Raw genomic sequence first — 220977 nt, forward strand, 5'->3', positions numbered from 1 at the left:
TGTTCCTCCTCCAGACATGGCAAAGGCCAGATCTACCTGATAAATTCCAGTGTCAAAGTCATTGAAACAATGGTAAGAGTTGTCTTAATTAGACAGGAAATCTAGTGTTAAAAGGAATGAGAAATAAAACTCTGTTACATAATTGTATTTCAGAGAAGTGTTTCACAGAAAAAAAAAAATAAGGAAACTAACACATTCCAGACAAATTTTTAATATACTTTTGAAGAGAGTATAAACATTTTCCCTGAAATAATGAATTTCCTGTGGAAATACACAACTCCTGAAAACATTTTGAGTTAAAATTGTTGACCTCCTATAAGTGAATCTTCTCCAGTCAGCGCAGTGAAAAGATCACCCACAGTATCAGCAGCCACCTCCCAGAATAATCACAACTTCTTTCATGTCTTCCCTCTAATAAGCCTCCCCAAAGGCCCTTCTCAAGCCAAGTATTTCAAGTGGTCTTTCTTTTTTCTGTGCCACTGATTGTCACAGAACCCAGAACTTCCAGCTTAGCACATACACCTCCTCAAAATAGCTGTCTGGGGACTAAAAGATAGTGCTGTGGCCATTGAGAGGTGGGCTAAAAATAATTTTCCCTCAAAAAGAAATTAATTTTAAGGCCCTTGCTCTGTGCTGGGCTTAGGCACTTTGCCAAGCAAAACTCAACTTAAGCATGTGTTTTGCCTTAAACAAACACTTAAAATGGATCTGGGGAATAAGAATGGATTTTGATTTAAGCACAGGCTTAAGTGCTTTGCTGAACCAGGGTCCAAAAGCCTCAGTCCCTAACTTGTTGTTTACAGTTAGTCTTGGCATCTGCATTGCAATTTTAAGGACACACAAAGGTTAGTGGAAATACTGAGATGGCTTTGCTCATTTTAGGTGAACCTGGCACACATGAAAGGATTTTAGGAAGCATTTATAGCCCAAACCAGTAGGCTTTGTTGGCGACAAGCATCTTTCCCAGTTATTTGGTACATTCTAAATGCGTGGCTCATCACACTCCAAAAAATACTCCCTGTCCACCATGTGGTAGAAGGGGAATTGGACACAGGAAAGGCAGTCAGAAGATAGCAAGCACTTAATTGCAACAGCCAAGGAGAGGCTTTCATCATGTGGCCATTCTGGATGACATTGGACATGCGACTGATTGACACAGCATTATTTGGGTTTTTCACTTTGATCATAAAATTACCAGGAAAGGCTTAATGGAGTTATAAATATCTTGTTTCCATGAGAGTCCTGGGAAGATAATTATAGCACTGAAGTCTTTACAAAGATAGAGCATTTATGAAATGATATTATCTGAGGCCTCCAATGGATAATGCAGGGAATTCTGCACTCTATTCCCAGCTCCCCTATTGACTCACAGTGCTCTTTGGGTGAATCACTTCATCCCTGTTTTCCTCACTCTGGGGTAATTATGACAATTACCTACTGCTGCAAAGTCTGTATGGCTTAAAAGCTGTTGCTCCCACTCATCAGAGCACTCCTGCCTGGTTATTGATAGCAATGGCTGTCTGGAAGGCTTTGGATGAGTGAGCTATGTCTTCCTGATGTGTGCTACTGGTAAATTACACTACTTGTAGAGTTACAGTCAAAACACTCAGGAGAAATATTTTAAATTCTTAATTTCTTAATATCTCTTAATTCACAGTTTTAAGAGGATGATGAAACAGCTGTAACCCACAGTCTTCAAAAATACTTTGTTTTTAATGCAAAGCTTGGCATTTAAAGACTATGGACATGTTTCTTGTTGAGTGAAAAGACAACTTCCTTTCATAAAACCAACCCCAATGGAGGAGCATTGTCTAGAAGGCTGAGTAGCAGCTGCCTGTGAGTAGGAACTATATCTATACTCTAACATTCCTAGCTGCACTCTTCCTGCTCTAGAGACACCTTACATCATCTTTCCAGCTTTGAAAAAGGCAGGTGAGGAAAGAGTGGTGGCAAATGGGCAAATGATTGTCACATGGAATACTTTGCTTGAAGGCCTTAACATGGATTTTGGTTACAAAAACAAGAACTTCAGTGCTGGAAAGGAGATCCTACATCTCCCATCAATAGCACTGTAACAGCCCTGGCTGTGATTGCAAACAGCTCCAGATAAATTTGAGAGAGATCAGAGTTCTCAAACAGTGGATGGGCCTTTGGAGCTTGCTGTGCCTTTTTGCAGTGGACCGAAATGAAAATGAGCAGCTTCCTTCCTGGAACAAGGTAGAACTGCAGATGAGGAAATGGAATTGTTTTACCAAGCACTGAAATGGCATTTGTATATGAATAGTCCTGACAACAAAATTGCCCATTTTTCCAAAACAGAAACTCTTGCTCTGGAGTATGTGCATTTCTGGGGTGAAGGGAGGAGAAAAAGGCAACCTCATTACTTTCCAGGAATCTGCAAAACACAAATCAGGAGAGTCTGAACATCTAAATTATCTATATGGGCATTCTGCTTCCATAAAGCAAGCAACTTCTAGGTAGTCCACAAAGGCAGAAAACATCTTTTTCTGAGTGCATTTCTCAGATAATGTTATCACAGCTGGGCAGAAAAATCTAAACCTAAGGAGGATCATGTTCTTTACAAAGCATAATTATGGAATGGAAAGACTCAGCATTCCCTTTTTCCTGTGTCCTTGCTCAGAGGCAATTACCAGTGAGTTCTGTGAAGATCTGACTCAAATAAGAGCCAAGAGAGGCTCTGTGGATGTGGTCCCTCAGCACTGCATGTCCAAACTACTCTTGCTGTGGGGTCTTGCACTGGTAAAGCAGGATCCAAGCTGAAGATGGGGCTCTGTCACACCTTCCCCTCAAAGGTTTCAATTGTAGCCAGATGTGGCTCATTTTAATTAAACACACTGGCTTCATAGTGTTGGTCTCTGTAACTGCTGACACAGAGGCACAGGTAGTTTCAAGGCACTGGCCTTTCATCTGACCTTTATTCTGAAGACCATCAATGCTCAGAAAAGCATTTTGTCCTTCTGTTTGCTTGACACCAGAAGAAAATCAAGTGATTTCCAGTATCAGGCCATGGGCCCCTGAACGTGATTCCCAGGTTAAAATGGATAAGCAGCTTGAGATACTCAAAGAGTCCTGCTATTCAAGTAATTCACTAGAGCTGAAGATACTGCCTTTGATGCTCTTTTGCCCAAACCTTAATATTACAATTTACTATTTTAAGCTTGTTTATAGAGCTGGAATAATATGCAGATAAAAAGGGGATAATTACTAGGGTGTTTTCAGGCATTAAAGCTGAGGTTTGGAGTTCCTTTTTCTGAGAAAATAAACCAAGGAATGTTTTACTATCTGAAAACCTGGCAACTGGTCTTTGCTTACCATGAAATAAAATCAAGCACCACTTTGTTAAAAGCCAGTTTCATCACAATGATCTAGTTGTTCTTTAAAATAACAAAGAGGCCTGAATCAGCAGGAGATGGTTTTATTCTGTCCTTTGGGTATAAATCAGTATATCCAGCTAAATTTTTCCAGTGGACTCTGGCCTTGCAGCCTGGTTCAGAGGTTTTGGGCACATGCACAGTTTGTACATTCAGTCATATGGGTCTGTGGGAAATGAGTTCTCTGCCTATCCACAAGCCAGGACAAATCCAGGTGATTTGTTGCAATCACATCTGCCCTGAGCTGCCACACCCTGGGAAGGAACATTTATCCCTCCACACAGAGACTTTTCAACATTGACATCTTTGTACAGGGGTCAAAGGGGGAAGCTGGGCAAAGGAGCTGGAAGCTGGGGCTGTCCTGCCTCCTGGGCTGTCCTGCTGTCCTGCCTGCTGGGCTCTGAGCTCTCACAGCCTGGAAAGGTGCCACGCCACTGGATGTGACAGCCTGGGAAGGTGCCATGCCATTGGATGCCACAGCTTGGGAAGGTGCCATGCCACTGGATGTCACAGCTTGGGGGGGAAGGTGCCATGCCACTGGATGCCACAGCCCAGGAAGGTGCCATGCCACTGGATGTCACAGCCTGGGAAGGTGCCATGCCACTGGATATCTTGGTGGGGTGGCTGAACAGGACATTCATGGCACAACCGGCTGCTCTCCAAGGTGGCCCTGGAACAGTCAAAGGGCACAATCAGACTAGAGGCCCTGTTTCATCTTTCCTTTTTATCTTCCATTTACTGTTTCTATCCTCCCTAAGAACTTCAATAGTGCTCTTTTTCCCTCTTCCCAGCTCAGCTGTAAACTCAGCTTTCATTTTCCTTCAGATTTTTTAAGACATCCAGGCTGCCAAGTGCCTGAAAAGCTTCAAGTTTGAGTGCAACGCTGCAAGGGTAAGCCTGGCAGATCAGTGCCTCAGTAGGAGACAACTCCTGAATGGACTGGCTATCCCTTCTGGAGTTGTGTCACAGTTCTGGGAGAGCAGGAGGAGGGGGCAGAGCCTTCCCTCTGGCTGATGTGCAAGGAGGACACTCCTTAGAGATTGCTCTGCTGCAGTGACTCAATGCTGTGGAAGCTGTGACTGCCCAAAAATATCTGTGTCACCAAGACTGTTTCCATTTTGCCATCCCCAGTGCTCCCCTGGCACAAGGGCTGGCAGGACAGGGGCACTGGCATCATCACTGTCAGTCACTGATGTGATCTCTAGAAAATCAGTGCTAAAATATATAATACAATGATATAAATACAAGCATACACAAAGATAAAGTGTGTAAGCAAACTGTGTCTTAGTAGAAGTGTTGAAAAATTAAGTTTTCACTTCTAGGCACAATTCAGGTTCAAAAATAGAGTCTCAATTGTTACTTACCTGCTTGAGCTGCTTGTTTTCCATTAACTGCATGTGTATGTGGTGTCATGCTGACTAATAACACAGCCTTCTGCTTCCCATGATACTCCAATTATGCCTTCAGTAGTCACTTAAAAGTGCCAGAATAATGAATGAAAATTTCAGAGAAGAAAGAAAAACACAAGAAGCCTGAAGATTATGGATCACATTTAAGGAAACTGAAACATTCAGAACTTTTTAAATGATCTCTCAGTATAAACAAAGCTCCTTAAAATGACATTTTGGAAACCCTTCCTGTGTCAATCTTCGTAATTAAGGATAAAGATTAATAAAAGGGAAATAAATCTCATACAGTGGACTTCTCCATCAAACCTGTCTAGCAGTGCTTCAGAACTAGGGCTCCTAAATTCTACTTCTCAACAATTAATAAACATTAATTACCACAATATTTGCTTTAGAGGAGTAAATTGTGTCTTGCAGTGAATTACACTCTGTGGCCTTCTAATTAGCACATATAAAAATAAAACTTCTAGTAGCTTTTTTGGTTTTTTCTTAGTTGTTTACATTCCGAAGCAAATGAAATAATATATTCATAAGCTCAGGCTGTATTTAGATACCTAAATAAGCATCTTGATTTTTAAGAGCACCTACAACTCTGAGAGTCACACAGTGCTCCTGAAAACCAGGCCATTTATTTAGGTGTCTATATTTAGGTACATGAGTTGGAAGCGTTTGGCTTGAGGTCACATAGCTATGGCTCATTGCATTTTTTTATTTCCATTTGGGTCACAATGGGCAAGTCACTTCTAATAATTCCCATCACATATGTAAGAAATAGCAGGAGAGGTGGTAAGAATTACTTACTAAAAACCACCATGATGTTTAGCACTTCCGGAAAATACATGGAGTTTCATTCATGGAGAGTCAAAATCTAAAAGAGATAGAAATCAGTGCATCAGCAAGGTAAGACAGTGTGTTTAGAGACTAAACTTATGTTGTGGTTAAACTGTGCTCATTTCCTGGATTGAATTTTCTGACATCTTTGTCATTGCCTCTGTAACCTTGTGACCATTTTGACAAGCCAGATGTTTCAGCTTCCTGTAGTTTGACTGGGTAAATCCTAGGAACCAAGTGTTTCTGCTTGTTAACACATGGCAGCAAACCACGGTTTATTCTTGAGGAATTTGGGCTGACATCATCAGTCATGCTCTTGAATTGTGGCTACACCTCCAAGATTGCTTTTGAATGTGCACAGTAGCTTGTACAGGCCTTGACCTTAATGAACCAATTATGCAATAAACAGTCCAGGACTCTGCTGAGAGCACTTGGAAAAGGACATAAGGAGTTTTAAAAGAAATTTTAAAGAAACAAGGAACAAAATGAAAACCTTCTATTTCAGCATCTTCATTCAAATGTGACAATTTGCATCTGGCCATAATATTTCAGATCTGAGAGTTGCACTTGTACTGTAAGGATGTTGTTTATTACAGTACAAAAGGTTTGTTTTTCTTTCTTGAAATGGAAGTTGTTTTAAAAGTCAATGAAACCTGTTTTTCCCCTTGATCTATGATGCATCTAGGCTGAAAAAACATCTCTTGGTTAAAAATATTCCTTCAACAGAAATGGGGACGTGCCATTTTTGTTGTCTTTAAAGCAGAGGGTTAGCTATAAGATAGTAAAGTTCTGTTTTGTGGGACTTTATGTTAGATAGGGAATTTTTGCAATGTGAAATCAAAAAGCCCTTCATTTTTTTCCAACAGCTCTCACTCTCTGAAGTAGATGTTAAATGGAAAGATACTTTGTTCCTGTTCTGGTTGCCTCAAAAGACACAAGCTCCTTGTCTGACCTCTGTCTGCTCCTGAAGATGCTCAGAAACAACAGGGATATGCCACAGAGGAGATTTAGGGAGTAACAGAGCCAAAATGCAGGGGGTGTCCCACTGCAAAGGTGAGAGCTCAGGGGTTCCAGAGCAGTGCCACAGGTTCCTATGGAATCACAGACTGGTTTGGGTTGGAAGGGACCTTAAGGATCATCCCATTCCATCCCCTGCCATGGGCAGGGACACCTTCCACTAGACAACATTGTTCCAAGCCCCATCCAACCCAAACCTGAGCACTTCCAGGGATGGGGCATCCACAGCTTCTCTGGGCAATCTGTGCCAGAACCTCACCACCCTCATAGGGAAGAATTTCTTCCCAATACTTAATTTAACCCTGCCTTCCTTCAGCTTAAGGTTGTTTTCCGTGTTCTACCACTTCATGCCTCTAATAAAAGTCCCTCTCCAGCTCTCTTGTAGCCCCTTTAGCTACTGGAAGCCCTCTCTACAGCTCCACACTTGCCTGACCCCCATGTACCAGATTTGGAGAGAACAGACATCCCAGCTGGAGCACGTGCTTCCCTGCATACCCAAGCCCCCAAAGGAAACAGCTCTGCTCCATGATCAACCTGCTCATGGAGTAATGTGCATGAGGGCACTACAGGCACTTAAATTTTACAGCAGGTAGAGGATAGTCTGCTTTCCAGCAGGAATTTTTCATTTGTGCAATTATTATTCTTGTAATCAGAATGATGTAAAATGTTCTGTAGATAAAAAGCAAGAAGAGACAGTGTTTGCTTTGCACATTTTTGCTTTTCTCTGTAATATGTTGCAGCTAAGGTGCTGTGCAGTTGCTGAGCACACACAGACACTGGAGAGGTGTGGAGGCAATGTTGTCTCACTGCCCTGAGTGACTGGGTGATAAACCAGCAGATGAAGTTCAGCAGTGATAAGTGCAAAGCAATGCACAGGGGAAAAATAGCCCCAACCACACACACACAGACACTGGTTCCAACACTGCAGGAGATCTGGAGGCAGAAGTGGAAAGCCCTCTGGAAATGTCAGTGTGGGGCTAGGAATTGGTCAAAAAGGGAAACTGAATGTTAAAAATCAGCAGTTTCCCCCTTAGATGATGAGGAGACCCCCAGAGTCATAGGACTCTTTAGCCCAGATGCTCAGAGTTATTCAAAGTCCCTTGGCCAGACAGCTCTTATCTATTCCAGACCCAGCAAAATTCAACAGTCATTTTAGAAGAATCAAAGTTTCAAAGTAGTGTTTTCCTTGTAAAATTACATAGGCTAGAGAGGATGGTGATAAAGTCTCCTAGTGAAAACAGAGAAACCCACATAAAATTTAAAAAGGGAGAGCTGAAGGAAAATCCAATTAAAGGCTAGAAAGTAATCACAGAATAGTTTGGAAGGAACCTAAAAGATCATCTTGTTCCAACCCCTGCCACGGGCAGGGACACCTTCCACTAGACCAGGTTGCTCCAGTCTGGCCTTGAACACTTCCAGGGATGGAGAATCTCCAGCTTCCCTGAGTAGCCTGTGCCAAGGCTTCTACAGCTTCACAGGGAAGAATTTCTTCCTAATATCTACTCTAAACCTGCCCTCTTCCTTCATCTTAAGTCAATCCACCTTGTCCTATGATGATGGTGAGACAGTATAAACAATAAACTTACTGCCTCTATAACAAAGAAACACTTGAACAGGGATAAGACTTGAAATTGTTTTTACACAATGAAGAACTATCCTGTCACATAGCACATTGTGGAAAGCAAAACCACAAATGGGTTCAAAAAGAGTTCAAAATCTCCTAGAGAACAGGACCACTGGCAGCTACTAAGTGGAGTAACTTAGATTCAACCATGAATTCCAGAAATCCCTACCTCCCTAGTTGCTGGAATATTGTAAGGTAAATAAGAGAACATAGAGCCTATTTTTACACTGATTTACTAAGCATCCAGTCTTGGCTGCTGGAGACAAAAGACAAAGCTAGATGGATCCAGCTGTGTTTTTTATGTTCTAAAAAAGAAACAGAAACAATCGAGATTATAATGCTGACAGAGTCAACATTAATTTTACTTGCTTTATCCATTCTAATCTCCAGACTCAGCCATTTGCAAGAAATCATAATCCATATCTGGCCAAAGAATTTGGGATTATCCCAGTAAGCAGAAATTTAAAAGATGAAGCATTGACTTCTTGAGCATCTAGAGATTTTCAGGCATTGCTTACTTGTTTCTTCTAAAAAAGGGGAAATTGTCACCAGAACATCTGCAAAGGCTGCAGGACTTAGCCAGGGTTTGTATTTTGATGATCAGAAATCAAGGTAACATTGTCAGGGGGCAAAATCTTTTGGTTACAGTGCTTCAGTTGTGTTGAAACTCTCGGTGTCTGCTTCAGCACACTTGAGAGGCCACTTTTGCTTACAGATTAAATCTGGAGATGGGAAGCAGGTGCAGACTGAAGATAATGAGCAGCTCAGGATTTGGAGGAGACGGGCTCTGGGATATCAGTAACAAACTCCCACTCAGTTCTGTGGGATGAGCTCACAGCACTGCTTGTGGATCCTGCAAGTAGCAGCTGTTTTATCACCTCCTTTGGTATCCTTTCCAGAATTACAGCTTCCTCCAGGTTTTGGCACTCTGCAACTGCTTGGGCTGTGGGAAGATAGCCACAGCCTTTAAGAGGCACAGGGTGCATGGCCTGAACAGCTCTGGGGTGAAGGGTGGGACTCCACAAAGGACCTTCTCTCAATTGCTTTTATCCTATTATTTTTGCAACACCATTTTTCCATGTCTAAATAATATATTGTTGTGTGACCTTTCCTAATAGAAATCTTTAATGCTTATAACAGGGGATATTAAAATCCTACAATTGCTGCCATTCTTACAATTATCTGCTTTGAAGGACATTTCACTGCAATCAGTGGAATTTAGGTTTTTCTCCCTTCATCTTAGCAATAGTGCTTGGATGCATATAAACCCAAAGTGCTGACCTTGGCTTTCCTGATTTTTTCCTGAGCATGAGTTGGTTAACTTGCTTTCAAAACTGCAGAGATTCCTATTTTACCACAAGGAAAACATATGCTAGGGAAGCTTCATCACAATGGAAACATTCTTCCCAATATGAAAATTAATAAAAATTGAGACACAAGATACAGTTAAGAGGATGGAGATAAGAAGACACAAGGAAATTGTATAACATAAAACGCAGGACAGAAAAAGCCCAGTGGATGCTCTTCCTACTCAGAATATTAAAATAACACATCATGCAAAGAGAACACACATAAATGGAGACAAAGGAAAATATCCTACCAGGTTTAATTCCCAAAACAACAACCAACAAGCAGATAATTTGATTTAAAATCTGATTAGTTTATATAGTGACATCTGTGGTTCCATAGCTTGCTTACTGTTCTGCATAATGCCTCAAGCAGTAAGATCATGGTCAGGGATCGATATTTTAGACACAAGGACAAATCAACGAAAAGAATAATTACTATTATAAGTTACCTATTATACATTTAAAAATAAAAGTAGAACTGAAGCAGAAACCCTGAAAGGTATCAAGGCATAAGTCAAGCCTTAGTTAAGGGACCAGGAAGAAAATCCTCTGTTGAAAGTACAGCAATCTCCAGTGCATTGCTCTTTGCTGTCTGCAGAGATGAGGTGGGATACACTATTGATTTCATTCTTCACACTCTTTATTTTCTGCTATTATTGGAAAGTGCTGCTATAAATGGCACACATCTTTTTATATATCTTTTAACTAATGGAGAATTATTCCTTACATAGATTTTTATAGGGTATTTAATAATTATATGGGAGTCTTCTAGTTCTTCATTAAATTCTATAGATTTTCAAAGCCATCTTTACAAAAACCTATTTACGTTTCTGTAGCACCCTATTGATTAAATCCCTTTATATTACATTCCAAAGAGAAGAGACCACAGAAAATCAGTGTTAGGCTCAGATGTGCAGCTGGAAGAGAGAAAATAGCCCTTCTTTTAATAAAACATGCCTTGGGGGCATCTGAGGGCTTTCTCTTCTTTTTAAAATCATGACCAGCATCAGCCTTTTTTTTATTGTAAACGTGACTTTCCTTTAGAGCCCTACAAATGCTTCTTCTGGTCTGGTATCATCTGTAGTGGGGAGATACCCCTGATTCACCTGTTAGCCTGAAGATCTGGCTCTGTCCCAGATGGAGCGCTCTCCAAAGGACAGTTTGGGTGTTGCTCGTCAGAGAGGGAAATGGTCTTGGGAATTGCATCCTCCAGGGTAATTAAGACCCCTGCAACATCACCACAGGAGGGCCTGAGGAGCTGTCATTAAAACTATGGTGAGGTGCCCTGGCACTGTGAGGATGGCCATCCCACCCCACCTCACCCCTGCCTTATCCCATCACCCTTTTCTCACTCCTGTTCTATCCCGTCCCGCTTCTCTCCTACCCCATTTCTCCTCACTTCCACACCATTTCATTCCTTTCCACTCCTTCCCATTCCATCCCACACCACCTCTTCCCTAACCTACCTTATTTCACCCATCCCACCCCTCATCACTCCCATTCCAATCCATCCTGTATGTCCCCACCCCATTCCATCTTACCCCACCTCTCCCCTACCCTAAGCCAAGCCATGCCCAGCCACCCCACCTGACTTCACCCAATCCCACCTCACCCTCAGGGTGGGGGCACGGACACCTTGAGGGAGAGCAGCTTTGCCACGAGAACACAAACACGGCCTGGTTCCTAACGCTCCCTGTGTGCTCGGGTGTCAGGAGCTCCCGCCCTGGCTCACCTGGGTCCCCTCACTGCCCTGTGTCCCTCTCACCTGTCCCCACACACCTGCCACTGGTCCTCGGTCATCCCTTGTCCCCACACATCCCTGCCCGGCTCGCCTGGCCCCACTCATCTGTCCCCGTACATGCCCCGTGCCCTCTCCTCTGTCCTCGGTCCCCTCACGGGCCCCGCCGGTCACCGATTCCCGGAGGGTCGCCGTGGGAGCTGGGGGCGCGGCCGGGAGTGTGGGAGGCGGGACCAGAACGCTCCTCCCGTTCTCATTGGTAGCGCCTCCTGCCTGTTTAGGCGGGGGCGTTGCTGATTGGGCCGCCCCGTCCTCCACCTTGGCGGGCGCGGCGCGGGCGGGCGCGGGGTGCTCTGAGGGAGAGTTGGGCGCGGTGTGAGGCGGACTCCGGGCGGGCAGGGAAAGGAAGGGCGAGCGAGCGAGCGAGCCAGCCGCAGGTAAGGGCACGGCCACCTCCCCAGGGGCTCCTTCCCTGCGTGGCCGCAGCGCTGTCCGGCAGACCTGGGTTATGCAACCGCCCCGCGGTCCTGCCCCGGCGCCGCGCTGCCCTCGGGGCTCCTTCCCCCGGCGGCTCTCGGGGGATGCGCGGCGAGCCCGCGGCCGCCCCTCGGGAGGGATTGGGGCCGGGGCCGGTGTCTCCCCCGGTGGGATGCGGAGGAGATTGTGAGGAGGGATGGGGAAGTGGGAAGGGGGTTTGCGGCCGTGCTGGGAGCTGGTCGGGGTCGATGCAGACCCGGACCGGGCGCTCGGGCTGCTCCGGGCAGGGCTGCGCCGGGAGCCCTCAGAGAGAGAGAGGCTTTTCTTGGGATGCTTTAAACTTGGCCGCTGTAGCCGAGGGGGAATGAAGGGGCTTTGAAGTGAAGGAAGGTTGGTTTAGATTAGATATTAGGAATAAGTTCTTTACTGTGAGGTTAGTGAGGCACTGGCAGAGGTTGCCCGGAAAAAATGTGAGTACCCCATCCCTGGAAGTGTCCAAGGCCAGCTTGCGTGGAGCTTGGAGCAGCCTGGCATAGTGGAAGGTGTTCCTGCGCATGGCAGGGGGTTGGAACGAGAATGGTTTTTAATATCCCTTCCAACCCAAACCATTCTTTGATGCCGTGATCCCAAGCCAGTATCATTTATGTAATAGATAGCTCTCCAAACTTGCTAGTTTGGTTTTTTTTTCCCCCTCACCTCTCCTATATTCTTTTGTACCTGTTTAAAATATTCTGTTCCTTTATTTCTTGAGTTTGGTGTTTAATGAATGTTCCTAAAAACAAATGTATGATAAGTTTATACAGCTGAAAGAAATCATATAAATGAGAATTGTAGTTTAATCAGGGGTTATACTTTACACCAGCTTCTGTCTTTGTCTTTCAAGTTTTGCCCTTGGAAATGGTTTAGTCTTTTAGCAAGTTAGAGTATGTCTAACTAGCTAAAAGACCCGTCCCTGATGAAAAGGAAAACTGCTGTTCTATGAAAATATATGATTGGTGTTGAGAAACTGCTGCATTTATCTTGCAGTGAAGCTAAATTATATGGTTGCCCATCATGCTTGTACAGATGGAAGTCTGAATACTGTGAGAATGTCAAACATTACAGAAAACTGCCAAGACATCTCAGTAAACAAGGACAGAAGAAGATTTTCTGTAGATGATCATCTCTGTTAACTGTCTTTGCTACCTATCTGTCCTGTCCTCCTTAAACTTCCAAGAAGTTGTCAGGTGTGTGATTCAGTTTGTCTGTCCCCTTCCAAGTATTGTAGTTTGTGTTCAGATTCAGTAGCTTGGTTTGTCATTGATTGTGTTGAAAATGTTTGTCATTGCATTGGAGTAATTAATTAAATAATTTATAAATTACTTGATTGTACTAGCAGGAAATCCTTTTAGAGGAGGAAACTTTGAAATGTTGTTCCAAGTCATCATTGTTTTCTAGGAGTTAAGCCCTGTGAATGGCTCCTGCTGCAGGTAGCTCTGGGTGAGATTTGGGGCACAGTTCTGAATTTCAGGTTCCAGGCTGGAGGGCTGCTGAACGAGTGTTCCAGTGACCCCTGTGTGAGGTGACAGCTCTGGCTGAAGGCCGGTGACGCTCTAATGCTGTGTGCCCCTTATGAAACGGGCTTGCTTTAAATAGATTAGCATAGAGGCCAAGTGAAGGTGATCAGGAGGCTTGTTCTGGTTTCTTTGTGTTTGGGGAGGGTTTTTCTGTTTTTTTTTTTCTTGGTTCTTTGAATACCTTAATGTTGCCATGGTTACTGTAGTGCCCAACCGATTGAAGCTCAGCTTCTTGACTTTAAGAACAGCACAGGGAATCTTCACACCTGGCACTGGCTGCTCCAAGGTATCTCCTTCCTTTTGTGCAGTGGCACTGGAATTTTGGCTTGTTTGAGTTCACCAGTGCCTCCTGGATTGTTTTATCCAGTGCTGGAGATGCAGGTGCTTAGCAAGGCAATGCCAGAGTCCCTTTGTGGTCTCAGGATACATCCCTGGCATGGGAGGCACAGCTGAACCTTCAGTGTGATGTGCATGTCTTGGACTGCTTGAGCTGACCAGTCCTGCTTTAGAGGAATAAAACTGAATAGTCCCTTTGGATGTTAAAAGCTTCCAAAAATAGTTCCCAAGTCTCAGCTAAATTTAATGCGGCTAGAATGTCAATGGAAAGGATTAGAACATTTGGGATTTGCACCAGTTAGCATTTAGAAAAAAAAAAATTAAAATCCTCTTCCTCCTATCTGGCACTTTTGTAAGAGGAAAAGTGGAGATTGGCACTATTTTTGTGTGGTGCTAACCAAACTGGGGCTCAAATGTGAGTGGACTTCCCTGTACTGATAATTTTGATTCCTGTAAGGGAATTTGCCCAGGTGGGAGATCAGGGTGAAGGCTGTGGGAGGGGGTCACTGTAGTCCTTGTTGCTTTTGAGGCTGCAAAGGTTCATTAATCCTGTCATGTGAGGTCCAGTTCTGCTCTTTCTAATTAAGTAAAAAGCCTCTATTTAAGTCCATAGGAGCTTTCCACAGTGAAGAATTAGCACCATTAAAAGTAATGCTCATCTCTAGTGTTCATTGTGCAGAGTGGAATGAAATTCCAGTAAGTTACTCTGTGACCTTCCCTGATACATTTGTGCTTTCTGACAGAGCCTTCTGTGTGGGGCCAGTTGGATTCAGCAGGAGATGCAGCCCTAGGCTGACACCACTGAAATTGGTGGCTCTGCTACTGTAAAGTCAGTGAATATTTTAAGTAAAAAAATTATTCTTGCAGTAAGATCTTATTCACTGGGTTTGATTTCCCCCCTCCTGTCTCTCCCCTGCCTTTGAATTACGGTAAAAAATGCTTTTTTGGGGCTTTTTTTTTTTCAGTAGGAGCCAAGATGGAATCCCTACACTTTTCCTGGACCCCTTCTACAAAAGCAACTGCAACTTTTCTTTTTTTGTTTTTTTCCTCCAAATTTTCTTAAATTCCTGCAGATTACGGCTTCCGGGTTTGCACTCAGGACTCAATAATACTTGTAGTTTATAGTGATTATATTTAAAGCTTCTATTTGTAACATTTTGTTTGCTTTATTCTATTTTTAGTCATGTTGTTTGTCATGGCAAGCAGTGTTTAATAAAAAAAGTTAAGTTTCCTAGTGATTTCAAGAGATATGTGCCTGTTTCTTGATGTCCCTCAGGGATTCTTTTTAAAAACTCTGGAGACAGGGAAATGTTCACCAAAGAAATGCCTTATTAGTTTCCATAAAAACAGTGGATACATCTATAAATGCTCAGTGATATAGAAGGCATTGGTCCATTCAGACACTTCATGTCCTCAAATTGTCTTCATTCAATACAATTTCAGCTGAAGGTTTTGGCATTGCAGGGATCTGACTTCATGAGAAGATGTACATCTTTACCCTTTCAGTTTTATACTAAATAAGTGTAATTTTTCAAAGAGAAACTTCAGTGAGCTGCTGCTGTTTTCCAGTGAATATAATTTTCTGCTGGCCTCTGTTAATTTTAATTAGAGGTGTACTGTGTCTAAAAATAGTGAGGTAACAGAATGAACACTGAGCTCCCACTTGGAATCTCTACAGAGATTTTGGTCACAGTGTCTCCAGTGCTGAACACTGACATGACCTGTGCCAGTGGGAAGGTGTTTGCCTTGTGTTTGGAGCCATCCCAAATTAGAAACCTTTGCACACCTGGACGTCAGGAGGAGAAATTTAAAGTAACCCACGTCAGAGTGAAGTGATGTGTTGGGTCTGGGAGGGAAGTGGCTGCTGTGGTTCTCCAAGGGTTAAAAGTGCAGCACTCTTGAGGTTCTCGTTCCACAGGATGTATTAAAGTTAAGGGTCCAAACCTTACATGAAATTCAGAAATAACACAGATAACATTCAGACGGGCTTTAAATAAAGGGAATAAATGGATGTGACAAGTGCTCAGCTTTAGCTGGAGGTTCCTTGAAGTTGTTTGGCTCAGGTTTGAATCTGCCTCAGTGTCTCAGACTTTTCAGGGGAACAATCCTGACAGAGTTAGCTGTCGTGATCCCAGGTAAGATTTTGGATAATTTAGCATAAATACTGGTTCTGGATAGTGCCTATATTAGTGTATGATTTTTTTAATGACATTGCCCCCTTTTTTAAAATTTTGTATGGCAACTTCTGGTATCTTAAGTATTTGTAAAATCTGACTTGGGAGGGGAGAAGCAAATGCATAACTTGATTTGAATTCATTGCATTTAAAAGAAGGTAAGTGACTGTTATGTGAGGGTTTTTTTGGTTGGTTTTTTTTAATATAAAAAGGATCCTAAGGGGATGACATTAACTAATTTTCTCAGAAGTTGTGAAAGGAGCTTTAACATATATGGGAATGTGATCCAGTGATTGTATTATTGTAGCATAATAGATTATTTTTAATTTGGCTTATTTTATATGGAAATATGATGCATGACTTAGAGTTAATTGTTTTAAGGGATTTGAAATGTAAATTCTTTTATTCTAAATTAGTTGAATAATTGGAAAGAGATTTTTTTTTTTGTCAGAGGACTGCCTCAAGTGGCTAAATAATTTCAAAGAAGCCCCAAAACACTACCAACAACATGATAGCTGAGCCTTCAGGTTTGACAGACATAATAAAGGATATGTAGTTATGATTTTTTACATATATATATATATGTAAATGTTTGTATGTGTAACATTATTCATAATAAAATGTAAGATTGGAAAAACGTAAGATTTCCAGCTTACGCCTAGGGATAACTTCTGATTGAAGTCTGCTAACAAATGTTGATTCAGGTATGTTTGTCCCTTCTGATTATCATTCAGCTCAGGCTCATAGACAGTTTATTTCTCTTGGGGAACATGTATGTATTTTCCTAGTGAGGTTTCTGTTTTAACTGTGGTGCTTTCTGTGGTGCAGTGCATGGCAAAGGAGAACCTGTGAAACAACAGTTACCCCATACAGGTGTTCTTAACCATGCCATCATAAATTGGGCAGAGGATTTAAGAATCAGGTGTAAGTTAACTTACTATTGGAGGGAACACTAATCAGGACTCTGGGTGTATCTTAAGAGTAGAAGATGCCTGTGCAGGCACAGACACCTACAAGTCTGGGATAAGAGCTGGCCACAAGCCTGTGAGACAGTGACTTTCTTCAAAAGACTTGGTCAATACCCAAGTCCCACTGGGCAAAAATGTCTCAATAATTGGCTGGAAAAAAAAGAATCAAGTTTTTCCTATCCAAGAGCTCTAGCAGAGCAAGACTACTGCCACATGATGTAAATATTTATTAATTTCTCATCCTGGCTGCTGCAGCATATGTTCATTTTGTTATTGGTTAAAAACCTGAGCTTCATGGTTGTAATTTAAAATCCTGTTCTGTTTTGCTGTTTGTCATAGTGGTTTTGCTGAATTCCTAACTTAAAAGCTTTCCTATGTAGTACTTATAATATGGCTCTCCCAGGAGAGAAAAATAAACAACTGTTTAGTGAGGAAGCCTGTAGACTTCTGACTTCTTTCTTAATTGAGATTCTTTGCTTCTCTGCACAATTAGCCTTGTTATGCCTTGGGGAAAGAGGTATGAAACTTGTTAGCTTTAACATTATAATCCAGATTTCTACAACTTTAGCATGTCCAGTGTAACTCTCAGATGGTCACTGTCTTCCCTGGCTGCACATTGTTTGCCTGTTGAAATGAAATGAAATTCTTCCCACAGCCTGGCACAAGTCTGCTCTGCCATGTAAATTGTGTTTTGTAACACTGGGCTTGAGGTTCATTTCCATAAACCTAATGACACAAGCTAGACATGATGACAGACATGCTTAGAGATGATTGTTTTTGGAGAAGATGATTTATTAAAGCTTTTTGCTAGAGAAAATACTGCATTTTGATGTGGAGTTTCTGGCTGCTATGAGGAATTTGAGGAATTTCCCTGGACGTGTTTACCATGAAATGTGCAGTAACACAAAGCTTAAGTGAGTTGGTTCAAATACCAGAGGCAATGTTGCTGTGAGGGTGAGCTGTCCTACACTAACATGTACTGCTGGACTTGTAGCCATCTCTTCTGCCATTTGTTCAGGCTTCCTCTTTCCAATCAGAATTTAGAATTTAATTTCTAAACTGAAATGAGTTGGAGGTAGTTGTGCTAGTATTGGGCTGAGCTGCTGAAAGCAGAGTGTGTATTTGCTAGCCTGAAAACCCATCCTCAGGTTAACACAGTACTTTTGAGCATGGCTTCAGCTTGTGTACTTGAGAACTTCTGTCATTAGCCCTGAGACTCCAGCAATAACAATTACTGATATTTCCATAACCTTATGTTATGGAATGATGTGCTCTGTCATCATCCAAATCTCATTTCAGAGCAGAGGTTATATGAAAGGCACAGCCATGGCAAATTAGCTTCATAATTTAGCTTTACTGAGATTAAGTGTAATAAACCCATATGGTTTAATTTTGGACAGCAGTTCTATATAGTGTGTTTGAGCTAATATTTACAGCTATTTATAGAGAATAGCAAGTATGCAAGAGAGCAAGGGCAGAGCAGAACAGATGAGCACACTGAATTTATGTAACTCTAAATGCTTGTGCTAGGAGGAAAAGCAGCTAATGATTGCATATTGTTATTGAAAGAAACAAATAAAAGGGAATAGATTATTATCCAGTGAATTTCTAGTTAATTCTCTGGGGCTCTCTAGATGCAGTAAGTTGATGTCTACTAAGGACTGCTAAATACCTGATTAAATACTAATTAACACACTGATCATTAATTGGACCTTGACTTACTCCCCTTGGCTGGCATGAAGCTTTCTCTCATAACAGCAGTAGTGATACCATTTAATGTATGGGCTCTTTATGTGTGCCCATCATTTTGTGTGCCTTAAAATTACCCTTCTCTACTGATGCATTTGGGATAAAGGCTCCAAAATCAGCAGGACATTCCTGAAAGTCATCCTAAGTCCACTCTTCCCTTAACTTTATTTGCTGCCTGGTGTGATTCAGATGCAAAGAAATTGCTAATGGGCTTTGAAAACCAGCCTAAGTTCTGTACTTAAACTGTAGAAAAAATTGGCTGTGTTCTGTGTAGCAGAGATGTGTCTTGGTTGTACTGGTTTTTGATGATGCTGTGTTCATGCTCCTTTCCATAAGGGTCTTTTTTTTTTTTTTTTTTTTTTTCTTGAAGCCTGGTTTAAATTTCAAAGTTATTTTCTAAGTTCTTCTTACCGTGAGCATTACGCTTCCTGAGTTGGCTGCAGACTCAGAAGCACCAGCAGCCTTCCCAGTAACAAACATGGTTCTTTTAAACCCAAATACAGCATAGTGTTTTCTCATAGGGCAAGGGGCCCTTAAGTAATGTCTCTTCTGCTTGTGTTCAGAAGCTTGTACTGGTATGTTTAGGCCTTTTCTGTGCTAATAAATGAAGTTAAAGCCCCTGTTTGAACCTTGGTGAGACTGGTCTCAGTGCCCTGTGTCAGAGGCCAATTGTTGCTTTGAAATACTGTGAAATTTACTTTGTACAAACAGAGCCCCCAGTCTTAAGAATCCCTGGGTTACCTTGTGGATGTGGAACATTTAAATACGTTGTGTAACTGTGTGGTCTTATCTTCTCTGTGCTGCCAGGGATGAGGGGAGAGTCTTACTTCTTTGGAATGCGGGGCCTTGGCCAGTATGGCTGCATCCCAGAGGATGGAGGACGGTTCCTACTCTACTCTATCAATGGAGACAACGGCCTGAAGAGATGTTTTGCAGAGGAAGATTTTCATGAAATAATCGATTTCAATGATCTCCCAAATTCTCTCTTCGCCTGTAATGTTCACCAGTCCGTGTTTGAGGATGAGGACAGTAAGGTACAGTGTCTGTTTCCAGCTTTTCCCTGCAGGAGAAACCTATGCTTTATATCTGTTTATTGCTGTCAGTGAAACAGTTTCATCAGTTTCATGTAAAGAAACTTGATCACAAATATGACTTCTTTCTAAGGTGACAGCAGCATTCTGCTTTGACGTTTATTTCAAGAGCTTAAAAGCCTTTTTGTCAGCTGAGGTCAACAAAAATGTTTTTCTTTTGTTGAGATTTGCAGAATACTGAAATGGAGGTTTGTGTCTTCATGGCAACCTTGGCTGCAGGGATGGTGGGAGTAGCAAAGTCAAACATGTGATTGCTGCTCCTGCTTGCTGATCACAGATCACTGAGATGGGAGGCTGCCTTTCTGTATTTTCTCACAGAATTAGAGAGTCCTTAGGTTGGCAAAGACCTTTAAGATTGAGTCCAACCATTAGCCCTGCACTGCCACACCCACCACTAAACTGTGTCCCCAAGTGCCACATGTACACATCTTTTAAACTCCTCCAGGGCTGGTGACTCAACCCCTTCTCTGGGCAGCCTGTTCCAATGCTTGACAACCCTTTCGGTGGATGATTTTTTCCTAATATCCAAGCTAAACCTCCCCTGGCATGCCTTGAGACCTTTTCCTTATGTCTTACTGATTGCTAATTTGGATAAGAGACCACCACCTGCCTCACTCCAACTTCCTTTCATGTACTTGTAGAGAAGAGAGATAAGGTCTGGTGTGTTTTAAGTTATCTGTAATACTGTGTTCTCACTGTCATTCACTTCAGATTTTCTAGATAAAAACACATGAGAAACTTCATGAAAATATTTTGAACTCTGCAGTTAATCTAAAACAATATTGAGAACAACATGGTCTTAAGATAATAATAATAACAAAAAACCAACTCTTGTAGGAAGCATTCAGTTCCTGTTTCTTAGTCTAGTACTATTTCTGACTGAGACTTCAGGAATATAAAACTGATAGCTTGGGGCTTTGTTGTCTGATGGAATGAGTCTGAGCTAATTGTTATAGGCACATCTCTAGCTACTTGTGTGTCCTGTTCAGAATTTTCAAATCAGAAACAAGCTGGCAGTGGTACAGTGGGTTTTGCCTGAAACTGTCTGAGGTACCCACATAAAACTACAAAATCATTGAGACCAGACCTGGCCAGAATGGACAAAGACTTTTTAGTGGGGGGATTTCCAGATAAAAGAGGAATAAAATAAGATTTCTAAGGATTCAGGCTCCATGTTAAAGGTACTGAAAGTGATGTCTGGTGAGGCTGTAAAAGTGGAATTATTTGGGTTTAGTTTTTTAGGCATTTTTGTCTTCTGTAATAATGTCTTGTGTGTGTTTGAGTAATATAGATTAGTGCTGCAATATGAGCTTTAAAATGGGCAGTTAGATATTACAAATTCTACGCTCTAAATTGAAATTTTGAAAACCAGTTCCCTATTTTATTGAACAGGCCTTTTGCTAATAAGCATCTTGCAATTACATTCTGCCATTTTCCAGAATTTTCTCACCATCTGGTAATGAGCTTGACTAAAGTTGAAGGGGTCTGAAAGTCCAGTTTTAAAGGGAGAAAACAGAAGCCCACCTGGAAGTAGAGAATCTCTCTGTTTACTCTGCAGAGATTCTATCCCCACTTGCTCCTGAGCTTTCCCTTTTGAGAGCTGCATTCTGGTATTTAGCTGATGGCTTAGTTAGAAAATGGAATGGGTGATTATGTAAGTATGTGGGATAGCAATCCCCAAAGACTTGCAGGACTTAAGGATGTGTCTTAAGAATAGCAGCTGGGTTGTGGAGGTGGATGTTCTGTGCCACGTGGGTCTGTGAACGCCCTGTGCCTGCTGAGGGTTGAAGCTTGGTTTGCAGGTAAGTGCTTACTTCTCTAAGTCTCTATTTAACAAGATGGGATTACCTTCATATTTCTCATTAAATCCAAGAACCTGGGGAGTTGATGATGGTTTTTATTATTCCTGTAGAACATGTTCTTGTGTTTCCAGTAGATTAATATCCATAATCCTTTCTATTAATAACTGTTGCTGCAAGATAAGAGCACACATGAATTCAAAATAAAAATATTGTGAAGTTGCTAAGCTAAATTTTAAAATCTCACATGATCACTATTCATAAATGGTGCTAACAGCCATATCTTCAATTATATATTGACCCAAAGGATATGTAGTGGTACACTAAGCTTCTAAAAAGTATGTACTATAGTACTGGTTATATCTAAAATTGTTTAGTTGTGGTGTTCATTCTGCAAAAAGTAAAGCTTTTTGTAATGTAATTTTGACTTTTACTCTTGACCTGCACTTTTAGGAGTAAAGTGAATGTATGATTGGAAGTTACAAGTGAGCTAGTAAAGAAAGCCAGAGAAGCCCCTCATTGTAAATGGCTGGTTTGATTTGGTGTGGAAAGTTCTCAGTGGCTTTAGCATGGAACAATATTAAAGTAAAGAAGTTACCCTGTCAGTTCTAAAGTTGCATTATCTGAGGTGTCCAAGGGGCTGAAATGTCAAGATCAAACTTCTAGCACACTAATATCTAAGCAATGCACTCGCTAAAGACAGGTTTTAATTGGAAGGCATTTAACTCCTTTGTATCAGATACAGGGTAAATTCCAGATTGTGCTGGAATGTGGACTTGCAGCAGCTCCTGGCAGCACGTACACCTGTGCTGGGGATAAGCTGATTTAGTTTGTTCTGAGTCCTGTGTCAGAAATACCCTTTCACCAGTGCTGTGCATCTACAATCCATCTTAGAAAGGATTCAGTCTCTTGTCAAAAGCAATGATGGCACCTGCAGGGAGCCTGAGTTTGGATGTTCATTCTCTCAAGGTGAGGAATTCTGGCAGCTGAAGGCCGTGTCCTTTGCAGGGAAAGACACAGGCTTGGGTTTTCTCTTGGCTGGCACCCTGAGGTCTCACTATGCTGAGCCTGAAGAGTTGTGGACTCTGGGATCTGAAGATGAGTTTACCATTCGGCTTCAAGGAAGCTGCTTGGAACTGACTGCCCTGAAACACTGAAGAAAAGGGGAATATAGATTAATGCTACCTACAACTGACCTTGCTTCAGTAACAGAGCATCTGGTCAAAAAATATTTCCTACCTTCCAGGCTGTGTTCCTGGAAAGAAATGTGTGCTTGGATCAGGAGAATGCCCCAGATAACTGGGTCCATACTATGGGCATTTAAGGATTTGTGCAGGATGTTTTAGCAGCTTCAGAAGGATGGCAGCTTGCTACAGCTGAGGGGAGGTGGCTTTGCTTATCTCCACTCCCATCATGGACAGCCTTTCTCCTATGGAAAATGAAATTGTGCCTTCTTTACAGTGTGCTCGAAATACAGAGCTTTTTAGTTCCTAAAATCCAACAAAGGTGTGGAGAAGATTATCCGACAGGATAATCCGTTGCTAAGCTGAGATCACATTTGGTTGTGCCCCTGTCACTGTCCTGTGTTCTGATCACTTGTTTTGGCATAAAGCTGTTAATGATAGGGGCAGATTAATTTGGTGTTTTGGAGTGTACAGCACTGACTTGGTTGGGTCATGGAAATCTTACTGTAAAGAAGCAAAAAATAAAATTACACCTTTAACCCTGGGTTTTGTCACATTGATGGGACTATTTATGTGTGAGCACGATATGGCAAAATTGAGACTTATTTTTGGCTGGTAGTGTGACTGAATGGGAGGTGCTGCTCCTTTTAGCTTTCCTGATAAAGCAAGTGTGTTGGTGAGCCAAAGGCCATGACTCTGATAACTTCTGAGGGTGAGCATTTGAGTGTTTCAGCAATTAATTGCTACCCATAGCCCTTAAACTCTGCTGGTAACTCTTTTGTTGTGCTTTTGTTATGCATGTATCACCGTTTGTAAAACCAACCTTTCTGTTCTGTGACTCCAACTTCCTTCAGGCTGGGGCTGGTAAACACACTGTCAAAGTGAAGCATCTTTGTCTCTTAGGATGGTTTCTTCAGATGCTGTAGTGCCTCAGGAGACACTTACACGAAGCTAATAATATTCATTATTAGAATATGTTTTCATGAGGGAAGGATGTGTTTCCTCAAGCATTTTAGAAGCTGCATGCTCCTTTTTTTACCATTCTTTTGGCTCAAATTGGAAGGCGCACCAGTTAAACTTGATGGTTTTATTTCAGATAAAGAATGATTCATCAGTTTCTGAGCATTTTAGTTATGGTGAAGCTGCCTAGGCAGTGATAGCCAAAGTCCACCAAGTGCTTTTTCTTGCCAATGTAATCTAAGCCAATAGGAGATATATTGTTATTTCTGCATGAGAAAATACTGATCAAATGTTTCCAGCATGAGGAAGACGTAGACATACTGGAGGGAGGTCACAGGGATGAAGGGATGGGAGCCTGTCTGCTCTGAAGAAAGGCCAAGGGAGCTGTGCCTGTTGAGCTGGAGCAGGCTCAGGTGGATCTGAGCAGTGTGTGTGAACCCCTGAAGGCAGGGTGCAAACAGGGCTCATCCAGACTCTCTTCAGTGGTGCCAGCAGCAGAGGCCACAGGCATCAACTGAAACCCAGGAGATTCCCTCAACATCAGGAAACATTTTTTACTGTGGCAGTGCTACCACAGGGTGCCCAGGGAGGTGGTGCAGTCTCTCTCTCCCCATGGAGATACTCTGTGCTGTCTGGACATGGTCCTGGGTAACTGAGCTCAAGCTGACCCTGCTTGAGCCTGGGGTGTGTTGGAAAGGTTGACCCTCAGAGGTCCTTTCCAACCTCCTCCAATCTGTGATTCTGTGAACACTTCTTGAAGTGTATACTAATTCTTCTGATGCAGAGGGCCAGGGTGGGAATGCAAGACTGGGGAGTGAAGGTGATTAAAAATGCATTTGCTGAATCGTGAGCTTAATGGAGGTGGGGTGGAGTAGGAAGGAGAAAAGTCAAACTAACAAGCCAATGGAAAAGATAATCCTATTTTAATAGAAGGACTTTACTATGAAAACAATTACTATTTTCATGAGGGATTCTTTCACATTACAACTTTATTTACATATATTGGATGATTGCTTGCTCTTACTGGAGAAGCCTCTGTTAAACTTCCTCTGACTTTATTTTTTAATATGTATTATTGAACTTGGATCCTGAAAAATATTTCAGGCTCCCTCAGGTGGGTGCTGAAATATTTGTCCAAGAGTGATGCTTTAAGAGCTCATTGTAGCCTTACTTGTAAAGGCTTTTTTCCCTTTGTACTTGCATTCAGATTTCTCAACCAAGTCCATTTTTGTGCTGCTATTTTTATTTTTAAGGTTCAGTGAAAGATACTGGACTGCTCGCTGGTGTGCTGTGTTGTCTTTAACTTTTATATGTTAATTCTGGAACTGAAACTTTCTGCTTTGACTGAAGCAGGTAATTGAAATGTGTCTGTTCAGTGCTCCTTTTAAACAAAGTGGAGTCAGTGTGTCTGCTGCCATGTGTGAAATGTTTCTTCAGTTCCCTTTTCATACAGGCTGATTCAAGATGATGCTCTGGGAGGCTCTAGGCAGGATGTGTGTCTGCAGGGGAAGGAAAATCTGTTCCTTTTGACTTGAGTTTTAAGCATCTAGATTGTGAAGTCAGAATCTCTTTGTTCATATTACGTCACTGAAGCCTCTAGGTGTTGAGTCATCATTATATTTAGAGGGTGGCACACTTCTTTTTAGTCTAATATTAGTATTCAAGCCTGGATGCAGTGGAAGGTCACCCTAGCAAAGATGAAGTCAGGCTCCAAGGCTGGAAAGGAATGCAGGCTTCACTTTGCCTTCCTGGTACACTTGCTGTTGCTTTGTTTTACTTTCAGTTTTTCTACCTTTTAAGGTTGGTGGTGGTTGATATGATAACATTATCAGAAGCTGCTGCTTGAAACAGACTGTGCCTCATGCTGTGGAGTCTACCTACTTTTCTTTGTCTTGCTTTTTAAATGGGATGAGTGTTATTCCCTGTCATTCTGTGAAAATGGAAGTGTTTCTTTGCTATGCTCTGTCTGTGCATCTAATAAAATGAAAATACAGAGAGCTTGCAAAGAGTGGCTGCAGGAGCAGTGTCCTTCATGAATCACAGCTGCCCCCTGGGAATCCTATTTTGCACTTTTCCCTGGGTGCTTGTTTGCAGACAGCCAAGCACTGCTTTTTTTGTATGCACTTTTGGAAGCACTAAAATAAAGCTTTAGGGGGCTGTTCTTGCATTAAGACATGTGCACTCTGGAGTTCACTTTCTATTGCACTTTTTTTCTGTAACTAATTTAAAATACTTTTCCTATGAACCATCTCTGAGCAATACAGTGTTTTGTCTGAAAACACCTGTGGTCTTCCGTGCTCTGCATCTGATATGCCATCTGACTGCTGGAGTGGTAAGCCCGATTTTTTCAGCCTCATTATGCACATTCTCTCTCAAGAAGCTGTTGATATTTAGCCTTCAAATGGCCTTAAACCAAAGGGAGAGTGGGTTGACATTAGATATTAAGAAGAAATTCTTTACTGTGAGAGTGATGAGGCCCTGGCACAGGTTTCCAAGAGATGTGAATGCCCCACCCCTAGAAGTGTTCAAGGCCAACTTGGTTGGAGTTTGGAGCAGCCTTGTCTAGTGGAAGGTGTCCCTGCCCATGGGACACCATGGCAGGGACTGGAACTAGATCATCTTTTTAGATCCCTTCCAACTCAAACTATTCTGATTCTGCATTTGTCATTCATAAACCTCCCTTTCACCCCATGGTGTAGCTGCTGGACCTTGTTATCCAGCTCTGTGTTGGCACATGGAATGGGATGTGGTGTCACAGCTCCTCCCTGTAGCTGTTGTTCCTGTGCTTTGCTCACAGGTCAGGTGTGAGTTCTGTTGAGGAGCTCCAACAAGAAAAGCCGTAACTTCATGAAGTTGGATGTACTGTAGCATGTGAACTCTCTAAACATGACTGGCAGTAGGATCCACAAAGCATCTCAGTGTCTGGAACTCCTTAGGTCCATAACCATAAGGAGCTGAGGTTTTACTGGAGAAGGGGAAGTAGGGAAGTTCACCTTCACTGACATTTGGGATCTGTTGAGTATTCATTGTGGTTCAGAGGCAGAAAATGAGTTAATTTTGATTGATGTGTTTTGCATATTCAAAATGTCAATGCATATTTATAAGGAGATGATTTAAGGCTGTTATTGTAGCTCTTAACAAGACAACTTGCATTTATGTATGTATATAGGGTCTGATGGTAATTTCCTCTGAGGTGATCTGCAGAATTTCCAAAGGAGCTGTAAGGACTTGTCAGTGTAGTTTAGGCATTCCTTCCATCTTCTCTTGGGTTGTTCTGGAGATTATGCGGTTAGCAAGCAGGAATTACCCAGCTCTGAATATTCCTCAATTGCATCAATATTCTGCTCTGAAAATGTGGTTTGGTGTTTTTGTGGTGCTGCTTGTGTTGTCTTCTTTTTAAACAAAAAAAACTCCTCAACCAATCAAAAAGTTAGTAACAAGTATTTCTGGGTCAGAAAGGCCACTGTGTGTCATGTGGATGCTGTCTAATAATTGTTACAGTACTTGAGGTTATTTTCCCATCCATGCACAGTGTTCTTGGTAGCACAAATGCCCCTGTTTCGATGGGAGAACGTGCCTGGCAAAAAACCAACTGGGTTAAAGGTAGGCCTGTATTCCTTGCAGCTGAAATCTGAAGTAGTGCTTCAAAGCATTTAACTATACTAGTTGTTTGTAAATTACAAAAATAACCTGATTAATGTTCTTTCCAGAACACACAAGACAGCAGTTACTGTCTGCTTTTTAAATTTGGAAACGTACTTTTTTCCTTAAGAGCAACTATGGAAAAATTCTTCCAGTGTTGGCTTTCTGTGGCTGTGTTGTACTCTGCAGTCTAGAGGGAATGTGTTATCTCAAACCAGGATGGGTGGGAAATCTTTCCTGGGAAAGGACCATTCAGGGTATTTCCTTTTTTTTAACAGGAATATAATTTTCTTACCAGTTCTACTAAAATACAGACTTTTGAATAATTAGACATTTTACCAAAGGTGTTAGTAAATCCCTGCCAAGGTTTATGAGGGCCTTCAGTTATGACATGAGTAAACAGGCTCTGGGAGCCACAGGGAATTGCAAAGTCTTGTGTGTAAGTCAGTAAAAAAATCATCCTCTTAATTACTCCTTTCTCCAGCACAGTGGTCACTGTAGGATTAACTGTGGGTAGGTCTGATTTAGATATTCCTAAACACTGTACAAATTTAGGTTAAGATTCCACTTGGCAGTTGTCTGTCTCCTGTAATAGGTTGAACTAAATTCCTGGACTCAAATGCCTTTTGATCTTTGAGGAAGTTGGATCTGGCCTGGAACGCTGAGGCTGATGTGGCTTTCCTCTGATCTCCACCAGGGTTAGCTGGAACGGGGCTTCAGCCAGGAACTTCTGCTGACTGAGTTTTGGTGTTGGTAGTGTTTTCCTTCTGATTATCCTTCTTGAAAATACTGGAGTTTGACTGCATGGGCACAGAATATTGAACCTTTCTTCTCCAGGATGATAGCAGGATATATTTTTTCTGGGATGAGAAGATTTATTGTAACTGTTGATACTTGTTATTCTTGAGCAGTGTTACTCCTGTTTGGATTTTTTTCCCCTTTTTTTTTTTCTTGTCTGGCAATCTAAGTCATGGCATGTTTTTATAAAGCAATAAAAGCCAAGATAAGAAAGCAGGTCACACTTGGAATAAAGCACAGCCATGAACTCTGCAGGAACTTCCTTGGGCCTCATTGAAACTGATGCTGGCACATTGCATATTAAAGGAAGAAGTCAACCCTTCTGGTATCTGCTGACACAAGCAAGAGCTACAGCTCCCAAAGGGAAAAGCTGCCTTTATGTAGTTTATAGAAGAGTCTTTGGTTTGTCCCACTAAGTAGTTCTTATCAGCAAATATCTGCTAATAATCAAACACAGTTTTGCCCTTCTCCCTCCAGCAAACTGTCACTCTGAAGTCAACAAAAATCCTGTTTTTCTAGCTGATAGTAATCAAAAAGTGCAGTAAAGCCATTCTAATGTGGTTAGGGCAACAGCTGTTCTTTATTTTAATAGCATCAGAGGTCCTAATCCAACCACAAGTTCTGATATCAGTTTTCTGGCCCAAGGAAAAGGCTGCTGAGTGAAGGTCAGCCTTCATTAGCAATGCACAAAGACATTGCATTTACAGAAGCAACCTTATAGTTTAATCACATTCAAAACAGTAAATTTACAGCTGTAATTTCCACTTATTTAAGGGAATTTCTCAAATATTTAATACAAAATATGTGTTAACACTGTGCAAGAGTTAAATGCAATTAATAAACTAATGGCTAATGGAGGTGGATAAAAAATACTGCTTGGAGAGGAATATTATCTTAGAAAATGAGGGATATGGGGAGGTGGTGTGAGAAAATACACGGTGGGGAAGGGAGAGATGGCAGCTTTAAGATTGTGGCATTAATTAAGAATATGCAGCAGATTTGAGCGCAAAGGTCAAATCTGATCATAGTTGATCAAGGTGATACAAATTATCAGTTACTTCTGTGCATTTGAAAACATGTTTTCTTCTGTGCCAGATGAATTCCTGATTCTTTTCCAGCTGATGGAAATTTTAGCATTTGCTGCAGTAGTGCAAAAATTTTTCCATGATTTTGTTCTCAGGTCCAATCCCAGGGCAACAAGATCTGCTGATATCATTCCACCAGTGCGGATTTTGCTCGAATTCTCAGTCTCCTGTGTAGTGTGTTTAAAAATTGTCTTAATTTAATGTGATTACTTTTAGGTTGTTTTCTTCTAATTCGATAGCATTTTCTGGACGCTCTACCCTGCTTAAGTTACATAACTTTTGTAGTGGGCTTTGAAACTTAATCCAGAAGCAGAGGCATTGCAGATATGATAGATGTAAAGTGTTTGTCTCAGAGGGATAAGAGAAGCCTTCCATGTGATAGGGACTGATGGGCTGGAAGTTAAGATTATAGTTAAATGGGGAAAAAAAATTACAATATCTCTGGCAAGAGAGTAATGAAAGCAGCTCTTGTATTGCAGCAGGGTGGACTCAAATCTGTGTGTGTTGGCTTTACCTGGCCTTGTGGTGAGTTAAAAAAGCGTAAAGACATTGTAAGACTGCAGCATGCAGCATATAGAAATGTTCCTTTTCATTTTACTGGATCCAGCACTGGAGAGAAATTGGATGGTTTCATCCCTGTGTTTCCAGTGTGTGGCTGCCTTACAAGGGAAGAACAAGCTAGAAACTTCAGAAGATGCTGAGGAAATGAGGTACCAGCACTCAGTGGCGGGGGGGAGGTGTCCCCTGTGTTAAGGCCTCCATATCAGGCTGACATGTACCATGGGCTGACTTACAAAAGCCATGATAAAGTCAAGAAATCCATGTTTCTTTCATTTTTATTCTTCATTACTCTTGGATGCTGATTGCTTTTTCTATTTCTTCTTCTAAGCTTTTGGTGATTTTTTTTTCTTTTTCCTTTTTATTTGGTTTTGTTTTGTTTTTTGTTAAACAGCTGGATTTTGTGGTATCCCTGACTGAAAGCAAAGTCAGTTCATACAGGCTGAAATACCAGCAGTCTTGAAGAGAAGGGAATGGGTATTTCACATGGCTTAGGTTCTTTTGCATTGAGCCACAGGGCCATCTGAATCAGCCTTCTGCCAGTTTGGGGACTGAAGTTATTTTTAAATAGTTTTCTTTCAGTTCCTGGGACAGGGCCATGTACAGACTGAGAGCACTGACATAACCCAGAGGCTGCCTCCTATGTGATATCAAACATTTTTAATGTACGTCAACAAGTTGGCACTGCTTGCTTTCACTTTTTTGTCCTTGCAAAGCTTCTGTGTGAATTCTCCCAGGAATGTTTCCTCAACAAGCAGAGACCCAATTTGGGATCTATAATATTAGATGCTTAAATGAGCAACTTCTGGACCCATTCAGTTCTTACATACTGGTGATCCTGTTCCTCTGAATAAACATGCAGGATAGCTTCAAACTGTTGGACTTGAGGGATTTGGTCACAGACACTTCCAAATTCCTTTAAAGTCTGCTGCTGCCAACAGGAGCTGTGGAAATATATCACTGAATGCTGTTATGTTGTCCTTCCTTCCTGTGTCCTTCTGGAAATCCCTTTATCTTTTGCATCTTTAACTACACATCTTCCTTTCAGGTATTTCTTTACCTGGTGTCCATTCTCCCTGCTGTGTGCTCTGTGATGCAGCTGCTCCTGTGATTTGCTCTTGTTTCCCTCACAGTTAAGAGGTAGAAGAAACACCAGGCCAAATGGTATAGAAGTGTTTCTTAGGAATATAATCTGTCTTCCTGTTTTTATATTCCAATTTCAAATTATTTAAATGAAAAGCCTTATATCGTTTAATAAGTATTTCCCAAAGAAATTGTTTTGTTGTCTTAATCAATCACTCTTACAGTTCTGAATGGAAGTTTTTCTGACTCCCTGCTGTTTTTTGACCTATGTATAGCAGATGCAGTTTGTCCTGTGCACGTATTTAGATTTTGAGAATTTTTTTGCTGGAGCTGTCATGTACTGAAGCACAGTTCTGATTATCTATTCAGAACCCTGCTGCATCCCAGTCTTTCTGTTGATCTAAAATGTATGATGTGATTGATGCCGTGTGGCGACAGCACAAGCAGCTGCTTAAAATAGCTGGTCCAAGCTACGTGTCTGAATTCCATGTGTTTACTTCAGGCCTAAGAATTAAATCCTTATCAGATATTTGTCAGTCTTGAAACAGAAAGAGATGGATGTACACCTTATCAGTGGCTTGAGTGAAGATGAGATTTTTCCATGTCTTCCATTCTCAGCACAACCCTGTACTTTTCCAGCCTGTTCTTTCTCTAACTAACAGGAGGAAGAAGAAAAAAAAAATGTTGCAGAGATCTGCATTTGGTATGAGAATTAGTTTTGTGTAAAAACCAACTACTTTCTAGTGGTATAACTGAAGGGCAGAAGGGGTGATGGAGTTTGAAGGAGAACAATAACAGGCACTGTTATTTTCAGAAAATTCTTCATAAGGTGAAAATCATGTGAATACAGTGACATTTTTAGAATTTTATGTGGTTCATGTACTGCAAATATGCAGTATAGAGTTTCTGGGTAGTCCAGTCTCCTTGAAATATTTAGTACCTGTCTTGCTTTTTCTTCACATTGGCAGTTAATGCCCTCCCTACCTTATTTTGTTATTGAGGACTTTCAGCTACCCTTTATTTACCACATTCTTGTAGCATAAGGCCTACTGTTAACCCCAGAACTAAAAAACATGAGTTGTGTCAGTATTATGATACTGATTTTAAGAGAATTTTAGGTTCTTTTTAATGCTTTCTGGCTTTTGACCTAAGTTGCCTAATTCGATTGCATCAACCTGTGTGTTGATTTTTTTTCTTTTTTATTTTTTGAGGTTGTATCTTAGGTGTGTGTTTGGCAAGGTGAAAGGGAGTATTTGCAACTGGCATTCTTGCACAGAAACTGATGTAAACTGGGGTAAAAACACTGGTACTGTGGTGTTTGAGATTAAAATTATGAAAGTGAAAAGCACCATTCCACTTCTTTCTGATGTCTCCTTGCATCTGAATATCATGCAGCAAGTCACCTTGGTAGTGAAGGTGAATTTGATTTATACACACTTAGACCATTTATAGGGTATAAGGGAAAATCCTGGCTGGTACAGAAAGAAATGCCAGGTTTTTGTGAATAACCCAGTCCATATGTGGAGCTAAGGGCCATCAGGGTGTGTGTGCTCTGGTTCATGGGTGCCATCTGCTGACTCGTCCTTGCACCACACAGCACTTGCTGTTGGAAGAGGGAAAGGTAATATATGCTAAGGAATGTAGTTTTAAATACCCCACCACTGGAATATTAAATATAAAATGCACTTTTTAATCCTTGCTAGTTTTGTGGAGTTAGGACAACAGTGTTCACCCTAAATGTGTTTCAGTTTCATTTCAGCCCTGCAAAATAGTTTTACAGAGGAATTGTTATTACTATCAGATTTCTTTTGCAGTGTTTTTTCCTGTGGTGGACCTAGATCTTAATTGCCTGATTGTATTGTGGCTCAGCACCTGAACTTAGCTTCTAACATTTTATCTTCAACATTTTTGAAGTAATTTCTTATTCTATGCATTTATTCCATCTGTGGAATCCTACATATAGGTAGGAAGTAAGACTGAAACAATTTCTATGTTGTGCTTGCTTGGAAACCTGGTAAAATAGGTTCTGTTGTCCTTTGTGACCATACCGGCAGCACTACCAGGTAAAGTGGTGTAAATAGGTGATTACACCTGATTTAGTAACAAAGCTGAGAGAAGGGGCATACTGGAGGAGAACAGTTTAGCTGGATCCTAGAGTAATTTACAGCCCACTGATTAAATTGGTTTTAAAGGCAACTTCTCTTTTGTCTTGCTTGTCATAGTTTTCTTTAAAGCCTAAAATAGATTTATTGCTTTGAGTCACTCAACTGAATGTTGGTGAGCATCTACTGAGAAGGAATTCAATCCTAATAAATATGGCATATATAATGCTGTTGTCATGGGCTGCTGTAAATCAAATCCTGTTCTGGCAAGGGCTCCATAAGTATAATGTGAGATTCCAGCTAATCCTCAGGCATGGAGCAGCTTTGCTCTCCGTGCTGTGGAGAGGAGACATAACCAAATGATTATTGGTCTATTCAGGGCTTGGGACCCAAATTGTGTACAGGTTTATCTTTCTCTCCTGACAAGGACACCTTTACAATTCCACCTACTGTAGCTGGATGTTGTTGGGATAAATGCAATCACAGTCATTTATGTTGGGAAAGATCTCTGGAATTGTGGAGTCCAACCATTAACCCAGCACTGCCACGGGCACCACTAATCCATGTCCCCAAATGCCACATCCAACTTCCTTTTGAGCACTTCAGAGAGTGATTCCACCAATTCCCTAGGCAGCCTGTTCCAATGCCTGGCAACCCTTCCAGTGAAGAAATGTTTCCTGATATCCAATCCAAACCTTTTCTGGAGCAACTTGAGGCCATTTTCATGCATCCTTTTGCTTCTTACCCGGGAGAAGAGACCACCTGAATACAGCCTCCTGTCAGGCACTTGTACAGAGCAAATGTATTCCAGGAGTGATTTAAGGCACTTAAGCCTGGCTTGAGACCCTCATAATTTTTTTTTCTTTTTGGTAAAGGAGGAGAAGTACTGTTGCATTAAGAAGATTAAAATCTGATCCATGTTTATGCATATTTATTGTCTTATTTGGCAAAACCCTACTGAAATATATAGGATTATTTGAAAGCAAGGTAATGCATAAGATGGATAAAGTTTCATCCTGGTTTAGATGAATGGGATCAGCTGAAATATGTAGTAGTAAATTATTTAAATACATTTACAGTGTTTTTGAGCTAAATGAGAAGATTGAGTACTTGTGCTTTTCATAGCACAGCCTTGCTAAGGAGCCTGTTTTTGGCAAAAATAACTTGATAAAAAGCTCTACTTTTAACTTTGAATCTTCTAATTTAAGAATATATCACTTGTGCCTTCTCCACTTGACTGCTAAGGGGTGGAGAGAAGTCTTTGGTATTCTTATCTTTGTGGGGGAGGTAGAATGTCCTCCAGATATGCAGAGAAATACTTAGCAGAGCTAATTGGTGCCTAATGGGTACAGTCACTGTCTAATATGAAAAGGTAGTTAATGAATGGACTGAAGAGAATGCTTCCTGAAATATTTGAATGCATCAGTAGTTTTAAATGCATAAAACATAAGGAAAAAAAAAATTCAAGTTTTGCGATGAGGACTGATCTCATTGATGTGGTTATTGGTTATCTTAAGTGAGTTAGGACTGTGACGCTTGTTAGTTCAGCACCTAATATAATATCCTAGTCTCTAGAGGAATAAACACAACCAAAATGAATAATGTAACACTAGAGATGCCAAGAACAGGTTTTTTTAGGTAGATATGACTCATGTCCCTCTAATACCTTAAGTAATCTTGGTGATATCATGTCATTTATGCAACTTGGACTTTTCAATTAATCCTAAGCCAGAACATTTAATTATGAACTTCCTGCTCTAAGGTAATAACAAAAAATGCTTCTGCTGTGTGTAGAAAAAAATTAGCATAATATGTTTGCATGAACTGAGTGTGATTATTACTTTTTTCTGTATTTTGAATATGTAAGAGCAGATATTAAACCTACCTACCAGTTGAATTTATTTTGCTGTTTGTTTTTCTGTGTTGCATGTGCATATGCACATAGTCTGTGTACAACCTTCAGGAAAATAATTCTGATATGGAAGCTCACTGTGATCTTCTTGGGCTAGTAGAACAGTCAGGTAATTTTAAGAACAGCAGTAGGAAGTCTGCTTGCCAGATTTCAAACAAATGTGTTTCTGGAGCAGTTTAAGCAACTCAGACTGGGCACAAGAAATTTTTTAGGTAGAGAGACAACTCATCACTGTAAGAGTTACTGTTTTATTTGCAAAACAGTTTTCTCAAACTGCAATTCAACCCTGTATACATCTTATTTCTCTTGGCAATGGTGGAAGATCCTATAGGTCAGCTAGGTAAAGGATGGCTTTATATGCTCAGAAGTCATTGTGATGAATTATATTGTAATTGAAAGTTTGGGTAAATGTAGTGAGGTATTTAAAATGTGCTTAAAGTGATGTTTAAGTGGCAGTCAAGGAGTCGACAGAGATTTGTCAGACAAAAGAGAGACTCTTCTCTAAGCTCTTGGCAGTACAAAGTATATTGTATTATTTGACTTTGAATTTAACTTCTCCCTCTACTTCAGGTTTTTTGAGTCTACAAGTAGCAGATTCCCCTGCTTTTCCTTATGTACCGTATAATTAAAAACCTGTAATGAGGAGGTCTGAAACCAACACACTCAACTTTTTGAGTCTGAGATTGGTAACATGTCCCTGAGTAAAATGGGAAGTGTTTTATTTGGTGCATCTATGTGTCAGGCTAAGATATGCTTTTTCCTCACTGGGAGTGTTTGTTCCCCAGATTACTATTGTTGTCCTGAGCAATTAAGTTCCTGCATTGTGTCTTCTCAGGATGACAGAGACATGGGTTGGAAGGGATCTCTAGAGGCCATCTGGTCCAGCCTCTACCTCCAAGTTTAGGACTGTTGCCAACACTAGTTGAGGTCAACTCTGACTTTTTTTCATCAGCTCTTGAAAACCTCAGTGCAACTCCACAGCCTCTCTGGGGAGATGATGTCTGTATTATCCTTCAAGTGAATTTTTTTCAGCACATTTGCAGTTTGCCTTGTTGCCCAAAGTGCTTAGGAAGATACTGAGCAGCCTGTGCCCTGATACTGACCCTTGTGATATTCACCTGTTATTTTTTGTCAAATGGATGTTGAGCACTTGATAATTAGTGTTCCAGCCTGTCAGTTCAGCAAGTTCTCAACTCATTTTAACAGTCTGCTCATGCAGCCCATTCTTCCTCAGCTCACAAACGAGATCATTGGGTCAGCATTTAGATGTCGGTCTTAGTCAAAGCTCTTTAAAGTGCTTAAGAAACAGGTGATGTTTGCATAATATTTGAATGCTTAGTATTAGTGTGTTATTTCTTCTGTCCGTGGTTTTGGTTTGGGGTTTTTTTTTTGGGTTGGTTTTTTTTGTTGTTGTTGTTGGTTTTTTTTTTTTTTAAATATCTGAGGGATTTACAGAGCTCAGTTTGCCTTCTATGAGCTACTGGACTCTGAAACCTGAGCTGCTGAACGGCCAAAAAGATATCATTTCTTCCTTGGAAGCAGCTGAGCCCTGGGAAAAGCTGGCTTCCAGAGCAGGAAGTAGCAGGGGAGAAGAAAGGTGAAGAGGAAGAGACCTGCAGTGTAACAGTTTTGGTAAGACAGAAGCACAAACTGCAGAGGGACTTCCCAGGGAATCAGAGAACATGTTGAGTTTCCTGCAGTGCAGGAAGCCACTTTATTGCTGGATGGAAAGCCCCCCACAGGGCAGCCCTTCTATCTCTGAGGATGCAGCAGACAGGGGTAAATTTGCTTCCAGCTGTGTTTCCTTTCTATTTTCTCACCGTGAGGCTTCTGTATTTTTACATGTTAAGATTCCAGTCTTCAGTCACAGGTAACTGCCTCGTGTGCTGTGTCAGCAGGAGCAGAGCCAGCAGCTGAAGGAGGTGATTTATTTTAGTTACTGGTGAAGCAACATCTGGGATAGCATGTCCTGTGTTGGGCTTCTGTACACAAATAAAAGGTGTAGAAAAGCTGGAGAGGGGTTCTGAAGGGGAACATACAATGAGGACAGCCTGTGTGTGGGGCTGGGTTTGTTGTTCAACCTAAAGGAGAACAATAAGACTCTGGAGGGACCTAATTGTCCTCTGCCACCAAGTGAGTGTGGAGAAGAGACAGCCAAACTTTTCTTGCATGTGCACCGTGAAAAGGCAGCAAATAAACCCTGTCAGAATTTCCCACCTCAAAACTTAAAAGGAAAAATCAGATTGCGTAAGCACTGAATCAAGCTGCTAAGGGAGGCTGAGGAACCTCCATCCTTGGAAGATTTTCTTGGAAGCTGACTGAACAGGGCCCTGAGCAATGTGATTTGATCTTGAAGCTCTCTGTGCCTTGAGTAGGAGCTTGTACCGGATGACCTCCAGAGGTCTCTGCCAAGGTAGATTATTCTGCTGGCCTATAAGACATGTGTTTACATGGCAGATGGTTGGAGTATCCTGGAAAGTAATGTGGGTTTAGGTACATGTCTGTTTTTTTTTCTTTGACTTTTGAAGGTCATTCAGCAGTCAATCATTTCTTTGTGCTGTGTTTTTCTTAGGGTTTTGTAAAGCATTTAATCTTTCCATGTGAGGACTGACACCTACTGAAGAAAACTGACTTCACTGAGTCTGGTGTCAGCCTTTTTCATGTCTGATTGGCAAATGTAGAGTTTCCTTGTGTATAACCTGCCATAGAGGGAATGTGGGTGGTTGCAGGCGTCTTAAAATCCTACTTTTATTTGGACGTATTCCTGGCCCTTCTGTGCATTGTTGTTACTACAAATCAGAAGTTTTCATACTTAGTGTTCCTTCCTGCATGACTAGGAAGAAGGGGAAATTAGATCAATATTCTGACACCAACCTTATCTTTCTTGCATTGATTATATTTAATTTTTTTCCACATAGTGGCCAAATACCCTGTGCTAAAGTTCTTACTTCCTGACAACCTCTGCTAAAGGAAGGTGTCTCTGGGCTGTGATCTTGCCAGAGTGGGTTTGTTGTATTTGTGTGTGCATGTGGTATTTCAGACTACTTTTTAACCTAATTTGTGTTCTCTGGACTGAGCATGCCTGGAATGTCTCTTCCACTTCAGTTTTGTTCCAAGAAATCCAATTTGCACACTCAGCCTGAGCAGTGGTGTGGAACAAAGTGTGATAGGTGAGGGTTGTCAGGAGGTTTGCTTCAAAAGCACAATCCTGGTCTGAACTAAATGCAAATATAGTTACACCTATAAAATACTGTTGTGTGTGTGAAATGTATGGTAGTTGAGATTTTTCTTACCTGCCTATGGAGACTTGAAATTTATTGCTGGGGCTATATATAGCATGAGCCTAGTGATGTAAACTTTCTCAAACATTTTAAAAGAAAAATACACTTTTGATAACGAGTGACTACTACATTACCATGGGTTGTATTCTGATCTTTACAAGTCTGTGTTGTGAAGCTACTGAACAGCCATCTGTAGTTGTACTAGGGTGTGCTTAGCTGAATTTCAGATATGGAGAGAGACAATAAAGAGCAGAGGGAACAGAGAGGCAAATAATGGAAAAAATGTTAAATGTAGGGTTTGTTTCATTCCTTAAATTATAGTGTGAAATATTAAATATGTGGAAAGTCATGCCTGATGAACCTGATGATAGTCTGTGCTGAAGTGATGACCTCAGTGGATGAGGGCAGAGCAGTAGATACTCTTTATCCTGATTTTAGGTCTCTTGGCACTGCCCCTGTACCATCCCCATGCACAAACTACTGAAGTAGGTACTAGATGAGTACACAGTGATGAGGTGTAGTGGGTCTAGTGCTGGCCACATGCCAGTGCACCCACTAGAATTACTTACTCATTTTCTGCTGCAAGATAAGGATTAGGAGGAGAGCAAAGCAAGCTCAAAACTTTAAAGGGTATAAAGAAAACTTTATTAACATAACTAAAAGAAAAATAATAAGAAATCAGAATAAACCGTCAGAATACTTCTCCTACCCCCAACTCCTCTTCCTTTCCTCTCTGATAACATAGAGACAAAATTTGGTATTTTCAGTCAGTTTACCACTTCTAAAATAATTTTTCTGAAGTTCACTTAGGGAGAGGAGTCTCCCTTGCCATTCCATGGAGTCTTTTCCACAAGAACTAGTTCTCTCATGGTTTTAATTTTCACAAATAGCAGCTGCCCATAAATCTGCAATTGTGAAGTCTCTCCCACGCTTTGGTATCTTCCCACAATTACCACCATGGGTCATCTCAGCTTATTGGGGTGCAGTTTTATGGATGAACTGTTCTAGTATAGAAACAAAAGTTCTCTTATCTCTGGGAACAGAGGTTTTCTTCTTCTATCCCTGGGGCAAGGTTTCTCATCTCTCTCAGTTCAAGCTTCTCATTGGATCACTACTTCAACATCTGCTTGCTTCAATACTGGTGCCTCTGCTCACGGCTGTAGTTAGAACACTACAGCCCCCCAGTGCGTTCCGTGAGTTACAGGGAAAAAGAGTCTGATGTATCAATTCTGTCTTCACCATAGCCTTACAAGGGAATTTCAGCCCAAGGCTAAGGCATCTCCTCATTCTTCTCCCATCTGGGATTTGAGTCTTTCTTCACTGACCTTGGTGTCTCCATGTTGTTTTGTCTATGTGTCTTCACTCTTTCCATTTCTCTTACTCGAGAGAAAGGCAGAAAGTAAGAGAGTTTTTCCTGGGGTTTGTTTGTCTTTAAATGTGATTTCACAAAGGTGTATTCAGCTCTCTTAAGTGGTTTAACAGGGTGTCAAGATTCAAAACTTGCCAGCTAATTGGTTCTGTCAAGTCCGAAGGAAGCTGCCAAGGTCCTTACAGGGAATCACTTCCGTAGCTCGCGAATTTTTTTTCTTAGCTAAAAACTAAACTACGTTAAACCACAGCAGGATGATTGAAAAATGGCTCAGCTGCTGAGATAAAAGGGTTGAGATCAGCATCACAAAGTCCAGCTGGACGTCAGATATTGGTGGTACATCCCTAGGGTTGCTGCTAGGGCCAGTGCTGAGTGTAAGCATCTCCTGTAGAAAAGTGAATAAGCTGAATCCAGACTCTTCTCAGTGGTATTCAGTGAAAAGAAATACACTGGACACAAACTGAAAAAATGGAAAATTAATTTAAACGTTAAGAAAAAATGACAATAAAGCCTTCTTTTTATGGTAAGGTGATCAAGTGTTAGCGCAGTTTGCCTTGACAGACTGTGAACTCAGTCTTTGGAAATATTCAGATCCTGACTGGGCATGACCCTGAGCAACTTGCTCTGGTTTGACCCTGCACAGAGCAGGGTGTTGGACTAAATAATCCCCAGACTTGCCCTTCAGCTGCAGCTATTCCCTGATTCTTACTCATCTTCCTTCCCTAATAAAAAAGTCACAACTTCATGCAACACATTCCTATAAAAGCTCTTTATAAAGCAGAATTTTCTTGGTACATTCAGGAGTGTTGATGTGCTGGTATCAGACTACTCCTGGTTCCTGTTTGCCCTTGCATTGCAGACCATTTAACTTAAAATGATCAATTGCTCATACTGATTTAGCACCCCTTAGAATCATTTTATCACAGACTTTATTACACAAATTTGGGCACTTTCTTGACTGGCACTTGTTGAAGTTTTTACCCAAATTAAAATCAAACTCTGTGGAAGTAAAATAGCTTCTAGCATGTTCTTAGTTTAGGTTATAACAAGCTCCTGTTAGATCTGGGTTTGCAACTGCATTCCCAGTTTAATGGTAGACATAACCCACTGTTGTTTGTCCTTCACTGGCTCTTTTCTCTTTTGGTAGGAATCTTCTTTAAGTTGTCCTGGATCATTGCTTTTTTTCTCCTGACTTGAGTCATCAGTATAAAAGCTGGAGTTGATTCAGATTCCCAATTCTTACCTGGCTGCTTACATCCAGTTGGCCTGGTTTAGCGTTCACTTACGTGTGCTTTGCTGGCAGTGTAAGGACTTGAATGACTTCAACCAAACACTTGTTCCTTTTCTGATGCCTTTTTTGTTCTTTTATGCTGAGTGTGTCGCAAACACCTCTGCTGTGGTTCCAGGTGGCAGGCCCAGACAATCAATCTCAGTTTATCTGTACTCAGCAAACTTCAAGAACTGTTCTGTCCCTGATTCTGTGGCTGCAGGAATGTGTTTGACCAGAGGAGCCTCTGAGCTGAGCTGACCATGCACTTGGGTATCACGACTCCCACGCTTTCTCCCAGGCTATTTCATTATTCAGCATTGCTGTTAAGCATCTTCCCTGTGAATCATTGTGCCCATGATTCTGATGTATTGGAAGATGTAAAATGGTGTGAGATAGGAATTTGCTCAGGATTCTTTTTTCCTCTCTCCAACGCAACAGTTCTTACGTATTCATGCTGCTGTTTTACATTTCCGTTTCAAATTTATCGCCTTCTTTGCTCTGCATTTATTCCCTCCCACACTTAAAAATCCTTCAAATCACTCTTCTCTTTTTCTTTCCCACAGCAGTGCCAATCATCCTGTCCTGTTAACATTCCCACAGACATCTTGGAGCTTGTTCTTCAATCACAGGAGTTATTCACTTCCTATGCCACAGTCATCTTTTCTCTCGCTCTCTCTTTAAATTGTGCTGAGGTGTTGTGAAGTGACATAATCACTTGTCTTTCTTTACCTGGAAGTATTCTGCTCCTGAAACCTGGGAATGCAGTGGCTTTTTCCAAATGCTAATTATGTTATCTTATGTGGGTTGTTGGTCCTGGTCAGCTTTTGGTCCCCGTCTTGATCTTTCATGCTTTGAAGACTTGGAGCCATTGGCAGATTTGTGAGTGCTGACCTGTTCATGAGTTCTCGTGGGTCATGTGTGGGTTGTCATGAATGTGACAGATAAAATTGCTGCTAAAAATACAATTCAATAGGAGATACTCACAACCTTCTTGTGGATTGGTACTTCTGCTGCTGGCACTGAAGGGAGTGTTCTCTTCTGCAGTTTGTTCTGCACCAATCCTGCCTTCTCTGCATTAATAATTTTCTGTTTGAAATTATTTTTTATATGTGATCCCCCATTCATTTATCTGAGATAAACCATACTAGACAAAAATCTATTCAAAATTCTCTTCAAAAAGGGTCCAATTTTAAACTTCTGCTGCTTTATTTTAGCATTCAGGTGTATGGATTGCAATGATGTCTTTCAAACACCTTCCAAACGTCTGTTGAATTTGTGCAGGCTTGTACTTACCTACCACATTTCTGCCTGTATTTAAGAAAGCTGTGTTTATGTTTGTCCAGTCATGGGGTTTTATGAGTTGGTGACACAATCCCAGGTTGAAATTTAAGGTTGTCCTAACCCCCTACTTTTGATTTGAGGTGAAAGTTTCAGATATTTTTTATTAGAATTTGTAAACAATGCACTAAAGCAAGAAAGCACCCAAATAGCAAGATCTCAAAATTATTTAAGAGACAAAGTTAAATGGTTAGAAAACTTTACTCTGCAAAAACAGGATGTAGAGGGAACACAGGAGTCTCTTTTTCTAGTTCAGCCACTTTGAGTGGTTTTCCAGATTGCAGCAGATTCTGTACATTGATAAATGGAGGTCTGAGATAGTGGAAAGAAAGAAGCTTGGGTTTGCTTCTCTGTTATCTGCCATTTTGAAGACTGAAATCTCTGTCTGGGATCTGTTTGTTCTTTTCCTTTGAATTTAAAACTGCATGGACTTCAGGCCACTTTTATTTATGTAAGTTCTGCAGTGTTCTGTTACTTAACAAATCCTTGTTGTAAATACCAGTGACTCTGGCTTCCCATTCACCAAAGGAAGTAATACTTCAACTCCAGACCAAGAAAATTCTGTACAAGTGAATTCTCCATCAATATTACATGTAAAGAATTATGGACAGAAAATTATTGCATATTAAAAAATATTCTATTGGTTGCAGCATGCAGCTGTCCTGTGGATTATACAATCACTGTTTGAGAATAATGACTTTTAAACAATAGAAAAAATACCTCTGTGTTCTTTTTCTGCCTTTTAAAATTTTGCTTTGAAAAAATGTTCCTTTCATCACCTTTTCCTCTAGAAGTACTGCTACAATAGTTTTTAACCTGTAATTCTGCCTACAATTTAGGGGCAGAGGAACTGCTGTTGGTTTTGAGCATTAAGCTTGCATAAATGTTTTACTTCAGAAATTTGTATAGTAGTAAATAATCCAGCAAAAATAATTATTTTGTGTTTATCCTGATAAAAGGAAGAATTTAATTAGCAAATTGAAATACAGCAGTTGTAACTGGAGAATGGCTCAAAGGCATTAGAGGGGAAAAGTCAAAGATGTGGGCCGTTAAAATTTAACTGATTTTTTTCTAGACTTAAATTGATGTTTAAAAAATCCTAGCAGTGCCTTGAAGATTCTCTGTGGCATGATTTTGTATTGGTAACTACTCTGTCTTCCAGAAAAGCTTTTGTAATCTGTACTTTCAAAATGCCCCATCCCTGGAAATAGCCAAGGTCAGATTCGACAGATTGCTCATTGCAGGGGGGTTGGAGAAGATGACCTTTAAAGGTCCCTCCTATGATCCTGTAGTATTTAGTAGCTTTTGAACATTTATTTTACAGCTTTGTAACAAATTCTGCATGGAAGTGGATGTTAATATAGAAACCTGTCTGTCATCCACCTTTCCTTTAGGGAAACAAGACAGCAAGTTGGGGCTGTCTTTAGGGATGCCAGGATATGTGTCTTTGTCAGTGAGCGTGGTTTCAGTCCCTGTGGGTTTGTGTTGCTGCCAGGGTGGGCTCAGTGTAAGCCCCTGGGGCTGCACAGTGCCCCTGCTCTGTGACCACTGCACTGCCTTGGCTCGTAGCCTTGGCAGACTGATGGGAGTCCTCTGGTGCTTAGCGAGGGGCTTTTTATGTGCAAATGTTTTATATTATGTCCATCACTGCAGTGAATGTGATCCTTGAAGGCTTCAGTGGGCTTCTTTTAGTACAGTCTAACATATCAGACTGTCCTGAGACAATCGGCAACTTGTTAAAGGAATTGTTTTATTGGGAAATTGGTTATTTTTAAAATCTGATCATTGTATATGGCCTGGTCCATGTCCCTTCAGAAATTTGGCTACCTTGTTGATGTATGTAAAATACTTTGTAAATGACAATCAGACATTGCCATCACATTTTAAGATTTATAAGGACATTGACAGAACAGAAATCAGTCGCTCTTTCAGTTACTCTGTCCGAAAGATAAGACACTATTCTTTGTTCAAGTTGTAATTCAGTTACCATCCAGGAATGTTTCTTGGTCCATGACTGTTACCAGTGGCCTCCATGTGTCTCAGAAACACAAACATGCTTGAGACACACTGGGATTCCTTCCTAGTCTAAATTCCTGCATCAGCTGCAGGGCTTATCCTTGCCATGAGAAGGGGCTGCTATCACTGGATATCATCCAATGTTAGAACTCTCTTTAGCACTCTTTTAATGCTAATTCAAAGACTTGTGGCCTTCCCATGTTACACACATTTTGGAGCATGAATTTCTTGTTGTTTGACTTGGTGAAACCAGGGCCATGGAATGAAACAAAGCAGTTCCAAGTGATCCTTTGAGAGAGCAGGTGGTAGAGCCAAGGTGCCTCTTGCTGTGTGTTGTAAAATCTGAGCCTAAATTTATCTCTGTGGCCTGAGAAAATTGTAACATAGTTGGTGGGATCTCAAATGAACCGAAATAGGATTTTGCTTGTCCATCTCAAGTTGAAGGATGAAGTTCTGACTGTAAAATCTCACTTTATGACTAAAATGCATAGATACTACTTTAAAAATTCATAATAAATTGCAAATTAATACTTAAATCTTTTTTTGTCTTTTCAAGAATGAGGAAGCTATCAGCTTTCTACAGTAAGCTCTGCTTGCTGCAAGGAAAAAGAAAGTATTGAAACAAATTCATATTTTATGGTAAACATTAGTATGGAACACCTCACATCAAAGTGCACAAGGTGGAGAGAACTGCAGTTTTTTAGTCAGACACTTTTTCCTCCTTAACTGAGATACTCTGCACTGTATAAAAATGAGGCTATTGGATTAACTCTTTCATGGTTGAAATTTTTGAGTGCTTCAGTGCTGGCACTCTCCATCCATAGTTTATTTGTATTGTTCTAATTTAATTGAATTAAGAGAAAATTAAGTGGTCTATAAATTAAGTGGTGATAAGGTTTTAATTGGAGTTGTATCCATAATTCTGTGAATTCATTCATGTGACCAGAATAGAATATTACTATGAAATTGTGTTAACAGAGTGCAAAAATAATTAGCAAATATAAGTTAAATCGCCAGTAAATATTCTCAGGTAATTGAATTAGCTTACTTGTGAAGAAGTACAAACAACTAAATATGCATTGCTTGGTGCTGAGGTGAAGGCAGCTGTGATACGGTTGTGAGCAAAAGTCAGAGCAGAATTAACTAGGGCACAAGTGGTCATGAATAGGAATGCAAAACTGAGTAGGAGGTAAAGCCACTGTGTACTAACAGATAATTTTAACTACCATTTCTGCTGAAGACTTCCCTCATTTGGATGTTTAAATCTGTGTTGGACAATGTGATAGATAGACTGGGCTACAGAGTGCAACTCCCATCAGATTATCAGGTCTGCATCTGTGTATCTGGGCATGCACAAGTCAAAGGTAGTTGCTGTGGGACTGAAGTGTGTTTATATGGGTTTTTGACCTTTGCAATTGGAATGTTTTAATACAGTTAAAAAAAAAAAAGATTGAACAGGTCCATTAGGCTCTAGAAAGTATTGATTGATAAAGCTGGGAGTGGAGGCAACTAAAAGATTTTAAACATGGTCAGCAATACCAGCACAGATGTGGGACTGTTGCATGCTACTGGGTCTCAAAGCCAAGCTTAGAGTATTCCTGGAAAACTTATTTACCTGGAGTAACTGCAGGTGTGGTTTAGGAATCAGTGCTAGGTCCCAAATGTGTGTAGCCACTTAATGTGAAATCTACAGATAATTAACCAGAATATTCCCCCAAGTTCAACAAATTCATAAGCTGGGTTTGTGTAGGTCAGAAGCAACCAGAAGATTATAAGAAGCTATGGAAGAATAAAAAAGTAGAGGATGAGAAAATCTTGTTTCCAGGAAAAGAAGAAACTTCATAGAACTTCACAGCAACAGTTATTTCTGATTTCTTCAGTTTTGATAGGAGCTTCTGATTAAAACTGAATTACTTAAAGTAAAATGAACAAAAAAAACCCCCAAAAACAACCTACAAATAAACCCTATTCTAAGGTAACAGCTGAACTTGCTGTAGGTTATTTGGACCCAATATTTGAGTTCTCCCCCTTCTGCCTTTGGCTTTCCTAAACCTTTTTTCCTTTTCTACTTTCCTGTCAAAAGTAGAATGAGTTGGAATTTTTGTATGGAAATGTTCTGCTAGTGGAAGATGCTTTGGTTTGGGGAATATGATGCATCTGGGTTCATTGTTTGAAGCTCCATGTTTCAGAAGGAAGCTGTCTGTTTAAATATACATCAGTTGCTTTGAAATAAGATCAATTTTCTGTCACTCACTTGTACTTTAATGTATTTGCTATTTAATTATTGTCAATTTAATATTGACAATGCAGTGTCAAGCTCTTTTATATTACAGAGTGGACCAACATTATAGAATAACTAAATGGTTTGGAACTGTTTTAAATACCTTCTGAAACCACACTGATATATATATATATATATGAAATGCCTGTATAGGAACTAGTTCTGCTTCAATTTTTAAATTGTTTTATTTTGTTGATGTCTCTTTAGAGCTGTATCACGCTTCATAAAAATATGGAGATACTGAATAAACTGAGAGTTCAAAACATAGGAACAGAACTGGTTCTGGTCCTCTCCTGGGCTGGGTCAATGGAAGACTGTTTCTTGAGTTCAGGTTAGGAAAATAAATGTGGGTTTTAGGAAGAGGAAAAGGGGGAAACTAAATTTGATCTGTCTTCAAATAAGATACAGGCTCTGAAATGGCCCATCATAGTCTCTTTCTTCTGTTTGTGAAATCAATGAAATCAGTCTCTTAAGGAGAAACTGGGATAAATCTATTTTATAAATATATTACAAGTGCACTAATATCTTAGAATTACTCAGGTTTCTTTATTCTTTTCTTATTTCACTTTAGAGCCATTGGAATCTTCATACCTGACTTTTAGGTCTCATTGTATCTAATCTCCATCTGTCTTTTAACATAAATAAAACAATAATAACAGAGAATTGATCAAAATAGACAATAGTGTCACCTGTAATGAAGACAAGAAGTACTATTTGTATATGGCAAATTTTAAGTATCAACACCTTTTTTTGTCTGCAGTTTAATCTGTGGATTAATAGAAGAGGCTATTTGTTTTAAAGTGTTGCAGTAAAATAAATCCCACCCTATAATATCAGGATAAAATAGCAATTACATAAGAAATCTATTATTCATTGCTTCATTATTTGCTGTCTGACTGCATGCTGTTTGACAGTGGGCTTTTTTCTCTCTCTCCTTTTTTTTTCCCCCTTTGAACTGGCTTGGCACTAAAGGCTGTTTTCTCTCAGCACAGCCATTAAATCTCTCACCTGCGTGTCCTGTGCAGAGCTGCTGTTGAGAGATAAGGTTGGTCTCTCTCACAGCAGTGAGCATTGGTATTCCAGGCTCTTCTTTCAAGGGCATTTTGCTGTGATGAAGTGTCTGAAATGACAAGGAAAACATACAGACATGTTAAATACCCTTGCTAGTCTGAGACAAGTAAAGGTAAATGGAAATGATTTTAAAATACATTTTGAAGCTGTTAACAGAGCTTGTGGATAACTGCAAATCACAGTTTTAGGCAGGAGCATTACAGACCAATTCCAACTGGCATCATCCATTAAATAACAAATAGTAATGGAGAGTCCTTGTCCTGCCCAGGTTGCACTTAAAATCTAAATAAAACACAAAGCTCTGAGCCATTCTGAATGTGTGTTCCTGCATGCTCTTCATCCAAGGTCACAAAGGTAGTTCTTGTGAAGAATTGAATCCATTTCTTTAGTGTCTTATTCCTGTGACAGCCCCTGAGCACCTCCATCTTCCCACTGGGAACGGAGGGAGATACTTGGGATTTCAGTTTCCTGCAGCTGTCAGAGCACTGGCCTGGCATCCTCTGTGTGTGTGAATCTTGTACAGAATCCTTATGGGACCTGGGTAATTCTGTTTTCAAGTCCTGCAAGAATAAACATATGTGAGGACTTCACCTGTTTTATAGTCTTCGGTTGCTACTACTTCTATAAAATTAAAGGCAGCATAAAAATCTGTTTTACATGTGCTCATTAATATTGGATGCATTGACAGAGCAGGTATCACCATTCCTATCTTGCTGTTGGAGAAATCGAGGAACAGTGATAACTTTATTTGTAGGATTCAGTTATAGATTAGCACTTAAATTACAGCATCACTTTATACATATGTACATATGTGCCAGATGCTTATGTTTCTGTTGTAGTGGCTGGAAATCTCATTAGCTTTCAGAGGCTTGGGAGAAATTCAGTCCATCCTAAACTACACAGCAAGTGATTGATCAGCAAAATCCCACTCTAATAGTCCGTGGAGTACATTGAACAGGGAGTGTGTTGAACAGTTGCCCAAATAATAAGTGCTAATTTAAATATCTTAAAGAACCTCTTGGGGCCTCTGGCTGATGGTTCAGAGGAGGGTGATTTCCAGAGGTCCTGGATCATGTCTGTCAAGCCTGTATGTGTGTCTTGGATATCCTTAGGCATCTCCCATTCCATTAGCTATCCATGCTGGAGCCATGAAATTAATTCCCAAATCTGTTGCTTATACTGGCAATGTGTGTACCAGCATGTGGGGATCTATCTTTAGTTCTCTTAATTTGAAACCTATGCAATTTATCAATGATCCTGTGTAGCTAGGCTGCAAATAAATTCAGCTTACACTGCAGGGTTATGATCTTCTTCTGTTGCCAGGGATTCATGTGTGTTATGTATTCTGTAGGTGGTCATGGGTTCACCAGATGAATCAAGGATGTCTTGACTCCTGAACTGCAGCAGTTTATTTTACCAGAGAGAGAGGTTTGCAATTTGGGACCATAACAGTTGTTTTCCTGTGTGGATCTGGCACAGAAAAGGATTTGTAACCATTCTGACTTGACAGAAGACACACGCACAGATTTCCACCCCCTCACACCTCCCTGAATTTACTTGGAAGCGAAGGACTATGAATGGTACAGCCATGTTAAAATAATTGAGCAGCTCTGACTCACAGTTGCAGCTTGTGTGTAGCTAAATGAGACAGCAGAGTGATGCTGCCTGACTGACACAGTTGTTTATGCAGTCACTGAAGTATTCTCCCACCATGTGCAGGCCTTTGAGTTGTTTAGTGTTATCTTTATTAAAGAGGGAGAAATCCTTCATAATGCTGATGATTTGTTTTATTTTCTTGGATGCCCTCAGATTCCGAGACCTAGAAGCATGACTGACAGAAAATTATTGCATACAGAAAAGCAAAATATCACTTAAAATACAGAAAAGCTGCCTTTCATGAAAGCAAAGTCAGCCAAGGCATTTTCTAAAATCAAAAGTCTCTGCATGTAAGAGGAACTTACTGATTTAGGATTATTCTAAATTTAATTGAACTTTTATTGTCTGGTCAAGATTTTGTGTCTTTAAAAATCTTCATAGGAATGATTATTTATTATGAGAAGTGGTGAATTGGAGTCCTTTTTTTGCCACAATTGATGCCAATTTAAGATTTGTAGAAACTTTAGCTTGAGGGTCAGGCTCATTGTGAGAAAATCAGTGTGTTTGTAGCTGTTGGATCGTTCAGTGTTCCTTATTCACTGCAAATGACAGCTAAATATTCTCTTTAAAATATACACTTCCAAGCAGTTTGATGGCTATTCAGTTTGCTGGTGTGTTCCTTTGACTGGGTTTGTCTGGTGCTTCCATTGTTTTGGGGGTAATTGACCTTAGCACAAGCCAATGCTCACTGCGTTAAAAAAAAAAAATTCTTTCTATGGGTGAGCTGAACCCTGCCCAGTCTTCAGTGGTCTATTTTCTTTATGTCCTTGTGAAACACTTCTTTGAAGAAGCTAACTTTGTTCCTGAAGAATTTTTGTGGTTGGCCTTTTTTATCTTCTGCTGTAGATAAAGGAATTCGAAGAACTGTCTTCTTTTTCTGGATTTTTTTTTCAGGACTGTCTCTTACATTTCTAAATGTTTATGTGGTTTTGAAAGTATTTATAATTTATAATCCCATTAAAAATGAGCTTATATTTGTAAAAGTATGCTCCTGCTGACAGGTAGGAGCACATTTTAAATGCTGTTTACGTGTGTAGTAGGCTGAACAAGATCGATAGAGATGCACATCATTAAAAGCACTTCAATCAGCCATAATGTGAATCCATTCCCAGTGTTCCATTCAGCCCTCAATGGGTCATTGATGGAGGCCTCCTTTTTATTTTTCTGGATTTGTACATTGACCTAGTAAGGTTTGCACCTGCAAGCAGAGCTGCTACAGAAATAACCCCTCTAGTACCAGTGACAACAAGCACAACCTTCATCCATAGAGCAGAATAGTCAGGATCTGAATTTAGCTGCTGAGTTTGGTTACCATGTGGCTGATCTTACTGTAAGGTCCAGAGCCAGTGAAGTTGCCCTAAGGCTAAATCAGTAGTAGGTTGCTTGCAAAAGGAGGGTCAAGATTTTGCAGCAATTGTTTTAATGACTTGAGAGTTGAGCTTGAAAATCTTAAATCTGTGGTGCTGCTCATGTGTGTTAAGCTGAGGCACAGCTGGAACTACAGGAAGAAAACAACTCCACACACAGGAGTAAAGACTGTGCTGTTCCAGGAACTGTACAGATCCAGAATGGAAGATTCCTGGCTGGAATGACATGACTTTTATTTTCCTTCTGGTTGAGGAAATGAAAATATAAAAGCTGATGAAAATATGAGACCTGATCATCAAGTGTTAATCATCAGAGTCTAGTGATGCTGTGGGGTTACTGTGGTGCTTGTGAAGGAACAATAACCTGGAATATTGCTCTGAGCTCTAGAACCTGTCTGATGTCTATGCATGTAACTGTGAAAACTTGGTATTTCAATGCTCAGCCTGATTGTACAAATGAGCTTCAGCTGCTCCCAAATTCAGCCCCCTGAGATATTCACAGTAGTGAGTAGTGCCCCTTGAATTACATGCAAAACTCTTGCTATGGACAAACATTAAAACAAACTAAGAAGCTTTTGAATAACTGTTCAAAGCTCTCCACTTTCTGTTCTCAGAATTTATGGTCATGGTCTTAAAGTCCATATAAAATTGGTGAGGGATGGCAGTAGTGTTACATACTGGTACCAGTTTGTGATCTAGAGAACCTACTGAGTGAGTATCAGTACAATGCTGAAGTGCAGGTATATCTATATCCATTTCTGTTTATTAAATAAAATATTTTAAAATATTCATGAAACATGGCTTCATTTTTTCTTGTGAGTTTGGTTAACTGAAATTAGCAAGACCATCTAGAGACAGAGTTAAGAAATTTTTGTAGAGAATTTGAAATACTTTTTTCTTTAAATTTGGATGAAAAGCAAGTCTCCTGAACTTGAGAAATAAGTCAGTATTAACCAATTTTAAAGTGTTCAATAATAAATTTTTCATTAACATTAGGTGAGACTACAAGGAATTGTGGAGTGCCCTGGAAAAAAAACATTCACACAGGAATATGTCTTGATTTCAAATGAGAAGTGAGCAGTAGCAAATAGAATATGACATATATTCAAAGATATTTGCTGGGGTACTCAAAAGCTTTATAGAGTTCTTCTGTTAGGTAATCTTTGTTTTCAAGGAGGCAAAACCAACTAGGTTATCTTTGTAAAGAGCTCACTAAAATACCCTAGTGAGCTAGAGTGATTTTTAAGGGGAAAAATTAGGTTATACTTTGGAATAGGCAAGAAAAAGCAAGAAATGAAAGAAATTGTGATCTCAGTAGGGTTTCCTTATTCAGATGAAGTGGAAAATTGCAGTGATTCTCTTTTGAAAGGCGATGAACAGTGGATGTGCAGGAATAATCATGAAGTGGAACAGGTCAGTTTACACATCAGGTGCCAGTTTTCATAAGAACATTAAGGCTATTCAAATTGATAGGTGACAGTTTTTAAAGAAGAAAGGAAAAAAATAATTCCAGAACTATCCAGTGTAGCTCTATAATGTAAGATAATTTTTCATTCTCTGCTGTGGAACCACACTCAGGCCAGGCATTACCCTCACTCTGGATGCCTTTATGGACCTCAGAGACCATCATCATCTGGTTCTTGATCTTTTCCTTTCCCAAATGCTTGTTTTGTTTTCATCCTGTTGGTCCATCACTGTTAAAACTTTCATAAGACTCAGACACAGACTCATCTTTGCTTTCAATGTTTCCTTCCAGCTCTTTGGTAGCACTTCCGGCTTCTCACTTTTCTGATGCCATGATTTTTCCCTTGCTGTCTGCCTACAACTTTAATCAGGCCTTTATGGCTTTTTTTCTCTTTTAGCACATACATATTATATTCAGATATACAAATAAAAAGTCCACTCACAAAAATCTTAACTTCAGATTCTTTCTAAAAAGTGGTTTCCTGTGGTTTATGAAAAATCTTGACAGTGATTAAGTGACCAGTGCACAAAGGAATTGATAATCATGACAAACAATATTGATTCATTTTCTGCCTTCTGCTGCCCTAGCCATTTCTGTTGGTCTCTATAGTCTGGGTTTGTAAAATATTTAGTGCTGGGATAGGATTTTGTCCTGGCTGCAGATCTTAGTTTGTGATTACTGCTGGGGAGGTTGCTATAAATGCAAGTTGAAAAGTGGGAAAATTATTTAATAGAACTTGAGAAAGAATGCTCTGGTAAGAGATATTGGCTCATCTGTCTCAGCATCTAATGTCACTGCCCTCTCACAGTAAAGAATTTGCTCCTAACACCTAATGTTAGCATAATTAGGCGTTTATCTGTGAGTGGAGGTAAGCAAAGCAGTTTCTTACATTGAGCCATAAGCAGCTCCTGTGTTCATAACCAGTAATTAAATATTTAATTCTCATTATTAATCTGACGTATCCATAAATGCCAATTCTACGCCTACAACAATTAATAGTAATTTATGGATCACAAGAATGAAATGGTAGAGGAAAAATAATGGTGCCAGTCTGGGATAAAGATCACTTTAGAAGTGCCAGACATGTAAATATTTTATTTCTATCATTAAAAAAAAGATAAAACTTGCAAAGAATAAACAGATCACTGACTCAGCCGGTGTAAAGCATCTTCACTTCTGCTTGTTTCTTTGGTTGAACGCAGTTCTTATTTGTGAAGGGTTAACCCTTAGGATGGAGGGTGTAAAGTTTGCCCAGTGTGAAGTCCTAATTTCAAGGAAATTTTCATGTTCTGTTCTTTGAAGGGGTATTGACTTCCAAATCACACACAGACATGCCTCTGATCTTCCTGGGGATGAGTCACAGTGCAACGTGGATGCGAAGCACTGGCATCAAATTTGCAGTGTGTTGATCACTGCTGGTGACAGGACAAGATGTTCTCTAATCCCATGTGTGGGGTTGTAGAGTGTGCTTTATTAAAAAAGAGGACTTAGAGCTATTAAAACCAGAGTGCTGAGATTTTGTTGATTTGAGGGGTTTTTTATTAGTGCTCTGCCGTAGATTTTCAAGTATAGTAAAGTCACAAATGTTACCTTGAGATTAGTGGCTTTAAATGCTGGATTAATTTACACACAGAGTGGAGCTTTCAGTGTCAGGCGATCTTTTATTTTTTTTTTTTTTGCCACCATAAGCACTCAGCTGAAACAACAGCTATGACTCAGTTGACAGTGAACGCTGCTTGAATTGATTTAGTCCGAGTTCAGATTTAGCACATAATCATTTTCAATTTGATCCACTGTGCTGCCTAGAGATAAAAGGGTTGAAAAAATAGATTTAGCTTATGTCAGTCTTTGTGGTGATGTCATTGCCATGAGAGATGGAATAGCGCTGTTACTATGCTGAGCCTGCTCAGTTGGTGGGTGTACGGGGGACAGGCAACCAGCAACTCACTTTAAGTGCACAGAGCTCGTGTTGGAGGCTTGCAGGCATTGCCAGCGCTGAAACTGAATCTTGGACTGTTCAATTGCAGTACTGAAGATTTTTTTTTTAAATTCTTTTGTTGTTTTCTTGCATCGTTTGTGACTCTGAGCTCGCCTAACTCAGTGTACAAAGGCGGGGGATGCCAGCCCGTAGCATGGACTGTGATGTTTCCACTCTGGTTGCCTGTGGGGTTGATGTGGAGGTTTTTGCCAGCCAAGAGGTTAAGGTATGCGCCTGCAATCCTTTTGTTGCTTCTTAGAAAAGCCTTTGGGAGCAATAGGCATTTGTATGTAGCAATTGACAATAAGGGGGCAGATGAGATTCTGCTGCGGTGGTAAAAGAAACACAGTTTAAAAAATCTGTTAATTAGGGGAGAGAAATATGGGAAAGGAAATGTGTCTGCTTTTTACTGTGTTTTGATAAGCTGAAAGAATAGCCTGGTGTTTACTCTTTAATGATGTAAGAAATTGGTTATATAACTGACATCTGTGCATATGCATGTTTCATATTCATAAAAAAATCTTTCATTGTTAATTTTGTCAAGTTATTTTTAGTCCAGTGTCACTTTTTAGATCAGCCTTGCCATAAATGTTATTTATTGATGTTGATAACCTTCAGATATCTTTACTCAGTCGAACAGTAGCTGTTTCTTTCCTTCACATTCAAATCAAATATGCAAACATAAATTTTTTGTGAAGGGCTAAAAGTTTGTAGTAAGTATCTTTGTGCATCTGCAGGGTAACAGAACACAAAAAGTTATGCATCTTGCATATCATATGCATAACTGAAAAGCAATGCTTAAATCTAAGGCTTGATATTCAGGGCTCATAGTCTCTTAATTAGACAACTGCTGTAGAAAAGTCATTGTGTGTAATTGCTTACTGTTGAAATCAATTATATTTTTCATTTATTCTCATATTATTGGAAGAAAATCACTGCAAAATAAGTTTGAAAGAGGAATTCTAAGTATGCTTTTCACAGATCATCTGAAAGAGCTCATAGATGTAATACAGTGATATTCAGCAGTTTATAAAGGACAAAGGTACAGACAAAATTAGTTTCTAATCTGATGGTTCTTAGTATTGAAAGACTGGAACAGGGTAAAAAGGATTTACAAATTGGAGGTCAAATTTTGAACCTCTGCTCTGTTTGGTTCTGAGTCAAACATTGAAGCCTCTGGAAATAAAACTACTTTGATTTGCAAGAGGCTCTGATGATTTTTATTTGCCTGTTAGTCTGTTAATGTCATTTATACTTTATACAGATGCTTTTGTGTTGGCATCAAGAGATTCTTCTTAATTTAAGAATCTTTTTCTTAACAGTTTAATAGTGAATTTAGAGATGAAAAAGTGAGTAATTCAGAGGAATGATTCAGGTGAGGAGTCTTGCCTGTGCTGGGGCATGTTACTTGTATTATTTTGAAGTAGTAAAATGTTTATCTGCTTACTCATTTTTCTTTTTTTTTCTTTCTTTTTTTCTTTTTTTTCACTTGAGAGCATTTTCTTTTAACATGTAGGATTTACACCTGCATTGATATGATCTTGTACATGGGTCTTTTTATGTTTGGTCCATGTTCGATGTAAGACCATGCAAAAAATTAAAGTAGTAGTGAGCTTCTTTTATTCTCATGCTGCTCATATGTCAGTAGCAGTGCAAAAGCAAAATTCTGATTAAGATAAATCAGCAGAAATCATTCGAGTGACTTGGGTAAGATTTAGATTAGCCTGATTTAAGCTGCAGCATCTATAAAGTGTGAGCCAGGAGTACAAGATAAGAGAACAGAAGGGTTACAGAGACATTACAGGAATTGTAACCCTTTTGTGTTACTTGGACTTTCTTTACCTTGTTTGCTTTGGCTGAAATTGTCCTGTTTTGCCTTCCTCCCCCCTTATGTTAGAATTAAAATGTTGATTGCAAAGACTTTGGGTATATTTACAGTGGGGACTGCACTGCAGACTGCACTGCAGCTTAGAAATGCAAAGTCTGCTTTGAAGTTGCATGGCTTAGAGGCTGTGGGCAGCGTGTGCTCCGTGACCCACAGCTCACTGCAGCTCCTTTCCAATGGGTTTGTCCCCGAACTCTGGTCTGGAGGCTGTGGCCAGCTCTGTGCTCATCCCCGGGCTCCCCGTGCAGCAGCCTGCAGTATGGGCATCTTCTTTGTGAAAGTTTCACTGCTGCTGATAATTTAAAGCTGGAGATACCTACTGCTCTTTGCTCACTTCCAGGAGAATTGCAGGGAAAAAACAGTATGGGGGGGAGGGGGGTTGGTTTTTGTTTTTTTTTTTTTAATGCAAAAGGTTTCACTTCAAAGTGAGTTTTTTTGGTGACAGTGTGGTCGCGGCATAGAAAAGTTTATGTTGACTTTGATAGGATGAGGAACAGATTTAAGGTTAAAAAGGAAGGAGGTTGTTGCTGAGAAGAGATGGGTGTGGAAGTTGAAGAGCAAAAGCAAATGCAGAATTCCTGTCTTCTCCACCTACCCTGTGAGTACCCCTCTGCCCAGCCCTTTTGTGTGTCAGCCTGAAGGCACAGGTAGCATTGACAACTGAAGTCCAGGCTATTGTCACTTCTCCAATAGAAGGTTTTATTGCAGGGAATCTTCTCCCTGTGTAATGGGGAATGTTACCTCAGTGGTAGAACAGATACTGAAGATCTTAGAATACATGTGGTGCTTGGTGAGATTTGCAAAAATGAGCCGTTAGTCCTGTAGAATAGTTCTCTGATGTCAGTAAGGGTTGTGTTCAGGATTTAGGATATGCTTACAGCATATCTCACTTTTATTTCAGTTTTGGTTTAGAACTCACATGAGGCTTGGGTGTTACTGAGCCATTGTTCTCCCAGGAGGTTTGGGAGAAGGATGCTGGTGTTACTGAGCCATTGTTCTCCCAGGAGGTTTGGGAGAAGGATGCTGGTGTTACTGAGCCATTGTTCTCCCATAAGGTTTGGGAGAAGGATGCTGGTGTTACTGAGCCATTGTTCTCCCATAAGGTTTAGGAAGAGGATGCTGGCAACACGGAGCCGTTGCTCTGCACTTTGCAGCATGTGTTGGCCACAGCTGCAGGCTAGGGGTGTGAGGAGCTTGCCAGGACTGCAGTAGCAGAGCTTGGAGTGTTGGAGATTTGGAGCAGCAGTTCCCTCAGCAGGTGGCAATGGAGACTCCTGAAAGTTGCCACTTCTCAAGACCATCAGTCCCTCAGAGCTGCAGAATTCTCATACAAAGCCGGCTTTGGGCACAGGACTTGGAGCAGAGGGAGCTCTCCAGCTTATTGCTGCTTTTCCACCTCTGGAGACCTTATTCTGTAGCCATTATTCTCTTAGCATCTGGCAGTCAGGCTTGGAAATACTGTGTTTCCATTTGGCCTCTGACATGGGGGAGCAGTTACTTGGTACTGAAGGCAAAGCTTTTTGGTTGCTGCATTTGGAGCTGCTCATCCTTTTGATGAACAGAGGCTTGTATGGGTACCTTGGCAGTGGCAGCTGGCCCCCAGCACTGACACCGTGGGTTTGGCACCCACAAACCATCCAACAAGCCCTACACTTCTGATCAGCTGCTGCTTTGAGTTGTCTTTTCTAATCCAGAAATTGGGTCAGACTAATCAACATGCTACTGACTGTAGATCAGGAACTAGAAGAGTTGAGAATGCAACCAGAGAAATCACGAAGTGCAGTTCTGCTTTGAAGTTCACCTGCATAATTAAGATTCTTTCGGTGCCTCTAGATGATAATTTCATGTAATGATCTTTGTTATATAAGCAATTAGTTAATGAATATCTTGTTTATTTCTAATAGAGGAATCCCAGACATCACCGAAACAGTGGAAGAGAATTTAAACTTGTATTTCTTACTCTAAGCAATGTGTTTTTATGTGATTAATTCTACATATTCTCTCCTCATTTTTTGTTCACACAGACCATTCCATTCATAAACAAGGTAGGACTGGGGTGACTTGGCATTACTGTAAGAGAGAAGAAACACTAATGATCCAGATGGATCACATCCTGAAGACAGTAATGTAATGTGGATGGGGCCATTATCTTAACACAGGGAAAAAACCCAATGTGTACATGAGCCAGGCAGCAAAGGGCAATAGTAGGAATAGTTTCACTGTCTGGACTGTTGCTTTGGAGAATTAATCCCCATTGGAACAGGATCTCTGTCAATCTGTAAACTCATTACTCAGTTCAGATGCTCCAGTGAGCACCCTGCTAATGGGAATTGTTTGGGATGGATGGGTTGGAGGTTCAGTCACTGTCCTGCAGTTGCCTATCAGAGGTTTAGCAGTCTAAACTTCTGAGGTCTAAAGGGCAAAAGCACACTAGTTGCTTGTGGTTTTGCTCTCCGCTTCAATTCTCCGCTTGTCTAAGTGGCTCATTCACAAAGATGTTCTGAGGTTTAAAGTTTAAGTGCTCTAAGGCCAGAGTCAAGTGAAGAAAACTGGAGAAAGGGGGAGAAGTGTTGCTGCCCCTCTGGATGGTGCCAGCTGTCCAGTGGCAGGAAGCATGACTTGCTGGGAGAGTTTCTGGGTTTCTGCCTTTACATCCTTCTCCTTAGCCATGTGAGCTTGATCCGTGGGAAGAGTCTGTTGCAGTCATAAGATTTCACAGACGGGCTCTTAGGAGGGAACCAAACAACAGCATGACTGCCAAAAATACCCTGATGGCTCGAAAGGCCCGCTCTGTACCTTCTCTTGGTATTTTCCGTAGTTGGTAGTTCTTTCTAATTGCAGATAAGGTTGAGTCTGGGAAATCTGCATGATCCAAGAGTTCTGGAGAAATAGATTTGCCTGTCTTTGATCTCTGCTTACTGTCTGTGTTGATCTGGAGCAAGTAATGGAGCGGAGCTTTCCAAATGCTGTAGTGCTGTTTCCAGGACACTGACCCTGCTCTTGGCTTCAGGGTCAGCAGAGAGGGACTCTGACAGCAAAGCTGGAGCTTGTGCAGCCAGTGCTGCTGCACACTGAGGTGCTCCCAGTTCCAGTCACAGGCTGGGCTTTGTCTCTGTCCTTCTAACACCCTTATGGGAAGGCAGCTGGACTCTTTAGGGAAGTTCCCAAAGAAATGATAGAATGGTAAGACTTCTGAAGGTCATAATATGCTCTTTAGGCTGATCTTCACTTATTTGTACTCGCTTTTCCCCTGCCTCAGCAGAAGGGGGTGCTGCTCTTTCACCAGAGGTTGGTGGCAGCTGCAGGTGTTTACACACCTCTGAGTATGGCAAAGCTTCTGCTTCTTCTTCACCCTTTTAATGCTAACAGGGAGCAGCAAAGCAAGTCAGAGGGCTTTGTATTTTCTCGGATCCTCCTTTCAGTTGGAAGTCACATGAAGTCACTATTTCCCTTTCATAAGGATAGCTAGACAATGAGTAATTTGTCAAATGAAAATAAATAACAACTAGAATGCATTGGTTGAAGGTGCAGAATTATTCCAAAGCAGGTGTAATAAGGTAAGATGGAGCTTGTAATTCTACTGACAAATGGCCCGGCCTGGGTGAGGAGCACTGAAGAGACGGTAATTTTCTTAAGCAGATTTGAAGAATTAATCAGTGCAGCTGTGGATTGATGTACCTGTAATATGGATACATGTGTGATACTGATTTTTCACTAAATAATTACTTAAATTATTAAAATTTTATAATAAAATTCAAGTTCTCAGGAGAACCTAGAGAGATAAAGTATTCAAGTTTTTTCTCTTCTTCTCAAAAAAAAAAACATATCAAGGACACATTATCTTCAGGGCTGCACTGATCCAGTCTCATTTTCCTCTGAAGGTGCTGTATATGTGCACTCTTTTGTCTCAAATTTTACTGATGCTGTTTGCTGCTGCTTAGAATGACTAAGATTTGATACTGAGCAGCATTGCAGGTTCTGAGGCAGAGGTCTGCACCAACCTTTTATGTATCTTTAGTAATTTTTTAGTTATTTATAGTAAATTTTCTTCTCTACTAATGTACATGTTTTGTGTTTGGAGAGGTCTTCCTTTAATATTTTCTAGGGGGTGATTTTACCAGAGGCCTTAAATAATCTACTCAGTTTTGATCATTCAAATGCTAAACAGCCTGTTTGCTTTAGAAGATGCTGCCTAATCACGTGCTAGAGTGCAAACAACCGTGACAGTGTGGTCTTGAGCAGAGAATTCTTCCTTGCCAAAAAGACACTGAGGAAATTGTACCACAGTTTGTCAAACACTTGGCTAACACACAGGCTGCCAAGAACCAGAAACCAGCCAAGCCAAGCCTCCAGTCAGTGGCCACTTCATGGAAGACTGTGTGTTTTCCATGCACATATTTACAGTGGCACCAGCATTGTGTGCATGATCCTGTCCTGAAGATTTCCCCCTCTAATATGATTTTCAATAAGCAACTTCTCCTTCTAAAGGCCGACAGAATTAAAATTTTCCCCAGGGAAGACTTCTTTCCTTTCTTTTCCTTATTGGAAACGTCTCTAAAAAGCAAGTGCAGCTGTGGAGTTTGGCTCCAGCTTGTGTTTTCCATCTAGGTTTCTGGTTGATTTCTGCTTTGTCTATGTCCATTCCTGGAAGCACAGGCTGCCTTCTCACAACATCAGTGTCCTTGTGATGCCTTTAACTGTCCCGGCATGGAATTTTTCTTGGTGCTGAATCAAGGAGAAGCCTTTGGTTATAGCAGTTGTGATGGAGCAAACAGCTCTGCTGTCCTTGCAGGGTGGGAAAACAGCTGGATGGGTCTGCGTAGAGCTGGATGCTGCAGCAGCATCTCCATGGCACCTTCTCTTCTGTACACCTAGAGTTGCTGGAAACCCTCAGTGATGTTATAGGTAAAAAGTTCCAAGTGTTCTCATCTGCACATAGAAAACTAAGGAACCAGGAAGTAAGTTCTCTGATTAGGAAAGTGGATTTGGCATGCAGAGCTGGTGTAATTAATAATTCTTGCTTTTATTAATCATGTTCTGTAGATGTTCAGTCTCAAATGTTGTTGAGCTCTAGGCATTTTCCAGAGACCAAGGGGGCTGTGCTGAGTTAGTAGCTGATTTTGGTTGGTTTTTGGTGGGGGGGTTTGTGGTTTGTTTTTGTTGGGGTGTGGGTGTTTGTTTGTTGTTTTGTTTTTAATTAGCCCAAACTTGTTGCTTTTCAGAATCTGCATTAGATTCTGGCAGACAGAAAGACTGACTTTATCTTACTGGATGGCTTCATATTTATCAGGAGCATGGAAGAGCCTCCAGTTCTGGAGCACCAGGTAGTTCCACCTGTTGGAATAATAGTCCCTGAGCTGAGAAACCCAATGAACCCTTTGAGCTCTGAGCAGCAGCAACAGGCAGCTGTACAGGGGAATTTCTGCAGCTCAATTTGTCACTTGCAGAAGAATATCTGTGCTTCATCTGTTGCAGTGAGGGATATGTTTGCTGTTAAAAGTTGGAGGCATCCAGAGGGCTGAATCATGCAGCAGCACTTCTGCTGCACAGGCAGAGAGAAGCCTCTGCTGAAATCTTGTCCTTTTTTTCATGTAGGTCAGATGTGCTGGTGTGAGGCAGATGAACAAATAATGGTAAAAAACCTGCTAATCCTCTCAATAAAAGAAATTCCATATATGGAGAAGATAAGAAGATGATTGTTTTATTTGCTGTATTAATTTTACTCAAACATTGCCATCCTCAAGTTTCATCATCCTTTGCTGCGTATCTTTGTGCCTGGTGACAAGGTTCATTCAGTTTTGGCTACTTGTCCACATTTCTTAGAGAAAACCTATTACTAAACCACTAAGAATAAGAACTTTTGAATTGTCTGAATTTTCCACCTGTACTGGCAAATTTGTTCCTGGACTCAGTGTCACCACATGAACAGGTGCACATTAACCACAAAGAAAAATTTGGTTGTGGTGGGGGTGTGGTGGAGTATATTTTGTTTTGTTTGGGGGATTATTTTATTTCCTACTACTGATAGAAAAACAAAACCAAAAGCAACCCACCAGCAGAAATGGCCTTTCTCTCTCAGAGAACATTTTTTTAAGAGAAGCAAGTGTCTCTAAGGGACAGATCATAGGTAGAACTGTTCTGAGATGAGGGAGGAGGAAATCAGCTGTTATTCAAAATGTGGCCAAAATGAGGAGGGGGAGCATGGGGATTGAGAGGAGGGAAGGCTCTGATGAAGTTCCTCTGTTGGGAAAGACCAAGAGCGAGGAAAGCTCCTGTGGAGGCTGGGGCAGGTTGTGGCAGGTGGTGGCAGGACTGGTGTCTGTGGGGGTGACAGCAACAGGGGAGCTGGGATGGAAGGAGAGCTCATGAAAACAAGAGTGATAATGGAGGACCAAGGTGAGAACAGGTGAGTTTGACTTCTTGTGCTGTAGTGGAATGATTTAAGGGCAGAAGATGATAAAAGATGCTGGAAAAACCCATTGATAGACTAAAAAAGGAAGGATTTTGTGACAAAGCTTTCTTCAAGCATGTGTTAAGCATCATTGAAACCTTAGTTAAATTCATCTTGACAGTAAAGCTTTCTGCTTTACTGAAAGCATCTTCCACAGGTTTCCATCCCACCTCCAGGTAACAAAATCCCTTTGTGAATGAGTACTCTGGGCTGCTGCCACTCTGCTTTCAGCTCCTTCCTCAAAACTTTTTGATGTTAAATGTCTCACAAGGAATTAAATGATTGAACATAACTAGACTAAACTACATATGCATGCATGGGACAGAAAATAATTTGGAAACCTTACAAAAAAAATTCCTTTTTGTATATTCTATTCCCACTTCCTCTGTCTTTCTGCTTCATCCTCCTGGAATGCAAGAAGGAATTTTGTGTTTTCCCTTGTTTTTGTTCAGTGTGGTAGATCATATTAGAAACAAATAACAGTAATTTTTAAACTGTTGGAAATAACCAACCAGTAGGTGAAACAGTAAGACATATATCAAATTATGAGACTGTTCTGGCTGCAGTTTTTTTAGCAAATGGAGGTAGGCAATTTTATTTAGTTTTCAGGTTTGATTTTAGCAATTGAAGAAATTAATAATGGCAAGTACTGTTGGTGAAAATTATTTTAAAGTTAGCTTCTGAAATAAAGTCTGAAGTCTGAGGAAAATAATTTTTCTGTAAAGTCATTTTCAGTGACCTTATGGAGCTGGTAAATAGTGTCTCCTAAGAAGATTATCTGAGAGACCAAGAACATGAGAATTAGCAGCTAAGGAGGCACTTTTGAATGCATAATGGAGATTATCTATCCTGATGCAAAGGACAGATGGGACATACAATGAGAGACTGTTAGGGCTACATCAGATACTCCTTTTGCTTTAGAGCAGTTTAAGGATTTAAATATAACGTGAAAATCAAGTGTGCAAAATCACAAAATAGGTTTCCATTATCAGAGGTTTTAAATAAGAACAAAGGAAGTCTTGTGATATATAAAAATTAAGAGGAAAACAATGTGTAAATCCAATAATAGCAAGATACATCATGTAGGGAGGGTTATGGTGTAACTGATTTCATTTATGTTATATAATAACACAGATAATTACGTAAATTAATAGAAAAAGCAACCCTAGTAGTGGCCACAGCAGAGAAAAACTGCTAAAAATGCAGGGGTAAAACAGATATTAAAGTGTACAGGAGCTGTTAAAATCTACCTAGGTATGCTTATGGATGCAGCTGAAACAATTTTTTACTATTTGAAATTATCTTTTAAGAATTCATAGGTTACAAAGAGACTGCTGAGAATGAGAGATTAAAAAAATAACATTTGTGTTTAAAAGGGGGAGAGGAGGAACACGGAACAACGAAACAATTACAGATATTTTTATCTGACTCAGATTTTGGAAATAAGTTTGGAAGTACTTTGGCCTGGGGTTGTGTAGACCAAGTCATGTCAAATCATTGTGCTTTCCTTGTTTGACAGGGCAATGGGATAAGTGGGATAAAGGAGATGTGGAGTGTAGATATTTTGACTAAAGCTTTCACACTGTTCAGGTCATTTCCCTAAGTAATCTACACTCCAAATATAATTTCCATAAGGTGGGTGCATAGTTGTTTACAGAATGTCAAAACCAGAACCAGTTCATTCTCAAATGGTGAAGCCATTTAAGTGGATGAGCTCACATGTTCCTTCCTAAAAGCAGGTTGAGAATAATGACAGTAGTCAAAAGGGAAAAGCCTCAAAAAAAGTGTGAATGACACTGTGTTGGTAGGGCAGGGTCAAAATTCTGAACAGCTTGTGCTTAAACAACAGGGTGAAATTTAGTGCAAGAAGAAATAAATTAGTCACAGCTGTATAAAGACATTCTCATGACTAAACAGTTGTGTGATGCAAATCTCTTGAGTTCTAGTGAACAGCAGTGGATAATTAGCAGCAGTATCACACTTCTGTCAGCAAAACAAATGTGGATTCACTGAATGGTTTGGGTTAGAAGGGACCTTCAAATATCATCTGGTTCCACCCCTGCCGTGGGCAGGGACACCTTCTACTATCCCAGGTTTCTCCAAGCCCCATCCAGCCTGGCCTTGAGCACTTCTAGGGAAGAATTTCTACTTTAAGTCCAATCTTAACCTGCCCTCTTTAGTTTAAACCCATTGCTCCTTGTCTGTCACTGCAGGCCCTGGTAAAAGTCTGTCTCTGTCTTTCTTATAAGTCTTTCTCCATCTTTTTAAAGTATCCCCAGGCTGCCATAAACCTCAAGCCTTTTCTTCTCCAGCCCCAGCTCTCTCAGCCTTTCCTCACAGGAGAGGTGCTCCAGCCCAAGTTTGCTGTTGCAGCTGTGCTGTTTGTCTCTGGTGAGACTGGCTAGAATTTTCAGATGCACATTTTCCTGTGTAGAAAGGAGATTTCATGTTGCTACCTTGTTTACAGAGCCTAAGAAGAAAGCCACTGAGGTGTGAAGAGTAGTACCTTTATCTTTAGAAACAGCTGATTCCATGAGAGGAACTGCAGGGTGTGTGACCAGCCAGCTTTCTGCAGGCGGCTGCCAGTCCTTGAACCACAATTTGAGAGTTGTTGAGCTAAAAAAAAAATTCTTATTAATCAAGACAGCTGGGAGCAAAGCCAAATGCTGGGCCATAGCAGAAATGAACATGCTGCTTATGTTAGACAAAAGTAAATTATTAGTGTACTTAAAATTTTAGAGGCTTGGAAGCTGATGTGGTTTTGCCTGATTTTTTTTAAATAAGTGAATAAAGGGGAAAGATGTTTAGCAATCTGCTTCATGCTTTTGTAGCAAATTATTAGACTGACACTGTTGAAAAACTGTAGTGATGTAAACAAGCTGCCTGCAATCCTAACTCCCAAAGTGGTGATATTTTTTGGCAAGGAGTATACATACAGTATTCTACTGGATGGCATACAGTACTATCACAGAACAAGAGTTTACTCAATGCGTACTGTATCCTAGAAAACATTGTAGAATATTTTTTCATGTCATTGTCTCAGTGTAAAATTCCTGCTTATACAGTTTTATAGTTTATGTGTTGTATAGTGAAATAGAAGCAGAGCAAAGGAGTAACAATTCTATAAAGAAAAGGTCTTGGATAAGGGGAATTTACTTTGGGAATAAGTAGTTGGTATAAGTATGGTAAAATGATGATATAATGGAAGTGTACACTTGTATGTAAAATGAGGTGTGGATGATAATGCTGGAGGTTGGTACCTATTTCATTACTCTATTTTAGAATCATAAAATTACCAAATCACAGCCTGGTTTGAGTTGCAACAGACCTTAAAGATTACCCAGTCCCACATTCTGCCGTGTCAGGGACATCTTCCATAGACCTGCTTGCTCCAAGCCCTATCCTGCCTGGTTTTGAATGCTCCAGGGAAAGGGCAGCCACAGCATCTGTGGGCAACCTGTGCCAGGGCCTCACCCCCCTCACAGGGAAGAATTTCTTCCTGATACCCAATCCAAATCTGACCTCTTTCAGTTGAGGCCACTTACTTATATGAAGGTACCCTCATTGGTTTATTCCCCCCTAATGTTTTCCATTAAATTTGAAGTTTATATATAGCAAATCCAGTTATATTGTGTTTCTGGTTTGAGTATCCCTTGGAGAAAGTCTGGACTATGCTGAGCATGAATGTATTCACTTTTAGTTGATAATTTGCCCTTCTTAATTTAATACTAATGTCCCATACTGATTAAATACACAATTTCAATTCAAAAGTGTAGATTCTGTTCTTGGGGCTACAGCTGATGCTGCTTCTGCAGTGCAGTGATTGCAGCTGGATGCAGGCACAGTCCATGCATTAAGCTGAGTGGTATGGGACACCCTCTGAACTCTGAAGATGTAACCTCCACAGGAAACGGGTGGCTTCCCTTTATTTTGAACAACTGCTTCCACCAGATTTGGCATCCCACTTCTTCTCCCGTCATTTAGAATCTATTTGCACCAAAAAATCTCCTTGACCTCAAATCCAGACTCCTTGGGTCTGCACTGTGTCATGGGAGGCTTAGGTGGGATTCCCCAGAGGGGGATTGGGCACTGAGTGGGCTCCTCAGGGAATGGCCACAGCCCCAAGGCTGACAGAGCTCAAGCAGTGTTTGAAAAACACTCTCAGGCACAGGGTGGGGTTGTTGGGGTGTCCTGTGCAGGGCCAGGAGTTGGACTTTGTTCATCCTTGTGGATCCCTTTCAGCTCTGGATGTTCTCTGGTTCTGCACATTTGTCTCCAGTGTTCCAGACTGGCACAAGGGCATTTGCAGGGCAAATGCAACACAAAGCCAGTGTGAAACAGTGCCACAGGGCAAGAAACAATGGGATACTGATTATTTTTGTGTCCTACTTATTTGTAAAAAACTTGTTCATAAAAAGAAAAAAAATCTCCTTTTGTTACCACTCTGCTTGCCAATCTCAGGGCTCATTCCTTCTCACCAATTGCTCTGGATCTGTGGACAGCAGCTTCAGTTTCATAATCCCAATCCAGTATCTTTTTAATATCATGCTGTTACTGATATATTTTTCATATCAGGAAATGAAAATTATTTTTATGAAGAGCAGTGCTAGTTTTAGCTGTAAGATAGGATTAGTCTACTTTCCAATTCTTGTTTCTAAACAGAATTCGTGCCAACTGGAAATTTTCCAGTTGGTTGAAAAATGACATGGGAGCAGTTTGGTCAGGAATATTTGCTTTTCACCCTGGGGTTCCTTCTGTCTGCCTAATAAAACAATTATATTACTGTAAGACTGAAATTCCCTGTGCTGTCTGGAAGTGGATGGTACTAGTGGCTGTTAAGTCAGATGGAAACCTCTACTTATTTTTCTACCCTTCTGTACCCAGTACAGAACCTGTATCTGTCATCTCAGCCTTTTTGCCTGCTGGAATCTGCTTACTAAGTCCACACAAATCCTCTTTCCTGGTCTGCACAAGCTCAATTTTCTGATGTGTGCTAAATTCTTGATGTCATGAGGTACTGTAACACTTGTAAAGTTCTAGAGGCTAATTAAGTATTGTGGTGCATACTGGAAATTAAAATAGCTGTTGAAGTACTTTTTAATAGGCAGGTAAACCACTGTGTGGTGTTCCCTTGGTATTTCAGCATCTGTGCAGGTTGAGATCCTGACATCCTCTAAAAACTGGGACCTTTGATGGGGGAGAAGACAGCCTCTCCAAGTGTAAAAATGTTTCAAGCACTTTTTTTTTCTTTTCCCACTGAAGTTTATTCAAACTGGAAGGCATCTTCAGTTATTTTGTAGGTCAGTGCTGAACTGGGGATTCCAGTGACAATCTAGAAGCAGCATGGAGGGAAGAGTGTATCATCTCTGTTTATGGAGATGCTTTCCAATCATTTTCTGCTACGATCTGCAAAATCAAATTCACAGTTAAACTTTTCAGACTGATAACAGCATTAAGAGGAATTAGACCCAGTGGATTACAGCTCATTTGAGCCTCCTCTGAGGGCACCAAATCAGTGGATGTGGGAGAATGAGAAACTCACAGTCTTTTATAACTCTTTCAATGCAATGTGTGAACATTAACATTTTTGTCTGTGGAAGTTCTGCTGTTTGAAGTTAGGAGGAACAGACTGTTATTTGTAGTTATTCCTTTTTCTGAACTGAAATGATTAATTAATTTATTAATTTATTTATTTACATTGCCGTCTTTATATTTAGCACGATTCCTGTTGTGGGGAAAGTCTATATACTATGTAATAATTAAAAAAGGAAAAAAAATCTGTTCAAATAAATGCATCAAGTACAATTGTTCTCTTATAAACAGTTAGTGAAGGAAGGACTACAAGGAGCAAATTAGGTTACAAAGAAAATATGCATAAAGAATTGATGATGAACATGGATTTTCACTGGCAAGCTACAGAAGGAGATGTGCTCCATTCTTCTAAGCATGTGGCCTCCTCTGGACCTGCTCCATCAGGTCCATATCCTATTTGCAGTGGGGTCCTCAATGCTGGATGCAGAAGAGGGCCAGAATCCCTTCTCTCACCTCCTGCACTCCTTGTCTTTGGTCCAGCCAAAGGCATACATGATATGTATGAATGTGATGTCAATATCCCCCAGTTTATCACATTTGTAAACAGGACATTTCCTGCTCTTCCAGCTCACTGATGATTTTTTATTTAGTTTCCTTTTTATCACTTCCTTACATGTTTATCTCTGATACTTCTGTTTATGCCATTAATTCTGAAACACCATTTACTTGTAGGGGATGTAAGTTTGCTAAGGACTCCACTCAGCCACTTGACTGGAGGCAAAGTATTCCCATGCTTGGTTTATGTTCACTGTACAAAGAGCCTCCAGTCTCAGAGGCTGCAGCTCCTAGGAGCTGCTGAGACGTACAGACAACAGACCTGCTCGAGTAATTTGCAAACGAAGTGTAAGACAGGGAATGACAGATGGTTGGGACAGACTGAGAAGAGCAAGGAACAGTCAAACAGCGCAAGCACAGCATTAGACAGTGGTCACAGTGCTGCTGGTTGTGACTGGGGAGGTCACTGACTGTGGGCTGCAGAGGAAGTAGAGAGAGGATGATGATGAGAGGATGTGCATTGGTGGTTCAGGAGTTCCCCTTGTACCTTTTTCATCAGTTAAGTAGCATTTATGGAGCTGCATGATATTAGATTCTATTCTGCTTCCTACTGGTTTGTTTTTTTTGCTTCATAGTCACTTTCAAAATTGTCAGTGTCCTTTCCAAATCCAGACAAGTTGAAACTGTATTTTTAGTCCTATTCGTACAGTTTGCAGTCTTAGAGGAGAGGAGAGGGAGAAAGCATTCCCCATGACTGATGAGAAAAGCTGAAATGCTATAAATGTTGATCACTGTAGGCAAGATAGTAAATCAGGAATGGGCAATGCAAGCATTTTATTAGTTTAAACTGTCCCATGGCTTGTTCTTGTTTATTTTTCTAGTTTAACTGGGTTGACAGTGTCAGGGAATAAGTAGTGTGCATTTTATGGTTGTTTTACAACATTGCATCTCCAAGACTATAAATAAGACAGTTTCTCAGCTCTTGGTGTTGCCTTTATTGTAGTTCATCCTTGCATTTAGCATTTTGCACACTGACGTCCTGATTCTGCATCACAGCAACAGAGGTGTCCCCTGACACTTCCACAGCCTCAGTAACAGTTTTTTAAGAGGCTGAGGTTTCTATACTCCATTTGGGGATTGTGTAAAAATAAAGTGATTCAGAATGAGTTAGGAAAACTCTGGTTCTATTCCCATGGTTTCCCATGAGCCTGTGGTTTCCCCCTGTGGCTGTGGGTCCATCCTGGCCTCAGTGTCACCCCACAAACAGGAAGGTGGGGTGGCCTCAGGAGGCCTGAGGATATAAAATTGCAGTTGCCAAGGATCAATGAAAAATAGTGTCATAATAAGATGGATATTTATGTAGCTTTTCTTACAGTATCAAAGTTTATACAGTTATTAGGAAGAAATTCTTTGGTGTGAGGGTAGTGAGGCCCTGGCAGAGGTTGTTCAGAGCAGCTGTGGCTGCCCCATCCCTGGAAGTGTCAAATGCCAGGTGGGACAGGGCTTGGAGCAGCCTGGTTTAGTGGAAGGTGTCCCTGCCCATGGGTTTGGAACTAGGTGAGCTTTTAGGTACCTTCCAACCCAAAGCATTCTATAGTTCTATGAATATGAATAATTTTCACACAGCTTCTCATAACAAATAATTTCAGTCCTAGTTTTGTGCACAGGTTTGACCACCAGTCCCTTATTTATTATTGTCTCTAGCACTTCAGTTTGGTTGTGGAGGTGTTTTATTCTTCTCCTGGAGTGCCAGCTAAGTATTTTTATGAGAAATAAAGGCTTGTGTCTACATTAGCATTTTGAGTCTGAGCTGGGCATTCTCATGAGGCAACTTTCCCATTGCTCTTCATTAACTGTGCTTTTTGTTCACATCACAGAGCAGTTCATGAACTGGATGCCTTTCAGATGAAATTTATATAGAAGATGCACTCTAGGAGTGTGCCTGATATGCTCCAACTGCTAATGGGCATTCAGTCTGTGGCACCTGATCAGAAAGTCAGCACCAACTGTTTTGTTGCAGAGATCTGCCCCTGGAACATTCCTTATTAACATAAATGTAGCAGCTTTTGGTAAAAACTAATTAAGGTTGTTTTTCTTCCTTATTTTGTGTGCTAAATTAAGATAATAAGAACTTTAGAAACATATACACAGTAATTTGTTCCTTTTGCTACCTATTAATTGTTGGGCTTAACAACAGGAACAAGACAAAAGTCATAGCTGGTATTGTACTATGAACATTCTTAAATCTAGTGCAGATGAGCCCCTTGGAGTTCACTACATATATTATCTACTCTGTTATTAATTGGAATATTAAAGCAAACAAAAATAGGCAGTTTTTTCAGGACAGTCTGAATATTTTTTTCACGTCTTTGTTCTTAGCATTATTTTTACCATTCTCAAGCCAAAATGTTAGGTTGCTATTTGGAAAACAAATGCATTAAATCTTCCACAAAGCTGTTCAGGCTTTGATTTTTTTTCTTATTGACAAATACAATGCAAAAGAGAAAAATAAAAGGCAGCTATTATGTGATGTTGCACAATGATGGTAGCCAGCACTGGAATCAAATGTAGCTTTTCAGGGAACAAAGAATGATGTCTCTACAGAACACTCCCCAGCACTGGGGTTGAAACTAATGGATCTGGTCATAGAATGTGCACTTTGGCAGCTGGTTTGAAAGAGCACTTCCAGCATTTCAGGGAGCTCATACAGCATCTGGAACTGGAGTACTTCAAATATGGTGTGCTCAGAAAAGCTGTGGCTGATGATACAGTAAAATAATAGTGTTCCTATAAAGAAGAAATGTAAAGTGTGGATTTTTCTTTTAGCTCAATCGTTGGGTGTGAAATTGAATTGAGAACTCTCCAAACTATATTAAATCAGCCACTTGGCATTGCCACAGGAACAATTTATTTCATCTTGAAGGAGCCTTTGGTTTCCAGATCAGTGGAGCTAAGCAGGAGGAATGTGCGTCACATTGAGGTAAACAGGGATGTGAGCTGGTTAAAAACAGAAAAGGCAACGCAGCAGAATTCTGTGCCCCTGACATTTGTCAGCCTCTTCCGAAATGTGAATGCATTCCCATTAAGCTTTGGGGCAGATATTATCTCTGTACCTTTTGTTGTGCTGATGAGCTGGAAGAGGAAGGAAAATTTATTTGGTTCAGCTGATTTTTCAAGAGGGACATCTCTGTTGTTCTGTTCACCAGGATGTTTGCAGTGCTCTCATGCTGTGGTGGGCTGTGAGGGATGGATGCCTCCTCCTGCCAGCATGAGGTGGGACCAGCAAACTTCTTCCAGCTCCTGACCTACTTTTGCCATCAGGGCTCTTTGAGAGATGATGAGTTACAAATGTCTCTACAACATTGTGTAACGTCTGTTAGACTTTCTCAAAGTCACTCTCTGGACCAAGACAGATCTGTAAACAGTAAACATCACATCAAATATTTCTGCTGTCAGAATTATTTTGGCACAATGTGGAGGACAGAACACTCAATGCATCCTTTAGGATCTAAGTTCTATGCAGATGCCTGTGAAGAGCCCCAGTGTGTAAGGATAACACAGCAGGATGTGTGAGCCATGGGCCAGGGCTGTGTTTTGTTGCCAGTGTGCTCCTGTTTAGGGTTGGTTCACTGCAAATTGCAGGGCAACAAGGCCACTGAGCACCACTTCTGAAATACAAACTTTCTTTGTATTCTTTACATAGTAAAGCTGTGCATTCTTTACATAGTAAAGCTTAAAGGTATTAGGCTCCCCTTTAAAAGGATTGCAGTAGTGCAGGCAAATCAATCTTCATTTTACTGGAGAGAGCAAGACTTAATGCTTTTTGTAATGCCCCCCATCTTGAAGCCCAGCCTTAAAATTTTTTTTTTGCTTTACTGTTTTATTTCATCTCTGATTCACAATTTACCTGACCACCTCTTGAAAACAGGAGAAAGCCAAGCATAGAACAGCAAACTGAATGGACTGGGCTAGCAAACTGGATTGGTTTGTTCACGTACTGAGAGAATTGTTCAATTTTGGAATATGCTAATTACTGCCATGTTTAATGTAAATAAACCCAAGCTCTTTCCAGCCCTGTCTTAATGCTCTAATCCAACTTCATGAAGAAATCAGCAGGGCTGTGCACTGAGTTCCAAGGTAAGGAACACATTTGAGACAATACAGTAACCAGGAGGTCATTGCAGAGTACTTTGTGATTCTGATTATTTGACAAAATAGCCACTTTTCCCTGGTTTTCCCCCCTTTCAAAATGTCTCACATGAAGAAATGTCCTTTTAAAATGTACCCTGGTGAATGACAGGTGGAAAGACACATTTTTCCATTCCTGTTGCCAGCTGAGAGATTTCATTTGGTAACAGAAGAAACTTTCTGCAAACCAACATTCAGACAGTAATACTCAGGGTGAATATTCAAATAATACCTTCCCCCTCTTGTAAGAAGGGAGTAGGAAAATCCCACACTCTCAGCTACAGCTACCTACAGTGAAAGGTGAAATAAAAAGCTACAACCTGGAGACCTTTGCCTTAAGGAGATCTCTAAATGATAAATATTCGCTTTATTCTCCTGCCATTACTTAAAGACAGCAGGACAAGCCCATAGGAAGTCTCTATTTATCACTGGTTTAAAATATTTCCTCTATTTATAGCACTCCTGGAATTTTAACTGAGAATCAATTGTGGTTTTTCATATGCACTACCAGGATTTCCCAATGAGTTTCATCTTTTTAGAAGCAGAGAATTTGAAGAGGCTGTTGCTTACCCTGGCTACTTGTGGGAGTTCTTGCTTTTAAGGAATTTTCATGTGTAAATTGTATCAAGCTGCTTGCTTGTTTTGTGTGGATCATTAAATAATTGTTAAAAGTACTTCAGATGAACCCAGTTATTTTAAGTTTTCATTAGACAAATCAGGATCTCTTTTTGTTTTCCTCTAGTCTCTCCTCTCCTTTGGTCTTTGAGAACCACAGAAATGCATAGTGCTCTTCTCTAATCTTTCCTTCTTACCCTTTTCATCAAAGCAATTAGGCTTTTTTCTATTTCTGGGCCAGTGGCATTTTGATATGTTTCAGGTCTAGTGCTAAATAACTGCCTCAATTTAAGTCTAAATCTTTTAACAGGCAGTCTTTGTTTAATACCAACACTGTTGGTTATTTTAATTCTGCTAATCTCTTTCCTTTTACATTATTTATTGATTTCCTTACAGACAGATGCAGCAGGAAACACCTCATACTTTGGGTTCTGTTTCCCAAGGCAAGATCCCAGAATCCCAGAACAGTTTGACCTGGAAGGGACCATCCCATTCCAGCCCCTGCCATGGGCAGGGACACCTTCCACTACATCAGGTTGCTCAGGTCCCTGTCCAGCCTGGCCTTGAACACTTCCAGGGATGGATATCATCTACCTTCACCTCCTGTGACAGGTTCACAACTTCTCTGATCATCCTTGCAGTCTTTTGTTGCTCTTCCATCTTGCTTCCATCTTCCTTAATCATGGATGAGAAGAGCCACACACAATTTCCAGGCAAGGTCATTACAATACCCTTCACATGGCATTGACATATCTCAATGCTGAAATCACTTCAGCTCATATTTTTTAGGCTTCTGTTTTAGTATTTTTGTTAAATGTGCGTCACCTTAGTGACTCCTTTATCCGTCTAGAAGTAACTGGTGTGCCCATCCTCTTTGGTATAAGCAGGGAATTAATCTGTTCTTAGATTGTTTTTTCTACAAGACTCTTCAGTGAACAACTTCCACAGTTTTACCAGATTCTGTCTTTTTTCTTGTGCCTCATGAGAGCTTTGTAGCTTGTCTGGAAACAGAATACATTCAACTCTGAGATAGGAGTTTATGTCTTACAGGGATATTTATATCCACTACAGAACTAATTTCAGGAGAAACTAATTTCATAATTGTGAATTATATCCCTTTCCCTATTGTGGTTAGTTCCTTGGAGTATCTTTTACATGAATGAATGTGAAAAATTAAAACAGGAAAAATACTTTCTTTATTTGCTTGCAAAACTCTAGGAAAAGCATTTGGCTAAAGTTCTAAATCACAACCATATCCTAAATCAAATGTGTAGCAAGGGTGATAATGAGTGTAAACACATTGAATAATAAAATGTAATTTGGGTTCTGAGTTCTAGGGCTCTAATCCAAAGCTTGCTGATGTCTGTGGAAAGGCTTCCATTGATTTGAATTAGGCCTTGGCTTTTGTCCTGAATGAACACAATACCAGTGGAGCTATTCATGAAAGAAATGTTTGGAAATAAATCACAGGAACTTGCTGTGTCAGAACCCAATTCACTTGCTAATTATGGCTGTCATGTTTTACAATGCTCATTGTGTCGATACTTTGTCATAGTCCCTCACATGAACTAACCAAATTCAATCTTAAAAAAATAATTTGCTGCCACTGCTGTAATTGGAACATTGTTTCTGGATCATTACTCTGATGTTTGAAACCTTCTTTAACTTCTAGACTAAACCTATTTATGCCAATTGTTTCCACTCATTTTATGCCAATGTAGTCTTTTAGATTTACACCATACAGTGTGATTTGTCCTTGCTCTGAACAGTTCTGGTAAATTACTGATGACTGTCCGTCCCATCTCCTCTCAGGCTTTGTTTTGTTTTGCTAAATAAGCCAAGCATTTAAATTTCTTATTTAGTACGTTGTTAATTCATAGAATTATGGAATGGTTAAAGATGGAGAAGACCTGTAAGATATCAAATTCAACCATTAACCCAGCACTGCTGTGATGACCACTAATCCATGTCCCCAAGTGCCACATCCACCTGCCTTCTGAGCACTCGCAGAGATGGTGATTCCACCAATTGCCTGAGCAATCTGTTCCAATGCCTGTCAACCCTTTCAGTGAAGAAATTGTTCCTAATGTCCAGCCTAAACCTCCTCTGGCTCAGCTTGAGGCCATGTCCTCTTGTCCTGTTGCTTGTTCCCTGGGAGCAGAGCCCGACCCCCACCTGGCTGCCCCCTCCTGTCAGGGAGTTGTGCAGAGTCAGAATATTCCCCCTGAGTCTCCTTTTCTCCAGGCTGAGCCCCTTTCCCAGCTCCCTCAGCTGCTCCTCATCAGACATGTGCTCCAGACCCTTCCCCAGCTCTGTTGTTCTTCTCTGGACTCATTCCAGCACCTCCCTGTAACGTTTATCTGGATCTATTTCCATTAATCTGCTTAGGATACAGGCAACAAACCCTGCATTTTTAATGAGCTGCTACAGTGCTCCATACAATGCTCTTAATACTCTCTTTGCTTTACTGGAAATACTTTTCCAAATATACCCAGCATCTTGTTTACCTCCCCATGGCTGCATTTCACTGATCTCTGTCACCATGTGACTTGCAGGGTCTTGGTCCCAGATGAGCTCCCATTTAGTGCTAGAAATAGTTTTGATTCAAGGAGGGCATAGGTTTGCCCTTGTCCTCAGAGGCTTTTAGCTCCTGTCTGTCACTCCAGTGCTCATTTCTTCCTTGCATGCTGCTCTGTTTGTTCTCAGCATTGGCTGTCCTAAATGATAACCATCAAACTGGAGTAATCAGCAGCTTTAATTAGTATGGTCCTACTTTGTGCTAATTTCATTAATTTAGAAAACAAACAGAAAAGAACTTTGGAAACTGCTAGAGGCACTAAGTGATGGGAGCTGACAGAAGGTGACAGGAAAGAACTGGGGAAAGGTGCCCAGTGTTGGGCAAAGGAATAATGAGATGAAGAGAGGGCACGAGGCCCGGGAGGGAGAAGTGGGAACCTGGGGAAGTAAAGGTTGCTCATATCTTCCAGAGCATTAATTGGGCCTCATTGAGACATACTTGGGATGGATGAAGACACTCCAAAATCCCAGAAATAAATGCATAACTCATGACTTTCTACATTTTGACTTTTTAAGAATAGCAACACTGCTGCTTAACTTTGGATGTTTCCTTTTTTTCCACACAAGTTTCAAAGTGCTCTGAAAGTTCAAAGACTTACTTTCTAAAAGCATTTAAAAGTACTGAATCCTAAAAGCACTTTAAAAGTCTCGAATTGAGAGGATTATGAGTCTTGAATAATTTATCCACAAAACTTGAAAGGGAAAGAATTTTCTTAGGTCTTTATAATGTATATGATAAATTTTCTTATAGATTGGAATGACTCTGAAAGACTTTTATCCAGATGAGTGCATTCAGCAGATATTAGAAGTCACAGGCAATAGCAATTAAGGCATAAGGCTTTTCCTGGGAATTGATATCAAGCTCGGAGGAGTGGGGATGGCTCAAAATGCAGCTGAGGGCCATTAACTTCATTTGATGATTAATGACCTCTGCTGAGGTCATTATTATTATCAGCTGAAAACGTAAAAAAATCCAGATGTATGAATCTTTTTAATGGGAGTTGCAGTTTCAGTCAGTGCAGTGGAAGTGCCCCCACTGTGGATAGACTGCCCTTTAATAATAACAAATACAGGGCTTGATTTCCCTCCTCCCCACAGCATTTTCAGGAGCATTAATCAAGGCTGGGTCTCTAAAGCTGTGCCAGTATAAAATTGAAAAGCAAGCAGAATAAAGTCCATAGTGCTTTAAAGTTCTCCCGTAGTGGCAACAGCATCCAGGACTTAATCAGCTTTTTTGCAGTTCTCCATCTATTCCTTTCAGTGCCTAATCAGAGTGAGTCTCAGTGTAGCCCAGGGATGTGCCCAGCACATTCCTTGTGCTCAGTGTTCTTGCGCCCACGTTTGAAATTGTCTTCCCTAGTGTTGTGTTAGGTCCCTCACCAAGATCTGGGCTCCGGGTTGTGTTACAGAGGGGGCAAGCACACAGCCCTGATTGCTGCATCCAGACACGGAGCATCTCTTTATTAATGAATAGTCAGTAGGAATAGATACTTCCCAGTGTCCACACAAGTCCATGCATGGTTCCTTCCACTCTTGGTGAAACTTTTTTTTATATGATGAATTTTATTGTCGGCTTGTAGAGAAACTGAGCTACTACTGGGAAATGTTCACCTTGCTGCTAATTTTTGATTTATGAGACTTGATCATTATATATATATATATATATATATATATATATACACACATATATACACACAGATATATACACATACCCCTTTCTATCTCTCATAGAATCATAGGATAGTTTAGGTTGAAGACCTTTAGGATTAACTGTTAACCCAGCACTGCCAAGTCCCCCACTAATATGTATTTAAAATTCTTTATTTCATTTAAAAAATGTACTGAAGAGGTCTGAAGTAGGTAATAAAGCCAACATGAAGACACAAGCTTTAATTAGCTATGTTTTTGAATGCTGTGTGAGTCCTACTTTACACAGACACTGGGCCCCTGTCCCTTTTTCTCCCTTCCCCCAGCCCTTTTTCCCTGGTCATTGTGAAGGTTGTAGCATCAAAATTCCAATCAGGACAGGACTGAGATGACTGCTGCTTTTGGCTGACCTTTATACAAATGCCACTGGATGTAGGCTTCTGCTCAGGAAAATGGAATTTTCAAAAATATAAGCAAAGCAGATAAAAAGCATAACTGAGGTGTAACAATTTGGACATTGGGTGGTAAGACTAGACCTGCTTGTACAAACCTATGCACTTCAAGTGTTTTGGGGATTGCTGCATGCCTTTAGTCAGCCTCTGCCAAACCACAGAGCTCTCACCTCCCTTTTTTCTTTTTCCTTTTTCATTCCTCCAAAGTATCTGCAGTGAGAGGAAGAGGTGAGTGAAGTCAGGCAGAATGAAATGAAAATCATGAACGCTTAATAGACCATAGGGAGGTTCCTTTGAAAGGGTGCCAGCAATGGAATATCAGTTATGGGGAGGAAGACCACAGAGCTGGCAGTGAATGAAAGGAGATCGGGCACATGCACCGTGGTGTCACAGCCCTGCCTGTGGAACTGGGCTGCTTCCCTGTTAACTCCTTAGTAAATGTCCCACTCTGACAGTAGTTACTCCCACGGTGCTGTTAGTGCTCCCTGATGCAGCTGCACTGTGCTTCTGGATGAACTTTTCTGAGAAGTTCTGAATTCTTTGTTTTGCAGGTAAGCTCAATAGATGAGAACTGAAGTATTGATGAGATTACATAAATTGCATTTTCTTTTTTGTCTTCTGTAGTCTGTTATCCACAGTAAGGGAAAAGAAATTGTTTTTCTGGATGAGAAACAAAGAAGTATTTTAAATCATGTAAAAATGTGAGGACTTACAGAGATAGCAAAGAAAACAGAATCCTGAAATGGTTTGAATTGTAAAGAACCTTAAAGATAATCTCATTCCAATTCCCCTCCATGGGGAAGGACATCTTCCACTAGACCAGCTTGCTCAAAGCCCCATCCAACCTTGCTTTGAACATTTCCAGGGATGTGGCATCTACATCAGGTTATTGTCAATATACATTAGGTTATTGTAATTATACAAACCCTGACATAACAGCCCTCAGTGTATATGAAATGGTGTGGCAAATCATCTTACCAGTGATTTTTTTCCAGAATAAAGCACTCCTAAAAGCAGGGGCTTTGGTCTGGCTGATTCTCTATCTTACAAAACTTCGTCTTGATTGCAGTAGCTAAAATGCTCAGATTTGATTTGTGACTCACTGGATAGCAGTCTGAAAACTGAGTAAACATGAAGGCTGGACTAAATAATAACTGCCCCCTTTCAGCTTTGGCATTTTATGAATCTGTGTTTGTCTGAATGAAAAGACCTGTGCAAGTGTCAGAATTGATTTAAGGACTTTGGGTTTATTTGATGGTGTGGAACTTAGTCCTCTGTGTGCTCACAGCTTGCAGAGAAATCATGGAGTCTGAGCCTCCAAGGCTGCCAAAGTGCCTTGAATTTCTGTTCATCTCCAAGTCCATGGGTGTGGTAAACTTCAGACCTTCCTTTTACAATGCTAAAATATCCCTGTTTTTGTTGTGAGCTTTGGAACGTATTTCTACAGCTAAACATTTTGAAGCCTGAAGTTTCTCTTTCAGACAGATCACTGTTTTCAGTTGTCCAGTTTGTTTCCAGATGCTGCAGGACCTCTCAAAGAACAAGTGTGTATTCTCTTAAGTATCTATGACAAAACATCCAGAAAAACATATCATGCAATACAAAATGACCCTGCAGTGCTGATGTGGATGTAAACCTCAGCTGCAGCCTTTGTCTGCTGACCAGTAATTCAGCACAATGGTTGCTTCTGTGCAGATGAGCCCACTGTTGTCTGGTGTTTTCAGTCATGTGTCCTTTCAGCTTCATTTCATGTCATTGTCATAGGTTTGCTCAACTTTTAAGGGAAGTTCAATAGCTGCTGGGTTCTCAATTTGAAGACCTTTTCCCCTAAATCCTTTGCAGAGTTCAGCACTACCAGACCATTGCTTCCCTTAATTTCTTTTCACAGAGCCTTTATTTGTCTACGGACACCTGTCCCCAAAGGCCACAGGCTGAAACCTCCTGCTTAAACAACTGTCGAGTTTCAGATTGTTGTTTGACTCAGACTGATGTGACAGAGCACAAAGTGAATCTTCAGCATTATTTCTTTTTGCTTTGCAGGAGAAATTCGAAGGTTTGTTCCGTGCCTATGATGACTGCGTGACATTCCAGCTGTTCAAAAGCTTCAGGCGTGTGCGGATAAATTTCAGCAGTCCCAAATCAGCTGCTCGTGCCAGAATAGAGCTGCATGAAACACAGTTCAGAGGGAAGAAGTTAAAGTTGTATTTTGCACAGGTAATGAAATCTGGAATCTACTTTTGTGTTTCTGTGCAATATTTCTTTAAAAGCTATGCACTAACACTGAATAAAAGTAATAAAGGCTTCTCCCATGCCCAATCTCTCTGATAGAAGATTACTTAAACCTTGTGTTGACTGAGCTGTTTCTGCCCTGAGGGTCTGCAGTAAATTTAAAAGACCACTTAGGACTAAAGTTGCTCTTCCAACACACAGAATTATGTATCTGAGAGGTGAATTACAACACTGGGTGTTGTCTGTGGGTAACTCTCTTAACTAACTACAAGAAAGTGCTAATGTAAAGAATCCGAGTGAATAAAAAAGGTGGGACTGGATTACGTATTTGGCTGCCACCCTGAGTCACAGTCAGGCTTCCTCCTGCCTTTTTGGCTTTTCCTTACTGAATACATGAATTACAAAGTACTGAATTCTCTAAAAGGAATTTATTTAGTCCAAGTCAAAGGAAGAAGGTAGGGGAAGAAAAACACTCCCAGCCTGGGCTGTAGGTGATTATATCCATCTATTGGAACTGTCAGGTGGGTGTTCACTTCTCCTTGGCCAAGGGAGAAAGAACATAGATCTCCCACAGCAGGCTGGGCCTCAGCTAGGATAGAGAAAGTTGAAGGAGGTTGAGAACCCAACCACCACCTCTTCTGAATGCAGTTTAATAAATTGATGTGGTCACTGTGGCTTGTGAGATAACCACTAGTGGTTATAAGCAATATAGGTGTGCTTTGAGCTGCCAGCTTGGCCCTTCAGAGGTCTGAGGATAAGGGCTGGCTCACTTCAAGGTATCAAGCAAACACACAGTGTTAAATTATGAGCCTCTTCATCCTGGTCAGAATAGGAACTGTTTTGAGCCTAGGCAGGAGCAGAACCACAGGAAGATGGGAAGCTACAGCTGTGAAAAAAACCAATGTGCTTAATGAGTTAGATGAGCTCAGAAGATCTTACAGCTGGATTTAGGTGTTAAGAATCTGCCTCAATCCCATTGTCTATGCCCTGATCTCCTAAATCTAGCTCTGAATTTTCTGAAAGGTTTCAAAACCTGCAGTTAGGCAGAACTGAGAATGGTTTCATTCTAACTGTACATTCAGGAGGCTAATTGAAAACTTGGGATAACAAAAAAAAGAAAAATGCACAACAGTGATTAGTCTCCCTATCTAAGCTGATTTCCTGCAGAGCCATTCTGGTACCTGCACTATGCTCTCCAGTACACTGAGCCTTACAAGAGCTTATTAGTCGTGTTCAGGGCGTGAAGATGTGGCAGCAGCAGTGTCTGGAGCAGTGTCTGGCCTCAGCCAGGCTGAATAACCACTTCCAGACCTACAAGTTCTGGGGAGCATGGAGTTGAGAGATTCAGACTGGTTCTTTGCAAACCCCATATTTGCTGTCATGGAAATAGAGTTTATTGTGCTCGAGCTGGTTGTAACCTTGCTTAGGTATGGCTGCACTACAATTAATTTATATCAAGGCTTCTTTAACATACTAGAAAAGAGTAGGAATTAAAGTAGATAATTCAAGATGGATATAAAATAAGGGCACTCAGTTGCAAATGACTAAGGAACATCGTAGATTCCTTTTTCACTTCAACTAAAGAAATAAAATCTATAGAAACCTTTCTGAAGTTAGTTACAAGGCCTTGGTGCAGGCGTTACTTGTGTGATGTCACTTTTTACTTAGGCATTTAGACCAGATCACAACAGTACCTTTACAGCCTCAAAAATTTCTGAGCTAGCAGCTGGGTCTATCAAACCTTTGCGTTTTTTCCTGAAAGAACGTACACAAGAGGCACAGACATTGTAGCTTTGCTGATGTCACAGCCCCACACTGTGCATTTACTGCAGAGGCACCATCTGTAAGGCTGAGATGAAATTCAGCTCCAGGCCTTCTCTTCTGAGACTTATGCTGAAACCCTGTCTGGGTGGCATTTGGGATGAGAAGGGTATGATTTGAGCAGTCATTCCATTTAGCCATCCTGTGCGGATCAGAAGCTGGACAATGTGCCCTGGCACCCCAAATATCCTGGGCTGCATCACCCACAGTATGACCAGCAGGCTGAGGGACGTGCCTCTGATCTGGTGAGATCCCACCTGGGGTCCTGTGTCCAGCACTGGGTTCCCAAATGCAGGAAGGGCATGGACCTGTTGGAATGAGGCCAGAGAAAGCCACAAAGATGCTCAGAGGGCTGGAGCCCCTCTGCTGTGGAGACAGGCTGAGAACTGGGGGTGTTCAGTCTGGAGAAGAGAAGGCTCAGGAGAACCTCACTGTGGCTTTTCAGTATTCAAAGGTGGCTTACAAGAAAGGTGGGAATGGATCTTTTAGCAGGGTCGGTTGCAATATGACAAGGGGAAAGCAGTTTAAACTAAAAGAAGGTTGCTTTAGGCTGGATGTAAGGAACAAATCTTTTAAAGTAGGAGTGGTGAAACACTGGCACAGGTTGCCCTGAGGAGTTGTGAATGCCCCATTCCTGGAAATATTCAAGGCCAGGCTGGATGGGGCTCTGAGCAAGGCAGGAGGGTTGGAGGAGGTGACCTTTAAAGGTCCTTTCCAACCCAAACCATTCTGTGATTCTTTCCTGTACTAAACAGTGTCTTTGTTATGCTTTAAAGATTCAGACCTCTGAGACAGATGGAGACAAGCTTCATTTGGCACCACCACAGCCTGCAAAACAGTTTCTCATCTCGCCTCCAGCCTCCCCACCTGTAGGGTGGCAACCAATAGATGATGCAACACCTGTCATCAACTACGACCTCCTTTATGCAGTTTCTAAGCTTGGACCAGGTAAGCTTGTGGTCCTTGGGTGAAAACGTGGCAGGAAAAGCAGACAAAAAATTCCAGTGTAGATAATAACTGTAGAGGGAGTTGGCATACAGCTGGAAGTTGCATTAAAATTTGGATTTCAGTTGATGCATGTCACGTGGTTCTTTGCTTCAGAATGAGTTTTGCCATGTCTAGGCACAGAATTGTGTGTTACCTGCAGCTTGTGAGAGCTGATCAAAGCTTTGCTTACACCATTTAGTGTGCTGAGGTTTGTGTCTGGATGACACAGCTGATGGTTTAGGTGGAGACTGGATAGATGTTTGGCTGTGGATGTAAGGAGTTTTTGCTGTCCATGACATCTGCTCAGTTCTGCACTCCAAGGTGGGGATTTCTCACTTGAAAAAGTGCACATTCACTGGAGTGGAGAATCTCTCACATTGTTCACTGAGAGAGAACTACTGTCCCCAGTCCCGGTGGGATTGCTCTGTTAGGAATGCTCATTTCCTGCTGAAAACTGTGCAGGAGGAATGGGATAAGTTGTAGTCTCCCTTAGCACAAGATAAATGTCAATGGATAATGCATCCAGGCTTTCTTCCATCTTCCCATCTTCAGGTAACGCCAGGAGTTGCAGCCAGCTGGGATTTTCAAGCAATGCTTTCCCTTGGAAAATGCACATCTGATAAAACCAAAACTTTACATAGGAGAGGGTTACTTTTGATTTAATTAAGTCATCTTTACAAATAGTTTCCTTTCAAAGCTGTTAAAGCATCCTGTTTTAGAATTTTCAAAATGAGAAAGGTTCCAGTTTCAGGTCCAAGCAGTATCATTTACAAATTAATCTAATTTACATTCATAAGCTGCAAGGAAAAAATAGCCTATTAAATTACCTTCATACCAAAATAAAATATTTCATATCCAATCTAATAACAATTGTGGGGGTGAGCTCATGAAAATTTAGCAGTTTATTTTTGAAATTCTTGTGGGATGAGAGAATTGTTTTCTCCCCAGCTGTACTGGGAATGCTGCTTGCTCGCTCTGAGAGCAGCTTCCAATTGCAGACATCTAATCATTGGGGCTTTTGTGCAACTGCACCAAAGGAACTCAGAGCTGGAGTGCATGGGGTCCAGAAGGATGTTTCTTGATTCACAAGGTTTGCAGGATTATCTCCTGTCTTTTTCAGATGGGATCTCTCACAAGAGGAAAATACACATCAGGAGATTCCTATGGTTTTTTCCCCTTCAGCAGGAAAAAGGCAGTCAGGGGAAAGACTTCATACAATATTGCATATTATTATTTCCAGGAGTGATACTTGGCTTCTAAAATGCTGAATAAAAGAAAAACCAAAAACCTCCTTTTTTTTTTCCCCTTTGATGCAGCAGTGTTATAAATGGAAACATGTAAACGAATTCCCGAGCTAGCTGGGTAATAAATCAATTCCTGTTCTGGAGCAGTGGAATGTGAAATATCACTCATTGTCCCACACTCTGGGACAGCTTTGCGTGAAGGTCAAATTCACCCGGATTTAAGGAGCCTGCAGGGAGCAATATGAAAAGCCATTGTGTGCTCTCTTCTTTCTATTTTTAGCACTTGTTAGAGGGATCAATTTTAGTTAACTGCAGCGGCGGGTTTAAAATAGTGTTGCTGTTCTCAGTTGTGCATTTACTATGTTTAGAATTTCATTGAAAAACAAATCCCACTAACACTCATTTCTCAGTATTGCAGCAGTAAAACACTGCTGGACATCAAAAAGCATTGGTAGCCTCAGAGAAGAGATTTTTTTTCGTTCAAAAACACAATTTAAAAATGTAACTACAGCTTATCAGCTGTCGAAAAATACGCACTTGGCACAGTTGTTTACAGAACTGGGTGTTAGAATCTGACTTCCATGTCTTTAACTTGTGAGGAATCTTTTCTGTATTAAATGCAGTCATTTGGTATAATAAGCATCTGAGGACCAGGAAGACTCATTAGTGCTTCTAAATAGTGAACAGTGTCTTTGTATGCCCTCAGCATAAGATGAGTTTTATTGTCCTACTTCACTGGAAATGCAAGATGTACCACCTGGACACAGACCCATGCTCCTTTCCCATTCCCTGAATCCGGGTCATCTCCTGCCACAGTATGGTGCCATAATCATCATAGCCATAAAATTAGACACCAAAACTGTCCCTGGTTGCAGAATGTTGGGAGATTTGCTCCAGAGTGTAAGGAGTATGCTGGAAGTGAGTTAACAGATTTGCCACGTGCCAGCAGTTTTGGACAGGTGTTTTAGCTGCAGCACTGACAGGTTGGCATCTTGGGGATCTAATGGAACAGATTTCTTTCTGTGCTCAAAAGGAAGCTGGTTTTGACCTCTTCACATGGAATTGAGATCGGTGAGGGTGCATTTACTCCTTAGGGAAGGTCGTGGCATATTTAATTAAGTTCCTGGATGATTGATGTATATTCTCACTTTCTACAGATGCAGAAATTAGGCTTTAAATGAGGCATGAACAGGCAGGAACCATGACTGTGCCTGGTGCTGACCACCAGCCTACAATCTTTTCAATATATTGCAAATAAAGGAGTGCAATTGTTAATCAGTTTGATGGAAAACACTCCCACTGTCAAGACAACTTTCAGCAGTTTGATATGCTGATGAAGATGTGCAGACATCAGGGCCTGGACTACAGAACAGCCTGGCAGGTTGCAAGCATTCCTGTACGAAAAAGCTAGCTCCAGGTTAGGCCAGGTGAGGATACAACCTGGACCTGACAGGTAAACAATCAAACAACCACCCCACATTGCAGACATATTTTATGTGAGAAACCTTTGCAAAGTGGAGGGAGAGGGAGTCTCCAGGTCCAGCCTGTGTCTACAGCAGAGCTGCTCCTCTCAAAGGACAGGCAGCTGTTTGCCATTTATTAGTGCAGTGATTTGCAAACTATCCTCTTGGCACTAGAATATGCTCTTTCTTTTCTGGAAAGCAGTCCCTCCCACTCCCCAGCCTGCCTATATCTGCTCTCCTTCCCCCACTGCCTCATTCTTCACAACAGATTGCCCTGTACCCCCTCATTTCTAACTCTGCACTCCAGAGTGCCTTTCCCCAGGATCCCAGGTGCCACCCTGACTTCCCCTTGCCAGCCTCAGCCCCTGCTCTGCCCTGGGTTTGGCTTACCCTTCCCTAGGGGAGGGGAAAACGGATGAGACCAGGACCCTGCCCAGGAAATGCCATACATAGATAGGGATTTCAAACCATCTCAAGGCAGATTTTCTGTGCCCAAGTGTTTTCAAATTCTCATGTTTGTTATCACTGAGTCAAAGGAGATACTAAATACTTCATATGACTCCCAGGGAGGATTAAAAGGGGATGCAGGGGCAAACAAATGGTGATAGACAAAACTTTTCACCTCTGTCTTTCCTCTCCCTGCTGTTCTGTGGGTGCTTTTGCCTTTCCCTTCCTTTCCAGGGGCAGGGTACAGGAGAGCTGTACCCTGCCCCTAGTAAGAGAAAACTTTTCCTCTGGTTGGGAGAGGACGGTGCCCAGCTCTTACATGAGTAATGGCCTTCCAGGGAGCAGCTCCTGCACTTTGCTGTGGCAGATTTGTGCTGTAGAGGTGTTTTATGGAGGTATTTTGTGGGATGGGCTGTAGCTCTTCTGTCACAAACATGCATCCATACAAAGGACCTCCTGTTATTTTCATCCTGTTATTTGTAAAGCACTTGGGTGAAGGCACTGTAAGTGGAAGGTATTTTCATGATGCTAATGCCACATTTACATGAAATGGGCAGCTCTGAACTCATTAACCTTTGCTCATGAGTTTGAATTGGGGATGAAGTAGCTACACATTATCATTAGCATTTTTACATTATTCTTTATGTATATGAGCGTGATCTTTGCTGGACAAAAGGGCCCTGCTAGACAGGAACTGCACCATCAAGGAAAGGTCAGACTACTGACTCACAAAGGGATAGAAAATCCTATACCATTATTTTTAATTCTGAAATATCATAAGTTGCTTCTGTGCTCATCTTTCTTGCATCACCCAAGGCTGTGGGTTTACTCCTGGCTCATGTGGTCACAAAAAGTAGGGCCCAGTGACATAAAAGCAGCTGTGCTCATTGATAAGGGAGAAGACTTCAAATTCTTACTGGTTATCTTACGCAAAGCAAATGGTTAGAGAGGAATCACTGCTGTTTTCAGGGGCTTATCAGAAAGTTTTATTGACAAATCAATATAGTGGATGTGCCATAGCTGAATTCTTCCCTGAAGGGCAGAGTATATTTGACAAATTTTATGATAATTTTCTGAGTAAATTTATGTGAGTTGCCACTGTTAGCTTATGTAAAGGTTTAAATTTGTTATTACAGGATAGAGATAGGCCAAAGACAGCTGGAGGAGAAAGGCCTCTGTCCCCAAGAATCCTTTGGCTTAGCTAGCCTGTAAGAATTCTCCAGACAAGCAGGAGAAGCAGGAGCAGGGATCAGTGTAGGGCCTGGGAACACAGAAGAGGCCATGTCAGAGACAGCCACTGGAGAAATGCTTGGGTGGTATTACAGAAATTGGTGAGTCTTACCTATGTTAATTCAACTTGCTACTCATAGCTTGTAACAACCTAGGTCTTGTCACTCCAGTGACTCAACCATTGCTTCAGTAGCTGAACTGCTGCAGACTTAGCTCATTAATTTTATTTTTTTTTAATGCCAGAAATTGTGTTTAAGAGAAAAAAAAAAAAAACAAAGAAACAAGGAAGCAGTGGAAGGGAAGGGCTAATCTGGCTGTATCTATTGGATTATTTTGTGCTTGTCACCTTAGTGTATTTCTGCAAACAGTGACTACGTTTGGAACAAGATATGGCTGTACAAAAGTCCCAGAGTTATTGCTGTCCTGTTCCTAACTCAGCCATGAAAAGGTTTTGTGCTGTTTGCTTACAGAACAGAGTCTGCAGCTCATTTATGCTCAGAAATAACTCTATGCCTTAAAAACCTAATTTATGAGTGCATCACATTTTGGTTTGCAAAGTGACATTAATTGCTGCTGCAGTTACTTGTGCCAGAGGCATCTGAATATTTTTCCTTGCGTCTGTACTTTTTTCACTGTTCTTTTTCAGCAGAAAGAGTGAGTCCTTCTGGGAGGGATTTGAGCAGTAAAAGAATGTGGCATTTGAAGTGGCATTATTACCTTTTAAGAGGGCAGTGAGTGTGATTTCCTGGGCGGTGCTGCTGTAGGAGGACAGCACTGCGGAGGGAGCTGCCCGCCCGCGGTGACAGTGACCAATGCAGCCCTCGGTGCTGCCTGGCGGCATTGACGTCAGCCCAGAGCTGAGAAATTAGCTGAGGCCCGCAGGGAAAATGGGCAAAGAAAAAACATATAATTCCTCAATGCAGCACAACCAAGCTATTTCTCTTTTTATATTTTAGCCTATCAGCAAGACCTGTAATGCTTTGCTCGATTTGGATTCAGAGGAAAGGTTGCCAAAAATAGAGCAGTTAAATATCAACATTAATGGTATCACAGCAGTAAAATATTTCTCACAGCAAGATGCCTGGCTTATAGCTATTATTCACTAGTTGCCTTCTTGTTTTTAGGCAAAAATACAGTGTGTCCTCTAGTCTCAAGCCACCCAGGCTTATTTGGACCAGGAATTTGTCAGCACAAACAGCATGTGAGCTCAGTCCCAGGACTGCATGTGCTAATGCAGGGCCAAACCTGAAACCCCTTTTTCACATAAATTACTCAGCCACAAAGTGGCAAACAAATAAAACTCCAAATTAGTACCACAAGCAAGCCGTAAGTGCTTTGAGGCAGGGACTGCTGTTTGCTCCCATGGTACAACATGTGGCACGGCTGGGTTCTGCCAGTGGTGCAGCATTTAGGAGCCACTGTACCACAGAGGCCAGCTGGATTTGCTGGGGCCTCACCTTCCTCATCTCAAAAGATTTTGCAGGCAAAGTTGTTTTTTTTTTAAAGTCTTAAATTCATTTCTTGCAATTTAATTACCAATACCTACTTGTATCCCATGTAAAATCCAGAATACATGCAGTGCCAGCTGATCCTTTGCTTATGGACTTTTGTAGGTAACCACCCAAGCCCATATGGACCAGTCTCTTAATATTTGTACTCCCCGATCCTTGTGGGTTCTTTCCAATTCAGAATATTTTCTGTGTGAAAAAAAAAAAAGCCATGTTCATCTTCCTCAGAGGAGTACTGTGTTGAAGCTTAAATAAGGAATGTAGATAGTTAGAAAGTATATGTACTGTTTAGGCGTTCAGCCTGCTCTAGTGAGCATTTATAGACTGCTCTGTAATCTCATCTGTAGAGACAAAATTTGTTACAGCCCCAGCTAAAGAGCTTTGAAACTCAAAATCTGTCTGCAGCAGAGATATGGGTGAATTTATTTCTGGAGAAATTAGATTAAGTGTTGAAATATAAGAGCAACAACTGGGCTTTAAACGGGTCTGAAGGAAAGCCACAGCAAAAATAAATTATAATCCCAGCCTAACAGGTATGAAATAACTTCAGACCACAGGTTGGATAGGTTGGGTTCCAGTTCATCTTTTTAACCCTGAACTTCTGTGTTCTTTCTTCTTCCTCTGCCTACTTTGGGGGTTTATTTCAGTGCCATTGGCCACCAATATTAGTACCAAAACCCATTACAGACACGAGGATGTGTGTATTTTATGATGTTTTATAGACCTGGGATCAAACTGCCTCCAGGGGCAGGATCCCCAGGATGTGTTGTGGCAGCTGACAGAGTCCAGCCGTGCTGGTGCTCACCTGTATTTAGGAGCAGCATACACTCAGTTCCCTCCCCAGGTGTGGAGTGTTCTGCACTCCAGGAGTGCCACGGACTGTGTTACTACTCAGATTGCCATGGTTTGATGTGATTGCTTTTCTCTGCTTCCAGGAGAGAAATACGAGCTGCACGCAGGAACAGAGTCCACTCCCAGTGTGGTAGTGCACGTTTGTGACAGCGACATGGAAGAAGATGAGGACCCAAAGAATTCTCCAAAGCCAAAAATCATTCAAACTCGACGCCCCGGTGTGCCACCGCCTGTATCTAACTGAGCCTCTCCGGCAGAAGCAGCACTTCTCTCTCCTCCAGCACAGCTCTTGGTTTTTGTTTGCTTTGTTCTGTTGAAAGGCAGCCTTTGCCTTCTGAGCACCGGGACATTAATGTCATTGAAACCCCTTCACAGTAATCAAGCCTCTGTAACAAAAGGGCTAGGAAAAAGATCTTTGTACCTGTAACCATATCACACACCAACTGATAGATCTAGCTGGAAAGGACAAAACAAGGCTGAGGAAAAAAGGGTTGGTTTCAGTCTGAGGATCTTTTCACAGCTGTAATTTGCATACTGAAACACCACTACTAGAGATCATTTGGGTGGGAATTAGGCTAATATCAGTCTTGATATTCAAACTCCCAGGATTGCTACTGCCCTTCATCAAGCAGCCTGCTCATCTGCCCTCCTCACTTCCCAACAGTCTTTTTCCCTTTTCCCTTTTTTTTAAGGGGGGTAGGTGAGTTGTTTGTACTCTACTAGCAGCTTGGTGGCCTTTGCACCCCCCCTGGAATTTTCTGTAAGGAGTACTATCTTTGCAACATTTTCAGAAACAACAGAAAACAACCCTCTTCCAGCAATAGCTGTAGAGAACGGTGGTCTGAAATGGTGGCAGGGATGTGAGATGGAGCTCTCTGGGCTGAGGGGAGAGGCAGCAGCTGCTGGGGAGTCTGGTCAGTTCTTCTCTCTGGAGAGAAGGCAGCCAGAATATCACTAGGGATTGTCAGTTCATCTTCTATCAAGGGATGAGTGGTGCTTCTCTTCAGGTCTGAGGAGGAGGAGCTGACTGACTGCTCATGTAAGATGGGATTCCTTACTCTCTGTCATAGCTGAACGTTCCAGTAACATTACAGGCTGAATGCTTTCCTAGTGGTGTGGTGAATAGCCCTGAAATTGTCAGTAATGACTTGCACATCTCTAATATTCAGCCCTTTTCCCTTCCCATGTCCTGTGCTTCAAAACCCTTTTTGAGCTGTATGCAGTTTGGGTTTGTGGAGGTGAGCAGAGGTTAGTTGATTTTTTTTTCCTTTTTAGGCCAAAGAAAACAGGACCATAATTACACACTTGAAATTAGACTGCATGCAACTGAATCCCCTTTTTTCACCCCATCCTGCATGTTTCTTTCACTTGCAATATATACTGGGTTACAAAAACTGTTCTGTGTTTGCATCATGACAGGTCCCGGATTCCCTGTCTGGCAGGCCTTCCATGATGATTTATTTTTTTAAGGCATACTTGTCATTTGGAGAACATATTTTCTAGACATTTGAGCTCAGATTTTCCATATATTTAAGCATGCGCTTAATTTATGCACATGAGTAGTTCCAATGAAATTAATACTGCAGAAACTGAGCGTATGTGTAAGGTATGGTGGGATTTTTAAGCTAATTAGCTGCAGCTGTACTCCCCAAAGTGACTATAAAATGGCACAGCGAGCCTCTATGGTTTAAAATCCTTTACAGCTTAAAATAAGTAAATACATCTTGGAAGTTTATTCTAGGATCTGAAAAGTCAGCTTCGGTTCTGTAATCAAGATTTTTGTCGTAAAACCTAAAGATCTGGTTTCTGAGGGAAGGTTCCATCGCGCCCTTAATTAGCAGTAATGCTACAAAGCTTCAGCAGAGTCAAGTCCCCCTTGCAGGGTCTTGGCTTGGCAGCACTTCAGGACAACAGGTGTGTTGCTCTGTCGGTGAGGACAGGAGATGGCACTCCCAGCCTGCATGGTGAGGACATCTGGGAATGAGGACTTGTCATTCTCACATAGTTCAGCCTCTGACCACCACAGCTTCCCCCCGGTATTCCTGATGAGATGCAGTTCTTTGCTCAGCACTCAGCATATTTCCATAATGTGATAATTGTTAGTGCATTATGGGCATTGTTGTGTGCTGTTACACTGATGGAATACTGCTCATTAAATACAGCAGAGACTGAACAGAAAATGGGACTTTAGTATCTTCATGATAGAGGTGTGAAGTTTCCTTAAAGTAACTCCTTAGAGGTGCCATGTCAATTATTTTCCCAGTGATACATTTAAAATTGATTTCAGGAAACAGATTGTCACTCACAGGCCTAGGAATGTGTCCTGTTGAAAACACCATCTTAGGACACAAAGGATATTCCAGGAGTAACGCCACTGGCTTTTTTGAGAACACACCCAGCACTGATGTCCATAGGGTTTAGTTTAGCCCAGTAAGATTTAAACACGTGAATGATCAGATATCATTGCTAATGGATTTTTTTACAGGCAAGACTGTAGGAGGCCAAATCTTGTCCTTGTATCCATGTCCTCAAACTTTGGAGAGACATGGTTCTGAACTAAGTACTTTGGCCTCAAATGATGTAAAACTACACTGCAAATTAAAGCACTGGACCTTAAATGTTCTTTCCTCAAAGTGCATTTTCAAACAGATTTAAAACGAGGCCCCATTCAGTGACTACTCCGTGCTTTGGAAAGCTGTGTGGTACTACCCAGGAGGCAGCAGGACACAGCTCATTGCTTGGAGCATTGAAATAGAAACACAATTGCAAACCTGAAAATTCAAAGCAGCCTCTATGGTCAAAGCCTATATATCACCTGTATGTGATAAAATAATGATCATCATTAAAAAAAAAAAGTGTTTCATGTATTATGGAATAATGTCCCTATCATCAAAGTATCAGCATTTGTGACTCTTGAGAGAAACTAGTGTTTTACTAAAGGCTGGTTCTTGCCTGACATGGAAAGAATGCTTTTTCCAAAAAATGCTGACTATCTGGAAGGGGAATTGTCCTATTCAGTAAATTACAGGCAGAGCCCTCCTCCTCATTTGAGCAGGAATTTGCTTTTCTGAGGTCAGCCACTCTGATTTGCACTTCTCACAGGGTGTCAGGGGTTCTCTCCTGCTGGAACCCTGGAAGAATGGAGCCTCAGTGTTACACTGTGGCTCCTGAGGCACAGTGGCACAGCCTACATACTTTTAATTTCCTCCCCAACGCAGGAGCTGGAGGGAGAGGCTGGAGGTGATGCCCTGGGGCCTCTGAAGGGTGGACATGACTCCTGCTGCTCTTTGGAAATTAAAAGAAGGAAATCAGGGGAGTACAGCTGCTGCTTCTGTTGCCTGCTGCCTACTTGTCCTTTCTGACCTCTTCAGAAATGAAACTGACATTTTAATGACTTCCTCACTACAGTTTAAAGCATGAAAACATTTCCAGTGCATGGAGAAAGAGTGTTTTAGAATCTGCTCTTTTGGAACAAAACAAGTAAATTTTGTGGCCTTGATTTTTGTAATTAAGACAAGGTGTGCAAACTCCTCCCTTCCTAACATACACAGACACACTCCAGTAAACTTTGTTTTCAGCCACGAAAATATGGCAAGAGCATCCCTTCCTCAACCGTATAGCAAGACCACAGCCATAGCCACTGTGAAGTGTTTTAGGTTATAAAAATTCTCCCCATGCATAAATTTTGTAGCACTAATTTGATCCTAAATTGGGTGAGAGAGGTGGGTTGGTTTTATTTTGGTCTTTCCCCCTGCTCTGTCCCATTCAGCAACACTGTAAAAGCTTTCAGCAGAAATACAGATTGTTGTTTCTATTGAGGAACGGACTGAACTCCTGGAAGGATTCGATTCCAGTGGTTTGTCTGAGCACTGTCACAGATACCATGAGCTTTTCCATTGTATTGTACATAACTTTTGAAATAATCTATTTAGTCATATTTTAGTATTAAAAAACTACTGGCTAATTAATCACTTTTACACTTGTATAATTCAGAGCTTAGTTTAAAATAATAAATATGGCAACAGTATTTTTGTGTTCTGCTTGCACTGGTGTTTGGAAAAGCAACATTTAAAGAGTTAAACTATATCAATAAACTGAGTAGTGTGGTGTATACCCCTGCTAGAACTGAAAATGCTTAAACATGTGACATAGGCCAAACTCTGTTTCAGTAGAAATTAAGGGGAAAGCAGCTTTCTTGTTGGCAGGCTATGCCATGTTTCATTTTAAGCTGCTGCAGTTTCACAGTCATGTGAACTTGCTCTGGCTTGCTGTGGATCTGGCTCAGTGTACACAAAAAAAAGCTGCAGTGCAGTCCCTGGTGAGCAAAAGCTCAACATGTCCCAGACCCCTGATGTGGTTCTCACTGTGTTTTTATAATCATGGGTGATGCTGTGGCCATGAGTGCTTGGACAAGGAACATGGCATCCAGCTGCCAGCCAGGCTGGGGTAAGAGGTCTGTTAGCATTCATCATTATAAAAATTTAAACTTATTGTTGTCTCTTGCATCAGTTTGTGCTGGGTCTTGCAAAAGACTGGAAACTGGGAGATGAGTTTGCTGATAACGGTCCTGTGAAATTCTGATATTGAGTTGCTCAAATCTGGATTTTAAAAAATGATTTGTTTTTCTGTGTACCTGGCACAAAATCTTCATTTCTCAAAGGATGATTGTTCATCCTTCTGAAAATTGATCCACTTTAGAAGCCTCACTGGAGAAGTAAACTCCGAGCTCTTTAATTCCTTTGAAAAGGACAGGCCTTAACCTCTGTGTTTTACTCAGAAAAACTAGTAATAGTGAACTTCTTCTGGGGTTCTTTTCACCTTTTAGAGGTGAAAGGCAGGAAGCCTAGTTTATTCTTCACTTTGAGCACCAGAAGAGCTTCCCCCACCACCGTGAGTTTCTTCATCCAACTGACTGAAATGCTGTGTTTGTGACATGCTGGCTGTGGCTCTTCCACCATGCCTGGCACTGGACACATCACTGGGAAATGAGCTTCAGGGCTTCAGCTGGGGACGGCAGAGAGCTGTGTCCCAGAGGACCAGACTGATCACAGTCACAGTGCTTTCAGATCCTCTGAAAAATATTCATTGAATTTATTTTTGGTCCTTCTTTAGTGGCAAACACCTCAGCACTCAACTTTTTGCAGTTTCAGGCTTTCTCTCACATACTAGTGTGAAAGAAATACTTTTGCATGTCCTTGATTCCCTTTTGCCTAAGAAACCACTTTTAATTCTGGTTTATCAAAAAACAAAACCAGCTATGGATTAAAGTCCTAGCCAAACCCTCATTTATGCTCAGCATCATGCAATGCTCTTGATTAGTGAGTTATACTAGCAAAAACCCAAACACTGCTTTTCCTGGTTTAACCCATCTTCTGGGGGAGTACAGCAGATTTCAATATTCTAGGCTCCTCTTAAAAAGAGATGTTTTTATAACAGTAGCTGTGCTCTTTTTTTGAATACATGTAGACTGCAGCATTCAGGGGTAAAAGGACAAGGGAGGAAGTTTTGTTAAAGCTCTTTCCCACAGGTCTATTTGAAGTGTGGAGTATATTTGCTTTGGCTTGGAGGGGAGAGAAGCCAGCACTGTTAGAGGCAGAACAGCAGCAGCACTCTGGATGGAATGGCAAGAACCAAGAAAGTCCCTACTGCAGAGATGCTCAGAAAGCTTAAAAAAACCAGCCTGAATTCTCTCTCACCTTCTGTCAGTTTGTTCAGTAACTACACAGATTCTGGGGCTGCAGCAAGACTCATCTTAATATAGGATTGTCTCCTGATGCAGCAGCTACAAAGCTTAAATAGGGACATTTTTTAGGGAGGTTCTTGCTGGAGTAAGGCTGGGAAACCTGTGAAGTGTGAGCAGCCTTGAAGGTAATGAAAAATGAAGATATTCAGAACCTTAAAACAGACTTCAGGATGCACAGTCATGTACCTGAGAGCTGTATTAAGACCCCATTTGAATCGGGGGCTCACTCACAACATTAAGAGTATCCAGCAAGAAAGATTAAACCTCTCTATTGTTCCCACCAGAAAATCAGCCTTCTTTTAACAAATTATTGTAACTGATCATATATCTAGTGCGAGAAAGTTGTGTCTACATTAGTGTCACACAGATGTGTTCTCTTCACTGTTGGGTTAATGAAGGTAAATGTTTTGAATCCATTTTAGAGCAGAGTTCTTGTACAGAAACTTCTGACAGAAATGCCATCTGTAAGGACTGGTGGATCCTTAAGTGTCAGTTTGGCAAGTTGTCCTACTGTGGGTAGCTGCAGAAATATTTCGTGTATGTTGTTGTAGATTTAAAAGCATTGCTCATGGTTTCATTCGAGTGTCTGCATTTCTGACACGGATGTGACATATCTGTATATATTATAAATCAATACTATTTTTAACCACATATTTTGTACAAATATTCACATTAGCGCTGTACTTCAATGAAAATCTATTATGGTATTAAACATTTTGGTGGAATTAGCAAACTCCTTGTCCGTGCTTTGTTTTCATTTTATATCAGTGTTAAGCAGCTGAGCCATTTCTGGCATCCAAGGCAAATATTATAATTTCCAGCTATTCATGTTGTTCCTTAAATCCAGGTGCACCTGTACCCTCTAGTGACTGATCCCAGCCACTGCAGAGGCAGCTCCCAACACTTCTGGATCCCAGTGAGAGCCCAAAATCAAACCTGAACCAACAGTAAATTTGAGCACAGTTTTTCCTAGCTAACGAGTAACAACGTGGGACACCACATTGCTGTTGAGGGACACCCAGCAAGAGATTTCAATATACATAGGTGCAGTTTTATAACAACTCTTTCCTTTTTTCCCTTTCTCCAAAGTTTCTGGTGGGGTTCACAGCCAGGAATCAGATGATGTACTTTGTCCTACAAGAGCAGAACAGTGACATCCACACAGGTTCTACCAGGCACAGCAACAATATGATTCTCCGGGCTTGGACTAGCTCAGCCTCACACCTGTAACAGGACAGCAGTAATGAAGGAGGGGGCAAAAGACATTAAGAAAACAATTGGAAGAGCCTTGTTCCCTAGTACAATCTCTGGTGGTATGGTGAAAGGGAGAAAAGTATCACATATATGTATATAGATATACATATAAAAATAGAAAATTAGACATATAAATATATACTTATTTATTTATTTATTCAGTAGATAGGCAGTGCTTGTGTGCAACAATTCAACGATTCTGTGTTCCCATGCACCAGTAAGAAGAGAGTTTTTTACACTGCCATGAATTGGGGTGGCGCTTGTGTACATACACAGGACACGGACTTTGGACTCATACATAACACAGATCCTCAACTAGGAAAGGTGGGAAACCTAGCTTGGATTTTTGTCCAGCTCAGCAGTTTAGATTCTAGTGAGATGGGGAAGGATAAATTCATTTTCATTCCAGGGCATAGCTGTGGATCTGGACATCAAAGGGTGGGGAAAAGCATCTTCTGGGAAGCAAATGAAAAATTTAGAGCCTCAGAACACAAGAGAAAAAAAAAAGGCTGATAGAAAACCAGCAATTTTTAAATTATTATTATTTCTAACTGAAGAAGCACTTCCAGATATCCAGAGAATGAATTTTACTCCTTGTTTTACAGTCAGCTGAGCCAGCCCTGCCCAAGCTCTATGACATGTAGCAACGCCCTTACAACCCTTGTGACATCTGCACCAGGGCTGTACCAGGGAACACCACTCGAGGGCACCTCATCTGTGACCTGGAGTGCTGGGGACAGCAGCGGAACCTGAGCCAGCTGTGTCCAGGTGAGCAAGAAGGCCAAAGGCACCTGGGCTGTAGCAGCCATGGTGTGGCAGCAGGACCAAGGCAGTGACTGTCCCCTGTGCTGGGCACTGCTGAGGTCACCTCGAGGGCTGGGCCCAGTTCTAGGCCCCTCAGTTCAGGAAGGACATTGAGGGGCTGGAGCGTGTCCAGGGAAGGGAACAGAGCTGGGGAAGGCTCTGGAGCACAGGTCTGAGGAGGAGCAGCTGAGGGAGCTGGAAAGGGGCTCAGCCTGGAGAAAAGGAGGCTCGGGGGGACCTTCTGGCTCTGCACAGCTCCCGTGACAGGAGGGGCAGCCAGGTGGGGGTCAGGCTCTGCTCCCAGGGAACAAGGACAGGACAAGAGGACATGGCCTCAAGCTGAGCCATAGGAGGTTTCGGCTGGACATTAGGAAAAATGTCTTCACAGAAATGATGATGAGGCACTGGAATAGGCTGCCGAGGAAGGCCGTGGAGTCACCGTCCCTGGAGGTGTTGAAGGAAAGACTGGACATGGCACTGAGGGCCGCGGTTCAGCTGACGCGGTGGTGCTCGGCCACAGGCTGGATCTGTGCTCTCAGAGGTCTCTCCCGACCCAAAAGACGCCAAGCCTCCGTAATTCCGTAATTAATTCCGTAATTCCGTGTCCCCCTCCCGCCGGGCCCGCCCCGCGCCGTCCCGCCCCGCACGCTTTGAGTGACGGCGCCGGGGCCGCTCCCGGGCGGGGCCGGGCTGGACCCGCTGCTCCGCGGCCCCTCAGGTAACGGCGGCGGCTCCGGGGCTCGGGGGGTGCCCGGCCTCCCCCGGCTCGGGGCTGGTGGGGGTGCGAGCGCTGCGTGTGGGGAATGGCGGCCTGGGCTCGGCATTCGCGTGTGCTGGGCTCCGGCGGTCGCCGAGCGAGGCCCGGGGTGCTTTTCTGTCTGTCTTGTCCGTCCGTGTGTCCGTGTGGCAGCTCCTGCCCTTGGCAGTCCGGTGGGTTCGTCCCCCCAGTGCCCCTCGGGTCCCCAGAGTTTTGTGGTACCGAGTTCTGCAGAGACCCGGGTCAGTAGATGTGCTTAGGCTGTATCTGCAGAAGAGCAGTATGAGAGGGCCTTGGAAAAAACCAAACCGGCCGTCATTTATTATTTATTGAGAGCATGCAGTGAAGGAATTAGAATAAAAGAATTATAGATCATGATGAGATCATTAGTAGTGTAAAATTCAGAAGCAGAGACTTGATTTCACTTCAATCTATGCATGTCCCTCCCCAGAAGGGGGATTTATGGGCTATGTCTAATTTGGCAGCTGGGATTCCGATGAACACAACATTGTGTTGTCCCTTCGTCCTTCAGGTTCAGCTGGAAGAAATCCCCCATCAGGTGGATCTGAGGTAATCTGTAGCCTTTGGGTCTGTATTGTTTGCTGAAAGGGGAATTAATTCTCTGGAATATCAGTTTGTTCTTAGCAGAACTCAAGGCCTGGATTTTAATTTTGAGAGGCGCTCAAGTTTGGTGTAACATTTGACTGCCTGCAAGTTGCAGAATCCTATAATCACAGAGTGGTTTGTGTTGGAAGATACCTTAAAGCTCATCTCATTCCAATTCCTTGCCATGGACAGGGACACCTTTCACCAGCCCAGGTTGTTCCAAGCCCTGTCCAGCCTGGCCTTGGACACTTCCAGGGATGGGGCAACCACAGATCCCATTCCATTGTTGCAGTGGTATTCAGATGCTTGTTATACCATAACTTCTTATATTCACTAGGATATTTATATACTCTGAGTATTAAGATGGGTTTATTGGCTGCAAATTCACTGTTTTTCAGCTGAATTTCAGTGGTGATTGAGTCCCAGAGGATTGCTGAAAAATGGGAACCTAAAGGGAACTGTAAAGAATATTGGTACCACCCATATGCAGGATTGGATTGAACAATATCTGGACTTGTAGTTAAATGATGCTGTTGAAAAAAAAGTGAGGAATATTAGCGTGAAATTTTAGGTCAGTTACAGACAGGGAAGGTCTGTGTGAGGGTTCTTACAGGGATCTTGCTTTGAGTACGTATCTGAGTTTTAAACACGAAATTGTTTGGGAAGAACAGGACGAAACTGGGGCAGGGGAGCACAAGCCAGTACAAAGTGAAATTATGTGTCATATTTTGTCAGATAAGGACATAATAAGGACTGTTAGATGAGGAATGCCTTTCATAGCTAGAAGGAGTCATAATCCTTGAGTCTTATGATCAGAATTAGAATCACAGAATGGTTTGTGTTGGAAGGGACCTTAAATGTCATCTTGTTCCAAGCCCCTGGCATGGACAGGGACACCTTCCACCAGACCAGGTTGCTCAGAGCTCTGTCCAGGCTGGCCTTGAGCACTTTCATGGATGGAGCAGCCACAGCTTCTCTGGACCTGTTCCAGGGCCTCACCCCCTCACAGTAAATAATCTCTTCCTAATATCTAATCTAACCCTGCCTTCTGACAGTTTGAAGCCATTCCCCCTTGTCCTGTCACTGCGTGCTTTTGTAAAATATATCTTAGAGGATATAAATACATAAGGAATATTTTAGCCACTCATTCTTAAAACTAAGTTACGACTTTGACAACTTCTGCCTCTGCTCAACAGATGCCATGTTGCCTCAGAGGAGGGGACAGATGCCTTCCAGAATAGCCATGAGCAGTTACTGGAAAGTCCTGGGAATTTTCTTACTCTCTCTTCCAAGTGCGCTGTCTCTCCAGGCAGCCCAGCCCGGGCTGCTGCTGCTGTCGTTCGATGGGTTTCGCTGGGATTACATTTACAGGGTGTCCACTCCCAACTTCCACTATGCCATGGAGAACGGGGTGCATGTCAGGCAGGTGACAGACGTGTTCATCACCAAGACCTACCCCAACCACTACACCCTGGTGACAGGGCTCTATGCTGAGAGCCACGGCATTGTGGCTAACGAGATGTATGACCCTGTCCTGAATGAAACCTTCTCCCTGAACAAAATGAACACCCACAACTCCAAGTTCTGGGAAGAGGCCAGTCCAATATGGGTGACAAACCAGAGGGAAGGACATAAATCTGGTGCTGCTATGTGGCCTGGAACAGATGTGAAGATACATGGAGTCTTGCCTACACATTACATGCCCTACAATGAATCTGTTCCCTTTGAAGACAGGGTAGCAAAGCTCATTGAGTGGTTTACATCAGAAGAACCCATCAACTTTGGTCTCCTGTACTGGGAAGAGCCTGATGAGTCTGGACACTTTCTGGGCCCAGAAAACCCACTAATGGGAGCGATAATCAGTGACATTGACAGAAAACTGGGATATCTCATTTCTGAGCTGAAGAAAGCGAAGCTGTGGGATGTGATAAATGTCATAGTCACGAGTGATCACGGAATGTCACAGTCGTCCTCAGAAAGGCTCATTGAGCTTGATCAGTACGTGAGCAGAGAGCTCTATACAGTCATCGACCACTCCCCTGCAGTAGCCATTTTGCCAAAAGAAGGTAGGAGCTACAGCAGTAATGTTCCTGAGGAGGTACTTGAGTATCCAAACTTCATAGACTGAGTTGGTAGTAGCAGCACTGATGGCAGTAGGACATCAGCCTTGAATAAGGAGTACTTGCAGGATTCCTTTGTTCTTTTTGTGGGCTCTGCCAAAAGCCTGGATGAACTTTCAGAAAAGAAAAGAGAGCAAATCTGTTTGCTGTTGGCTAATATTGCCAAGGGTCCTTTAGTCCTTGTGAGAAGTAAGATAATCTAATGGCATTATCAAGGCTGAATGGCGCTCTAGATAGATAACACCTGAATGTTACATATCTTGCCTTTCATCAAGATGCTGAAGCCATAGTGGAAGAATTATATTTCTAACTCAAACAGTAAACTTAGAACAGATGGGGATCTTTGATAAAAAGAAAGCCTGTGTTGGCTATTTGATTGGCTGCCAGCTATTGTAGTTCACTGAGTTTTTTTCTCCCTGTCACCCTGAACAGCCAACCAGTTACATTTATACCATTTTTATTGAGATACAGGTGGGCAAGAACAATGTTGGAATCAAAATCTGAAATCTGGTTGCAGTCACTGAAGGGTTGCTGAGGTGTCAGGTGTATGTTCAGTGTTACTAATGCATCTGCGTTTTATTTTGATGATCAAGTACTGTAAACTACTTGGTGCAAAAGTGTAAACCTGGAAAATAACACCTCTCCCACACAAAAAGGTGCTAATTTGGAAGCTGAATTTAAAGGTGACCTTCTGGAAAGGTGTTTTTTAAGAATTCTGTAACATTTGCATGAGTAATCAATATACAGTAGTCTGTATTTAATGCCTAAGCAGGGAGAGTATTTTCAGATTAAGTAACCTGTAAGTCACTTAATTAAAGCATGAACAAATGTGTCTTGTCATTTTTAATTTGAAGAATACTCCAGATTCAAATATGAGTATGCCCAAACTGAGGTCTCTGCTGCCTGAGCACAGTCAGGCCCTGTAGCTGGGTGCTGTTTCTCTCTGTGGTGATAAAAGAGCCGAGTTTGGAAGCTTTATCTCCGCAGAGGTTGCCCAAGATGTTCTCATTAGCAAATAAAGAAGCTGTAAAAGTAAACTTCAGTGCTGGCATGTCCCTAATGCAGTAAAGGAGAACTTTAAGATGTGTAACTTGATTCTCCTGTCTGGTAAATGCTGAGAAGAAACAGCATCTCTGTTGCAATTAGATGACAGAACAGTAAAAAAGCCATTTCAGTTGATTTCAGGAACAGCTTGGATTTGATTTTGCCCAGAGATTCAGGTATTTATTACACTACCAATAAACAAGAATTAGTTTTGAGCACAGCTAAAATTGTTTCCTTCAGTGGTACCAGATGTGATTTTTATTATAAAACAATGAGTTTCACTGTCAGTTCAGGTATGAACTAATATGTACTTAAGTACATAACACTGATTCTTCACCTGCTATTCAATTTGTCTTTCTTAAACCAAGAGAATGGTAAAATTTAGTGAGATTGAGGAAGAGTTTGAATACTTAAAAACGCTGCAATTTCTTTTAACTGTTTGGCTGTCTATTGCTTCCCCAAGAGATGGATTAAAGCCATTATTTAACCATGCTGGTGTATTAGTGTGTGTGGGGAACTAGATGTTCACAAAGAAGCTGTACCTGTAACACAGCTGGTGATGCTGGCCTTTTTCTTGCATTTATTATAAATATATTAATTCAAAACATTAGGGTAAAATTAAATTTGCTATATCTGGGGCTTCTCCTCCCTGCCAGCCCATATAGAAAGCTGGCATAGCAAAATTCACTTTCTTACTAATATAGTCCTAGAAATGCTGCATTAGAGTCCCTCTTCTTGTTGCTGTAACTATCTCTGATACCTTCACTTTTGCTGTCTCATCTTGACCTTTGTTTTGTTTCTTAATTTAGTGATCTTTTTTTTGTGCCAGATTGAGATAACGAATTATTGTGTAAGAACATTAATGTGTTTTCCTTCAGAATTTATATACTGAATTCTAGGAACTGAGGGGGGAAAAGGAAAATGGTTTCTCTAGAAACATTGGCCACTTTCTCCCAAATTTTTTTCACTGATACCCATTCAAAGCTCCACAGATACTGGAATGGCAGTCTGAAAGGGGCCTGCAGACACACAGTGCATTCAGCTGCATGTCAAACAAATACTTCCCTAAGTCAGAGAGTTGAGGATTTGATGTGTCACAGGAGTCTCTTGTGTGCACTCCATGGCTCTCAATAGGAATCTGGCCTTCAGTGGAGGCAGGGAATGAAGAAATTTGGTCAGATGTCAATTCCTGCATTTGCTTTTGTGTTCCTGGCTGTTTATTCTGGTTCCTCCATTCTGTGCACCGGTGTTCCAGCCAGCTTGAACAACTGGTTGTGGCTCTTCAGTGGCTTTTACTGGAAAGGCAAGCTCAGAAACTGGAAATAAGCAAATAAAGAACTGGGGGTGGAAAATGCCTATTTATTCAGTGTCAGTAGAGCTCCTGAGGGTTTGTGCTCACTGTGACTAGGGAAGGGAAAGGAGCAGGCACTGGGAATGCAGAGGAGTAGCTCATGGTGTTGGCTGTTATTGAATAATAAAGGAAAGCAACAAACTGCTTTAAAATAGATGAAAAGTGTCACTTGTTGTCACAGCCAGCTAGGTGACAGAGTTTGTCCTGAATGCAGCCATTACCTCACTAACAGGTTTAGGAGGTGTCTTCTTGCTTTCAGGCATTGCACAAAGCTAGAAGGGTTTGGTTCCTTTTCCAGGAGACAACCGAATGCTTCCTAACTCATTCCTGTGAGAAGCTTACATTCTGATAACTGTGAAATGAGGGATTTTTCTAAAATTAGCAAGGCAGTTATTGCTTGGGAACAGGCTGTGAAGTCTGGTGCTGATGGGGATCTTACTGTGACTGAGGCTCTGGATTTCTCACAGGAACTTCTGTGCACACACTGTTGTCTCTTACAGTTGTAATTCACTTGTGGGAAAGTACATTTTGCCCTCTTCTTTCAGCTGTATTTCAACTACTGATGAGTTCAGCAAACACACTGATATGTTTAATTTTTGTCTTTTGTCTCTTTTGTTTGTTTGAAGGCAAACTGGATGAAATATATGAAGCTTTGGCTAATGCTCATCCCAACATGACTGTATATAAAAAGGAGCAGATTCCAGATAGATTTCATTACAAACACAACCGTAAAATCCAGCCCATCTTAGCAGTGGCTGATAAAGGATGGGAAATTGTACATAACAAGACTGATGGTTTTCTACGTAAGTATTCTGTCTTTATAGTGTTTTGCTGTATCTTCCAAGGCAGGTTCCTTATGTGGTACTTTATCTCCTAGTATCAGCAACCAATGTTCTTTTTTTTTTTTTACGGCTGGAAGTAAAACTAAAGGGTGTGAAATCTATAATTCTTCCCCCTGATGGGATGGGAAGCACCCTACTGTTAGGGGAGGAGGATCTGCACCTACTGTTTCTTTAAACATTAAACTTGCTGAGATAAGATCAATCACGCATGTTTTAGTGGCCCCATACTTGAGGTCTTTCAGGATGTAGCAAACCAACAAGCACTTCCTGAGAGATTAAAAAAGAAAGTTGCAACTGAATGTGTTGAGTAGAGAGTGAATAGGGTTGTTTTATCATGTTTTACTTATTTACTGGAGAAGGGTTGGGTTGGAAGATACAAAAACATTTTCTGAAAGTTCTCAGCTTGTCTGGATGCTACACTTGGAGTAACCTCATTCTATTGCTACAAAGAGTCTTTGGATATTGTGTTACTTCACACCAGTGATTTTCATTTGCCTTGGAGGAAAAAATGCATTCTAGGTGATTAGGAGGAATAAAACCCCCAATGCTTTGAAGCTCTTCACCTTGCTGTTTATTATAGATAGCATGGAGGCAGTGAACTATAACTTTTTGGTAACCTAAAATACAAGTGTTACATGGTCAGTTCTTACTTTTCTAATTGAGAACCTTTTGAGCTTTACTGCTGGTTGTGAACCTGAAGTGTGTTATCAGCAAGACTTAACAAGATTTTCAGTAGCTGCTGAGAGCACCTTCTTGTGCCTGTGTTTGACACGTTCCCAGTTTTTAATGCCTCTGTCAGGAGTGGGCACTGGACATCCACCAGTGAGTTCTTCCTTGTTGAGGAGTTGACGGTGCACAAAATTGGACAAAATTTCAAAAGTGTCTCCTTGGAGTCACATGGACAGTCTGTCTCTACATGTTTTCTTTTTTTTTTATTTTCTCTAAAACATCTGGGCCAGTTGCAAAGTTGGTATTTTTCCTTAAGGAAAATCAAGGAAGTGTGGGTGTACACAGTGTGCCATTGACAATGCTGTTACTGCCATATGAGCTCACTTTTTTCCCCCCTCTTTCTCAGTGCTCTCTGTTGTGGGTTTTTAGGTATTTTCTCTTTGTAGTTCTGAGACTTGGTATTTGCTAGGAGACATTTGTTCTGTCAAAACAATCCTCTCTAAGGCTGCTGTGCCTTTTCTGCATTCTGCTAACTCTAGGAAGGTGTTCAGTGCTTGTTTTGCAACTTTGGAATATTGACCTTTATCTATCTTTTATTTCTAGTTGGTAATCATGGATATGACAACACTGTACCAGAAATGCATCCCATTTTTTTGGCAGTTGGGCCTGCTTTCAGAAAGAATGCCACCAAACAATTCATGAATGCTACGGACTTGTACCCCTTACTGTGCCATCTGCTGGGCATCAGCCCACTGCCCAACAATGGTTCCTTCAATGCTGTGAAGGATATACTTGCTGAGAAAGTTCCTGGAGCCCGTAGTGCAGATTCCTACTCCACTGTGGTAGGAGTCTTCCTGGGCAGTTTGCTTGTTTTTGTTTTTACTGCAGTTTTTGTTAAGCATTTTGTCCTTGCCCAAGCAAATTCCATGCAAATCCGACACACTGAAGCTGCCCAGCCACTGCTGCAAGATTAATAACAGCTGGGATTATTTCCTCTTTGAGGCTTAAAATAAGCCTATACAAAGAAAATAAACAATGGAGGTGGATTAGCATGAATATGTGGAGTGAAAGGAGATGGATGCTGATCCATTGCAACCAGGGATGGAGAGAGAGCATGTTCCTGTTTCACACTGCAGCCACTTCATCTTCCAGGGCTTGAAGATATCCTAGGTAAACCTGGGAAGCTCTGTGTGTATGTAGACCTGTAGTGACAGTAGACCTCAAGTACCTTAAAATGGCTATTTTTAGGGAAATAACATCAACTGGGGTGCACTTCACAGACTATTAAAGGTGATTTCATTTCTCACCCTCTTTTTTGTTTTATTCTTTGAGGGTTTTTTTGAGTCTCTTTGATTTTAACAAGTCACTGAATACTACTAAACTTCTTTGTTAGTATTTTCCTTCCCTGCCCAAGGAACCTTTTGCACAGATCACCATTACAGATAACTTGGCAGGTTAAATCCTGCAGGAAAGAACATGATTATTCAGCTAGGTCATGCAGTGCTAGGTGTCCAAGTTTCGTTATGTATATTTCTTCAAATTACTGTGTTAACTGCAGCCCCAAAATACAAATCTTAAGTGGTATTGCCTTTAGCAATCAGCATTAAACTGCTTGATGCTTAATGTTTTAAAAATTGATTTAAGTAAATAAGGGTTTTTACCACTTTAAATATGATTTCAGGTAAATGTAGGTCTTTACTTTTTCAAATTTCCTGTGCACTACACTAAATTTTCTAGGAGTTCTATGCAGCTGGCAGGATAAAGACATGTACAAGCACCACACCTGTATATCCAAATGGAGTCTTTTGTATTTCTGTGGTACTAAGGGAGGTGAATAAGTTAAGGAACAAGGTTGCTCAGGCTGGTTTCAGAGTGCTGTCAGGCTTGTCCCTGGTCTGCTACTGGAGATTCTGAGTTTGACCTGTGACTTGTGTTTTATCTGCTCTGTCTGGGTAGGCCTTGGAATGGGATGATCAGGATTACACATGCAGTTTAAGGGGCAGCTGTATAAATCTAAAGGCATAAATGTTCTTAAATCTGAAAAAGCACACTTTAATAATAATAAAAAAAAAGGTGTAAGACTGGAGTTTAATTTTCCAGAGGAAAACCTCTGTCAGAGAAAAATGCTAATTCTGAGTCAACAAAGGTACATATTCTCATTGTGTGTGGCAATAAATCTTGCTAGTGTAGCTGTGAGGTTTTTTGTGAGCTGACTTAAATGGTGAGAATCTGCTGACTAAATTTTGTATGAAAAACATTCTGAAGTGAGAAAAGTTGTCTATTGTCGGACTCCTCCTCTTCTCCCTGTGAGATGAGAGAGTATTTCTCAGCATTTTGTTGCTGAGTACAATGCCTGACGGAGAAAGAAGCTTTCAAAATTAGTGCAGAAGTACTAAATGGGTATTTTTAAATGCAGTTTATGTCTGTATCCACAGCCCCCAGCAGAGGGCAAGGATGGGAACACCTCGGCTTTGGATGTGCTCTGCCAAACCAAGGGCATGACAGTCAGTTCTGCAAGGGGAGGGCTGGGGTACAAAACTCCTTTTGCTGGGCTAAATTCCAGACTTAATGAAGATCTGTTGTGGTCATCTGTGATGGCAGGGACATTTGCTTTGCACCAAGCTGTCCTGCAGACAGATGTGGACATTTCCAGAGGCCACATTTGGGTGCAGGGAATGCTTCAGAGGGAAGGCAATGAAATAGCCCAACTTAAGGGTTATGCTGAAAGTTCTGCTGTAATAGTAACTTTAGGAAGGCAGGAAAAGTACAGCTCTGTTGGAAGACAGCCCTTGATTTGGGGGATGTATGTGAAATCCTGTGAACTCCAGCTGACTCAGTGCTGTTACTGTGCTGTGAACTGCCTTGTTTTCCTGCATTACCATTTCCTTAAGAAAACACTGAAGGAAAAGGTCTGTAAGGCTGATTCTTAGTGCAGCTGGCCCTTAGCTGTGCCTGAAGTTGAATTTGCTGGCGCAGGTAAAACTGAGTGCTGCAGGGGCTCCAGCTGAACCATGCCATCAGTAACATGTTCACAGCAGTTTCAGGAGACCAGGGAAGTCTGAGCACAAAACCCAAACCTCTGAGTTGTTACTAATCCCTCCCCTACCCACATTCCAAAAAGTGGATGGCACACAGCAAACTGATGCACTGAGTCCACCTTTTCTTGCTTATTTGCAGCTTAAAAATGAATAGCACAATGGTATTCTGTGTTTAAAGGAAGATCTGCAGACTTTGATAAGGCAATAACAGTGACAATTGTCATAACAATGCCATAACCCTCACCTCTTGCTTCTGCACTTTGGAACATGTTGCTTTAGTAGAAATTCTTCTTATTGCAGTAATTTCATAGCAGTGATCATGGCAGATGTAACAATAACTGGGTTGTAATCTCAGAGCTTTTCCTTAAACCCCACTTTTAATTGTGGCAAGTGTAGTTCTATGATCAGCCAAACTGACCCTTGATTTTAAGGAGGGGGCAAAGTTTGTCAGTGTTGATCAGTCATTTGGGACTTAGACATACCTGCCCAAATATGCAACAAGGACAGAGCAGTAGGTTTCCCCCAACAAAGGCTTTGGTAACAATAATACCAGAATAGGCTGGGGACACAAATGTGAGAATTGTTGATGTTATTGTTCTGTATTGCACTGTGAGGCCCTTCTTTGAGGAGGGCAAAATAAAACTTTGTAAAAAATGAAGGGAAACTTGTAGCATTTGGGTATTTCAGATTAGGGTCAAACATTTCCTTTAGTCTTCGGTGTATTTGCAGGTACCTCTTGGGTAGTTCCTTGTTAGGACATTTGCCCAACTGTTTTAAGTTACTGGATGTGAACTTAATGAAATTGAAAGCACAGATGATGCCACTGGAGAAAAGCAGCGACTTTTTCTCTGATGCGACATTTTTTCAGACACCTTTTTGGGTGGGGGGGACGTGGGATTTGGTTTCTGTGTATATGATACTTTCTGTGATGTACAAACAAGTTTATTGGAGAGAGAATTTGAGTACACTGTGTACTGCTTGTAACTTAAACTTTGAAACCAAGAATGATGCATGATGTGTTTCATTACTGACCTGTGGAGCATACAGATGTGAAATGTTTTCTTTGTTTCTTTTTGTTTGGAAATGCTGAAGTTAAAATACATCTTTGCTATAATGCTGTCAAGCATGGAGTGCTGGTTTCATTGAAAACACTTCTGGAAAACAAACTTGAACTGGGGGGAGATGACTGGGGAAGAATGGTTTCAACTTGTATGCACCCCAAATATTCCTTGGACTCTGCAAAGTATATGCCTTTGTTAAAAATAACTGGAAGTGTGATAGAAGTTAGGAATTTTAGGTCACAGTTCTTATGTAACAGACTTCTTGTTTCCCACCTTGCTGCTGTATATGGAAAAACCAGCTATTGGTTACCAATAGTGGGAATCCAGTTTCTTTTACTAAAAAAAAAAATCTTCAAGACTTTTTTGGTCAAGAGCTGCAGTAATACTGCTACAAGAAATGCAGTCTCAAAAAAAATTTAAAAAGCAGAAAAATCAGATTCATAAAATCACTTAGGTTGGAAAAGACCTTTAAGATCATCTAGTCCAGCCATTAACCCAGAACTGTCAAGTCTGTTGTAAGATGAAATGTACAAACGGACTTTTCAAACAATCATAGAATAGTTTGGGTTGGAGGGGACCTTAAAGATCAACTCATTTCAACCCCCCTGCTCCCCTGACCTCTTGTCAGAAGTATGAAGAGCACAATCTTGACCTGCAGGTGGGAGAAGGACAAATGTGCAGTGGTTGGGACCTGTTGTTTTGTAAAATGGAAAATTTAACAGGCTTACTTCCCAGTCTCCTTCCCTGCTTAAATAATGCCATGGATGCTGTGTTGGCCATATCTGTGCTGCTGTTTAAACCTTTCATGGTATGTTTGCTCTATAGTAAAGGTGATATAAGCATTTATTAGATAGTAAACTACAAAAATTATTGCAAGCACATGAAAATTATAAATTCAGTAGTGGTACCAGCCTTTCCATAATGAAATCCTAATCTGAATCCTATTAACAAACCTCTATTACTGTTTTTTTTTTTTTTTGCAATAAAAGATGCTAACATGCATGTTACAGCAAACATCTGTCCCTGTGGTCTGGTCCTTGGAGGTACACAAGGTTGGTTTATTTGTTTATTTTCACAGGCAGTGTGTAGGCAGCAAGGTACTGAAAGCAGTGTTTCAGAGCTGTAGTCAGGTAAAATCAGCTCACTTCTGGAACTGTTTCTGTGATGCCAATGCCCAAAAAGCACAGAATCCCAGAGGGGTTTGTTTTAGGGCTCCTGTACCCAGCGTGGAGCGTTCCTGTATGGAGGCAGTCAATGTAATGAAACATCTGCTTTCAGTACTGGAAGTGTCACTAAATATCCCCTATTCCCCTCCAAACTGCAAAGCCAGCTAAGGGTTAGGAACTTCCCTTGAATTAACCTGCCCTGTGTGACCATTGCTGAGTTGTGTCTATTTAGCAAGTCATGAAATGTTGTCACAAACTACTGTGCCTTTATCACAGCCTTGAGGAAGCACAAGCCACAACTTTGCTGTACTTGCTCTGAACTGGCTGCCCAGAAGGAAATCAGCCCCTGGCTTTCATGAGAAATACTTCACACAAACCAGAATGAGGCAGTGGAAATGTTTTGTCATGTTTGAGGCTCTGTTGTTAAAAATAATCATCCTTAAATAAATCAATTGCATGTCTTAAAGACAGGAAGATGTTTTTTCTAGATTTTTACATGATCTGTATGAAACTGGATGTACAAGAGCTACTGTGAAACCCTTTGTGCCAGGAAGAACACTCAGCACCTTTACAGACCACTCCACACCTTTGAAAATGAAAATAATCAGCAGTGCTACTGGAATATAGTTTATCTTACCTAACACTTAAATTTCCTCTTTAAACCCTTTCCACAGTAGCACTGTCTCATCATCCTGCTGAAGGGAGAAGGAACAGAGGGTGATAAGGATTTCCATCAGACACAGCCACTTGCTGGTTTCACAGGAGCTCAGTGCCTGTAGCAGTTCTCATCAGAAGGGGCTGCCTTAGAGCCAGGAGGAGAAATGCATTTAGACCTTGATTTCCGCAGCTGTAGCAACATTCCTATTTCAGGTCAGAGTTCTGCCATCCTGCTTCAGTCAGCATTTACAGCTCTGGTCACCAAAGCCTTGCTGGTAGCTTTGCCACCTGCCTGGGAGGGGATGCACAGAGGAACCAAGAGCACATCAACCACTCTCTGTGTGACAGCTGCTGGGGGAAGGAACAGAGTAGAGAAAGTACTGTCCTAGTCAGTTTTAGCTTCTAGAAAAGAACCCCAAACTCACAGGTAGAGGACAGGATGTTTGCCAGAAAGGAAAAGTCAGTCAAGCCTTTCCAAACACAGGTGATGCAAAGCATCTCCAGTAATTCTCTGACTGACCCTTTGAGGATCCCATTCAGGATTAGCAGAATTACCAGAACCTAACAAAACTCTCTCCAACATGGGAATTCAAGCATCCTCCCTTTTACAGCATGTCTAAGCCTAGGTTCTAGGCTTAGACACATTCCCTGCAGCACATTCCCTTTGTAGTTACTCATTAACCTGACCTCTTGGTGCATGTAATTAATTTAAATATGGCAGGATGAGGAAGTGACTCTGTGTTCAGTCCAGCTACTGCTCTAGAATATCAACAGGCTAAAATCCAATGCCCTGTCAGTAACAGCACAGATTTTTCAAGGGGCCTGAGCCTTTTTCAAGTAATCTGAACTCCTTCAAGTTCAGATTAATTCCGAGTAAAGCATTAGTAAGTAATAATTAGTAGTTATTAAATAAAAAAAGCAGAAGTGGTTAGGTTTTGGATTGTGTTTTTAATCAAGTACAATGTAATCCCTAGAGAGGAAGACACACATTACTAAAACTTCCACACATTTGTAAAAGTCAAGTTTATTTTTTCCAGTGGGCAGTTCAAAGTAACTCCTTCCCTCCCAAAGTTCCTGCTCCCTCCCTGCTGGATCACTAAAAGGCTGTGGCCAACACCAAAATGCAATGAATCTGAAGCTGTGAAAGAGAAACCCCATTGCTATGAAGTATCTCTGTCACTTTATTTTTTAAAGCCATCAGACTTGTAGGAAAAGGACCTGATAACTGTAGTTCTCTTTCTGGGTTAGCAATAACAATTTTATCTCACTGCAAGATAAGGTACCATTTAAGGCTTTCTCAATCAAACTATTTTTTTATAGCAAGTTGACCATTAACAAAGAATCAAGAGTCTCAATTAAGAGAACAGTTAGCTCCGGTCTTCAGCAGGAATTTGCATCTATGTACCTCAAGCATTATAGAGAATTTATTTTTAAATTAAGATCTGCTAACTTCCTCCTTTTAATTTCCTAGGTTTAAAATGTAAGTTTGAAATCCTTGCTTGACGACATGCACATCAAACTTTCACTTGTTGCTTTTTGGCACAACAGCTTTCAAGAGACAGTTATGAGCTGGTACACAGGGCAGAACCACCTTTATCTCAAGACAACCTTCAGCAGAATTTACTCCTGAGAAATTTTTGATAGGGTTCAGGAGCAGTGATTTTACACTACAGGTGATGAAACTGGGTAATTCAAAGACTCCCAGGTTAAACTGACTTTCTTGAGATAAGGCAGTAGTGCCATCCTAGCTGGACCTGTGCATCTAAGTCATCCAAAGACACATATCCAGAAATGCCAGAGCCATTTGCCCAGGCTTGTAAGTGCTAAACCACATAGTTTATTGCTCAAATAGAAAAGATATGCACCAGTTCTTTAATCACTGACTTCTATTTTCTTTCTCAGAAATTTCTTACTATATTGCTGACTTAGGTTAGAAACAGAAGTCTCGCATCTTCTCTTTCCCCAAATTTAAGGGCACATCAGAATATACTCTCTAAACAAAGCTAACTCCTAACTCTCAACAAAATTTTTCTTTCCAACACAGGTGCAAGAACACTAAAAGTAGTCAATATTAATTTAATACAAAAAAGCAATTCTCATTTACAAATATTAAAATTCACTTTTTCTATTCTGGCTAGTCACACTCTGGAGTCTCCTTCTGAAAATGTTCAGAGGCTTAAATGAAAAACTAAGCATCCTTATTTTGTTAAGAATCTCTTCCAGTAAAAAGCCGCCTGTTCACCATTTGGTTATGAAAGTATTTTTATATTACACTAGTCACACAAATCAGCAGGGTCTGGCTGTACAGTATTTTACACAGATAAAGTGCATAAACAAAGAATGCCATCCAGTGCAAATTGAAACTGTTTTCCTGAAATCCCAAGGTAGGAAGTGAGGCTTGGCTCCCTCCGCGCTATCCAATCAAAGGATCATCGTCATCGCTCTGTAACTGGAGCCGGGCAAAGGGCCGGGAGGGAGCCACTCTGTTCTTGGAGATGATGATAATGCAGGTGAAAGTGCTCAGCACCATGAAAACCCCGATGACGATCCCAATGGCCTCAGGCACGCTGATGCACCACTGGTCAGCCAGCAGGCACTTGGTGTTGGCGAAGGTGCCGTTGTGGGGCCGCGGGGTGAGCCCCAGCACGTGACACATCATAGGGTAGATGTCCACGTTGGCCAGGCTGCCGTGGCTGGAGCTGCGCCGGAAGGCCGGACCGAGCGCGGCCAGGAACGGGTGCATGCTGGGCAGGGCGTTGTCATAGCCGTGGTCCCCCACTGCAGCAGGGCAGAGCACACAGTTAATGTCACAGCCTGTGCTGCACAGCCACTGCTCCCCTCCCCATCTCCCCCGCCCCCAAAGCACGTGTGCTCACCAAAGGTTAATGCACAACATAAAAGCAGCTGTTGGATCAACCGCAGAAGGAAGCCAGAGTTCCTTCCCTCTTCTCCCAAGCCCCACAAGTTTTTTCCCATACTGGCCTTTCCCCATGGTTCTCCCTCCTATTAATCTCTTTTCCTTTCAGTGCTTAACATTTCCAGTGTTCCCCTTTCCGTTTTTCATGCCAGAGTTGAAAAGGAGGTTGCCATTCCACAAGGAGTCAGTAGATAGAATGCAAATTTTTAGTCCTCAGATTTTGGAAAGTCATCTGTCCTTGCAGAGTGGATGCTTTGATTACTTATTAAAAATCAGGCACCTTTCCCTTGATAGTGCTCAGTTTGAGCATATTAAATACCCTCAATTCATGCTTATCAGAAAAAGTACTTCAGCTGAAGGGACACCCAGAGAGTCAAAACCAAAAGACAAAGAATCAATGCCTCTGGCAGGCACACAGCAAAACCTTTGTGGCTAAAAGGTCAGGAGAACTTGAACATCTTGGTAGGTTTCTAAGACTATAAACAGCTAAAGAGCAGCCATTGTCAAATTTCCTAACAGCATTCCTGAAAAACCTGTCCAAGGTGCCAGAAGTCTCACAGCACAGTATCTGAGTGACTGCATTTGAGTCCATTTCTTAGTAACAGTGCAGTAATATCCCTGAGAACTGTTTCCTTGGGTGTGTCCCTGAAGCTTCTGATGCAAAATATCCAGATTACAACTGATTATGTCACACTCACCACTTCAGTGAGCTTCCTCTAGCCCTTTTTAATGTTTTCCACCATTCTGTTTGGTACCACATCTTGTTTGTTTTGACTCACGTTTCTAGATTGTTTTCCCTGCCTTTTACTACTTGTTTGTTCTGAACAGAGCAACTCCAAGTTCCCTCTCCAATGACGTTCCCATTTTTTCACCTCTGAAGTAGGATTCTGGTGTGAGGAGTTACTGGTACACTTGCACTGTGCTGCCACTTTGTCCGTGAAGACAATAAACCTTAAACAGGCTTTTAGGCTAAAACCTCCCCTGCCTGATTCTGGGAAGCCTTCACAAATAAACCTGTTTTGAAAAGAGATTTACTTCAACTGATACAATGCTGTTCCTTATAAATATTCAATTACTAACTATTTTTAAGTACATGAAATTGAATCTAAGCAGAAACAAGAAAAAGAGAACTCCAATCAGAGAACACCTGTGCTATGTGTTGCCAAATTGAAGATAATTGTAGCAATTCTGTGGGGAAATTAAAATGTAAACACACCCTGCATTAAGAAGTAGTACTTCTATACGAATACTGAAAAAACCTGAACTTAATTCTGCAAAGGGCAGACAGTAAAATCAGACAAACTGGGTGCAACCAGGATTTTACACCACTCAACACCCTGTGTCTAACAGCAGTTGAACAGGGAAGTATCCAGGAGGGATATCCCTGACCCTACCAATCAGGCCGAGCTGTTGACTGCTCAGAAACTTCCCCAGAAGTTGGTACTTCTGTATTTAATTGTTATTAATGGATTTTTCTACCAAGAATCTGTCTAATCACTTTCTGAACACACAGACACTCTGAGCCTTCATCTGCAACCAGAATTACTGGCTGAATTTTCATACTATTAAAACAAGGAAATCGATCTGGAATTTCTTCTTTGAGATACGCTTTCATGTGACTGTTGCATTTTTTCTATAAATTATCCATGCCTCTTGTCTGCCAAAAAAAAACCCTGGATATGGAACACCTGGAAATATATACACATATACATACACACACATACAAAAACATATATATGTATGTGTAATTTGACATTCCAGCAGGAAGAAAGTGCACAGCATAGCAAGACACTGAGAAGTGACACCTGTTGAGTTCTGTCTTTCAAACATGCTGCTGTGTTCCTACTATTTTTAGTATTTCCTGCCATTTATTTTCATTCCCTAGAACACGTACTGTAATATTAAATGTTGTGTGTTGCATGATTCAATTTATGCACTCCTACATATGTATTTTATATACAATAAAAAGTTAAACCACACTCCAGGAAAAGCTTGAGACAGACTGCAAACCTGCCTAAGATAACTCCGACTATTAAGTCGAACATGTCAAAGTGTTTCAGCCAATAGAATATTCCCCATCTCCTCCTCATCTGTTAAACACTCCAGGCTCAGGCTGAGAATAGTCTAGAAAATACTGCACTATTCCTAAACCTGCACAGTGCCAGGACTCCCCTCACTAAATGAGAACCATCCTGCAGCTGGCTGGAACAGAAACAAGGCAGTTTACCCACACAGACCACAGAGGAACACACACTTACACTTGGAAAGGGACTCGTTTTGTACAATTGTCCAGCCTTCATCCGCAACCAGGATTATGGGCTGGATTCTCTTGTGATGGCGATAATGGAATCTGTCTGGAATTTCTTCTTTCAGGTAAACCTTCATGTGACTGTTGCAATTTTTGAGTAAGTTATACACATCTTCTTTGTCTGCCAAGGAAAATACTGCATGTGAAACAGCTGGAAATGAACTCCTGTTTACTACAATTATCTGTCATTAAACCCAAGATCCATTATTTCAAAATAATTAATAGTAATTTTAAAAAAACAATAGAAAAGTAGTTTTTTGTGTCCCTTAAAATATGTTGCAATGGTTGAGGTGAATTTCAAAATTTGCTTTCATTTTAAATCAGACTCCTCCCAGATGTGGGTTTGGACCTTCAATTCATCATCTGGGCTTGAAGGGCAAAATTCAAGCAGAAAATCAAAGAGAAAGCAATCACCCCCTCAAGTAGTCAATATTTTATCCAATGCAGTACTTTTATTTTTTTTTAATTCATGGTACAAAATCTTAGGTTTCACTCCCAAAAACAGAAGTGGTAAAATGAGCAAAGTTGGGACTAGATTCTTACTTGGAAATTTACACAATGACATTTTTTATTCTGAATAAACACATGGGTTTATTTCATGCTCACTGTGAATCACAGCTGCATAGACTAAGTGAGCAGGCAAACTAAGTACCTACCTACTTTCTCAACCACCTGTACCAGGGTCATCCTTATCAGCCACAGCAATTTCACAAGAAACTCTCCTTGTCCCACTGATTGCCAAAACAAACTTCCCAATAAAAATAAACCATCATTCTTTAGCTTACTCCTTATGTCAAAGTTTTGCAACATGAACTCCATAGGTTTTGCAAAAGATTAGAACAGTCTAGCATACTGTGTACTTTTTAGAGGCAAGATAAACAAGATTTAATTCTCAGTATATGCCTTAAAAAATAACCAAATGCAAACATACTCTGCCTTGGCAGCACTGCAGCAACAGGAGTCCTGTCTATCAGGGTGTAGTTATTGCGCCCGAGGCATTCGTCCAGGACAATCAGCTTCTCTGCAGAGCAGGAGGCCATTCCATGGTCACTTGTTATGATGACATTTACAGTGTCCCACAGGCCCGAGGCCTTCAGCTTGTTCATAAGGAAACCAACATGTTTATCCACTTCTTCCAACACTCTGTGCATGTTCTGGGTGTCACTTGGGCCATACTTGTGCCCACTTGCATCTGGTTCTTCCCAGTAGAGCACAGCAAAATTGACCACTGGGTCAGAGCTGTTCAGCCACTCAACAATTCTCTCCACTCTCTCCTCAAACTTCACGGAGAAGTTGTACTTCATGAAGAAATGAGGGGTTGTGTTGTTGATTTTTACATCACTACCGGGCCACATTGCAGCAGCACTTGCTCCCTTTCCCTGTTGTTGGTTTGTTACCCAAATTGGAACTGCATCATTCCACCAGAAGGGATCTGAATCGTTGAACTGTGAAAAATTTTTCTTGGCATCTGCATCGTACATGTCATTAGCCACAATGCCATGGCTTTCCTCATATAAACCTGTCACTATGGTGTAATGGTTTGGGAAGGTCTTGGTGATGAAAGTATTCTTGACTTCTTTTACAAGCACACCATCCTCAATGAATTCCTGGAGATGGGGAAGTTTGTAGGTTTCCAAGTAGTCAGCCCTGAAGCCATCAAAAGAGACGAGGAGCAACTTGGGTACCGAGTCACCAGCTGAGCAAGCACAACAGAGGAGGATTCCAGCAAAAAACAACATCAACACTGAGCTCATTGTGGAGACTTTGAAGTGCTTCCAGCAGGTAATCAGATGCACCTGAAAAATTTAAACAGACAAGGATGTAACCAAAACAATTCTACTGTGACCAGTTTAACTAGCTATACATTATATACATCTTCTTTCTAGAGGGTACTTTCAAAACACCCAGTCTAAACAATCACTCGAGTCAACAGTGGATTTCCCTACTGACTTCAGAGGTTTCTCACATATTGTCAGTTTTTCATTTATTAAATTAAATGTGCAATGATGTTTTTTCCACTGAAGACTAAATGAAAGGAAGAATTGTTTTCTTTTGATCAGTTACTCCATTGTTGTGTGTGTCCTATTCAAATTCTACATTCCAAGACAGAAAATCAGTATTTTTCCTCATGTTCAAGCACAGGCACAAGCACTTGAACAGCTCCAGACCCACATTTAAGAGTTCTTTGCAGCCCTAAATTCTTATTGCACATCACTGTTAACATCAGAAGCTTTTTCCTACTATAATTGGAGTTTTCCTTTTTTATCTTATTTTTCCCTTTACGGTTTCCACACTCTAAGAGTTGCTGGAAGACTTTTCAGCCTTTCAACAGTCCCATTTACTCATTGCTCATTCCATACACAGAATTCTCAAGAGTAACTTCTCCTTTTCTTCTAAGCTGTTCTACATCTACCATAACAGCATTTAAACCTGTCCTTTTTACACCACACTTTTCTCTCTATAAAAAAACCAAAATTAATAACCTTAGCTATGAGGTAAGTATTTCTCAGCAAAGAATTAATGATTATGAGTGCCAGGTACAATCTGTAAGCTTTGACCCTCTCTTAATGTATTATGTGTGACTTAAGCACATTGTTTAGGGAGCTACAGAACGATGCTCTCAGTCTTTAAAAGAGGAAGTGAAGCTGCAGGTTTCACAAAACCTGCAATGTTGTTAGGCAGTGTATTTGCTTCTCAAGAAGAGCCCCATTCCAGCAATTTTTCCCTTTCTGTTTCTTTTATCCTTTATCTTCCTTTATGTGCAGACAAACTGTGATTCTAGGAGGCACAACAGCTGCCTTCCCAGCATTTTTAACATCAATCCTTCCCGCAAGCTCCTTAAAACGGCAGGTTTATTTTAAAGGCGTAAAGAGCTTTAATGTTAGCTGTAGCTTTAGCAGTGACGGGAATTCAAAGCACGGGAAGCCACCCCCCGCCCCGGTCTCCTGCAGTTAAATTGTCTGCAGAAGATACAAAAGTTACAAGGATTGTCAAAAAAAGGCATTAAGGCATCTCTTAGCACCGAGGACTTGGAGGACACACGCATTTAAAGAAAAAGGAGAAAAGAAATGGGAAGCGCAACGGAGCGGCGAGATCCCCCCTTCGATGCTGTCAGGTGCTTTAGAAAGCAGAACCAGAGTTTTCCACAGCGCAGTAAGAGGCAAACCCGCGGCGTTCCCTTGGAAATGCTCCGCAGCTGCTCAGCACTGCTGTTTTTATACACAAGTGGCACATTCTAACCAAAAACTAACTGCCCCAGGCAAACCCAGCAAAGCAAGCCAGCTGTGAAATACCACCAACACTAGCCCACCTGCCCCCGGACCTCCCGACCAGGTTTTGGAGTTGCTCGGCTCGGTCAGAACGGAGGTTATTCCGCCTGCGCAGCGCGCACACGCGGCACCGCCGACCAACCGGGCGCTCCGGGTCGGTTTCCCCCGCGCCCGTCCCTCACCCGCACTCGGACCGGGCTCACCGTCCCCACAGCCTCCAGCCGCAGGACACCCCGGTCCCCGCCGGGGCCCCACCGTGAGGTCCCGCAGAGCTCCGGCTCTGCTCGGGCCGGGACGCGCGGGCGGCACCGGAGGTGACCGGGGGCAGCGGGGGTGGGGGTTCAGCGCCTGCGCGCACCCACCACCCGCGCAGCCCCACCGGCAACTGACGGGCCTTGAAGGGGGCGCGCGGGAGCTCGTCCGTGAGCGCGGCCTCCGCCCGCTGTGATTGGCTGTGGGCCCGCTGGCGGGAGATCCGATTGGCTGCGGCGTGGGGGCGTGGCGCTGGGGGATGAACGGCGGGGGGGAGCGGGAAGTGAAAGGGGTTGTGACGGCTTGGAGGGGGGAGGCGGGTGCGCGTTATGGGAGCAGCGGGGAATTTCTGTGACTGAAGTGTCACAGAGTCAATTAGGTGGAAAAGAGCACTGAGATTATCGAGTTCAACCTATGGCTGATGACCACTTTGTCAACTAGACCATGTGTCTCTCAGTGCCGCGTCCAGTCTTTCCTTAAACACGTCCAAGGACAGTGACTTCCCCCGGCAGCTGATTCTAATGTCTGACTGCTGGAGTACCCTTTTTGTGGAGAAATTATTCTTAATTAATTATTGAATTAATAATTCTTTAAATGTCCAACTAAAAACCTGCCATGGTGCATCTTGAGACTATGACCGTTCTGTTCCCTGGGAGCAGAGCCCGACCCCCCCCCCGGCTGTCCCCTCCTGTCAGGGAGCTGTGCAGAGCCAGAACGTCCCCCCTGAGCCTCCTTTTCTCCAGGCTGAGCTCCTTTCCCACCTCCCTCAGCTGCTCCTCCTCAGACCTGTGCTCCAGAGCCTTCCCCAGCTCTGTTCCCTTCCCTGGACACGCTCCAGCCCCTCAATGTCCTTCCTGAACTGAGAGGCCCAGAACTGGGCCCAGCCCTCGAGGTGACCTCAGCAGAGCCCAGCACAGGGGACAGTCACCGCCCTGGTCCTGCTGCCACACACCGGGATGAAGGGGCAGAGCTGAGGGGAGCCATGGGGGCTGTGGGATGAAGCCGTTCCAAGCAGAGCAATTCGGTGTTTCCAGGGAGCTCCGGGGTGTGTCAGGGATGTGTTGTACCCCCGGAGCGAGATGTAGATCGCTTTAGGGCTGTTTGCTGCGCTTCCCATTGTTGTAGAAGGGGCACCATGAGGTGAGGCTGCGATGGGACACGTCCTTGGGAGTGTCCCGGTGTTTTCCCAGCACGCCCATAATTTGCCTCCTGCCTCCTTTGCAGGTGCCCGGCAGCCCTAGGCTGTCACCTTTTCGAGGCAGTGCTGCTTGTAAGCACGACTCTTCCACGACTCCATCTCCCTTTTGGTCACCCAGCTCTGTAAGTTGGCTGTTCATACTCTTTCATGCACATCACCTTTTTGTGCTCTCTTGTGGGAAAAAAAATGTTTACCCTAAAACTCAGAATACAGGCAGGAAATGGTCAGGTGTTGCTGGATGTACTCTGAGTGCTGCTGCAGCAGTGTTTACTACAATGAGTTGAGATCTGTTTTGGGTCCTGGTGTAAGTTTGCTACATAAATTAAGGCAAATAGTTTACATTCCCATGGTTTTCCTTTTTATTATGAGAAGGGATTAGTAATTCTGCAAAACCTGTTAAGTTACTGGTGCTGAAAAACAATGAGATCAGCTCTGTGTAAATAGAGAAATGAAGCATCCTTTAATAGCACAGAGCACAAATCATCACTATTTTAAATTTCATCCTAAAAGCTGAGAAAAAGACATGCTTATGGCTTCATAACTGATTGAAGTGGATCTGAATTTCATTCTCTGTACCCTGCTAGATGTTTATTCTGCTGGCAGTGTAGATTTCAGCTTGTTTCTTCCTAATGGCTTTCACATATGTATGAGTTAAGCAGGTTTTGCTACCTGTGTGTGCCAGCTGTGGAGTGGCTCTAAAATGTGGTACAATAGGCTGAATAAAGTGACACACCCCTGATTCACCTTGATTTATGGAATGTAGCAGGTGTGGCAAAACACAGGACTGTAAAAGAGGGAAAAAAACATCTCCAGCTACTCTGGGGTTATGTGTCAAGTTCAAGTCAAGGTCCTTGTGTGTTTTTTTTCTCTGTGTCTCTTTTTGATTGCACAAATTCAGCTCTGTGCATATGCACGTGACAGCTGATCATGTGGAGGAGGGATATGTCCTTTATAAATTACTTTGTTGTATTGCCTTAAAAAATATTTTTTACACAGAGTGAACTAGAGCTCCAGGGAATGTATAACAGACCAGGTTGTATTGCCTTAAAAATATTTTTTACACAGAGTGAACTAGAGCTCCAGGGAATGTATAACAGACCAGCTGCAATATTTTGACCAATTTCATTAAGTTACAATTGAGTTCTTGTTAAAAACTTTATTTACAGATGCAGGCAACTTTCAAGCACCGAGGCTCTTTTGCTAGCCTGCTTTTGCAGCATACTCACTCAGCTATTCAGTCCTGAAAGGTGTGAGTAATCTCTTGTTTACCCTTGCCCACATGCTTTGAAAACCATTTGCAGTGTTCACTTATTCACGAGCCCAGCCTAATGTGTTGTGCCCAGTTTGACACATCATATAGGCAGCACACCACAGCAGCTCTGAACTCTGAGCTGGTCTGGCCAATATGTATCTAATGTGTTTAATACAGCTCTTGGTTCCATTTACAGTGTTTGCCTACAAGAAATGGCTGAGCTACATGTATACTGACATTAAGAGGAGTAAAACTGAGCACAACTGGGATATTTGCCTTTCTTCACCTTGATCTCTCTGTTGTATTTTAGCCCACATTTGCCTTTAGAGGCTGCTGTTCTAAACACTGGATGCTGCCAGAGCTGTCCAGATTTACTGCTGGAGTACAACTGAGCATTTGCAGCTCGAAAACCATTAGTCAATGCCAGGAAGAAAAGAGCAGGCAACCTCAAAATATTCCCGGGGTTGCTAGGTTTAGTACAATGCTTAGATGGGAAACCACGCCCTCTAGTTGGCAGTGTTGTAGAGGTGAAGCAACTGAATTTATATGGATTAATTAAATTTGGGCCTAAACTTGGACTAATTTAATTTGGATTGTTTAACCTGGAGGAGAGAAGGCTTAGGGGTGACCTAACTCTGACCTTCCATCACCTGAAGGGTGCCTACAAGAAAGATGGAGAGGGACTTTTTATAAGAGCATGAGAGTGACAAGACAAGGGGGAATGGCTTCAAACTGAAAGAGAGCAAGTTTAGATTGGATATCAGGAAAAAAATATCTTCCCTGTGAGGGTGGTGAGGCCCTGGCACAGGTTCCCCAGAGAAGCTGTTGGTGCCCCATCCCTGGAAGTGTCCAAGGTCAGGTTGGAAGGGGTTTGGAGCAACATGGGCATAGTGGAAGATGTCCCTGCCCTGTATTGCACACTTTCCTGAACAAGAAATATTTCCTGTATTTCCAGTTTTATTCTCAATTTTATCCATGTGATGGAGACCTCTGTCACCATTTTTCCCTTTTTGTCAGTAGTTTTTTTAATCTGTCATTTAACCTGTAATTTACTGTGTTTTGATGCATCTTTGTAAAATTGAGATGAAAAAAAATAGACATTTCATGAAACCATAAAAAGAGCTGGGTAAGTAACAGCTGTTAAACTTTATTAGACCTTAAGCTTTTGGTGCCCATTTAATCCAAAGCATTGCTTGTATATGGAGGCTATAAAGAAAAAGGGCTCTTAACCTTTCTGTTTCTCAAACAACGTGGAAGGAGATCCCTAAGGCTGTATGACAGGGTGATACAGAGGACTGTAGTGTCTCTGCCTTCTTTATTTCAGTTACCAGAGCCTCCACCGCAAACAGGCTTGAAACTGGGTTGCTGAGCTTTTCAAGAGTGCTTAGTTTCAGAGATAAACAAGGCTGTTGAAATTATGCCAGATTTTAAAGGCAAACAAAAATGTTTTTCTTGGAGCAGTTAGGCAGATAAAATGTTGGTATTTCTTAGGCTCTCAGGTATTCCAATGGAGTTTCTAAACATGGACTTAAAGACCAAGTTTTACAAAATGAACTGGAAGACCAAAAATAAAGGGCTTTGAAACATCAAAATTTGGAACAAATAGGTGCTGCAGCAGGTAAAGAAGTTTTTCAAATGTATGTTGACAATGACTCCTGGTATTTTTAACAACTAAAAGCTGTTGATAACATGAGAATTGAGTGTCCTGTGCAAAGTGGTTTTCTATTGTTTTTTTTTTTTCGTCTGGTTCCAAGTGGAGAAATGTCTGTCATATGCAGAGTGAAATTTATGGATGTGTTGGCCTTTTTTACAGCCAGCAGCCAAGGAAATCTGGGTGAAGGTGAATGACCATTACTACAGTGGGGTCCTGGATTTGTGAACCAGCCCCTCAAGACTGCAGAATCCAGGTCAGTTTCAGCAGAACAACAGATGGATTTCTGGATGCTTGCTTCAAGGATGTTCTGACTCCTGTGTGAAATGTGTCATCCTGAACATTTTCCAAACCACTGTCTTCTGAAACAATTCTTTGGCGTGTTTGTTTTCCTTACTGCAGTACAAATAGAATACAGATAAAGGAACAAAATGTGAGCTTAAGTCTTGTCCTCGTGCTGTTTAGTGCAGGATTGGCAGTAGATAGAGGATTACTGCTGATGAACTGTGTAGAGATGAGGTGCTGCCAACAACACAAGTAAAAGCTGAGGCTGGAAATGGTGCAGGAGTTTGTTTGTGGTTGATTTCCTCCAGGTATTGAGTGCAGCCAGGAGTGAAAACAAAGTGGTCTGAATTTACTGCAAGTCCCTTGTTGTATGTCTGTAAACCAAGACCAGTCTGTCTCCTAGAGCCCACAGTGTAGTTTTGATAATGTCCTTGAACTACATGTTGCAAAGCTTTGGAAATTTTGAATATTTATGAAGGAAAAAAGTTGTTGGTTTTTTTCTTTTTGTAAAACCAACATCCTGAATGGCCAGGAACATTCATGATTTTGCATTGAGTGTGCTAAAGTGCAAATGAAGGGTGTGATCCTGTGGGATGCTAAGATCCCTCAGAAACTGAGAGACAGTAAACTTCGTTTACCATCATTCAGTTTCAGGTTCAGCTGTTTCCAAGAACTCTGAGTGTTTTAACCATTCAGGATTTTTTTTTGCATCTCTTCGTCTGGAAAAAGATACTTTAGAGCAAGCAACTGAAGGGCCTTAATTTCTTTAGTTTATGTGGAATGATTTACGGCTCTTTGCTTAAATTGTGCAAGTATCTTCATTAGAGAACAAATAAAACTGAAGGATTCTTTTATTAAACCATTAAAACTATAGGAATATCCAGCTGGAAATGACCAGAGAAATTCCTGTAAAAGGAGGTTGCTATTTCTAAATGGGGAACCACTGAAGCTACTTGTGGCACTGATGAATGAGTTGAAGTTTACAATATTATGGAATGTTTAAAATGTGTGCAAATTTTTGCTTCAATAAAGGTGTACCCAGGTAGAAGTCTTCAGAATCTGTACTAAATAGTGTCCTGGGGGGTTTTGCCTCTGATTCTTAATCTCTGAGAATATGTGAGGTATTCTCTTTAGAGATCTGATATTCTTGTTACTCTTTGTTCTTCCCACCCTTCTCTTCCACTCTGGAGGTGAGGGAAAACTGACTCTAGCAATGCAGGAATTTCTTTACAAGTCAGTCAGTCAGTCTTCTGCTTGTCATTTTAAAATAAGTGCAAGGTGGAGGAGCTGATTTCTGTTGGGGTTTCAGGGTGAACTGCTGAAGTTTCAGTAGTTGCTTCAGCAGTCTGACTGTGACATTGCCCTTATCCTTCACATAAATCAAGTTGCTCTAAGCAAACAACTTAAATACCATTAAATGTCTCTGTGTTTGAGCTGCTGAACTGAGCTCTCTGTGTCTCTGCAGAGTGAACAGGCAGTGATCTGGGTTCCTAGCCTCAGTTTTGATGTCCATTTGTGGGCTTCTAAATGTAGATAAATACCAGCCTTGCTGTCTAAACAAGACACATCTGTTGTAGGGAGCTCTGATAACTGGGCTGTATTAAATATCATCTTCATCTCATTTTGATATAATTATTTCCATCTTTTTCTATATGTACTTTGAGGTGCTCATCAGTGTCCACTGGACTGTAGAAAGAAGCAGTGATTTGCTTATTCCAGGTGCTGAACACTAACAAAACTGTAACTAGTGTCTAAGTATGCTAACTGGACTTGTTGATTCTGGTATGTCTTCCTTTAAAAAGAATAAAGTTGAAGTAAAATCAGAAATTCAAGTCATAAAGTAAAAAACAAACTTCTCTTGAAAATGAGGATTTCTATTGCTCATGTTCTTTGTCCTTTTATGAACTTTACTGCTTGTGGTTTTTGTGTTTCTGCAGAGCTGGTGACCAGCATTACCAATGGCTCATGTGGGTCCAGATGGTCAGTGACACAACCTGGATTACAGAATTAGCAGCAGAAAGTATTGTGTTACTAACTTCCACATTAACTCAACACCTTCTAGATTTGGGAGCTGAGGAATTTAAGGAATGGATCAAATTGGTGAGCTCTGTTTCGTAATCTTGCATTCTCATGGCTTTAGGGTGTGACTGTTACTCAGAGGGCTTTAGTTGTGCTGAGACCTTTTTTTTTTCTCTCCTGCCTCATACAACCTCTTCTCTCTCACTTCTGTGCAGGAGAGAATTCCCATTTCACTGGACACAATGATCATTTTCATTGCTCTTGGAGGGTGGCAGAGGAAAGAAGAACTCAGATAACTCACAATAAAGGAACCCACATCAACTGTATTTATTTTTAAATAACACTCACGTTATGCTCTTACTCCTTGTTTTACTTGTGATATTTTAAACCCTCCAGCAGGTGCTGCTGCATCCTGCAAATGTTGTCTTCGTGGAGGGAAAAAAAACGTCATGGACTGGACTACAATTGGACTTTGTTCTTTGTTTTGTGTCATGCATATTTCTGCGTTCTTTTTTTCCCCTCAAACTGTTTGCCAGGTGAGTTATTAAGGAGAGAGTTTTTATGATCCCAGCGAGTTTAATCCTGCAAGCACTCTGTAAGAAGGGGTTGAAGATCAGTGGGAGTTGCTGATCAAAGTCATGCTGAGAGCAAGCTGAACAGACCCAGGCAGAAATACATTTGTATTTCTACAAAATATGAAGAAATCCAAGTGTTTTCTTAGAAGTGAAAAGTAGGCCTAAAAGAAGTTGAATTTATAAAACTTACCAGCTGTTTTATTGCTTTTCTGAAGTTTCTGGAACTTCAGTAATTTAAGTTCATGATTTTAAATCGGTCTTATCATTGGCCTTGGTCTGGAGTGTTAGAAGTTTGCAAGACAGATTACACAGCACCCATTTCAGAATCTCTGAGTTAGGATTTCCAGGATTTAGTAAGGAATTGTGGCTGAGTTACATACAGCTAATGTAAAGAGATGTGCTTTGTCCTGTTTAGTGATGGACCACTTGTACCAAGCAGGAATGTCGGGGTAGTAGGATTTGAAATTAGGCCTTGGCAATGTATCCTTGAAGTCCTTGAGTTGCAACAGGTCAGAAATGCCCTCATGAGCTAAGAGATCTCATTGATCTCTGATACTGACCTGCATCTTTGTACTGTACAATCACAGTGATTAAACTTGGTTGTGACCATGATCTTGGCACTTTTCTGCTTATCTAGGAGCCCTACATTTAAATAAGATGAAATATTGCTTTGCTTTTGATATTTAACTTTAGTAGTACTCTAAAGTTCTTAATATAAGGGTAACGGCAGTTAACTACAGTCATAAATCCCAGGCAGGCTGCACCTGCTGTCCTACACTGCAAAACAGCTTGTGCTTCCTTCTTGTTCTGCCTGGAACGGCTTGAATTACCATCTTTCTCTTTCACTTCTCTTCTTTATTTCTTTAAGAAATCTAACCTGGCTATGGCAGTTACCACTCAGGAAGTTACAAGGATGGGTCAGGAGTACACCTTCATTTTCCTTTTGACTCCACTCCAAAAGATTAAATATAATTCTTTTATAAGAATTCATGTAATAATGTATGTAATCCAGATGCAGAAAACATGGAGATCAAAACTCTTTAGTCAATAAGGCTTGAAGTTCTCATGACTTTAATAGATTGGTAACTTTATAATAATCTGATAACTGCAGGTTTGGATATTCCAGAAGTTTCAGCTCTGTTGAATTCAGCCGCTCTGGAATGTGCATCTGTCTCTATAAGGGCAGTTAATTCTTTGCTAAAGCTGGCAGTATTCACCCACTGTAGATTCTGTGCAGTTTGGTGTGTCTCTCCATTCATTAGAGAGAAGGAACTGTATACACAAGGTGGCAAACAAGATTTCTACAGTGTATGTTTTACAACATGGAGATAGATAACCAAAACATGATTATAATTGATGCATTACGTATATGTAATAATGATTAATACTTCTTCATTGTTTTCTTTTCCTATATTCCCAGGGCAGCTCATGAGAGCTTTTACAGTTTTGGCCCTAGTTTATAGTTCAGAGGAGGACAATGCCAAATGTGAAATGTGTGGTCCCCAAAGTGAACGAGTGGCAATGTTGGAAAGAGTTAAAATTTATCTCTTTATAATTTTTGGTAGTTTTTTCATAAATGATCTTCAGTTGTTGATGATTCTGTAAATAACTACTAAAACGTAGATGATTGCTTGTATTATTGAGGCAGTTTTGCCTTGCTTTTCCTTGAAGTTTTTGTGAAAAAACTCACTCCTATTTTGTGAAAATATGAGTGAGTGGGCGAAGTCCACATTTCTACCTCTTTACATAAACAAGATTTCCAGTAGAACTATTTTCAACTTCCTATGTAAGTATATTTATTTTTTTACTGTAGCTTTCTAGTACTGATAGGTTCTTTAGCTGGTTTTTGCTATACTTATCCAGGCAACATCTGGAGGAACAGCTGATTACAGCTCTTGAGATACAGTTCCCAGGAGTCAGATCGACAAAGGGGTTAAAAGTGAGACAGCCTTTTACTTGGTGGAAGTGCAGTTGTTGATTCAAGGCTCTCAGTAAATGATTGCTGGAGATCTGCCATGTGTAGCTGAGCATTCAGAAAGTACACCACAGACTCTGTTTCCTCCTGAGGAGCCTTGTCTGTCAACATCTCACTTTAATTGTAGTCTGTAAGGTACCAACAGGCAGGCAAAGCTCACCAGCCAGCAGCCATGGAAGATCCAGTCTTCAGTGACATCAATGAAAATGCTAACAACAGCAGTGTCTCTGAGGTTTCAGATTCTGAGGAAAATAAAGGGGGTGATCTTTTTGATCATGTCCATGAAGACTCAGCATCCCCTTTTTCCATCAGTAATACCCCAGAAAACATGGATGGTAGTAAGGAGAACTCAGAAGATAGCTGTGATAATTCTGTGGCCTCTCAGCATGGAAGTGATGGAGAAGATGATTCTTCATCTCACCATGGTGCTGAAGAAGGCTACCCACAGCAGCAGATGGATCTGATGAGCCCAATTCTGGAAGATAAAGATGAAGAAGGCTCAATGTTTGAGAGCAACCTGCATTTTCCTCCGGATTTCCAGTTTCGTCAGAGACAGAGCACTTATACCAACTCTTCAACTTCCCTCAAGTTTCCCCTTAACAATAACTCTGGAGAAACTAACAACTTCCAGGAAGATTTTGAGATTTCTGTTTTTGTAAAGGTAAGAACCTGGGTGCTCCTAAGCATACCCTACTTTTAAACCCCAAATCAATATGTGTAACCTCCAAATCAGAGAAATACAGCTACCAACTGCTTTGCTCTCAACTCTGCTGCAGGGAGCCAATCTCTTCACTTACCTCTTGCATCTGTAAGCAGAGAAAGAGATGATTTGTGTTGTGTGGAAGTGCCTGGGATTTCTTCATTCAAATGGCAGTATGGTTCAGGTATTCTGATTGTTGCTGCAATTCATTTATTCTGGGAAACCTCTCTGCCGTTACAGCTAGGGTGCTACTACTTAGTTGAGCTAGTTCAGCTATCCCTGCACTTCACTATCTAGTAGCTGAGAGCTCAAAAGTAATAGCTGTGAATGCTATGAAGAAAACTGAATATATAGTTTAAATAATGCTCATCCCTGAAAGAAGTTTTTCTTTCCTTTCTTTCAATATTTAGAGGTAGGTATTTCTGTAACAATTTAAACATGTATTTTCATTAATTTCCAGTTAGGTGTAAATTACTGAGAGGGCTTTCACACCTTCTCTCACCTTATAAAGGATTACTTAGGTTTCAAAACTGTAAACACCTGTGTTCTTGAATAAACACTATGATTCTCTTCAGAAACACACTTGTATTTAATCTTTCTCAACATTTATTAGGCTGAAACACAGGCCTGACAGTTCCTTCTTTTTAACTATAGAAAAATGTTCAAGATCTTGTGTACCTTGAATAGAACAATACACCATGATTATAATATTCTGTCATTTCAAGAGAAGCCTCACGAAGTTTGTCACTTTTCAACATAAATAACATTATCAAAATCTGTTTCTCAGTTCCATGGGGGCTTTGGAAGCTGGAAAAGAGATTTTGTCACAACACATAATGAGAAATGTTTTCAGCAGTCATTATTTGGTTAAATGACTCCCTGAAACAGCACCTGTCCTATTTCTGTTACTGGATCGTGGTCATTACTAAAAATATATTGGTTATATGGTCAAAGTAAGAGCTGTGACATTAGTTCTATTTTATATTTCTGCATGTTGTCCTGTGTATGTGTTAAAAGTTGCAGCAATTGAGTACATTTTGTTGGTTAGCAACTACATGGTGTTAGCAACTTGTATTTGGGCTTTAAAATCTTCTCTTTATTTTCCTTATTCTTTCACATCCCTCTTATTTCAAAATAACAATGTCTTATTTTTCTATGGATAAAATAAGAAATGTGTGCAGATGTTCCCATTCAAGCAGAGTAGTTTGGGTTAATTTGAAAAAGTGAGAAGAGAGGCATTTTGAATAGAACTGTCAGGGACAAGGTCTGAGGAAGTCCTTTTCCTTGCTTTTGTTGTGCAGAGTAGTTGATTATCCCATAAAGGTTCTTATCAGCTACTCCAGAGAGAAAGGCAAAGTGTGCTCTCTTCACTTTGGAAACGTGACTGACGGGTGTCTTTGAGATGTCCTTGAGCCCCAAGAGATCCCTTCCTGGCTGAAAGGCTGACATGAGGCTCTCAGGTGATCCACGCTGTGCCCAGTGGGCAGGGCACTGGGTACTGCTGGGTAGGTGACTGAACTGAACTCCTGTTACAGTGTTTTATTCCTTGAGAACATGATGATGTTTAGTTTTTGGCTTTTTGTTTTTCTGTCTTTCTGGGGTCAAGGTAATAAAGCAATAACTCCATGGAGTGCAGATCCAGCTTTGCTCTCTTTAATTATCTAGATAGCAAAAGTCAGGCTGTGAAATGGAAGGTCACAGAATAATATATAACAAGAGTAGTGAAATCCATGAGGTCTGTGGCTTCTTGCACATGGGATTAATATCTCAGTTGTATCAATAAATATTATGCATAGATGGTTCCCTTCTCACATGGTCTCTAGCCGACCTGAGGCCAGTGTTGCTCTGAAACTGGGTTCATCTGGGTTTCCACTTTTCTGGAGACACTAACAGTGACAGCAGGACCTGGTGCTGTAGGACAACAGTGATCATGACAGTTCTGCCCCTATTTAATCCTCCTTTTGCTTGTAGACCTAATAAATCTCTGTGAATGACTGGAAACGTGAGTGTCAGAGGACTGAACACCAGAGAAAGTGGGAAGATTAAATGGTATCTAACTCACAGTGTAGCTGGATGGATAATGTTTACAGTAATCTATTCATTAGACACCAAGAAAATGTTTACATCACTTTAACTCATTTTTCACTGATTATCAGTGCTTGGTAACTATGTTATGTCAGTGGGCTATTTCAGAATGTGCCATAAGGTAAAAAAGGAATTCCCTGTGCCTTTAACCGCAGAATGCAGCATGTAACAACATGAATCTGTTTATGTGAATCCAGCACGTCCAGGCTTGTCACAGCCACCTTAATGCCCTTTCAATAACTCTGTAATTTATTCAAACAAAAGCCTTTGCAATTTGAACAGAAATATGACTGGCACACAGGCTGTGTTACTGAGTGCACAGAACAGCCTGACCCAATCATAGCTCCAAGGTTCGGCCTTCTCACCTGTACACTGTATTTTCCTGTTGAGCAGGATGTTTGTTCTGAAGGTTTGGGTTTCTTTGAAAATTTTAACTTTTTTGTTTTCCTGAAGCTTAAGTTGTTATTTAAAGAGCAGTCCTCCAATTTTCTTTTCAGAAGAAAATGATTGCCTTTCTGTTTTTTTGATGACCTGAGACTGACTGCAGATTATAGTCTCTCTGTAGTCATTTGTGCTATAGGAACACGGTTGCCAAAAGAAGGAAGGTAATTCTTTACCCTAAGCAATAAACACCTTGTGTTAGGCAAAAATACCAATGCTATACTGTGGTTTAGCATCATCAGCCTGCACCTGTCGGATCACAGCACTGGAGTAACAGAGTTGTGGATGCTGGAGAGCATCTCTGGAGATCACCTAGTCCAACTCCTTGCTCAGAGCAGGATCACCTACAACAGCTCGCTGAGGGTCATGTTTGGTTTTCAATATTTCCAAAGGTGAAGAAACCACAACTTCTCTGTGCAACCATTCTAATGTCATACCATCATGGTAAAACTGTTTAAATGGAATTTTGTGTATCTAAATTTGTGCTTGTTGCCTCCTGTCCCTTTAGTAGATACCAGTGCTTATTTATATTTAAGAATCAAAACCTATGCATTTAGCTGTTTCTGTTTGGAATTATGGTATCCCTCTGTAAAATTTCATTAAGTTAGGAGCTGGAAAATAAAGGACATTTTTGTTTTTTCCAACAAGATGTTTCCCTCTCCCTCATTTGAAGTTCTGAGTCCTGCACTTGGGTCTCAACAACTCCTGCAGTTCTGCAGGCTGTGAGAAGAGTGGCTGGAAAGCTGGAAAAGGACCTGGGGGTGCTGGTGACAGCAGCTGAACATGACCCAGCTGTGTCCAGGTGGGCAAGAAGGCCAAAGGCACCTGGCTTGCACCAGCCATGGTGTGGCAGCAGGGCGAGGGCAGTGACTGTCCCCTGTGCTGGACACTGCTGAGGCCACACCTCAAATCCGGGGTTCAGTTCTGGGCCCCTCATGGCAAAAAAGAAATTGAGGAGCTGGAGCATGTCCAGAGAAGGGAATGGAGCTGAGGAAGGGGCTGGAGCACAGGTCTGATGAGGAGCAGCTGAGGGAGCTGGAGGATCTTGCTTTCCAAACCCTCTGAAAGGAAAATAGGGCCAGGTGGGGGTTGGGTTCTGCCCTCACATAACAAGTGACAAGATGAGAGAAAATTCCTCAAGTTGTGCCAGTGGAGGTTTAGGTTGGATATTTTTTTTTTTTTTCATGGAAAGGGTTGTCAGGCACTGGAACAGGCCACTCAGGGAAGGGGAGTCACCATCCCTGGGCATCCAAAAACATGTGGATGTGGTACTTGAGGCCCTGGTTAAATGGTGAACATGGCAGTGGTGCTTGTTGACAGTTGGACTTGTTGTTATTTCAAACTTTACCAATTCTGTGATTCTGTGGTTCTTTGATTTTAAGCCAGGATTATCTGAGAACTCCAACTTGGTGGCACAACTAACTCTCTGCTAGTTTCCTACTGACTCCCCAGGCTGAGCTGAACTGTTGAGAATGACAGACCATGTTCCTCACAGGGACAGTGAGACTCATTGTGTCACTGGGAAAATCACGCTTCTTCCTAATAAGTTGCCTTCTCTCGTTTTATGAAGCATTCTGGAATCTGTTGAGAAAATTCTGTTTAGGAATGTGTATTAATGGTTCAGAACTTGAAGTCACTGGACAAATCTAATTTTAAGCATGCATAATTTGAAGACATCAGAACCACATGGATGTCCAGTGAGAAATTAGTGGTTAAACTGGTGTTTTGCTGAGCAGAACTGAGCATTTCTCACTACATTCCTAATCTACAGAGGAAAACAGCTGTATTTGCAGTTGTGGGCTGTTAGATATTTGTAAGCATAACTGGGAGTCTGGATACCTCCTAGCAATGGAAACCAGTTAGTCTTCTGATTGACTCCAATACAGCACAGGAGGCTGGTGTTCATCCATATCTTCTCCACCAAGGTTTGCAGGTAGAAAGGTAAATTCAGGCTGAAGCCAGGTGGCAGCTGTAACTCTCCATATGTACACAAAATTAGAGTAGTTTGTCTTTTTAAACCATTTTAGCCTTTAAAAATATTATAAATAATAAATCTAATGGAAATATGCAACTATTATTTTGGTCTTAATAATAAGCTTAGAAAAAGGTTGAGTGATTCATAATCCACCTTTTAAACAGCATTAACAGAGCAACGTGAGCAAGGAAAAGATCCAAGAGTTATTTTCAGAATCTTCCAGTCTTGGCAGATTTACAGACCAAGATGCTGAAGTTAACATGTACACAGCGGGAAATGACTCATGGGGAGCCAATATCCTAACGTGATGCCTGTTTTGATAATTAAAATTAAATTAATGGTTGTTTATTCCTGCAAATAGATTGAGATAGCTTACAAGTACAATTAAGTATAGAAATACAAGTCTGGAATACCAAGTAATGTGTCCTTCTGGTCTCACTCTTATCTAGACTATCCCTAACAGATGTGTCTTTGGGAACATTCGGTGATGCCCATTCAGCACCTACACCAATTCGTCTCTGTCAATGCTTAATTATTGTCCTGAGACAATATTTTCCTTTAGTAAAATTCAATTGCTCTGAATTATGCTATTTTTATTTTTAATAGACAATACCTTTATGTATATAGAAGACACAGATCAAAATTTCCTTCAGTCTTTGCTTTCTTGAACTAAACAAGTCCTTCAGCTTTCCTTCAAGCTTGAATCATCATTTCTAAATGTTGAGTGGTTTGGTGTGTTGTGGTTTGTTTTTTTTTGTTTTAGGGGTCATTTTTATGACCTTTTCCAATCTTTCTCCAGTTAATTTATATCATTCTTAAGCTCCAGTTTGGAGGTACAGGTAGTGCAAATAGCAATGCTAATAAAAATTACTACAGCAAGCACCTCTTTAATTCATCATTTATCCGACTCTCTAGTCAGAACACTTTATCTGCTCTATTTTAATGTATTTTTGAATCCTTTAACATTTGTAGGGTTCCTCCAGCCCTGATGGTTTCCCAAAAAATGCTTCAGTAACAGTTTTGCCCATTTGCAAGCAGGTGTAACACAGTAGTACTGCACAGTTTGCAGCTGCTATTTGACTTGTAGAGTGTTAGGTTTCTCTTCTGTGAGAATTTAGGTTTCTCTAAGTGGTGTGATCAGACTCTGATCACCCCTCACTGAAAACAGCATGGTTTTGGAGTCAGAGAACTGCTCTGACATAAATCTAGCGTGAAAGACACCTTCACTAGCGCTTTTGCTCTGCTATCTCAGAAAATAAGGATACACCTCTAACACTTCCACACCACTGTGCAGACCCAGTGTGGTTTTATGGCTCCCTTCTCCACCCTGTCAGGTACAGCAGACAGGTAATCTCTGAAGTTTTCACATATAAACCTAATAGCTACTAACCCTTATTTCTGAGGAGGAAAACTGTGCTGTAGGTCTCTTCACAGCTGGATTTATGCCTATCCAAATTACTCTGTGTGTGCGTGTGAAAAGACTAGTGACGGCCGTTCTGCTGCAGATAACACCCAGTCCCCCAGCTATCAGTCACGAGCAGAACGTGTGTTTCAGCAGCAGGGCAGAGCAGTTTGCCTAATCTTTTGGATACAAAGGGGAAAAGGTCTTGCTTCCAACCCTTACTGAGTCTGTGCTTCACTCAGACACCTGTGGAAATGTCTGTGAATCCATTTTGAACTGGTGCTCTGTGCCCCCCTCAGTGCACGGCTCCAGCCACAGCAGTGTTCGGGCACAGCGTAGCAACAGCTTCAAAATACAGACCTGGATTATCTAGGAAATTGTCCCTGCACAGTGATTGCAGCAATGGCAAACACAATGTAAATAATGAAGGTCACACTGAGAGAAAATTAAACCAGGATTTATTTACTCATTTGTTTTCCTTATATATATTTCATCTTGTGATACCCTCTTTGATGTTCTGAAAACAAGGCTCTCATCCCAGCATGGACTGTTTTTTTCTTTTGAAACATCTCAGCACCTACATTTTTGAAGTGAAAAATGTTTGGATTTGTGGATTGATTTTTTGCTGGCCTTGAAAATTTATCTGTGGAGCAGTATTGTCAACTGTTAAATGAATCCTGTCCAAAACAGAGCAATTTGTATTATTTTGAATTGCTTATTTTAGAAGTACCTAGAGAGCAGCTCTACTGAGACTAAGATTTTACAAATGCAAAATAATGCATTATCCCTGCAGAGCAACAAGTGATGATAATATGTCAACTATTTTGGAGTCTGCAAAAGGAAAGCAGCATTTCTGCTCTGCTCTTTGTTTTCTTTAGATATCAAGGGTTGGATTTGGTTCATCCAACTGTAGGTGTGTCTGTAAGCCATTAACTACACCTCTGCAGGATATCTAGGCTCTTTCTGCAACAAAAAGCTATCTGAAATAGCATGATGGGATGTTAATTCCTGTGGCCAAGTGCAAGCACCACCTGTAGAGGGAGGTTCCTTGTTAAGTCGCCTAATTCAGTTTTCCAACCACGGGCATCCCCTGCTGGTTTAGATGTCTAAAAACTTCTTTCCTGGCCTCCAGCTGCCTCTGGAGTGTCCCATAGATCCTGTCTCATATATGTTTATGGATTTCCTCAGCTATCCTTCCAAATGCTGCTGGATATCTAGGCTTAGGCAACTGCATCAAGCCATAAACTTTCACTGGAAACAACAGCCTGGTCACCTGAAGTTAAATAAACTGAATACTACCAGTGACAGTTTAAATACAAATCTTGGATGACTAGATTAGTCTAGAAGTGAATTCTGGTAATGGACATCTGGAAACAAACTTTGGATTGGTGAATTTCTTTTTTCAGGTTATGTAATTTCCATTTTTGTTTCAGTGTCCCCACTCAGCAACAACTGAAGTGCAATATTGATCAAACAGTGCGATGTTGGACACTTCTGCTGTTCACTTACTGTCTAAATTGACCAGATAAAATTATCTACTATATTTTATCATCTTTCCAAGACTGAGATCCAGCACTCTAACTTCAGTCAAATCTTATCCTTTTTTTTAACAATCTCCATACATGTGTCTTTCAACTGTATTTGTTTTAGAATTACATTTTATTTCAGACACCACAGTAGAAGAAAAAAGCTAACTGAACATACTGAATTTGAATGTCTAGATATGGCTTCAAACACAGCTTAAGATTTTAATTGGGAAAAGAAAAATTCTTTGTTTCTTTGGGTCATAAGACCCTGCATTAAAGGCAAATTTTCCACTGTTGTGCCACTGTATTTACTAGTTCATTTAGAATTACTCAATGTCCTCTCATAACTTTGTTTGTGGCTGAAATGAGACATATAAATATTTTTATGTATTTGTGGCAATATAAAAAATATTTACTTCTTTGTGGAAAATGTTATGGACCTGTATGATACTGACTTCTGTAGCAGAAGAAAAGGAGGAAGTGTGTCATTCTGAAATGAGTCATTTATTTGTCATCTGCAGGTATGTTTTTTATATTTAGATCTCTAGATGATCTTTTTCATATCAATTAGTGAAACAATTGTAGGTGAATTTGTACTGTTTGTAGGTGAATTTGTACATCTCTGATAATGCAAGACGTCAGTGACGTTCATGACGTTACAATGACGTGCTCAGGGATAGCTGGGAATGAATTTGTCAGTGCACAGGTCTGGTTTCAATACATCCAGCAGTGTTCAAAACCAGGATTTTGATTTACAAGTTAATTGATTTTCTGTTGCAGGCTCCATGCAGGTGTTAAAGAAGTAAAACTTGAGAACACATCCTCTGAGAGAAAACCATCATCTTCCTGCTTATATGTTTATAAAAGATGAGGCACAGAAAGGTAGAAATAATCTGCACACTGACCAAGATGGTTTCTTTGGGGATTCTAGGTAATCTGAAAAAAATTCATAGGACTGGATGTGACTTTTTGGGACACGAAATCAAGTATTCTGTTACAGCCGCCTCATCATGCAATACTTCATTCATAAAGGGATCAAAGTCTATTTATAAACTATTACTATTATTATTAATTTTGGAAATCTGTTTCAGAATGTCACTGCTTGAAAGGTTTGACACTTTAATTTCCAAATTACCTTTATTTATGTGCAGTTAAAACATCCTTGCTCTTGTGCCAGCATGGTCCATTAGTAGTCATTCATGCATTTAGCTCTTTTAAAAATCAGTTTAGGCTTAGACAGCCTCAGATGTTTTGGGGCTAAACCAGCCAATCCTTTTTGTCTCAGTTTCTGCCAGTTGTCATAGTAATCCCATTCTGCACATATTTTCTTTCCACAAAGGTGCCTTTTTTTTTTTTTTCACAGCTGCATCTTGTCTCAGGTTGCTTCTGCTTTTATAGCTAAACTAAACAAGCAGCAAAAACATTCTTTTAATAACCTCCTGTTTTAAAATATCTATGATTGAGTAAACAAATTCTATTTGAGGTGAAATGTCTATGTTGCTGTGCTTTTGGAGATCTCAGCACTGTGTCCCTGTAACTTGAAGGCTGGTTGAGAAGCAAATGGAAAGAGTGGAAGCTTTGCATCTGGAAATATAGATATTTAATCACTCTTCAGACCTCTGCTCACTTGTATTTGTACCACTTTTGGATTAATTTAAAATCTATTTGATTAAAAATCTGACCAGCAGAAGTGTTTTATATTTGCCCACATTTATACTTGTTCTATAAATATGTTCATCCTTAGCTCTAACACTGATACTTTGGGTGGCCCCTCATTGCAAGAGGGTCTCTGTTAGCCAGAAATGGCCAGTGAAGTGCCCAAATAATACTGGCAAGTCCTCAGTAAACAGAAATACTAGGAGAACTAATTTAAAGGTATAAATTTTTTATTTTTTCTTAATGTCATTAGAAATTCTTCCTAATTTTAATATACATTTTTCTCACCATTTCAAATTAATTTCTCAAAGCCTAAAGTTATTACAAGGTAATATTTCCCCAAAAAGTTACTAAAAGTATATGCTGGACAAGTTCCAGTGTCAAGAGTCTATTATACACCATGTGGCCTGTTTTGAAGAGGCACCAATCTGTCTTCCCTTTCTTTGGTGAGCACATGCATTTGTGAATAATCACAGTAAGTAGTTTCCAGCTACACAGTACATAGCTACACGGTGACACAAAAATCACCACCTTTGTGAAAACACCAGAGATTGATTATATGTATATCATACTGAATGATTGCATCACTTATTGGACTTCATGAGGCACCTTAAATTCACTCATTTTCACCAAATATAGGCAGGATGCTTATCTGTTGAATCAGTAACTTGCTCATGGTCCTAACACGCGTCCTTGGTGCGCTGGCGCCTTGCAGGAGGCCGAATAAAGAACAGCCCAAGTTCAGAGCAGCAAATTCAGAGTTGCTTGGCCCCTCCCTGGGAGATTGCTGCGAGTGAAGTTTGGCCAGGGCAGAGTTTCTGTGCAGCCCCGGGCGCGGATTGGCCCCGCACCCGGGCTGATAACAGCTAAAAATAGCCCGGCTATAAAACCCCGGGCGGCAGCTCAGCCAGCCTGGCATTCCCTCCTGACCGCCAGCCAGGGAGGAGACCGCGCTCTCCAACTCCCTGCAAGGATGTGACCAAAGGACGCTCGGCTGCCTAATTCCACTTAACAATTAACTTGTCAGGACTGGACTGTGTGACTCATGGGGATGGTAACCAAGTACCTTTTATGTTAATAAAAAAAAAAAAAAAAAGAAAAAGAAAAAAAAAAGAAACAGACTGAAGGCCAGATTTTCCAAGCAGATTTTTCCAAGCAGAGCGTGACAGGTGGGCCGGTGGAATGTCTTTGGAAATGTGCCTGTAAAATACTGTGTACAAGAATGTTGTACTTGTGTATATATATTCACATAATCACCTGTATGGAGAGTATACTCCAAGACTATGGAGTTCTGAACACTTGAGAAAACAAACGTATTTTCATTTGACAATGGTTTGACTAAGCTGGCATTGAGTAGTTCAGGAGTCTATTCTTAGCTTGCTGTTGATTCTGGGGAAATTCAGTCATTTCCTTGAATTTTTGTTCACTTTCAAGCTTTTGTTTTAAGATGTAGCCGGGGGAATCAGAAACTTCAGTGGCTGAGTGCATTGCAAGATAAATCTTTGGGTGTCTGAAGTCCTTTGGATAAATAAAGAAGATACCAGTGTTGAAAAGCTCCCGTTTTAAAGTTTGGCAAAAGTTACACTGACTTGAAAACACAGTGTAAATGGGGAAAGAATTAGGAAGCATTAAAAATCAGTGGCACTATCAGCCCTATCAATAGTAAACTATTCCCACATGTATTACTTCCAGTGGCTCTGAGTCCTCCTCTTTGATTTTATGAAGCTTTGCACTATGAAGTTTTTATGTGTGGATTCCCCTTCATTTTCATTACAGCTTTTTTTTTTTTTCTGGTTTACAATAATAAATTACAAGGTTTATAATATCTTGGGAGAGTGATAGATGACCTGGCTAACTTACTTTCACTTTTGATTCTATATACTTAGTTCTCTAAAAAGGGCTTTACCTTGTAATTACCTTTCCATTTCCTTTTAATTTCTTGTTTAATTGCTAGATCTCTCATGGCATATGAGAGAATTGCAGAGCATGTTGGTTTGATAATTCTGTACCCTGAAGTCATCTTTTTCTGCTCAGGAGACCCAGCATGGTCAGAGATGACAGAAATTCCCTCACAGTGACTTCCACCTAGTTGAGATGCAGAGCTGAGAGGAGTCAAACCTCACAACACACACAACGTCACCCTTCTGAGCTCTGCTTTTCCTCTCTGAAGGTCAATTTTCTGCATGAACCTATAGGCAAGGCTTAACTGGAGAGTCTCTGTTTGCTGCCACCCTCCGCAGGTGAATCTAGTTTTCTCTCAACATCATGAGATACCTTTATATATATTTATTAATTAGTCTGGTATCAACTCTGACTTGCTGCTCGGCTAGAAATGGGTAGAAGTTGCCAATAATGAGTAAAGGGGTCCATATCTCATTAGAACTTTTCCAGCTGATGTAGGTCTCACAGGAAAGCCTAGTCCATTTTCTACAGAATTGCATCAGAGTTGTGCCAGAGCAGTGAGACTGCAAAGACAAACGGGGCTTTGACATTTTGGTGGTCTGTGAGGTTGCTCCCAGGTGTTGCAGCCAGTGGCCAAGGGTCCACACTTTTCTTATAAAAGTGATACCTGCTACATGCTCTGTGAAAACTTGTAATTTTGGCAAAAGATGGAATTTTTTTGGAAAATCTTCCATTTAAGAGGCAAACCCCCCCCTTATGTCTTTCTAGTTAGACTACCCAGTATTCCCAGTTCTGACAGACTTAAACAAGGCACCACTGTTATTTAGACTGTGCTCAGTGCTGAATTTCACTAAAAATTTACTGTTGGTCTTAAGCCAACCACCTTTTCAAGAATTACCACAACCATCTTTCACTTAAGGATGTGGGACATGTTCTTTGAAGTCCTAATGAGCTGGGTTTGCTGGTCACCAGCAAAAATCTGCTAATGTAAAAGAGCATTTGCAGAAGAGAAGTTCACATCTGTACTTAACTCACTACCTTGCTTCAATTCATCCTGGTTGTTTGCATTAACTCTGCAGTGAAAAGGATCCTCAAGCAAAAAAAACCCAACCAAACCTAAAATGGACTATCAGCAAGTCAACTTTAGGTGCTGCAAGATGTTGAACTCTCACTTTGAAGTTCTTAGGAAGGAAAAAAGAACAAAGAACCTGCTGTTCACTTCATAACAGCTTGAGGTGATGCACTAAGGCAAGTGAGCTGGCAAACTTTGTGGAAAGTTTATCACAGAAGTACCAAAAGGTGAAATGAAAAATGAATGAAGGCAATTTATTAAGGAGAATGGAAGAGTTCTTCAGTTCACTGAGAGGCTCAAGGTCAGCCAGCTCCATTAACCCAGGCTAGCAGCACTGCCATTGACCACAGGCATCACCAGAGGTTAAACTTTGCTGCCACATAGGGATGTAGGGATGTTGAGCTCTGCTATTTCACACTGATCCAGTGTGAGTTTATCAGGGAGCAAAAATCCAGAGGCCCTTTTCTTAAGCCAAACAGTACCTACACTGCAGAGGATTCTGAAATCCACAGTGCAGATCCATGCACACTACCTGCCCTGTAGGGGCACTGATGCCAGTGTGTAAACCCATGGGGAATAGCCTGAGTCATGAGTAATTTCAAACTGAGCTGCTGACGGCTTCAACTTTTAGAAATAATGTGCACCAGAACATAGAAAGTAATTTCAGCTCTCAGCCAAATTGTTTGCTAAACAACAGTGTGAAACACTAATGTGTCCAATGAAATCAGCAGCAACTGTGTATTCTTTGAGCCTTAATTCCTGGGAGCAATTGAAGCCTAGCCTGAGATGTGCATGAGTTGTACATGCCATTTTAAACACCTTCTGTAAATAATAATTCATAAATCAGGATTAAATAGTGTGTTGTGCACTGGTTTTTTGTTTGAGGAGTGATTTAATCCTACTTTGCATGTCCATACTTCAAATCTTAATTAATTTAGATTTAATTTATGATAAGAAGTATACAAAGAAGTGAACAGAAATAATCTAAAAAGGGACTTGCATGATGAACTCCTGTAAAACAAGACAGGAATAGGCATTACTCTGTTGCAGACTTGGAAGTAAAATAATATAATTTTAGTTCTATGACAGTAGTGAGTCAACATCAATGGGTACATCACAATTACCTGGTGCTGTTTTTCTCCACCACACTTGATAGCATGGAGGATTCATTTTGAAAAGCAAGGGCTGAGGATTTCTACATTTCTCCTTTTATCAGCTGCATTATCCATAGGGCCCACAGTTTGGGACAATCTGTCATGCTCTCCATTGTATCTCCTACAATACCACTTTCCAGAGCAGTCTCAGTCCTGGTTGGAAGTATCTTTTGTTTTTAATTGAAATGTCAGTTTTGGAATGATAGTGAAATAAATCACTGCCCTCTAGAAGCCTCTGTACTGAATGCAGCATTAGGAGATGATTTTGTACCTTTTCAGAGCCACTTCCTTACAAAGGGGTACCTGAGGCTGTCTCTATGTGAGCACTGAGATCATAATCCATAATGCAATCCCTCTTCACACTGAACAGCAGGTTCAGTTTTTCTCTTCAGCTTTTCTCTTGAAGGTGTTAATGCTTATTAATGTTACAGCAAAGTTTGATGCTGCATCCACATGAAAACATAATTATGTATAAAAATAATTCCATGGTTTTGGACTAGAACTTTGCAAAAATCCAGTCTGAACTGATTCACTCTGCTAAACAGAAGAGTTTCAGCAAGATCATTTTAGAGCTAAAATAATGCTTTTTAATAAAAAGATAAAGGAGGGCTGCTGTAGTTCATGGCTGTGATGGATTCATAATATCTGGGGGTGGGTGCAGAGGGGGTTACCTCAAACTGGCCAGTTAATGGAGTGCAAAGTTTTCTGCTCTAGGCTTTTCCATCCCATCCCTTTTATTGGAACATTCAGGCTGCAGAGCTGTTTTTGTATCTCTTGATGTCTTTTCTTCCATTACCTTGAGTGTGGGAAAATTTACAAAAAGGAACAAAATCAAAGTTCTTCCACCAAACCAACACATTTTGAGGTACTGTACATCTTTAGAGTTAAGGGAAAGTATCTGCTCGCCTAGTGTTGGCATGAGGCTGATGAGAAGAGCTTTGTATGTCCTTGCATGTCTTGTACATTTGGGAATGGGAAGACCTGCTGTCTGGCCCCAAATATCTGAGACAAATCTTCTGATTTTTCTGAAATTCAGACAAGAAATCAATAGTGACACATTGTAACTCAAAAGAAAATAAAAATTACTGGATTGATTCCTTGCAGTTGTTAAGTGTGTTGCAAAACTACTAGCATCCAATAAATGCGGTTGGAAATTGCCAGTAATTCAGAACTGTCGCTGGAAGAGATGTTTCCATAACCTGTTCAAACCACCCTGGCTGCTGCTTAGGTGTGGGGTTTTTTGACAACTAAGCAGTTAAATAATTCCCTGATAAAATCATAGCCCTGAATACCATTTACTGCATTTACTGCAGCTGCACCAAACTTTTACATCTTTTCATCCCAACAATGAAAAATGTTGCCTGTGTCATATAAAACTTGCAATACCTGCTCTGATGGAAGGAGCTGGATGGAAGCACTGGGGGATGGATGTGCTTTGTGCTCTGATCCTTCTTGGTAACGTAGCAGTGTGCTGGAGAACTGATAGAGTTACATTCTGGATGCTTGGCCTCTGCTTCACCCCCTCGGGACAAATCTTTGCTGGAAGTGAAGCTTGGATCAGGCCTGTGAAAGCTGATAGTGCATCAGGGCTCACCTACAATAGAGTCTTATGTAGGGATGTGGCTGTTCCTTTTCTGAAGCTGTCCTCTTCTTTTATTAATGGGATAATGTGCTCATATTCATTTCTATATCTCATAAACCTCAAACTGTAATGACTTGGCTTATGAGGAGTTCGTAATTCAGTGTCTAATGTTCTTGTGTGTAACTCAAAGCCTCTGCTACTTCTGACTTGTGAGAAAATGATAGGCCAAACTAAGTGACTCATTCTTTGCAGTAAAATGAGAGTGTACTAATTATTTATCAGTATCTTACCCTTAATTTGGCTGAAGAAAGAGCTGATTTCATACAATACACAAAAGAGCTGTGTAGACACTAAAAACCATTATAGTCAGAAAGGTTCCACCCAGATGTAAGTAATAAGTCAGTTTTATATGACAGAAAAGCAGTAAATGCATGAATAGATTCCTAAAGCAGCGTATATATATATGCGTCTATATATATTTCCTCCTACTCACTGCCTTCTACAATGTTTATCCTAAATTCAGCTTCCAGAATCTCTTTTCTAAAAAAACAGCATTATATGAACAAGTTATGTTGTCTGTTATGTTTGGTCTCTCCTAGGGATTCCATGGGGGTAGTTTTGTAAAGCAGAGGGTTTTTTTTTTTTTTTTTTTTAAGTGGACTAGCTTATTCTTTCCATGGATACCTAAGAGCACAGCTGGAACACCAGATGTGTGGTATTTATTCCTCAACTTCTGTAGCCTCTGAACACCCCATATCAGGTCCTGGGACAGGGGGTGAGGTGGAAGCAGATGGGGAAGGCACCTCCCAGTGGCAGCACTGCCCAGAAAACCCAGAGCCAGGTGGGATCTGGCCCATCCCTGCAGCAGCTTATATCTGGGTTAGGATGGAAATGGCTGCAGGACACCTTTGCTCCCTTTGTATTGCAAAGTTTCCCTTCTGCTTTGCTGAACCTCAGAACAATAATCTTCATCTGCAAACTAATTACCAATTATAACACACCACTAAACCCAGACAATAATTGGGAGGGAATGATTTGAATGCTTTAACACGTTGAGGCTCTACTGAAATTGCTACATCTAGGGTTTGACTTTCAGAAGCACAAGGCACACACAACTTCTGGAGTGAGGGATGGCACAGGCACAGAAATCAGGCTCTAAAGCCATAGATTTCTTCTACTTAAAAATTACTGCAGGATTTGTCTGACCATTACATGTTTATCTCATTACCCTGGGCTCAGTGGAAAAAATTAGACACTTCTAGGGCATATTTTTTCACTCTAAAATAGACATTTAAATAGGTCACATGCATCACAACTTGTAAGTGCTGATGTTTGGAAAGCTGATTTTATTTCTACCCTTTGGTTTAGCATTAGCAGCATTACCTCATTACTGTGCTCATAGCTGGCAGTATCTTCTCTTCCAGAGCTAATGGTCCTGGGATATAACTTGTTCAAACCACTTGCCTATATCAAAGCAATGTTTTCAGTGAGGCTGAAAAACAATGTTTTCAGTGAGCTACAGGTAACCTCAGTCAAGATGATCCATTTCCTATTGTTCCCAAGATCCCTTATTAAAGGGAAATTATCTCACCATGAGGTGCTAGAGCAAAACAATTTTTCTGCAAATCCCAAAAGCTTAAAATTGTACAGTTAATAATGTGTTATTTAGGGATGCATTTTAGAGATACAGTGATTACTCTTAAGTTTTTGGCAGACTTTTATAAGAGTAATGCATAATTACAATGCAATTATTCTTTCTGTCACATGTAAATACACTTAGCCCATGTCCTTGGAAACTTACCGGTAGGCTTAAGAATAATTGTACCCTAAATGTTTGGTAATTAATCTGCCTAGTCCAAAAATTACATGTAAAAATTTGAAATCAAAGGAGTAATAACACTTAATTCTCTTATAGTTAACCTTCCAGTTATTTGAATGAGTGCTAATTAGATCTAAAAACCATAAGCATAATTTTACAGTAATTATGATGATGATTATGTTGTAATTACAGTTGCAACAGCATAATGAGATTTACTTGTTAACCATTTCAGTCCTTCATGTAGTGCACATGAAGCAGCTGTTTTGGGAAAATTCCCATAGAACTTACCCAAAGGGCCATGGAGGTGTTGGCTGTGACTGCTCTGGAGCTGTGTGAAATGCCTACAGAGAGAACTGCAGGTCATCACAGAAGCACACAGCTAAGAGCACCTTCAGGAAAGGCGAGTGTTTGATCATGTCAAAACCCTCCCCAAAAGGCATCTCTGTGTCAGAAGGGGAAGGTAAAACTGCTCATGTCTGGCAGCTTGAGCTGCCAACAACCTGTGAGCCAGAGCTTTGGCATTCCTGAAACAGGATCGGGGCAGAAGTGTAGGAAGAGACTTCCCGAGGGCAGGAGGACACAAAGTCCCTCCAGGCAGGGATGGGGATGGGGAGGAGGTGCCATTGACCCCTTCACCTCTGCCTGCTGTCCCCACCTGTGCCAGCACTCCCTCCCTTCGTGCCTTTTGGCTGTGTCAGGACTTTCTATAGGTGCCACCTCATGCTCTGGGCTGCTGTGCGGTGCCCTGTGAGTCACGCCAGGAATGCAGGGCGAAGGAAAGGGAGTAGGGATGACAGCAGCATGTCAGCAGCAGGCTGAGGCCCTTGAACTGTCCTCCCATGCTCCACCCAGCAAATCATTGCCCCCCTGTCCTCCCTCTACAACCAGCATCCCGAGGGAACATGCTGAGAAATAGTTATGGGACCCAAAGATTCCCAATCCTCTGCTCCTGAGCTCCATCAGAAGTGGTCACATCACAGGTGCTTCTCTCACCCGAGCACTCAGTTTTGCCTTCTCTACCACTTTGTACCCCACACATGGTGGGGGCTGCTGAGGCAAAGCTCTGCTTTTCCTCCCATTCCTTGATTGATCCAACAGCCAGTGCACAGGCTCTTTTTCTCTTACCTTTCTTAGCAATAACAATGTTAGGACTTTGAACAGCTACAGGCAGGACAAACACCCATCAGAAAAAGCAGAAAAAAACATCACTGTTGCTTAAAGCAACGAAACCAGCCCGGCTGCAGGACTTCCTTCTTCCCTGTCCCTGGTGCTCCCCGCTGTAGAATGAGGGAGGGAACAACAGAAACGCTGAAAACAGGGAAGAGCAGAATTATTTGTTCAGAGACTGATTGTGCCGTAGGTACCAGGAGCTTGTCTCCTCCCCTATGAGTTTAACCCCACCCTCTGTTTTTTTATGCTCGGGGCTATTTTGGGCAGGCAGCGAGGGCTGCCGCTCTGACAGATGAGGATACTGTACCAGAGCACAGCAGCACTTGTTGCTCTGAAGAACTACTGTAACAGGGACTGCTCCTCTGCTGCCTTCCTTTTCTTAATTCGTATTAATTTAATTGCCTGCAAACTTGTTTACTCCAGTGCTTTCGAGCTTTATCGTTACAAGTGATGTTTTAACAGCTTTGTGGGAGCAGTTCAGAAGGGAAACTCACACGCCGTGCAGTTGAAACCTCCCTTTGCCACTCAATATCAAGAGATCAGCTGGTAGCCTTGGGGGTGAAAAATGACAGACTCTATTGCTGCTAATGGGGAAGGAAAGGACCCTGAAATTGAGCTCTTTGTGAAGGTAAGTTGCGCTGTGAACTGGACACTGGTGTGACTCTCAGATCGGCTCAGCTTCTACTGCATAATCAAACTTTAATTTTCTGGCGCTGAGCGGAAGCGGTGCTGTGGCAGCCTGTTATCTCCTGCACACACACTCACTCTGCTTTCTTCTTTGTGACATTAGAATTAGGTAATGTTGTGGAGGGAGAGTCAGAGTTCCTGTGTTTTATTGTTAATTCTCTCCTCCTGCGTTTGTTCTGTTATTCTTAGCTTGCTGCCTGCAATGTACTGTGTCCTAACTTTAGACTTGAGACTGTAGGCTTTGGGTTTTGCTCTATGAATCCTGACTTTCTTTTCCATTTTTGGGAAGAGCTGGGGGGGTACCAGGATTTGGTACCTCAGCAGAGGCTGTCAGATCTGAAATGCTGATGAACCATAAAACAATAAGGATTGAGATAAGTTGTCAGTCTTCTGATTATTTACTGCAATGCTTCCTTTTTTTCCTAAACCAATAAAAACTTAATCAAGTTTTTGCTGTCAGTTTCCTCAGACTGAAGCTCATTCTGATTTTATAGAAGAGTAACTGAGAACAGAAAGCAATTTACTGAAAATATAGAAAAAAAATACCACACCTTTTATGTGGCAGGGTTTTAGAATGTTTCAAGTTGTGTATGACTGTTTGTCTTGGGCTGTGAAAACCTTACCATTAGAATCAGTGGCATGGTTGAAACCCATGACACATACAACCTTATTAATAGCAAACTTCATGCAAACTCTGTCTCAGTGAAGGGCTCAGATTTTTTGATGTTCAGAGTGTTTTAAGGCCTCTACACACATTGAGGCTGAGATCCCCTATGCCCATGTAAAATCATAGAACGGCTTGGTTTGGAAGGGACCTCAAAGGTCATGTTCCAATCCCCCTACCATGGGCAAGGGGCATCTTCCACTAGATCAGGTTGCTTAAAATCTTGTCCAGTCTGGCCTAGAACGCTTGCATGTGTTTGGTCTCTCTGAGCCTAATCCATTCCTGTAAATCCATTGGATTATTATAAAGATGTGGGAGTTACCTCAGACCCTTAGCAAACAGAGCCCTGAATGATTAGGAAAGCAAATTCCAACCCCTCCCTTCTGTCAAGATGAGAGTATGTAATTGCTTTGTACTCCCTGATGGATATTTTGGGCTGTAAGTTGAACTGTCAGCCACATCCATGATGTGTATACACAGTCTCTTCACACATCTTCCAAAACCAGTCAGTTCAGGTGCAGGTGTGACTGAGACAGCAGTGAGGTCTCTTTCCGTAGCAAACAAATTTGACAAGAACTTCAGGTTCATAAGAGCCCCATAGATACTTTTTACAGAGAGCTTAATGTAATAAAATGGACCAGCATGACTCCATACAACCAGACACCTCACTTTTTACAAGTTGTTTCTACCAAATTGTGTTTAATGGAGATGTTTATGGGCTAAAAAATAGGTTTGTGATGTTGTTTGGTACTCTGTCATCAGTCAAATGTGTGCTGGAATGGAAATGTGTAGCTACTGATTTGTTTTAGTGCTTGCACTATTTCACTGAGGCTGACATGGATGTTTGTGATATGTGGTTCTTTCACTGCATCAGCTGTTAAAGTGAAGGTCATTGCTCAGATTCATTGTGTGAAGCTCTGGATCCATAAGATACTGGGGAAAATGAGCACTGCATTAAACCAAGCCATGCCACCACCTGAAGATTTATAACTCCAGAAAGAACATTTTTAGTAATGTGACTTCCTGCATAATGCATATTACAGAATTGCATAGAGACTCACATAAAACTCAGAGCTGGAACAGAAGAATTAATTGGTATCTTCCTGGAGACTTTCCATTTAGGTTGAAAAATTGCGATTCTTGATGTTTTGGAAAGGTGCCATTAATTTAATTAAAAGTTTAAAAGGTTCTATAGTAAAGCATGTGACCAGAGTATTAAATTTTACACCTCAGAAGTTCAAAAATAAAAAGAGAACATCCAAAGGAGAGACAAGCTGAGAGCTGAAAAATAGGAGAATATAAGAGAATCATGAACAGGTGAAAACTTTTCTGAAGGGTGACTGCAAAGATTAGAATATTAGTAAGGGAGGTAGACAGGAAGGCCGATCCAGGAGATACTCTGCAAAGAAGAGACTTATTCTGCCAGTTTTAAAGCAGGAAAGAACAGAAAAGTGGAAACTTCTGGAGGACTGTGAGATACTGGGACAAGTGGCAAATGTAAATATACTGGACCACACTTGAGGCAACTTCTAACAGCAGAGGATGTTTAGATCAATGAGCAATTCCTAATTTGAGGTTTATAGAGGTGATACTTCACCCAAGGAAAAGAGTTCTGTCCTGCATTCCCTGAAAGGAGCACACAGAAAAGGCAGCAATGAGTGAGAAAATGTAGGGCAGTAGATGTGGCCTGCTGGAAATTGTATCTTCCACAAGCCCAAAAAAGCCAGAAAGGGCTGTTTTTCACCAGCCACGGTGACCCCAATAAAAGCATTTTCTGTCTCAGGTTAAAAAAAGAAAGGTGTTACACAATTGCTCTATTTCCCTTTGCTGTTTGTCAAGCAGGAGTCTCAGACAGACAAGCAGGGAGCAGGGCTGTAACCAAAAGAGCTGCTCTGTAACCTAATGCAGGCTGGCTCGGGAGCTGCACAGACAGGCTGGGCACCACCAGGACACAGCTGAGCTGCTGTGGCAGGGACAGGTTAAGTGGTTATCACACCTATTTGTTATCATCCCCATTGATTTCACTTGTTTTCTAACGGTGCCCCAGCCTGGATCTGTGAGGTATTTTTTTGTGAACAAGTGTTTAAGAGCAAACCCCCCCAAATCTGGGGCAGGACACAAGGAGAGCGATGGTGGGAGCAATGAGGTCTGCCAGGGAGGTGGTGCTGCCTTGATCAGATGTGCAGCTTGTGTGAGCAGGCCTTTGCTGAACACTGAAACTCTCCAGCAGCAATTCCCTCTCTAAACTTGTTTGACAGGGAATTGGGGGAGGCTGCCACAGAGAAGGGTTTGACGCGTGGTGCCGTGAGACGTGGGGAAGGGAACGTTGGGAGGTAGTGCTGCTCTGTGCTTAACCCAGCTTGTTGTAACTCAGGCTGATTTCATCCTCTGTGTGCTGGAGAAGCAAAGTGCTTCTGTATAAATGACAATGACACCCTGCTGGAAGGTGTATTTAGCTTTTCGTGGCAACCTTGCACCTGTATGCGTGAACATAATGACAAAATTGAAATAGTGCTCCTATTACGTGAAGTAATACAATTAAAACCCATAAGGGAGGACCACAGGACTTTTGTGGCTTCTTTCTGTTTGCAATGGAAACAGGTGTTTGGATGTACATTCCTTGTCTTTCAGGATCAAAATAATACCTAATATCAAAAGTTAATTTGAAGGGAGATACATTGTACCCATGGAAAACAAAACATGATGCAAAGAGGACTGCGTTGCTCAGAATGCAGTCTAGAAAGCAAACCCACAAGTGAACCAAAGTACATTTCATTTTAAAAAATCTTCCTGCTTAGAAACACTCTATAACAAGATATATCCTAACCCCTATTTCTGATAGAGAAAAGATGGTGATATCATGGTGGTAGGAGAATGTATGGTAGGCTGGCAGGCAGCTGCTTCTAGAAGGAGTCATTGTTGTGGCACTGATGGATTAATATTATGAGTATGTTCATTGGCATCCAGGGCTGAACCGAAATCAGAGGGTCCTTGGTTGAGGGAGGTGATTCTGCCCCTCTACTTCACTCTTTTGAGACCCCACCTGCTCTGCTGCATCCAGCTCTGGGCTCCTCAGCAGAAGAAAGATGTGAACCCACAGGAATGAGTCCAGAAGAGGCCACCACTTGGATCAGAGGGCTGGAACACATTTGCTATGAAGACAGCTTGGAGAAGAGAAAGCGCCAGGAAAACCTTATAGAACCTTCCAGTACCTAAAGGGGATAGAGAGAGACCTTCCACAAGGGCAAACAGGATAAAGGGAGATGGCTTTAAGCTAAAGGAGGCTAGGTTTATATTAGATTTTAGGAAGAAATTCTGCATTTAAGGGTGGTGAGGTCCTGAGACAGATTGCCCAAAGCTGTGAATCCCTGACAGTGATCAAGACCAGGCTGGTTGGAGCTCTGAGCGGCCTGGTATTGTAGAAGGTGTACTTGCCCTTGGCAGGGGAGTTGGAATGACATAACCTTTAAGGTCCCTTGCAACCCAAACCATTCTAGGATAAGGTGAGCAAGGGCTTTTGTTTAAAACCTGTAAGGCTTTACTTCTCAGTGTTCACCCACAGTCACACTGAGCACCCTTCTAGGGAAATGTGAAGGTGCTGCAAGTGTAGAAATCAAAAGAGACCTCAGAGGCCTTGAACTTCCACAGTCTCTACTTCAGACATTTGACATGTCCCCATCTTCCAGCTGACTGGGCCCATTAGGATTATGTCTAAAAGTGATGGCAAGATTTCGTACCAAGCTTACTGTTCTGAGTGATCGGGTCAGTCAGAGAGCCTGGCTGCCGGGACAGAGCAGTCATCCACAGCAGTGTGCTCCATCAAAGCCCCAGGAGCTGCTGCTCTCAGGAAGGTGTTGCTGCCATTCTTGTGGACACAATTATCCCAGAAATTATCTCAGGGAGGAGCAAGTTGGGTGGGGTCTTGGTTTTGCCTCTTTTTTTTTGTTCTGACCATTTTGGGTGCATTTTCTGGATTTTTAAAGTTATTTCTGCTTGAAAGGTGATTTCAAACCAGCCTTGGTTTGGATTTTGGTGAAGTGTTGTAACAAAGCCTTAAAGGAAGATATAAATAAAAGTGTTACACCTGCTACAAGCAATAATTCCCCACTGTTAAGCCCTTTGTGGTTTTAATATAAGAGAGTCGTTTTGATAAGAAAACTGATTTCAGTTTCAGAATTTCAGGGTTATCACAACCAGTACTGGCTTTGCAAACAGGGGAACATAATTTGGTAGGAACCTTTTAACCCTTTATAACAAGACAGGCTCTGCAGTGTATTTGGTTCATAGACTGCCCTCAAAAAGTTGTTTTTGCTGATGATTAGAAATCAGAATCAGAAATGGAGGGCTCTAAGTTAATTTCTGTTTCCTGAGAAGTGTGGGTATTTCCTGAGCTCAGCTTGGCTTTCATACAAAATCATTCCTATGTTTAGCTAAACTTTCTAGATAAAAAGGAAATAACAAAGATAAAAAAAGCACAAGGAAGAATAATGACACTGAAACATCTGGTCCAACCTGTCTGGTGCTCCAAGACTGACCATAACATTTTTTTGTTGCCAAGCTTTTCACATTTTGAAAAAGCCACAACCACCCTACAAAGCAGATGTGTACAGTGTGTGCAGTCTCTGACACTTTCAGCTGTCACCCTGGAAGTGGTGGGAGCACAGGGTTTACTGTGTATCTTGAATTTTTACCTTTTGGAGCTGCCAAGCAGGTGATGAGCACCATGGTTTGTGTCTCCTCAAACTGCTTCTGGTGAGGCAGTGCATGATCAGCAGCCTGAGTCTCCTCCTCCAGCATCCTGGCCTTGTGCTTTGCTATTAAGGTTACAAAATTTACAAGATTTACCAGTAGTCTGGACACCAGGGAGGAAAATAATTTTACTAGGTTTGTTTAAACACGTGTAAATAAGTTTTGAAAGTTCCACGCAGTATTTCAGTGTAGTGGTTCTGCTAAGATCTTGTCAAATCAGGAGTGACCAGAGTGACAAATCAGTAACAACTCCACTTCTGACCTGCTTAAATCAGAGAAATGCTATCTGGACTGCTCTTATTTTTGCTTCTCTGATTCTTTTTTATTAAGCATTTTCAATAAAATAATTTAAAAATAGTCAGACAAAAAACATCCATCTTGGCAAGAATTATCTTTGCTGTAAAATTACATATTTAAAAAATAATTCAATAAATTGCCATTTAACCACCTAGCAAATGTTTTAAAATTACATGTTGCTTGTTTTTCCTTGTGATAAGAGAAACAATACTTTAAAGAAGCTTTAGCCTGAGTTATACAACCCAGCGTCTGTGTGTCTGTGTGTCTGTTTTGTCTCCGAGCTTTTGGAGGTTTTGTTTTGCGTCAAGACAAGGGCCTTGTTGGTGGGAATATTAGAGACAGGCAGTAAATTGTTTAAGCAGGCCAAGTTTATAAAGTGACTTGGCAGGGATACATTCACTATCCCAGCCACCTTGAACCTAGTCTGGAATGCTGTTAGGATTGCCGGGGAAACTGCTTCTCAAGTTAAGAAGGGATTTCCAGCTGTGTCTCCTGCCTAAGTTCACAGTCTCATCCTTAGTTTATGGTTAAAGGTGAATGATACCGTGATCTGTCATGGTTTGGGGGCTTTCCTCTGTAACCAGCTGTGACTACTTGCTTTTTATTAAACTTGATGGTATTGATATACATGTTACTTGTGATCAAAACATCTGATTAAAATAAAACATATTTCAATGCTTTGTTGAATATGCATACTTTCTATAAATGGGATCTATTAGAATAAATAAGAATTCAGAAACATTCAACTTGGTTCGTGGCCACAAAAGCAAGTCAGTTTTGTACTGCTGAGTTCAGTGGCAGCAGAATTAGGCCTGCCTAAGTGTATTTGAGATCTTGTTTAAACTCCACTTGCTAACTCCTTCCTTTTTTCTGGCTTTTTTGAGCCACACAATCAAACTGGGTAAACACTGTGTTTTAATTTAACCATGAAGAACTGGTGATACTTGTAATTATTATTGCTGGTACTTAGAATTAGCCACCAGTGTGCCCTGGGTGCTCTATGTTTAGCTGCAGGTTGCTCTTTTTCCATCTCTAGCAGCTCCCATCCAGTCAGGCTCACTGGTTGCTGTGTCGTGGCTCAGCAATGACGGTGAAGCCTCCACTGTCCTCAGGAAACTTTTATTGGCAATACATGGCTCTGCTGAGGCTAATCCAGAACAGCAAATGTCACTGGGATCATTTGACATAACATCCCAAAAATACACAGGGACCCTTTCCAGGAGAGCAGCAGGAAGTACGTCTGCCCCTGCTCCAGGATTTCATGTTGTTATCAAATCCTCCTGCCTGTTAAATAGGGTTTAATGGAAGGCTGTGTAAGGATTGTGTAGGACAACACGTGATCATCACAGCAACAATATCATGTAGTTCTTGTGTGGCACATAATTCTTCAAAATGTAGCAGATATGAGCGAAATAATCCCAGCAGCGCTGCAAGGGTAACAGAGATATTATTTTGTTAGTAGTATTTCCATTGTTCAGCTAGGAGCTCTGGTAGATTTTTCAAATGACTCCTTTTTAGCAGAGTTAGGCAGATGTTAAAGGGCTGTGATTTTATGTGTTAGTTTTGTACATGAATAGTAGAAGGTTTCAGTGATGAACTTTTTTTTAGCTAAGGTTGATTTAAAGTCAGGCAGAATCAGTTGGGATAAGGAAGGGTTTGGTTTTGTGCTGGATTCAGTCGATAAATCTTACATGATGTAGGAAATGAGAGCCAGTACCTGAAGTGCTGTAGTAGGTACTTTGTAAGTAGCTTGAAGTGATTTGTTTGGCACAGTAAAATTTCATGTGGTAATTTCCTTATTCCCTTTCCTTCCTTGTCTCTTGTTCTCCCCATTTTTTTGCTCATCTGTGTTGCTAACATGAAGTAAAACTCATCTAGATGTGGTAGCAGGCATATATATGTATATCTGGAGCTATGAGTTTAAAAAATCTGGTTTTTGTATATCTGAGGAATTTAATCAGCATCATGTATTCCTGGCATGATTTTTATATTAAACTTAAGACTTGGAAATTATTACACTGGAACAGAAGCAATTCAAAGTGTATCCAGCTGTGTTTTGCAGTTCCAAAGCCAGTAATTTTATCTAATAATACCTAAGGGTAGAACTTAATCTAACTGATTGCATTTACAACATGTCATTGCCGTTTGTTGCATAACTTGATTGCCACTACACACATAAATGTAGAATGATGAGTTGATAGGGTTTTTTTCTCTGACTCTCTTAAACTTAAAGATTCTTTGTAAATGGGTATTATTGAGAGTGCCTCTCAAGAATAATTTCATGACTTATTTTTTGAAGTGTTTATGATTTTCCTCTTCTGTATGTATCTATATTTTATTAATGGTGGTGTTCACTGGCTGAAGTCATCTTCCATGATTTAGTACATATTCTTCTTTGATTCAGTGACTCTGATGCACCCCATCAGAAATGTCATAGGTACGGTGTCATGAGAGGAGATGTGCTCAGAAAAGAGATTTGATCACAAAGCCCCCTGAGATGCAGTTCTCTAACACACCTTAGTAAAGCTTTGCCGTGTCAAAATGGCCCCAGTGTTGTTAAAATCCAAATCAACTTTTTTTTTTTTACTTTCCAGTCTATGAACAAATGAGCACTTCAGCACTTTATCTTAATAGAAAGCAACAACACAGCTCCCATCATTCAAGCCCTCTGATTTTTATTATTTTTTCTAATCAAACTGTGAAAAGGTCCTGCAAAGCGAATTTACATGTTAAGCTCAGTAATATTTCCAGGCTTTGACCCAAATTCTTCACAGGATTTCTTTACTTTTGTGCTTTTCTGCCTCCTTCAGTGACCCAAAGGAAGTTTTTCAGGCTCTCCTCACCTTGATAAAATGCTGATACCAGTCCTTCTCTGGTGCCAAGTTTGCGCACACGTGTTGCATCTTGTCTGCTTTTCCTGCTTGTTCTCACACACAGACAGACTCATAAATTTATACCAGTCTTGTAATCCCCATGATTTCTGTGTTGGTCCCCAAAACAGCCTGGTTGCTTCTTAAGAGGTATTCTATATCTGGAGCTCAAGGGCTTCTCCGATTTCCCCCTCCCGCCCCGTGTACCTGATTTCCAAAAGACATTAAAATAACTCCTTTTTATGTATTTCTGGCAACCCTTCATAAAACTGAAATAAAGCACTAAATGAAATGCATTTCAGGAGGGCTGTGTTGTATTAATGCATCTATAGGACAGTAGGAGTAGAAACTGTCCCTGCTGTAGCTACTCTGGTGTAAAGGACATTCAATTAAGGAGGATAAAGGTGCTCAGGTAGTGACAATTTGCTCCTCTAAATCCTCATCTTGATAGATGCTAATTTTGTGTGCAATGCAGATGACAGAAGCCCATGGTATTCACCTGTATGTGCTTGCTGCAGTAGATAAAAAGTTAATTAAAATGCTCAAGGCCTAATATTCAAGGCTGAAACTGATTTTCATTTACTTTAAATTCTATAAAACTTGCAAGGATATTATATGGGAGTAATAAATTCCCCCTTATTATGTAAATCCTGCTGTAAAGAAGCCATTTCTTAACTATTTCTGTTGCTTCTCTTGCATTTCATAGAATCATAGAATGGTTTGAGTTGGAAGGTTGGAAGGGACCTTAAAGATCACATAATTCCCACTCCCCTGCTATGGGCAAGTACACCTTCTACAATACCAGGTTGCTCAGAGCCTCATCCAGCCTAACCTTTAATACTTTCAGAAATGAAGCATCCACAACTTCTCTGGCCAATTTGTTTTGTTTCTTCTGGTCTAAGAAAAAAATCTGACTCAGGTCACCATTCACCAATATCTCAGGTGTTAAAACCTGTTCTTGATTCTGGGAATGGGGTTTATGCACAGAGGAAATTTGCTTGATTTAGGTGTGGCTTTAGTTTCTGTTTCTCTTAACCAAGAAGATGCCAAAGGAGACACAATATTTTTTTGTAACTTCTGCTGCTGGTAAGGACATAAGTGTAATGCTCTACTTCTTGGAGAAGGGCTCATCACCTCCAAAGAGACTGTGCTGCTGCAGAGTGGAGTTCAAAGTATGAGGAGCTAATCCTTGTGTGCTCCACCTCAGAAATCTGACAGCTGAGTTCAGCATCTGTCTCTATTCAGAAAAGACTGTTTAGCATCGGTTTTAAATGTTCAGAAGATGGATGTTTTTTTGAGTGTTGGTTTTTTTTAATTCTTGGTAGTAAAACACAGGGTGATACTAGAAATTCTCCAAACTCCCTAGATGCTGATAACAATTAAGCATCCTTAGATCCCAGTTCTGCAAAGGAGGCTGTGCAGTCTGCTCTGTGCTTTGGCAGCCACCTCTGAACATGACTCTCTTTGCAAAATCCATTCCCCGAAGTAAAAAATAAATACAGATGCCTTTTAATAGTATTTCCAAAGCATTGTACGGTCCTGGTCAGTACTTTGCAGGTGCAGAAGCTGAGAACCTTGTGCAAGGAGGGCCAGCAAGAACTTCATCTTGGTCCTGTGCTCTGTCCTTTAGTCAATAGCTCTTGTGTCCTTTGGGTTTTGTACAGCATTTAGCATGGCTGATTCAGTGTTCCTGTGCCACTGAGGCTCAGTAATTCACAGTGAATAGCCCAATAACAAACACACAAATCATACTAATCACAGCTATGCATTTTTACTTTCTCTTTTTGCCACTGCTGTTAGTAGGGAGGGGTCAAGGTTTAGATTATCTTTTGACTGGGTGTTTTAAATAACACACAGAGCTTATGTGTTTTAGGACGTTGGAAAAGAAGTAGAGAAGAATAATTTTAAGGCTAAAAATTGCTTAAGATTGCCATCCTGAAGGCAGCCTTTCTCCTTTAATTAAAAGAGCAAGCATCACTTGACTGCAATATTAAATGTATCTGCAGGGTCTTTTTAGCACAGTGGTAAGAGGTATAACAAGACAGAGAATCACAGAATGGTTTGAGTTGGAACGGACTTTTATACTGCCTACTTCTAATTCCTCTGCCATGGACAGGGACACCTTCCCCTAGACCAGGTAGCTCAAAGCCCCATCCAACCTGGCCTTGATCCCTTGCAGGGATGGGGAATTCACAACTTCTTTGTGCAACACATTAATGGTTAAGGTCAAATGTAGTCAGAGTAGGAACAGGCTTAATAGTAATTGTAAAGGTTGGAATGAACCACCAAAGAAGTCATGCTTCAGACCAAGACTAGATATGCTGTAATGAAGCACACATAGCAAGGGACAAGAAAGGAATAAACGCACCAGAAAATCTGCAAACCAGCAGGGCACTGCTATGGAGGAGATCACAAAATAGAACAGGGCTTGGTTGAGGCACAGAAGGAATCTTTGCTTTCTGTGTCTCTGAATGGCAGCACAAATTTGGTTGAGGTTAGTCTGACAGAAATGATGCTGAGAGGCTGCTTACGTGTCCTGGGTATGATAATAGAATGTGATTACTTCAGATGCTGGTTAAATATGGATTGCTTATCTTATGTGCTTATCAAACCTGGTTATGCCAGGGCCAGACTTTGGAAGGGCCTCCAAAGGCTGAGCTGATGATTGCTGTGCCAGTACAGGTCAGACCTTGAAGATGAGATGAGGAAGAGCTAAACTGGGAGATACAAGAGTGGAATGCCCTTTCTGTCTGTCATTGCCTAAGTCATGCCACAACCCTGTGCCTTGGCTTCATTCCCTATGAAATGGTTCTCCTAACATCCATTTTCCTATCTGTGTAGTCCAGTAGCCATGTCCAGGTGAAATTTCCCCTCTTTTCCCTTTACACAGATGAGTGACTGTAAAGGCTACCCAATCATTGTGGATTAACTCCTGACAAAATGCTGAATTAATTTTCAGGTTGGGCTGGTGTCTGTATGGCTGGCTCTGTATGGATTGCCAAGCTTGTCCTCTTCATGACATTTTAAGACCCAAATAAACACCCTGAACCTTGACATCCAGGGCATGTAGCTATTGTTGTTCTGCCTGCTGGTGTGTGCCTGTACCTGTGTATTGTCTCAAACAAGTGGAAATCAGAGAAACCAGCCACAATGGATCATTGCTATTGTTGCTGGTGTTTTTCTAGATTGTGACTCAATTTGTGTGGGTCAACAGGCACGTTGTGTTACTGCTTTCCTTTTGCTTTTAGCTGCTGAATGGGCAACTTCAAACAGATGCAAATGCATATCATGGGGGGAAATTATTTTCTTTCACTGCCCTGTGTTTTGTGATGAGCCATTGCTGCTGATTCAGTGTGCAACTGGAGACCTGTTTTACTTGTTTATTTTATTTATAGTATTTTTTTAAAAAGCTCTTCCTGAATGAAGAGGGATTGAATCATGGAATATTCTTGCAGGTTCTAGGTTCTCTCAGAATGGCAGTTTTAGTTGTTTTTCTGTGCTTAGTTCTTTTCGATGCCCGGGACATGCCAAGAGGATTCAGTGCAAATTAAGTCTATTTTCAGTCTTCAGTTAGAATTTGGTTCATTTTAATTTACTTTTCATTCTGAGTGTTAACTCACCCATTCGACAAGGAATTCTGTTTTGCCCTTTCTTGTATCAAGATGTGCTAAATTTGAATTTTTGTTTTTGTTTTTGTTTTCTTTTTAATAGCAATATCTCCGAGTCTCACAGTTAAGCTCTAGATCCAGTCCTAGGACTGGGTCTTGCTTGAGGCTCAGAAATGATGTTTCCACTGCATTAAACACTCTGTACTCAGCCTGGTCCAGGATGGAGCCACAAGGAGCTCCTCAGAGTGCACGAATGTGATCTTCTATTACATACTTAAATTCCATATTTACAAATCTTCCATTACACGTTTCTCTAAACATTCCATAAGTCTTCTTGCTGTTCAGTCTCTACTAAAGGCAGGTGAACATGGATGTGGGAAGACTTGTTTGAGAGTGGGAAGCATCCCCTGCCCATCCTGGCTCATTGGCACCAGCAGCCCTATGACCTGTGCTTGTGGCAACGCCTTGTTCTCTGACTGAGCAGAATCTCTGCTCGATGCCCTCATGATTCAGAGGTTATCTCAAAACAGATGATTCAACAATAATAATATATCCTAGAAATGCTGACTGTAGACAGCTCCTCATGTCCAGCCTTGAAGAGCTGGGGAAGGATGTGGCCAAGATGGGAGCTGTGAAGAAGTTATGTAACTTTTATAGAAAGTTATATATATTTTTATAAAGTTATATAAATATTATAATCTTTATAAAGTTATAATTAGTCCCATGATATCTCTTTCATTCTGGGCACCAAGGATTATTCATTTTTAACTTACTAAAATTATTTGAATATTTATTTAACATTTATTTTAAGCCATATGCAGGATCTTTGAAAGTGAGTGCAGCATTATAGTACTAATCACCTTCTGCCATTCTGCCAGAAAGAGTGATTTTGTACTAACAGATGTTTAGCTTTGCATTGGAAGTGTGAAATTATAGGATTTCTCTTACTTGTTATTTTTTGAAGACCACCCGTGTGTGCTTGACATTTTACAATAATAGGGGAGAAAAATTGCCATTTTAGAGAGAATTGTAAGTAAAGATAAAAAAGAAAATAGCTTATTTTTCAGATCTTATTCAGGTATTTGAGGGAATTAGGCCCAGCTGTACACAAATGTATAGAAAATGTTCAGAAATTCTCTTGCCAAATCCTGGTTTCTCAGTTACCTGATTAGCCTGGACTGTCTCCAGAGAAGGTGGCACCTTCTTGTGAACTTAACAATAAATGGATGAGGAGATTTAGAGAGCATGACCCTTGTGTCACACTCCATTTCCACCATATCAAAAAGGATTTGTTTAATTTGAATAAAGCGGCTGAGTAACAATGGCAGAGAAGCAGAGTGGAGAGCCAGAGAAAGGGATGGGAGCTGGGGACAGATCCTTGGCTGCTGTCACCAAATCAGCGGTGAAGCCAGGGAATGGGGAATATGGCTGAAAGGTGAGGGGCATAAAATGAAATAAAATCAACAAAGTGATTATTTTCTTGTGGGGGGAAGAGTGCAAGCAAGAGACATTTTGGGAAGAAGGCTACTGATTTCTTCTGAGGAAGCTGTGGGAGGAAAGAACAGGCTGGAGAAGAGTTCTGCTGTTCAGCCATGCTGGAGTCACTGCTGGTCCTTTTGGAGGGTGCTCCACTTGGAGCATGAGGAATGTAGGTATGATAATAATAATAAAAAAGATGATATTTGGAATTAACAGCATCATTAAAGATCCCAGAAACAAAAGGACAGTAAGAGGTGAAGAGGTGCTAGGGAAAGTGCAGTTGATTATTTTTATTTATAGCATTGAATTAAACTTAATTAAGCTTTGGTTTTGGGTTTGATTGTTTTTGTTTTTCATGCTGGATAACAGGATAAAATGAGATCAGAGGAAATTGACTCTGAGCATCAGGTAAAAATTTGTTTTGAGAAAATTATCAAAACCATTTCTTTTTAAAGCATTTCAGTCAGGCCCAAACATTACAGACAAAGGAAATCATCCTGCAGTGAGATACTGAGCAAACAAGAAATGTGTTCCAGATTTCTGCCTTTGATCTGTTCTTTTCTGTTTACAATATTTATAATACATTAAATTCAGAAGTCCATTGTGCAAAAAAAATTTGTAAATTCTACTTTTACTAATACACACACTTACTCAGAATTTCTCAGTAGCTTTTGGAAAGCACCACTGTTTATTTTCTCCATCATTTGATATTGAACACACAAACTGTTTTGCTTTTAGGTGGATCCCAAGGAACATTTACTTGCTGTTGGTGTGTATATCTTAGACTCTTGCTTTCACTGCAGGTATTTCTACTTATAAACTCAGAACTTGCTCTCTGTTTCTTGTTTAAGGAAATATTCAGAGGGAGTGTCATCAGAAAAGATCAGAAAAGACTGCCTTGTAGTGCAACATCCCTCTAATGGCTAAATATGGTTGCATGTCTGTTTAGATGATCAGATGAACAAATACAGCAAGGAACAAAATATGAAAAGTAAAAAAAATCCCCTTAATACTGAACTCTAATTATTTTTCTGTGAGTAGCTGGAAACCAGAAAATTTATTTATAAGGCATTTTTATTCTCAGGGCATTAAGACTCGGTCCAAGTACCAGGAATATTGTATTGATAGTTTATTGGAGTGATTGTGGGTTGTGCTTGGAAGTCACACGTGGTGTAAGCATCAAACCAAAGCCTGCTTTGGGCCTGTGGTTTGCTGGTCCTTGGCAGCACAGTTTGATCAGCTTTCAGTGGAAGGCAGAAACACCCGTCACATCTCGGGATGGAGCTTCCCCTGCCCTCTGCAGGGCTGTGAACTTTGGAGATGCAAAAGTAGAGAGGAAGGCCCAGTCCTGCCCACCCTGGGACACCTCCTGTGGATGGCCAATTGCTCTTTTAACCCATTCAGTATTTTTATGATATTAATAATGTACAAAACAAGACCCCCAGGACACTTTATGGGATCAGCTGGTGTGGTAAATGCCCTTACCATCAATACCCAGCATCCAGACCTTTATTTGCAGTGCCTGCAAGTGACTCTCTTTCCTAAGACTGCAAATAAAGTAATGGAATTTCAATAAATAATTCAGCCCTGGATCTTATTTCAGGTTCAGCATTGACTTTCAGCACCTGGCTGCTGTTATTATTAGTTAGTCTGATATGCTGCTTAGAGGCATGGAAATTTGGCTGCTATTCACCAACATTTGCAGAATATGCTGTGTGGCCAGATTACTACCCCTGGCTCAGAGATTTTTAACAGACATCCAAATTCCAGATGTGCCAGATTTAATTCTTACAAGAAAAAGTGCATGCAGGATTCTGGTACTGTAATGGGAACTCTGCACAGGTCTTGTTTTGGAGAAACACCTGATTTGCACCTGATCTCCACTAGAAACAGGAATAATTTGGCTAAATTTGCATTGCCTATGACACCTTTTGGCACTGATCTATCTCTCATTTTATTTTCAGCAGCTTGCCCAGAGGGAAATGATTTTTTTGGTATCTAATTATCTCTCAGGATATAGAATCATCAGTATGTGAAAGTATTAAAATTGGTGCTTTGTGAATAGCTAAATAAGAGTTATTCACAAATTCTTTCTTCAGAGCACTTGTGGTTTTAATCATTTATCAGGAAGAAACTAGTGAATCCAAAGTATGACTCTGCTTTCACTGAAGTCAGTGGAAAATGTAGTGGGAATATTTTGTGTGAATACTGACTGTTATGGAATTAGATAAGGTACATTATCGCTGAATCATATAATTTTATGAGTTGGAAGGGACATTTTAAAGGTCATCTAGTTTGATTCCCCTCCAGTAATCAGGAACATCTTTAACTAGATCAGTTTGCTGAGAGCCTTGTCCAGCCTGACCTTGAACATTTCCAGGGATGGGGCATCCTCCACTGACTCCATTAGAATATAATCCATCAATTGGTGTGGCACTAAAGGCAAAAACCCCAACAAGATCCTGCAGGCTTGGGCTTCCACAATGAAGAAGCTGCATTATGGATATGCAGAGCTGAACAGGTACTGGTATCAAAATCTTGCAGGACAAGATCCTTCCAGTGCCTGAAGGGAGCCAACAAGAAAGATGGAGAGAAAATATTTACAAGAGCCTGGAGTAACAGGACAAGGGGAAATGGCATCAAACTGACAGAGAGCTGGTTTAGATTGGATCAGATTAGGATGAAACTCTTCCCAGTGAGGGTGGTGAGGCTCTGGCACAGGTTGCCCAGACAAACTTGGCTGCCCCATCCCTAGAAGCGTCCAAGGCCAGGGTGGGTGGGGCTTGGAGCAGCCTGATCTGGTGGAAGGTGTCCCTGCCCATGGCAGAGGGGTTGGAAATAGTTGATCTTTAAGGTCCTTTCCAACCCAAACCACTATGATTCTAAGTTTATTTATCTTAATAAAAGGGATTAGTGACTTTCTTGTTCAAAGCTCTTCTTCCTATGAGATACACCATTGTATCCAAAACAACCAACAGTAGCTGATGCTTCAGCATCTCTACTGAATTGTACTAAAATTGTGAGAATTTTCTAAATACTGCTGTGTCCTGGCTCCCCAAATCCTGTCACTAAGGCTCCTTCCAGTACTTGAACTCACATGCAACTGATAAATAAGAAAAAAGATTGCATGTATAACTGATGTGACAGGTTAGGTACCTTTTGCAAAACCCCAGAAAAGGGATGTTGACTTCCTTGGGAGCAGGAGCTGCTCCCTGCAATGCAAACAGGCAACGCTAGAGGGGATTTTACTACCACTCTATGTGAGGCATGTGCCTCTCCCAAAAACCCTTCCAAAACATATGTTATAGTTCAGCCACAAAATGTTGGCTACAGGCTGAGCAAAATCTATGTTTGTATGATGCAAAAGGTCAGGAAAGATTATGATAATTGTCCCCTCTGGCCATGAAACCTCCGAGTGAAATTCTGGTACTGTCAAAGTCGTGGGCAAAATTGTCATTGATTTCACTGGGGCCAGACTTCATCCTGTGCAGGTCAGAGGGAGGCAGAAGTCTGTGCCACCAAGCATCCAGCACTGGCAGCAGGAGCAGCTTTATTGTCAGAGTCACTAATGTATACTGTTAAAAAGGATTTTTAAAATATTCTGTGCCCCCTCTTTGCTCTGCAGCAGGATGAAATAAATCAAGACCAGTTTTACCAGCTTCTTTTGGTTTTCTTCAAAGCCTCCACTAGATGCAGATTACACAATCTCTTTAGAAATCCTGCTTTGTGTTTCATTAGTCCTATAATTACACTAGTTTTTTCCCCTTCTAAATCTTTGGTGTTGCAAATTGAGCAAAGTACTTAATCCCATCCTCTGTGGGCATGAACAACAATGGATCATCCTGCTCTTTGTGAAGCAATCTTATGCATGCTTGAGGAGACTGTTATGTTGTAGTAGAGCGACACGTGTACATCTCATTAACTTGTTACTGTTTCCTGTAGAGGCACAGAGAGATGATTCACATTGTGATTTACGTAAAACCTCCTTCACTTTTCCCTCACCAGCTATTCCCCATCCTGCATTTTGTACATCACATTTTGTTTTTCTGACATCTTGCACCTTGAAGTTTATTTTGCTGAATTTCATTTAAGTGATTTCAGACACTTTGTTCCAACTTTTTAGCATCACTTTGAGTCTACTCCTCTCCTGGGAAATCCCAGTAACCTCTCTGTGCTTATTGTTGCCAGGAAATTTTGTAAGGTTCTGTCTGTTCCTTCCTCCATTTTGCTAATGGAAACATTAAATATGACTCATCTTGTCACAGACCTTTATGGTACCTCTATTTGTTATGTGTTTATGTGCTAACAGAAAACTTGATTTCTGCTGTTCTATAAGTATTTTTTCAACTACTTGTACAAGCACTTTGCAGAGGTTTCATGCAGGTCTTGTTTCCTGATTTTGTTAATGAAAATATGGTCTGGATTTGATGTCATAAACCTTATAGCTCTAGGTTCCTGCTTCTTCTTTCCTACCCAAAGTGCTGGGAAACGTGGCAGAGAACAAGATTGCTTGGGTTAATTCATGTTATTTGTTCCTGGTATGTCCATATTGTCTTTTCCTATCAACTTTAGATTTCCACATTCACTTGTGACTTGCTGTTACTCATTTGTTCCGACATCTTTCTATATGTTAAACTTCTATAGCTGACATTTCTTGAGTTATTTTCTTGTTCCTGTGATGTTTCACTCACAGTGAATTATTGATGGGTCCCCAAAAAGCAAAGCTTTTAAAAGCTGTTTCCTGAGGTTGCATCCACTGGCTGATGAGGGTACCCAGGGTCCTGTGCCAGGATCCTGGTGAGTGGTGGGAGCACAGTTGCTTTATTAAGTTGGAAAAGGCTCAGGAAGAAGTGTAAAGGATGATTGTTGTTTGTCCATCAAGCCAAGAATGAAACACCTGTATTTTCAGTCCTCTATGTTCTGAAACACAGGAACTTTGTGTGCCATCTGCTATGAAGAGCTATGACAAGAATGGCAATTTTTGGTTATGAAGAATTTCAAGATTTTGCTCTAAATTGCACTAAGTCTAAAAAAAACCCATTTTAAAACATTCACAGCATTACTGAACAGAGGCTGTGGTGAGTTTTCTGTAGGGAGGGAAACTGCAATAGTAATTTTAGAAGGAAATTTTGGCTGCTGGGTGGGCTGCTGGGCAGCCAGGAGCCCTGAGAGCCCTGCATGTTGTGACCTTTCAGCTTTGTGTGGTCCCAGCACCTTTCCCGTCCTTGGGGGCTGGCCAGAGACCACAACTCCAGGTGTATTCCCCAAGGTGATATGGCCAAAGCCTTCATGCATCTCCATCAGGGATTTGTCAAATTCCAAGTGAGCTCCTCAAAGAATATTCTTCCAATGGATATTTTATTTTTGAACACTCTGAATTTTTTGTGTAGTTGCTCAAGAAACTCACAGTCAGTGATACTTCCCTCTTATTGAGGCTTTTAAAATCAGCTTTTCATTTTGGTTTGCTTGTGGCATGATATGCCAAGTGCAGAGAGTTGATACTTGTGAGAAGTCAGCTGCCTTCAAATTGTCTCACAAGATCTAAAACTGTTAGCCACTCTGAAAATGTCAGCCTGCATTTAGCACCCATCCTTTAGCTTGTATTTTGCTGACATTAAAAGAATATAAATACATGCTCTATGTGATTTCTTTCTACAGTACTTCTGGTGTTACTTAATGACTCTCACTCTTCTAGGGGCTTTTTCTTTATATATCACCCTCTGAAAGTCAGTCTTGGTGTTCAGAAGTTCCTCTCAGCAGAGCAGGCTGGAATATGGTCTCTTGGAAAAAAAAACATATTGGTACCAAACGTTATGCATATATATATTTTTATATATTTGGTGTAGGAAGTTTTGTTATAGTTCCCACTACTTCTGACTATCTCATATTAAATTCTCATTAATGAGAATGACCACATGCAAAGCTAAGTAACAGATCTACAAGTATAAATGAAATGAAAATAATATCATGTTCTAGGGTGTCAGAGTAGTCTGTGCTCTTCTACTCTACTGGTATTTGTCAAGTCATGGAACTTTAAAAGAAAGCAGAAGAGGTGATGGAATGACATGGAATCCTTTCCATGTGATCAGACCATTCACCCATGGTCTAGTCTGTAGTTTTCTATGTTTAAACTGCACGTGACTGGAGTTCTCAGACATCACAAGCTTTATTTCAGAGCAAAAATTATTTCATGCAAGAGCAAATACAGTGGCCAGTGGCTCCAACAAAGCCCTTGAGGCAACTGAGACCTATTTGTGCAGGTTGATCCCAGTGCATGCAGCTGCTCTGCTACCAGGACCTCAGCTGATGTGGCAGATGAATCTGATGTTTAACTGTGAATATCCTAAACCATCCTGAAAGGATTCTCTGGAAGAAGCCAACCTATAGGACTGATCCCTTCCTGCCCATGCTGCCCCTCACATGGATATAAAAAGTTGAAAAATCATGATGTACCAAACCTATAGATAATATTTGTCATGTCCTAACTGCATGATGCCCATGGGGTCTTAAACCTGCAATTCCATCTCCTGAAAGTCCTGAATATCTCCAGAGAACATATGCATGTCTTCCAAAGCTGCAGAGATCTGAGAGTGCAGTGGCAGCTCCTTGGAGATGCTCAGCCCCTGCTCAGCTGCTTGGAACCCAGCTCCCTTCAAATTGGCCAGCAGCACAGACCAGTTCAGCTTATGTGCATCTGAAATATATGCCTGTATGTAATGCCAAGCTTGGACAGTATTTTGGCTGGCTTTTGGGGAGCTGGCTAAAGAGTCTCACCACTTCCTTTTGGTTTTCTTACTACCCTGACAGCCCTTCAGGCAAGGCTCTATTTTTGTTTGACATATATGCACATGGTCCATTTCCATATGCGTGTGCTTAGGGACATATTCCTGCTCTATCTCGCCCTCCTTTGGAAGGCTGCTGCCCACAGCTTCTCCTAGCAGAATGAAATCTCAGGAAAAGTCCAATGAAGTTGAAATGCTGCACAGCAAATTTATTATTGTTTTTATAGGCCCCTGTTCAGGAAAGTACTTAAGTATGTGCTTAAGTCCTATTGAAATCAACAGGACTTAAGAACATGCTTAAAGTCAAGCATATACTTCCTCTGAATTGGGATGTATTTCAGCACATGCTTAAATGCTTTCCTGAATCAGAGCCACAGTCAACAAGAGTGTCCTGTGATACACACAAGGCTTCTGAGAAAAGATTTACTTCTTACCTAAGACCTACCAGCGCTGCTCTATGAAAGTGCAGTTCTTAGCTTGCCTCTTGGTTGGTGGCACTCCAAAAAGCTCCCTGGCTTTTGCATTTGGATGAGAAGTTGGGAAGGAAAAAAAAGACAAAAAAATGGAAAAAAAATAATCCTTACTAAAGCAATACCTTGGCATGTCTGATCTCATGTTGCAACCCATGTTTTTTCCCCTACAATGGAGATTTGTGCTATTGTGTGTGTGGTATAATTACTAAGACAGATTTTATTTTCTTTAATTGCACAATAAATAGGATATTTCCTGGCCAGCTTTGCGTTTCCAATAGGATTTTCACTTCCCTTTTGGGTTCTGAGTGTAAGGAGAGTAAGTGTCAAAAGGCAGGAGCTTTCCCAATTTTAAAACAGAGAGGACGTAACCATGTGTAATGTGAGCCTTGAGTTTGATTGTAGGGATGATGAAATCAAATCCCTCCTTAATCTTTACTGGGAAACATTTAGGTGAATTAGCCTGCTTGTTTTTGTTAACTTGTTAAAATTCTTATTAAAAAAAAAAGTGCTTTAATGGAATCAAAAATATCTCCTTGCTTTCTCCTACAGTCTAACAGACCCCTAGACCATGTGCAGAGTGACCTCAATGTAGTGAAAAATGAAAGGAGGAGGATAGATAAACCCAAATACATTATTTGCCTGGAAAAACCACAGTGCTTTGCCATATGTAATTCTTTCCAGTGCTGCCATTTTTAAGCTAGATGCTTAGTCATTATTAATGATGGTGTATTTCTTTGAAATTCTGTATTTTGGGAAAAAAACTGCAACTTGTCTTTTTTTTCCTCTCTTAAGGTTAGTTAAAATAATATACAGTTGTCTGCGTGTATTGCATGTACCAGTTAGTGTATTTTTTGGAATATGTGAGTAAATTTATTCCTGTTATTTCATTAATAGCAAAGTATTAGCCTGAACTTGAGAAGAGCTCCTTGTTCACATTGTTCAGCTGTGCAGTGGTTGGAAGCTTTTGATACTGCCATGACTTCACAAAAAATACTTGACACAAGTTCATAAAATCACTGAGACTATTTTTTCTCCCTCCTGAAACCACCCAAATTTTGTTAATTGATAATGAGTTCATGCAGCCCCCACGCATGCACACAAATGTTTTTAAGATTTAATTAATTCACTAAAAATAGCTGAACTGTTTAAGGGGGAGCACCTTATAATTAATAAAGGAGAACATGTTGTTCATTCTTGCCATTACTCAGATGGAGGGAAGCAGCTGGTCTGACAGGAGGCTTTTCCTGGTGTGATTGTACTGAGTTCCAGGGCAGGACCTTGCATTGCTTAGTGTGAAGGACAGAAACAGCTGGAGACTAAGTAGAAAAGCATACTTTTTGAGTAGGTAAACTAATAAAATTGTGTTTGTGGGGAGCAATGGAAGCAGAAAGTGCTGTTTCCAAGATGGAGAAACATAAGTTTCTAGAAATTCTGTCTCCACAAACTCCAGACTTCTCTATTGCTGGGGTCCACATTCATCCCGCTTAAAACTAAGACACTCAGTGGATTCAGTCAAAGTGAAAGGTGGACAGATTCATCTTTCAGATGTGCATCTTGGCCTTGCTCACATAGGAGACCTTCCCTAAGTTAAACTTCAGTGAGGTGGGTAGTGCTTGGCCAAAGAGTCTCACCCAGCAAATCCTCAAATCTATTGCACTTTTCCATGGTCACTATGAGAATTTGCCTTTTCAGGTGAGGCTCTTCTCTGTTGGGAGTGTGCTTTAACAACTCTATCTCCTTTATCCTAGTGCCCACAAAGCCTCAAATCTGTCCCTAGCTGCAGTCTTTTATTCAGGATTGTCAGTACTGTCCTTAGTTGCAATCATTGTATCAGAAATATCCAATATTACTGGCAGAGAGAGTGCATATGTCACCAACTTGCTCTGTTTTATAAGTGCTTCATCACTTTTAATGTTTTTCAGGGAAGCTGCATGAGAAAGCTTTTGTGAAAAACAGCAGGGATTAATGGTGGTTCTCCAACTTGTCAATTATATGTTCCTTTCTTTCCATCCACTACTTGAGTTCTTGATCTTGATGAAGGTATTATTTAATTCCTGCCTTTCTGAGCCCTTACCCTTGGACAAATATGCAACAGATTTTCATTTAGGCACTACTGGGGTGCTTTAAGAAAGCTTTTTTTCTTTGAAGCTCAGAGTGACTAAGCCTGGCAAGTTTTCTTTCTCGTCTCCTCCTGGTAGTTAATAGACTTCACAAGGGATCTCAAAACACTCTGATAAGCCTTTGAAGTTGTTACCTACTAAGGTTTTGCTCTTTCTGAGTGCTGAACATTGAATTACTGACTGCTGTTAGAGGCAATGAGAAAGGATACACAAAACCAAGAGTGCCTTGCCTATAATTTCAACAGAAAAAGAGCTGAATATAATAGATAAATAGTGTTGCTGGGGAGATTTTGATACTGTTCCCTCCTCTGTCACCAGTTTGCCTTGTGATTTGTGGTAGCATTTTCAGTTATGCCAGTCACATGAGATCAAAACCCATGAGTCAGTCTCCTCCCAAATCATGAGCCTGGCTTCCAGATCCCAGAGCTTTGAACAGAGATCATACTGTACTTTTTCTTTAGTTTATCTTTTGTTTTTGGAATTTCCTCTGCCTATTCCCAATGTGTCTCTGGCAATAAATGTTTCCCATTGCTTTGGAAGTGTTGAGAAGGAATTTTGACCATTGGGACTGTTGGAGGACTCATTTGACCTTCACAATTAATTTTATTTTTGATCACCAAATCAATCTTATTTCTTCCAGATTTCACATCTTTTTCATTTTTCCTATGACTTCTGCATCCCTTAGCCCCACACAACCCATCACTTCCTGTTTCTCCCTTGTCATTATCATTCTTCCAGGCACATGGTGTAACTCTTGGGGATGTCCTTTGGTAAGAGTTGGACTCAGTGAACCTTGTGGGTCCCTTCCAACTCAGCAGGTTCTGTGATTCAGCTGATTCTGTGATTGTGTGATTCAGCTGCTTTGTCCCTCCTTTAGTCCTCTGGTCTGGAGATGGTTTTTCACCATTCCCTTGAAGGACAGAGAACGTATAAGATGCAAGTCTGGATAATCCTTAATCTTTGCATGAGAATAAACAAATGGAGAGAGCAGGGAATGTCTTTCCTGAAAAAGATGAAATTGTGATTTATGACTAAGATGGTGAAAAAATCAAGGGGAAGTTTGGTGTCATATTGCTGTTTTCTCCCATAGCATTTGCCTCTTTTCAGGAAGGGTAAGAAGTCAAAAGCTCCTGAGAAAGGTTAAAAAACCAAAATCCAAATCATAAAATGTGACTTTGCAGTAATTATGGCATGCAATCTGGTGGTCCCTGGTATTCCCATGGTGACATTGTTGCTGTTGCCATGAAATTTGCAGAACAGAGCTAATGATTAAATTCATGAAATATTGCAAAACCAGATTACTCATACCTCAGGTAGATGGGAAATGCATCCTTTCTTACTCATTCTCATGCTCTACCACTCTTTCAGCTACATTGTGTGTTGATCCTTGCGTATGCCTTGTGCCAGACATATTGCAGATCCATAATTTCAAGTAAAATTGCAGCCAGACTGTTCCCCCCTATATCCAAGTACCTCTAGAGTCTGAGTGCTTGAAACTGAATCTGAACCCAGATCAAATCTCTTTACACAGCTCTGAACTTTATGTCAGGTTGTCTCCAAGCCTTGAATTCACACTCTCCCCATAGTTTGGTGACAGAAAACGTGGAATTTGTTTTTAAACCGAGAACTGTGAAAAGTTGCATTCAAGACATGAGAAAGGCTCTTGATGTTCACAAGAAAATCTTTCGGCTGAACATTTCATAGGCAAGGCCTGAATTTGCACCAACTGGACATGTCTCAAAATGTTTCTAGTTGTGCTGGGGATGTTTCACAGAGCTGCAATAATTAGAAAGGGTTCATTCTTTAAGACAGAGAAATGCTACCTCACAGCTTGAATATTAATAAGAGACAATTTATGACAGCCAACAAAGTAATATAATAATTGTAATTATAATAAGTAGTATTGTCTCCAAAGGAAAAGGGCATTTATCTGCTTAGCTCTTTCATCAGCCATTTTCGGACACACACTGTGCTTAAAATACAGTTATGCAATCCATGTGGGTCAACAACGGAAGGTTGGTTGCTGCACCAGGATTATAAGAATCTTTTAAACACAATGGTACCACAAATTAAAATGGAAATCTATCAAAACAATTATCATCCTGAAAGCTTTGGCCACAAGCATGATTACTGTAGAAGGATGTTGTCCTTGGCCACATCTTTGGCTCAGTTCAGCTGCTGTTATTTGTATCCCTCCATGGCTCAAAGTTAGAATTTGCATGGCTAAGGACCATAAATTTTTAGAGGAAAAAATAGGCTGCTTCTCAATGCTAACACTAGCAGTTTTGTGTTGTTGTGTAGTGGTTTGTAGGCAATTCATTAGATACTAGAGATAGGAACAGACTGAATGTGGTGGCTGAAAACTGCCTTGAACCTCAGAAGGATTCAGATGGAGATTTCTGTCTGGACCTGGCTGTTTGTGTCTGAGGCAGTTGTTGATGTGAACAAGAATGAATCAATGTCCAGAGTTTTTGGGTTTAACTCTAAAGTACATGTTTTAGATAGCAAAACAGTGAAGCAGATATTGAGCTGATATAAACTGCAGCCTACAGATTTAAATAAAGCAGAAATCGGGTCCTGAGTGTGTCCACCCTGTCCATGAGACAGGCAGTCCTGTAGGGATGAGATTAGTTGAAGGAACACCCTGGATGTTGCTTGCCATCAGCAAGGGACACATCTCCTTAGGGATGTCCTCAGCCGAGGTTCCATGTTGCATCCTTGACCTCCTGACAAAGGCTGAATCCTGCAGTAGCTCCATTCTTGTGTTGATGATGAACTGTATTAAATAACAAGCACTGCTGGTTATTTTTAAAATGCTCATTTTTCTTTCACCATCCAATTTTCCATCTTGAGGGAGGTAAATGAGTAACAAATCTGAAATCCATTTTTCCTTTCCCCCCCAGGCTGGAATAGATGGAGAAAGCATTGGGAACTGCCCATTCTCCCAGCGTCTCTTCATGATCCTGTGGCTCAAAGGAGTTGTGTTCAATGTCACCACTGTTGATCTGAAAAGGTAAAAATTGTTCTGTTTAATTGAAAATAGGTGTGTAACCCAGTGTTTACAGTATAGAAAGACCCCTCCAAGTTAAATCAGATTTTTATCTGGCTGAGAGAGCCTGTGGTGCACAACAAAATAGTTGGGATTCAGGTTTGGCTGTTGTTTTTATTTTTTTCTCACTTGTGGAATGTTTTTATATTAAACAGGGTGCTTGGGGTAGTTTCAAAGTCTTCCAACCACAAATTACTGGAGAGGAAAAAAAAAGGCAGACTGATTTTGTAGGAACTATAAATATCTGTGCAACTACCCAACCATAAAGATTAGTGATTTCATGACTTTTTCTCTGCTTGCAGAAAGCCAGCTGACCTGCACAATCTGGCTCCTGGGACCCACCCACCTTTCCTGACATTTAATGGAGAAGTCAAGACAGATGTTAACAAGATTGAGGAATTCTTGGAAGAGATTCTTGCACCTCCAAAGTAAGACCTTCAGATATTTTTTTCAGTCAATATTCCATTTCCTAGGAATGAAAGATGTCCTAAGAAGAGTTCCTAAAAAGCACTCCTTCCTACAACCTTTACTTACAGGAGTAATATTTATTTATGAAACTTGCTGGCTTCAGTGAGATGACTTCCATGTGTGAAGGTTACTTATGTGACTAATAACTGCAGAATGTTTTCTCTGTACACATTTCAGGATGCCCTTGTATGCAGAATTAAGGAGACCAGTACTAGGAAAAAATTGTATGGGTCTGGTGGCCACATTTTGCAAAGCTAAAAATAACTTGGAATAGATGCTGAGAATTGCCACAGAAAATATCTGTGCCAGGAAAAGCATTTTACAGTGAAAAACTAGAGGTTTCTGAGCTGTATGGTGTGTTAGGAAGGTTGGAAGGGGAACTGATTACAGAGGACGAGAGGCTCAGGAGGCAGAAAAGTGCTCATTATTCTAGTCAAGAAATGACAAGAGCCCATAACTGGAAGTTATAACTAAACTAATTCAGGTTAGGAATAAGGCCCAGATTTTTCCAGTATGAAAAAGGAACCAATGAAAGGTTTAGATTTACCAGATATGCCTTACTAAGTCAAACATTTTGGACTTAATACAAGGATAATGGAAAAAATAAATAGTTGGCTTGTGAGTTGGACCTTCGAATCTATGAATCCATCAAATTTGGCTTGGTTCCTTATGGAGCATTTTACCTCCAAGTGAACCAGCAGCTATAGGCCAGTCCTTAGGCAAGAGATCAGGCATTTACATTTTCTATGCTCTGCTCCAAGACCACTGAAGTCAGTAGGAGTCATTAGTTTGTGTTTATCTTTCAAATCAATATATTCCTTTTCACTAAATGTCTGTAAAAAGCAATGCAGAGACTGGGACATTTATGTTCCTTCACCTGGTTAATCCTAACACCCTTTGCTATTCCATCCTGGAGTACATTTTCAGAGTAGAGGGTTAGACACGGCTGCCATTCATAATGGAGAGATCTGGCTGCCAAACTCCCCTGCACCTTTCTGGAAATTTGTGTTTCCTTCTGATTTAAGGCTGATTTTGGATTGTGGTTACATAAGGCATGAGTGCAATTACCTTTGTCTTGACACCATCCCTGTGTAACTCCCCGCATGCTTGCCTCGACAGACGGATAACAGATAGGGTTAAGAGTGTCTTGCCAAGTTGTTGTTTTGAGATAATGAGTGTTAATTACAGTTCTTCACACAGGAGGTTTTTCCTCTCTTCTTGTAAATTATATTTGTAGCCATGGCTGTGATGCTGGTAACAAGATGTTGCTTTCCCCACTGCTTTTGCCTGTTCAGATACCCCAAGCTGGCTGCTAAGCACCGGGAATCAAACACTGCTGGAATTGATATCTTTTCCAAATTTTCTGCATACATCAAAAACACCAAGCAGCAGGATAATGCTGGTGAGTATGACCATTGCCAAATGTGCCATGGAGTTTGTGTGCTTAGAAGTGGAAGAATTTTGCCATTCTCTCATAATTTTTTTTGTGAACTGTGTTCAGATGACATCAGGAGCTGCTGCTGATCAGCTTGAGATGGTTGGTTAGGTGGACTCAACTCACATATCCACAGTTGAATTAACTACATCTGTAATAATAAATAAAAGAGCCACAGAGTGTTGTGTAGCCTCTTTACCAACAGCCATGGCATGACTCCTGTCCATACAGCCCAGTTTCCTCACCAGAACAGGATCCCTAACTGCTTACTGGAAGAGACTGATGGCCTGTGCTAACTCCTCCTCTGCCCTAGCACTGCTTAAAGGAGTGTGCATTGGCTGGACCCAAACCTGTGAAAGCAGCTCATGCTTTATTAGATGTTGCCATCAGGCTCTTGGCCCTCTTATCTTGTATATATAACATATGATTATGTTATGCTGTTATAGCTAATGTGCACATATAAACTGAATTATATTGAGACATTCCATATAAAATAATTAAAAGACAGAAGTGAATTTAAGAAATGTAATTGCACTCTGTAAGCTCCAGATTTTCCCTCATATTTGTTTATGAAAAGAAAGAGTCCCCCAGAAGCCAGATGCCATTCGTATTTATATGCATCCCACACTGTCCTCTTAATGAAATTGCTGTTCTCCACAGTCCTTTCCCCTCAGAGAGGCAAAGCTCCAGCAAGTCTGAGCTCCTGTTGCTCCATAAAGCTGTGGATTTACACACCCCTGTCCCTTGAGACGATCTAGTACAATATTTGCAGTCATTCACTGATGTACCTCCTCCCTTGTATTACTGCTTTCACAGAGACATAAGGCATGTTGAATACCATGGGCTTATATCATATCATTCAAAAAACATCAAATTTTGCAGGTTCCAGCTTTGCCACACACTTCATCTGTGCAATTATATTTCATTGCCCGGGGCTGACCCATGAGATAAAAGTGGGTAAATGATGATTTATGTCAGATAACAATCTCTTCTGTAATATTTTTGTGTTGTTAACAGAAGGAAATAATTATAGTGCTTCGCTTCTCAGTGATGCTAAAAACTTGGGGCTTTTTTGTCTGATGCTAATGGGATGCTCAGCTAACCTTTATAGGAAGTTGTAAAAGGAAGATAAAGTAAGAGTTAGACTAAATAGATGTAACAATGAAAGTTAAATATCCTGGCCATTTACAAGGAAGTTTTATGGTCTGCCGTGCAACCGTAAATCTTCAGCTGTGCTACCCCACATGCACAGTCCCAAGTCTTGCTTCTCAGTGGCTGCAATATTCAAATCCCTGGGCTCACAAGGGCTGGCATCTCCAGCCAGGAATAAATGGGTGTCCTAGATGTGTCTGCATCTGGCCATAAGCAGAGCTGGAATTAAAGGTCTGATACCCACTATGGTGAGATAAGGAATACTAACCCCACAAGGCGCTCCATATTTCCAGAAGCTGCAGTATGATTAAAGAGAGCTTTCCCTAGTTCTGCATAACAAACTCTTGGTTTAGGTACTCTTGTAAATGACAATTAAGCACACCAAAGTTTTAGAGACCAGAGCTGTTAAGCTGCAGGAGAGACACAATCTTTGCTCCCTGCAAACATCCTCACTCCATTTTTGTTACCTGGTTCCTGCTCCTGTCTTATCCAGACACTGCAGTCTCTGATGCTAAACTGCAGTACTGATGCTTAACTTTGCTCTTTGAAGTAGAGAAAAGCTTTTAGCTTAATTTTATTACAGCTGGAATGCTCACTGCAAGGAGAATAAAGCAGACATGGGCAGAGTAGAACTGGATCTTTCTATCTATAACTATGTTCTTTCTGTCAATGAAGTAAGGTCCCTGGGACTGTCAGTGCAGACCTCAATTTCAGCAGAGTAATTGACTGTCAGTTTTCAAGGGCTAAGGAAGAATAGTTTCTCCCTAATCCCAGGGATGTTTTATTCACCTTCTGTCTGCTTCATCTGAACAACAGCAATTTTTCTGAAGACTGGTTTGGGTGGAGGAGAACGAGTTAGTCAACAAGTAGCTGTCTTACATTTCTTGAGCAGTAGAAGACTGTGCAAAGAGGAAAGGAGAGCAACGCTGGGTACATATTTCCTAACGAACCTATTTATTTTTGATTTGTATTTCATAATTTTTTGTAAAATTGCAACACTGATTCAAAAGGGATCTGGGGCTCTAGTTCTCATCTGGTGCATATCACTTTACAGCAGGTCCTGCTGCATTATTAAAAATAATAGAATAGAATCACAGAATCCCAAAAGACCTGGTGTCTGGAAATCTAGAATCTGGAAAAGACCTTGAAATCATCAAGTCCAGCCTTTGATCATGACCCTGTCAATTAAACCATAGCACTGAGTGCCACATCCAGTCACTTGTTGAATACTTCCAGGGATGGTGACTCCAGTACCTCCCTGGAAAGCCCATTCCAGTGCTTAACAACTGTCACTGACTAAATTCTTGATGTCCAGCCTGGCCTTCCCCTAGTACAGCTTGAGGCTTTCTATTGAAGTAAATAGTTCTTATATTGTGTTAATATTATAGTCTATTCTATTTATATGTTAAATAAATTTTATACATTAATTTTAATGTATTGTAATATTATATTGATATTATATTGTACTATATATTTATATTATTATATTTTTATTTTTCCTATATAACAGCAGAAGTAGTTGTATATAATTCTGTAACAAAAACCCCACATTTTATAAACATAAAATATAATTACTTAGGTGAAGTCCCTTTCCCTGTCTCCACATGAGCAGGTGAGACCCAAAAAGAACAGAGATTGCTGCTTGTGGTTATCATAAATGTTTTCTGTAGCTTCCAGCTCTGAGATAAAGGTTATATGTGTCTCATAGTCATCCTCTGTATCTGTTCCAGCTGATTCCAGTGCTCGAGTTAATCTGGAAAGCTACACTAGTGACTGGAACATCAGTTGCACGTGATCAAAACACAAATAGAAGAAGAGTTGTTAGTAAATTAAAAATAGATTATAGAACCCAGATTGCTATATAAACAATAGTTTTCATTCCTTTTAATTGGCAATAGAGGCTGGGGGGTGGGGGGCAGGATAGCAAGGTGGTTAAAACACCAAACATCAAGTTGTTTCAATTACATTCTCTTAACTCAGGAGTCAGGGAAGTGAATTCAATAACGTGTGGGATATCAGGCTGGGAATTTGAGGCATCAGCCTGTCTCTGGCTGTGAGAGGTGTGGGTTAGGTGTCATTATGTGTGACCATTCCTTGTAGGGGACTGGTTTAGGACAGGTCTCGTGGTGTGTGCAACGTGAGCTCTCACCCCAGCCTGGGGCTCTTACAGCTCTGCAGAAAAGTGACACGAAGTGGTTGGGATAATTAAAGGTATTTGTGCAGCGTGAGGGTACTGGGTGTGAGAATTGATGGGAATCTGATGCACACCGAAGAGAAATCCAAGCTGCTGTCCCTCTTAGCAGAGTTTGCAGCCAGGGCCGTGGAGAAGTGTCACAGTTCAGGTGATGCCACTGCTGGCCATGTCACTGTGGTATTTCCTGTCCTGAGAGCAGTGGCAAGATGGCACTGCTAGCACAGCCTTTACATAGCTAAATGGTTTTTTTTTCCCTGATAGTGGAAAAGTCAGTGAGGACAACAAGAGATTGGTAAATCCTTGTTTTAGTGTGTGTCTGAGTCCTTGTATGTGAGTGAACAGATGCTAGGATACATTTGTAAGTCTGTTTCTGAGATTGTGACACCCTCTGCTGGCAAATATATGAATGTATAAAGCAGCTCTGCACAACCAGCTTTACAATCAGGGAGGAAACATCCCCTTACCAAAACAGGGTTCTTTCTGTCAAGACAGTTTCCTCTTACAAATGTAACATTGTCAAAAGAGAAGTGTTTCATAGTAAACTATCAATTTTGACAAAGTTTTCATGGAAAAAATTATGTTTTTTCTGGATGAGTTAAATTTACTTTGAAGTAAAAATGCTTTAGCATTACAGAGAAAAATAGTGACTTTTTTTCTGGATTCATGCAGTACTTCATTAACCACACACCGTTATGTTTTATGCCTGGCACAGAAGCAGGTGATAACCTTCTCCTGCAAGTCTACATGGCAATATGTTATTGATCATGATTCATTTACTTACCAAAGGTATTTGACAGCAAGGCTGCCCTGATTTAATAGTTCCATGAATTTCTGATTCTTTTTTTCCATCTTTGTTTTCCTAACTTTTCTGTCTTATAATATAAAAACGTTGAAAGTTTTGGAACAGGCTGGCCAGGGCTCTAAGCCCAGAAGCAAACATGCTCATGCCATATCAAAGTCCCACCACTTTTAAGCTTCTTGAAAGGGAAGGAATTGATTCCAGATTCTCAGGATGTGGCAAGCTGTGTTTAAAGAAAGTGTGTGCCTTTATTATTTCAAGTCAGTTCAATCAGAACTTGATTCTTTCCACCCCCTGTGCCACTTGATAATTTTATAACAGCCCTGTTTGAAGGAGTCATCTCCTCATTGTGGGATTAGATCTGTGTTTCAGTAGCACCACTGGATTATTCTGGCTGTTGTCACCGGGCTTCACCCCTTGTGCCTGAAATGGCAAGGGTTCATTCACACATGGACAGGAGTCCTTGGGAGGGTTCAGAGCAGTAGGCTTGAAAATTATGTCCTGGGTGTTCTTGCTCAAGTTTTCATGGCCAATTTGAGAGTTTTTCATTGCTTAGTGATTGTTTAATATTGAGAAGGAAGTCTTGTCTGAGCACAGGAAAGTAAACTGAGGTCTTGTGTGTTTACTTTGGTTCCTCTGGTTGATGCTGAGCAAGTCACTCATGCTCTGTATGGTCACCAGGGAAGCAACAATTTATGTATTCATTGGAGGAGGATGAGATCTAATTAATTGGAATGCTGTGTACACAGTCAGCATCCTGCTTATTATTTTTACTTGCGAGACTGTGTGCTGCAAACCAAGGGGACAACCTGGGGTAACCACCCATTAACTGTCCCGCCCAAAATTGTGAGTTCTTTGGCTCACAGAATGAGCCCTTTGATTTCATGTAGGAGTTTAAAAAGTTGTTCTTGAATTGAGTTCTTAGGGGGCACCAGCTCCAGTGTGGGTGGGCGCATTCATTAGTGGTACGGAAGGATATTTCACTGTAGGGCTCCTCAGAAGGCGCTGAGCTGGGAGACCACCAACATGATTTCGTGCAGAGGAATTTCCAGCAGTCTGACCAGAAGACTCTGCTTGTCTGGTTTGGATTTACATCAAGAGGCCAAAAATAAAAGCACATTTAAATCATTAACTCACGTGATTAAGTGCTGTTCACCTCTTTCAGTAGCTCCATCACACTTTGTGGTTTGGTGCGTGAGGTGGGAAATGTCTCTCTCAGTGCTCTGTGTATGTACACGTGCAGTAGAAATGCACACACACATACAGGCCTGCAATTAAGACTGCCCTACATCAGTTTTACACTGTGGAGTTACTCCTGTTAAGCAGAGGGTCAGCCCCATAGCACAGGTATGTGCACAAGTTGAATTGTGCACACTGATCCTTCCTAGAAGCCATCACATGCCTCTTGTCATAAGCAGAAAATCTGTTCACTCCAAACGCAGCTTAGACTATTCACAGTAATAGCAGCTGCATGGTCAGACTGTCTGTGGCACCTGAGCCAGGGGCAGGAGCTTCTTGATGGGTGATGGGGCAGCCTGGGACATCCTGACAAGCGTGGTGTGATCTGGCTCCAGCAGCAGGAGAGCAAAACATCTGTCCCCAGAACATCTCCACCCCTGGTGGGGAAGGACAGGGAATCACCCCTCTTCCTTCCATCCTGGCTTCTCTCAGCCAAAGGGGTCATAATACAGCTGTAACTGTGGCACGGCTTCTCCTGAAGCTTTGGTCCTTCTGACCTGTTCCATGCCTGAAGGCTTCACCCTGTGCCCAGAAAAGTTCCTGGCAAAGCTGCTCTTGAGTTTGCCAGAGCAAGTTTAAAATCTGTTTGAATGCTCTTGTATTGATGGAAAGTTTCCTGTGACAGGGATCTTGGATCAGACTCTAATTTGGGATCAACATTACGCTTTATGATTTTTGAACAGATTTTCAAGGTGCCATAGAAATATATAGGTAAAAATATAAATGTATGTGTGATGTCTGTTTATCAACTTGCCATTACATTTTTTATTCTTTCTCTTCAGTTGAAGAATTTCCATTTTCTACTACAAGCCCCACGTTGGTCCAAGGCCTAGAACAAGCCACAATTCGCCCTGTGGTGTGACAGTACCAAGTTTTCTCTGTCATACAACCAGGAAGGACTAAAAAGAGCTTTTAAAATCATTTTAGAGAAAAGGATTTGCTTAGTGATGGAACATATCAGGATGACAGTTCTTCTAGTGGAAAGTGTCCCTGTCCCTGGCAGGGAGGTTGGAAATAGATGACTTTTAAGGTCCCTTCCAACCTAGGCCATTCCATTATTCCATGCTGATTCCATGATTCTTTAATTTTGGCCTTTTGAAGCACAAAAAAAAAGAAAAAAGCTATTTCAGAATGTTTTAAACAAGTTTTTATTACTCCCCCTGAGCTGAATAATGTTGGGCTCATGGTAGCTAAAGTGCTTGGCAGCTTTACAAAACCAGCCCTAATATAAAAAATACCCAGTCTTTAAAACATATGTAAAATAGCTTTTCTGCAACATTTGTGGCACATAAAGTACCAAATACATGTTGGTGAGTGTGATATAAAGCTTTTATTGCCATTCATTTGGGATGACCCACATAACTCACTCATGATATGCTAATAAAACTGTTCACTCTGTCTCCTTATAAAAACACACATATAAAGATCACTAAACTGTGGTGTAGCTTTGTGCTAACTTCTTAAGAAGTGCTGCAAGTTGCATTTATCACCTGTCCCAAATTGCTTTATCTGGTTTCTGCCCAGTAATCAAAGTCTAAAATGCCCAGGAACAGCAGTTTGCAAAATAAGTTTTCTTGAGAAATATCTTTGAAAGTTCTCAAAATGGTGCTTTCTGGAGGCCCAAAGCCATCAATATTCTGGCTGGTACCAGTAACAGCTTTAAGGACCAATATCTTTTGACCTGCCAAAACTGAGAACTGAAATGTTATGTCATTAAAAGGAAGAGGTTTTCAGTTTTCTAAAATGATAACACACCATCCCCTTAATCTGAGAAAGCTGTACCTTACACGGGAATATTTCTGAAATTTCCATCTTCTAATACCTTGCTAATTGAGGAACAAAGTTTTCCTAGCAGAAATGTGGAAAACATCATTTAAAAACAGCACAAAAGGAACATTTTCTGTAAGTCCAGATGTGATCAGACTGCAGGCTCTCCAAGGCAGGGACTTTATATGCCTGGTTAACAGTCTTAGATGCAGCCATTTTGGGAATAGTAAATATTTGCAATAAATTTACTAACAGACAAAATTTTCTGACATGTCTGTGCTGAGGCAACTTCGAAGATATAGCATACCACAGGGAGGAAGAGAGAGAGAAAAAAAAAGAAAGAATATATGTATTTATATAATTTAAAGTTACAGAACATGCTGCAGTCAACAACGTTAATGACATGATGAAATTAAGGCACTTTCTCAAGCCTTTGCTGAGTCAGGGCCTCTATGCATGGCCAGGCCTAGAGTAAAACACTTGCAATGGGAGCAGCAGTTGGCAGACACTCTCCTTTAAGAGGGAATTATTTCCCCTGTGTGTTGGAATATTCCTCCAAGTGCTGCTGGCTTTGCTGGGATGCTTTGTTCTGTTTCCCAGCCGAGCTCCCATGCTCACACACAGGAGCAGTAGCACAGCTGGAAGTGGATTAGAGTAATCTGGCAGCAGCAGTCCTGGGAGGAATTAAGTGCCTTGCTGCTGGAATGGGAGGCCCAAATTGCATTATTATTTAGAATTGAGTTTTAACTTCATTGCTCTATGGTTTTGCCCTGGATAACTCCCTTTGTTGTGATAGACTTGGTGTGTTCCCCCCAGCAAAGACGTAGATGAAGTTATGGCCTTGCTCAGTTCAGTGTCCAAATCTTATATAACCAAATATTTGGGTATAAACACCCACCTGGTCTTGGTGTCCTGACAGGATTGTTCACAGGTTTACATTTAGCCATTGCCAGATATCACGTGGTAGATAGATGAATGACTGGCTCCTGGAAGTTAGTTTGCAAAGCTGTTGATGGATTCAAAGGGAAAAGAATTGGCCCAAGTTCTATTTTTCCCTAAACAGATTTTTAAAGAATATTTTCAATTATTATTTTTTTAATGCATGAAAATGTTCTTCATAAAATAACAGGGAAAAGAAGAATGAGATGTAAATGAAAATCAATGTTGCTAAGTTTCTTTATTAGATATATCTTAAGTCATTGACTTTCAGCTTGAAAATACTGCTAGATATGAGGTCACAAAATGGGAATTAGAGAAATAATTCCTGTAAAAATATCCTGGTTTTTGTGATTGCAGAAAAAGGTAATCCGAATTTCATGGACTTTGAGGTCAGAAGAATCTTTGTGTTATTAACTATTATCTCCTACAAGTCACATCCCAGTGAGTTTTGCCCATTGAGCAAACATGTTAATGTTCCATCCTTAGAAGGATTTGGTTTGATTGAGCAGACAACAGGAGAAACTGAAGTGTCCTTGGTGCACTGAAGTGTCTTTGGTCTTTGAGGCTTTTTTCCAGTCCTTGAGCACTGTCTTAATGTTTTCCTTTGACCTCTTGCTGGAATTCCCAGTGCCTTTTTCCTTTTTTTAATTGTGGACCCCAGAACTGGGAAAAATGTTTTTAATACTTGCCACAACAGCTCAGTTGCAACAGAGGCAATGTGACCTCCCTACTAATTCTTGGATTGTTTTCATACATCCAGACTTAATTATAACTGATTTTGCTTCTGCTCCTTTCAAGGAGGTTGAGGCATAATCATGATGATCCCTAAGTCATTTCAAGGGGCTTGAAACCAAAAAATCTCAAAAGCAGAGAAACAATGGGAAAGAATTAAGATGTGACTCATTTGTAAATCTCATAGTCTCATGGCTTTTTCTGTGTCAGTAGCAATTTTTGAACACAAAAACTCTGGAAAATTGAACACAGAAAATTCTGGAAATAATAAATCTCTTTGAGATTTTTCCAAGTGAACTAAGGGATTTGGAAACTTAATAGCTTTAACTTAAAATTGAACTTAAAATTTCATCCTCAGGTGCTGCTAGCTAGGCATTGCTTTGTCTCCCTCTCATGTGTCTTCACTCATTCTGGAATTAAATTACATAGTTGAAAACAGTGGAATACAATTGGAATTATCCTGGTGTAAGCAGAAGCAAATTTTCTTCTTCTACATGCCTGGAATTGGAAGAAATTAGTATTAAAGATTCAAGCACCAACAGCTTGTACAGGAACAAATTCCTTCACTTAAGTCTTGGAACACAAGGGGTCCCCAGAGCACTGCTGCTAAATCCCAGCTGCACTCGCTACCAGAATCTCACTTTTCTCTTACTTGAATGCAGATACATGAAGTTAGTTTTCCTTTGTTAGTCCCAGAATCATCTTATTTGCTCTTCAGTAGTAAAACAAAAGTTTAAACTCTGAGTGAACAACTTTAAAATTGAGATAGCGTTAGGATAACCTCATACTATCAAATAATGTGTGTTTAAAATCTGCAGGGCTTCATTTTATTTTATTTTATTTTCCAAATTCCTGATGCAAATCAGATGCTGCTTGTCTGCAGTTGCTTTAGGGACACCTGCACAAGACTAACATGGCAGAGGTCAGGATTAGGCCCTTGGGGACGTGCCCTAGAAATGATTCTTGTCACTTACGTGCTGCTACAGGGTCACGATGATTTGTGAAACGTAAGTTCGGTGCTGTTCTTCCTGGGGCACTTGTAGGCCAGTAGTTTTACATTCACTTGCTTCCTGCCCTCAGGGTCACTGGGACTCCTAAGAGATTTGAGAATGAAGCTTTCCTTTGGTGTCATTTGAACACCTGGCTTTTCTTCTTAAAAAACAGCATTTGAAGGTGCTCTGACAACATTCTTCATGATAATGTTACGAGTATTGCATTTATTTCTTGCCTCCATTGTAACAATGGATAAGAAAAGGGAGGGAAGAAACCTGAGTTTTCAGTAAAAAAGTAGAAACAAGTGAAAACAATCTTTCTAGATGCTTGAAAAACATGTCTAATTTACTATTTAAGGCATTATTGATTCACCTGCTTTGCTAGGTTTAATTTGGGAATAGGACAGATGATATCACAAAAATAGAAAGATGCCAAGATGCCTCTTCTTTTTATTTACTGTTTATCACATATAACCTGAAACATATTTCCACAGCTGGTGCATTACTGCTTTACTAATGTAAAGTTTATGGCCAAAGAGTGGTTTTATTTTTATATTGTATATAGGAGGTGGCAAAGAAAATTATTTACATTATTTTTACAAGGCCATATAGAAAACTTGAGAAGAGACTCAAGTCTCCTAAATCCAGGTAACCTCTTAATCCTTCGATTGTTGTTCTCTGTCTTAAGAAAAGGTATCTGGGAATTGAGCTTTCAGTCTTTCTAATTCCTTCTATGGAGGTTTTGAGGCACATCTATCAAAATACCCCAAACTTTTTGGGTGAAGCTCTAATCCATCCATCCATCCATCCATCCATCCATCCATCCATCCATCCATCCATCCATCCATCCATCCATCCACATCATCAGTCTGTAGATGGGTGAGAAGGGAGGAGAGATGATAAGGGTGGGATTATCTCACCTAAATCTGTCTAAAAGTTATATATTAATCATTCAAAAGTCCTGGTTTATTTCTGATCAATTGAGAGAGACTTCATTTCTAAAGGCCATTTTGATTTTTCTTAAAATATGAGTCTAAAGTTGGGAGAAATTCCTTTGGAGGTGCCTTTCTCTCGTTGCTACCTATAAGAGATACTTGAACAATTAGGTCAGACTAATTACCTAACAATTAGAACTCAGGCAAGGGGAATCTTACCCATAAGCAAATCAACAGATTTTTGATGTGTCCAGGTTTCTGAGGGTGCTTGGGGTATCCCTCAGCTGTGTCAGCTCCATGTTCCTCCGAGTTCTGGAGGAAGTGTTCCTGGTGCTTAGCACCTCCATTTCTGTCACTGCAAATACGCAGAACAACATATATGTGCCTACATGTATGGAAAGTGTGTCCCTCTTTATGCCTGGCTCAGACAATGTCTGAAAGGTGATTTAGGACCAGAGTTGTGTGGCTGTTTCCATGTGTGCCCCGTGTTTTTGTGACTCACCCCATTCCTGGTGTTTGCTCACCCCAGCACTGACTGGGAGTAAAAAACCCCTTTTCAAGTCCCAGCTCTGACTTGTCTGGAGGATGAACATGGCCCCTGTCCCCTAAAACAACCCCAAACCAGGAAAAAGTGGATTTGAGGAGTAAGAGACACTAATTTATTTCTCTTCTGTGTGCACAAGGTATTTGTTGATTCATTAAGTGGGCAGAGACAGAGAGATCACGGCTTTTTCACAAGGCTGTGTGGGCATTCACCTTTATTGTGGGAACATGCACAAGTCTCTTTTCCAGTGAATATTGAATTATTTATCTGGAGTGGAGCATCTTTAATAGGAGAGCTGAATCATCCCAGAAACTCCCTTTGGCCCAGACTTAGGCATCTAAATGCCTTGGATGCATGGGAGCACACAACCTTCATCCTCCTCTGCATTTCCAATGGCTCTCTCAGTGACCTCCCACTCATTTGCTGCTCAGAGCTGGGGATTTTATGAGGCAGAAACATGCCTGGAAAGGATGCTGCAATGCTCAAATGGGCAATGTATTTGCCCTGTGGGGAGTAAACCCTAATATTTAAGTAACTTTAAAAAAAATTGGAGGTATTATCCTAGATCACTTGGGTGAACTGTGAAATTATATTCAACGGGTAGGATTCATCTTGCCTGACTTCACCTCCCTGAAAGTGAGGTGTCTAGTCTGAGCTAGTCCTTTAGGTTTCATCTGTAATTGATGCAGCAAGAAGGGCATGTGTGCAGTGAGTCACACTGGTCTGAATCAGGTGTCTCAGGCAGCTGGATGGAATTGCCCTCTGGAGATGCTCTGTCCCTCTGAGCAGAGAGGGAGCCTACAGAACCAGCTTAGACAAGGCACCTGACTCTTAAATGGCTGAACAGGAGAAGTCAAGGCAGCACTCAGATCTTGGGGGTTTTTTTGAAATCACAGGGGGGAAGATAAACTGTTCACTATGGGGTATGGAGTACAGAGTCATGTGTATTGCAGTCTCAGCTCCTCCATGGAGAAGAATTAATCTATACAGATTAAAGTTACAGTACTCTGTTGAGCCAGCCTGGAAAAAAAAAAACAAAAAAAAGGGCAGGATGGAGAAAAAAAGAGAGTGAAAATAATAATCCTTGGTTTTTAATCAGACTGTCAGACTAGTGGAATGATATTGTTTTCTTACCTTAAATTGCTGTTTCTTAGCCTGTTCCTTTCTCCTACAAGAAAACAGTATTGGGTCTCATATAATATCAAACTGTGAATCTGGAAGTGATCAGGAAAGGTGGTTTGTTTTTTTAAAGGAAAAATAAATCTCAGATGGTTTGATTGAGACTGTGAATATTTATGTACTGTTCCCCCTTTTCCCTCATTGGTATTTCACCAAGTTCATTTGCGTGTGTTACAGGATAAATCTTACAGGAGGGCAGTGGAAGAAAGCAGTAAAAAGGGAAAACATCAATCAGTGATCCAGGGTAGCAGCAGGAATTGTTCATTTTTGTACATGGATCATGGTTTGTTGTACTTGCCTGGGCTTGACAATTAAGAATCTTGCAGTTGTGCCGAGATCAGCCTCAGGTAGTTTCAGATGTTGGCTGCAAAAGACAAGATGTTGCTGGGCTTCAATCACTTTGAAGCCTTGTTATCACAGGGATAATCACTTAAAAAGAGGGCCACACATATTTGTCCTTGACTTGGAGAAAATGTTTTGTGACAAAAGGTTGATTTAATAAAAATGCCATGGGTGGTGTAACCTGATTTATTGGCAAATGTGGGTGGAATTTTGTGAATAATAAGTTGCTTTGGAAAGTAAAAGTATTTTCTGTTAAACTGTTTAAAACAGAAGGTTATTCTCCTTTTAATTTGGAAATGATATGTTAATTTTGAAGATTGCCACCATTTAAAAAGTGATGCAAAAATTATTGGATGTCTAGGCAAGACTTAAACAACCATCTCCAAACATGACTTCCTTGTTTTCATGTTTGTTTAGAAATCTTGCGTTTTTTTACTTAAAGTTTGTTTAAACAACTAACTACTTTTGCTTTCTTTTCACATAAATCAAATAGTTTTTCTGTTCAGTTTGCTTAAAAATCGATTGTTCTTTGTACTCTGATTGTGCCCTCTATGCTTTGAATCTTTTCCCATAATAACTATCACGTGAAATCCTTATCCTGCAAGAAGTTCCACACAAGCACATAAAAAAGGAGTCATCTCACCTCATTTTAACTATTTTAAATTTAGGTAGCCAGTCTGCCTGTGAGAGAGATAGAGAAAGTGAGATTGAGGCTTCTCTGGTGGTAATTCAGCTTTTCCTAGGCTACTATTTTAAGATGGAATGAATTGCCTTCCAGTGGCTCGTTCAGGCCACAGAGATTGGTGTTTATGTGCTTTGTCTGCTTTGCTATTTCTCCTTGTCCCAACATTAAACAAGGAAGGAAATATTTGGAGTTCAACGAAGGGGAAAAAGAGTCCTCGCCTGACCTCTGCAAATGCTGTGGGTGTGGGCAGTCTGAATCAGTTCTACTTTTTCCAAACCATTTTTCTTTTACTACTTTCGAGTTACTTTCTATTTTGCTTCAGCCTTATTTGACCCACAGAAAACAGAGATGGAAACGACCAATGACGCTGGAAGTTTTATGGCTGGTATTATTTCAGGGGTCAGATTAACTGATTAAAATAGTCTCTTTTGGCTTTAAAAACTTCTGGAGAAATTCTAATCCCACTGAAGTCAACAACAAAACTTCCATGAGCTTCAGGATGGCCAAAATTTCACCCTGAGTACCTATTAATGAATCTTTGTCATCTGGCCCTCTCCTTGGCTTGCAGGATTGCTCCATGCATTACATTTTCCAATGTTTTGTTCAGATGTAGTATAAGTACTTCAAGGCACAAGGGTTTCTCTCCATCCCCTGGAAATAGTTGCACAGACTAATAGTTTAAGGAAGTTTTTGCTTGAAGAGTTGAGTAACAGAGCCAAAGTCTGTTCTTGGTTGAACTGGAGTAAATATGGAATAGCTTGTTGACAATGCAGTTACTCCTCTTTTATGTCAGTGTAACTGAGAGCACAGTTTTGCCCATTATTAACTTTTGTTACATTATTTGTATTTCTGTGCATGTCAGAATTTGTTAATCTCATTGTTCAACATCAAGTAACCTTCTGCTGAAAACAGAACGTCAATGTGAATTAGGTATCATCAGCTAAACTGAATCTCACCCTGGGCATTTGACAGATGGTAATACATTCATTAAGTGTTCTGTGGTTGCTTTGAGGTTGGAAAGTGCTATTTTTCTGGCTTCTAACTCAGAATTCTTAAGTAAAGTTGTTTAAAATCCTAGTTTTGAAGGGAGAAGAAAATTCACAAAAAGCTCATGAGGGTTTTTTTACTAATATTATTGTTTGTTATTGGTGGGATGACAGGGCAGGACTGTCATTGCTAGAAGTTGTCTTTGGCTACATAAGTAGGCCAGAATGAAGTAGAGAAGGCTGAGAGAGATGGTTCCACCATGGATTTTGTCTATACATGGGTAGAATTTCTTGGAATTTGAGGTTATATTAAATATATCCCAGTGAAGGCAATATGATGCTGGTGCCTTTGTGCTTGGTGATTCCACTGTCCAGAAAAATGGTTTCCAGGAGTTCAGACATTTCAGCTGTAGCATGGATAAGCTGATGACAGGGCTCCTCTCTCAGAGCTGATCACATTTGGGATCTCTAAGTTCCTGTTGAAACTCTGCAGGGTGGGGAAGCAGTTGGAGGTAGAAATTTCAAAAGCAGCACAGAGCCGCATACTCAGGCCTGGCTCTACTTGGTGTTGTAATGTTGAATCCTCCACCCTGACATTACCAAAACAATGCAAGGGTGTGATTGGACACTTTAGGAGAAGTTCTCCCCACAGCTCATTTAGGGATCACCAAAACCAAGTGTAGAAGAGAAAACTCCACTGAACGGAGGGGAAGCTCTCGAGGCGCTTAATTCAAACCTATTCATTAATTTTACTCACTTTGGGGAAGATTAATCCCACCCATTAGCTGTTATCAGCAAAGCTATTTAGTTCTTTAATGATGTTTCCCAGAGGACAAGTTGCCAAGGGAATTAGGTGCTTCACCACTTCTGAAATTCACTGTGGGTGGTACTCTCACAAATGGGGAATTAGGAACTTTTTAGATCTTCACATCTTTTTAAATGTCTTCATCCAGTCTGGTGCTGACTGGTGTTCACATGGCCCCTTCCTTGGTGAGTGCATCCTCTCCCCTATGTTCTCAGTGGAGACAATGTAGAGAGTCACGCAGCTTTTCATGAAATAGCCACAGTATGGGAAGTTTGGAATTGAGTCCAAATTTAAGGAATTAATCCAAGCTGAGTTTGGTCAGTAATGTGAACGAAGACAGTTCTTTCTTCAGGAAGAGTCCCAGAGCTGTAGGTTACTCTGAAGAGGTAATTTCCTGGTCTCCATTCACAATTTTTCACCTTTCAAATAATGCATAAATATCTACCAGGCAAGAGAGAAAATTGGATTCTTTTACACGTCCTCCTACTTTGAGTGGGGATTTCCCTGAGTACCTTCTCAAGGAACATAGGATTTCAAATTCTACAGATAGATCTGAGTGTGTTAGGGCACCTAGAAAGTAGGATTTGCAATATGGATATTTGAATATGGATTTCAAAAAATGCCTTGGAAATCATCAACAGGCTTTAAAAATCTGACCCCATGCACCTAAAATCCATTTGATGTGGCAATTTTTGGATTTTAATTCTCTTAGTTTTTCAATTTTTTTCACTATTTAATTGGAAGGAGAGCATTCTCACTCACTATTTTCCTATTTTCCAAGCTGTTCTGAAAACTTTACTAGGATCTAAGATCTAGTTTACTAAGAAGAGTTTTGATTAAAAAATGGGGTCATTGGTGTCACAAGTAGTTGTTCAGTTCTTGTCTGTCAGGATATAAGAAGGTCCTGACTCTGTGGTGATTTCAATGTGAGGTGTCAGCATCCTGTGGGCTCCGGCAGAGCCTGTGAATTAGGTCACAGATGTATTGAGCCCTGAACATACACACTTATTTCTGGCCTAAAGCTGCCGTATGCAAGAGCCAACTATGAATTCAGACAGTTGTTTTTCTTGCTGTCACAAACAGGCTGCACTCCAGGCATTGTTTTTGGGACAGCCATGACGCACTTTGATAGAGCAATGAGAGTAAAATAAAACCCCAAACCTAATAAGTTCCAGAAGAGTTACATAAACACACCTCACCTGCTGCTGCTGTCTCTGTGCACACACCTGACTCACCCCATGGGCTAGCACAGAGCATCAAACATCCTCCTGACACTGGAATATTGCTCAGATGACTTGGAGAACCAACAATCCTACTGGGTGAACGGAATGCTGGAAAGTGGTCAATGTTGAGCCATCTCTAAAACGCAGATGAACAAAACTGAATGAAATCACAGTAATTCCAGCCCACTGTCTCTACATGAACACACTGTGAGAGGACACAGTCTGAGGCTGACCAAGAGAAGCAGAACTGTTTCTTCAACAGGTGTTACAGGTCAAACCAAAAAGAGATTGCTAAATCCTTTGAGTGCTGCCACACTCCACAGTTCCTACCCTCCTGTGGAAGTTATGAGGCAGGACAGCTGCAGGCAATTAAAGGCACCACTGCCAGCATCTGACAGCAGAATGTCAGTGTCAAAATTCAATTTGAATTGATTAAATGAAGGATGGCAACACTTTTGTTTTATGCATGGCAGCACTTCAGTCGCTTTAGATGCTCTGCTTTCAGAAATAAAATTGCTTCCCTCCCTGCTATGTTTGTGGGGGTGTTTTCAGTTGGATTGCAGTCATTTCTCCAGTCAATCAATTAAGCCAGGGTTTGCCACTGTGTCTCAGAGTCAGCCACAAAAGAGCTGGTATGGTTCCCTGGTGCTGAGCCAAGAGACTTCAGTGGGAACAAGGCATCAAGTGGCTTAATCTGACTTCCACTGCTGGCACAGGTTTAATGGATGTTAGGGCAGCAGGGAAATCATGTTCTGTGGTGTTCAGCTCCTGCTCTCTCAGTGGCCCTGGACGTGCTGCCTTATTCCCTGTGCCAAAAGCACAGGGGCAGCTGACAGCAGAGCCTGTGGTTACCTGTGCCAGCAAGGCTCACTGTGAAGGGTGATTGCTGCAGCCCTTTTGAGTGCCTGTTGTGGTCCATAAATATATTTAGGACAATAGAATTGTAGAAAATTTGGGTTGTAAAAGACCTTAAAAACCATCTAGTTTTAAACCCCCTGCCTTGGACACCTCCCACTTATCCCAGGTTGCTCCAAGCCCTGTCCACCCTGGCCTTGAACACTGCCAGGGATGGGGCCACAGCTTCTCTGGGCAACCATAAAAAGTTTCTTGCATATAATTAACCAAATTTCCCCTATTTCAGTTTGAACCCATCGGTCCTTGTACTTATCTCCATAGGCCTTGTAGTGCTATACCATCTGGGTAACTCTCCCCTAAGTTCAGTGGCAGTAAGTTACTCAGAGATATAAGATTTTACAGTATTAGGCCATTAATAATGACTCCAGGCCACATCTGCAGCAAGTATAAATCACTGCAGGTAATTTTTACCAGCTAAAATTCTGGCCTTAAGCCCATGAGTCATGTTGTTATTTTTTCACATTGTAAATTCTTGCTGTTTCTTATTTATGTTGCTTTAGCGCTTTGGGGCACTTGTGGGGGACCAGGACTCCATCATGCTTTTCACCCTTCAGACAGAAACATGAAAGACCCTTCTTTGCCCCCAATGTTTGCAGTTTGAGTAATGCACAAACCTGCACAGAGTTATCCAGCTTTTTGTAAGTGCAGATTGCACTTGCAATTGCAAGCAAGCTTTTCTATTGTTCTGACAGTGAAGCATAAAGACACAAATTCCTTGCCTGGGTGAAAAATTTGCACTCTGCTGTAGAGGTCTAGATGGCATTTGAACATTGGAATTTGTTGGAGCCAGCAGCAGTGTGGGACATGATCTTCAGTAACTGAACTAAGAGGTCTGGAGTCTCCTCTCCATTGCAAGACTATTTGAGATCTCTCAAAAAGAGAATTTGCACCCAAGTTGAACCAGAGTTAAATGGGAATTTTAACACTGGCTAATATCTCATCTCATTTGTAGCATATCTTTCAGCTCTGTGGAGCTCTGGTTAGCATCTTTGGAATTACTGTTATTACCTTTAATTACTCTGCAAGGGTGTTGAAAGAAGTAAAATTAAGACTTGATAGAGCTGAAGTAATGCTAGAAAATTCTGCTTCATTGCAGTCTTATGCAGCTGGTTAGAAAAATGAAGGAGCAGTGTACAGGGTTCCAGTTCCTGTGTGATGGCTTTAAACAGACCAAAAGAATATCGTAGGCAATATGTGGTTTTTTGGTGTATCATCTTGACAAGCTGTTTTTTCCTTCTGTGATCTCTTTCACTGCTTTTTGTTGTTTGTCAGAAGACATGGTACAACAAGGTCCCTGTGTCCATTTTCCCACTGCAGGATGAGCTTTATCCTCAGGCAGATGTACTTTGCTGGGCTACTTTGCCATTGGATTGTGTCAGCTTTGGAGCACAAATTAACAACAAATAAATTGTTTCTTGGCTTTTTTTCTAGACACTACCATAGCAATTGATAATGAGCATTTCTAAACAATTCTTGTCCTGCCCTAATCACCTACTCTTTGCTTTTCTTGGCAAAGCTCTTGAAAGGGGCTTAGTGAAGGCTCTGAAGAAGCTGGATGACTACCTGAGAACTCCCCTGCCAGAGGAGATTGATGCAGACAGCACTGAAGAGGAAAAAGTGTCTAAACGCAAGTTTCTGGATGGAGATGACCTGACACTTGCTGACTGCAACCTTCTGCCCAAACTCCATGTTGTGAAGGTAAAAGATGTTGTGAGATGGTCAAAAAAGCCTTATCTGACATGACATGCCTTGCTCTGACAGCTGAGTGACACAGCCAATGTTTTTGTACTCTCTATTTCAGCAGAGTTCTTTAGGCCTAGAAGAGCAGTTTGAAACACAGTTTTGCTCTTCAGTGTTTCCTATAGGTTAAATAAAGGAACTTTATGCTTAGTTCATGAGAAAATTGTCCCATCACTTCTTAGTGATGAAGACAGTACTAAGTTCTAGATGACTTGTCTCTTTATTTTTACCCTGCTGCAAGTAGCAGCAGTCTTTTGTATTAATTAGTTCCTAATGCCCTTAAGAAATATGTCAAAACTTTAGTCAGTTCCCACCCATTTGTAACTTAAGAGCAGCAGTCCATCTCTTTGGGGAATTTTTATTCCATCTGGTATTTCACACAGAGAAGTTAACAAATCAAAGTCATTGCCAAGGTCCAGGATTTCAGATGTACTATGGTTGCTGCTATAGTGCAAATCATGTACATCATCTTGACTTCTAAATGTTGCATTTATTTAATTTATCAGATGACATGTTGCTTTAGAATAACGCAAGTACCTGGCAGACCTTGGCAAGCAAGTGAGCAAGGAATTAAAGCCAAGTCATGCATCTAATTTGGCTCTGTGAGCCAAAATATAAACTGAGCCTGGGAGCTAACTGCACACATGCAAAAAGAAAAAAAAATTTAAAAAGCACATAAGTCACCAGGTGAGAAATGTGATAATATCCTCACAGGTTTAGTGCTTATTCTGGCTTGTCTTCATTGGCAACGTTGGAGTCAGACAATGCAAAATTAATATGTGGCCCCTCACTGGTTCTTGTCTCCTAGGGTTGAAATGAAAGATGTAAAAAGAGAATTAAAATTTTTCTCAGACAAGCGTAGCCATAGGTTATTGCCTGAAAAGCATTTAAAGATAGAAGAAAAGGGTGAATTATTTTTTCATTTGATGGAAGATGTGTGCTGGAAATTTTGAAAATGTTGACTTAAGTTGCCCAGCAGGTTTTATCTTCCCCATATGCGTGTGAAGCATCAGGGAAGGCAAGAATGCTTAATTAAATGCAGTTTAGGACAGGATTTGGCCTTGCTTATACCAAGTGGATCCTGGTAATAGAAACAAATCACAGTCGTTTCTGAGAACATGACTGTCCTAAGAAATCTGAGATGGAAAACAGCTCTACCATGTGCTTTAAAAATAAAGGGGAACTCTGTGGCACATATGTGTGCAATTTATGCCCAGGAACAATTTTATACTGTCAGAAAAATTAGAGATTGGAAGCACTCATTAAATTAGTTAATCCATCCTTTCCTATCAGATAGTTCACTCTGTCACCACAAGCTTATTCTATATGGTATATTCCTACAGGGAAACTGAAATATCCCAATCCAGTGAGGTACTTAACCAACCAACTAGCTTTAAGTGCAGATTAATCCCATTTACTTCAATGAGACTGTACAGGTGCTTAAAATTAAGTATGCACTTAACTATTTTCCTGAATAAGGGCCTAAGTGTTTTTAGAAATCAAAAATTTGCCTTGATAGACAATTTCCTAGTCTAACAAGTCTTGAAATAACCATTTTCTCCCTCAGTTTATCCCAATGCTCCTGTTTCTAATATATGCTAAATCATCTTGGTTTCCTAATCATGGTACCCATACCACCCTGAATTCTTCTTTTCATGAACAGCCTTCCAAAAGGCTTCCAACAGCTGTAGGTGGTTATATCCTCTGACACCATTTACCAGGAAAATATATTACATATATTAAAATATAATACCGTATATAAAAAAAAAATGTTAAATATAAAAATTAATATGAAGATATGTTATAATAATTTCTAATGCCTTTCTCTTAAATCTGTCGTGCTCTTGATGATTCAGCCCCTTTTTATGTGGTGTCTCAGCTTTAAGTGATGTACTTAAGACTTGTGAAAAAAAACCCCAATACCCCAATATGGTTAAATCAATGAACTTCAAGTACCATAAAAGTTGAAATTTGGTGACAGTAGCCAGGTTGTAGCTTTAGAGTATCCTTAGGCCAAGCAGCAGCCTGGCAAGATAGGGGACAACCAGCAGCACTTCCAAGGCTTTTCTGTGGTAAATCCCTGATTCTCCAAACATTCCTCTCATTTGCTATTAATTATATGACAGAAGAGAGCAAGAAGCTCCCTGAGAAGGAGATGCATCTCCTGTGAGATGGGTTTTTCCAGGTGTTTTATCTTTGCTTTAGATTGTTGCAAAGAAATACCGCAACTTCGAGTTCCCGGCGGAGATGACGGGGCTGTGGCGGTACCTGAAGAACGCGTACAGCAGGGATGAATTCACCAACACCTGTGCAGCAGACAAAGAAATCGAGCAAGCCTACGCAGATGTGGCCAAGAGGCTCAGCAAGTCCTAACTGCCCTCAGCCATGGCTCATTATCCCCTTTTACAGACTCTGCTCCTTGTTGCCTTAAGATGTACTTTATTGTTATGCTGTCTGGTTGGCATCTTTGACTTCACTTGTTCCAAGTGTATTGGGCAGGGACAAATCTGCTTCTTCCTAGAGAAAAGGGAAGGCAGCTGTAGTGGGGTGGGGGGTGGGGGAATGGAGGTGGGGAGTAGGGGTGGACACCCTTTGATGTCTAGCCCAAGATTTGGCTCAACTAGTATTGTTTGCAATCACTATTGAAAATGAGTCCTCTTGACTAGTTCCTTGTTCTGTGTTGGGGGTACATCATGACCTGCATTCTTTAGAGTTTTAAAAAATTTTGGGTAAGAGAGTTAGGAGCACATAGAACTTGGTGGTTTCTCTAGATTGTGGTTTTCCTCTAGATTATTTCAAGGACGCTTTTTCCTTCAGTTCTATTAAGATCCTTGAGGCAAGAACAAAATTTAGGAGAGAGAGAGGGGAAAAATAGGAGTTTGACCCTAAAGCAGAAATGCTCTTTGCAGTTATATTTAAATAAACTCTCTGAATGCATCTTCTGTCTTAGCAGGCCCAGGAGTTTATAGGGTATTTATTTTTAACTTGGCACAAGAGGGGGAAGCCTGAGTGAATATGTCAGACTTGCAGATGCTACTCTGCATAAAATTTGCATGGTGTTGTTGGATCCGAATGTTTAAAGCAAGAGAGTGAAAGAGCAATTGAGCAGGCAGCCCTTGGAGGAGCAGGACCTGTGCCAAAGTGCCCAGTGGATCTGCTGGTTGGTAGAGACAGACAGACACAGCAATAACAGGGGCAGCAGATTGACTCCAGCACCCACAGAGGGAATTGGCACAGCAAACCAAACCACGCAGGATATTGTCATCTTGACTGTACTGGTTGCCAGTTCCTCTATAATTGCTATCTTGGGAAGCTTGGATCAGCAGTGGGAAGCTGTCGCTGCACACGGGTTCCAGGCAAGGTTCGTCGCCTTGGGCTCCAGATGGGTCACTTGCAAGTGCTCAGCATCTCACCCCAGGAGGAGTTTGCTGTGAGAGCCTCAGAGAGGGCAGGCTGGCACAGTGAGAGGCATGTTTCCAGCCAGGAATTCAGCAAGTGTGCTAGCAGAAATCCGTGCATGGTGCCTCAATCCCACTCATCCAGGCCTTACCCATCCAGGTTCCACAATTCTGAATTAGGCATTTTTTCCTAAAAGAGATTATTTTGCTCTGTCTGCAGTGCCTGCCTGGCACATCTGCTTTACACTGGTGATTATTTGCACGTTTCTTCAGCAGATTCAGAATGACAGCTTTCACTTGAAACTCATGTGCTCCAGTACATACAGGAGAGCACATGGTTCAGGGGTTTCAGTTTGTGGAGGGATTTATTTCTGTTTTAAAAGAAAAAATAAAAGTGAGCTGTAACCTGATGTGGCTTCCCTTCTGATCAGAGCTGCTAAAGCTGCAGTGATTTGAGGGGAACCCCAAGCTGGTGAGCTGTGACCAAGGGGAACCTCACAGCAGAAATGTTTGCATCCAGAGAGCTGGGAAAGTGGAACAACATCGAAAGCCAGGCTCTGCCCTATGATGGTGATGACAATCTGAAACCATCCTTTTGCTTTAGTGGGATAATTCCACTTTTCACACTAACCCAGCTGGGAGCAGAATGTTGCTCATTGACTGAAGAGAGTTTGTGGTTGACTATTGTTTCACATGCAATGGTCAATTTGTTCTGAACTTTCAAAACCTTGGAAGAAAACCCACGAACTCCCAAGTCTTCTCCTAGAATGGGCTATTTTAACAGCGGCTAGACTGGAGGGCAAAGGCTGGCACTCCTTAAAATATTGCTGAGAAATCAGCTGGCTCAGAGAACACTAATAGCAGCCAGAAAAATCTGATGACATTAGAAGTATCTGTACAAGCACGTGTGGCTTGTTAAAAACATTTCTTCATGAGACTGAAATTATTGTGATTTTATTTTCTTATTTTTTCTTTTTTAAAATTCTGGCAATTATTTATTGATTTATTTATCTTAATTGACTTGATCCTTTCTTTCTGTCTTTCTGGTTTTTGTTTTCACTCAACACTTGGGTCAGGATGGCTCGGTCAGTTTAGAAAAGTGTTATTAGCAAAGCTCTGCAAGTTTGTTCCTAGAGAAAAGTCTTCTATCTGATCAACGGTCCAGGGGATTTTTTGCTCTCAGTATGATCCTGTCAATCAACAGAAACTACATTTTTCTCATTTGCCTTTTCCCAGGTTTGCATTTCAGTCAGTAGCTTTTCTTAGTCACTGTTGCTTTGAACTTTTGAATAAAAGACACAGAAGCAGATGCAGATTCTTGCTCTCTGCTTATTATATTTATGTCCTAAAATAAGACTGTCCAAACATGCAGCAGATCTCAAGCAGGTGAACCAGGGTCTGCCTTGATTTCTATCTCAGAATCTTCACCATTTTGCTGAATCTCATAGTTCTGAAATTCTCTTATAAGTTTGTCTCTGTTTTTCATAGAAGAGGGCCAAATCACAATCAGTTGATTTCAGTGACCTCAAATTGCATCTGTTTTTAAAAAAATTATGTTTTAAAATGGTTTGGCTTATATCTCATAGAAAATTATAAATAAAATGAACTTTTTCTGAGATGATTTACATGTTCTTAAAAACTTTTTAAGATTTCATAATAAAATCTAAAAGTCCCCAGGCTAATTTCCTTTCAATAAATTGCAAAAAATTCCTTAAATATATTAATTTTTCACACAGTATTCCAAAATATCTAGATAAACTATAATGATGGATATGAGAAATTAGAGGAAAATGGAGCAGTTTTCAGCTGCAGTGCCAGTTCTGTCTGAATTCAAGTCTCACTCTGTGTCCTAACTTTGCATTTTACTCATAACTCTATTATAGGCTGATCCAAGATCAAGGACAGGTTCAGGCATTCCCTGACCTTTGTTTGGGTTTGAAATCCAAGCTTATGTTTTCAGATCTGTAACTTTCACTCACTTTTGTGCTTCTTGGCTTTATCCATTGCCAGAAGCAGGAAATACTGGAAATCCTACATAGAAAAGTGTTTTGCTAAGATTTTGAGCTCAGCTCTCAAGGCTCAGGATCCATCACCATCGAGATTGTAAAGGGCTCCAGACTCTTTTAGGCAGAGTATTTTTTGTGACCTTCCATTGTATTTAGAATTATAAGTAATAAATATTAATCATACAGAATTGTATATCTACATTGGCAAGGCAGCATTTCTGAAAAGAATCTAAGTGACAAGACAGACATTGCAGATTTACAATAACTTTGTTCATAAATTTTTTGTAAGATGTAAAGAAAGACATAGTGCAGAGAGGGAAGAAGCCAACAATGTGGATTTAATCATCTGCATTTCAGAAATGCAGACCAAATGTCTGTGAAGATGTCCGTTTCATCCAAACATTTCTTAGATATTTATTTCAAAGCTCCCTGCTCAGTCAATCCAACACTCCATCCATATTGGAAGGAATATTGATTTTTCTTCTATTAGCAGTGGTATGGGAGTTCTTGAGGCTCCCATAGATTAGTTACCCTTATTCTCTGTTAGAACTCTTTGAATTGCCAAGAGGTCATTTTGTAGCACAGGTAGGACTGAAGAATATCTCTTTAAAGTCTATTTAAACCGGGGCTTCTAAGAAACATTTTTTCCTATAGAAATCATATAATGATACTGTTTATCAGGTCTTGGGTGGAATATAGAACTACTGATTACTCCTCTGGTTGCATCAGCTGAAAAGCCACTGCCAGGGCAAATGACAGTCTGTAGCACAAAGAAAATAGACAACTTTGTTTCCTACAAGAAAGTTCAATTGAATTGCACATACTATTTATTTTAAATACATATTTATTTTATTTTAATCCATAAACACCTTCCTCTCTTGTCTGTGCTCAAATTCAGCTCCAAGTTAGCCATAAGCATTTCCTCAGTGATAAGTAGCAGGATTCTCATGGATGGGCACAGGGGAAACTGTTTTAGTGTAGCCCTTCCATCTGGTGGGATGAAGCCCCTGTCTGCATCACCTGAGTTTGGCTAATAAGCTGAGTTGAAAGTACTGCTAAATTTAGCCAGTGGAAATCACACTCTTGTAAACCAGAAGCACTGGTTGGAAACATTATTAAAAAAAATAGAAGCATTATTTTAAAAAATAAAAGAATTGGTGTTTTAAAGAAAAAAGAACCCCTAGGTCTTGTGTCCTCCTTCATGTGTATTCTCTTAAGCATCAGGAAAATTGTCTTTGTTTATTACTTTTCTAAACATATTCATTATTCTTGAATTGTTTTTTTATATGAAGAACTTCTTTTCCAGTAAGATTTTGCCTCTCTGCTGAATCTTTCATCTCTTCATTAATTTTGATGTCTGCAATGACTTAGTCATTCCAGAGGAGGCAGGAAGGCTGGGGGGTTTATACTTGTTGAGAAGTTGAAAGAGGTAATGATTTTTTTTTTTTTTTTTTGAGAAAACAGCATTAAAATAATTTCTAAAATTGTGTCTTTTCATCTGGGATCCTTTAACCAGGAGTTAAGTAACTGTTTAGTCTGGACTGAATTTCAGCACAGACGTGAGCAAGGCAGCATGTTGAAGGTGGCTTTGCCTGGCGGTTTCTCTCAGGTAGTAGACATGTTCCCTCTGAGTCACAAATTTCCCATTTCCTCCTTTCAGGAGGGCTCTGCTGGCCTGGACACTGAGCTAGGACAGCCCACTCAGTGCTCAGCAGTGAAAAGAGGAGTCCTGCTCCTTTTCCTCCCCTTCCGGCTCACATGCAGGGAAAGCAGAGAGCCTTAAGATGTTTTATTTCCTTGACCCACATTCCAACAACACTCAGCCCCAGAAAAGCCCAGAAACCCCATCCAGTTCTGTTTTCCAAAGCTTGACAAGTCCAATTTTTTAACACGTGGCATAAAAGCCCGAAGAATCCCGTGTAACCCCTCAGGCATTCCCCACTCAGGACTCAGCAGCCTCTCACAGACCACAGCAATCATCTTATTGCCCTGTTGCCCCAGCTCATTCCCCTTTCACCATTCACTGGAGGGATGCTAATCCTGAAAACACTCCCAAGGATGCGTTTGAATGTGGTGGATTTGAGCTGTGCTCATCAGCTAAGCAGCTCTGAATGGTGGCATTGTCACAGCTCAGCAGGTCGTGCCTCTGCTGCCAAGGAGACCCACCACCCTCTGGAGGAGCCAAAACTGCTCCACCAGTGATGGTGCAGCCATGGTGAAAGGTTTGAGGGCCACCTTTCCTCCAGCCTGCCTCCCTGGCTGAAGTGTTGGAGCTCAGCTGGAGCCATGATCCAGCACTAATGAGCATTTCTAGCTTGCAGCATGTGAACAGGGACTACTGATGTGTTTAATGTTAAACATGTGCTTGCTTGCCTGCCTGCCTGCCTGGAGAGGGGCCTAAAAGCCATGACAGAAAAGCCTGTATTAATGAAGGGCATTATTATTCTCTTGCCTTTGAAATCTGGTGGCAGAATTCCCAGTGGGGGAACTCCCAATAGGAATTCCCAGTAAAGCCAAAGGTGGCATAAGCATGAAGATGTTTTGAGTGCAGAGAGAGCAGAGAACACTCAGGGAGAAGAGGAGGCAGAGTGGTATAAAGGTTCTTAGTGCAGAAGAAGGACACCAGGTGGTAACTGCAGGGACATGAGCTGTGCTGCCAGGCTCTGCTCTGGTCCCGTGGGGGTTCAGAGTGGAGCAGGGCCCAGGCTGTGCTGGCAGTGCAATGCCAAGGCATGTTCTGCTGTATCTCCAGCCACACTCCCTGTGGTGGTATCCCACAGCACAATGGTGCCTCCATTGTGTCTGCCTCACTCTTATTATGAAGTGGCTTCTCTAAAGAAAACTAAGAAGGGTGGGGGATTTTTTTTTTATGTATACATGGAGTAAAAACAATCCAAATATGCTTTAATGGTTCTCAACATGATACTGTCAATTCTCACCACAGGGTGGAATTTGTTGGTGGAAATTAAATTAAGTTAAATTAAAACAGAAAAGCTTGGCTATTGCTAATGGGTACTACTGGGAGCCCTAAAAGCAGTTTGCAGTGTAGAACCATAACAGGAGTGAACATCCTTTAATTCCCAGAATTGCTTGGGTTTCACAGGGTCATTTTGGCCTATTCTGCTGCACTGCTGAGAAGTTGCTCTTTCCCTGTCTCTCTAGGTCCATAAACTCTGAAGAATTTGGGAAATGGCTACGGGCACCAAATTAGTAGTTTTCTTTTTCACTCCTTTTTTTTCCTCCTTCATTAAATTAACTACTTTGGAAGTTAGCAATAAGTAGAATTTGCAAATAGCAGATTTCTCTACTCTTTCATTAAGAAAGTTTTTAAGAGCTTTCAGGAAATGAGAGGTTATCTCCAGTTTTGGGAATAAACTGTGGTGTAAAATACAAATGTAAGTGGGATTCTGATTAAATTATTGAAGCAGAAAGATTGCAGGTATTTTTAAGGTGCATGCTTAGGAGTAAATGAGCAGAATATTCCAGATACTGCAATAGAGGCTTCAGTTCTAGTTTCTGGTTTGGGTTTTTGGGGTTTGTGTTTGGTTTTTTGGTTTTTAAAAAATTACTTATTGTACAACATAAAAACTATATATATGCATATACATATATATATTCAGAGTATTTATCTGCATTATTTAATTTAATAATGCTGTGAAGTTTGTTGGGATGGAAAGTGGCATGAGGAGGAAAACTTACACTTTTGAAACAGCGCTATTATTTCTGTGTCTTTGATTTGGTTCCCACTGAAATAAACAAGAACCACACCATTAGTTGTGTGGAAGCAGGATCTCAACTTCACAGACCCCGAAAGTTTGGCAGTCCCTTGGAGGGCAAGGTAATTTGGTATTTAGCAATCCGAGCCTTGCAGTGGGCACAGCGAGTTTTGAAGGCATTCAGAGCCGTCCTTGGGTGAGGGAGTGATGCTTGCAAAGGACCCCAGTGAATCCCCTGCTGTTTTAAAATGAGATTAAGCCATCATGAGATGTGGACTGGCTAACCCCAAACCAGACACGTTCGCCTGCAGCGCAGCCGCTAAATTGGTCTGACATCAGGAACCGCAGCGAAGGAGCTTGGCCTCAGAAGTGAGTCAAAGCAGCATCTTTGTCACCAGTCATTTTCTATTTATAATGACACAGATCTATTTTATAATCACGGGGAGGCACAACAGGAGTGTGCTTTGTTCTGCCTAAATCGCATTTCTCGTGCGGGTGCGTTTAAACACAGCCCTTGGCCCCTTGCCCCACACCACACACACCCAGGGCGGGCAGTTCTGGCACAACAATGCACACCCTGTCGTGCTTGAATGCTCAAAGCCTCCAGTGCCAGAGCAATAAACTTCCGCTAAATGGCTTAAAAATATTCCCTTAAGTGCACCGAGCTGCCCTGCTGCTGCCTCACTTCTCATTCCCAATGCGGTTGTGTTTCCAAGCCTTGTGTTTCAAAGAAACCAGGAGTATGTTGTGTTGTTTAGTGATGGAAATTGGTGGGCATTATTGACTGTAAGAATTCGGGATGAAAAACCCCACTCCCCAACCCAACCCTCTTTCAGGGTGCAAACCTGACAGTTTTTACTCCTGACTGTGTTTTCAGAGGCAATGAACAAATTCCCAGCAGCTGCGTGGTTTGGTTCCTGGAGAACAGGTCCTCATCTCTGCAAACCCTCAGAGCTATGATGGTAACCCCCGCTTTGCTCCCTTTTGTCCTTTCATTTTTTTTTTAAATGAAGGGTCCTGCTTTGTATTTTCTAGAAAATTATGATTTTGTTATCAGTAGATTTCTTTTTGTAACCCATTTTCAGTTCTAAAGCCTGAAGATCAAAACCAAGTTGCATAGTAAGATTTGGGGGTGAGCAGGAGTGGTTTTTTCCCCTCCAAAACCTACTAGTTTTCAAATCCTGACTCATCTGGAGCACAGTTCTGGTTACTTTGAGGAGGTCTGATGTTGAAAGAGAAGAAGGAGAGCCCACTGAGAGAGGATAGCGGGAACCAGTCTGGAAGTCTTAATAGATATGTGGACAAGTTTCCTATCAGTGTGTGAACAACCTGTGCCCCAACAGACCCACAGTTAGTTAGACCTGCGCTGATATTGAAAGGCAAAATTTGGGCAGTGAACCATGACATGATGCTCAGACATGATACCTCTTCAGGGCATCATACAGGCAAAAAAGAGCTCATTTGAAAGGACACTTAAATTTTTAGCTACTGGTCAAGACCTGAGTTCACATGACTGGATTTTCTCCTCCAAAATGTCATTAATCACAGAAATGGCTGATGGCTTCTTCAGGGCTCCCACCTGAAGTACTGGGCTAAAAGCAAGATCTGAAACTCATGTTGAGAAATCAGGAATTACCTTTAAACTCAGACCTGGTAAGTTTCAAAGGAAAGTAATTTATTTGTAAACAACTATTTTATAGTGTCTGACAGTGAAAAGTAGCTGTGTATCCAGAGGTCTCCATCAGATAAGAAAGCAAGTCAGGATCCCTTTGTGTACTTGTGTTTTTCAGTCAAGGAACATCCTCTCTTAATGTGCAATTTTAGATTAGAGTGCAGCCTCTTCAGGTAGGCATTCTGTATTTTGTGCAGCTCTTTACATGACAGGACCCTGATTAGGGCCTTTGTGTGCTGCTCTAACCCTCATAATCTATAATAATAGGAAAAATAGAATTAAAATGTCATTGCAGTTCACGTTTAATATTATGATTGTGAGACTCTGTCAACTGTGAATAAAACACTGTCCTTTTTGTATAATAGGTAGTATATTTTATTATTGAAGAAAGACTTAAATTTAATTTTTAAACACAAAAAAGTATCTGCTCATTGTTTCATTTTAAGCTGTTGAATATATAAGCAAATACTTCTTTTGTATCCTTCAAATGAGTGTGTGTTAAATGAAGAAACCCACCTTCCTGAATTGGAGCTGTTTATAATTATATTCCAAGAGTGATTAACACCTTATAATTTGAATAAAAGTGGTTTATTTTCTCATTGGGTTATTGTGGAATTTTGTTTAATTTTGTTAATTTTTTTTAAACAGGCAACTTTTCTTTGCCTGCAAAAAACCAAATGTGTGCTCAGAGCTTGAATACAGCTATATTTATCCCTTATTCTAAGATTAGGATATGAGAACTGGTGTGATTATAACATACATCTATAAAACAATGGAGGAGTAAAATGGGGTGTGGCTATTCAGTATTTCTTATATCAGACAGTATGTGTTCCTAATGAAATAATCAAGCAGCAAGTTTAAAGCAAGCAAAAAGAAAAGCCTTTTTACACTGTGTAATTAAACTTTGGAGCCCTTTACTGGATGATGCTGTGCAGATCAAAATGAGTATGGGGTTCAACTTCCTAAAGAATAGATCCATAAATGTTGTTAAACATGAAACTTTGGAAGCAATATCCAAGTCAAGAAGTCCCAAAATACCAGGGCTGAGAGAAAGTCCATGAGGAAGTAAGTTTCCATTTGCCTCATTTCTTATATTGTTTCTGCTGTGAGAGATTAGACACAGCCACAGGAGGGCTGGGTGCCTTGGCTCCAGGATGTCCTTTCTGGGATTACAATACACAAATGTGAAGTATTGTAAATTGAGTTCCAGCACAGAACTTTGAATTTAGCTTCTCCAAAGCAAACCAGTTCCAGAGGTGCTTTAGATACAGAAGCTCAGAATCTCTCTCATAGCAAATGACAGGGAATCACATTCCATCTGAAACAACAAGAGTTCATCATCCAACAGCTGCCGCTGGAGAGGAACAAGCAGGATTTCTCTGAATTTACATATCAACTCCTCTTCTGGTCCCAAACATTGTACCCAATGGGCCACATCTCTAGTGCTGCATTGCTCTGGTACTACATGTCTTTTGCTGTTGTGCATGATATAAAAATGGGCATCTGTTTCAAATTCTGCAGACCCAAGGTGGTAAGTGCCAGCCTAATGTTTCTGCTCAAACTAGTGCTGAAATGCCATTTCACTTGTCTAGCACTGTAGAAATCCAGGGCCTTGGCTGATTGCTTTTGGACTGAGCCCTAAATGTGCAAACACCCAGGTGCACCTTCATAGCAGATGTGATCTTTCCCTTTCTCTCCAGTTGTGGAAGCATGAAAGAAAACCAGGGAATCTGAAAAACTTGCCATCAGACATATCATAGAATTAATAAATACTTTTTTTTGCTTAATTTCTAGCCAGTCCTGAATGGAAGTTCAGCTTTGGTCTTCAGTCACTCAGCTGCTGAGGGTTGCTGTGCACTGCTATGTGTGTGTAAAAACACACACCTTGCACAGCTCCATCATGTCACTGTCATGCCAGAACCACAGATATGAGACTGCTCCATCCTGATGAGTATCTCTGACAGTGGTCAGTTCTGAATAATTCGCAGAGGGCTGCCAGGAGCCCCAACCGTCGAGGTTTGACCTACTGACCATCCACAAAAAATGTTTGACACTGGTGGTTTTGTAGTTTATTTAATTAAAAATTATTCCCTATAGCTCTGTCCCCTCTCATTGTACAAACAAACCTAACACAGGTCTCAGGCTCTCTGGACACTGGTCTGAGTGATGTTTAACAGTAGTAAAACTGAGTGCATCAGATCCATTAGGCACTGTGTAAAATAAGTGGTTTCTGTGCATAAGTGATTGTGATTGCAGATCTGAATGATGAAAAATGGGGTGAGTAACAACCTGGATCACTTATGACTTTTCCTGTCTTTATTTTATCATTCCTTATGCATTTGCTCTGAGCAAAGCCAAAGCTTTCCCCTTTCAACAGCAATGTCTCACTGCTGCTGGTCATTTTTTTGGTCATTCAGTCTCTGAAAATTCACTTCTACCCAGGTAATCGCTCTCTCTGATGGGGATTTGTACTGCTGTCTCTCCCTGCTTGATATGTAAAAAATAAAGCCCTTGATAGGCTCCACGGAGCTGCTGGCACCTCTTCTTTCAGCAGTGGGGTGGGGGTAAGCTTTGTCAAGGAGGGTTTAGTTTGGGTTTTCTTTTTTATCTAACTACCTGACGTAACACTCCACACGTCCTGCTCGACATGCTGCAATCAGTCCAGTCTGTGCCAGACAAGAGTTTAGACATTTCAGGTGTCATCCATCCTTCATATCTCATGCATGCCTTTCCTTTCATGAGCCCAGCAGATGCCTTTAATTGCCAGCCTTTGCTTCTTGGCTTTCCAAGGAGCAGCAGAGGAACTATGGAGTCCCTCTGGCGAAGGATGAAACGAAGGGGCCCAGCAGTGTTATGACATTTTCTTACACTGAATTGGCTTTGGGAAGAATGGCCTCTTTCCTCCCGTTAGATAAGCACAGAAATCTTAAGCAGATGCTTGCAAAACATCAAACAAATATATACTTAAAAAAAATAAATATAGACTATACCCACATGCCCCACAATCTGGCCAATATTCAGCCACTGCTGACAGGATCTAGCCTTTCTCTGGAGGAGCCTGGAGGAAAAGGAAAACCCACAGTCTGGTCACTCCTCAGCAGGACTCGAACTGACTCCTCCACCATCCCAGAGCCCAGCATGGCCATGCCAGTGGCTTGTGGCCAATTTCCAACCCGCCCTGTTGTTCAGTAGCTAGAGGGAAACAAAACTCTTCTCTCTTGGGTGTTGTGTGTACACCCCAGGGACTTTAATCTCTTTGAAATTTTCCCTAAATCAGCATTGCAGAATGCAAAAGGGAAATTTAATGCCAAGGGAAGAAGGTGCAGCGGTTTGAATAGTCTAAACTGCCAAAAACAAGAAGAAAGGGTGTTTTCTTTAGCTTACGTGTAAGTCTTGTAACCCTTATACTCCTGAATTTTCGAGCAGAGATAACAGAGGGGTTTTCTTCTGGTTCCCTTGCACTGAAAGCCACAGGTTTTGGGAAAAGCTGGACAGAAGTACATTCATTGGGAAGTGTGAGAAAGAACTTGTTGCAAGAAGTCCCCCTTCCCTCAATCCTTTGTTAAAACAACATTAAAGAACATTATTGGTGCCAAGGGAAGGACTTTGAAGAACCTGCTGGAGTTCAGGTCACCCGTGTAATCCTCATCCAACTCCTGGTGTGGACGGGTTGTGGTACGAGCTTTCATCAGCTCATGCACCACATCCTGCACAGCTCCTGCCCTGTCAGTGCCCTGAATGGGTGATGCAATTTGTTTTCTTGGCACAGAGTGGTGCTGGGCCTTCTTTATTCCTTATTGCTCAGCCTGTTAGGAAACTCTTTAAAAACAGTCACGGTATCACGTGCTCTCTGCAGCAGCGTTGTTTGTGACTGCTTCACAAACATTCACCAGATCACTTCTTCTGTCCCCAAGGGGCAGAGGATGATGTTTCACAGTGTGGGGAACCAAGATTGAAAATTTCAGAGATGAGTTTTCACTTTAGGTGCTACATTTCACCTATTAAAAATGTGATTTTCACACTGTGCTGTGATTTCAGTGAACTGCTGTACCAATAAACTCAATGTACTGGGATCACTCCCAACCTCTGGGACAAACTGGCATGAGCTGGCTCCTGTCCATACTGGTTTACCCTCCTCAACTGAATAGCTGCTTGCAAATGGCTTGTTTGAAACACCCCCTGGACAAATGAGCTTCCAGCTTATTTCAAAGGTTAGTTTGGGAGGGTACTAGATGGCCTGAGCCAAGATACACATGCATATTTATGTATTTATATATAAAAATGTATAAATTTTTATATGTATATCCACTAAGCAGTAAAGGCAGGTATTTGGGTTATGGTTCCACATGCAGCTGTGACTGCTCAGAAGCTCCTGCCCCTCAGCTGTTGCCTTGGGTCCCAGTGCCACCATGAAGCTTGAATATAAAACATAGCAAATTTGGGGCAGATGATCAATATTTGACCTTTCCTGACTCTGGAGTGACTTTGCAATTATAGTAATGTTTTGCTGTAATTGTGCTTTGTAAAATGTTTTGTACACATATGCACACCTATCCATAAATGCACACATGTGCACCCTTTGAGCAGCATTTAGTCTGGTTTTCCCTTGTCATCCTTAATGATGGCAGAAAATCAGTGCAGCTGGGATTTGAGCCGCCACAGGACCAGCTGGCTTTGGCACCACATCTCTGCTGAATCCCAAGTCCTCAGAAGGTTATTTATCACACCACAGCCAGAGTTGTGCTGCCTGCCTGCTCTGCTGGGAATTTTCCCCATCCCTTGCCACTGGCATGATTCCCCAGGGAGAGCCCCACAGATCCACTGGCTCCAACATCCACAGATGTTGGAGCCAGTTGGATGCCTTGCTCTGCAACCAGCACTCATATTTATGGTGTATAGGGTAAAATCTTTATTCATAAAGCAGCAGCTTTAGCTTTTCATTGTCAGAGTGGATGTTGAATGAATCAGAAAGGGGAGCAGGGGAAGGGTGGGGACAGGAAAAGAGGAGTTTGTGGGAACATAACAATGTTAGAGAAAAAAATTCTGCTTGCTGTCAGTTAAGTCTCTCCATTAGTTACCTCTACTATTATGGATTCATTTTAAGATCCAGACTTCAATATACATAACTTTAAATCACTAACATCCTTCATGGCTCTGTGATTTGCTGGTTCCATATGTAGCCTCTTGGCCCATTGTGTTGGCACAGGTTCAACTCTTGTTCTTCCTTTGGGTTACGGTTTCCTTGCTTTGATGGGGGGGTCAGGAGGGGAAGAAGAGGGAGAGAGCAAGAAAGGGATGGTGAGACAGAAAGCAAGTGATGGTGGAAAGAAAAGGATGAAAGGAAAGGAGAGGAGCAAGAGGAAAAGCAAAAATAATACAAAGAGAGAGAAATACCTTAAAATAAATAAGAAGTAAAGCAGAGTAGAAAGAGCAGAAAGAGGAAAAGAATGAGAGGTGTGCCATGAGCAGCTATCCCCAGCTTGCTGCTTGTGGCAGGGCTGGGATGCTGTGGATGGGAGGAGAGGGCTGATGCAGCCTTTGCTGAGCTCCTGGAGTAGCAATGCCAGCCTGCTCCTTGTCCCAGTGCCAGGCTGCCCCTTGTCCCCTTGCAAGCAGGCTCAGTCTCTGCCTGAACTTTATAATTAAGCTCACTGAGATTTTGCTTAGGGTCTGGGCTGACAGCTGTATTGAATTTTGGTTTATTGTGTGATTTATCAGGGCCGTCGATGGGCGTTTGGATGATTTAGTGCTGAAAAAATACCTTGGAATGCAACACACAGCAATATCTGCATTATTAATAACAATAATAATAAAGATAAATGTCCCTCCTCAGAGCTTTCGATGGCTGTGCCACTCAATTTAACATTTTAACAGTGGCATGTGGCCTCTCCATGGCACCTGGTAGCGTCTGATGGATTTGAGCAGGCAAAGAAAAGGTTATTTGTCAAACACTCAGCCTCAACTGTACAGTATTTTGAAAGCTCCAGGTCAGAGCAGCCTGAGCTGCATTCCTGTCCCTGACATCCAGTGAGACTGAACTTTGTCATGTTATTAAGCTGTCAGCAGTGCTGGGGCGTTATTTGGATTTCTGGTGGGAACTCCTTGCACATGCTTGGGGTGCTCTAGTGGGATTATATCAACACCATTGTAAAACACACACAAATGAGCTGTGCTGTAATTACCACATGAAGACCTCACTTGGCTGGGTTAATCAGCAGAGAGTGGAAATACCAGATAAACACAAATAGCCCACCAGGATGTTTGTTCCAGGGGCAACAATGCCATTGTTTCCTAGGAGACCAGCCTGATTCCACAGCTCCTCTGGCAGCCAAACCACTGATTGCTCATCTGTGCCATGGAGGAGCAGCATGGAGCTCTGATCCATCCTCTCCACCAGCACCTGACAGACCAGCAGGACCAGGGCTGGGAAGAGTAGAGGGATCACAGCATTTACAGGTATTATAAATATCTGTGATACTTGTTGATTAAAATACAAGTTTTCTCTACACCCTTGCACCAGTTCCACCCAAAGATCTGCTTTGCACGAGAGTCCTGTGCCCAGGTAGAACAGAGGCTGCTTTCTCTGCACCCCTCCCCACGATGCTCTCTGAAGGGGAAGGGGCAATTATGGCTTTATCAGTTCCAGCTGCCTGTCAGGAAGGGGAGGCTTGGGGAAATCAGCTGTCTGGGGTGGCTTATTATGTTGGTCACCATTCAACAAATCACATTTTAATGTACTTTTATGATTTTCTTTTTTGGGAGAGAACAACCTGAATTAACCTGACTGCATTTCTCAGTGCCACAAGTCACAGTGGCCAGGTGGGACCTTGGTGGCACCAACAGCCCTGGGCAGTGTGGAGCTCAGAGATCCTCCATCACAAACGCTCCTCTCTCTGCCCAGCACGTTGGTCCTGTTTTACCTACAGAGCCCCTGGGGGCTGTGACCAGCACCATGGAGGTTGGTTTGCTAAGCAAATACTGAGCTGCTGGAGAATGTCCTTGTCCCAGGTATTTGCTACAACTTTCACAACTCTCTCTGTGGTTGAGGGGTTGCCTGAGCACACCTTGATTCAGTGATGGTGTTTATCCAGGGTAGTTTGGATGAGGAGTGAGGACCTGCCTGGCTCTGTCAGGAGGTGAGGGCAGAGCATTTGGTTAATCCCTTCCTCTGGAAAAACTGCTGGGAAGCATAAGGGATGGTGGCAAATCATCAATAGGTAATGCCAGCAAGCTTTGAAAGAGGTTTTCCATACAGCCTGACATCCTGTCATAGTAATAGCAATAAAATAATGAAAATATCTGACACTATATGCAAATAATAAGTAAGTTCTTGAAGCCATTGTGCTACTCCCATGATTTTGCAATCAAAATGTAATGAAGATTTCATTCCAAATGAAAGGAAGATTTCATACTGGACCCTCCATTTGCAGAGACAGAATTGTCCAGGTATGTTCAGTCACCACTCAAAGAGTCAGGTTAATTGTTTGTCTCCCAGACACCATATGAAGAACAGCACAATCACTCCCTTCCCATTCCTGACTCACAGGAGGGTTTTCTCCTCCACAGAAAGGAAGAGGAGAGGAGCAAGTGGTGGCTGTGGCAAGGCAAGGCAAACCCAGGGACAGTGGGTTAGGAAGACATAGAGCCAAAGAGATTGATGTTTCCTTAGGGCCTTTTTGCCATCTGATGGTCCTACAGGAAAAATAGCCAGACCATGCTCTGAAGCCCTCCTCTCTGAGTCTCCAAGTGCTCCATTATTTCTGGGAACGTGTAGGACACCAGACACTGAGTAAACATGATAATCTCATTTCTTCCTTCCTGCTGTTTGCCACATTTCCCTGTGCCATGTTCCCTTTTAGCTCTTGACCTCCCATCTAATGCAGAGGGTTGAGATCCACCATGCATTGGGACTAAATAATGCAATTGATAAATAATACTGACCAAGAAGCCCTTATCCCTTCAGTGCTACCAGGCCTGCTGCAGCCTGTGGTGGTTTCCCAGCCAGCCCCTGAGCACCATGCAGGCATTTGCTCCATCCCCCAGTGGGGTGGGAGAGAGAATCAGAAGGGTAAAAGTGGGAAAAGTTGTGGGTTAAGAAAAGACAATTTAATTGATAGAGCAAAACACAAACAAAACAAGCCAAGGAATTCATTAATCACTTCCCATGGGCAGGCAGGTGTTTAGCCACCCCAGGAAAGCAGGCCTCCATCACATGTAACTGTGACTTGAGAAGACAAATGCCATCATTCCAAACATCCTCCCTCCCTTCCTTCTTCTGAAACACGATACCTTATGATCTGAGATATCCCCTGGGTCAGTTGGGTCAGCTGTCCCAGCTGTGTCCCCTCACAATTCCTTGTGCACCCCCAGTCTCCTCACTGGTGGGTGGGGTGAGGAGCAGAAAAGGCCTTGGTGTTGTGCAAGCCCTGCCCAGCAATAACAAAAACAACCCCGTGTTGTCAGCACAAACCCAAAACACAGCCCCATCCCAGCTACTGTGAAGAAAATTAACTATATCCCAGCCCAAACTAAAACACAACCAAAGGGATGGACATCACAGGTCTGCTCCTCTCCTGCTCTCATCCACTCTGTAACAAGGCCAGGGAAAATCCTGATGTCCTCCCTGAGCAGGGTTCATCACCTGCAGAGACCAAGTGAGGAACCTCTTGCTGCACAGGTGACTTGAGCTCACAGGGGCACAGCTAAATGCTGTCATCACCTCCCAAAAATTTGAATGCACAGCTCATAGACCTTCTGTGTGTGTCTCTCAGTAAAAGGATCTTCTGAGCAATGTGTATCCCAGATGAAAAATATTTTTCAGCCCAAAGGAAATTCTCAGTAAAAAATGTAATCCTGTAAAAATTTTCCAAGTAAAATTTCTGGTTTGGATGCACATGCAAAACCCCACCAAAACAGTTAATCTTCATTTACTAACCAGCATACCAAAGTTAAATATCTCATTGAAATTCAACATTTGGAAATTAAATTACATCTTTAAGTGAAGTAGCATCTCAAGAGGAATTGTTCCTTCCAGGGCACCAAAATGGGCTATGTTTGGCTGATAGTCATTGCCACCTGTTTGCTTTACTCATTTGCTGTTCTCTGGGGACTGAGTGAACATCTTCATTTGTGTCTCAGCCAGAGTATCTCCACCAGGACCAGGAAAGTGACTGTCCCCTGTGCTGTGAGACCACACCTTGAATCCTGGGTTCAGTTTGGGGCAACTCATGACAAGAAAGACATTGAGAGGCTGGAGCGTGTCCAGGGAAGGGAACGGAGCTGGGGAAGAGTCTGGAGCACAGGTCTGAGGAGGAGCAGCTGATGGAGCTGGGAAAGGGGCTCAGCCTGAAGAAAAGAGGGCTTGGGGGAACCTTCTTGCTCTCTATAGCCATGTGAAAAGAGATTCTGGAGGTGAATGTTGGTCTCTTCACCCACATTACAAGCAAGAAGATAAGGGAAAATGGAAAGTTGTTTCAGGGGCAGTTTAGATTGGATATTAGGAAAATTTTCTTCACAGAAAGGGTTGTGAAACATTGGAACAGGCTGCCCAGGGCAGTGGTAGAGTAACCATTCCTGGAGGTATTTAAAAGTTGTGTGTGTGACACGTATAGATGTGTCACTTGGGGACATGGTTTAGTGGTGGCCTTGGCAGTGCTGGGTTAGTGGTTGGACTCGATAACCTGTGAGGTCTTTTCTAACACAAGCACTTATTCTATGACTCTGTGGTAAATGATCACTGTTTTTGTCTCAAAGGGGTGGGCGCAGGTAGCCCATAGCTTTGCTTTGCAGGTGATCAAAGCTGGCCAGATGCAGCTCCAATCACATCCTTTGTTTCTTTGACTCCCACCTGGAAAAATGCATGAGCACATACTTATCCTTAAATCCATGATTGAAATCAAGGGGTTACATGGTCTGTTGAGCTGGGATAGAGTTTAACATGTGCTTGAAGAGGTGCTCATTTGGTTTACTGAGTGGGAGCATTTCTACAGAATTTAGAGAGAAGTTCATATAAATGGAAAAAACCCAAACAAGATCACGTAAAAGATCAGTGTCACTGGACAGGAGTGACACAGCAAGAGAAGCACCTTCAGATAACTTCATCCTCTGACCAGCACTGACCAGCACCTTCAAAAGCAGTTTCTTTAAAGTGCCCACAGCTGGGTGCTAAAAATTAGTGAAAAATAAATAATTTGGGACATTTGAAACATAAAGATATGTAGACAACAGAATTTTGAGTAATAAGGAGTTATGTGGTGATGAATTGTTCGCTATGTAGCCCATGTTGTCCTTGTGGTTTTATGAAATGTCTTTAGCAGGAAAATAAGAAAGTAAACACCTCTGCTGCCAGTATGATTGAGAGTTGCATGTTTTATATCCTGCAGTACCAAGATTCCTTGTTTGGTGCTTGCTTTCTATTTGCCATCACTCAACATCTTTGCAATTTGAGAAGGAAAGATGTCGCTTATTGTTTTCTTCATGGCTACAAGACCAAAGGATTTCAGAGAAAAGGTGGAGCTCACTTTAAAAGAGGTTTAAAAATGTTTCCCCACAAAAGAGAAAGTATTGTGACATTTGAAAGATTATTCTTCCTGGGACTCAAGGTTTTTACCACTGATCTGCATCTGTAGCCTTTCCCAAAATACTCTGTCATCAAATGATTCAATGTCATCATCAAAGAATTTTTGGCTACTGACTTTCCTTTAATAATGGTTGAGAAGTTTAATGAAAGGTCTGCATGGATTTCTTCCTAAATTGGATGAAATCCTGCATTTTTTTTTTTTTTCTTTTGGTAATACTTCTGCTCAGAGAAAATTATAGCCTCTGGTGCCAGTGATGTGCTCTGTATGTTTTGTTTATTACAGCGGTTTTAACTGGAACCATGGGCAAGGGAGTATCATTATAAAATTCTTGATACCCCTCATATATTTGTGCAAACATAGTTGTGGGCACCGAAGGCAGTGGTGGAGATGCCAGTTCCAAAGCCTCCTCTCCTTTTTTAAGCATGTGGTGCATGCCCACACGCTCTCTAGGCACGGATAAACCAGCTCCTGGCTCAGACCGGACTTCTGACCCAGCGCGTCCATCCCCACTGGGTTCCTGCAGCTGCCTCTCCAGCTGGGCCGTGGCTTGGTGGTGGCACCCAGTGGTCAACCCCTTCCTGGTGTTTGCCATCAGCAGCATCCTGAGGAGCTGTGTGGCTTCTCACAGAAGGGCAGCCTGGAGTGGTACAAACCAGGAGCTGCTGCATTTTGTAGTAAAAACCTCTTGGCTGTGTAGGATACACACATGCAGTGGTTGAGAGGAGCAGGTGGTTACCCAGCTTTGTGAATAGCAAGTGTTGGGTCTCAGAGAGCTGCAAATTGATGCCATGTCTGCAGTACCAGTGAAGATGAGCTCTGAAAATAAGGCCTTGCAATTCTCTGTATTTCTTTATTTACTACTTTCTAGCACTGAATTGCTTCTGAATCCCTTTAGGACTGCAAGAGGTGACAGCTGTGGAGGAGATAAACAAGAAACTGTTTGAAATGTGAGGGGCTGGGTTTTCTAAAGATCCAGGAGCTGAATTTCTTGCCATTTGGTATCTACAGGCTGGGACAGATTTTCCAATTAATTCAGCCAGCAGCACTGGATGTCTCCCACCAGGACAGTGGTATTCCACTCTGCAAAAAAACTTCAATCACAAAGACTTTAAACTGTCTTAGAAACTTTGCACCTGTGAATCACCAGTCTGCTAATTTATTTGTAGTACTTTGTTATCAAGCCCTGCAACAGGCTGGCTAGGGAAGTGGTGGAGTCACCAGCCCTGGAGGGGCTTAAAAGACATGTAGGTATGCTGATAGAGATGGCCTGGCAGTGCTGGGTTAATGGTTGGATTTAATGATCTTAGAGGTCTCTTCCAATGTGAATGATTCCATGAATCATGAGAATCACTTAGTTAAGGGAGATGTGGAGCGGGAGGGGAACTGAGGTTTTTATTTATCTTTAGGAACTACCATATCAGTAAGGGCTGTGTGTGGCCTCTGCAGAGCCCAGTGCACCTTGGTGTGACCCTGTTGAGATGAGGGCTCACACCAAAACCCTGGGGTGGGCTTGTCCTCATCTAACATTGGCTGCCTCAGACCAAAGTGTATCTGCCATCAGTGATGTGAGATGAGCACCCCCACAAAGCTGTTTGCCTTTCTTGTTGTAGACACATCCCCCTAGGAAGGGAGGCTCTGTTCTTTTCCAGAGGACCATCTCAGGACCATCTCAGACCAGACATTCAGCTTTATGATGAATGGAGTCAAGTGAGAATTATCTCAGGTGCACACAAATGGGGGCAGGGGTGGCCTGAGCTGAAGTACTGGGCTCGCACACTTTGCTGGATTGGGCAATCAGCAGCTGTTACAGCCAACCCCCAGGAGTATCTGTGCTTCCACTCACTGAAACACCCCTCTGAAAGGCACAAACTCTGCTCCAGTCCCCCAAAACCTCCTCTCATTGCAGTGCCCATGGGCCAGTGATTAGGAGATAACTGAGAACACATTTGTCCCTCCAGTGGCAGAGGCAGCTGCCAGCAAAATGCGAAGAGTAGGAAGCAAACTGGGCAAGAGCTGTAGACATCCCCCACTGGAGCCTGGAGAAAAGGTTTTACTGATATCTCTGCAAATCAGGGCTGAGCCAGATGAAAGCTGTGAAGAGAGACCTCTGTATTCTGTGAGGTTGTGTTGGTCTACAACCAAGAAGGAGAATACTCTGTAGTCTACAAGAGCCTCCTGGGCAACACCAAGAAAATTTTTTCTTTCATCAGCACAAATGGAATTAATATGGACTAGTTCTAGCGAAAGAAAAAAGAAATAAATTCCCTCTGTAAAATTTCCCTTTTCTCTCCTTCCTGCACACCCTGAATATGCATTAAAAACAAGTCCTGAGCTCTGAATTCAAGAAATGACAACTTACAGTGCACATGGTGGGAGTGTTTGGGAAATGTTTATATGGCAGGGTTGTCTGATACAAAGAGGAGATGGGGAGATGGAACAAAACTCTCATGAAGGGCAAGAAATCAATAGGGATTGGTCACTCAACCTTGGGACAAATATAGAACAAATTAGTGAGAAAATACCTTGTTGACTCAAGGCATCCTGTTAGGAGGGCTTCTGAAAGCAAAATGTTGATGGAGCCCACAGTGACTTGGGAAGCAGTAGTGGATTTGGTTGATACATATTTTTATGTTGCTGGTGCTATTGGTGGGGTTTTTTTGTTTTGTTTGTTTGTTTGTTTGTTTTTGGGTTTTTTGTTTTTTTCCTTGTTTTTTGGTTTTTTGTTTGTTTGTTTGCTTATTTTTTTAATAAGAGATGCAGTGTCTTCACCTGTTTTGACAGATTAACCAGTGCCAAGGAGTATTTCATGTGCAGCCCCTTTGCTGTCTCTGCTGTTGAATTGCCTGAATTTTCCCCAACATGCTTGTGGCCTGATCCCAGCAGGGTCCAATTGTGAGCTGGGAGCCAACAGAGAGCTCAGACTGCTCCCAGCAGCTGTTCAGATGCAGCTTCTCATTTTTGGGGAGAATTTATCAGTGTGGACACGGACATCCAGGGAGGCATTGCTCCCATGTTTATGTACTAGTATAGGCGCCATCAGTGTGTTTGTGTTCAAAATAAAGTAAAATATGTAACCATATTATCCATCAATGTTTATCCATCACAAACAACTATTGGCAGATTTTTGTAGGTAGTGGGGTGGAATCCATGGGACAGCCAAGCACCAGGGTCCTGCAGTCCTGCACCTTCCCTTGGGTGGCTCCTCTGCATATCCAATGTCTGTGTGAGCTGAGCTACCACTGTAAAATGGCAGGAAATGGATAATTTCCACACTTTTTTGTTGGATATATCTTTTGGTACTTTAATGAGCTGAGCTAGCTGAACAATAAGTCAGCAAAGGAGGCCTGGGACAAGAGCTACAGGGCTGGGGATCAAGGAGAGAGGGCGGGGATCCAGCACAGGAGGGATTTCCAAGGGTCTTAGTGGGCCTTGAGCCTGGGCCATCAGTATCCCAGTGATGCTGGTGAGATCTCACACACAGGCTTGCACACCTTCCTCCCCTGGGATACACTATCTTAGAGGTTCCTTTTTTGTGTTTTGGCTCTTCTCTTCCCTCTCACAACTTATATAATATTTCCTTCCCCCTGCTGTTCTCTGTTGTGCCTTTGCCTGTGTTTTCACAGGGAGTGTGTGTATTCCATGAGTGTTCAGTCTTGCACATGTGTTGGTCATGCTAAGGATGAGCCATTCTGTATCAGGAGCTGTCATTTATGGGGCAGGAAGAAGTCAAAACAAATTAATAGTAAATTCTGGGATTTGGCAGTGAGTGTTCAAAATCTTTGGATGTTGGGAGCATATAATTCATAGCAACAGCCTCACACTCACCCCCATGAAGAAACCAAGTTTTCATGAAATAAAAAAAAAACAATTCTGATGTTGCATCCTATGTATTTTAAGGGATTTTTCTGTTCCAAAAGACCAATTATATAAAAAACAAAGGTATGGAAAATACCTGTTGTCTACTGTCTCATAGACATTTCTTATCACAGTAAGGATGGGGAAAGATAAGCACTTTTCATGAAAAGTGAACAATTCAATGAAAAAATACTGGAAAGGGAAAAGCAAAATAAGTTAACCCAAAACATAGACCTTATTCAATAGAAAAAACTGGGAATGAATGAATTAACAAAACCAGGGAAATTACCAGAAACTTCTAAAAGCCTGTAAAAATATAGTTTAAAATCAAAGGGAGAAGAAAAAAGAAATTCTTAATTCCCTCTCAAACAACACCCAGACCACTATTTTGCAGTGTTTTAGTCCTTTAGGGCATCCTTGGAAATTCAAATTAGACTTACATGCACATTTACTAATGTTGAATGTCACTTCTGTTTTAGAATTTGCTAAATAAATAGACCTGATTAATTTTACTGTACTACCTTGTGTTAGGATGCATTAATGCTTAAGAATAAGGCACCTGAGGCACAGAGAAAAATTAATAAAAGGAGTACTGAAATACAGACTATCTAGAATATATCTCCAACTTCTTCAACCCTAACTGATGAAATCTCCATGGGACAATACCACCTACTTCAATTTACATGTTTAAGGAAACATCTTGTAAATGGAGGTAGATGGAAAGTCACTTTCTCCTCTTGTGCACTCAAGGTAAGTATTTGACTACTGGCAGAAGCTGAACAAGTTTAAGTAAATGAATACAACTGTGCACAGTGGGAGCAGCATGGCTGATATTTCATTTTCATAATCCATGTGACGTTGTTACTTATGCATTCAACTGAAAAAGAGATTTTCTAAGAGAAAAAAAAAAAAAAAAAAAAAAAATTGGAAGGCAGACAATGTAAGTCCAAATATGGACTTAGGGGGATTTGGTCACTTAGGGGAATTTGGTTACTCAG

General features: G+C 41.2%; 4 protein-coding genes across 8 annotated transcripts; 3 read left to right on the forward strand and 1 right to left on the reverse strand.

Annotated features, from left to right (window-relative positions):
* Positions 1–11714: 11714 nt before the first annotated feature.
* Positions 11715–96082, forward strand: RCAN2 (regulator of calcineurin 2). 2 transcript variants are annotated; one of them, XM_030945964.1, is made up of 5 exons: positions 11715–11794; positions 19425–19651; positions 79866–80039; positions 82652–82823; positions 89690–96082. In XM_030945964.1, exons 2-5 carry the CDS (start codon positions 19427–19429, stop codon positions 89848–89850), a joined length of 732 nt encoding a protein of 243 aa, XP_030801824.1. In that variant the 5' UTR covers positions 11715–11794; positions 19425–19426; the 3' UTR covers positions 89851–96082. The 2 variants fall into 2 exon arrangements, with proteins under 2 accessions (XP_030801824.1, XP_030801825.1); XM_030945965.1 differs by lacking the exons at positions 11715–11794; positions 19425–19651 and adding an exon at positions 53878–54149.
* A 1799-nt stretch (positions 96083–97881) lies between these two features.
* ENPP5 (ectonucleotide pyrophosphatase/phosphodiesterase family member 5) lies at positions 97882–110490 on the forward strand. Of its 2 annotated transcripts, XM_030946368.1 has the most exons (5): positions 98055–98125; positions 98697–98734; positions 99967–100836; positions 103912–104088; positions 105400–110490. In XM_030946368.1, exons 3-5 carry the CDS (start codon positions 99972–99974, stop codon positions 105768–105770), a joined length of 1413 nt encoding a protein of 470 aa, XP_030802228.1. In that variant the 5' UTR covers positions 98055–98125; positions 98697–98734; positions 99967–99971; the 3' UTR covers positions 105771–110490. The 2 variants fall into 2 exon arrangements, with proteins under 2 accessions (XP_030802227.1, XP_030802228.1); XM_030946367.1 differs by lacking the exon at positions 98697–98734 and having other exon boundaries at positions 97882–98125.
* Positions 110491–111668: 1178 nt separating this feature from the next.
* Positions 111669–119584, reverse strand: ENPP4 (ectonucleotide pyrophosphatase/phosphodiesterase 4). 2 transcript variants are annotated; one of them, XM_030945556.1, is made up of 4 exons: positions 119416–119584; positions 116875–117739; positions 115894–116064; positions 111669–113496 (listed from the first exon to the last, which is right to left on the reverse strand). In XM_030945556.1, exons 2-4 carry the CDS (start codon positions 117695–117697, stop codon positions 113132–113134), a joined length of 1359 nt encoding a protein of 452 aa, XP_030801416.1. In that variant the 5' UTR covers positions 117698–117739; positions 119416–119584; the 3' UTR covers positions 111669–113131. The 2 variants fall into 2 exon arrangements, with proteins under 2 accessions (XP_030801416.1, XP_030801417.1); XM_030945557.1 differs by having other exon boundaries at positions 119395–119584.
* Positions 119585–128591: 9007 nt separating this feature from the next.
* On the forward strand, positions 128592–197223 carry CLIC5 (chloride intracellular channel 5). Of its 2 annotated transcripts, none has more exons than XM_030945670.1 (6): positions 128592–129080; positions 173536–173645; positions 173984–174109; positions 175445–175551; positions 194529–194710; positions 196958–197223. In XM_030945670.1, exons 1-6 carry the CDS (start codon positions 128592–128594, stop codon positions 197123–197125), a joined length of 1182 nt encoding a protein of 393 aa, XP_030801530.1. In that variant the 3' UTR covers positions 197126–197223. The 2 variants fall into 2 exon arrangements, with proteins under 2 accessions (XP_030801530.1, XP_030801531.1); XM_030945671.1 differs by lacking the exon at positions 128592–129080 and adding an exon at positions 147212–147531.
* The last annotated feature ends 23754 nt before the right edge of the window (positions 197224–220977 follow it).

The sequence above is a fragment of the Camarhynchus parvulus genome, chromosome 3 (genome assembly GCF_901933205.1).
Source record: "Camarhynchus parvulus chromosome 3, STF_HiC, whole genome shotgun sequence".
In the NCBI taxonomy this organism is placed as follows: domain Eukaryota; kingdom Metazoa; phylum Chordata; class Aves; order Passeriformes; family Thraupidae; genus Camarhynchus; species Camarhynchus parvulus.

Coding starts and splice junctions, on each gene's coding strand:
- RCAN2 (XM_030945964.1), top strand. CDS start 19,427: ATGAGGGGAGAGTCTTACTTCTTTGGAATGCGGGGCCTTGGCCAGTAT. Junction 19,652..79,865: donor TTGAGGATGAGGACAGTAAG/GTACAGTGTCTG, acceptor TTTGCTTTGCAG/GAGAAATTCGAAGGTTTGTT. Junction 80,040..82,651: donor TAAAGTTGTATTTTGCACAG/GTAATGAAATCT, acceptor TATGCTTTAAAG/ATTCAGACCTCTGAGACAGA.
- ENPP5 (XM_030946367.1), top strand. CDS start 99,972: ATGTTGCCTCAGAGGAGGGGACAGATGCCTTCCAGAATAGCCATGAGC. Junction 100,837..103,911: donor AGCCATTTTGCCAAAAGAAG/GTAGGAGCTACA, acceptor GTTTGTTTGAAG/GCAAACTGGATGAAATATAT. Junction 104,089..105,399: donor CAAGACTGATGGTTTTCTAC/GTAAGTATTCTG, acceptor TTTTATTTCTAG/TTGGTAATCATGGATATGAC.
- ENPP4 (XM_030945556.1), bottom strand. CDS start 117,697: ATGAGCTCAGTGTTGATGTTGTTTTTTGCTGGAATCCTCCTCTGTTGT. Junction 116,065..116,874: donor TGCAGTGCTGCCAAGGCAGA/GTATGTTTGCAT, acceptor TTTCCTTGGCAG/ACAAAGAAGATGTGTATAAC. Junction 113,497..115,893: donor AAACGAGTCCCTTTCCAAGT/GTAAGTGTGTGT, acceptor GCCCTGCTGCAG/TGGGGGACCACGGCTATGAC.
- CLIC5 (XM_030945670.1), top strand. CDS start 128,592: ATGGAAGATCCAGTCTTCAGTGACATCAATGAAAATGCTAACAACAGC. Junction 129,081..173,535: donor AGATTTCTGTTTTTGTAAAG/GTAAGAACCTGG, acceptor TTTCCCCCCCAG/GCTGGAATAGATGGAGAAAG. Junction 194,711..196,957: donor CCAAACTCCATGTTGTGAAG/GTAAAAGATGTT, acceptor TCTTTGCTTTAG/ATTGTTGCAAAGAAATACCG.